The 258,346-nt window shown below is 40.1% G+C and overlaps 2 protein-coding genes, 1 long non-coding RNA gene, 1 other non-coding gene and 1 pseudogene across 10 annotated transcripts; 4 read left to right on the top strand and 1 right to left on the bottom strand.

Moving 5' to 3' along the window:
• The first annotated feature begins 17,989 nt into the window (after positions 1-17,989).
• LOC113597705 (uncharacterized) lies at positions 17,990-33,704 on the top strand. Its single transcript, XR_003418489.2, has 3 exons — positions 17,990-18,200; positions 19,467-19,526; positions 25,947-33,704. It is a non-coding gene; the product is annotated as an uncharacterized LOC113597705 (long non-coding RNA).
• Positions 33,705-37,087: 3,383 nt separating this feature from the next.
• SCML2 (Scm polycomb group protein like 2) lies at positions 37,088-136,426 on the top strand. Of its 7 annotated transcripts, none has more exons than XM_053202124.1 (16): positions 37,088-37,205; positions 57,442-57,487; positions 60,991-61,059; positions 67,838-67,908; positions 68,793-69,027; positions 72,888-72,976; positions 80,388-80,631; positions 110,253-110,333; positions 114,331-114,539; positions 119,597-119,717; positions 122,132-122,335; positions 123,074-123,214; positions 128,819-128,932; positions 129,786-130,037; positions 133,445-133,596; positions 134,679-136,426. In XM_053202124.1, the coding sequence occupies exons 2-16, from the start codon at positions 57,457-57,459 to the stop codon at positions 134,805-134,807; spliced, it is 2,142 nt and encodes a 713-aa protein (XP_053058099.1). In that variant the 5' UTR covers positions 37,088-37,205; positions 57,442-57,456; the 3' UTR covers positions 134,808-136,426. The 7 variants fall into 7 exon arrangements, with proteins under 7 accessions (XP_053058099.1, XP_026910310.1, XP_026910315.1 ...); XM_027054509.2 differs by having other exon boundaries at positions 123,074-123,256; XM_053202123.1 differs by lacking the exon at positions 37,088-37,205 and adding an exon at positions 37,206-37,320 and having other exon boundaries at positions 123,074-123,256.
• Positions 136,427-156,802: 20,376 nt separating this feature from the next.
• BEND2 (BEN domain containing 2) lies at positions 156,803-211,654 on the top strand. Its single transcript, XM_053201961.1, is given in 11 exon segments — positions 156,803-156,942; positions 169,646-169,797; positions 177,701-178,115; positions 182,310-182,459; positions 183,808-183,957; positions 187,776-187,991; positions 195,620-195,820; positions 197,302-197,315; positions 199,207-199,438; positions 203,989-204,192; positions 211,467-211,654. Coding segments are annotated over 11 exon segments (1,938 nt in total). The 5' UTR covers positions 156,803-156,926.
• On the top strand, positions 196,896-197,087 carry LOC113597755 (U2 spliceosomal RNA). Its single transcript, XR_003418540.1, has one exon. It is a non-coding gene; the product is annotated as a U2 spliceosomal RNA (small nuclear RNA).
• A 17,237-nt stretch (positions 211,655-228,891) lies between the features above and the next one.
• Positions 228,892-229,628, bottom strand: LOC106986756 (peptidyl-prolyl cis-trans isomerase FKBP3-like; annotated as a pseudogene).
• Positions 229,629-258,346: the final 28,718 nt, after the last annotated feature.

Below are 258,346 nucleotides of genomic sequence, written 5' to 3'. Positions count from 1 at the left end.
CTTTTAGTTATTTTTTTAAAGTTTATTTATTTATTTGTTTTTGGGGTGGGGAAGGAAGGGCAGAGGGAGCGGGAGAGAGAGAACCCCAAGCAGGCTCCACACTGTCATCACAGAGCTCAACAAGGGGCTCAATCCCACGAACCGGGAAATCATGACCTGAGCTGAAATCAAGAGGCAGGTGCTTAACTAACTGAGCCACCGAGGTGTCCCAACTTTTTTTTTTTTTTTTTGAGTGCCCAATGTGGAGCTCAAACTCACAACTCCAAGATCAAGAGTTACATCTCTACCGACATAGCCAGCCAGGTGCCCCTAAACTGAAAACAAAATTACATTTAAAGATAACTGCTCAGGGCACCTAAGTGGCTCAGTCAGTCAAGTGTCAGACTCTTGATTTTGGCTCAGGTCATGAGCTCACGGTTTGTGAATTTGAACCCCACATTGGTGTGGAACCTGCTTGGAATTCTCTCTTTCTCCCTCTCTATGTGTCCCTTCCTTGCTTGTGCTGTCTCTCAAAATAAATAAATAATTTTTTTAAAACGAGAGAAAATAAAGGTAACTGCTCAAGATCAGAAACTTGGTGGGTAGTCGGGGAAAGGGTGGTCCCTGAAGCCAACAAGATCCTTCCAGTATATCACACTGCCTGCCTACGAGGCAGGACACAGATTTATTTATGTAACCTATTACTCATTAGAATATTCACAGGCAATACAAGGAAGCAGGTTGTCGGTTACACTGATACAATATTTTTTTTCTCAAATGATCACTGTAGTTGTTACCGTGTCTAATAATTACAAATAAACTTCCTTAATGACTATACCAGTAACATTGACTTTGTGGTTGAGCTGAAACGTACCTTTGCATTTGCTATAGTGAAAAGTTTGTTAAACAAATTAATTGTGTAGACAAGCCTACTGAGTGGAAAGGCTGTATTCAATCCCTTTAGAGGCAACCTTTTACAAACAACATGCAAACACTTGATATGCCAAATATAAGCACTAAATCAGTATGCTGATAGCAAACATTTTTATCTGTTTGCTACAATTGGTTTCCTGGGTAAGACATTATAAGTCTAATTACAGATGCTATATGTTTTCGAAAGCATGAAAACCTGATTTAGATCACGAAATTCCTACTGTTTTCTAAACAAATTATGCTGTTCTTACTTCATTGTAATTATTAAATTTGACTATTTCTAAGATAATAGGAGTCTAGCCTAACCGTGTCATTTTATGAGTTAGGAAACTGAGGCTCAAAAGCTTCGGTGATGGAAATATACATCCCCTGGTGACATTCAGTTTATGTCACAGTCTTGAGCAGTTTGTTTCATGAGTACAAAGAAGGTTCAAAGTCACTGGCACTTTCCTGCTGCTGCTGCCACTGTAAGCTTCTAATTCTGCCATCTATTTGTCCTACACCAGTTTGTCTGGTATGATCAGTTGGCACCCAGCAGACGTTTCAACCTCCTTCTTGTGCGTATCCTGTACCGCAGAAGCTAAAAAGCTAAAAAGTACATTCCCCAGGTGGAAGTGAGGTGGAAACCACCTTCCTGTTGCTTCGGCGCTACCACTGGTAAGCACGATCCTGACGACGTGGGGTTCATGCACCCAAGACCTGGGGTCTGGTTGGCCTGGTGAGCGTAAAGAGGCCATTGTAGCCATGGAAACTAGATTTCAGCTGGGCATCCGATCACTATGGTAGCAGGCCCTTACTCCTCACTTTCTTCCTCACTGCACTGTTGTCTAGTCTCCCAGGCAAAAGTGGCCACCAGGACTTCCTTTCTCCCAATGTCAGCTACTCTGAGCTACCCTAGGACAGCTGGAGAAGCCAGGGCTCTGTGCCCTCCTTGCCCCCTGCACTCCCTGCAAATGAAAGCTGGTGGGAGCCCCGGGAGATCCAAATCTTTTCTTGCAAGAAAGCCCAAACACAAAACCATACATCATTTCTGGAGGAAAAAAAAATGTATCTTCCTCATAATACAAAAGCTTCCATGAAGTTAGATCGCGTAGGAAAAAACTATGGATTCCTTGAACACTTTTGTACTTGACCTGTAAGAAACAGGGAGAAATGAAATGTTTCTAGCGTGACCACAGTGCTGTCTTAGAAAGATAGATCTAGCAAGAATTAGAGGAGAAGAAGGTGGAATCAGGTAAGCTATGGGGGAGGCTGTTTTCATAACACATTGTACGTTCATTCACTTGATATACACTTATTAAGCTGTTATTACTCCCCACTTATCGCACCACATGCTGAGGATACAACCGAAGCCAGACTGCCCCTGCCTTCGAGAAGCTTACAGTAACCAAGCGGGAGATGGCAATCCAACAGAGTCAACACTAAATAGAGGACACAACCAGACAACCTCTGAAGACACAACCAGAACAACCAGAGAAAACAACATTTAAGTTGACAACCGAAGGATGAGTCAGGAATCGGCCTGGGGAAGGGGTGGGAAGAGCCCCTCGGGCAGCAGGAAGAGCAGTTCAACCGAGTTCAAAGTTCGGAGGCGAGGGAAAGACAGCTTCTTTGAGGAACTGAAAGTTCAGTGTATCTAGAGCCTCTGAGTTGAAGGTGGGGAAGAAGAGGATGAAATGGGGAGAGATGAAGTTGCAGAGAGAGAACGAAGCCTTGAAGGGCTTTCCAAGCCTGTTAAGTGTTCCGGATTTCTCTGGGGACCGACAGGAAGCCACTTAAACAGCACAGTGAATAATTACATTTGCTTTGCAGAAATTTATTCTGGCTGCTGTATGGGAAATGGACAACCTAGGAGGAAACTGGAGGTTGAGAGACCAGCTGGGAGGCTGCTGCCAAAGGCCAGGGGCAGGACAACGATGGCCTAGATTCAGGCAGCGGCAGATGGCGATGAAACAGATGAAAAACACCTTTCAAAGAGGAATCTTCAGGACATCCCTTTGTACCATTCTTCTAAGAAATTATTTTGCTTTTTCAAAATCAGGTAAGTGGATGGGGCGCCTGGGTGGCTCAGTCGGCTGAGCGTCCAACTCTTGACTTCGGCTCAGGTCATGATCTCACAGTTGGTGGGTTTGAGCCCCGTGTCGGGCTCTGTGCCGACAACGTGGAGCCTGCTTGGGATTCTCTCTCTCCCTCTCTCTCTGCCTCTCTCTCTCTCAAAATAAATTAATTAAAAAAAATTTTTAAAGATCATGTAAGTGGAAATGTGGATTTTGACACACCTCTCATTGTGCACATTGGAGTACCTAACCACTGGATACCTATTAAGACACCAAAATGAATGGCTTATGGCCACAGAGAATAAAACTGATTTTTATAGGGTAGTCTTGCAAAATTAAATCAATTATGTGATGCCGAATGTCTATCTCATTTCTCCAACCGAATTCTTAATTTCTGTTTTTTTAATATGAAATTTCTTGTCAAATTGGTTTCCATACAACACCCAGTGCTCATCCCAAAGGGTGCCCTCCTCAATGCCCATCACCCACTTTCCCCTCCCTCCCACCCCCATCAACCCTCAGTTTATTCTCAGTTTTTAAGAGCCTCTTATGGTTTGGCTCTCTCCCTCTCTAATTTTTTTTTTCCTTCCCCTCCCCCATGATCTTCTGTTAAGTTTCTCAGGATCCACATAAGAGTGAAAACATATGGTATCTGTCTTTCTCTGTATGACTTATTTCACTTAGCATCACACTCTCCAGTTCTATCCACATTGCTGCAAAAGGCCAGATTTCATTCTTTCTCATTGCCACGTAATATTCCATTGTGTATATAAACCACAATTTCTTTATCCATTCATCAGTTGATGGACATTTAGGCTCTTTCCATAATTTGGCTATTGCTGAAAGGGCTGCTCTAAACATTGGGGTACAAGTGCCCCTATGCATCAGCACTCCTGTATCCCTTGGGCAAATTCCTAGCAGTGCTATTGCTGGGTCATAGGGTAGGTCTATTTTTAATTTTTTGAGGAACCTCCACACTGTTTTCCAAAGTGAATTCTTAATTTCTAAAAGGCAAGGGTTGTGGTGTGAGTTGACATAAAGAGAAAGGAAGGGGAAGCTTACCAGAAAACCTTATAAACCATGGGAAGGACTTTTGTCTTTACCTGAAGCATAATGGGAAGTTATGGAGGGATTCTAGGTAGGGAATTCACAGAATCTGCATGCATTTTTTTTGTTCATATATTCAAAAATATTTTATTTTATTTTGAGAGACAGAGAGAGAGAGTGCATGAGCATGGGAGGGGCAGAGAGAGAGGGAGAGAGAGAATCCCAAGGGGTGCTGTTACCATCTCAGAGCCCAACTCGGGGCTCAAACTTGAGAACTGTGAGATCAAGACCTGATCTGAAATCAGGAGTCGGATGTTTAGCCAACTGAGCCACCCAGGCGCCCCTATGATGGATATTAATTCCTTAACTGTTATATATGTCACACACATTTTTTACTGCTCTACTGCCGGTCTTTTTTTCTTTTTTTCTTTTTTTTTTTTAATTCATTGTTGGGAGAGAGTGTGTGAGCGCCAGCAGGGGAGAAGCAGAGGGAGGGAGACAGGATCTGAAGCAGGCTCCGAGCTGACAGTACAGAGCCTAATGAGGGGCTCGAACTCACGAACTGGGAGATCATGACCTGAGCCGAAGTTGGATGCTTAACTGACTGAGCCACCCAGGCACCCCAATGTTTATTTTTGAGAGAGAGAGACACAGAGCATGAGCAGAGGAAGGGGCAGAAAGAGAGGGAGGCACAGAATCCAAAGCAGGCTCCAGGCTGTCACCTCAGAGCCCAATCTACTGCCTGTCTTTAAATTTGTAGTGTCTTTTTGGGGTGCCTGGGTGGCTCAGTTGGTTACATGTCCAACTCTTGGTGTCGGCTCAGGTCATGATCTAATAGTTCGTGGGTTCAAGGCTCTATGCTAATGGTGCAGAGAGCTTGCCTGGGATTCTCTCTCTCCCTCTCTTTCTACCCCTCCCCTGCTCTGTCTCTCTAAAATAAATAAACTTAAAACATTTTTTTTAATGAAAATAAAAAAATAAACTTATAGTGTCTTTTAAAATGGGACAGCAGGTTTTAATTTTTACTTAGTCAAAATTACAAATATTTCCCTTGATGGTTTGTGAACTTTTTTCTTGCTTAGGATGGGTGACTCTGTAGCAGGTTTGTAAACACAATCCCTTATGTATCTTCTGTTAATATTTTTAGAGATTTTTTTTTTTACAGTTACACCCTTAATCCATCTGGAATTCCTTTTTGTTTATCATAAAGTATGGGTCCTTTCCCCTACTGGATAACCAATTGTTCCAACCCTTCTAACTGACCAAGCTATCCTTTGCCCACTGATTTGAAATACTACCTTTATCATACATTAACTACTCATATAAATAAGTCTATATTCAAATTCCCCATTCAGTTTCATTGATCTGGTTTTTTCATCAGTACCATATTATTTTATTTATATAGTTTTATTATTTATTTATTTATTAAAAAAATTTTTTTAATGTTTATTTTTTTCTGAGACAGAGCACGAGTGGGGAAGGGGCAGAGACAGAGGGAGACACAGAATCTGAAGCAGGCTCCAGGCTCTGAGCTGTCAGCACAGAGCCCGACACGGGGCTCGAACTCACAGACCGAGAGATCATGACCTGAGCTGAAGTCGGATGCTCAACCGACTGAGCCACCCAGGTGCCCCTATTTATTTATTTTTTAAAGAACAGCCTTCACTGTTTTTTGTTTTGAGAAAGAGAGAGAGGAGAGAGAACGGACAACCAGGGGAGGGGCAGAGAGACAGGGAGGGCAGGGAGGGGGGGACAGAGGATTCAAAGACGGCTCCGTGCTGACAGCTGAGAGCCCGATGGGCTTGCATTCACGAGCGATGAGAACATGACCTGAGCCGAAGTTGGACGCTTAACAGACAGAGCCACCCAGGTGCCCCCACTCATATAGTTTTAAAGAATATTTCATATCTAGTGAGGTGTTATCTCTAACTGGTATTATTGCGATTTTTAAAATTCTGTATGAAAAGCTGCATCCCTTCATTACGTGACTAGTAACACCCGCTCCGTGTTACCATGAAGACCGAACTGGCTTCTTGCTTGAACACTCCTTGCTAGGGAAGAATACCAATTGAGTCCCCCACCACTGCAGCTGGTGCAGGCAAGTCCCAGGCATCTGGGGAAGTAGCAAGGACCCGTGTGTCTCCTGTGTTTCAAGTAAACCCCCAGCTGGGAAATGTGCCCTCGTATAAATCTCTAACTGGTGTTATTAAATTCTAGTTCTGAGATTCAACCCTCCTCTTCTGTTAAAGAATCCCTAAGGTCCACTGTCTGCTTGAATCTGTCATTACAAAATGTCAATGCACATGTTACAGTTCTACAGGTTTACTAGAATTTTTTCTATACATTTTAGGTTGAGAAGAGATTGTAATCTTTAAAATCAGTCGGTCTAGGGGTGCCTGGCTGGCCCAGTCGGTAGACTATGTGACTCTTGATCTCAGGATCGAGTTCAAATCCCACACAGGGCACAGAGATTACCAACAAACAAACAAACAAACAAATCAGTCCGTCTCAAATGACACCCTGCTGTTGGATCCTGGGACACATTCTGTCAGCCAACCTTTTCATGGGTTCTAGATCCTGGTGAATTTCTAATAATACTTCTTTCCTTTTTTTGGGTCTGGATTTGGGAGTCTTTACATGTTAATTTTGTTTTGTCTTATTTTTTTAAGTAATCTCTACACTCAACATGGGGCTCGAACCTACAACCCCCCAAGATCAAGAGTCTCATGCTGTACCTACTGAGCCAGCCAGGGGCCCCTTTCCATGTTAATTTTGATTAATCTCTAGCCACCTTCATCAGACTATGGAAGTGAGGTATCTCCACCTTGTTGTATTTAATTGAATGTAACCAAATGTTAGCTTTGCTTTTATTCTTTTTTTTTTTTTAATGTTATTTTATTTTTGAGGGGTGGGGGGAAGGGCAGATAGAGAGAGAGGGAGACACAGAATCCGAAGCAGGTTCCAGGCTCTGAGCTGTCAGCACAAAGCCTGACGCCCGGCTCGAATCCACGAGCCATGAGATCTGAGCCGAAGTCAGAGACGCTTAACCAACTGAGCTACCAAGGCGCCCCAGCTTTGCTTTTATTCTGACAGGTGGGCAAACTCTTCCCCACTGTTAGAATTTAAGGAGCAGAAGAGTCTGACTTTGAAGCAACTTTTGAGTTGCTTTTAGAAAAATGTTTTTCAGTGCCTTCAGACAATTAAGACGGTATCTGTATGAGTGAAAGCTTTAAGTGAAGTTAACTTTGTAGCTAGAAAAAGAGGGGTGGCTAGATTGCTAAGACTTGCCTAATGCATTTTTTTGTAAACTGGGAAAATGAAATATAACATCTTTTAACTTGAAAAAAATAGCACGATATTAATCTGATCAAGATGTGACTTTTAAGTTTTTACCATTCATCAAAATCCTTATCATTTTAACTATTCTAAGGATTTTTTTTAATGTGAAAAACCATAATAGAAATTAGTTATAAAAATAGCCCCTGTCAGTAATCCTTCATGCCTGGAGTCTGCCACATGTACAGAATTTTGAAACTAATTAGATTTCATTTTACAAAAGGAGCTTTTTTAAAGAAAGCACTCATTTACATACTAATGAGACAAGTCATTTGCATGTTCATTGAATGCCTCACAAGTTCCCAAACTCATCTTGCCCTGTCTTGCAGAGCTCCATGATATATTTGTACGTTTCCCCTCCTCGGTCCTTTACTGGGGCTATAGCAGCTTTGTCTCTTGCCTGAAATTTTTCGCCTGCAAACTCCAATTCATCTATCACGATCCAGTTCATTTTTTAAAAAATTTTTTTAAACATTTATTCATTTTTGAGACAGAGAGGGACAGAGCATGAGCAGGGGAGGGGCAGAGAGAGAGAGAGGGAGACACAGAATCTGAAACAGGCTCCAGGCTCTGAGCTGTCAGCACAAAGCCCAACGTGGGGCTTGAACTCACGGACCGCAAGATCATGACTGGAACCAAAGTCAGATGCTTAACCAACTGAGCCACCCAGGTGCCCTAATCAAGACCCAGTTCAAATGTCACCTCCTCTGAGAAGCCAACTTTTACTTTTCCGGGAAGAATTGGTCACTTTTCTCCTAGTAGACTGTCCTTCCCTCTCTTTGTATCAGTTGACTCGCTTACCTTCCTTTCAAAACTCCGAGTTCCTCACCCCCAACAATGTTCCACCACAGTTGTGCTCCATAAATGGAATGGATGAAGAAATATGAAAAGCTGAGATTTTCTTACCTTTCTCTTCTTGGTATTCCAGTCCTGATTCTTTTCTCTAATATGCTCGCAGAATGTTTTCCATAATAATAATGTGTTATTTTTCCCAGTGTTTTGCATTTTTTTAAGCAGTTTCATTCATCTGTTTCTTTTCAGCCTTTCAACTATCTTTTGATGGGCAGGTAGGTTCTCCATCCCCCCATTTTACAGAATCCTTAAAAAAATTTTACTTGTTTATTTATTTCTTTTCAATTTAAATCCAAATTAGTTAACGTATCATGTATTAATGATTTCAGGAGTAGAATGTAGTGATGCATCATTTACATATAACACCCAGTGCTCATCCCAACAAGTACCCTCCTTATTGCCCCTCACCCTTAACCCACCCCCCACCCAGCACCCCGCTAGAGACCCTCAGCTTGTTCTCCATATTTAAGAGTCTCTTATGGTTGGTCTCCCTCCCTGTTTTTATATTATTTTTGCCTCCCTTCCCCTATGTTCATCTGTTTTGTATCTTAAATTCCACATATGAGTGAAATCATATCATACTTGTTTTTCTCTGACTGACTTATTTTGCTTAGCATAATATACCAGTTCCATCCATGTGATGCAAATGGTAAGATTTCATTCTTTTTGATTGCCAAGTAATATCCCATTGTGTGTGTGTGTGTGTGTGTGTGTGTGTGTGTGTGTGTATATACCACATCTTCTTTATCCATTCATCCGTCGATGGACATTTGGGCTCTTTCCATACTTTGGCTATTGCTGATAGTGCTGCTATAAACATGGGGGTGCATGTGTCCCTTCGAAACAGCACCCCTGTATCCCGTGGATAAATGCCTAGTAGTGCCATTGCTGGGTCGTATGGTAGTTCTATTTTTAGTTTCTTGAGAAACCTCCATACTGTTTTCCAGAGTGGCTGCACCAGTTTGCATTCCCATAAGCCGTGCAAAAGGGTTTCCCTTTCTCCACATCTTCACCAACATCTGTTGTTGCTTGTGTTGTTAATTTCAGCCATTCAGACAGGTGTAAGGTGGTATCTCATTGTGGTTTTAATTTGTATTTCTCTGGTGATGAGTGATGTTGAACATTTTTTCATGTGTCTGTTAGCCATCTGTATGCCTTCTTTGGAAGTGTCTATTCATGTCTTTTGCCCATTTCTTCCCTGGATTAACTTGTTTTTGGGATGTTGAGTTTGGTAAGTTTTTTATAGATTTTGGATACTAACACTTTATCTGATACATCGTTTGCAAATATCTTCTCCCATTCTGTCATTTGCCTTTTAGTTTTGCTGATAGTTTCCCTTGCTGTTCAGAAGCTTTTTATCTTGATGAGGTTCCAGTAGTTCATTTTTGCTTTTGCTTCCCTTGCCTCTGGAGACATGTCAAGTAAGAAGTTGCTGTAGCCGAGGTCATAGAGATTGTTGCCTATTTTCTTCTCTAGGATTTTGATGGCTTCCTGTCTTATGTTTAAATCTTTCATCCATTTTGAATTTATTTTGGGGTATGGTATAAGAACGTGGTCCAGGTTAGTTCTTCTGCATGTCATTGTCCTGTTTTACCAATACCATTTGCTGAAGAGACTTTTTTCCGTTGAATATTCTTTCCTGCTTTGTCAAAGATTAGTTGGCCATATGTTTGCGGCTCTATTTCTGGGTTCTCTATTCTGTTCCATGATCTATATCTTAAACATTGCACGATTTATTTATTATTATTTTAAATGTTTATTTAATTATTTTTGAGAGAGAAAGAAAGGGACAGAGCATAAGCAGAAGAGGGGCAGAGAGAGAGGGAGACAGAGAATTCCAAGCAGGCTCTGCACCATTAGCACAGAGCCTGACATGGGGCTCAAACTCACGGCCCATGAGTTCATGACCTGAGATGAAATCAAGAGTCCGACACTTAGCCAACTGAGCCACACAGACACCCCATAAATATTGCACAATTTAAAATTTATTAAAGGAATCACTTAAAAAACAAAGTCTACTCTTAAATCTCCAACTTTGAATTTTTTTAAAATGTTTATTTATTTTTGAGAGAGACAGAGACAGAATGTGAGTGGGTTAGGGGCAGACAGAGAGGGAGACACAGAATCGGAAGCAGGCTCTAAGCTCCGAGCTGTCAGCACAGAGCCCGACTTGGGGCTCAAACTCACAAACTGTGAGATCATGACCTGAGCTGAAGTCGGTTGCTCAGCCGACTGAGCCACCCAGGCGCCCCTCCAACTTTGAATTTTTTTTAAACTCCTGCTCTGAACAATAGTATTTGTTCTAACTTGAAAAAAAACCCCATATATATATATATATATATATATATATATACATATATATATATATATACATATTTTTTTTTTTTTACTCATACTCTAAGAATATATACAAAAATTACACTGGCATGCTTCATACATTTTTGGATGAACCCTGTCCCTTTGTAATGTCTACATGAAAAAGTGTACTAAATTACAAAAAGGGAGAAAGCCATGCCAAAATATGTCCTTGATTATTAGCCATTTCTTGAACTGGTGCAGGCAAAGGCATGAATCTTCCAAAATGATTCATCTCTTGATTTGGAACTTGGCATATATTGTTCCACATAACTGGTATTCCCAGAATTTCTTCCCTTGTTCCTCTTTTCTTCTTCAACTCTGTGTTCTCCTTGGATAATCTCAGCCCCTCCTATGGCTTCACCTTCCAGGTGCCGATTTAGAACGGCCAACATTTTAACTCTAGCTGTGATCAAAGCTCTTCCCTAAAAATTCCCTGAGGTTACTTGGTATCGTCCAGATCTTCATCTCTGGCCTAGTTTGTCCCACAGCATCTTTTCTGATCTTTTGGTCACCTGTCTTTCCCTTTTTTTTTTTTTATTTTTTAATGTTTATTTATTTATTTATTTTGAGAGAGAGAGAGAGAGAGAGCGCGCACAAGTGGGGGCGGGACAGAGTGAGAGGGAGAGAGGGAGAATCCCAAGCAGGCTCCATGCTGCCAGCGCAGAGCCTGATCCCATGAACCATGAGATCAAAACCTGAGCCGAAATCAAGAGTCAGATGCTTAACCAACTGAGCCACCCAGGTGCCCCATGTCCTTCTGTAGCCCATTCTTCACACCGATGTCAGGTTCCCTCCCCAAACCAAATCTAGCAGTCCAATTTCCTTGATTAAAAACCTTCCCTAGAAAAAAGACAAATTTCCCACGCAGAAGAATTCCACATAATTTATGTAGACACTCCAGCCTTAGGGAGGTGAAGCTTAACACACACACACACACACACACACACACACACACGTACACATGCCTCTTGAGGGTGGGCTGCGCTGACTTCTTTCCAAAGAGAAGAGTATGGAAATTGTGGGGCCAGGAGTGAGGGGAGTAACTTTACAGTGGAGAAACCTGGCAAACACTATCTCAGCCAGGTGATCAAGTTTAACATTACCAGTGATAAGTCATGTTGATAGCATGTTCCCTTAATATGATGTGGTAGCGATGGTATTTTACCTCTGTGGTCTTCTTCACAGAAACGCATAACATCTATCTTCGTGAGAAAAACACAAGACGATGGGGCGCCCAGGCGACTCAGTCAGTTAAGCGTCTAACTTCGGCTCGGGTCAGGATCTCATGGTTCATGGGTTCGAGCCCCACATGGGGCTCTGTGCTGACAGCTTGGAGCCTGGAACCTGCTTTGGATTCTGCGTCTGCCTCTCTCTCTCTGCCCCTCCCCTGCTTGCGTTCTCTCTCTCAAAAATAAATAAACATTAAAAAATGTTTAATTAAAAAAGAAAAGAAAGAAAAACACAAGACAAATTCCAATTGAGGGACATTCTACAAAATACCTGACCAGTCCTCCTCAAGACTGTCAAAGTTATCAAAAACACGGAAAGTCTGGAAAACTGTCACAGACAGTTGGGCCTGAAGGAGACATGATGACTAAATGTAATCTGGTATTCGGGATGGGTTCTTGGGACAAGAAAAAGACATTGGGTAAAAACTAAGGTAATCCTAACAAACCAATATATCAATAGTGATTCTTTAGTTGTGATAAGTGTGCTAAACCAATGTGAGCTGTCAGCAATAGGGAAAGCTAGGTATGGGGTATGTGAGAACTCTACTATCTTCACAACTTTTTTTTAAGTAGGCTCCATGCCCAACGTGGGGCTCGAACCCACGACCCCAAGATCAAGAGCCGCATGCTCTGTCGACTGAGCCAGGTGCCCCTATCTTCACAACTTTTATGTAGACCTGAAATTATTCTAAAATAAAAATTTTATGTTAAATTTTTTAAGGAGAAAAAAACACAACCTCTGCTGGCTACCTCTTACCTTTAGGATAAATCCAAATCCGATATTATTGGCATTGGAAAACTGTCCACAACGTGGCCTCATCCACTATTTCGTACTAATTTTCTGCCACTTCCTACATGTCCAGCACTCCACTCTCGATTAGCTTTTCACCATTCTACAAATGCACCAGGTTTCAGCATATTTTGTTGGGTCAATGATTAGATGTGCCCACAAAGTCCTGTTTAACCCAAAGATATGGTATGTGTTAGTCATACTTATTCTAAAAGATATTGGGTTTGCTAAGCCTCTTGAAAGAGCAAAGTAAACTGTTTTGTCCAGTACCTTGCAATCACGCCGACAACCTCCCATACAATGTCTTCTGGCTCTACCTCTATGGGACTTTGGCCTTTCAAAGAATTCCAATAAGATCAGGGTTAAATGTTAATAAGGAGAAAAAAAAACAATTTTGGTCTCAATTTTATAAGTTTTATGGTATAATCTCAATTTTGTAAAAACACAGAAAACAGAAAGGGTGTTTATGTCCAGGAAAAGAGAAAAAGAACAGGAAGGAAATCTCTTAAAATGCAAAACTATGTATATTCCCAAGTGGTGGATTATACACAATATTTTCTCTCTTTTTTGTACTTGCCCATATTTACCTTAATAAAATAATGAAATATAATCTACATACAAAAATGTGGCTCATACATATGTGCTTTCTATTTCAAAGTCAAAAAAAGACCAACAAATACAGTGTGACTGCCATCTACATCAATAAAATAGAACCTCATGGAAGTTTTTCACAGGCAACTCCCCTTGACCACGACCCTCAATCTCCTCCCCAGATGTAACTCCTAATTCCTGATAATCAAGTCCTTGTTTGTCACGTTTCTTTGTTTCTGTTTTACCGCTCGGTTTGCATCCTGCGTTTGAGTATTGGCTGAATGGAATCATACTGTTTGGGTTCTCTCTCCCTCTCTCTCTCTCTCTCTCTCTCTCTCTCTCTCTCACACACACACACACATGCACACAGACACACACAAACACACTCTCTTGCTCTTTCTCTTCTCTTGTTTAACATTATGTTTTTGAGATTTCATCTATGTCACAGTGTGGAGCTATGTATTTTATTGCTATAGCATATTCATTCCATTGAATAAATATTCCACAGTATGTATTTCCATTTTACCATAGACGCACTCGGGGTTTTCATTTGGGCACTATGACAAATCATGTTGCCATGAACATTCTTAAACATTTATCTTGTTTACAATGTTCATGTGCCAGTTTTTCCGGAGTATATACATAAAGAAGTGCTGACCTCAGGCTGTGTTTGCCTTCAACTTTATTAGATAATGCCAAACTGTTTCCTAAAGCATTTCTACCAATTTATAGTCCCACCAGCAGTGTATGAGTCTTCCTGTGATCCACATTATTGTCAAAAGCTGATATTGTCATTTTTTTGGATTGGCGTTCTTTGAAAAGACTGCACATTAAATTTGCTGCCAATTTGGAGGGTTTGTAGTGGTATCCCACTGTGACTTTAATTTGCATTTCCCTTATTGCTAATGAGGTTAATGACTGTTTAGTATGTTTATATTTAAAAACAAAAACAGAAAGCGAAATTTAAGTAAATATACCATTTACAACACCCACAAAAATTTATCGTACTTTTCCCTTTTTCCTGGAAGTTCATGGCACTTAGAATACTTTAATTCTACTTACCTACTTCTCGATTTATATTCACGATGGTTAAATACTCTGGTTTGCCCAGCAACATCCCGGTTTACGCCTGTTGTCCCTGTGTAATTATTAATATCTCCGCCTTTCACTCTCAACCATTTCTGGGTTGTATACAAAATAATACAGTCATCCTACTTGCATGTCTTTGTTTGGTATATTTTTATTTTCTTGTTTCTGTCTCTGTCTTTTTAAAAAATTTCTTTCTTTATTTTTTTGACAGAGAGAGAGGGAGCAGAAAAGAGAGAGGATCCTAAGCAGGCTTCACACTGTCAGCTCACAGCCTGACATGGGGCTCGAACTCATGAATTGTGAGATCATGACCTGAGCCAAAATCAAGAGTCAGACCCTTAACCATCTGAGCCACCCGGGTGCCCCTGTCTCTCTCTCTATATATATATATATATTTGTGTGCGTGTGTGTGTATGTGTGTGTACATGCATACTGGATATTTGGTGTCCTCCTCAAATTCACATATGGAAGACTTAACTCCCCAGTATAATGGTATTAGGAGATGGCACCTTTAGGAAGTAATTAGGTTTAGATGAGGTCATAAGGATGGAGCCCCCATGATATGATTATTACCCTTTTAAGAAGAGGCCCCAGAGCTTCTCCCCTGCCATGTGAGCACATAGCAAGAAGGAGGCCATCCTCAAACCAGGAAGAGGGCCCAGACTCCACCAGAACCCAATCATGCTGGCATCCTGATCTCAGGCTTCCAGCCTCCAGAACTGTGAGAAATAAATTTTTGCAGTTTAAGCCCCCTCACCCCCAGTCTGTGGTATTTTATTATGGCAGCCCAAGCTAAGTAGCACAGATGTATGTGTCCCATACGACATTATAATACTGTTACATGCAGCCAATATTCATTTAGATTTACCCATGTATTTACCATTTCATTAGCCTGTAATCTTTTTTGTGTCTCTGATCTTCCTTCTGGAATCTTTTTTTTTTTTTTTAAACTATTCTCTGTGCCCAATGTAGGGCTTGAACTCATGACTCTGAGATCAAGAGTGGCAGGCTCTACCAACTGACCCAGCCAGGTGCCCCTGGGATCATTTTTCTTTTGTCTGGAGACCTCACTTTAGTATTCATTTTAGTGCAGGTCTTACAGAAACTCATTCTCTCAGTTTTTGTTTGTCTTCAATCTTGAAGAATATTTTTAACGGGCATAGAATTTTAGGTTGGCTGTTACTTTATTTCAGCATAGTGAAAAAACCTGCCTTCCGGGTTTTCGTTTGTTTGTTGAAAATTCACCTATGAATCTAGCCATTACTCCTTTGAAATGGTCTATTTCCTTTTCTTTGCTACTTTTCAGATTTCCTTTGTCTTTGGTTTTCTGAAGTTTTGCTATGATGTGACTGCTTTGAATTTCTTTTATCTCACTTAAGATTCACTGATATTTTAGAATCTGTGGGTTGTTATCTTTCAACAGGTCTGAAAGATTTTCAGCCAATTTTTTTTTTTTGAGAGAGAGAGGGTGTAAGTGTAGGAGGGGCAGAGAGAGGAGGAGAGAGAGAGAGAGGAGGAGAGAGAGAGAGAGAGAGAGAGAGAGAGAGAAAATCCTATGAGGGGCAGAAAGAGAGAGAGAGAGGGAGGGAAAGAGAGCAAGAAGTGGGGCTCACCGGAAGCAGGGCTTGTGTTTTGCTGAAGCAGGGCACGAGCTCACCTGATGAGGGACTTGAATTCATGAACTGTAAGAGCCGAAGTCAGATGCTTAACTGACTGAGCCACCCCAGGCGTCCCAGACAACATCTCTTTATGTATGTATGTATGTATTCATTCATTCATTCATTAACGTTTATTTGTTTTTGAGACAGATAGAGAGAGAAAGGGAGGGAGAACATGAGCGGGGGAGGGGCAGAGAGAGAGGGAGACACAGAATCCGAAGCAGGCTCCAGGCTCCGAGCTGTCAGCACATAGTCCGACGCGGGGCTCGAACTCACGGACTGTGAGATCGTGACCTGAGCCAAAGTCGGATGCTTAACCGACTGAGCCACCCAGGGGCCCCTTTTTTGTCCCTTCAAAAAAAAAGTTTATTTATTTATTTTGAGAGGGAGAGAGAGAGAGAGAGAGAGAGAAAGCATGAGCACGAAAGCAGGGGAGGGGCAAAGAGAGATGGAGAGAGAAAGAATCCCAAGCAGTCTCCAGACTGTCAGTGAGGAGCCCAACGCAGGGCTAGATGTCAGACCAGATGCAGGCTTCGAACTCACAAACCGTGAGATCACAACCTGAGCTGAAACCAAAAGTCAGAAGCTCAATGGACTGAGCCACCCAGGCGCCCCTCTCTTTTCCCTGCTATTCTTTCTGAGTCCAGGCAAGCATTCCTGCAGAGGTAAAAGCAGTGGCAGGTTGACTTCTGGTTCACTTTTGTCCCAGTTCAGTGTGGTCCAGGACTCCTATTGGACTCCTCTACTTTGGCTTTAAAAACCAAAGCCTGATTCTGCAACTTAGTGTTTTACAGAATGCTTTTTTTCTTAGGGCAAAAGCAGCAAAAAGTGCCCTGTTTACCTCCCTGTCTACTTGATTTCTCTTAAATTTTCACCTGATTCTTAAAATCCTGTCAGCTTTTCGATGTTTTTATGAAGTTTGTCTGTTTGTTTTCATGAAGTTTTAAAAACAATATTTTATTCAGGCTTTGTAGTTGTTTTCATAAGGAGAATTGGTCCAAATATCATGGCCTATCACTGCAGAAATTAGAAGTCCTCTTTTCTTTATTTTCCAAAGTTACTCAGGGAAGGTAAAAAATTATCTTCTAAATTTAGAAACAAATGTTATTTTTAAAAATCATTTTATTTCAATTCCAGTATAGTTAACATACAACATTATTAGTTTCAGTTTCAAGTGTGCTTTTAATTTTTTAAAATTTATGTTGTTTTAATTCCAGTATAGTTAACATACAGCATTGAAACAAATGTCATTAAAAGATTTTTAAAATTGAGATATAATATACATAAAGTGCACAAATCTTAAGTGTACAGCTTGATTAATTTTTACTTATGTCTACACCTGTGTTACCACGACCCAGATCAATACACAGGATGTTTCTAGCACCTCTAAAGTCCCTCTTGTGTTCCCAGTCAGTATCCCATCTCCCAAGGTTAACTGCTGGAACTATAGATTAGTTTTGCCTTAAAAAAAAATTAGAAAGAAAAAACCCCAGATATCTCTGATAACCTCCTAGTCACCTAAATACAGTGGAGTTTCTAGGACTTTGATTGGTGGACGCGTCATACTTGCAATTTCGAGTTTATCTTGTTTCTTGCCCAGCGTCTCTTTTTCCCATCCTCTAAGTTTAGATGAATACCAATGTCCCAGATATATATTTTTTAATGTTTATTAATTTTATTTTCAGAGAGAGCACGAACAAAGGAGAGGCATAGAGAGAAGGAGAGAAAGAGAATCCCAAGCCAGCTCCACGCTGTCAGCACAGAGCCCAACCATGGCTGGAACCCACCAACCATGAGATCATGACCTGAGCTGAAATCAAGAGTCAGACACTTAATCGCTTAACCAACTGAGCCACACAGGCGCCCCACCAATGTCCCGGTTATTAATTTATTGACTCCGGGCTTCAAACCCACCCTTCTTTTTCCCACTTTGTAAAATTGGAGCCCGTCTCTACAAACCACAGTTCCTCCTTTGGCAGCGGATTCGATGTTAGGCTCTGCCAATAGGGGGCGCTGGAGGACTTTTCTGCTTCCTGTTTGCGCATTCGTTTCATCTTCCCATTGCTGTGATTGGCTTGACTGGCTCGGTGAGCTACGGGTCCCTTAGGTGTTCTCTGTGGGGTGGGCTCCTCTTGACAGTTCTGCGGAGCTGCCTCCAGTGGGTTTCTTTCTCAGTCTTGCGGTGGATAATGAGTTCCTGCAGCAGTGGCCCCATCTATCCAGAGGTCTGAATCTCAGCTTTGCCGGGGCGGGAGTTGGGAGGCTCCTCGAATTTTCCAAGGTACTTCTTTGTTCACTTTTCCCTTCAGCCCTGCAAGTGGTAGCCCCTTTCCTCAGTAGTTATTTCTGTTACGACTTTGAGGTCTCTACATTTCAGTAGTTAACCACCCTTCGCTTGGTTAACAACCCTTTATATTCAGTTTTCACTGTTAGGATCACTGGTGTGGTTCCTGTTTCCTGCCTGCACCCGGATTCTGCTTTTGATCTAATCCTCGCTTTCTGTATACCTCTCCCTTATAAATCTCCCCCCAAATCCATGACTTTGAAATTTATATCTCCATTTGTACCTTTCTCTAAGATTCCAGCTTAGCATGATCAGTTGTAAGCTGGCTCTGATTTTCCTCCACTACCTCCTCCAGCTGTCATACTGCGATTTATAATAAGAGATATATATTTGGTCTTCCACCAGTTCCTGGCACAGAGCTCCTAAAGCCCTTGGAATTTCCTGTGATAAGAGCCACAAAGGTGTCTTTAGTTATGTTAATGAGCGGCTTTTGGAAAGCCCTTAGGTAACTGAAATGGGGGCTGGTTGCTAGGGGAACCAACCTATGATTAGAGAGTTGGAACTTGGGATACCCACCCACCCCCCACAAACCTCCGGGGAGGGGAGAAGGGTTGGAAGTTGCATCCACGGCCGGTGACTGAATCAATCATGCCTGTATAATGAATCCTCCATAAAAACCCGAAGGGACTGGGTTCAGAGAGCTTCCCGTTTGGTGAGGAAGTGCGGGAACAGTGGTGCCCTGGAGAGGGCAGGGAAGCCCTGTGTTTCCCCATGCCTGGCCTTGTGTATCTATTCCATCGGGCTGTTCCCGAGTTACATCCTTTTGTAATACACTGACAACCTAGTAAGTAAAATGTTTCCGGAGTTCGCCAGCCGCTCTAGCAAATTAACTGAACCCAGGAGGGGGTCCTGGGAACCTTTGATTTATAGCCAGTCGATCAGAAATGCAGGTGACAACCTGGACTTGCATTTGGCATCCCGAATAGGAGGTGGTCGTTGGGACCTCCGGTTTGTGGCCGGTCGGTCCGAAGCACAGGTGATAATCTGGATTTGTGAGTGGCATCTGAAGTGTGGGGAATGGGCAGTCTTGTAGGACTGAACCCTTAACCTGTGGAATCAATGCTGTCTCCAGGTAGGTCGTGTCAGAATCGAGTTAAACTGTAGGATACCCAGCTGGTTGGTGTGGGGGGAATCTACCCACACACATTGAAATTGGTGACCAGAACCCTAATTACCCGAATTCCTTATTTCTGTCAAACACAGTGCCATCGTCCTGGACTGCAAGTCTCAAAGTCATCTATGAATAGTGAAACCAAAAAAGAGGTAAGTATTGGTTATGACAGCCTATCTTTTAATTTTGTCTCTTCTACAACTCGTGTAATTGTCCCCCCCCCCCGCCCCATCCCTTCCCATTAGGACTGCTTTAAGTTGGCTACTCATTACGGGCCTCCAGTTTATAAACTGTACACCTGTTCCATAAACTGTCCGCCCGTTCCATAAATTGTACACATATTCCATAAACTGAAGAAGAGCAGCTCTGATCATGTCATTCTGAAAAGCCTGTAGTGACTCCCCATTTTCTAGTGAGCAATATCCAGGCTCCATTGATTGTCATTCAAGGTCCTCTAGGAAATGGAATCAGCCTGTTTAACCGACACACTCTGCTCTCTGTGCTTTGCTCCAGCCAAGTGGACTGATTTGCTCTTATGCACCTCACCAATTTCTTCACTTTTGTGCTCTTGCCTAAAAAAGCCCTTTGGAGCTTTCGCATGAAGTCTTCCCAAGTGCATCCTTTTGTTCCAGCTCACCCAAGGAGGGTGGACATATGAAGGGGTTTAAGGTCCAAGAACAATTATGGTGAGTCTAACAGAAACAGGGAATAGGGGACCCAGGACGATGTAGTCGGCATCCTCAACAAGTCACAGTAATTTGAAAGTGCGCATATGTAGCGTCAGCGAGCATATTCAAGAAGAACTTACAAGGCTCAATCTATTAGCTGCAGTTTGGGGACAGTTCCCTGGTTCAAGGACCCCAAGCCAAAGAAAAGACATTTTCTTTCACATACTGTGAAAGTTACTAGGACCAGAAACGAAGGGCAGTGGCCAAGGTAGAATTCATTGATAAGCCCTGGAGTGGGACTTGATCTCACAAAGCAAGAGTCAGACGCTTAACAGGCTGAGCCACCCAGGCGCCTCTGTTTTTAACTTTTAAAAAGGGTATCAAGGTGCACCTGGATGGCTCAGTCGATTAAGCGTCAGACTTCGGCTGAGGTCATGATCTCACGGTTTTTGTGTTCGAGTCCTACGTTGGGGTCTGTGCTGACAGCTCAGGGCCTGGAGCCTGCTTCGGATTCCTTGTCTCCCTCTCTCTCTGCCCCTCCCCCACTCACCCTCTGTCTCTCTCTCTCTCTCTCTCTCTCTCTCTCTTTCAAAAATAAACATTAAAAAAATTGTAAATAAGTAAATACATAAATAAAAAGGGTATCAAGTTATAGGGAATATTTGCAGCCTTGATCTACTTAGTATTATATTGCTAAGCTTTGTCCTTATTGGTATGTGTTGTTGTAGTTTATTTATTTTGATGGGGTATAATAATCCGTTGTATGAATATACTACAGTTGATCAAATCTACTCTTCTGTCAATGAATATTTAGGTTGTTTTCAGATTTTTGATATTGTGAACAATGCTACTATGGCCATACATGTACATGTCTCCTAAGATACTTGTATAAGAGTTTCTCTGTGATGGATTTAGGAGTAGAATTACTGGATCATAGAGCATGTGACTGTTCAACTTCATGATATAAGGTCAAACTATTTGCTAAGATGATTATATCAATACACTCTCCTAACAGCAATATATAAGAGATTCTCTTGATGTATATCCTTTCCCACACTTGGTAGCCAGACTTTAAAATTTTTGCCAACTAATAGGTGTGAAATAGCATCTCATTGTGGTCTTGTGATTTGAATTTCCTTAATCATTATTGGTGTTTAACATCTATTAACATGTCAGTTGATCATACGTGTTTTCTGTGAAGTGTCCATTTATGCCTGTCTTAGTGCCCCAAGGCTGCTATAATAGAATACCGTAGACTGGATGGCTTATAAACAACAGAAATTTATTTCTCATGGTTCTGGGGTCTGAGAAGTCCAAGATCAAGGTGATGGCAGATTTAGTGTCTGGTGAGAACTTGCTTCCTGTTTCCTTTTTTTCCTCCCCCAGTGTTTATTTATTTATTGTGTGTGTGTGTGTGTGTGTGTGAGAGAGAGAGAGAGAGAGAGAGAGAGGGCGCGCACGCGCACGCACACGCAAGTGTAAGTGAGCCAGGGAGGGGCAGAGAAAGAGAGGGAGGGAGAGAATCCCAAGTAGGCCCCATGCTGTCAGTGCAGAGCCTGAAGTGGGGGTCGGGGGTGGAGGTGAGGGTGGGAGTCGGGGGGGGGGGGGGGGTTGTGGTCTTGGTCTCAGGACCTTGAGATCCTGACCCAGCTGAAATCAAGAGTCAGATGCTCAACTGATTGAGCCACCCAGGCGCCCCTGGGGTCTTTTTTTATAAAGGCGCTAATCTCATTCATGAGGGCTCCACCCTCATTACCCAATCACCTCCCAGAGTCTCCATATCCTAATATCATCACACTGAGGGTTATTATTTCAACATATGAATTTTGGGAGGACCCAAACCTTTAGTCCATAACAATATCTTTTGTCCATTTTCCTGTTTGGTTGCTTGTGTTGTTTTTATTCATTTGTTTTTTTGTTTTTTTTTTTCTTTTTCAAATTTTTATTTAAATTCTGGTTAGTTAACATATGTTCTTATTCATTTGTAGGAGTTCTTTATATATTCTAGTTGTCTCGATTGCAAATACCTTCTCTTAGTTTGTAATTCGGGAGGACTATATCTGGGCTCGCTGGTCTATTCTAGTACCATATCATTGTCCTAATTACTATAACTTCATAATTAGTCCTGAGATCTGGGAGACCAATCTGTTCTACTTCAGAAGTATTCTGGCTATTTTTGGTTCCTTCCTTTTAAAGTTACAAAGCTGTTGTTCTCATCTGGGAATGATATTATCACCTTCTCCCCCGGGGACATTGGCAGTGTCTATAGTCATTTTTGATCGTCACAACTTGAGGTGGGGAAATAGGTTTCTACTGGTATATAGTAGGTGGAGGCCAGGGATGCTGTAAGACATCCTCCAATGCAATACAGCACAACTCCCCAGGACAAAAAATTATTTGGCCCCAAATGTCAGCATTAACATACAAGGGTAAGAAACCCTGATACAAAGTTTAGAGTCAGCTTATCAGGAAAGGAACGTTATTGGAATTTTGATTGGAATTGCCCTGAATCTACAGATTAATCTGAGGAAAATTGATTGAATATGAGAATCATTTCTAAGTATGTTTCCTTTTTTTTCAAGAACCAACTTTCAGCTTTGCTAGTCTATTCTTTTTTTATTTCATTGATATTCTCACTTGCTTTTATTTTTTCTTTCCTTCTGCTTTCCTTGGATTTATTCTTTATTTTTAAAACTTTTTAAAAAGTATTTACTTATTTTAAGAGAGAGAGAAAGCCTGAGTGGAGGAGGAGCAGAGAGAGAGGGGGAGAATCCTAACTAAGCAGGCTCTGTGCTGCCTGATGTGGGATTCAAACCCACAAACCATGAGATTGTGACCTGAGCTGAAATCAAGAGTTGGACATTTAACCTACTGAACCACCCAGGTGCCCCCCTTTTTTAAATGTTTTAGGTTGGATAATTAATTAATTTTAAATCTTTCCTGTTTTCTACCCTAGGCATCTATAAAAGTTAAGTTATAAAGCATGACAATAAAATTAGTATCTGGGAACCAACCACTTACCTTTTGTTTTCTGATTCTGGACACTTCCTTATTAATAGCATATTTTGCCACTTCTCTTTTTGTTATCCGTTCTTATCTTTATAGGACTAGTATTTCTTCATGGGTAGGTGGTCTTTTGTCTGGGGGTTTCTTATCTGCTGCTGTTGCTGTTAAAATACTGTGGTTGTGTTTTATCTGGGTCTTATTATTGGCTAGAGTCAACAAGTGTGTATTTAATGGTAGGAGTTATAGGGTTCAGAAAATGAGAAAACCTCATTTTTATCCTCAAGGATGTAAACATTTTATTCAGAAAGCCAACACTTAAAAAATAGATAAAACATAGCAAAAACAGAAAAATACTGTATAGAATTCTGTCTGATTGTATAAGCTACAAATTGGCAAAATACTCAGCCCAAACCTTATACCAATACTTGTTTTAGCTCATGGAATATAGAATAAGGAGATCTTTAGCTGAGTTTCTAAGGTGCATAAACTGTTAGATTTACTTATAGTATCATTTTTTAAAATTTTAATGTTTATTTAAACAGCCTAGTTAAACAGCCTAGAGAGAGAGAGACAGAGCACGAGCGGGGGACAGGCGGGAAGAGAGGGAGACACAGAACTGGAAGCAGGCTCCAGGCTCCGAGCTGTCAGCACAGAACCCAATGCAGGGCTCGAACCCACGAACTATGAGATCACAACCTGAGCTGAAGTCAAATGCTTAACCGACTGAGCCACCCAGGCGCCCCATACGTATAATGTCATTTCATTTTACCTCTGTTTAAAACTCTAATACTCAAAGTTTAAGACCAGAAGCAGTTTTGAGATCAAATCATTTATAGCAGTGGTTCTTAACCTCGGCTGCCCATCAGAATCCTGGAGAGTTTTAAAAACAGACCAGTGCCCAATTCCAGAGTACTAAGAATCACCTAGAGTGATTGTTTAACATACAGATTCCTATACACCTGCTCTTAGGAGTCAAATTTAGTAGGTCAAGGGCAAAGCCCTGGATTCTGAATGGTTAATGAGTATACTAGGTAATTCTTATGATCAAGCCAATCTGGAAAACACTGATTTAGACCAGTGCTCCTCAAACTTTAATATGCACGCAAGTTGCCCGGGCCTCTTGTAAAAATGAAGATTCTGATGAAGTGGGTTTGAGGGGCGGCATGAGATTCTGTGTTCTTTTTTTTTTTTTTCAACGTTTTTTTATTTATTTTTGGGACAGAGAGAGACAGAGCATGAACGGGGGAGGGGCAGAGAGAGAGGGAGACACAGAATCGGAAACAGGCTCCAGGCTCTGAGCCATCAGCCCAGAGCCCGACGCGGGGCTCGAACCCACGGACCACGAGATCGTGACCTGGCTGAAGTCGGACGCTTAACCGACTGTGCCACCCAGGCGCTCCGATTCTGTGTTCCTAACAAGCTCTTGGATGCTGCTAAGGTTGCTAGCTCATCCTTTGAGCAGTAAGAGTTTAGAACAGGGGCGCCTGGGTGGCTCAGTCTGTTGAGCGTCCGGCCTTGGCTCAGGTCATGATCTCACAGTTTGTGAGTTCGAGCCCCGTGTCGGGCTCTGTGCTGACAGCTCAGAGCGTGGAGCCTGCTTCGGATTCTGTGTCTCCCCCTCTCTCTGCCCCTTCCCCGCTCATGTGCTGTCTCTCTCTCTCTCTCTCTCTCTCTCTCTCTCTCAAAAATAAATAAACATTTAAAAAGAAGAATTTAGGGGCGCCTGGGTGGCTCAGTCAGTTAAGCGGCCGACTTCGGCTCAGGTCATGATTTTGTGGTCCGTGAGTTCGAGCCCCGCGTCGGGCTCTGTGCTGACGGCTCAGAGCCTGGAGCCCGTTTCAGATTCTGTGTCTCCCTCTCTCTGACCCTCCCCTGTTCATGCTCTGTCTATGTCTCAAAAATAAATAAACGTTGAAAAAAATTAAAAAAAAAGAATTTAGAACCATTTTGTTCTGTATGACTTTCTTCGAGATGGAAATGTTCTGCATTGTCCAAAGGACAGCCACTAGCCACAAGCAGTTGTGTAGCGTTTGAAATGAGGCTAGTATGACTAAGGGATTGAATTTTATGTTTTATTTCATTTTAATTAATTGAGACTGAAATTGAAATAGCTACATGTGGTGAGTGGCTACCATTTTGGGAGGCAGGTTTAGAGCAAACATCCTTCAGGATAACTAGGCTGAAAGAACTCTAGAATCATTTCAGGTTAGTAAGTTCTGCTGGTTACTCAAAACTTTGATTTAGAAATCAGTATTCTCATATAGTAAAAACTGTGGGTGTGTATTATTCCTGGAAGCCTCAATAGCCATGTTGTCTTTATAGTATGCTTTCTAGGAAATGTTTATTTGTCTCAACCTTTGCAATTTTGGCTGCTAAAGTTTGTTTCACATTTACAAAGTTTTCCAAAGTCATCAACATGTAAGAAAGGGAATTAGGATAACTCATTTATTGAGATATTTGTTGGAAAAACTCCCCCTAAAAGAATCCTGAATGTCCAATTCAGAAATAGTAAAACATATTTGGGACTGTTGGCAAGTCTATTTACCAAGGGTTTAAAATACTTAAGGCTGTTCACACCAAAAAACATTTGCAGTCATTTCCTTAGAGAGACCGCCAGAAAGCTGGCCCATCCTGTGCTGCCAAAATGTTTTCTGAAAATTTAGAGCTTGCCTGTTTTTGTGGAAACTGTGCTAGCAAATGGGTAGACGACAAGGACCTGATTGTTCATGACACTAAACCTTTAATGCGTTGTGTCGTGCTTTGGAAGCTGGCAGACTTAGGTTTGGTATATTTTTTTCCCCTTTCCTAGCCGGCACTATATAATAAAAAAGGTTTACACACTGGGGGTTTACACAAAGCATCCTAACAAAACCACAACTTTCCATCTTCTTTTCTCAGGCACCTGGGTTGAGGTCCCTGGCCCTAGATGGGAGAAGAGAGGCCATTGAGAGCACTATGCTATTCAAGACCTGCCGGACCCCAGGCTTTAGACCGTGTGGTTGACTGACTTCCTTCCTCTAGATGCCTAGAGGGAAGGTTTGGAAAGACAACTTGCTGAGAATGTATGAAGAGTTTGGTGGAAATTTCCAGAAGCCAGGAGCTAAAGAACTTCTCTAAGAAAAGGAGGAAAATGTTCTCTGAGTGAATTTCATGTTACCTTGTCTACTTTCACTGTGTTCTGTGTTCAAAGTTTGCAGGAGTTTGCTTGACGGGTTATTTTTGGTCATTTACATAAACATGTAAAGGTCCATTTGCTCAACAAATGAATACGTGTTGGTGCCTATAATCAATGTGTTAACTTCACTGATGGCCCTTACCCTTGAGATTGCTTGTTTATTTGTCTGCAGACTGGATGCATCTAGCACAGGACCTGGCACATAGGGGGCTCAGTAAATACTTCTTGCCTGGATGGGAAATGAATGTGCAAGGTGTTACAATGTGTCTGGCATTACAATGCCAGATGCTGGCTTTAGACAGGTTGTCTGGACCAGCCTGAGAGGGGGTCATGGCTGGCTGGTGGGGTTGTTTTCCACTCACTTTACAGTCCGGCGCTCTTTAAGTTAGTCACAGTCTCAGAAAGGGGCAGAGCCAAATTTAATCCAGATCCCCTGACTCCCCATGCTTTCTCTATTATTCTCTATTCCGAAACCATGTATGTTGGAAATAGAGGTACTGCTATCAAACCTGTACAGAATGATTTGAATTGTGATTGTATCTTTCTGAATTCAAGCATATGAATGCCAAAGTGCCCAAAGTATTGCCTTTTATTCTTTCCATCAACTTGTTCATTAACTCAACATTACAGTTGTTCTCCATTTTTAAAAATCTTGATGAGACTGTCAGATTCTCAAAGCATTCTTAATTTACCCTATTATTTCAAAGAAGTAATTTAAAATATTTTAAAAGAGTAGCCTTTGTTTTTGAGTTTCTTTAACGTGTGTTTGTTTTGTGTTGTTTTTTAATGGGTTTAGATCAGTGTTTCTCAACGTTTTGTTTCTTTTTTGTTATCGATTGAGGTACAATTGACATATAACATTAGTTTCGGGTGTACGACGTAGTGATTCAATATTTGTATATATTGCAAAATGTTCATCACAGTAAGTCTAGTTAGCATCCATCACCACACATAGCTACAAAGAATTTTTTTCCTGTGATGCGAACTTTTAAGATTTGCTCTCTTAGTGGCTTACAAATATACGATATAGTATTAGTAACCATAGTCAGTATGCTGTACATTACATCTCCAAGGACTTGTTTATCTTATAACTGGAAGTTTGTGCCTTTTGACCACCTTCCCCCATTTCAGCCTTCCCCTCCCCCACCCACAACCACCAGTTTGTCCTATTTGTGAGTTTGGTTTTTCTTTCCTCCTTTTTTTTTAATGTTTACTTATTTCTGAGAGAGAGAGAGACAGAGAGAGAGAGAGCGCCAGTGAGAGTGGGGGAGGGACAGAGAGAGAGGGAGAGAGAGAATCCCAAGCAGGCGCCGCACTGTCAGTGCAGAGCCCAACTCAGGGCTCACACTCATGAACTGTGAGATCATGACCTGAGCCAAAATCGGATTCTTAACCAACTGAGCCACCCAGGCGCCCCAAGTTTGGTTTTTCTTTTCTTTTTTTTAAAAACAATTTTTTTTTAACTTTTATTTATTATTGAGAGACAGAGACACACAGAGTGTGAGCAGGGGAGGAGTAGAGAGAGGGGGAGACACAGAATCTGAAGCAGGCTCCAGGCTCTGAGCTGTCAGCCCAGAGCCAGACGTGGGGCTCGAAGTCACAACCTGCAACATCATGACCTGAACTGAAGTCGGTCGCTTAACCAACTGAGCCACACAGGCGCCCCCCAAGTTTGGTTTTTCTCATGTGTGTTTTTCAATGAAGCAGTGTTGATTCTATATTTACACCTTTTGAATTAATCACTTAAAAATATGTTTGCTCTTCTAGCTGCCTCTTTTGAGCATGGTCTTTCTTTTGGAGGTTTTTCTTTATTTTGCCAAAACCCTTTTGAGTTAAGGTCAGTCTTTTTTTTTTTTTTTAAGTTTATGTATTTATTTTTGTTGGGGGGCAGAGAGGGAGAGAGAGAATCCCAAGCAGGCATTGCCTGATAGTGCAGAGCCCCATGCGGGGCTCCAAACCGTGAACAGTGAGATCATGACCTGAGCTAAAACCAAGAGTTGGACACTTAACTGACTGAGCCGCCCAGGCGCCCCTAGTTCATGTCAGTCTTAAATTTCAGCATTGGGCAACCCATGAACTATCAGCAAGACTTCCTAAACTTTAACCTGCATCAGAACCTCCTAAAGGACTTGTTCAAACTCAGATTGCTAGGCACCACCTCAGTATTTCTGGTTCAGTGAGTCTGGGGTGAGGCCAGAGGCTTTGCCTTTCTGACAAGTTTACAAGTAAAGCAGACACTCCTGGTCTGAGGACCACACTTGAGAACTGCTGATCTAACAGATCTGGGCACTGCCATCAATATCTGCTGACATCATAAAATGAGGGACAAACAGGCATTATGTGCCTCCTGATGGGAGAACACATTATATGTACTACCCAGGAATTAGTCTTGCAGGAAAAAAAAAAAAAAAAAAAAAAAAAGAACTTGGTTCTTACCAAGCTGTAAATTACCAATATATAGAAAATATGAGGGACAGAGGAACACGTTAAACTGTGGGGATGACATTAGCAAAGTCCAGACCATAGGAAACCAGAGTCCTCCAACTAATAAATTGCAAGGAAAAATGAAGAATGGAGGAGGAATCTATAGAGGAGAATGTATAGAGAGGAATCTCTATAAAAGAGACCTCAAAGGCATATCATCCAATTGCAGTGTGTGGACCTTATTTGCATCCTTTTTTACCTAAGTTGTAGAAAGATGTTTGATATTTTATGGGACAATTGGACATTTGAATAGTGAATGGATATTTGATATTAAGACATTTCTAATTATTTATTGAAATCAAATTATTTTTAATTATGTTATTGTGGTAGACACGATAATGCCTTTCCCCCAAAGGGATCTACACCCTGATCCCTGGAACCTGTGACTATGCGGCAAAAGGGACTTCACAGATGTGATTAAGTTAAGGATCTCATATGGGGAAATGATTTTGGATTACTGAAGTGTGCCAAGTGTCATCACAGGGTCCTGATAAAGGAAAGAGGGTTTAGGAGGGTCAGAGTCAGGGGAGATGTGATGATTGAAGCAAAGGTCAGAGTGAGAGAGAGGGAGATCGGAAGATGTTACACTGCTAGCTTTGCAGATGAAGGAAGCAGCCACAAGCCAAAGAATGCAGGTGGTGTCTGGAAGCTGGAAAAGCAAGGAAACCACTTCTCTAGAACCTCCAAAAAGAGCATATCCCTACCTACCCATTTTAGACTTCTGACCTCTGGAACTATAATATGATAAACTCTCGTTGTTTTAAACTGATAAGTTTGTGGGAATTTGTTACAGCAGCATAAGAACAGCAATACAGTTAGTTTCTTTTTAAAGCTTATTTAATTATTTTTGAGAGAGACAGAGACAGTGCAAATGGGGGAGGAACAGAGAGAGAGGGAGAGAGAGAATGCCAAGCAGGCTCTGTGCTCACAGCGTAGAGCCCGATGCCGGCCTTGAACCCACGAAGCCAAAGCCAGGAGATCATGACCTGAGTCGGCACCAAGAGTCAGATGCTTAACTGGCTGAGCCACCCAGGAGCCCCAATACAGTTGTGTTATATAGAGAGTCGTCTTTTAGAGATATCTGATTAAATATTTACAAAATAAATGATATGGTGTCTAGAATCTGTTTCAATATAATAGGAGTCTGGGCAGATTACAGAGGGGTTTGGATGAGGCAGGATTGGCCATAATTGTGGGTGCTGAGTGATGGGTGCATAGGGTCCATTATAGTATTCTACTTTTGTGCATTTTAATTTACTTTGTTTATTTTTAAAGATTTTATTTTTAAGTAATCTCTACACCTAATGTGGGGCTTGAACTCACAACCCCAAGATTAAGAGTTTCATGCTCCACTCACTGAGCCGGTCAGGTGCCCCTACTTTTGTGTATTTGAAAAATTAAACACATACACACACATAAGAAAAAAAAATAGTTAAGTTCAAGTATTAAGACTTAAAAGACTTTCGAAGACTTAGCTTGGTGAAATCCAAGCTGTACTAGGAGTGGTAACATAGCCAGAGTGAAAGTCTATGATCAGGACCAGAAGTGAGAGGGGCCATTCATCAAGGTGGCACTGTGGACTCCAGGAGACCTAAGGAGGCCAGCCCAGGAAAGACGGGGGCTGGGAGGGAAATGAATGTGTGAGGCCCCAGGGAAGTGGAAGAGGTAAACCAGCAAAGATACCAATATACACAAAAGAACAGAAAAAGAATTCAAAAGAATTGAACCCACCAAGGAGCAAAGGATATTGCATGCCTCACAGGGCAAGAAACGCTATGTGCTCTTAGGCTCCCAGTCACCTTTGCCCTCAAGGGTAGGCAGGTGACCACTTCTACCCACCATTTTCCGGGTTCCCTTGTACTCACATTCCCCTGATTATACTCTTCTTTTTGTCAGATACCATTTCCTGCTATTTCCATTATTACCTATATTAGTTTGTCTTTCTACCTTTCCAATCAACTTCTCTTGGTTGTTTGCTTTTATTTATTTTTGATTTTGAATAAAGCAAAGCTTTCATTATCAAGATTATAAGGTTTAATTTAATTGGAGGCCAAACTACTGCCTTAAAGAGAATTCATCATAAGAGAGGAAAGGAGAGGGACGCCTGGCTGGCTCAGTTGGAGGAGCGTGTGACTCTTGATATTGGGGTCGTGAGTTCAAGTCCCGAATTGGGTGTAGAGGTTACTTAAAAAAAAAATTCTAGGGGCGCCTGGGTGGCTCAGTCGGTTAAGCGGCTGACTTCGGCTCAGGTCATGATCTCGCGGTCTGTGAGTTCGAGCCCCGCGTCGGGCTCTGTGCTGACAGCTCGGAGCCTGGAGCCTGTTTCAGATTCTGTGTCTCCCTCTCTCTGACCCTCCCCTGTTCATGCTCTGTCTCTCCCCATCTCAAAAATAAATAAAACGTTAAAAAAAAAAGAAAAAACAAAAAAATTCTTTTTTTTTTAATATATGAAATTTATTGTCAAATTGGTTTCCATACAACACCCAGTGCTCATCCCAAAAGATGCCCTCTTTAATACCCATCACCCATCCTCCCCTCCCTCCCACCCCCCATCAACCCTCAGTTTGTTCTCAGTTTTTAAGAGTCTCTTATGCTTTGGCTCTCTCCCACTCTAACCTCTTTTTAAAAAAAAAAAAAATTCTTAAAAAAAAAAGAAAAGAAGAAAATAATTGGAAGACACATTACAGTAGCTTTAATAAAAAGAACAGCTCGTGGGAAAGAGGAGACAGTGAAATCGTCTGCAAGACTTGCTAAGCATGAGGATGATACTTCAACAACAGGGGTGAATCTTGGGGACATAATGTGAAGTGAAAGAAGCCAGATGGAAAACAGAACGTACCGAGTAAGTCTATCTATAGGATATCCAAGAACAGGCAAAGTAATCTATAATGATAGAAGCCAGAATAATGGTTGCTTGGTTGGGTGTGTGTGGGGTGGATGTTCTTGACTGGGAGTGGCCATGAGATTTTTCTGGGGTGCTGAAAATTATACCTTGATGTCGGTGTGACTACGTAGGTGCATACCTGTGTAGAACTTAATGGGGTTGTACATTATGATTTGTGCACTTTATTGCATGTAGGTTAAAGTTCAGCTGGGAAAAAAAAAAAAAGCCCAGGATGAGACCACGTTTGTTGAAGTGGCCTTGTGGGGCTGTCCATCCAGTCGGTTCAATGCCCGCTCTGGTCCTCACCCCCCTCCCCGTGACCATCAAAGCATAACTGCTCTTGACTGTTTCCAGTATCTGCCTGCTCCGGCCCTAATTCTCCAGGTCAGCTGCCAGAGGCCCAGCGGCCTGCCAGCGCTCGCCCCATCTCGGGCTGCAGAGGTCCAGCTTCCAGTGGGAGAGGAGAGCAGAACCCTGCAAGCTGTAGCAGCAGCCAGAAGGGTTGCAGATGCCTCTACAACTTCTCTTCTTAAAGGCTCCCTGTCATTCACTGAATAAGGTTCAGGCACCTTAGCCTGGCACTCAAAGTCCTCTCTAAATTGACCTTTCCTTAGTTTGTTTGGCACAACGAACCTTTCAGTGTTCAAGGACTTTTCACTACCTTGCATGCATGCTGTTCCCTATGAGCTTCCACGTCTACTTGGCAAACTTTTCATTCTCCCCTTTCAGTTCAAATGTCACCTTTTACTCTCTTAAGAAACAGGCACATGGGGAACTCATGGTGGAGTGTTCGTTGTCAACAAATAGACAGCATGTAGGTGCTTTTCACATGTTATCCTCTTTAACTTTCACTCTAAGACAATATATCGCCAGTTGATTTCATCCACTCATAGTTCACAGTATTATAATGACTTGTTTACACATGATCGGCTATGAACCCTGTAGGTGCTGTACACAGTGCCTCGAATATAAGTTCTTAAAGGGCTTACAGACCTGCTTGAAGACCCTACCCTATCTTCTCAATTAGTTGGCTCAAAACATGAAAAGAAAACCATCTCAATAATGGTCCCGGCAGGAACAGAAAGTACAATCACATGTGATTTTGAAGAGAATTGGATGAATTATTTACAGAGATGTGGGTAGATTTAAAGGAGCTAACAAGGGATATTGAGGTTGCCCAGGGATTAGGAAAAAATGGAAGATGGAAACTGTACCTGTTCCTCTCACTTCCTGAAGACCCGGCGAGGCTCAATCCCTGGAAGGAGAGCCTTTTCCTGGAGGTGTCATGGAGCCACCGCTACTGCCAGACTGAGATCCTAGGCAGGAAGGGAGTGGGGACAAAGTCTTCTCACACACTTGACTACAGTCACTCCTGACAGTACCTGCCGTTGGCCAAACCAGCTGTTGAGAGTGATAGGCTACTGAAGGTTAAGTCCCCCTGGGGCACAGAATAAGGCAAAGAGGGTGAAAATTCATGGGGGTGGAGGATGGCTCAAATGCGGAATAACCAGTACAAAAAGTGTAAAATCAAAATTGGGGCGCCTGGGTGGCTCAGTCGGTTAAGCATCCAACTTCAGCTCAGGTCATGATCTCACGGTTTGTGAGTTCGAGCCCCGCATTGGGCTCTATGCTGTCAGCACAGGGCCTGTTTCAGATCCTCTGTCTCCCTCTCTCTCTCTCTGCCCCTTACCTGCTCGAGCTCTCTCTGTCTCAAAAATAAATGAGTAAACGTTTTAAAAAGTGTAAAATCAAAATTAATAAATGTTTTAATTAAATGTGCAAAGGATATTACATCAGCTGGTCAGCTAGGTATACAATATTTTATGGGTACTTCTAAAAATGTTTGATTATGCTGAAGGGTGTGATAAACCCTACTTCTTTTGAAGATCTTAAAATCTCTGTGAGCGCGCTCTCTCTCTCCCTCTCTCTCCTCTTTGGACTGGGTGTAAGATTCTGGAGTGTTCAGTTTGTCTTATACATCTTGGTATCCCCACCTCTCGCAGAGCGGCATACAATAGCATTCAATGAATGTTTGGTGTTTGAATAAAGAACTGAGTGAATGTAATAAATGGCCAAGTATAGTTTATAATGTTGAGTTTATGCCAGTTTTCACAGCATATAGATTACTTGACTTGGCCAAAGTCAGCTTCAATTTCATACACTTTGTTGGTGAAAGACTAATTTATGTTTTTTTTTTTTTTTTTTTAACATTTTTTTAAACGTGGGCTCCATTAAGGAAAGACCAGGGTTTGGTTTTCTGATAGATTTGGGTAGCACAGTCTCATCTGTGAAGTGAGTGTGGCAGATTTTATTATCCTTATTTTGAAGATGAAAAAAGCTGAGGCATGGTAAGATTCTAAAGAAAGATTTAAGACAAAAGTTTAAACCTCCTGATTCAGCTGTGTCCTTTGACAAGACAGTCTTCTTGTTAGACTAGAGTCTCTCTTCATATCACAGCCTTCACCTCTTGATATTTTTCCAAAAAAGTTACTATTTTGAAGCTAGGAAAAGAGGTTTATTGTAATCATCAGCAATACTAAGAACAATTTATATCTTACTGAGATGTGTTCTTGGTTTAATGGGGAGAAACGGGCAATTTGTTAGAAACCAGGATCTGAAGATGTTTGTAAACTCAGTTACTATGTTAATTAGTTATTTAATACCTACTCTATGGATTTTTTCTACTAAGGTGGAAATACGACTGGTGAATTTATCAGGAATACCTTGGATCCCTAGCCTCTGCCAGGCTGAGTTAGGCTTCTGTGTTTTAGGGAGGAAGGAATGGGAAAACTAGAGCGAGACTTCCCTAAAATGGTAACTTTACCTATGCAAGTAATATCTCTTCAATATAAGCATGTGTGCTGATGGAAATCTAGGTTAAATTTTGCTTATCTAGGAAAGATCATCTTTTTATTCTGAGGGACTGATATTAAATTCTAAAGAAAGCTACAAAAGGAAGTAATCAAACATACTTGTGATATAGGAGTATTTTGCACTAGATTGGGGCAGAGTGAGGATGAAATATCTTTTTTAAGGTCATCATAGATCTTGGGCTGAGCCAGAACTATAGGAGCAAATGGATAGAAACAAATCAGATTTGAAAAACCATCATAAAAATTTGGATTTTACCAGCCTTAGTTCTTATTCTTTCAGTTCAGCTATTCTCCTTATTTTTGTTTTCTAGGCAAAATTAACTGAATTGGTCATAATAGGTATTCATCCATCCATTCAGTCATTCAACGAATATTTACCAAACTCCTATGTGCAAGGTGCTTCCATATAATGTAAAGAAAGTGATGTTCTGACCTATGCTAACAGCATTAAAAAGCAGTCTCAAGTTTACTTTGGCAAAGGGGGAAAAGGAAAAGCAGAGTATAAGTACATAAAAATATTGTTATTAGACGTTTATATACATAGTCTATGATGAAAGCATATGATTTATGACAGGTACAAGGGATAGGAAAGGTTCAGGTATATTTATGTTTAGAAGTTGATTCTGCCACTTAGTTGCTATTTAATATTCAATTCCCTCATCGATAAACTGGGAATAACGGAACTTACCTCCTAAGAACTTTTTGAAAGAATATTATGAAAATTGACACCTACGTATCTGAAAAGGCTAGAGGATTCTCAGCACATGGTAGCTGTCACCATTAACAATAATTCGTATTTAATGTAACAGTCACACTTCTATAAATGCTTTGATGAACATAGTAACTGATAAGATGTTCTAATATAGATCATGCAAATTACATTTTTAGAGGAAAGGCTTCAGTAATTTCATAGTAAAAACAGGAATATGGGAAGTAGATGAGGTGCCTGTGAGACAGGCAATTTAATAATCAGAGTACAGTAGTATTTCTACAATTTGATGAGGGGTCCATAGATGAAAAAGATGCATAAGTGACAACCCAAATCTTTCTGATACAGAATATAGAGATGAATTTCAAATATTTCCATTGCATCAGGATTAGAAAGACAATGGCCAATAATTAAAAATTTAAGCTCCCTCATCCCTCCAAGCCCTGCTGTAGTCCATACTAGGGGTCTGCTTAGATTAAACTTGTTTTTTTCTCTCAAAGATATCTTTTTAGCCTTTGAAAACATTTCGAACCTTGATCTTGGACCATTTCAACATTCCTTACTAAATGGTATGTATATATTATACAATTGGTATGACCAAATCTCTCTTTAGTATTTGAGTAACAGTGGCCTAGTTTTTCTATTTCGCCTTAAAGTTTTCTTGAATTTTGCGTGAACATTTATTTCGGCAGTTTGATTTTGTGCTATTGGCCAATGTTTACATACAATAAAAAAAAAACACTTAAATTTGGCCTTCGTTTAATATTGCAAAAGTTCTGTATGAAAATAATTGTATTCTGCATTGTAGAAAATGGGTATATTCCGCGGTTGTGTGTATGGTTTTGTTTTGTTTTGTTTTGTTTTTTAGTTTTAGGCTTCAACTTCCTAATTATGATTTTAAAAATACAATATGCCCCATATACCAAGTTAAGGCGATCACAGACGAAAAACCCACATCCAGCTTTTCAGAGTTGGAGAGAGATGGCCTGCCAGTGGGTTACTTTTCGCTAACACAGCACATTGTATTATTTTTCAAACAAAAGTTTTAAATCTGCTTATACCCAACCTCACAACGAGGGATGGAGGGATGGGATGTTTTTCTCGGATTTTCTGTTTGCCACATTTTGTGCTGAGAGAGTCTTGAGCCAGTTCAAGGTTATTTTTACGACCTCCCCCTTCCCTTCGGGCGCAACCTCCACCTGCACATCGGCCCGCCCCTGGTGAGGAATATCCACCAGAGGAGATCACAAAATGCACTCTCGAGGACGGTCCCAAGCAGTCTCAAACTAGTGAGCAAATGGCTTTCCCCTCCGGGTTAACCTAGCCCCGTTAGCTCCAGCTTGGGCTTAGAGGAACAACCAAATTCAGAACGTGGACCTGGAGGGGAATGCGTGGCAAAAACCCATGGGGGTGGGGGGAAGCTGTTTCAAGGAACATGCTGCAACCCGCGAAGGAGTGGCTTTGCTCAAGCTGCTATAAAGAGTTGCATTTTCTTTGCTCATGGAACTTGCTTCAGTTCCCAGGGAAGCGCCTGCGTTTTAGGTGCGTGGTCAGTGTGGGTGGTGACCGAGAGTCAAAGGCAATGGCCAAGAGGAGCAAGTTCCCGCGATGGAACTTGACGGGGACTCCGGGGTCTCAGTTAGGGTCCCGTCACAGTCTTGGGTGCAAAGGGCTGCGACTGGCTTTTTTTTTTTTTTTTTTTTTTTTTTTTTTTGGCGGGAGGGCAGATACTGGGGGGGAGGACCCCGGGCTTTCCTGGGCTCGCAGCGTCTCTTCGCCTGCCACCGCTCACGCGGCCTTCCGGCAGTGCCCCCAGCTCGGGCCCCGCACGCGGCGGCGGTCATAGGGCGTGCTTGCGGCAACCGCCGAGCACGCGGGCCAGCCGGGGCGGGGGCGGGGCGGCGGTGGCGGTTGCGGGGCATGCGCGGCTCCGCGCGCGGCTTCTCAAATATGGCGGCGGCGGTGTGAAGACCGGTACCGGCTCGCGGGACCAGTGTCACAATTTCGCTCCTTTCGCTGACGAGACTCGAAGGTGCGTGGCGACTGTGGGCCCCGTGAAGACCAGAGAGGCGGAGCCGTGGCATCTGGTCTCTGGTCGTTGTCCGCGGGCGGTCGGGTGGCCGGGAGACCTCCGCGGCGCGTCCCGCGTGAGTAACGCCCCCTTACCGCCCCGCGGGGTCCGGCCTTATCTTGGCTTTTACCCGCGTGGCCCACCTTCGGCAGCCTCACGCCAGAGGCCAGGGCTCCCCTGCCCCATTTAGCGCCCTCCGCGACGCCTCATAGCCGCTTTTGCGCAGCCCCTCACATTCCCCCGGGGCCCCGTCGCGGGTCACGGGCCCATCCCTCGGGCGGTGTTTGGTCGCCGTGTCGCTCTCTAGCTGCCCCCCTGGCCCGAAGCGCGGACAACACTCTTCGGAGCATCCTCTTGCTGTGGGTGGGGCTGGGCTGGGGGTGGGGGGCGAGCTGGGGCCCGGGGGCAGCGCCGGCGGGCGGTGGGGCTGAGGAGCCGGGATGACTTTTCGTGGTCTGGGCTGAAGCCCGCCCGGTTGCCTTCCGGGACTTGTGAGATAACTTTTGGAGTTTGGGAGGGAAACGTTAGCCCGGAAGGATGCGCCCGTGGCGGAGCGCGGGCTCGGGTCCCGGCGCCAGGTGCCCGTCGGACTCGAGCCCCGGGACTCCCGGCGGTTGGGGGTGGGGGTGGGGGCGCCGGTGGCTCTCTCTCAGGGGAGAAGTAGGGCGGGAGGGGTGCGGCCCTCCTTGCGTGTTTGGGGGGCGGCGCGGAGAGCGGGGCTCCCAGTCCCAAAGAGCTGCGAGGCGGCCGCTGTGCTTTCGCGGCATGAACTGGTCTAGGGACCATTAGTGCCTTCTTAAGGGATAGCGTTCTTGGCTTTTTCCACCTGGCTAGTGGTTGTGCTGCATCCTAGTGTAAAAATCGCCAAATCGCCAGAGGGAGAGCTAGCAGGCGAATTTAATAGATTTTGCACCTTGAGGTTCTGCATAGCTGAGGGCTGTAATTTGCCCCCTCCCCCGCCCCCAAATATTTGGCCAGCACCGGTATTTACAAATTCCCATTTAAGACTTGATTTTTTTTTAAGGTTGTAGAACACTTGTTCATTACAAAGTGTGATTATAATTTGAAATTAGCCTTGATCTTGAAGAACTAGATTAGCATTTATGATTTATCTGTTAAGGTGACATTAGGATATCTCTAGAAAGTGGATGGATCTGTTAATAGGGGGAAACTAAGGCAGGGAAAGTGGATACTTCCTTACACAAAATTGTCAGGGATAGTTTTCTTTACCAAAACAACTGCAGATGCTCCATTTTTAATGCTCGCACAGCTATTCATATTTCTGTTTTGGGCAAAGAGTATTATAAGACATATAACATTTATGGAGTACAACTTTCTGTGACAAGCAATTGTATTATAACAGTAGTTCATAGACTGATTTAATTCTTTTCAACAGCGGTGCTTGGGAATGTTCTTCAAAAATGACAATTTTGCCTTTCTTGCCATTCTTTTTCTTAATTACTCATGAAATAAAGTATTTCCAAGGATCTGTGTTTTTTCGGTCTGTGATTTTGTATATTTAATGGGAGGATTGTGAAAATAAGCTTTTGGAAACAAGTCCAGTTGGGATTTTGAGAAAGGAGTGAATTTATGAGCACTCACCTGATGCTTTGTATTCGTTTGGCTGTAGTTTTATCCATTGTCTTCAAAACAGTGTGATAGATTTTTTTTCAAAGCTTTAAACACTTTTAAAACTGCTTTGAAATTTTTGAATGAATGTCGTGTGTATCATGCAACCTTACAAGCTTAAGTGTGTATATCTGTTTCCTTTAGAGAACTTGATTTGTTTTGAAATTATTTGGAAGAAAAGATTAATGTAACTGAACTACATTATGTGTGAGGTTGCCTCAAAGCTAATGATGTCATGATATGTACAAAAATCATTGGAGTCAGTCTTAAAGAGGTGGTATCAGTTTTTCTCATGAGGCAATTGGTCAGTCTTTTTATGTTTCAATCAGTACATCTTTATTAAGTGCCTGTGCTGTCTGTAGTATGGAGTTTGGTTCAAGTTGCTTTTATTCAGAGGCTGTGCTTGTTGGCTTTTGGGTGTTTAAGGCTTCCTATCAATACTTTATTCCTGAACATTTCAAAGTTATAGCTAAGAAAATCAGTATGAATGTAAAACAAGTAGTTCTTTTATTTTAAGGCAAATTTAGGGAGTCAGTGTTTTGGTCATAATTCTCTAAACAAAATTCTGGGTGTAACTGAATTATTTCTGGTTTGTGTGATACTAACTTTGTGCCTCTTTATGATTAAATAAAGCTGTACATTTTTATGAAAGATTATTTTCTAGGTCATACAGATAAACATACTGGTTAGGCTTGAGAAGAAAAATGAATTATTGGTATAAATTGAAATCTATGTGCTTTGGAGATTGGGTCTTTTTTAATGCTAAATAACTTCATTTCTATGGCCAAGTAAGTAGTTTAGACTGTAACTGATAATTTAGAGCACTTTATTTCTTCAAAATGTTTCAGAAATCTCTGAGCTCAAAAATAACAAGGGTTATGATGGCCAGCTATAAGCCAGATGTGACTCATTTTCTTTTGGGTTTGTTCCTTTTTAGCTGCCTGCCTGTTCCTCCCAGATGCTTCCTATCTCCCCTCTTCCTGCCCCCCGTTCCCTTTGCTGTTGGTGTCTGTTTCCGCATCAGTGAAATGGTCAGGGTAATCCTGCGCTGCCTCATGGAGAAATAATTGATGATAGTAAAGTGCCTTGAAAAGGCTGAATAAATACCAAGTCTTTTGAATGAAAATGATGTAGCCCCTTGTTCCATTTAAGGAAAATCCAAATTCCAATTTTAGTTTGAGCTCTTGGGGCGGGGGATGGGGAGAGAGGAAGAAATTTCACCTGAATATTTTACTGCCCCTCTCTTTGGGTTAATAGAAATGATTCTTGTAACTTTAGTAACTGGAACATTGGAGGATGCAAAGGATCCTCTGTTCTTTAAGTTTTATTAGTGGCCTCTAGTGTTGTGTTTTTTTGTTTTTTTGTGTGTTGTTTTTTTTTTTTTTTTTTTGCCAGGTTACCCTGTCTGCCTCCCTTTTCTTTTCCCCTTTATGCCAGCTCTATTCTGATTCCAGCTGTGAATGGAAATCTGAGGTCAGTTTTTCTTTTAGTTCACTTCCCTGGGAGTCTCATTGTCTCCTCATAATCATATTCCTGGTTTTTACGATACACAAGATATGAACAAAGTCTGCCAGCCATCAGTGTTAGAACCATGAGACTATGGTGTGAATATAGGTCTGGCATTGCCAGGAGATGTTTTGTAGTTTGAAGTGAGCAAATCAAGCACCCCTAAGAATTTTAAGAACATTATTAATGTCTGAAAATTACTACATAATATCTCAGGATTTGGAGTGATAGTTAATTTCAGGAACCAAAACCCTGGAAATTTTGAAAATGGCTGATGTTGATGATTTTGAAAGAAAAAGTTCACCCTTTCCTGGCTTGGGGTCTTAATATTTATGATCCTTTTGTCTTAGGGAAATAGATGGAAGAAACCGCTGCTGTTTATCTTACATTAGAATAGGTTGGTATAATTTAGTGGTAAGTTTTCCAGGCTCTAACTTGTTTGGGCTTTGGTTACTCTAAGTATAGAAATGCCTTTACTATAGTGATAACATCTCATTTTTAAAAAGATAGCAGAGGTGATGGTTCTTAAAGCTGGATAACTTGAAAATAATTTTAGAAAAATCATCTAAGATTTGGAATGTGCATATGCTCTTTGGTTTTCATGGGTAAGGCATTTTTGCTTCTTTTGTCTTTATGTTGTCTAACATAAGTAAACCTTGGCCACCTTAGAAATAATAATATGAGTGATTTTTATGCTAAATGATTTCTACGAAATATATGTCCATCCCTAAACCTTTCCTCTACTTCCATTTTTTGGGCATGTGGTGGTAAGGTTTTGATGTAAAAAATGAGGGTATCTTATTGTGTGAAAAGCAAAAGATTTGAGGCTCCTTTAAGCAGTTTATATGATGGTGCTGTTCAATTTAATTTTACACTCATCTCACCTAGGCTAGATGAATTCCTTATTTAACCAAAGAGTAAAAAATAAATAAATAAGCGTTTTTATGAGTAAAGAGCTAGGAAACATTTAAAGATAGACAGCATTTGACTACTACTACTTGTGACCTGTGTTTATGGCTGTGGCTCTGCCCCTTCCTAAGTTTATAGGAGCAAATTGTTGTAAGAGCGGAAAGAGTGCCCACCTTTTGTGGTAATGTGCCATTGTAAACTTCAGAAGGGACAGATACACTGTAATTTAGGGCATACCTTTAGGATACTTTATTTTCTCACGGAAAAGTTGGTGGGGCTCTCTTTTCTTTAGAATACATATTTGATTTTTCTCAACCTCCGTTTCTTGTAAGGATTAACTAGTGCTGAATTCCAGACATAAACAGCTTCAATTGTACCTTGTAGCCTTGACAGAGTCTTTTAAATTAGGTATGTGTATTGACAGGGTTCTTCTTACTTTCTTTAACATTTGGTCACTTTTCTTACCTTTCATCATTTTAAGCTAGTTTAAGATTTTGATTGTACCTTTATTTTTAAATTAATGAGTCACATGTGTTTCTTCTGTTACCTTGCCTCTCTGTACAGTTGTAAACATATGCTTTTTGCTGTGAAACTGTCTTTTTTTCTTCCATTTGAAAGATTAAAGTATTATTTGGAGTATTAATACACTTTAATGTTATTTGAAAAAAATGATCAATATTATCTTTATTTTTTATTAACTTGGTATAGTTTCATAAATCTGTTCAAATGAAACACATCGTCTTTGATGATTATTAAAAGAATTTAAATGCAGTACTTGATACTGGTAAGTACCTTTAAATTTTGCTGTGTTTTACATTAGAAACTCTGAGATTTTTTGGGTTGACATTTTGAGAGGTTGTAGAAATAACTTAAATGAATAATTTACTGACACCTGCCTCATGTTTTAAGTATTGTGAGGGATGTTTAGTTTTCTGATCACTTCAGATTGTGGTTTATTGCATGCTTTTCTGTAGTCTGTTGTCTAGCAGGGATTGTTGTTGTCATCATTTCCATTATTTCTTGTAGGGCTGGTGTTAGAAACCATAAATCTAGACTGCTGTGATAATAGGAACAGGCTGTAACCTGACCCAGTTCTTTTGTCAAAATGTCGCACCGAGAGCTGCCTGTAGTAAATTGACATGCCCTGCTATTAACTTCAGTCCTCCGCAAATGTCGGTGGGCAGCAGGTCTTTGGGCAATTAGCCTGTGGCTGTGCTTTAAAACCTTAGGAATTTACAACTATAAACTGGGATTTTGGCAACCCTTGACTTGTCTTTCAGTTATCTGTTTTCTGAAATAACATACTTCTTAAGTAAATACATAGCTTTCACATAAATTATTTTAAATTTGCAAATAAATAATTATTTCAACTTGTAGACTATAATTTTTTAGATAAATTAAAAATTCCTAAAAAGTTATTTTCTTCTTGGGTTTGTTTTGCACAGAAAAAGATTAATTTCTAATTTGTTGGGGTAGACTTTACTAAAGCAAAACTAAAATTGTTTCTCTAGAAACCTTAATTTCCTCCAGGAGGCTAGATTTAATAAATCTTCACTACCAAAAATGTTCATTCTTAATATTGATTATTCACAATTCAGAGATGGAATTTTATAGTTACAACATTAGAATTCAGAGGTTTTTTTTCTGATTACTTTTATAGATAATGCAGAAAAGGGGAAATTTGATTATTTACTTGAGTGAATTGAGTAGGTATTTGTGAAATCTTTAAGTAATGAATCATGTCCAATTCCAACAAGTTATGTATGGATATATACACTTTTTCTATCCTGTGTTAGGATAATCACCATTACCACAAGCAAAAAAAGTTAAAGTTAAAAGAGCCAGCTGTTCTTTGTCAAAGGAAAATATGTAGCTTTAATGTATTTCACTTAAATCAATATGAGTTTTTGCATTTAGGTATAAATGTGAAATACTTGTTGAAACCAAAGTAATAAACTGTTTTGAAGTCAAAATGAAAAACTTAAAGGTGCTGTCTTAAACGCAGTTAACTCAGGCTTCCCCATCATCATCTTACATATTGACAGGACAGTAAAGAAGAGCTTTTTTGTTTGTTATTCAATTTTGAGATTAGTGTCGTTATAACAAGATAGACTAAAAAAGAAAAAAAAAAGTTGTGGTATTTCACTAATAGTCTCTGGTGAATTATGTGTGTGTATAACTTTATCACTTCTTCCAACATTTTCTTTAAAAATACCAGCAAGCATATTTGTGAACTTCTCCTAGCCTTGAAACTTCCCAAGGGGATGTAATAAAATATTTATGCAACCAAATTATTTGTGTGTAGTGACTGTCTTTTCCTTTTTGTGCATTTGAATATTGATTTAAAGCATGTGTTTTAGTTTCAACTGCAATGTAATTGGAATTTATCAACTGAGTTGTGGTATAGCATATATTGCTAGTTGTTCTCCCTTAGAATACCCACACCTATAATAGCGACCAATTTACACTTGGGGCCTGTCTTTTTGAGGCCTCATACAGCCTAGAAATCAAATTCAGAGTAAAAAGTAAAAGGTCTATTAGGTGTTGGGAAGGAGGATGGTGTGGGGAGTGAGGGACTCTGTCTCATCTCACAGAATTTTCTCCGTGGCCCATGACCTAGACTTGTGTAAATTTAGCCACAGCAGATTAGACATTGCAGAAAGGAACAGAGAAGAACAATAATGACAGCCAAAAGAAAAGCTCTCCCCCCTCCTTTTTTTTTTTTTTTTTAAACCACAGTGTCCTGGGACTGTATGGTTTAGGTATAAGTAACCTGTAGCACAGCATATTATATTTACTCATTTAGCAAACATTTAGAGGGCACTACCTATGATAGACCCTGTGGGTAGGCACAGGAGGATACAAAGATGATCCAGACATAATACTGCCCCTAAAAGCTTACATCTGCCCGGGGAGATAAAGCATGTACATAAACATAACAGAAGAACTTTAGCAAATGGTTAAGCATTCAAGGACCTAGATCCAAATCTAACTGGGTGATCTTGTGCAGATTTTTGAGCCTCAATATTCTTTTTTTTTAAATTATTTTTTAAAAATTTTTTGGGTGCCTGGGTGGCCCAGTCAGTTAAGCGTCTGACTTTGGCTCAGGTCATGATCTTGTGGTTCATGAGTTTGAGCCTTGCATCAGGCTCTGTGCTGACAGCTCAGGGCCTGGGAAGTGTTTCAGATTCTGAGTCTCCCTCTTTCTCTTTGCCCCTCTCCCGCTCTCTCTCTTTCTCAAAAATAAATAAGAGCATTAAAAACATTTTTTTTTAAAGTAGTCTCCACACCCAACATAGGACTTGAACTCCTGACCCTGAGATCAGGACTTGCGCGCTCTACTGACTGAGCCAGCCAGGCACCCTGAGCCTCAATATTCTTAACTTTTAAGTGGACATTAATAACAATAACAACCCTACAAGCTTATAATAGGCTTTAGGTAGGAAAAGTGTATATAAATGCCCTAGTAGGTTAACAGACATTTAGCAAGAGTTCAGTAAGTGACACCTCTTAGTATTTATTATTACCATTTTCATCACCACCACCGTTAGACCCTAAGGACCATAATCTTTATTTTCTCCTGCCTCATGGGTCCATTCTATCCAGGATGCATGGTGTGTCTCCTTACTTTTCCCTTTTAAAGTATGAGCAGTGTATTGAAACCCTGTCTTTTTGGTGTCTTACTTAGGTTTGAATCATTTTTCTTTCACACCAGCTTTCTGATCTTTAAGAATCAGCAGAACTTGGTAATTGGTAAGATACTGGACAAATGAGGAAGAGAATCAAAGATGACTTCTAATTCAGAAGATTGGGTATTAGTAATGCCTATTAAAAAAGGAAGCAGAGGAAGAGTCACTTATTTTGGAAGGCAGAAGAGTTTGATTTCTTAAAAATGTAATGTTTGAGGTCGTTGTGAGACATTTAGACTGATGTTCAATTGACTAGAAATTTTGGAGAGAGATTGGGGAGTAGAGATGCTGATATATGAGTCATCCACATAGGAGTGTTGCATCAACCATAGTATAGAATGAGATTCTAGACTCTAAAATTACTAGAATCTAGAGGAAGAGACTAAGTGATTTGAGACCAATGGCTAGGACAGAAGGAGGAAGTAGATGCAGAGAGATAATAGAGGTAGGACAACAAGAGAATCTGAGGCTCAGAGATGAGAGGTGTCTGTTATGAGGGGTGACCTATCGCTCCTGAAGTGTCAAGGAGAGTAAGGACTGAAACACTGAAATGGGGTCTGGTGTCTGAATCAGGGTCTTGGAAAGCAGTTGTAGGAAACAAAGGAATGTTGCAAAAAGTAAGGTATCCCAGAAACTCTTTGTGTTTTAGGTGTTGTTATATTTATTACCAAAATCTTAGTCATCAGGAAAAGGTTAGTCTGGTAAATGTATAGTATAGTAGAGAATTTTTTCTACACTGATAAAAATTGGATATTGTCTCAATTTAAGGCCACTTAGCTCTTTCAAAAAATGTGGATATTAATATCTGCCAGATGGGAGGTTCAGTGAACAAGTCTAATAATAAATGCTCAAGTTTGGACATTACATATTTCCACCTATGGGACTTTTGCAAACTTTGCTGTTGGTTCGGGAACGGATTTATCTTTTTCAGCTTAACATCTGTATTTTGTTTATTTTTATACTCTCTCAGGTTGAGATTCTATATAATTCCATTCATTTTATAACATCTGATCAATGGCCTAAAGTTGAAAAGAGCCCTGGGAGATTTCTTCCTTGTTAAATTCCTGTCCTTGTCAAAATGTTTACCCTCATGGACTCTTCAGATAGTGGTCTCTAATTAGAGACTCAAGGTGTATTACCTTATCTTTAAAACAAAACAAAACAAAGGAAAAGCAAACAACCCGAAGCAAACAAGTAATGGAAAGGCCCTGTAATCTTGGAATTATAGATTCATTAACTTGCTAAATAGTTCTTTAAAACTCTGGGGCGGGGGGAGTAGACTTTTCTTCAGAATCAGTTCAGAGCAATGGGAATTGTAGGTTTAATAATTCCACTATTAATCATTGTTTACATTGTTAAATCGTATTGAGAAAATGGCTGAAGACAGTGCAGGATTTTTCAAAGCATTTGTTGATCTCTTATCAGCTCCGAATTCTGCAAGAAGATACAGTCTTCAAAACAAATGGTTTTGTAAAAGATCCTGGTGCTTGTTCAAAGTCTGCTAGATACAGCAGCTAGGTTTAGTGTAACTGGTATTTAAGTAAAAGAAATGTCAAATGTCAGACACTTATTATAAAATAGTGCTGACCTAATACCTTTTTTTGGATGGTTTACATTCGAAAAAAGACTTAATGCAGTGAAGTTGTTCCTTATATGCATTCAGTGAAGCAACTTCTCTATAAGCTGGCAAAAACAAAGCTTTTAATTTTTTTCCTTGTCCAAATTTTCTCTCTCGTATAACATGGAGAACGACTTCAGGAGTCTTATTTGAGTCCTTCTTAAAAGTGCTGAAGCACTTCAAAGTATATTGAGAGCAAAATTAAGCTTTTCTGTTGTTTCCTCTATAGATGACGACTGTGTGAGATGCGTCTTTATTTCTAAAAGAATGTTAGGCTCTTAATTTTTTCCAGAAAGACAGCAGCTGTGCTTTCTGCATATCTGGTATGTAAGTCATATAGGTATGTTCTTAGCTGCACAACCTCTTTATTTGAGGCACTGGGGATTCATCTATGAGTTGATGTTGTCCAGTATTTACCAATAGATCATGGTCTATTCTTTAGACTTCTTTCTATAATCTCTGCTTTTGTATTGTGAAGAAAGACATGAGTGAATTACAGTGTAATGCTGGGGCATTTTAAGAGGGACAATAGAACTTTTATGTTTTCTTAAATTATAGTCAAAGATAGTTTCTATTAAATTAACCAGTATTCCTTTACATTAGGATCTGTACATATTCCTCCTGATTACTCAGTCCTAGGAAGATGTTTATCCTATTGAATTTGTATGTATTTTTATCTTGTAGTGAAACTTTATATAGACCAGAGAGAAATTAATCATTCAGGTTGGGTACTCATTTTTTTTCCAACTAGTACATTTTTATTTGCTCTTTTTAATAATGAATGCTCCACCCTTTTATAAGTATGTTTTTATCTTGCAGCTGCTAATCCTTTTTAAAAGCATGGTATAGGATATAACAATTATATAGAAATGGTGAAAAGTTTTGGTGATCAAACATTCTTAAAAAATGTTTGATAAATATAAATTTAAAAATTAACCCAATGTCCTAGTAAATATATTTTCATCTTCCATGGTGTTTTTTCACTTTTTAGATTACAAAATAAGCACTAATTTTTCTCCTGTTTTGAGTGTTAATCTTGAGAATAATGGAGTTTTTTCTTAAGGCACGAACTTTTAAAAGGCATTTATTATTGTCCAGTTTTTATTTTAACTAAAAGTGTTGGCTTTATGAATTATGGGCAGAATTTTATTTGAGGATTATTGATATATGGAATTTGGAAAGTGTATATTTAAAAGTGGTTCAAATGTGTATTATATATGGATTTACATATATGATTTTTCATTGAAAGGATATATACCTGTTAACAGATGGTTAATGGCACACATATTGTTTGATGAGGGGATTATAGATGATTTTTTTTCCTTCTACTTTTAATTTTGGGGGGGGGGGTGATGTGTGTGTGTAAAAAACAAACAAACCCCCAAAACGATTCCAGTTTCTAGAAGTCCACAAAGGCTGTTTTGGTTCACAAAGGGCCAAAAGCTATTTTCAGTACTCATCAACCCCTAAAGGAAATTCATGAATAATCAGGCCTCAAAGTCAACCAACACTGGGTGACATCCAGTATCTTTTGGCTTTAGCTAGAATGTATGTATTCTAATAATGCCGGTTAGTAGATGGCAACTGCTTTCTTTGGTAATTATATGCCTGGGCATTATAAAAAGCATATGTATATTTATTTACTTATTACTGCTTAATTTAAGAGTGATTTCAACTTAGTGTTTCTGTTTATAGAACACCTTTATGGTCTGTACTTTGGAAGAGAATAATTAAGTAATGCTCAGGAATCAAAGTAGGAACACAGTGTCATTTTATAACATAATTAATGTTGAGTGTTAATGCCGAAACTCACTGCTCTCAGGGAGTTTTAATTAGGACAGATGGGGTGGGGTAGAAATCAGCCTTTGAGCTTCCATTTGTTTCAGATACTATGCTCGGTGCTCCACCTACACTATCTCATTTTAATTTTCATGACTATACTAAGAAGTGTAAGTGGTATTCGCTTTAATTTACACATGGGAAAACCAGGAGTGAGGGAGGTGAAGTAACTTGTAATGGCTTTGACCACTTAAAATATTATTTCTGTGTAATTGATATGGCTACCACTAATCATGGCAGCATAAATTGTTTAAGAATATATAATTTGTTGGGGGCCTGGGTGGCTCAGTCGGTTAAGCATTTGACTTTGGCTCAGGTCATGGTCTCGTGGTTCGTGAGTTCAAGCCCCTCGTCGGGCTCTGTGCTGACAGGTTGGAACTTGGAGCCTGCTTCAGATTCTGTGTCTTCCTCTCTTTCTGTTCCTCCCCTGCTCGTTCTCTGTCTCTGTCTCTCAAAAAAATAATTAAAAAAAAGAATATATAATTTGTTAAGCATATGCCATAGGCCAGCATTGCATAAACAGAGCTTAATATAACAGCATTAAGGGATTATTAAAAAAAACTATCAGGATATATTCCCCCCTCCACAATGAAAATGACTTAATTATTATTTCATACATCCCATTGTAGAGCATACAAATAATGCATAAAAATATAACAAAATTAAGGTCACCTAAAATCTTACCACTCTAATGTAAGAAAGGAAGATCACCAAAATATTTTTGTGTTACTTTATGCAAACTTACATACAATTTTATACAAATAGGGTTATATCATGCAGGGTATATTTATAAAATACACTCCCTTTCCCCTCAGCACACACTAGCATCTTTGCCCTCCTGAGTAAGCCTTATTAATAACCTATTAAATGTCCTGTTTCTCTTCATGCTTAAATAATCTTTTACTCATGTAATCCTATACAAGTCTATTTATACATTTATAGTGTAATTTTAGTCACTATCATTGAATGTTTAAGAACTTTTTTAAGTGCAAGGTTTTGTGCTAGCCGTGGGGGAGGTATAAGGAAGAGTAACGTGTGGCCTGTATTCTCAACCACTTAATATGTGAGAAGAGATGAGCAGGTAAACAACTTGTATTATACAAAATTTGCTTTGATATCTGTTAAATGTTGGGTGAAAACACAGCCTGAGAGCCCTGCTGGGGAGCGTCCAGAGAGCAGAGGCCTTGCTTTATTTATTCGTATGGGCATAAACTCCTGACACATGGGATTATGCCCACTTGTCTGTAAAGTCATGTGTTCAAGTGATTAAAAGAAGGTTATTCTTTTGATTGGTTTAAGTGGATTGTAGTTTGAGAGCCATTAAAGAAGCAGTTTGTGTATTTGCTTTGTTTCTTTGTTATGGAAGTATCCATTCTCCCATTAGGGAATTTAATTTTTTTCTCTTTAAGGTTTGGGCATTTTTGTAACAAGGAGGAGGCTGTAATATTTCACTATATAGTGCATGGAAGTTGGGAGTTTAAGATAGTTTAAGTAGTTAGTAATTTTTTTCTAAGTTTATTTATTTTTGAGAGAGAGCATGCACCTGAGTGAGGGAGGGGCAGAGAGAGAATCCCAAGCAGGCTCTGCACTTTTAGTGCAGAACCCATGAACCATGAGCCAAAATCAAGAGTCAGACCCTTAACCAACTGAGCCATCCAGGTGCCCCAATAATTCTTTTTCTTTTTCTTTTTCTTTTTTCTTTTCTTTTCTTTTCTTTTCTTTTCTTTTCTTTTCTTTTCTTTTCTTTTCTTTTCTTTTCTTTTCTTTCTTAACTTTTTAAAGTATATTTTTATTTATTTTGTGAGAGAGAGTCCAGGTAAAGGGCAGAGAGGGCGGAAGAGAGAGAGAATCCCAAGCAGGCTCCTTGCTATTAGTGTCGAGCCCAACGCAGGGCTCAAACCTGTGAACCATGAGATCATGACCTGAGCTGAAACCAAGAGCCAGATGCTTTACTGACTGAGCCATCCAGGTGCCCCTCCAGTAATACTTTCTAACACAGAAGTTTTTATTTGCTCAAAAGTAAGCTCAAGCATTCACTTGATTTTGTATCTAGTGCCTAGATTAAATGAGAATTTATGCATTTGCATATGCCAAATATAAACCTTGTATTGTAGGCATATTGCGGAGAATGAGGAGGGAAAACAAGTCTCCAACAAAATGTATGAATTTCAGAATATTTGAAAATAAATATTTTATTAAAGATTGGTAAATATTCACTCAAGTATTCAGTTTGAATCTACCTTGTGCTTAGCACTGTTCTAGGTGCTCTGGAATATATATATATATAAAGGAAATAAAGACAGAAACAGGGGCATATTCTCTTAAAGGGAAAATTATTTCATTTAACAGTGAAATTATTGGTGTAGTGAACTATGGAAGCTATATGGCTTAAGAGGGAAAACAGTAAAGCCTGTCTATAGTGAAAGAACAATGTTTAGGGCAAATGATTTTGATTTTATTGTGACCCTGAAAGAATCCTTAAATTACTACAGTGTACCCAAGCTCACATTTTATTTTATTCTAATTCCAATATAGTTAACATGAAGTGTTATATTAGTTTTAGGTATACAGCATCGTGATTCAGCAATTCCATACATCACCCAGTGCTCATCAGGACAAGTGCATTCCTTAATCCCCATCGCGTGTTTTACTCATTACCCCCACCCACCTCCCCTCTGGTAACCATCAGTTTATTCTCTATAGTTAAGAGTCTGGATGGTGTCTTCAAACAACTCAGTGCATTTTAACACCATGATTACTGAAAGGGAAAGCTTAATGAGTCACTGACTCATTTCCTAAACTGTTTGAGTTCTTTTTGTGTACTGAAGGCTTTGGGCTTCACAAGAAGATATGTCTGCTCACTGGTGCTGAGTGAGTGACTATGTTAATTGAAAAGGAAAAGTTTCCAAACTCTGAAAGAGCTGATTTTATCTAATATGGCTAATCTCAAACCAGAGGGATCTGGAATTCTTCCTATCTTTATCTGGGGATAAGTTGAGTATTTTATTCCTTGGTCTGTGGTTCTACCTTTAAAATAAGTGGTTTGGATTCCAAAGCATTGATTTTGAAATTAGGAATATTTGCTTTGCATTTAATTCTGAGAAAGTTCTGTTTTTATAGAAATACTTATTTTATTTTCCTACCAGCAATGTATCAGAGTTCTAGTTGTTCCACATCCTTACCAACATTTGGTATTGTCAGCTATTTTAATTTTAGCCATTTGTGTCATGGTATTTCATTGTGGTTTTAATTTATGCTTCCTTGAATACTAATAATGTTGAGTATCTTTTCACATGCTTCTTGGCCATTTGTGTATCTTCTTTAGTGAAATGATTGTCCAAATCTTTTACCAATTATGTTTTTATTGGGCTGTTTGCCTTTTTAAAATTGAGTTGTGAAAGTTCTTTATGTATTCTGGAGGTAGATCTTTTATCGGATAGTATTTTGCAAGTATTTTCTCCCATTCTATGGCTTATCCTTTTCTTAGCAGTATCATTTGTAGAGCAGTTGTTAGTTTTGATAAAGTTCAGTTTTTCAATTTTTTGTGTTGTGCTTTTTTGTAAAAGAAATTATGGCAAAACTTAGAGTCATAAGGTCTCTGTTTTCTTCTAGAAATTTTATAGTTGTAGGCTTTATGTTTAGATTTATGATCTGTTTCAAGGTAGTTTTTGTGCGTTAACTTGTGAGATAAGTGTTTTTTTTCCATTTTTTGGTATATGGAAATGTTCTAGTACCATTTGTTAAAAAACAAAAACTACCCTTTCTCCATTAAATTACCTTGGTACTTGTGTTGAAAATCTGTTCACTATATATATGTGCATCTTTTAAGGCTTTATTATGTTCCATTGGTGTGTATGTCAATCCTTATGCCAGTACCACTCCATCTTTAAAAAGATTTTTTTAATGTTTATTTTATTTTTGAGAGAGAGAGAAACAGAGTGTGAATGGAGGAGGGACAGAGAGAGAGGGAGACACAGAATCCAAAGCAGGTTCCAGGCTCCGAGCTGTCAGCACAGAGCCCAATGTGGGGCTTGAGTTCACAGATTGTGAGATCATGACCTGAGCTGAAATCACTTAAATGACTGAGCCACCCAGGTGCCCCTAATGCCACTCCATCTTGATTAAATATTGCCTTTAGATAAATTATTAAATCTAGTTTATCAATATTTTCTTTTATGGTTAGTGTACTTTTATGCCTATTCAAGAAATCTTCCAACTTGTGTACATGGTACATGGATTTATTTATTTAGGTCTTCAAGGATTTACTTTTAATCATCTGTACACACATCTTCATCTTCTAGAATTACAAGATTACTTACTCAACTAATGGGAGCAATTGATACCAGTTGAGATTAAGAATTCAGTTATGGTTCTCCCAAAGCCAAGAGCACACTGTATACACTGTATGATAGCTAACTTGATAACAAATTATATAAAAAAAAATTAAAAAAAAGAATTCAGTTATGGTTTAGAGATTTGAGAGAACATTGGAACCTGGCTATACCTTCTATGTGTGACCCATCGCTCAGTTTTTCTTCTTTTTTTTAAAAACATTTTTTACTGTTTATTTTTGAGAGGGAGAGAGAGTGTGTGTGTGTGTGTGTGTGTGTGCGCGCGCGCGTGCAAGCCAGGGAGGCACAGAGAAAGGGAGATAGTGGGCTCCACGCTGACAGCAAGAGAGTCTGATGTGGAGCTTGAACTCATGAACCGTGAGATCATGACCTGAGCTGAAGTCGGACACTGAAGCGTTTTAGTGACTGAGCCACCCAGATGCCCCAGCAGAAGCCTCTTTAGTGTTCGCTCATTTTGTGTCTTCAGCCTGAAATTCCTCTCTGTCTTCTCTGCTCATTGAAATACTCATCTTCAAAGGGCCAGGTCAAGTGCCACTTCTTTGAAGGTGCTTCTTATATGTTCCCAGTTAATTGTGCTTTCTGTCTTCTCACAGAGCACCACTTTTGCCTCTCTCTTTTTTAAAAAAATTTTTAATGTTTATTTTGGAGAGAGAGAGCGCACATGCGTGTGTGAGTGGAGAGGGAGCAGGGAGAGAGGGGGACACAAAATCTCAAGCAGACTCCAGGCTCTGAGCTATCAGCACAGAGCCTGATGCGGGACTTGAACCCATGAACCGTGAGATCATGACCTGACCTGAAGTTGGATGCTTAACCCACTTAGCCACCCAGGCGCCCCTTACCTCTGTTAGTAGAGTTTGTATTTTATTCTTTGTTCAATAATTATTAATAGTCTCTCACTGGATTTCTAAGCTCTTTTGTAGTAGACTGTATATTCTGTCCACATAGTGCCAAACACATAGGAATTCTGTAAATAATTTTTAAATATGGGAATGCAAGCTGGTGCAGCCACTCTGGAAAACAGTATGGAGGTTCCTCAAAAAACTAAAAATAGAACTACCCTAAGACCCAGCAATTGCACTACTAGGCATTTATTTATCCACGGGATATAGGTGTGCTGTTTTGAAGGGACACTTTCACCCCCATGTTTATAGAAGCACTATCAACAATAGCCAAAGCATGGAAAGAGCCCAAATGGACATTTGGGAAAATGTGGTATATATACACAATGGAGTATTACTTGGAAATCAAAAAGAATGAAATCTTTCCATTTGCAACTATGTGGATGGAACTGGAGGGTATTATGCCAAGTGAAATTAGTCAAAGAAAGACAAAAATCATATGACTTACTTATATGAGGACTTTAAGAGACAAAACAGATGAACATAAGGGAAGGGAAACAAAAATAATATCAAAACAGGGAGGGGGACACAGCAGAAGAGACTCATAGATAGGGAGAACGAACAGAGGGTTACTGGAGGGGTTGTGGGGGGGGATGGGCTAAATGGGTAAGGGGCATTAAGGAATCTACTCCTGAAATCATTGTTGCACTATATGCTAACTAATTTGGATGTAAATTAAAAAAAAATTAAAAATAAAATTAAAAAAATAATTTTAAATAAATGACTATATCACACCTGGAAACAGATGGTGGTAATATAGAAAGGAATAAGAAAGAGGTGGGATTTATGTTTGGTCTTAAAGGATGGGTAGGATTTCAAGAAGCAGCAGCAGGAGCAGAAGAAGAAAAGGTATCCTATGCAGATAGAATAGCATGATGAGTTTTGAGCCAGGCCATAGGATAGCTGTAGGTGATAGATGTCAGGTGACTTTGAAATTGTGAGTTAGCTTAAATAGACCTGCAGAAGACTTTTTTGTTCAATTCAGTATGGTGAAATTATTGAAGCAGGAAGGTGATTTGGGCAGAAAGCAGCTTAGTTCATACCTGTCATGTATTGGGTAGATTGGGGTAGGGAAAGACCCTTGTGGCAAGAGGAGTTAGGTGGCTCTGGTATTAACTAGGCAGGGGCTAACGAGGGTGTAAATCAGTGTGAGGGGAAAGAGAAATGAGAGCACACATGTTGACTACTGACTGAATGTGTGAGTGAAAGAAGAGAACCTCACACATTCAGTCATACCTGGGGTTTTAAGTCCAAGTACCTGGAAGAGTAGTGTGTTGGTAAGAGAAAAATGTCAGAAGGAGCAAGTTTTGAAGAGATGATGCTTGAGTTTAAGTCTGTTGAGTGAGAGGTGCAAAAGGCGTTCTGGGTGGCTTAATGAATGTGTTCTCCATAGACTTCCTTAAATAACAAATTACCTTCCATTATACACATAATCATGTTCTGACCACAGGCACACAGAGTAATGGGAGATGGATATCCTTTTGCCATGTTCAGTATTTTTGTGTACATATTTTATAGCACTCATACTGTGTTTTGTTCATATGCCTGTTTCTGACTGGATGGAATTGTTGGAGGGCAAGGACAGTGTTTTATTTATCTTTGTTGTAGAGTGCCTGGCATATTGAGGACATGTAGGAAAAGTTTGAATTAGTGAATGAATTAGCGGCTCACAATACATATGTCTTTGAGCAAGTAATTGTCTTGTTAGAAGACTTGACTCTTGCAGTTCTTACAAGTTTTACCAACACAGGTGTGATACTTCCACCACTCCAAAATATGGGCTTAAGAGGGTTTTTGGATAGGCCTCAGGCTGAATCCCAACTCTACCAGTTTACCATCTGCTCTTTTTAATTAATTTAACCATAAAATTCACCCTTTTATTATTTTTTTAATGTTTATTTTTGAGAGAGAGCGAGAGAGTGGGTGAGCAGGGAGGGGCAGAGAAAGAGGGAGAGAGAGAATCCCAAGCAGGCTCTGTGCTTGTCAGCCCAGAACTGTGAGATCATGACCTGAGCCGAAATCAAGAGCCAGATGCTTAACCGACTGAGCAACCCAGGTGCTCCTAAAATTCACCCTTTTAAAGTTTACAATTCAGTGGTTTTTAGTGTATTCACAAGGTTGTGCAACTGTCACTACTATTTAATTCCAGAATATTATTATCACCCCACAAAAGAAACCCCTTACCCATACCCACTAGTAGTTGTTCCCTAGTCCCTATTTCCCCAGCCTCTGCAAGCTACTCATCTACTGAGCTTATTTTTTTAATTTATTTTTTAAATTTACATCCAAGTTAGTTAGCATATAGTGCAACAATGATCTCAGGAGTAGAGTCCTTAATGCCCCTTACCTGTTTAGCCCATCCCTCCTCCCACACCCCCTCCAGTAACCCTCTGTTTTCCATATTTAAGAGTCTCTTATGTTTTGTCCCCTTCCCTGTTTTTATGATTTTTGCTTCCCTTCCCTTATGTTCATCTGTTTTGTATCTTAAAGTCCTCATCTGTGTGAAGTCATATGATTTTTGTCTTTCTCTGACTCATTTCACTTCGCATGATGCCCTTTAGTTCCATCCATGTAGTTGCAAATGGCAGGATTTCATTCTTTTTGATTGCCGAGTAATACTCCGTTGAATATATATACCACATTTTCTTTATCCATTCATCCATCGATGGACATTTGGGCTCTTTCCATATTTTGGCTATTGTTGATAGTGCTGCTATGCACATGGGGGTGCATGTGCCCCTTCGAAACAGCATACCTGTATCCCTTGGATAAATAGCTAGTAGTGCAATTGCTGGGTCTTAGGGTAGTTCTATTTTTAATTTTTTGAGGAACCTCCATACTGTTTTCCAGAGTGGCCGCACCAGTTTACATTCCCATCAGCAGTGCAAAAGAGATTCTCTTTCTCTGCATTCTCGCCAACATCTGCTGTTGCCTGAGTTGTTCATGTTAGCCATTCTGACAGGTGTGAGGTGGTTCTCATTGTGGTTTTGATTTGTATTTCCCTGATGAGTGATGTTGAGCATTTTTTCATGTGTCAGTTGGCCATCTGGATGTATTCTTTGGAGAAGTGTCCATATTCTGTCTTTTTGCCCATTGCTTCACTGGATTATTTGTTTTTTTGGGTGTTGAGTTTGAGAAGTTCTTTATAGAATTTTGGATACTAACCCTTTATCTGATATGTCGTTTGCAAATATCTTCTCCCATTCCGTCGGTTGCCTTTTGGTTTTGCTGATTGTTTCCTTTGCTGTGCAGAAGCTTTTTATTTTGATGAGGTCCTAGTAGTTCATTTTTGCTTTTGTTTGCCTTGCTTCCAGAGACGTGTTGAGGTAGAAGTTGCTGCGGCCAAAGTCAAAGAGGTTTTTGCCTGCTTTCTCCTCGATTTTGATGGCTTCCTGTCTTACGTTTAGGTCTTTCATCCATTTTGAGTTTATTTTTGTGTATGGTGTAAAAAAGTGGTCCAGGTTCATTCTTCTGCATGTCGCTGTCCAGTTTTCCCGGCACCACTTGCTTAAGAGACTATCTTTATTCTACTGGATATTCTTTCCTGCTTTGTCAAAGATTTGTTGGGCATATGTTTTTAGGTCTATTTCTGGGTTCTCTATTCTGTTCCATTGATCTGAGTGTCTGTTTTTGTGTCAGAGCTTATTTTTATGCAAAGGAAAGATTAGAGTGATTTAACTCTATAACTGATTTCTTATAATCCTATTCTTCAGAAATGTGCTGAAAGGAGGCTTTAATTGGTCTTTCTCCTTGTAGGAAAGAATACCGGAAATGGATATCAGGGGGCAAACAGAGAATGAAGGTAAGATTTACTTTCCAAAGATGATAGTATTTTTAGTATTCATTTGGAATGAATATCTTCTAGTAGACTGAACTTTTGAAAAAAAAAAACCCTTTTAGAAATAAAGTCACAAGAGATGTTAGGTGCTTAGAATTGACGTTTTAGAACCAAATAGCTAGTAAAGGTAATTTTGTCTTTCCTTCCTAGTTTTATAAGTGAAAAAATGGACACTCAGGGAGTTTAAGTCAACAGGTTCTACAACAATCTGTGACAAAATCAGAATCAAAATCTCCTAACTCTAATTATAAATGGTTAAAAAATGCTTCATCCTGTCTTGCTTTAGTGAGAGGTCTGCTTACTGTCCCATGAATATGCCACACTCATTTTCACTCTCTTTTGAGTTGTACAGTTGACCCTTGAACAACACGGGTTTGAATTGCATGGGTTCACTAATGCATGGATTGTGGAGCCTCCCTGGGATTCTCTCTCTGACCCTCCCCTGCTCTCTCTCTCTCTCTCTCTCTCTCTTTCTTTCTCTCTCTCAAAAATAATAAATAAACATTAAAAAAAAAAAAGACCCAGTTCAAGTCCTGTGTCTCTTAGGAGTTTTTCTCTGGCTGAATGCTGAATGTTGTTTTCTGCTGTTCCCAATTTTGTCAAGTTTACTTTGGTCTCTGTGAGTAGATTCTCAGCTTCTCTAGAGCAGGAACCATATCTTTACAGTTTCACTTTCTTTCCTATTAGAAAATCTTACTGTAGGGGCACCTGGGTGGCTCAGTCCGTTGAGGGTCCGACTTTTGGTTTCAGCTCAGGCCAAGATCTCATGGTCATGGGATCGAACCTCATGTCAGTCTCAGGGCTGAGGATGGAGCATGCTTGGGATTTTCTCTCTTCCTCTCCCTCCCCCAACTCGTGTGTGCGCTCTCTCTCTCAAAATAAACATTAAAAAAAATAGCAACTTAGGTATCCATCTGAAATGTTCACATGTCTTAAATAAGAGTCACTGAGTCATAACCAGAAAGTAGATCTGTTACCTTAAATTGTATACCTGGTATCATTCATAGATCTTTCTTTGAGAAGTTTGTCATTTGACAATTTGGTCATCAATAAGGGTAAAACAGCCAGGAATTGGCAACAACACATTAAGTATGGTTAAATTCATGAGTTCATAATGATACAACAAAATAAAACTTAATGGTTATCTGTGGAGAATGTTAGGGATCCAACTCATTATTTTGAAAACTAGAAAATAAAGGAAAAGAATAAAGTATTGCTCGTTACTTTCTTATATGATCTGTACCTCAGGGTAATTGAATGATTGAAAAGGGTAGGTTTCTTTCTTTCCAAGTTTTCTGGCTAATTAAGACAGGATGATAGAGGCACCTGGGTGCCTCAGTCAGTTGAGCATCTGACTTTGGCTCGGGTCATGATCTCACAGTTTGTGAGTTCGAGCCCTGTGTCGGGCTCTAAGGTGACAGCTCAGAGCCTGGAACTTGCTTCAGATCCTGTGTCTCCCTATCTTTGCCCCTCCCCTTCTTACTGTCTGTCTCCCTCTCTCTCCCTCTCAAAAATAAATAAATATTAAAAAAAAATTCTTTAAGACAGGAGGGTAAAATTAGAATACCTCCAGGGCACCTGGGTGGCTCAGTCGGTTAAGCAGCAGACTTCAGCTCAGGTCATGATCTCATGGCTCATGGGTTCAAGCCCCGTGTCAGGCTCTGTGCTAACAGGTCAGAGCCTGGAGCCTGCTTCAGATTCTATGTCTACCTCTCTCTCTGCCCCTCCCCCTCTCTCAAAAATAAATAAACATTAAAAAAATTAGAATATTTCCATTTTGCAGCTGCTAATGAACTAATGGATCTAGGCAATAGCCATCCATGGCTGCTTATATCACAAAAAGAGAGAGAACTAGATATTAGGAGCCTCCTGTGAGAAGTTCACAATACCTCCTGTGAAGTCATCTTCTCACCTCAGAAAAGCCAAACCTAGGTGCCTGGGTGGCCCAGTTGGTTGAGTGTCTGACTTTGGCTCTGGTCATGATCTCACAGTTTGTGGGTTCGAGCCCCACATTGGGCTCTGTGCTGACAGCTCAGAGCCTGGAGCCTGCTTCAGATTCTGTGTCTCCATCTCTCTCTGCCCTTCCCCCATTCACACTCTGTCTCTCTTGCTCTCTCTCAAAAAATAAATATATATATAAAAAAAGAAAAACCAAACCTAAATCTGATTATGCTTTCTGGATCAAAACACTAATACGAATTTAGAGAAAATATAAGGATCAGAAGAACCCAGTACCATAGGAGCTAGTCAGCATAATCCAGACTGGAAAACTAAACTGGTATCATCAGCAAAAAAAAATTCCCAGAGGAAGGAAAAGAAAAAGGAGGAGGAGGGAGCCTGTAAGTATCAAGAGAGACTGAAAACACTTATCATCCCTTGCTATATACGGACCTTATTTGGGTCCTGATTCATAGAGACACACTTAGAATAAGACAGTTGGGGAAATATGAACACTGACTGCTTATTTGGTGTTATAATGGAATTCTGGTTAATCTTTTCAGCATAGTAACAGCATTATGGTTAATTTAGAAAAGAGATAAATATATGTGGACAGAATAATGTCTTGGTAAGTCACAAGGTTCAGTGCTATTGGAGCTCCTCAACTTGGCCCAGAGAAAAATCTCTGCCTAATTACATTGTATTCCAGCTTCCCTCTTATGTTAAAAAAAAATTTGAGAGAGTGTGAGAGCGAGTGTGAGCAGGGAGAGGGGCAGAGGGGGAGAGAGAGAAATATCTTAAGCAGACTCCACACTCAGCACAGAGCCTGATGGCAGGGCTTGATTCCAAGACCCTGGGATCATGATCTGGGCCAAAATCAAGATTTGGGTGCTCAACCGACTGAGCCACCCAGGTGCCCCTATCAGTTTTTAAAATTCTCAAAAGCATGCAGTTTATTTCTAGGGCATGTTAATTCTAACAAATGCTTAATGATGTTCTGCATGCCAGGTCCTAATCTAGGCACTGAGGATACAGCAGTGAACAAAAGAAACAAAATAAAATAAATAGATCCCTGCACTTTTGGAGCTTACATGAGTGGAGTGAGACATATAACAAATAAAATAAATGAGCAAATTTTAAGATACATGGTATGTTAGTGAAGTCCTATGCAGGAAATATGCAAAAATTTAAATGGGCTCCTATTAGAAAATAGTTTCAGTTTATAGGTTTTCTTTTTTTTTTTAAAGTTTATTTATCAGAGAGAGAGAGAGAGAGAGAGAGAGAGAGAGAATGAGCAGGGGGAGGGGCAGAGAGAGAGGGAGAGAGAGAATCCCAAGCAGGCTCCATACTGCCATCGCAGAGTGTGATGTGGGGCCCGAACCCACAAACTGAGATCATGACTTGAGCTGAATTCAGATGCTTAACCGAATGAGTCACCCAGGTGCCCCTCATTTACAGGTTTTCTAAGAACTCTTTCAGACTTTTCCTATGGCCTTCCATATTGCTCACTATTTTCTTTCTTTTTTTAGATCCAATGGATGACAAGAAGGAGAATCAAGAGAAAGTGCCTGACTCAGGCACACCTTCTGTGCAGAGTGGTAGGTTTTAAAGTATTTCAGTACAATGTATTTTTCTTCCTCATTCAGTGTTGATATGAACTCTTAATGCTTTTGGTATAGTATACATGTATGGTAAACTCCTGTAAATATAAAACCTAAGCAATGGGAAAAGTAAAACAATAGCATTTATTTTGAAAATTTTACTTTGGTTTTATTTTAGAGATATTGGTATGGGATTAAAGTAAAAAAAACATGTATTTCAATGCACATTTTGCCAAATTAATGGTGCGTAGTTAATAATTACCATTTATTACCAATTAGAAATAATCTGTTTATTAATAAAAATTCTTCTAATATTAGAGTCAATATGAAAATCCTGTTTTTTATGGTCAAAAGACAGTTCATTGGATAAAAGCTTAGGCATTGGGAGGTCTGACAGATCTGTTCTAGAATCCTGGCCTCATTCTTTACTGGCCTTGTGACCTTGGGCAAATTACTCAATGTTATTAGTCTCTCTTGTCTTCTCTGTAGCACAGGGATAATACTACTTAATTCATAGGACTATTGGAATTAAATAAAGGAAATGAATGTAAAGCACCTAATATAATGCCTAGGCATGCAGTAAAATGATCAGTAAATGTTTATTTATTAACCTGGAGTTATTAATTCATGTTTTAAGTTCTTTATTGTGAACAGCATGTGTATAGCACTGCATTAGAGACTCAGGAGATAGAATCTGACCCATTGTACCTGCTATTAAGGAAAATGAAAAAATTAGTCACATGCACATAAAAGGCTGAATTGAAAAAATACTCTAACAAACTGACTGTGTTTATCAGAGATTTCCAGGTAAACATTTTGCCCCTTGTTTTTCTTTTGTCCTGTCCTGCCAGCCCCACTCTTGGGGTAGTTCACCTGTGACTTTCTGTTCCTACAGGAAGATTGTCTATAAAGGTAATCCCCATGGAATAATTTTTTCTCACTGTAGCTGGGCTCCCAGTGCTTCCTTAGCTTCCTTTTCCATTGGCCTCATTTGTTTTTCAGCAATTCCCTCCAACCTCCAAAACCCTCCAAGGAAAGGGAGGCTATTAGGTTAGAATATTCTTCCTTAATCCCTACAAATTCCTCTCCATCTGTTTTATTTTTTTAATATAACATTTTTATTGAGATACAATTTACATACCATAGAATTCACCCATTTAAAGTATACAATTCATTAGCTCTTGATATATTCACAGACTTGTGCAATCATCACCACAATCAATTTTAGAACATTTTCATCATCCTAAATAGAAATCCCATACCCAGTTAGCAGTCACTCCCCATTTTTCCCCAGTGCTTCTCCCCTGCCTCATCTCTAGGCAACCACTTATGTATTTCCTGTCTCTATAGATTTGCTATTCTGGACATTTCATAGAAATAAATTTAAAAAATATATTCTTAAAGATTGAAAGTAGTAACTTCAAAATTCTCAAACTGTTGATTGAAAAAAAAATGAGATTAATGAATGTCAGTTAATGAAATGTCAGTTAATGAAACTGACAGACATCTGCAGGTATTGCTCAGGGCTCTGACCCTAACGTTTCATCTTAGAAATCTGTGATTGTTAGAAGGTAAACTCCAAGAGAGCCAGGACTTTTGTTTTTTTTTTTTATTAATTGCTGTGTCCACTGTACCTAGAACAGTGCCTTGCACATACTGGCAACTTTGTATGAGAAACCAGTGATGAATAAGACAAACATGATTCCTGCCTTCTTTGAGCTTAGGGGGCAAGATTGACATTAAACAAATGCCCAGTTACAGGTGTGATAATTGCCATGCATTAGTAGCTGCTGATCATTCAGCCAAGAAGCTTCCAGCTCTGGATATTTTTCTCATCTTCTTTATTTACATACCCTCTAAACTCAAGCCTAGTACTGATGAGAGACATCAGAATTCTGATTTACTCTGGAGAAGACCAAGGGGGCTCATATAGATTATTTTCAGTTTGCCAAAAGGTGTTTGGGCTAATGTATGGACTAGATTAGAGTACAAGTCAAACAAGGACCATGGACATGTGTTAATAACAATCAGACCATGAGGTTATGTGTATACACCTGTCTCACGAACAAACCTGTCAGTTGCCAGGCTTCTTTTCTGAGAGAGAATAACATCCCCCTGCCCCAGTCTGTCCATGAGGATAAGATGCAGAGGCCGACTGGGACCTCAGGTTTGGGTAAGACTTTCTATTTTGGCTCTTGGTCAGGAATTCTAGCTGTGGTATTATTGTGGATGTGTCAAATTTAAATTTAAGTAAATCCTGTTGGTCTGTGTGTGTTTCCCCCTGTGTTATTGGTAGGGTCTCAGCACATGGGTAGCCAAATTGAACAGTTTTGGGAACTGAAAATTTTGCCTTATGAATGAAGGAAAAAAGTTAAGGCTCCAATGGTTAAGTACTACATAGGGTCATTAGCTAGCACTATGCTAGAAGTGAGAGAAAATGATCATATTACAGTGTACTGGTATAAAGGATTTGCTAGCTTAAATTATAGCCCATTCAGACATTAATGGTGATAGAATAAAAACTTGTGTTAGATAAATTAAATATTTTCCACTGTCATTGAAAATTTTTACAAGTGTAGCTGGTTTATTTGAGATGTAATTGTGAAATGATTTTAGTTTCCCAGTCATTATTTTCAACCTCCTTTCCTTTCTTTCTGGGATGTTGGCTCTTTAATCCATAGTCAGATTTTTCTCTCCATTCGTGTTGTGTTTTGTTCTTTTTTTAAAATGCTCTCTAAGATCATATGGTGGTAGAACTTCATTTAGAACCTTGGGTCTCCTTATTGTCAGGTTAGTAGTTAGGAGGTCACTGAAATATCCTGGTCAGTTCTATTTTGGACCTATGGATCACTTTATGTATATATATCTATATCTATATCTATATCTATATCTATATCTATATCTATATCTATATCTATATCTATATATATACACACATATATATACATATATATACACACACATATATTTTGTATATATATGTTTTATATATATAAATTTATACAATATAAATACAAATTATAAAATATATATATATTTTAAAGTTTATTTATTTTGAGAGAGAGAGGGAGCATGAGCGGGACAGGACCAGAGAGAGAGGGAGAGAGAGAATCCCAAGCAAGCTCCACACTGGCAGTGCAGAACCCGACACGGGGCTCAAACTCATGAACCGCGAGATCATGACCTGAGCCGAAGTTGGATGCTTAACAGACTGAGCCTCCCAGGTGCCCCTAATATATTAAAGATTTTTTTATTTTAAGTAGGCTCCACATCCAACATGGGGCTTCAACTCATGACCCTGAGATCAAGAGTCCCACACTCTATGGCTGAGCTAGCCAGGCACCCCTCAGTTTTTACGTTTGACAAAGCTATCCAGTATTAATAAATTTGGCACAGCTATGACATTTAGTTTTAGAATAATCATACCTTTTATTGAGTGACTTACATGTATGCTGTGTCACTTAATTCTCAAAATACCTTGTACCATATGTATTACTTTTCCTCATTTGGTAGATGATAAGGAACTGAGGCTGAGAAAGTGAAATGACTTGATCAGGTCACAAAGGTTTTAAGAAGCAGAACCAAACTAGAAAAAGGCAGGTTCGACTGCTGAGCCCATATTCTTGACATTTTGCCACATGCCATTCAGCGCTGTGGTAGTGCTAGCTTCATATCATTTAGAAGTGGAGTTAATCCCAGTATTTTTTTCTTTTAATGGAGCAGTCTCTTAAATTTATGGTTAAAAAAAGCAGGGTGTACAATGTTATGTCTGACATGCTTAATGCCATATATAATATGTATACATATGCATATAAATGCATACACACACATAACAGTGGTATGCTGATGCTGGCTCATATCAGGTTGGGAGAGGGTCACTTGTGCACATGTCTTCCCAACTTCATAGTTGTTGACTTGACCTTGGCACCTTGCAATCAGCCATGGTAGTAGTATTTATACCATAGAAATCTGGAAATATTATCAGTTAGGCTTTTTATTTGTATATTTTGGAAAGCTGGTTGCTGATTTATCAGCATTCCATTTGTGTGTGTGTGTGTGTGTATGTGTGTGTGTGTGTGTGTGTGTGTGTGTAAACATTATACCCTTCAAAGGTCAAAGGATATATAAGAGGCTTGTCATGCAGATTTCCCCAAGAAGGGAAACTGTCAAACCCAGTATATATTTTTTAATGTTTGTTTATTTATTTTGAGGGGGGGGGGGGAAGCACACGCAAGAACAGTGGAGAGGCAGAGAGACAGTGGGAGAGAAAGAATCCCAAGCACAGAGCCTAACTCGGGGCTTGATCTCACGAATTGTGAGGTCATGACCTGAGCTGAAATCAAGAGTCAGATGCTTAACCAACTGTGCCACCCAGGTGCCCCAAACCCAATATTTTTATAGTGAGGAAGTTAAACAAGAGTATAGGTGGTTGATGAGAATTAAACTTGGTATGAATTAAAAGTACCTTTAATACTGCTGTTAAATCTTTTTCTTAGTGTCTTGGTAGTCTTAACTGGAACAGTGAATTGAAGTGTTCAAGTCAGGCAAAGTACATTGCTTTCTGACTTTCCTCAATACCATTGTAGTATATCATGAAGACTGAATGAGAGAAGGACAGCAAGGGTTTGTAGAAAATGTAGATCATTAAAATAATTCATATCAGTGACTGTACTGATGACTGGTTTATTGCTTTATTCTGCCACTGTATTCTTTTATTTCTAATGTTTATTTATTTTTGAGAGAGAATGTGAGTGGGGGAGAGGCAGAGAGAGGAGGATAGAGAATCCAAAGCAGGCTCTGTGCTGACAGCAGAGAACCCAGTGTGGGCTCGAACCCACAACCTGACCTGAGCCAAAGTTGGAGCTTAACTGACTGAGCTACCCAGGTGCCCCTCTGCCACCATATTCTTAACATCCTGTATGGAGATCTAATAGTCAATTGAGAAACAACTCTGATTCTCAGATTTTTTCTCTTTCCATAAAGCATTGCAGGGGTAAGATTCTGTTAGACCACATACCTAAACACCTTTAGTTCTCCATGAAAAAATAAAAAAGTGCCTTCACATTAATGGGATGAAATGGTCTTGAGTAAACACATGTCTTGAGTAAATTTATATTAGAGACAGATGAGAAGAATTTGCTGTTACTCTATAAAAAATCATTTTGTTCTTAGAGTCCACATTGTTAGAATCACTGTGCTAATTTCTCGTGACATTGAGAAGATCTTGAGTGTAATTTGTATCAGAACCAGTATTATCAGAAAGTTGTCTCTTTCATTTCTGTGCTAGTAATTAAATGTAGATCAGGAAATTTGAATATGCTCTGTAGGAAGTCTTTTAAATTTTTTTTTTATTTTGGGGGGGTGGGGAGAGAGAGAATGAATGAATGAATGAATCTTAAGCAGGCTCCATGCACAGTGTAGAGCCCAATGCAGGGCTTGATCCCATGACCCTGGGATCATGACTTCAGCCGAAATCTAGATTCAGACACTCAACCGATGGAGCCACCCAGGCGCCGCTAGGAAGTCTTTCCCACCTTTTTTTTTAAATTTAAATATTAGTTAACATACAGTGCAATATTGGTTTCAGGATAGAATTCAATGATTCATCACTTACATACTTACATAGAACACCCATGCTCGTCACAAACAAGTGCCCTCCTTAGTACCCATCTAACCCATTTCCTACCCACTTACCCACAAACCCATAGTTTGTTCTCTATCATTAAGAGTCTCTTGGGGCACCTGGGTGGCTCATTTGGTTAAGCGACTGGACTTCGGCTCAGGTCATAATCTCACAGTTTGTGGGTTCGAGCCTTGAGTCGGGCTCTGTGCTGACAGCTCAGAGCCTAGAGCCTGCTTTGGATTCTGTGTCTCCCTCTCTCTCTGTCCCTCCTTTGCTTGTGCTCTGTCTCTCAACAATAAATGTTATAAAAATGTGTTTAAAAAGTCTCTTGTGGTTTGTTTCCCTCTCCTGTTCCCCCATATGTTCATCTGTTTTGTTTCTTACGTTCCACATATGCGTGAAATCATATGGTATGTCTTTCTCTGATTGACTTATTTCTCTTAGTTCCATCCACATCATTGCAGATGGTAAGATTTCATTCTTTTTGATATATATACATACCACATCTTAATGATCCATTCATCAGTTGATGGACATTTGAGCTCTCACCCTAGTTTGGTTAATGTTAATAATGCTGCTATAAACGCTGGGGTGCATGTACCCTTCGAATCTGTATTTTTGTATAGGAAGTCTTTTTTTTTTTTAACGTGTATTCATTTTTGAGACAGAGACAGAGCATGAACGGGGGAAGGTCAGAGAGAGAGGGAGACACAGAATCTGAAACAGGCTCTAGGCTCTGAGCTGTCAGCACAGAGCCCGATGTGGGGCTCGAACTCACGGACCGCGAGATCATGACCTGAGCCGAAGTTGGACGCCCAACCGACTGAGCCACCCAGGCGCCCTAGGAAGTCTTTTTTAAAAGAGAGATGGAGGGGTGGGCTCAGTGGGTTAAGTCACCGATTCTTGGTTTCGGCTCAGGTCACGATCTTGTGTTTTGTGGAATCAAGCCTCGTGTCAGGCTCTGTGCTGAGTGCAGAGCCTGGTTGGGATTCTCTCTCTCCCTCTCTCTCTGCCCCTACCTTGCTCATACTTGTCAAATATATAAGCTTAAAAAAATAAAAGAGATATGGAACTAAAGTCCATTTTACTCCTGAAAGTTAGTATACATATTATATATACTAAGAAACCTATTTCATGTGTTTTTCCCCCCAGATGAGTTCCACTGGGAAAATTACTTGAAAGAGACTGGATCTTTGGGTGCTCCTTCAGAGTGCTTCAGACAGGTATGCCCAAATTCTGTAGAAGTTGTATATATTAACGTGAACTGTTAATTTGCTGAAGGATGTTTGTGCGATTGTTAGATTCTAGTAGTGCGAAGAGGTTAACGGGGATTGTGGTAGTGCCACTTAAGGGGCAGATGGTATCTTTGCATTTGTTCATTAAGAAGTTACTCTACGTCAGGTATACTAAGCCCTTATGACTGTCCATCCGGAGGGGGAGACAGACATGTAAAAAGTTAATTATGAAAATATGATAACTGTACTGCGAGTGCTCACAGAAGAGATGGTATCTGAGATGGTTGGAATGAGGGCAGAGATATTCCAGGTAGAGAGAACATCCAAAGCAAAGGCACATGGGTGTAAAAGAACCTGAGTGTTGAGGGATGGCATGGGTGGCTGGAGCACAAAGTGGGTAGAGGTGATAGTGTAGAAATAAGATTAAAGGTGTGGGGGCTTTTAAACTGTACTGAGGACTTGCACTTAAGCAGGGGTGAGCTGCCAGTTGGTTTATTTCAAGGGGAATGGCCTAATCAGATTCTTATTTTAGAAAGCCTCTCAGGGTGCCTTTTAGAGGGTGTATTTGAATTGCCTGGAAGTGGGCAGAGGAGTAAGACCAGCAATGAGCAGGGTTTTTATGCTTCATGTCAAGCCAAGGAGAGGATTTGGAGATCTTTTCCTTGACCCTTATAGTTCTTTTGCTTACCATCTGCTATGACTGGTACTTAAAACATTTATTGAGTATTGTGGTAACATAACTGACCATTTGTTTTTCTTACAGTTGATACATTTTAACAAAACTGTGTGTGTGTGTGTGTGTGTGTGTGCGCTTGTGCGTGCGTGCACGTGTGCATATGCACGGATGTAATATATCATATATATGTATGCAGTCTAAGGTTCCACCAGCTAATGAATTCAAAGTTGGCATGAAATTGGAAGCCCATGACCCTCGCAATATGACTTCAATATGTGTAGCCACGGTCGTCGGAATTACTGGTGCCAGGCTACGTTTAAGACTGGATGGTAGTGACAACAGAAATGATTTTTGGAGGCTTGTTGATTCTCCAGACATACAGCCTATTGGGACATGTGAAAAGGAAGGGGACTTACTTCAGCCTCCACTGGGTAAGAATAAACAGTTTTTAAAATAGCATATTCTTACTAATGTAACATTCAGTAGAAATAGTTTTAAGTGGCCTTATTTTTTAAAGATTTTATTTTATTTTTTAAAGTTTATTTATTTATTTTGAGAGAGAGTGTGTGGACACGAGCAGGGGAGGACAGAGAGAGGGAGAGTGAGAACGCCAAGCAGGCCCTACACTATCAGTGTGGACCCCAGTGTGGGGCTCAAGCCCAGGAACCATGAGACAATGACCTGAGCCAAAACCAAGAGTAGGATCGTCAACTGACTGAGCCACTCAAGAGCCCCAAGATTTTATTTTTAAGAAATCTCTACATTGATCATGGGGCTCGAACTCATAACCCCAGGATCAAGTGTTCCCTGCTCTACTGACTGAGTCAGCCAGGTGCCCCTGAAGTGGCCTTTTAGAAATCTCTTCTAGGGATTTTTGCAAATAGATTGTCAGGTGGTTCCTGTGGAGAATGTATGAGAGAGGAACTCTGTAGCCTATGTTACAGAGTTTCACTTAAATACACATGTGGCATATATATGTATGCTGAAGGTTCCCCACTCCAGGGCAATACATATGCTGTCTTCAAACTTGAAATGTGAGAAACAGCACTACTAGGTTACACATGCAGATTCAGAAACCCTTCTGGGGGAGAAGTTTGTAGCATTTGTTACAAGTTATTCTTTCCTTATTATTGTCCACTGAGCCATTTAGTATTTTCACCATGGGGATGAGCACAGGGGAAGAGTATGATTCCACATCCAGACTCCAGTTTCAACTTTGAAAATTTCATTATATCTACAATGGGAGGAAATCATAGTGAGAGGAGTAAGGGTCTTTAGGACTTTGAAAAGGAGGAGATTGTTGGAACTTCAGAAGCAAAGGTTTTAAAAAGCTGTCAAGTTTGAGTTTTTAAAAGGTAAAAAGTAGGTGACTCCAATTTGGGGCAAAATAGTTCACTCTTAATATTTAGATGTACTCTGATATTCTGTAGAAAATAAATGATTTCCTTTATTCTGCTATCTGTGAGTGAATGGTGGATATTGGTTTTTGTTTCTTCTTTACAATGCTGAAAATGAAAATTCTCTGTTGTAAAGGAAAATGAGGAGATGGATTTTTTTTTGGTCTCCTACTAGTTAAAAATTCCCTGAGAACCCAAAATTTAAGATATTAATAATAACCACTCTTGGGGTGCCTGGCTAGCTCAGTCGGAAGAGCATGAGACTCTTGACCTGGGGTTTGTGAGTTTGAGCCCCATGTTAGGTATAGAGATGATTTAAAATCTTTAGAAAAAAAATAACCACTTTTTTAGCAATATATTTTTATACTTTCCTTGCTCTAGTTGTTAATCATTCCTAATTTGGTTTAAAATGTTTAAAAAAAACTAATTAGAGATGTGTTCTTCCAAGAGGGTGGTTTAGGGTGTGTGTGTGTTTTCTGCTTTTTGCCTTCTTTCTTCATATCACTTATGTTTTTTGTTTACTCTTCTCTCTTAAATCATACAGAATTCTATAAGAGATAGAAGTGTAAATCTGAGGCTTAGTGCTTCCCTGCTGGGATTTGATTTCTGTTTACAAATGGTAATAGGTTTTTGTATTTAAAGGAAGCACAGCTATTGTGATTGTCAGCATTTCAAACACATAGCCAGATTTATGATCATTCCTTTTTCAAATTACTTTTAGAGTTTATTTTTATTAATTAAAAATATCAAGTACATAGTAGTACATGCTGATAAATAGATATTTTGGTAGTACATGTTAAAAACACACAAGTTTTGCCAGTCTGCTCATTAGGTGTTTTTGAATAGTTTAGTTTCCATTTTAATATAATGCAATTTACTTGGTTTTCTTCTTTTAAAGATTATTTAAACCTTAAAGGTTATTATTTAAAAGAATTTTTAAAGTTTTAGCATACAAACAGAAGAGTATACACATCATAAGCGTACAGCTTATAAATGAACACATCTATGTATAACCATCACTCAAATCAAGAAACAGAACATTATCAGCACCCCAGAAACCCCACTCCTCCTGATCTCCAGTTATAAACCTCCCATTCCCAAAGGTACCCCTGCCTAGACTTCCTAACATTATAGATTAGTTTTATCTGTGTTTGAATTTTTATTTTATGTATGTATGTATTTATTTTTAGGTTTATTTTGAGAGAGAGAGAGCACACACAAGCAGTGTAGTGACAGAGAGAAAGGGAGAGAGAGAGAATCCCAAGCAGGTTCCGCACGGCTAGCTCAGACCCTGATGAGGGCCTCTAACTCAAGAACCATGAAATCATGACCTGAGCCAAAACTAAGAGTTGGATGTTTAACTGACTGAGCAACTCAGGAGCCCCTGTGTTTGAATTTTTATATGCACTTTCATCTATTTTTGTCCTTTTAATCTATGTTTGACTTTAGGCAATTGAAGAATTAAGAAAAATGTCAAGTTAAGGTGATGGTGATGATAATGATTGCATGATAGAAGAGGATAAGATGGGGGTTAAGAAAAAGGCATAAGGACCAGAGAACAACTGTTATGCAATATTCTAACCATAATGTGGCAAATCCATGTTGTGGATGATTATTTATTAGTTATCACTAATAATACTGATTTATTATAAAGGAGTATATAATAAATCTCCCCTTTCCCCATTTTTTTTCCTAACAACAATTATTTTCTCAACAACAATTATTTTCCCTGGTCAATTAAGGAGATTTTGGTGCAGGATTATTATAGAGTAACTTTCTGTCTGAACTTTTTTGCATGTTTTATCCTATTGATGGACCCAGTGCCAGTGATTGCCAGTGATTCATATCCTCCCTATCTTAATACACGTATTCATCAGGAATGCATGCCAAGTTCTCTTTAATTCTGGCATCAGGGCAGGCAAGTGTTGCATGAAACAGATTGCCCCCAGAAAGCAATAAAACTAGCAGACCTCTCTACTCCCTGTTGCACATGGCAGATGCTGTGATATCCACCATTAATTGATGAGATCTCCAAAAAAGACACCTGTTGAGTCTCTTTTGATTGCATCTGATACAAATCCTAAGAGAAGATCATGTTTAATGTGTATCAAGATTGCTAAAGTGAGAGCTATCTTTTTTACCAACATACTGTATAAAAAATTTCAAATATAGGAAAGGTGAAAGAATTTTACAGTGAACACCCACATACCCATTACCTAGATTCTACCATTGTCATTGTCCATACTGGCTTTATCACTTACTTGTGAATCTGTCCTTCTATCGATTCATCAATCCATCTTATTTTTAAATGCATTTATTGATGTCAGTACATTTCCCCTAAATACTTCAGCATACATATCAGTAACTGGAGTTCAGTGTTTATTGGCAGTTTTTTTAAGATTTTTGAGGTGAAATTTATATACAGTGAAATGCACCATCCTAAGTGTACGTTTGCTGAGTTTCACAGAAAACTGTGTTTTTTTGAAAGGAAAATGAGGCAGGGACTCTGAGGAAAAAGAGGCTGGAAGTCTTTTGCAGCCTTTGCCGTGCTTTTGTGGCTATTAGTGGGGACTGGAAGCTCTTCTGGGTTTTGCCTTGGGTCACCCATAGTATTATGGCCCATTCCTAAAGTACTTATGTGTATGTTGGTGAACTCAAGCTAGTGGCTTTTCTAAAATGAGAGTTTCTACCCCTACTGTAGCATTGTTGCCAGATAGTACAGGGGTACAGTAGAACTTATTGGAGGGTGCATCTGCTCCTCTTGCCCATTTCCTGGGTTTCTTGGTAAGCAAATAATTCTCTGGAGAAGAATGTTAAACAAAACCTATTTTTTATACCATCTTGCTATAATATCACAGGAAGGCTTTTTCATGCTGATTTATTTTATAAAATAGGATACCAGATGAATGCGTCATCTTGGCCAATGTTCCTGTTAAGAACCCTGAATGGATCTGAAATGGCACCTGCAACATTGTTTAAGAAGGTAAGAAAGATGTTATAAAAAGCTTCCATCGGGGTGCCTGGGTGGCTCAGTCAGTTGAGCATTTGACTCTTGATTTTGGCTCAGGTCATGATCCCAGGGTTGTGGGATCGAGCCCCATGTCGGGCTCTGTGCTGAACATGAAGCCTGGTTAAGATTCCCCCTCTCTCTCTCTCTCTCTCTCTTTCTCTCTCTCACCCTCACCCCATCTCCCATCCTTCCATTCTCCTCTCTACCTCTTTCCCCTGCTCATGCCCGCATGCTCGCTCATGTGCTGTCTGTCTGTCTCTCTCTCTCTCTCTCTCTCTCTCTCTCTCTCTCGGTCTCTGTGGTTTTATTGTTTTGATAGGAGCACTTAAATGCCCACAGACTGGGTAGCTTAAACAATAGAAATTTAATTTTTCGCAATTCTGGGAGCTAGAAGTCCAAAATCAAAGGGCCATCAGGGTTGGTTTTTGGTGAGGCCTCTTTCCTCAGCTTATAGATGGCTACCTTTTTGCTGTGTCCTCACGTGGCCTCTCCTCTGTGCATGTGGGGAAGGGGAGGTATCTCTGGTTTCTCTTACGGACACCAGTCCTATTGGATTAAGGCCCCACCCTTAGGACCTCAGTTAACCTTTGTTACCTCCTTAAAGGCCCTGTCTTTAAATAAAGTGACTTTGGGTATTAGGGCAAATTTGTGAATTTGGGAGGATACCATTCAGTTCATTCCAGTGGCTTAAACAACAGAAATTTATTTTCTTACAGCTCTGGAGGTTCATAGTCTGAGATCAAGATGTCAGCAGACTTGGTTTCTTTTGAGGCCTCTCTCCTTGACTTTTAACAATCTGTGTGTCTGTGTCCTACTTTCCTCCTCTTGGATTAGGTCCCACCCTAATAACCTCGTTTTAACTTAATTACCTCTTTAAAGACCCTGTCTCGAAATGAAATCACATTCTGAGGTACTGGGGGTTAGGATTTAAAACATGAGTTTGGCTGGGGTGGGGGACACAATTCAATCCATAACAGCAAGTCATAAAAAAGTCTTAATTATAATCACTCACTAGTCAAAATGAATTTGTACTCTCTTTCAAGACTTTAGATATGAAACGAGTGCTCTACTAGAAGCAAATATTCATCGCTATTTTTTATTTGCCTTCAGAAGTGGAGCTTCCCCTCACTTTGCTGTATTAGTCATCCTTTGACATTGGAGAAAATGATGATAGGCCAAAAAACCACTTGAAAGAGAGATTTTGTTTCAGAAGTAAAAGAATGTTAAAAACAGTCATCAGAAAGAATTTGTTATAAGGAAATATTTGTTATATAACAAAAGAGGGAAAATTCCAAAAATAGTTTATGCTCTTGAGAAAATGTTGAAAAAGTACACTATGTTAAGAAACAGTGAATAAAAGCCAACTTTTAGTTAAATTATGGGTCAAAATATTTCTTTCTCACCCTGTGTCCTGATTGTTTTCTCAGTCAAATTTTATTGCAATTATTCATATCAGGGGATGCCTGGGTGGTTCAGTCGGTTGAGCACCCAATTCTTGATTTCAGCTGAAGTCTTGATCTCAGGGTCATGACTTCAAGCCCCACTTTGGGCCCCCTGCTGGAAATGGAGCCTACTTAAGAAAAATAAAACAAGGTAAACAATTATTCATATCAAGAATGGTAAATATTGTAGTTTTTTTTTTTTAACTATTCAATAGTTCTATACATTTCTCAGTGCTGATTATCAAGGTAAGTGTACTCTTGTGGTGCCTGGGTGTCTCAGTCCTTTAAATGTCCAACTCTTGATTTTGGTTCAGGTCACAGTCTCACAGTTTGTGACTTTGAGGCCCTTGTCTGGCTCTGCGCTGATAGCGCAGAGCCTGCATGGGATTCTCTTTCTCCCTCTCTCTGTGCCCCTCCCCCATTCTAATGCACATGTGCTCTCTCTCTGTGTCTTTCAAAAATAAATAAATAAACTTAAAAAAAAGATAGTTTGGAGCGCCTGGGTGGCTCAGTGGGTTAAGCGTCTGACTTCAGCTCAGGTCATGATCTCATGGTTTGTGAGTTCCAACCCCACATGGGGCTCTCTGCTGTCAGCACGGAGTGGGCTTTGGATCCTCTGCCCTCCTTCTCTCTGCCCCTCCCCCACTCACATGCCCTCTTGAGTGTGCATGCCCTCTCTGTCTCTCAAAAATAAATAAACTCTAAAAAAGAAAGTTTAAAGATAAGTGTACTCTTTTTTAGGTTTATTTATGGGGCCCCTGAGTGGCCTTAAGTATACTTAAGGGTTAAGTATCTGACTTTGGCTCAGGTCATGGTCTCACAGTTTGTGAGTTTAAACCCCACTCTGGGTGAGCTCAAACCCTGTTCCAGGCTCTGCACTCTCCCTCTCTCTTTGCACCTCGTGGGACTCTTTCTCTCTCCCTCTCTACCCCTCGCTCACTCCCACTGTCTCTCAAAAGTAAGTAAATAAAAAGTTTATTTTTTTGAAAGAGAGGGAGAGAATAGGCACAAGTAGGGGAAGGGCAGAGAAGGAGGGAGGGAGGGAGGAAGAGAGAAAGAGAATTCCAAGCAGACTTCTCACTGTCAGCACAGAGCCAAATGCAGGGCTTGAGCTCACAGTGAGATCATGACCTGAGCTGAAATCCAGAGTCAGATGCTTAATCAACTGAGCCACCCAGGTGCCCCCAAATAAATGTATTCTTAATCCCCTTTATCTGTTTAACCCCTCTCCCCACCCATCTCCCCTCTGGCAACTACCAGTTCTCTGTTTAAGAGTCTGTTTTTTTTTCTTTTTTTTTCTTTGTTCGTTTGTTTTGTTTCTTAAATTCCACATGAGCGAAATCTTATGGATTTCTTATGGACTCTCCTGCTTTAGGGCCTTGGCCCTGGCTGTTCTTTGTCTGGAGTACTCTTCCTGTAGGTAACTGTGGTTAATAATCACCTTTAGGGTTCTGCTCACTTGTCCCCTTCCATTTGAGGTTTGTTTTGATTACCCTATTTAAAGTTTTGCACAAAACCCTCCCTTACATTTTTCTCTGGATCTCACTCTGCTATATACTTCCTTTTATTGAATAGCACTTATCATTTCTTTTTTTAAAAAATTATTTATTTATTTATTTTGAGAGAGAGAGAGAGAGAGAGACAGAGACAGCGCAAGTGGAGGAGGGGCAGAGAGAAAGGGAGAGAGAGAATTCCAAGCAGGCTCTGTGCTCACACCACTCGGCACTTGGGGCTTGAACTCATGAAACCAGGAGATCATGACCTGAGCTGAAACCAAGAGTCAGATGCTTAACTGACTGAGCCACCCAGGCACCCTGCACTTAACATTTCTAACATAGAGTATATTTTGCTTGTATTGTTGTTTCTCGTCTTTCTCTTTACTAGCAGGTGAGCACCACAAGGATGGGATTTTTGTCTATTTTGCCACTTAATGTATATCTGGAGCCTTCATTAGTGTCTGACATTCAGTAGGCACTTAGTAAATATTTGTGAATCAATAAATGAAGTTTAAAGGACTAGAATTTTTGATGAGGTCAAAGAAGTAGTTGATTAAAAGTAAGGAAGTAGAAGTTAAGGATAGGAGTTTGTGGTCAGAGGTAGGCTCTGGGAATACAGCTATAAATAAGACAGTAAAAAAACTGTCCTTATGGGGCTTGCCTTCTAGCTGGGGAGATGGATAATAAACCATACAAAATAAAGTATATATTATGTTTGATAGTTGTACATGCTAAGGAAAAGGGAGGCCTTAGAGTCTGTGGGATATGAAAAGAAATAGCCTTTAAGGAGAAGTGTATTGTAGGTAGATAGGCAAGGAGAGATAGGAGAGAGATGAAAAGAGTATTCTTTACTAGTCACCTTCTAGGAAAGAATCATTTTTTTTTTCTCACAGTAAAAAAGAATGGGTCCTTGTTTATTTTAGCTATTGCTTTCGTAAATTATATCTTTTTTTTTTTTTTAATAAGCTCTATGCCCAAGGTGGGTCTTGAACTCACAACCCTGAGATTAAGAGTTACATGTTGTACCAACCAAGCCAGCCAGGTCCCCCTACAAATTATATCTTTGTGTTTAGGAAGTCATTCAAGAACTGATGATGACAAACCATATTCTTTAAAAACATTTAAGGGGCACCTGGGTAGCTCAGTCAAGCTTCTGATTCTTGATTTTGGCTCATGTCATCTCACAATTTGTGAATTTGAGCCCTGCATTAGGCTCATGCTGACAGTTCAGAGCCTGCTTGGGATTCTCTTTCTCCTTCTCTTTCTGTCTGCCCCCACCCCAAAATACATAAAGTTAAAAAAAAATTAAAACATATAAACATAAAGCAACTTTATATTATTACCTTTTGTGGACAGCAGAGGGTACTATTTTGCCAGTTATCTAAATCTGGAGGTAGCTTGTTTTGAGATAAAACCCTCTCATTTATTTATGAAAAAGAGTAGTCCCTTTGATTTTTTAAGAAAATAAATATTTATGGGGCGCCTGGGTGGCGCAGTCGGTTAAGCGTCCGACTTCAGCCAGGTCACGATCTCGCGGTCCGTGAGTTCGAGCCCCGCGTCGGGCTCTGGGCTGATGGCTCAGAGCCTGGAGCCTGCTTCCGATTCTGTGTCTCCCTCTCTCTCTGCCCCTCCCCGTTCATGCTCTGTCTCTCTCTGTCTCAAAAATAAATAAAAACGTTGAAAAAAAAAAAAAGAAAATAAATACTTGTTTTCTTCCAGAGCTCTGTTTATTTGTATGGCTATACATATGTAAGTAACTTTGATAGAATATTCGTGAAATTTAGAAGAATTAATAAACAGTGTACAAATCTTCGGAGAATAAATTGCATTTTGTCCATTATCAATTGTCTGGTTTTTGTTACTTGTCAGTTCATAGTGGCATTGATGACATACTGTCACATTTGGGATATCTTTTTAAATTATACATTTGAATCTTAAAATTCTGTTTCTCTGCTCATTCCTGTCTTCTGTTTTGTAGCAGAAAATGTATATTGTCATTTGAACTTAGTTTGCTTTGCTAAAGAAAGTCTTATTGTTATTTGGTTATTTGACAGTATAAGGGCCTAAGAAACTTCTGTGTGCTTTCAATGTTTTCTCCATTCTGTGAATATGTACGACAAATTTATAAACTGCCAAAGTTATCCTTTGTTAAATCCACCTCCCTCTTTTCCTTCCATATGTAATAACAGTTAGCTGACCTTTAGCCCCTTCATGAAGTGGCAGTATGTAACTTTGCTTCTTATTTACCAGCAACTTATTTATCAAATACCTTTGATCTTTGACCAAGCTAACTTTTGCCCTGCTGACTTTAGGGTGGTTTTTAAGAATCAAGTTAAGATTATGTAATTAAAAGGACTTTGAAGGCTAATAATTAAGGAACTTACAAGACTTCAGAGGTATAAAGGATATCACTGGAAAAACACAGGACGATGAGATGGGTTTAAAGGGGGCATTTAAAAAAGAAATCAACCTACCAGATATGTGTTTAAATTATATCTTGGTTGAAGAATTACTTGAATTACTTGAAAGCTTGTTTACTGTTCTTCAGGTGATTACTTGGTTAATTCATTTTTTTAAAATCTTGTTGAGTACTCTGCTGGAAATAGCAATATGAATAAGATGTATCTGCTTTTGAGAATCCCTTGGTCTCAGAGGAGTGAACACGTTTCAAGGGTAGTTTAGCAGTTGAAGGCAAGAGCATCTTCTTTGAGGGGGCCTAGGAGTGGGCAGGAGTTGGCCAGGGAAGCCTTAAGGAGACCAGAAGAGCTGGGCTTTGAAGTAGATCAGTTGGAGTTGTCCAGGCAGATGATGTGGTAGGATGTTCCAAGGAGTTGTCTGCCTATGTTTAAGATCCAGCTCCTGCTCTCATATTTATGGTGTATTCTTAGGCAATCATGCATCAATTTCATCATCTATTAAATGGGAATAATATTGCATTGACTTTATAGGGTTGTGAGAATTAAAACATTTAGAAGCATGCCTGGCATACACTGAACAATTGAGGGCTAACTTTTCATGTTGTTATGGGATTCTAGAGATCTAGGTGATAGAATTGGCAGGGTGTAGTCTTTGAATGTGAGTGTTAAGGGGAATATTATGCATCTGGCCTGGTGGTTCTCAGCCTTGGATGCACATTAGGATCACCTGGGGAATTAATATGTGCTAATGCCTGGGCCCCACCCCAGACAAATTAAATCAAAATCCTGGCTGTGGGGTCCCAAGTGATTTTGAAGTTCAGTTGGACTGATAACCCCTGGTCTAGGGCTTTTTCCAGGCTTCTGGCTTGAGCAACTGGGTTGATGATGGTGCTATTTATTTACTGTGATAAAAACCAAATTGAAAGAAAAGCTGTTGCTTTTAACATTGCACTTAGGCTTTCTAAGAATCCTGTTAGCATTTGCATGCTTTAAATTTTGGTAACTAAAGTATGCTTTTTTAAATATTGGTTTCTGGGGGTGCCTGGGTGGCTCAGTCAGTTAAGCGGCTGACTTCGGCTCGGGTCATGATCTCGCGGTCCGTGAGTTCGAGCCCCACGTCAGGCTCTGTGCTGACAGCTCAGAGCCTGGAGCCTGTTTCAGATTCTGTGTCTCCCTCTCTCTGACCCTCCCCTGTTCATGCTCTGTCTCTCTCTGTCTCAAAAATAAATAAACGTTAAAAAAATTTTTTTAAATATTGGTTTCTGGATTGGATATCATAAATGACCCCAAGCTATATGACTTTCATGTTCTTGTGTCTGCAATAAAACTTGGAGGTTTTTAAATTTTTCTATGTTGTCTGGTGCTAGTCCTTTTCGTTTTTTTTTAAGTTTATTTATTTTGAGAGAGAGAGCAGGGGAGGGGCAGAGAGAGAGGGAGAGAGAATCCCAAGCAGGCTCCGCACCATCCACATGGAGCCCAGTGTGGGGCTTGAACTCATGAACCATGAGATCATGACCTAAGCCAACACCAAGAGTTGGGCTTTTAACTGACTGAGCCATCCAGGCACCCGTTTTTCTTTGGACTTACCAACTTTCAACATACCCTATAATTTACACATTAATTGGGTTTGTTTGATTCCCTCATTTAAAATTTCTTGTTGGTTTCTTCTCTCTTTTTCCCTCACCTGCACCCTGATCACTACTACCACAACCACTAGAAGGTAAGTTCCACCAGAGTAGGGATCTTTGATATTTTTTGTTCACCAGCGAATCCTAAATTTCTGGTACCTAGTATATAACACCTATTTCTTAAATGAATAAATGAATTACTATCAGTTTGGGTTTGTTTCCTTCCATGTTCTTGGTTCTGCTCCAGAGTAAGTAAGATGTTGTAGGGCAGAGTTTCACAGAGATCTCTGACAATTGTTTTCATGGAGTTTAATTTTTGGTTGATAAGGGTTGTAAGAATACAATTGAGCAAATTCTTCTTATTGCATCTTAACAAAAACTTTTTTTTAATGTTTTGGTAGGAACCACCAAAGCCACCTCTAAATAATTTCAAAGTGGGAATGAAGCTTGAGGCCATAGATAAAAAGAACCCTTATATGATCTGCCCTGCAACGATTGGAGATGTCAAAGGAGATGAAATTTACATCACATTTGATGGCTGGAGTGGAGCTTTTGATTATTGGTGCAAGTACGATTGTCGAGATATTTTCCCAGTTGGGTGGTGTCGCCTGACAGGAGATGTATTACAACCACCAGGAACTCAAGGTAAGATAATAAGTAACTATGTATTTTTTAAATTTTATTGAAGTTAGATATAACTGCTATTGGCATTGAGGTTAGGACTTCATGCTCAACTGGAGCAGCAGACAGAATAGTGAGGGCCCTGTCTAGGCTCGAGAACTACAGGTAGAAGAAGGTAATAATTACATTTCTTGAGGGCCAACTCAGCATCATAATCTGAATTGACAATCCACATTGGAGAATATGGACAAGCTACAAGTCACACTTGGACCATTGAAGCCTAGTTACTGTAGCCATTTTGGGGTGCTTAGCTACCTTTGTAGTTGATATTTCAATTTAAAATTACACATAGCATTCCACTATTTATATCTCAGATCGTTTTCATTTTTTTATTATTAAAAATTTTTTTTAATGTTTATTTATTTTTGAGAGAGAAAGAGAGAACAGGGAAGGGGCAGAGAGAGAGGGAGACAAAGAATCTGAAGCAGGCACCAGGCTCTGAGCTGTCAGCATAGAGCCTGACCCAGGGCTCAAACCCACAGACCACGAGATCATGACCTGAGCTGAAGTCAGATGCTTAACCGCCTGAGCCACCCAGGCACCCTCAAAGATAGTTTTTAAAAGGTTAAGCTTAATTGTTATATATATGTTTTGTACACTTTAGGTCATTTTTTGCAAGTCAAGTTGATACTTTGATAGTCTTTTTTTAATTAAAAGTTTTTAATGTTTATTTATTTTTGAGAGAGAGAAACAGAGTGCAAACAGGGGAGAGGCAGAGAGTGAAGGCGACACAGAATCCGAAGCAGGCTCCAGGCTCTGAGCTGTCAGCATAGATCCCGACGCAGGGCTCAAACCCACAAGCTGTGAGATTATGACCTGAGCCGAAGTTGGAGGCTTTACTGACTGAGCCCCCCAGGCACCCCAGTACTTTGATAGTCTTAAGTAAAATCTCCCAATCAATGAAAATTTTATGCTATGGAAGCCATCATAAATTAATATGTTATTATAGTCAGGTGTTTATCAGTTGTAATGCTGTGCTTCCTAAGTTGAATACTATGATCATCTAGATGTTTTCTTTCAGAGAAAAATCATCAAAATATTGAGGCTCCTCAGTGCCTCTCCCAAGGGCTTAGAGATGCCTAAACTGGTCTTCTGTGATGGAATAACTGCTGAGATATAAGTGGGATCTAAGCAAAGCACCTAATCATCTATCTAAGTTAAATATAAAATTAATAGAATCAAATGTAAACATACTTAAAATTTATCCAACTAAAATTTATTTGTACCATAAAAAAAGAAAGATGAGTGTAGAAAATGAGTAAGGTGTGCCAGAAAAGAGCAATGGCTAGATAAAAGCATATAGCCATATTCTTGTAACTGCTGTTAGAATCTTCTATGATTTGGGACTCTTAACACATCCCATTATATTACAATAATACATACCATAGTGTCCGTTTTATTAGGTACTTATTTTACCAGTTCCATGCTGCCATAATTCTAGGAAGCAGATATTAATGGCTGACTTTTGTGAAATGTAGTATGCTATAGATCTGTATGTATATGATGCTGAGGCAGTCTCTGCCCTCAAGGAGTTTACCTTCTAGTGGAAGACAGATGAATGGAGGGATAGACTTTAAAAAAATATTAGAATTAACAATGCAAAAGTAGAATTGTATGCTAGATACAAAAGTGACCCAAAGACATCCCGTCTGTTTAGGCTGGAGGGAAGGGTGGTTGGGTAAAGGAAAGCTTCACAGAAAGATACATGATGTGAATATTAAGAGAAGGAGTTTGCCAGGAGATAAAGGCAAGGAGATAAAGGTAGGGTAGACAGATCACAAAGGTATAAAATTGCACAGTATATCCTGAAAACTAGGGAGTTCAGTTTGGGACATGGTAACTTTGGAATGTGTGGCCAAGAATGCTGTAGTCTTCCACCCTCTGGTTTCCCTTTTTTTCTTAGTAACGCAATTCAGCTACCTAACGTGAGGACTATAGTTACAGCCTCCCTAGCAGTTATATATGACCGTGAGACTAAGTCCTGGTCAATGAGATAAAAGTACAGGTCATATGTTCTACTTCCAAGAAGTGTATTAGAGATCAATGTACCTTTCTCTATTCTATCTTCCTGCTTCTCTCCTGCTGCTAGGAATATGCTTGTTTTGGGTGGAGTTCCATCTTGAACCATGAAATGGGACCATATTCTAGGCATAGTGGAGTGGAAAGCAGAAAGGAGCCAGAGTCCCTGAGAATTTTGTGGAGCAGAATTTTCATACTGGCCTCTTCCAGACTATTATTTTATTTATTTATTTATTTTTACAAATTTTTTAGTGTTTATTTATTTTTGAGAGAGTGAGAGCATGAGCAGGGAAGGGGCAGAGAGAGAGGGAGATACAGGATCTGAAGCAGGCTCCAGGCTCTGAGCTGTCAGCATGGAGCCCGATACTGGGCTTGAACCCACGAGCTGTGAGATCATGACCTGAGCTGTAGTCTGACGCTTAACCAACCAACTGAGCCACCTAGGTGCCCCTTCTTACTGTTATTTGAGAGAAATAAACTTCTGTGTTGTATAAACCAATATTCTTTTAAGTTTTTCTGTTATCGTTAGCTGAACTTAATCCTAACTAATTCAGAGTAACTTTAGGACATTGGATAGCAGCGAATGCAGGTATGGAGCCTGAAAGAGATAGGTCTTAATTGACAAAGCAGGTTTGAGAGTCATCATGCTCATTCAAATAAATACTCTGTATCAGGTGGGATTATAGGTACTGGCAGTGGCTGGGAGTGGAGGTAGGCAGCTACACATCCAATTAATAGCAGTAAGGGGGGAAGTTTTGGGTGTTGTTTTTTTTTTAAGTTTATTTATCTATTTTGAGAGAGCAAGAAAGTGTGAGTAGGGGAGGGACAAAGAGAGGGGGAGAGAGAATCCCAAGCAGGCTCCATACTGTCAGCATGGAGCCCAACTCAGGACTCGAACCCACAAACCGTGAGATCATGACCTGAGCCGAAGTTGGACACTTAACCAACAGTCACCCAGGCACCCTGGGTGTGGTTTTAATTGTGCATGTGTGACAGGTAGAAGAGGATCAAGGACAGAACCTTGTGAGTAAATATTTAAGACAATTCTCATACTTGAATCACCTGGTAGGGGGAGCTTATTCAAAGGCTGATGCTCTGGGGGCACCTGGGTGGCTCAGTCGGTTAAGCGCCCGACTTTGGCTCAGGCCATGATCTCACAGTTTGTGGGTTCAAGTCCCGCATCGGGCTCTGTGCTGACAGCTCAGAGCCTGGAGCCTGTTTCAGATTCTGTGTCTCCCTCTCTCTCTGCCCCTCCCCCACTTGCACTCTGTCTCTCTATGTCTCAAAAATAAATAAACATTAAAAAAAAAAACAAAAAAAACCAAAGGCTGATGTTCTGGAGCTCATACCCAGGGGTTCTGAATCAGTAGGTCCGGAGTGGGATTCAGGTGTTTCAATTGCACTTGGTTTGAGGCCCACCCTTTGAGAAACACAAAAATAAAGGGTGAGTAGAAGATAGAAATCAATTTAGGGCACTGAGAAGAGAAGAGCTCATTAGTGGTCTTAAAAACATGGTTACTAGGCTACTTTGCAAAGCCAGACTTAGAAAGCTGTGTAAATAGGAGATGCAAAGTGTTTTTTAAAAAATGTGGTTTCACAGATACTTTGTGAGATCTGCCTCCTCTGTCCACTAGACATTGAATTTTAGAAACCTTACCTCAGTTTATATTCCTTTACCCTCCCCTATTCATCATATAATCTTCTTAAGTATTTCCTCTACATTCATCGAGAATGGCATTGGACAGTGGTAAGATTTTTGTTAAACCATTGAACATAATTTAAAAACTCAGGAGAAGGAAAGTATTGTATTTACCCACAGTTTTGACATTTCAGTTCTTCCTGATCTTCAGATTCCTTTTTTTTTTTTTTTTTAATAATTTCCTTTCTGTTTAGAGAACTTCTTTTAGTCATTCTTTTAGGGTAGGTCAGCTAGCAACAAATTCTTAGCTTTCCATCATCCAAGAATGTCTTTATTTCCCCTTCATTCCTGAAGGATAGTTGCTGGATATAGAGTTCTAGGTTGACAGCTCTTTTCTTTCAGTACTTAAAGAATGTAGTACAACTTCCTTCTGGCTTCCAAGGTTTCTGATGAGAAGTTTGCTTTTATTCGAATGGTTTTTTCCCCTGGAGGGTCCGTTATGATTATGAGTCCATTTTTCTGTATAGTTCTTCTAGTGTTTACTTTATGCTTTATCTGTTTTGTGGCTACATTATCAGGTGTGTACAAATTTTGAACTGTTACAACTTCCTGGTCAGTTGAACCTTCGGTAGTAACCCTCTTTATGGTTATTCTTTTTTTTAATACTTCAAAGTCTGCTTTATCTTGTATTAATGTAGTTATACCAGCTTTTGTTTGGTTGGTGTTCTTGTTCTCTCTCCAATGTTCAACATTTATCTATTCTTATCTAAAAAGATACATTTATTTCAAATAGGTGGATTTTGATTTTTTGGCTTGTCAGCCAGTCTATCTTTTAACTGGAGCTTTTAATCTATTTATATTTATTGTGATTACAGATATATTTGGTTTTCATTATGGAACCTTATTTTGAGCTTTTTACTTTCCTGCCTTTTTTATGTTTTCTTTCCATTCTTGTCCTATTTTGGGCATTTTTTCTTATTCTATTTCCCCCCTTGTTTGGAAGTTCTACATTATATTTTCTGTTCTTTGAATACTCTAGAAATTTTAACATGTTTTCTTAACTTAATGGAAGTCTGAAATTGATCAGTATCTATTCTGTACTAAGACAGTAAAAGGAACTTAGAATACCCACTTACTCCCTTCAAATTCATGTGGTTACTGTTGTATATTTTAATTAGTTACATCTTTTACAGGAATCCTATTAGCTATTATTATTATTCATATAGTCAGTATTTGTTGAGACTCATCAGCATATTGAAAATGTTCTTTATTATTCATTCCTTTTTAGTATCTCAGATCTTTCGTTTGAGAGTAATTTTCTTCTGTCTGAGGTAGATTCTTCAGATTTTTCTTTAGTGAGGGGTCTGCTAGTGGCATGCCCTCTCAGTTTATGTTCATCTGAATATGTCATTTCAACTCCTGTCTTGAAAGATATTTTTTCAAGGTGTAGAATTCTAGAGTGACAGCCATTTTCTTACAGGACTTTGAAGATCGCATTCTTTTACCTTTTGGTTTCCGTTGCTTTTTAGAATTTAACTGTCAGTCTAATTATTTTTCCTCTGTAATCTTTAATTTTTTCTCTAATTACTTTAATATTTTCACATCATCTTTGGTGTTTTGCAGTTTTACTCTGATACTTCTAGGTGTGGGTTTTGTTGAATCTTGATATCTTGGCAAAACCACACATGCAGATGATGAGTTGTTTATTTTGATGTATGAGAAATTTTAAATTTTTGATATTCTATTTTAACTGTTTTATCATCATTGTGGATTTCAAATGGCACAAATAATTTGACATAATAAAGCACTTTTCATGACTGCATTTTGAATACAAATAACTCAAACCGTGTTAAAGTAGAACTTGGAAACATTAGAATAGAAACACAGATGTGCCCACTGATGCCACATTCTGTTTTGTAAAGATTCACAGGTGTCCCCAGAAGAACCTTAGGATTCTGGGCAAAGTATGGTTAAAGATTGTTAGTTGAGGGACGCCTAAGTGGCTCAGTTAAGCATCCACCTCTTGATTTCAGCTCAGGTCATGATCTCACATTTCTTGAGTTCTAGCCCTGAGTCAGGCTCCGGGCTGACAGCGTGGAGTCTATCTCCCTCTCTCTGCCCCTCCCTGACTCGTGTGCTCTTTCTCTCTCTCTAAAAATAAAATAAATAAACTTTAAAATAAAAGTATTGTTAGTTGAGGGGTGCCTGGGTGGCTCAGTTGGTTGGGTGTCCAACTCTTGATTTAGGCTTGGGTCATGATCTCATGGTTCAGGACCTTGGGACCTGGGTTGGGCTCCGTGTTGACATTGCAGAGCCTGCTTGGGATTCTCTCTGTCTCTCCCTCTCTTGCTTCCCCTCCCCCACTTGTGCTCTCTTTTCTCTCTCAAAATAAATAAATAAACATAAAAAAAGATGATACTCACCCAAAGACATTGCATAAATGATTCATTTTGATTTTTTCCCAAGCATTGGTTATTCATTACATAGGTTAATAGAGTTACTACTATACTTACACAAGGTGAAATACTTATATTTCTCTTTGAGTAGAGAGTTACTTGTATACTCTCTTTGAGTAGAGAAAACAGTTACTTTAGCCAGTACAACATTAAGTGACAGCTGTAATATAAAAATACCATTTCTTTTTTTTTTTAAGTTTATTTCTTTATCTTAAAAGAGAGCACAAGCTGGGGAGGAGCAGAGAGAGAGAGAGAGAGAGAGAGAGAGAGAGAGAAATAGAGAAAATCCCAAGCAGGACACATGCCATCAGCACAGAGCCCAACGTGGGGCTTGAACTCACGAACCGTGAGATCATGACCTGAGCTGAAATCAAGAGTTGGATGCTTTAACTGACTGAGCCACCCAGGCATCTCTAAAAACATCATTTTTTTTAGATGTAATGTGATACATTCTTAAAATCATAATACTTTAAAATTATTTTTATTATTTTTAATATAACAGGTTTTCTCTAATATAAAAAGTAATGCTCAAACCGAAAAATTCAGAAAAGCATGCAGAGATAACCATGGCAAATAGTTTGATCTGTATTTGGCCTCATACTGCTTTTTCTTCTTTTTGTCTTACACATAACAGCTTTAGAACATACACATGGTCAAATCAAAGAAATGTTGAAATAGGTTACGGTACAGTTATTCCTTAGAATAATATAGAATAATTTAGAAGAATGAGAGGATTCCTGTTTACTAAGAAAGATAGCTCTCCAGGATGTAGTAAGTGAAAAAAGCAACCCCCAAAATCCATACAGCATAATGCCAAATCAAAACAAAACAAAGATGTATTTCTATATTAGATGTATGTATATACATACATAGAAAAGATTTGAAAGGCTGTATTATCAAATTTGTAGGAGTGATTATATCTGGAAAGAGGTGTTATGTAGTAAAGGGAATTTCTGCTTTTATCTGTGGCTCTTTTTTTTTAAACAAGAATGTATTTGTAGGTTACATTTGTACTTTAAAATAATTAATAATTTTGAAAAAAGATTATTTTGCATTTTCTAGTTTCCTCCCTAACTTTTTCATAATATATTGTGATTGTGTTCCCATATAAAGTATATCCATACAAATTTGATTTTATTTCTATGTTGTATTACATCATATGGCTGTACCCTAATTTATTTAACCAAACTTTTATTTTGTTTGACATAGATAATGTGATGAATATATCTTTGCATATCTCTGATTATTTCCATAGAATGTTTGCTGGGTTAGGGGATATGTTTCTAAGGGTGAAAAAATTTTATTTATTTATTTATTTATTGGTTGAAATTATTTTTTTTAATATTCAAGTTAGTTAATATACAATGTGGTCTTGGCTTCAAGAGTAGAACCCAGTGATTGATCTCTTACATGTGACATCCAGTGCTCATTCCAAAAAGTGCCATCCTTAATGCCCGTCACCCTTTTAACCCATTCCCCATCCACCTCCCTTCCAGCAACCCTCAGTTTGTTCTCTGTATTTAAGAGTCTCTTAAGGTTTGCCTCCCTCTCTGTTTTTATCTTATTTTTCCTTCCCTTCCCCTGTGTTCATCTGTTGAGTTTCTCAAATTCCACCTATGAGTGAAATCATATATCTGTCTTTCTCTAACTTACTTTGCTTAGCATAATACCCTCTAGTTCCATCCATGTTGTTGCAAATGGCAAGATTTCATTCTTTTTCATTGCCGAGTAGTATTCCGTGTGTGTGTGTGTGTGTGTGTGTGTGTGTGTGTGTGTGTGTGTATTTCATTGTGTGTGTGTATATGTATACATAATATATATATTATATAAAACATATATATTCCAGTGTACGTATGTATACACACACACACACATTTATATATATATAACACATTTCCTTATCCATTCATCAGTTGTTGTTGGACATTTGGGCTCTTTCCACAATTTCGTGATTGTTGATAGCACTGCTGTAAACATTGGGTGCATGTGCCTCTTTGAATCAGCATTTTTGTATCCTTTGGATAAATTCCTAGTAGTGCAATTGCTGGGTTGTAGGGTAATTCTGGTTTTAATTTTTTGAGGAACCTCCATACTGTTTTCCAGAGTGGCTGCACCAGTTTGCATTCCCACCAATATTTCAAAAGCATTCCCCTTTTTTCCACATTCTCACCAACATCTGTTGTTTCCTGAGTTGTTAATGTTAGCCATTCTGACAGGTGTGAGGTGGTATCTCACTGTGGTTTTGATTTGTATTTGCCTGATGATGAGTGATGTTGAGCATCTTTTCATGTCTGTTTGCCATCGGGATGTCTTCTTTGGAGAAATGTCTATTCATGTCTTCTGCCCATTTCTTCACTGGATTATTTGTTTTTTGGGTGTTGAGTTTGGTAAGTTCTATATAGATTTTGGATACTAACCCTCTATCTGATATGTCATTCGCAAACATCTCCCATTCTGTCAGTTGCCTTTTACTTTTGTTGATTCTTTCCTTTGCTGTGCAAAAGCTTTTTATTTTGATGAGGTCCCAGTAGTTCATTTTTGCTTTTATTTCCCTTGCCTCTGGAAACATGTCCAGTAAGAAATTGCTGCAGCTGAGGTCAAAGAGGTTGCTGCCTGTTTTCTCCTATAGGATTTTGATGGTTTCATGTCTCACATTTAGGTCTTTCTCACATTTTGAATTTATTTTTGTGTATGGGGTAAGAACGTGATCCATATCATTCTTCTTCATGTCACTGTCCTGTTCTTCCAGCACTGTTTGCTAAAAAGACTTTTTTTTTTTCATTGGATACTCTTTCCTGCTTTGTCGAAGATTAGTTGGCCATATATTTGTGGGTCCATTTCTGGGTTCTCTATTCTATTCCATTGATCTATGTGTCTGTTTTTGTGCCAATACCATACTGTCTTGATGATTACAGTTTGGTAATACAGCTTACAGTCTGGAATTGTGATGCCTCCAGCTTTGATTTTCTTTTTCAGGATTGCTTTGGCTATTTGGGGTCTTCTGTTGTTCCATACAAATTTTAGGGTTGTTTGTTCTAATTTGGTGAAGAATGCTGGTGTTATTTTGACAGTTATTGCATTGAGTGTATAGACTGCTTTGGGTAGTATCAGCATTTTAATAATATTTGTTCTTCCAGTCCATGAGCATGGAACGATTTTCTTCCATTTCTTTGTTTCTTCTTTGATTTCTTCTATAAGCTTTCTATAGTTTTCAGTGTACAGATCTTTTACCTCTTGGGTTACGTTTATTCCTAGGTATTTTATGGTTTTTGGTACAATTGTAAGTGGGATCGATTCTTTGATTCCTCTTTCTGCTGCTTCATTATTGGTGTATAGGAATGCAACCAATTTATGTACATTGATTTTATATCCTGTGACTTTGCTGAGTTCATATATCACTTCTAGTAGTTTTTTGGTGAAGTCTTTCAAGTTTTCCATGTAGAGTATCATGTCATCTGAGAATAGTGAAAGTTTGACTTCTTCTTTGCCAATTTGGATGCCGTTTATTTCATTTTGTTGTCTGATTGCTGAGGCTAGGACTTCCAACACTATGTTAAACAGCAGTGGTGAAAGTGGACATCCCTGTCATGTTCCTGATCTCAGGGGAAAAGCTCTCAGTTTTTCCCCATTGAGGATGATAATAGCTGTGGGTGTTTCATATATAGCTTTTATGATGTTAAGATGTGTTCCTTCTATCCCGACTTTCTTGAGGATTTTTATCAAGAAAGGATGCTATATTTTGTCAAATGCTTTTTTTGCATCTATTGACAGGATCATATGGTTCTTATCCTTTTCTCTATTAATGTGGTGTATCACATTGATTGATTTGTGAACATTGAACCATCCCTGCATCCCAGGAGCGAATCCCACTTGATCATGGTGAATAATTCTTTTAATGTACTTTTGAATTTGATTTGCTAGTATCTTATTGAGAATTTTTGCGTCCAGGTTCATCAGGGATATTGGCCTGTAATTCTCCTTTTTAGTGGGGTCTTTGTCTGGTTTTGGAATCAAGGTAATGCTGGCTTCATAGAATGAATTCGGAAGCTTTCCTTCCATTTATATTTTTTGGAACAGTTTGACAAGAATAGGTATAACTCTGCTTTAAATGTCTGGTAGAATTTCCCCTGAGAAGCCATCTTGTCCAGGACTCTTATTTTTTGGGAGCTTTTTCTTTTTAGTTTTTTAAAAAAATGTTTATTTATTTTTGAGGGGGAGAGCACAAGCAAGGGAGGGGCAGAGAGAGAGAAAGAGAGAGAGAGAGAGAATGAATATCAAGCAGGGTCCACACCATCAGCATAGAGCCTGATGAGGGGCTCAAACCCAAAACTATGAGATTGTGACCTGAGCTGAAGCCGGACACTTAACTGACTGAGCCACCCAGGCGCCCCTGTTGGAAGATTTTTGATAACTGTTTCAATTTCTTTGCTGTTTTTAGGTCTGTCCAAATTTTCTGTTTCTTAGCATTTGAGTTTTGGTAGTGTGTGTCTAGGAATTTGTCCACTTCTTTCAGATTGTCCAGCTTGTTGGCATATAATTTTTCAGTGTTCTCTTCTAATTGTTTGGTTGTGATCGCTCTCCTCTTTAATTCATGATTTTATCCGTTTGGGTCCTCTTTTCTTTTTGAGAAGTCTGGCTAAGGATTTATCAATTTTGTTTATTCTTTCAAAAAACCAGCTGTTAGTTTCATTGATCTGGTTTTTTTAAATTTTATATCATTTATTTCTGCTCTAATATTTATTATTTCCCTTCTTCTCCTGGCTTTGGGCTTCATTTGCTGTTCCTTTTCTAGCTCCTTTAGGTTTAAGGTTAGGTTGTGTATTTGGGACCTTTCTTCTTTTTTAAAAATATTTTTTAACATTTAGTTTTTTAGAGAGTACATGCACACACAAGTGGGGGAGAGGCAGAGAGAAGGAGACAGAGGATCTGAAGCAGGCTCCACACTATGAGCACAGAGCCTGATGTGGAGCTTGAACTCATGTACTCTGTGAGATCATGACCTGTACTGAAATCAAGATTCGGCTGTTGAACCAGCTGAGCCACCCTGGCACCTCTTTTCGTTCTTGAGATAGGCTTGAATTGCAATGTATTTTCCTTTTAGGACTGCCTTTGCTGCATCTCAAAGAGTTTGGACTGTTGTGTTTTCATTTTCATTTGTCTCCATGTATATTTAAAATTTTCTTCTTTAATTTCCTGGTTAACCCATTCATTCTTTAGTAGGATGTTGTTTAACTTCCATGTATTTAGGTGCTTTCCAAATTTCTTGTGGTTAATTTCAAGTTTCATAGCATTGTGATCTGAAAATATGCATGGTATGAGCTCAATCTTTTTGTACATGTTAAGGACTGTTTTGTGACCCAATATGTGGTCTGTTTTGGAGAATATTCCATGTGCACTCGAGAAGAATGTGTATTCTCCTGCTTTAGGATGAAATGTTCTGAATATATGTTAGGTCCATCTGGTCCAATGTGTCATTCAGAGGTGTTTCCTTAATTGATTTTCTGCCTAGATGATCTGTCCATTACTATAAGTAGAGTATTAAAATCTCCTACAGTTACAGTATTACTATCAATAAGTTTGCTTGTTTGTGTTTCATTGATTTATATATTTAGGTTTTCCACATTGGGGGCACAAATATTTACAGTCGTTAGCTCTTCTTGATAAATAGACCCCTTAATTATCATATTATGCCCTTCTTCATCTCTTTTTACAGTTATTGTTTTAAAGTCTGGTTTGTCTGATATAAGTGTGGCTAACTCTGGCTTTCTTTTGATGTCCATTAACATGAGAGATGGTTCTTTATCCACTAACTTTGAATCTGCAGGTGTCCTCAGGTCTAAAATGAGTCTCTTGTAGGCAGCATGTAGATGGATCTTATTGTTTTATCCATTCTGATACCCTATGTCTTTCGATTAGTCCATTTACATTCAGAGTGAGAAAAATATGGATTTAGTGCCATTGTGTTATCTGTAGATTTTATGTTTGTGGTCATGTCCTCTGGTCCTATTTAGTCTTTGCTACTTTCCACTCAGAGTCCCCCTTAGGATCTCTTGCAGGGCTGGTTTAGTAGTCATGAACTCCTTTAGTTTTTGTTTGTCTGGGGAAAGTCTTTATTTCTCCTTCTATTCTGAATGACAGCCTTGCCAGAGAAAGGATTCTTGGCCGCATATTTTTTCTATTCAGTACATTGGTTATTTCCTGCCACTCCTTTCTGACCTGCCAAATTTCAGTGGACAGATCCACTACTACCCTTATGTGTCTACCCTTGTAGGTTAAGGCCCATTTGTCCCTAGCTCTTTTCAGAATTCTCTCTTTATCTTTGTATTTTGCCAGTTTCACTATTTTATACCATGGTGTTGACCTGTTTTTGTTGATTTTGAAGGGAGTTCTCTGTGCCTCTTGGATTTGGATGCCTGTTTCCTTCCCCAGATTAGGGAAGTTCTCAGCTATGATTTGTTCAAATAAAGCATCTGCCCCTTTCTCTCACTCTTTCTGACACTCCTATGATACAGATATTGTTTCATTTCATGGAATCACTTAACTCTCTAATTTTCCCCTTGTGATGTAGTAATTTCCTTTCCCTCTTTTTTTCAGCTTCATTATTTTCCATAATTTTGTCTTCTGTTTCACCTATTCTCTGCTTCTTGCATCCTCACTGTCACTATATCTAGTTTATTTTGCATCTAGCATTTTTTAATTCATCCTGACTAGTTCTTAGGTCTTTAATCTCTGCAGCAAGAGTTTGTCTGGTATCATATATGCTCTTTTCAAGCCCAGCTGTTAGTCATATGATGGTTATTCTAAGTTTTTGTTAAGATATATTGTTTATATCTGTTTTGAGCAAGTTTCTGTGATTTCTTCTTGAACTTTGTTTTGGGGAGAATTCTTCTGTTTTGTCATTTTGGCTACGTTTCTGTCTTTTGCGTTTTAAAAGCTTGTTATGTGTCCTGCACCTGAGAGTACTACTATATTAAAAAGGGGTAATACGCTGTCCAGAGTTTGGTACTCCAGGAAGTGTTTCTGGTGTATGTTGCATGCACTCTGTTGTTGAATTTTGGCTGCTCTACCCCACTGGTCAGTGCTCTGCAGAGCTCCTCCTTGCTTGTAGTGGTGGAGTGTTTGGACCTTCAGCTAGGTGTGCTTTGATTTATTTGTTGAAGTAACTCTGGGGGGAGAAAAAGGAAAGGGGGGGGGGAAGCCTGCTTACATAAAAAGAGAAAAATGAAAGGGGAGAAAAGAAATACAAACAGAGAATCAAAAAACTATAAGGCTAAATCCAGAGAAAGAGAGGAAAATGAAGAAGAAGAAAGAGGGTGGAAAAAGAAGAGAATAAAAATGCCTGATCAAAAAAAATATATGATAAGAATTGACCAAAAACAAGTCAGAAACTATGAGCCTGATCCAAAAAAAAAAAAAAAAGAAAAGGGAGGAAACAAATACAAAATGAAATGAAATAAAATAGTAAAGGAAAAAAAAAAAAAACAGTTGTCTGTTGGTGCCTGGGACTTGTGACTATGCTGGTGTGGAGAGGCCAGCTGCATTGGGTCAGTCAGTCTTGCCCCAATAAATCATCAGTTGCCAGGCACGGGGTCTTGGGGTTTGGCTTAAGCAGGTCCCATCTCCACTGGGGGCCCCTGTGCTGCTCTCTGAAGTCCCACCCTGTTGATGTCAGGGAGAAAAAGGGCAACGCCCCAATCTCTCCTCCCCTTACTGGATATCTCAACCCATGCTGATAGAATAGTGAGGGCCATCAGCTTGCCCTGCTCCACAATTCTCTGCCTTCTAGGTGCTCAGCTGGGATTCAGAACTCCAGGTCTTAACGGACCCAGCCCAGTGTGGCTCCTCTCCCCTGTTCTGGAGTAGAGCCACTCTGTGTGATAAACCCTCTTCCCAAAGTACTCTGGGAAGGGGACTGTTCTCTCCCAGTGTTCCTCTGAGATCGCTACACCATGCTATGCACTCCTGGCCGGCTCCCTTCTCCCCTGTAGTGTGCACCACGGCTTCCAGCTCCATTCCGGAGAAAGTCGCCCTTTTCTGAAACCTCTGAGTTTCAGCTCCTAAGGCTGTTGGCAAAAAAGACACTGGCACTCTCTGTATTTCTCGTTCCCCAGTCCGTGTTCCAGAGAGGTTTTCCATTTGTGCTAACTCGATGCCACACTTTCACAGCTCCTCTCTCTTTCTCTCCCTTTTGTCTCTCCACAGAAGGGGTTCCCTCCCCTCCGTGCCTATGCCGTTTTATCTCCCACAGTTCACATACATGCACTTCGATCCTGCCAAGCGGTCTCCCTCCAACCGTGGAGATCCTTCTGCCCCTCTGCAGATCGATTTCCTGGCTGTTCCGAGTGATCTGACCTCAATACAGCTGTGTTTGAGGGACGAGGAAAATCCTGGTCCCCCTACTTCTCTGCCATCTTAACTCCCTTCCTGACAAATGGTCTTGTAGAAAGTCATACCCATTTCCACTCCCCTCAGAGGTGAGTGACAGTGTTTTTTTCCTTCTCTTGTCAACTTTAGGCATTATCTTATTATTTTTGCTAATTTAAAAAATGTTTTTAAATTTTTCATTTCTTAGCTAGTGAGGGTGAATCTTTTTCTTTGCATATATCTTTGCCATTAATATTCTTTTATAATTTTCCTGCTAACTAACCTTTTCCTACTTTTTTCTTATTTCCTTTCTTGTTCATTTGGGTGCTTCATTTATTGCACATAGCAATAAATGTCACGAAAGTAAAAACTTTTTGTCAGTCATTTGCTTTTTTAAAGATTCCAGTATAGTTAACATACAGTGTTATATTAATTTTAGGCATATAATATAGTGATTCAATAATTCTATGCATTACTCATTATTCATCATGATAAGTGTACTCTTTCATCCCCTTAACCTATTTCATGTATCCCCCCAGCCCCCCTCCCTTCTAGTAACTATCACTTTGTTCTCTACAGTTAAGAGTCTGTTTCTTGCTTTGTCTATTTTTCCTTTGCTCATTTGTTTTATTTCTTAAATTCTGCATATGAGTACAGTATTTGTCTTTCTCTGACTTATTTCACTTAGCATTATGGTCTCTAGCTCCATCCATGTTGTTGCAAATGGCAAGATGTCATTCTTTTTATGGCTGAATGATATTCCATTGTGTGTGTATGTGACACATATACATATCCACATCTTTATCCATTCATTTATGAGTGGATACTTGGGCTGCTTCCATAATCTGGCCATTGTAAATAATGCTGCAGTAAACATAGGGGTTCGTGTATCCCTTTTTTTTTTTTTAATTTTTTTTAACGTTTATTTATTTTTGAGACTGAGAGAGACAGAGCACGAATGGGGGAGGGGCAGAGAGAGAGGGAGACACAGAATCGGAAGCAGGCTCCAGGCTCTGAGCCATCAGCCCAGAGCCCGACGCGGGTCTCGAACTCACGGACCGTGAGATCATTACCTGAGCTGAAGTTGGACGCTTAACCGACTGAGCCACCCAGGAGCCCCATCGTGTATCCCTTTAAGTTAGTGTTTTTGTATTTTTTGGGCAAATACCCCGTAGTGTGATTACTGGATCATAGGGTGGTTTTATTTTTAACTTTTTGAGGAACCTCCATACTGTCTTCCACAGTTGCATTCCCACCAACAGTGCACAATAGTTCCTTTTTCTCCACATTCTTGCCAACACTTGTCTCTTGTGTTTTTGATTTTAGTCATTCTGACAGGTGTGAGGTGATATCTCACTGTGGTTTTGATTTGTATTTCCCTGATGGGTGAAAAATACTGAGCATCTTTTCATGTGTTTGTTGGCCATCTGTGTGTCTTCTTTGGAGAAATGCCTATTCATGTCTTCTGCCCATTTTTTAATTACATTATTTCTTTTTGGGGGATGTTGAGTTATATCACTTCTTTATATATTTTGGATACTAACCCTTAATAGGTTATGTCATTTGCAAATAACTTCTTCCATTCCATATGTTGTCTTTTAGTTTTGTTGATTGTTTCCTTTGCTCTGCAAAACCTTTTTATTTTAATGTGTCCCAATAGCTTATTTTTGCTTTTATTTCCCTTGCCTCATGATACATATCTAGAAAGATGTTGCTATGGCAGATGTTAGAGAAATTACTACCTGTGCTCTCTTCTAGGATTTTTATGGTTTCAGGTCTCATATTTAGGTCCTTAATCTTAATCCATTTTGAGTTTATTTTTGTGTATGGTGGCATAAAAGTAAAAACTTTTTTCTCATTTGCTTTTTAATGTTATTTATGGTCTTTAAAAATGTACAGAAATGTTAATTTTATTGACTTGAACATTAAATAATATAAGGGTCTAAATTAAGGATCTTAGCTAAGTAATTTCAAAAGGCACACAAATAATGTTAAACTGATTGAATTTCATAAATTTTAAAAAGTCTGTATTTTTTGGTTCATTTTGAATATTTCTTTTTTTTAATTTTTTTAACATTTTTATTCATTTTTTGAAAGACAGAGACTGTGAGTGGGGGAGGGGCAGAGAGAGAGGGACACACAGAATCCGAAGCAGCCTCCAGGCTCTGAGCTGTCAGCACAGAGCCCGACGCTGGGCTCAAACCCATGAACCGTGAGATCATGACCCGAGCCAAAGTCTACTGTTTAACCCACTGAGCCACCCTGGCGCCCCCAATTTGAATATTTCTTAAACACATGTAAATGCTTGGTTTTCAACCTTTGAATAATTGCTTTTCCAACATTTTTTAAGCATATAACACTTAAAACTTTTTCAAATACTTAATGACTAAAGACAGTTCACTTGGATAATTTCTTAAAGAAATGTAATGAGGCATCCATGAATGCCACTTGGTTTGACTTTACATAAAAAAAATACTTATTTAAGCTTTACTTTTTTTTTCTTCAAAAATAGTAATACAGTTTAATATATTTTAAAGCTTACTCTAACAAAATTTTTTCTCCCTGTGTTAACACTTCTATAATCAGAAACAGCCAAGTTCTTTTTAGGCTTATCATTGGTCGAAAAATCCACTGGGAAACTTACCTTGGATAGAAAAAATTGAGCAAGCTGTGTGGTTTTTTTTCCCTCTTGTTTATTTAGGTTTTTGTTTCTTGGCTCTCATTATGACCCTCCAGTCTTTCAAAGTCCTTCACTGCTGGTTGGTGCTGTCACAGCTCATCAGATTTATTCTGGACCTGTACAGGGTATCTGGGGAGAAAGAGGAAAGAAGTATGTGTACTGCTGTGTCCTTGACAATTTAAAGAAGGCTGGATCAAGTAAACTAAAACAAGGCCCAGTGTAGACTTTTTCTTCTTGAAGAATTTATTTGGTCTTGCTGTTTTCTGTTTCATTTTGTTCCCCACCTCCTTTGTATCCTACAACTTCATTCTCTCTGAAAAAAAATGATAGAAATTTAGGAATGTTCTATAAGCTATTGATTTATTCCCATATTACCTTTCTTTTGTCTCTGGTACATAGGATACATAGCCAGTCATCTCATTGAAGTTCACACATTTAATATGTGAAAGAGCAAGACCCGGAATCTAATAACTTAGGATCACAACTGGAACTAATGTTATTTTAAAGGCTATGTGTGCTTTTTGTATTTAATATTTTAATGTTTCCTGTCTTTATTTGGGAAAGTTTCTAAACAAATAGGTTGCTATTTTTTATGATTTTATTTATGAACACAATAAATGTAGGTTTCTAGTCTTTGAGAAAATGGATATATTAAGAGGCAGAGGATTCTTAGAAATATTTACCCTAATACTAATTTTTTTCTCATATTGTGGTATATTGAAAGTTTTTTTTTTTTTTTAAATAAATTGCTATATTGTAAACCATTCTACCTGGCTTTAGAGGTACTTAAAGTTAAATACTTTTAAGTTAACTATGTAAATTAAACTTTCAACTTTTGTAATTTCTAAAACACTAATGAATTAGTTTTATTTAACTTAGCTTCAGATTTATGCATCACTGGTTATAAATTAACAACCTACGCTGGTGTGAAGTGTCATATTGTAGCCTAATTCTTTATGCAGTTGTGACCACATAGACCAACCAGGAAGGAGGGCAGCAAACTTCCAGATGCTTTGAGTATAAAGTTGCAGGGTCCCGAGGGTTTAGAGGAATTCCTCTGGTCCATAGGGAACTGTGGAGGAGGGGAAAACCTAGAATCAGGAAACATTCCTGTCTAGTGGTATAGCCTATCAGTGACCATCTTAGCTCCTTTCTTGGTAAAATCCTTCAGTTTTATTGGGTTCCCCAGCCCCCACCTCTCACAGAAAAAGCTTTAATTTCTAGGTAGAACTCGGTGGTAACATGGCATTTCTTCCATAGCTTTGTAAAATATTTTGATGATGTTTGATAGAACTGGCATATTAGAGTTTCTCTGTTGGTAGTTCAGATACAAACTGTATGAATAGGAACTTGTTTCTTAAGAGTAAAGTAAAATGCTTTGAATAGGTTTTAAATGAGATTGTCTTGGGCACTGTTAGCTGCTTCGAATGCTGGCTTATTTTGTGGTTGTGTGTGTGGTGTGTATATGGTTTAGGTTTTTTTTTTTTTAATTTAAAATTTTAAGGGAGTGGGTTTTAAAATCTGAACTTTTGATCTTTTTAAAAAGTGTAACTAGTCATTTTATATAGTAGTCTTATTTTGTAAAGCCCTTCCTATGTAGAATTTTCCTTTTGAACCCTTTCAAAGTTAGTCTTTTGAGAAACATTTCAGACCTTCCATTGAGCAAACAAATACTCTATCCCCCACCCCTACCCCCACCTCAGTCTCATTTTTTTTTTTTTTAAGAAACAAAACCAGAAATTATGGCTGCTTTTGTTTTTTGTTCAGGGGTGCATAGAGGAGTATGTGGTTTCTGTAACTTGGTCTTCACCTTTCTCTAATTTTTAAAATTAAGATTTTATAGTTTTTAGGACATATCTTTACCACCCATTCCCTTCTTTTTATACAACTGTGTATGTTTAGTAAAAACCACATAAAGCAGCATTTTTTCCTTTATGTTATAATGGGTCAAAAGTAACAGACATACATGTAATTAAAGCTGTAAAAAGTTCAAGGTGTGTCAGTGCCATGAGAGAGCTTCTGAATGAACACTTAATTTTAAGTATTTGTTTAGATTTTTGCACTTAATGTAGCTTATGATAAAATACAGGCTATACTTAATTTATTTAGTACTCTTTTTGTTTGGCATAAATGAAATAGAAATGCTATCACCCCAAATTATTTACTCAAAAGCCATGAAATTTAAAACAGCTGATATTTTCTTTTTCATACTAACAGCTTGGAACAAATGTTTTGCTTGTGCAAATGAGATGGCTATTGTGATGCAAAGAAGTATCTTGAAAAAAACCAAATGTCCTTTCTCTGTTTTGAGTATTTCAGTTAAATACTGCAATAATTGTAAGCAGAGCCTGGAGTTTCTTTGTTGTTTCTGTTCTGTGTGATATATTTTAACAAGTTCTCTTGTGACTTTTAAAATGTCTTGGTTTTAGGACACGTGGTTCGGCGGGGATAACTTTGTCTACAGACGCAATGGGTTAGCAGTTAGATTTTGCAAGTCTTCTCATTTCTTTCCAGATTCTCTGACCCAGGGTAACCTTTGGTTCTTCTCTGAAGGCAGGAGTGAGGGAAGCTTGAGCAGGTGACTGATGATCACTGTCCATACAGCCCACAGACAATATGAGAATTACTTTAGCAGTCCTCTTAGTCCCTCCTCCCACTCTTCCTCCCCTTAAACCAACAAATGCAAATAGCCTCATCCCCATTTGCTAGAAATCTAGGCTTGCTCTGGCAACATGGGCTTTGTTGTTGACTCGCTTTCTCCAGAAAGGCAGTTTTATTTCTGGTAAAAGAGAAAGGCTATCAAGTGGAACCTAAGTCACCTTAATGGTAAATATAGCAACAGCTTGTTTCTCTGGAATATTTCTAAAGGTAGGAATCACCCCAAAGTTTCTTTATATTGTAGTTGAAGTACGGTTAAAGAAATTCATTGTCTGCTTTGTTAGCTTTTGTGTACTAAATATCCAATCATTTCTATTATCTCAAAAAATTCTCTTTTTTGCTCTAAATATTACTTACTGAAATTGGTGGTACTATTATTTGATTAGTCTTTTATAAAAATTGTTTTATGGTAGAAGGGAAAAGTCAGTCTGGTTATTTTTACCATAAAGATGGCTTTAAATAAAGAAAGAACAACCCTATTGTGACTCAAACTTGATAATTTAAATCTCCAGTTTGTGATGGAAAGTGTTATCATATATTTTTCTATAGCCTTGAGGAATATGACATGATTTTTCATTAGAATTACCTGAGACTTAGTAAAAGTATTTGTACAGTAATAGAGATGTGGATAACATTTTACTAATTAAGTATCGTGTCAGTACATTTGGTTTGTGGAAATCCTAGCAGTGACTGCTATGTTGTTGTTGTTGTTGTTTTTTAACAGCATAATGCAAGTCATTCTGTAAGAAAAAAGGTGCTGTGATTTAAAAATTGAGTGGCTTTTAAAAGCTCAGAATTGTTAAATGAATTATGAATTGACCTGAAACAACTGAAGTTGCTTCTTTTCATGTGAACTTCCTTAAAATATTAAAGGTGTTGGAAATTGTCATCTTCTTTAATGTCATTGTGACCAAAATCTTGGTTTCTTTTGAAGTGAGCAGATATGAGTAGTGATTGTGAAATATAATGGTCTTCATGGGAAGCACCCCCATGAAGCTGAAGTGAGTAGTTTACAGAGCGTCTGTGATGGGGCAAGTATTGTTAAAGGAACGCTCTTAAGGCCCTTCTAAAATTTAATTGTGATTTCTAGCTGCTTCTTGCATTTTTTTGGTTTCCTTTCTAGGCTGAATGCTTATATCATTATATAACAAGTTAGGAAAACCATATAAATTCCACTAAATTAGATTTTATTTTAATTTAGCATGTATGCCAAGAAAAAAGGCAGTGTCATTTACGTACAAGGTAAATAACTTTAACTGGACTTTTGTATTTTGTTTAATTTAGAGAGCTATCCTTTAACCTTTTAATTGTGTTTGGGATATTTTTCCCTGTAGCATTTTTGTAAGTTTTCAGTAACCTTATAGAATATTCTATACAGATTAAGGTATGTTTTATAAGGTGTGTAAAGGGTGTCTTTTCTCTTCTTGAATCTGTTTGTCTTAGATCTCCAAGTCTTATTTTGAAATGGGGGAGACGGAAATTAAAGCTACAAAGACTTTCAGTATATTGGTTTTGGTTTAGTTGTCCAGACATAATTTTTAAAAGCTCCTAGAAAAGACATAGCAGCATTTCCCAAATGGGGATGCTCTGTCATACCGCCCCAAAACAAGCTCTTTTAAATCAGATCTTTACTTTTGTGAGTGAATGGCTTGTTTTTCTTTTTATGTGGGAGTTATCTTTTATTGTATGTTTATTTTATATTATTTTTTAACAAGCTTTTTAAAAATGTTTACTTTTGAGAACAAGTGAGAGAGAGAGAGAGTTGGGGAGAGGCAGAGAGAGAGGGAGACAGAGCATCCCAAAGTGGACTCTGCACTGACAGTGGAGAGCCCGATGTGGGGCTCAAACTCACGAACCACGAGATCATGACGTGAGCTGAAGTCGGACGCTTAACCAACTGAGCCACCCGGGCACCCCTATTTTATTATTATTTTTTTTTTATGTTTAGTTTTGGGAGAGAGAGAGAGCAAGCTTGTGCAGGCAGGGAAAGGGCAGAGAGAGAGGGAGACAGAGGATCCAAAGCAGGCTCCACACTGACAGCACAGAGCCCAACGTGGGGCTCAAACTCACGAACTGTGAGATCATGACCTGAGCTGAAGGACATTTACCCGACTGAGACACCCGGGCGCCCCTTATTGTATGTTTAAAGTATTTTTAATACTGTAAAACTGTGGTTCTTGGTTTTGGGGAGGGAAACCTACCTAGGTCATGAGGAGACTCAGGAAAGACAGTGGAGGAGCGAAGGCAATAGGGCTGGGCCTGTTCACACTATTGGATGCCAACAATGCCAACTAAACCATTTCTTCTTGGTAAATGAGCAGGGAACTGGGCAGAACATTCAAGTTAGAATAGGTCCAATAAGGGTTAAAATATGAAAAGACAGTACCATTTCCACAAAAACTGGGGACAGCTACCACTAAGAATTAGAGACCTTCTTTTCCTTTTTAACTTTTTCAGTGTTTGCCATTCTTTTTCCTTGTAGTGATTAGTTGTAAAACAAATAAACCTTTTAAAATGATAGGGCAGGGGGCAGGTCTCAAAAAGAACTTTTATACTTGTTTTGGGCACAGTGAGAAAGTGAGAAAAGTGAAAAAGTATCTTAGAGGTCTTTAAGTAATGGTAAAAGGAAGAGTGATAAGCAGAGGCCTTTGGGAGGTGTCTGACCAAGACCAAGAGTGCCCCTGCTACTGTGAATGGAAATAGAGACCATGTGTCTCTGCTGGTCAGCTGTTTGGCCAATAATGATGCTTTTACAGTTCTATTCTGCTGAGTCAGCCTGGGCTACTGAGGGGATCTACTCTTTAATTCTGAAATTGCTGGAGACAGCTGCAGATTCTAGAGGTCACTGCCAGTATGCAGTGAGTCTGCATGGGTATCTCTACTGTTATTTTTTAGTGGATTCTTGTATGTCTTTACAAGTTGTATGGCTTTTTATCAAAATAAAATATTAGTAATGCTTATGTCAAATAATTGTTTTCTTTAGAGACCTGACTTGTTCTGTTATTTAAAAAAGTGGCTAGGTTTGGGGCACCTGGGTGGCTCAGTCGGTTAAGCGTCCAGCACTTGATTTCAGCTCATGTCATGATCTCATGGTCATAAGATTGAGTCTCGCATTGGGCTGTGTGCTGTGCTTGGAGCCTGCTTAAGATACTCTCTTTCTCTCTCTTTCTCTTTCTCTCTCTCTCTCTCTCTCTCTCTTTCTCTCCACCCCGCCCCCCGAAATGGCTAGGTTTATCTTTGTGAGGGCATTTTATAATCTTTATGACAAAATTGGAATTGTACAACATTTAGAAAACAAAGCGATAGGGTAAAATCTAAAAATCGCTTGTATTCTTGCCTGTATTCTTGCCAGTATTCTTGCCATCCTCTAATATTTTGATATATAAACCTTAGGATATTTTAATTAAAAAATCAGAAATATTAATTAATTGCCAGTAGTCATTGAGACCAGCTGCGGATGTCTTTAGAAGCATGTGTTGTATTCTGTTCCATGTATACAGAACTGTATTGGTTTGGTCCCATCTACTTAAGTATTCTTGCTTTGTTATTATAATAATTAATAGACATAAAATGTGTTTGGATTATAAATGTTTCATTTTGAGAAAATACATAAGAAAATTTAGAGTACAGAAGGTTCTCCTCTAATATTTGATGCATTTTTCCCTTAAGGGTTTATTTAGCCAAGAGAATTTAAAAAAAGGAAAGCCCCTAAATACTGGATTATTAAGGGCATGTTGATAATTTGTTTTTAGCACCACTTTAGATATTTTTATCTGTGGTTTACACAGAAGCTCCCTCAAATTTGAACCTTCAGAAATGTTTAACCCAACTATTTAATTCTGCATTTGAGTTTGTTAAGATTATAGAAGAAAATATTTTAATTGTCTTTTCATTGCTTACCTCACTAGTTTCAAACAGTACCCACTTTAAGCAAGGAGCATGGGCTTTTGGGTGAGACAGTCCTGAATGTGAATCCCGTTCCTACCACTATGAGACTAGCTGTGTGATACTGGATTAGATGTTACTTAATGCACTAAGCCTCTGTTTTCTCCTCCTCCTCCTCCTCCTCCTCCTCCTCCTCCTTCTTCCTCTTCTTCCTCTTCTTCCTCTTCTTCTGTTTTTGATGCAGGGCTCAAACTCATGGTTCTAGAGATCATGACCTGAGCCAAAGTCAGATGCTTAACCAACTGAGCCACCCAGGTGCCCCAAGCCTCTATTTCTTTATATGTAAAATGGGGATAATAATACTTGCTTTACAAAATTATAGAAACAAATTTTAATAATGTATGCAAAATATTTGACCCATTCGAAGTATACAGATTTCTTTCTTTTTTCCCCCAGTGTTGTGTTTTATTATTTATTTATTTATTTATTTTTCAACGTTTATTTATTTTTGGGACAGAGAGAGACAGAGCATGAACGGGGGAGGGGCAGAGAGAGAGGGAGACACAGAATCGGAAACAGGCTCCAGGCTCTGAGCCATCAGCCCAGAGCCTGACGCGGGGCTTGAACTCATGGACCGCGAGATCGTGACCTGGCTGAAGTCGGACGCTTAACCGACTATGCCACCCAGGCGCCCCAAGTGTTGTGTTTTAAAATGAGGTGCGATTCACATAATATAAAATTAACTATTTCAAAATGCACAATTTAGAGTCACTTAGTACGTTCATAATGTTGTACAACTACCACCTTTATCTAGTTTGGAAATATTTTCATCACCTTAAAAGAAAACCCTGTACCCACTAAGCATTTGCTTCCTATTCTCTCCTCCCTCTTGCCCCTGTGACCACTAATCTGTATTCTGTTGCTATAGATTTACTTATTCTAGATATTTCATATAAATTGAATCATATAGTATGTGATTTTGTGTCTGGCTTCTTTCACTTAGTGTAATGTTTTCAAGGTTCATTCATGCCATTTCAGCTACCAATACTTCATTCCTTTTTATGGATGAATAATATTCCATTGTATGCATGTGTAACACATTGGTTATCCATTTATCCATTGATGTACATTTGAGCTGTTTCTACCTTTTGGCTACTGTGAATAGTGCTGCTATGAATATCCCTGTACATGTTCTTATTAGAGTCCCTGTTTTCATTTATTTTGGGTATATACCTAGGAATGGAATTGTTGGTTCAAATGTTACTTCTGTGTTAACTTTATCTGCTACTGCCAAACTGTTTGCCGCAGGAGCTGCACCACTTTACATTCCCATCAGCAATGTATGGGGGTTACTGTTTTTCTTTTTAATAGCCATCTTAGTAGGTGTAAAGTGGTACCAAATTGTGATTTTGATTTGCAGTCCTTCCTTCATTTTTGAATGGAGTGTATTCTTAGAAGTTAATTTTTTTTTTAACACATTGTCAAAGGTTATCTTTTATTTGGTTTGAGACAAGGTGTTTTCCTTTAAACAGACAAACAAAAAATTAAACATTCACTCCATATATCTTGGATTACAATGCCATGGGTTTGGGCATTTTGGGGTTACCATAACAGCAGCACCTTAGAAACTGGGTGAGAGGAAACACTACAGATAAGAGATTTTATTTCCTCCTTTCTTAGAAGTTGATTTTTAAGTTGGTTGATTGGTATTTGAAGTTTTTTTTTTTTCATACAGTGTTATATTAGTTTCAGGTGTACAAAATAGTGATTCAACAATTCTATACATTACTCAGTGCTCACCACGATAAGTGAACTCTTAATTCCCTTCATATATTTCACCCATCCAGCCATCCATCTCCCCTCTGGTAACCACCAGTTTGTTCTCTGTAGTTAAGAGTCTGTTTTTTGGTTTGTCTCTTTTTTTTTCTTTTTTTAAATGATTTTTTTTAAGTTTATTTATTTATTTTGAGACAGAGAGAGAGAGATGCAGGAGGGGCAGAGAGAAAGATGGAGATAGAATTCCAAGCAGGCTCTGCAGTGTCAGCTCAGAAACCTGTGCAGGGCTCAAACTCACTTCCTGTGAGATCATGACCTGAGCTGAAATCAAGAGTCAGATGCTTTAACTGACTGAGCCACCTAGGCGCCCTGTCTCTTTTTTTTTCTTTGTTTTGTTTCTTAAATTCCACATGAGTTAAATCCTATGGTCTTTATCTTTCTCTGACTGACTTATTTCTGTTAGCATTGTATTCTCTAGATCCATCCATGTTGTTGCAGATGGCAAGCTTTCTTTTTTTATGGCTTAGTAACATTCCAATGTATGTATGTGTATATACATACACACACACACACACACACCCACACACCACATCATCTTTATCCATTCATCTGTCATTGGGCACTTGAGTTGCTTCCATAATTTGGCTATTACAAATAATGCTGCAGTAAACATAGAGGTGCATATATCTTTTTAAATTAGTGTTTTTATATTTTTTGGGTAAATACCCAGTAGTGGAATTATTGGATCCTATTGTAATTCTCTTTTTAATTGTTTGAGGAACCTTCATACTGTCTTCCACAGTGGCTGCACCAGTTTGTATTCCCACCAACAGTGCAAAAACGGTTCCTTTTTCTCCATATCCTCCCCTGCACTTGTCTCTTGCGCTTTTGATTTTAGTCATTCTGACAGGTGTGAGGTGATATCTCACTGTGGTTTTGATTTGCATTTCCTTGATGGATGAGTGGTATTGAGCATCTTTTTATGTGTTTGTTGGTCATCTGTGTGTCTTCTTTTGAGAAATGCCTGTTCATATCTTCTGCCCATTTTAAATTATTTGTTTTTGGGGTTATTGATTTGTATAAGATCTTTATATATTTTGGATACTAAACCCTTATCAGATCTGTCATTTACATGTATCTTCCCCCATTCAGTAGGTTGCCTTTTTGTTTTGTTGGTGGTTTCCTTTGCTGTGTAGAAGCTTTTTATTTTGGTATAGTTGCAGTAGTTTATTTTTGCTTTTGTTTCCCTTGCCTCAGGAGACAAATGTAGAAAAGTGTTGCTATGGCCAATGTCAGACAAAATTACTGCCTGTTCTCCTCTAGGATTTTTATGGTTTCAGATCTCACATTTAGATCTTTAACCCGTTTTGAGTTTATTTTTGTGTGTGGTGGAAGAAAGTGGTATAATTTCATTCTTTTGCATGTAGCTGTCCAGTTTTCTCAGTGCCATTTGTAGAAGAGACCGTCTTTTTCCCATTGCATACCCTTGCCTCCTTTGTTGAAGATCAATTGACCACATAATTGTGGATATATTTCTGGGCTCTCTCTTTTGTCCCATTGATGTATGTGTTGTTTTTTTGTGCCAGTACCATACTGTTTTGATTGCAACAGCTTTGTAGTATATCTTGAAATCTGGGATTGAAATACCTTAAATTCTGTTCTTTTTCAAAATTACTTTGGCTGTTTGGGGTCTTTTGGGGTTCCATACAAATTTTAGGGTAATTCAGTTTTGTGAAAAATGCTGTTGGTATTTTGATAGGGATTGCTTTGAATCTATGTATTGTTTTGAGTAATATGGACATTTTAACAATATTGGTTCTCCCAATCCATGAACATGGAATATCTTTCCATTTGTGACATCTTCCATTTCTTTCATCGGTATTTTATAGCTTCTAGAGTACAGGTCTTTCACCTCCTTGGTTAACTTTATTCCTAAGTATTTTATTATTTTTGGTGCAATTGTAAGTGGGATTGTTCTCTTAATTTTTCTTTTTGCTACTTCATTATTAGTGTATAGAAATACAGTGGATTTCTGTCTATTGATTTTGTATCCTGTGACTTTACTGAATTCATTTATTAGTTCTAGTAGTTTCTTGGAGTTTTTAGGGTTTCTATATATAATATCATGTCATCTGGAGATAGTGAAAGCTTTATTTCTTCCTTACCAGTTTGGATGCCTTTTATTTCTTTTTGTTGTGTGATTGCTGTGGCTAGGACTTCCAGTACTATGTTGAATAAAAGTGGTGAGAGTAGACATCCTTGTCTTACTCCTGACCTTAGGGGAAAAACTCAGTTTTTCATCATTGCATATAATGTTAGTGGTGGGTTTTTCATATATGGCCCTTATTATTGAGTTGAAGTATGTACCCTCTGTAACCTTCTTTGTTGAGGTGAAGCATTTTTTTCCCAGCAAACTGTGAAATGTTGTTATTAAACCATGGTGGCCTATTTGATGCATAAGCTACCCAACTTGTTTCTATGGGAATATAAGACCAGAGACAAAACTTGGATGTTAAACATTTATTCATTTAACAAACATTTCTTGGATGCCTGTTATGTGGCAAGCCCTCAACCACATGTTGGAGGTATAATAATGGTTTGAACTTACATAGTTCCTTCTTCTAAAGGAATTCACAGTGTAGTGGGACAGGTAGATATCTAAGAAAAGATAAGATGCTGTAATAGCTGTGCTGCTAGAGATAAATGCAGTCTGTGAAGTTTATTAGCATGAAGTCCTATGGTTTGCCTCGGAGCTTAGTGCTGGAATTTTGCAGTGCTCGTGATTGAGCTCGTCATTGACATGAGAGGGAAGGCCTTTCCTGGATCAGCTTCTGCAAGGCAGTAAGGGTCAGAATATTTGGGGACCTGAAACATGATTATGACTGAATCTATAAGGATAGTTGGAGAATAGAGGATATGAGATTGTGAAGATATGTAGAGGGCCTTGGACACCAGGCCAAAGACTTTAGATTTTAGCATATGGGTAATGTGGCATCACTGAAGATTTTCTTTTCAATGTTTGTTTATTTTTGAGAGAGAGAGAGACAGACAGACAGAGCATGAGCGGGGGAGGGCCAGAGAGAGAGGGAGACACAGAATCTGAAGCAGGCTCCAGGCTCTGAGCTGTCATCACAGAGCCCTATGGAGGGCTCGAACCCATGGAACTATGAGATTATGACTGGAACTGAAGTCAGAGGCTTAACTGACTGAGCCACCCAGGTGCCCCAGCATCACTGAAGATTTTTAAGAGGAAAAGTGACATATAGTTTGTATTTTAGAAAGATCATGATTATGTGCTATCAAATATGGATTGTAAAGGTTAGCCAGGAATGCTAGTAAAGAGGCTAGTGCTATAGCTTATGTGAGAAGTCATTTCATGGGCATAAAGAAGAACACAACTAGGAAGTACTTCAGGTAGGCTTGGTTTCACACGTCGATGGTGGAAGAGTACAAAGATGTCTTCAAGATTTCTGATTACTGATAATTGAGTGTAAAAGGTAATGTCATTCAAGATAAGCGTAATGAATTTGGTTTTGGACATGTTGAGTGAGAGATGCCTATATATAAGATTATTGAGTTGGCTATTGAAAACACAGCTTTGGAACTTGAGAGAGGCCTATGATGGGTAGGGGGTGGCTTACGAATGCTTAAGCGGGCAGAAGAACATGAGAGCAAGCAATTTGGTGATCATTATATGTAGGCAGTAGCTGAAATCAAGGGAGTGAACTACAAGCACTCAAAACTGAGGTGGGGATAGGGGGAAGGTGACTAATCCTGGGAACACCACAGGAAACATGACAGAGGTATAAGAAGGACCAGGAGGGAGTGGCTGTGTGAAATCCAATAACGAATTTAAAAAAGAAGACATCATCAAAAGTGTTTAGTGCTATTAGGAGGTTGTGGGTTACCTTAGCATTCAAAGCTTCCCTAAAAAGAGGTGTCTAAAAGTGTAATTGCAGAGGGTTGAAAAATAAGAAAATGGCAGTGGTAGTGAACATGGGCTAGTCTTTTAAGAAGTTTGGTCATGAAAGGAAGGAGGAAAGGGATCAGAATGTCGGTAAATAGGAGATCCTTATTTGGATGAAACTTTTTTTCTTGCATTTGTTAGGCATTGACAACAAGGTTTCCCTGATATCCCATCCATTGATAGAAGAGGGCCAGGAGCACCCTCAGGCCCTGGAAAGAGAAGGTGAGAATCAAGGCAGGGCTGCTGCTGATGGTAATGCTGCTGCTGCTGCTGCTGCTGCTGCTGCTGCTGCTGCTGCTGCTGCTGCAGCTGCTATTAACAGTTAACATTTATTGAAATATGTACCATGTGCCACATGCTGAATTTAAATAATTGTCCCAAGACCTCATAATTATTATGTGGTAAATCTGGATTTGAACCTAATTAATCTAGAACCAGTGTCTCTCCCTAGATAATGAGAAGCAGGGAAGGGAATAGGTTATTATGACCAGTTGGTACAGGAGTCCCATGCCCAGCTGATCTCTACTCTGCTTCTTCTGAGAAAATTCATAGTCCTCACCTGGCTTCTGGGTTCCAAATATCTGCTGTGGTATTAGGAACATGCTTCCTTGTTTTCCTTTCCACTAGTAACTACCCCCTGTGGTTTTCTTTAAGAGTTTTTCTTAGCTTGGGGTGCCTGTGTGGTTTATTCGGTTAGGCTTCTGACTCTTGGGTTCAACTCAGGTCATGATCTCATGGTTCATGAGTTCAAGCCCTGCATCAGGCTTTGCGATGGCAGTGCTGAGCCTGCTTTGGATTCTCTCTTTCCCTCTTTTTCAGCCTCTCCTCCACTTGTGCTCTTTCTCAAAATATAAATACATAAATTTAATATTTTTTTAAGTTTATTTTTGAGAGAGAGAGAGCAAGTGCAGGAGTACGAGCAGGGGAGAGGGAGAGAGAATCCCAAGCAGGCTCCGTGCTGTCAGCACACAGCCCCATGGGGGCTCGGTCCCACAAACCATGAGATCATGACCTGAGCCGTGGCCAAGAGTCAGAGGCCCAACCCACTGAGCCACGCAGGTGCCCCTAAATAAATAAATTTTAAAGAAATTTAAAAAAGAGTTTTTCTTAGCTAATTTGAAGGTTTCTTTCTTTTTTTTTTTTTAAGTTTATTTATTTATTTTGAGAGAGAGAGAGAGAGTACACACAGGAGGGGCAGAGAGAGGACGAGAGAGAATCCCAAGCAGGCCACTATCAGTGCAGAGCCTGATGTGGGGTTTGAACTCAGGAACTGCGAGATCATAACCCGAGCCAAAACCAAGAGTCGATCGCTTAACTGACTGAGCCACCCAGGCACCCCTTATTTGAGGCTTTCTAAAATGAGTTTTTTATTGCTGAAGATAAGGAAATATACATTTAAAAGACTCTCGGGGCACCAGGTGGCTCAGTCAGTTAAGCGTCCATCTTTGGCTCGGGTTATGATCTCACAGTTGGTGAGTTCAAACCCCTGCACTGGGCTCTCTGCTGTCAGTGCAGAGCCTGCTTCAGATCCTCTATCCCCTTCTCTCTGCCCCTCCCCATGTTGTGCACATGTTCTCCCTCAAAAAAATAAAACATTAAAAAAATAAGTAAAAATAATAAAAGACACTTAGCATGCTAATGGGAAGGGAAAGTTACTCTTATATGACAAGAACAGTCCTTGGGTATTCAAAAGGCTAATTTCAGAGGAAAAACAGACTCTGGCTGTTATCAAATGTTTAGTTTCTCAAGCAGGGTTTCGCTTCTGGAATGGCATGGGTGGCTTTCTCTGGTACAGGTTGGGAGAAGAGAGAGGAGAAATGGGGCAGAATCTGAAACACCAGTCAAGGGAGCTGGTGCTTTGGTATGGGATGGCAGCAGGAGTGAATGAAGGAAGATCAGGGGGTTTCCCCTTTGCTCTTACTGCTGCCCATGACCAGTTTGTGGCAATGTGAGATCGTTCTATGAGTCAGGGAGCAAAATTCCAGATAGAGGCATTGGGTGCCTCAAGTGAGCTTTTGTGACTATCAGGCCTGAAGGTTGGATAGTGATAGTGTAAGTGTAGCCATCTCTATTGCTATGTCTATGTTTTACAAAGTTGAGGCTTATATTGTTTCTTTGGGTTTATAGTTAGCAGTATGAAGGATTTTTTTTAATGTTTATTTTTGAGAGAGAGAGAGAGAGAGAGAGAGGGGGGGGAGGGGCAGAGAGAGAGGGAGACACAGAATCCAAAGCAGGCTCCAGGATCTGAGCTGTCAGCACAGAGCCTGATGTGGGGCCCGAACCCACAGGCTGTGAGACCATGACCTGAGCCGGAGTCGGACACTTAACTGACTGAGCCACCCAGGTACCCCATAAGTTTTTCTTTTTAATGTTTTATTTATTTTTGAGAGAGCACGTGAGTGGAGGAGGGACAGAGAGGGTAGGGGGGGACAGATCTGAAGCGGACTCTGCTGACAGCAGCGAGCTCGATGAAGGGCTCGAACTCATGGAAGATCATGACGTGAGCCGAAGTTGGACGCTCAACTAACTCAGCCCCCTGGGCACCCCTTGAAAGATTTTAGTATAAATGATAGTTTAGTTGTACATGCAGTTTTAAGAATAAGGAAGATGACTTGGAAAGAATTGCTAAATCTGAAAAAGGTTCCAAAGTCAAATGTTTCCAATGACAGATGTTTTCTTTTTGACTTAGTTTTGGTTTTTCCAGACCATATCTTGCTTTTCTGTTTTTGGCTGTTCAGAATTTGACTTTGTTTATTACTTGCCTCAAATTCAAGGTATCTGTTTTTACAGTAATTTCTGCTCTTCTTGTCATATGGCTGTGTAATACACTATTCAGTTTATTTGAGGAGAAGGAAATCATGTATCATTGATCTACTTAAGGAGATACGAATTTTATGGATACACAACTACACTCACAGGATACACAAACTGTATGACTGGGGCCATATCTATTTCTTCTGAATCTCCTAAATTGCCTAGACTGGTAAAAAGTATACATTTAGTATTGAGTAAATAAATGGTGGATGGAAAATCTGGAGAACACTAAGCAACCATACCTCTTAAGTCTTTTTAGATCAAAAGCAAGATACATATTAATTCAAATCTCTAATCCATTTTAGTTTCTGTTCCAGTCAGCCATGTGTAAGCTAAACCAGCACATGTGGAACAGTAGCTGGAAATAGGGGGTTGCTGTTCATTTCTAAGTGTATTTCTTCTTCTGTGGTAATTATGTGTGCAGCTGTCTTCACAATTCAGAGAAGGCAAGCACTATCTTTCAATAATAAAGTGTCTTCATGGGTCAGCAGAAATGTATATTTAATGAGTACTGTTTGGAAATAAATATTAAACAAGGTTAAATTCCCAGGCATGAAAAGTTTTACCAGTGTGTTTTTGTCTGTACTTACTTGTTAATGTTTTCTCTTTGTAAGTATGCCTCCACACCTGTTTTTTTTTTTTAAAAACCTAAGACTCCTTCTTAGAGAGCACCTCCTGACTCTCTAGTAAAATAGCACGTAGGAATTCACAAAGTTGTCTTTTGCCCCCCACCATTCCCTTTTTTTAAAACTTGTGCACTTTGACTCAGGGGAGTGAATTTAATAGCCTTTTTTTGTTTGAGGGCAGAAAGCAAGGTAGCATATTAGAAAAAGCATGCACTTAGGAGACCAAACTCTCTTAGCCAAATGGGTGATCTTGGCTGAGTTACCTCACCTCGCAGAGCCGAAGTTTCCTCATGTATAAAGTGGGGAAATGGTACCAACCTCAGGAATTTTGGGTGGATTAAATGGGATAATGCATATTGAAGTGCCTAGCCTGTAATGGGTAGCCAGTAAATATTGGCATCTCTCTCCTTTCTTCTGTTCCCCTTGTTGCAGGCTTTCAGGCCTCCTCTTGACTTTATTTACTTCCTCTGATGGTTTCCCAAAATTTACTAATTTTTTCTGCATTTCCACAATTCACTAACTTCTCATCTCCTGGACATTTTTCTTACCTGAAGTTCTCTGTTATATCTGAAGATAAGCTGAAGAACCAGTACATTTGGTTAGGTATTCATATAAAAATTTTATTAAAGATGGTTAGTATACCTTTCTATATTGTACATACTTTTTTCAAAAAGGTTTTTGTTCACTTTGTGGCTAGTATGAACACACGGTTTTAGGACTATATATAGTTTGTGTGTGTGTGTTAATTTTATTTTTGTGCTGTGCTTTTCCCCCCTCAGTGCCCATTACAAAGAGTATAGCAAAAACACAGTCTTCTCTTCCCAAAGCGGCCCCACATTCAATGCCGTCTCCACAGAAAACTGCTATAATATTACCAACGCAGCAGATCAGGAAATCAAGTCGGATTAAAACACCTCTCCATACTTCAGCCCCCAAAAAGGGAAATTCTGCCAAAAATACCACACCAAGGAAAAAAGCCCCCAAAAAGGTTAGTTGTATCTCTTCCTGATTTGTTGTACTCTGGTTATTTATTATAACATACAGTTTAGGATCATACTAACAGTATGATGAGGCCTTTTAGGAATATACTGTGCAAAGAGCATACATAAGGCTTTTTAAAGCCCACATAGCCATCAAGATTGGTATTTGTTTCTGAGTGTTTATTTATTTTGAGAGAGATACTAGTGTGTGTGCACATGTGGGAAGGGCAGAGAGGAAGGGAGGGAGAATCCCAAGCAGGCTCCACAGTGTCAGCACAGAGCCCACTTGTGGGGCCCGGATCCCATGAACCATGAGACCATGAACTGAACCAAAGTCAAGAGTCGGCTGCTCAACCAGCTGAGCCACCCAGGTGCCCCTGGTATTTCTTTTCTTGGGTAAACTTAAAACTTTGAATAATGTTTGACTTTTTCAGAACCACATTGAAAATACTGTGTGGGTATATTTACGTTCAGGCCAGTTTATTTAAAACTCAGTATACTTTAAATTTTTTTTTTTAACATTTATTCATTTTTGAGAGACAGAGACAGAATGCGAGCAGGGGGAGGAGCAGAGAGAGAAGGAGACACACAATCTGAAATAGGCTCCAGGCTCTGAGCTGTCAGCACAGAGCCTGTTGCCGGGCTTGAGCTTTGTGACTGCGAGATCATGACCTGAGCTGAGGTCGGATGCTTAACCAACTGAGCCATCCAGGTGCCCCAAAACTCAGCATACTTTAAAAGTGAGGTGAATTTTACTATACATAAATTATACCTCAATAAAGCAGATGGAAGGTGGAATCAGAATGATGAATTCAATGATGCTAGAGTCACATACCACCTAAGTGATTCCTGCAAAGAAAACAACTTTAAAACCTGGAAATAATAGGAAAAAAAACTAGCTACTTGAAGATACTGGACAGTGAATGGAAGCAGACACACTGTGGTTCAGGAGAGTACACACAGGAGATAGGAGTGTTACACAAAATTCTATATCCAGCAAAAATATTCTTCAGGAGTGAAGGTGAACTAAAGATATTTTTAGATAAAAACATCCTTAGAGAATTCATCACTGGCAGACAAGCACTACAAGAAATGCTGAAGGAAATTTATCTCTGAGTGAATGCAAATGACTTTGTGTTTTGCTTTTTTCCTCTTAATTTCTCTCTGTCTCTTTCTTTTAATGTTTTATGTTACTTTTGAGAGAAAGAGAGAGAGAGAGATACAGAGTGTGAGCAGGAGAGGGGCAGAAGGAGAGGGAGACACAGAATCTGAAGCAGTCTAGTCTCTAGGCGCTGAGCTGTCAGCACAGAGCCCAATGCGGGGCTCAAACTCATGAATGGTGAGATCATGACCTGAGCCAAAGTCGGATGCTTAACCAAGTGAGCCACCCAGGTGCCCCCCTCTTAATTTCTTTATAATAATGTGACTAAAGCAATAATCATAATATGGTCTTACGGGGTAATGTAATACATATAGCATGATAGAATACATCATTATATAACATCAATACATAACATGAGGTAATACATGTAATACTTAGTATAAAGGCTTTGAGTGGAGGATACAGATTTATATCATTGCAAGGTTTCAACATTTTATGTTAAGTAGTACAATGTTAAATATGTAGATTATACATTATAATCCCCAGGGCATATTGTAAAAATACAAATGCAGAGAAGTATAGCTAAAAAGCCAATAGGAGAACTAAAATGAAATTCTAAGGAATATTCAAGTAACTAAAAAAAAAAAAAAAAGAGGGATAGAGGAATAAAACACAAAGGAGACAAATAGAAAAGAAATAATAAAGGGTATACTAAGACCCAAACATATTAATAATTATTTTAAAAGTTAGTGGACTCGGGGCACCTGGGTGGCTCACTTGGCTAAGCATCCTATTCATGATCTCTGTTTCCTGAGTTTGCTACACTGTCAGTGCAGAGTCTGCTGGAGGCTCTCTTTCTGTGCCCCTGCCCCAACACATGTGCACTTGCTCTTTCTCTCTCTCTCACAAATAAACTTAAAAAAAAAAGTGGAGTAAACTTTCCATTTAAAAGACAGATTATAAAAATGGATTTTAAAAAGACCCAAATGTATCTGGTCTACAAGTGATACACTTTTAATATAAAAACATAGAATCTTCCTAGATGGATTAGAACTAAAATAGCAGTATTACTTAAACATTTCTGAGTTTAGCCATCTGAATATGAATATATATATATATATATGTATGTGTATATATATATGTATGTATGTATACATATGTATATAACATTTGTTTTGTTTTATCTAATGTTTGTTTGCAGTATGGAGCAAAATGACAATACCATTTTGATTTTAAAATTCTTAAATTGGGGTGTCTGGGTAGCTCAAGTCAGTTGAGTGTCTGACTCTTAATTTCCACTCAGGTCATGATCTCATGGTTTGTGAGTTCGAGACTTGCATCAAGCTCTTGCTTACAGTGTGGAGCCTGCTTGGGATTCTCTCTCCCTCTCTCTCTGCCTGCCTCTCTCTCTCTCTCTTTCAAAATAAATAAAAACTTTAAAATAAAATGCTTAAAAGAATACTGGTATTTTTATTTCAAAAAGCATTCAGAATTTTTAAATAAAAATTAAAAGTCAATAAATGTGAATATATTTCAAATATAAAATCATCAACATTGAAAAAACCAAATAAGCAGGTTATTCTAATGTAAATCATTAGCAGATTAAATTTTTAAAATTCAAAATAAATTGCATAGGGGCGCCTGGGTGGCTCAGTCGGTTAAGCGTCTGACTTCAGCTCAGGTCATTGATCTCATAGTTTGTGAGTTCGAGCCCCGTGTCTGGCTCTGTGCTGGCAGCTTGGAGCCTGGAGCCTGCTTTGGATTCTGTGTCTCCCTCTCTCTCTGCCCCTCCCCCACTCACACTCTGTCTCTCTCTCTCTCTCTCTCAAAAATAAATAAACATTAAAAAGAATTTTTTTAAATTGCATAAAATTAAGGAAAGTTACGATATTTAAAGGGAAATAATTTTTTTTAATTAAGTAGGTTCCACACTCAACATAGGGCACAAACTCAGGACCCCAAGATCAAGAGTCACACGACTGTCAGCCAGGCACCCCCAGAAATAATATTTTATTTTAAATGCTTTTTAAAAATTAAAATTATCAAGGGTGTCATTGATGCATATTTTTAATGTGTATTTTCCAGCTGTTGAAAAAAGTCTTTGTGATTAGTTGGTATAATGATGAAGATAAAACTACATGAAGTTTCTCTTTATGCCTTTATTTTCAAATAATTTTAGTTCTAATTTGACAATTTTGAAAAGGTGTTTTTGAAAATACTGTTTATAAGATGGTGGGGTCGGGTGAGGGATAGATTGATAGATTTTATATATTTTTTTGATAATCTATTTTTTGTTTCAAAGGAAGAATTTTATTAAAAAATTTTTTAAGCTTATTTATTTATTTTGAGATAGAGAGAGGGAGGGAGTGCTATCACTTGGGCAGGGGAGAGGGGGAGAGACAATCCCAAGCAGCCTCTGCACTGTCAGCACAGAGCCTGACACAGGACTTAATCTAACGAACCATGAGATCATTACCTGAGCCAAAGTCAAGAGTGTCCACACTTAACTGATTGAGCCACCCAGATGGCCCTCAGAGTAAGAATTTTAATTCACTATCTTCTCTGTCTTTATTATTTCATCATGAAAAGATGAAGATTCTCATGTGGTTACCTATATCTCTGTTTCAGTACTGTCATGCCATAGTTTAACTATTTAGGAAACCTTTGAACTAGAGTATGAATTATTCTTTACTTTGTCCACTCTCCACACATACCCCCTCTTTAAGGATTCTAGTGGTATAGAAGCACATTTTTCAAATAAATGTACCTTTATTTAATATAAATAGCTAATGCAAGCATACTATATCTTGGTATGTCTTAAGACATAGGATTTAGATTTCAGATTTTTAAAATACTGTAAGAACAATAATATATCAACACAGTAATTATAGTTCAGTACTTAAAAATAATATGATTTACTGGAATACAGAGAACCCCAATGACAGTCATTAATTTAAACAAATAAGGAAAATCCAACAATATTGAATGTTATCCTATTTTATCCTCCTTTATCCCTGCTTTTAAAATATCCTCTATTAGGGGCACCTGGGTGGCTCGGTTAGTTAAGCATCTGACTTCAGCTCCGGTCAGATCTCTTGGTTCCTGAGTCAGAGCCCCATGCTGGGCTCTGTGCTGACAGCTTGGAGCCTGGAGCCTGCTTCAGATTCTGTGTCTCCTTCTCTCTCTGCCCCTCCCCCACCTGTGCTCTGTCTCTCTCTGTCTCTCAAAAATAAACATTAAAAAATAAAAATATCCTCTATTATTACCTTTTCTAGGTATAAGAGCTCCTTCTCTGACATTGGAGAGCCATGTTTGAAGGTAGCTCCAAGAAAACTCCAAGAGTTGATACATAATAAACAAAATGCGAGTGATATTTAACAATGTCCAGAAGGCGTTTGGTTTTTACCAAATATAATAGACATAATTTTATATGGACTTTAGCAAGCCACTTATAATTTTTTAAAAATTATCACATATAATATGGAGAAATGCAGGCTAGATACAGTAAAAACCAGATAAGTGACTGCTTTGTAAAGACAAACTCTGTCCTCTGCTTTGTTGAGGTCCCCTACCCCATTTGATGTATTGCTGGATTAGATTTACAGGCTTTTCTTTAGCGGTGTGAAAAAAAAATAGTTGTACAGGGAACCTCAGAAAATAAAACAAGTTTTATAGAGTGAACTATTTTGGCTAAGGCGTGACCAGTTGGAGGAGGGATAACCCTGGGAATTCCAGCCTGTTGGTCTCTTCCTCTCCTACCTGACCAGCTCATGGGCCCTTCTGAGAGCACAGTTTGGAAAGTACTGTAGCTTGTGACACACACAGGGGTTTCCAACCCCAAGGGCTTCAGACAGCTGATCATTTGTGAACCAGTGAGGCTGATAATTTTTGACCTCTGTCTTTAGGAATTTTTAAAAATGTGTAATGTATACTTGTGCTCTTTTTTTTTTTTTTTTTTTACAGGAAAAATATTTTCCTGTTTTGTGTTCTACATCTTCAGCTTCTATAAATTCCCTGATCAGAGATCGTCGTGCTTATAATAGGGATGCCACTCCTGGAACATCTAAAATAGTGATGTCTACAGGTAAATTAGTATTTTTTAGAGAGTATAAAATTACTAATCTTTTACTCTGTGTTATTTTAGTGTCTTTGAAGTCTGAGGACTAAAATAAGAGGAGAACAAGATGCTGATAATCACATTTTTGAAGCATTTTTCATATTAAAGTATTTTTAAATTCTGGTTATTCATTTTGATGTTAAGGAAAAACTGTTTACACAAATCAGTTGAAAATTAAGTACTCTTAAAGTATTTTATCCATCTTAGTAAGATTTACAAAATTTACATTGTTGTCAGATCTGTTTTTGTCTTCCCTTATTTCATGATGTCTTTTTGTCTTGTGTGTAATTTTAAAGCTACCTCAAATCTTTTTAAAATGCCTTTTAAGGGGCGCCTGGGTGGCTCAGTCGGTTAAGCGGCCGACTTCGTCTCAGGTCATGATCTCGCGGTCCATGAGTTCGAGCCCCGCGTCGGGCTCTGTGCTGACAGCTCAGAGCCTGGAGCCTGTTTCAGATTCTGTGTCTCCCTCTCTCTGACCCTCCCCTGTTCATGCTCTGCCTCTCTCTGTCTCAAAAATAAATAAACATTAAAAAAAATAAAATGCCTTTTAAAATCTTGACAGATCCTTGCCTGTCAAGGGGCATGATGACTTTAAATTATTCTCTGTTATGTGAAGAGTATGAAATGACACAGACCTAGATTGAACAATCCCCCTTTTATTTGTCATCTCTTGTACATTTTCTTGTTCCCTTCCTTTTTTTAAAAGCATGTACTATTGCTTTTTCTCCTTGATCTTTATCTCCCTTATACTTTTCTCTTCTGTTGATTTTTCTCCCAATTTTACTTTCCTCACTAAAAAGAGATTACTTTTTGAAGTAGAAAAGATCACCTAAAGATTATTGTAACATACTCAGTTTATTATTTCCGATTTTTAGGCCATTAGCAGGAAAGACTAAATGAGTATAATGCAAAGGAGATAAAACATTGAAATCTTTGTTTAGCTTCACTTGTGTTCAGTAGGGTTTTGTCCATGGCTTAAGATTTTTTAATGTTTATTTATTTTTGAGAGAGAGTGTGCGTGTGCGCACGGGTGGGGGAGGGGCAGAGGGAGAGAGAGGGAGGGAGGGAGACACAGAATCCGAAGTAGGCTCCAGGCTCTGAGTGACAGCAGAGAGCCCAACATGGGGCTCGAACTCCCCAACCGTGAGATCATGACCTGAGCTGAGGTCAGGACACTTAACCAACTGAGCCACTGAGGTGCCCCACCATGGGTTAAGTTTTTAATAGCTGTTTCATTTCTGTGATAAGAGTCCATCCTTCCTCTGGCTGTTGCCACAAAGTTGAATTATCATATATTTCAAAATAGTGAAAGTGAGATTAATGGGTTTTTATTGTACTGAATATAGACTATATATAAAATTGGGCAGTATAAATTAAATGATGAATGAAAATAATGTGCTTCTTGATTTAGGGGGACAGTATATTTTGTGTTTGGTAATAATACAACCTCATATTGTTACATTGTATGTTGATTTAGATTTGATTCCCAGGGAAGAACTGTTATGGAAACGTGACATTTGCATGATTATAGATGATTTGTTTCTCATTCATATGCTTGGAGCGCCTGGGTGGCTCAGTAGGTTAAGCCTCCGACTTTTGATTTTGGCTCAGGTCATGATCTCACAGTCTGTGAGATCAAGCCCTGTGTTGGGCTTTGTGCAGACAGAACGGAGTCTGCTTGGGATTCTGTCTCTCCCCCTCTGCCCCACCTCCACTCGTACTCTGTTTCTCTCTCAAAATAAATAAATAAACATTTAAAAAATATAAATCATAAGCTTTTATTATACTAAGGAAAGGATTTAATTTTGGATTTTCTTCAGTGAACCTTGGCATATATATAAAGACCATTTTTATTTTCCTTAAGTTAATGAAAAAAATTGCTCTAGGTCATTAGAACTTACTGTGTGGCATGTATCTTAAATTATTTGGGTTACTTTAGAAAATATAATGAAGGTGCGGTGTTGGTGATTTAAAATAACCAGTCTAAGAAGGAGTTGTGACCAATTTTGAAAGAAAATTCTTACACTGTGTGTACAGTTGGAAGGTGAAAATATTTATCTTCATACCATTTTATGTGATGTGGAAATGTGTAAAGAATTGTTTTATGATGCTACTAAACTTGGATAGTTTTTATTATAAGTTTAGGCAGAATTCTAGAAAATTGAATAAGCATTTGGATTATTTCTTTCTAGATTGAATATCTTTATACAAATGTGAAAAGACGTTTACATATGTATTTTTAGGTAGCAGAAATGGTCATTGATACTAACTATATTTGGGTTCTCTTTGAAGTGTGGTTAGTGGGATATAGTAACTACGTAGTGTTTATGTTGCTTTTAACCAGTCTGTTTGTTATTTTTGTATACACCTGTTTCCTCAAGTCTGTGTCTATGTAAACAAACATGGAAACTCTGGTCCTCACCTGGATCAGAAGAAAATCCAGCAACTGCCTGACCACTTTGGTCCAGGCCCAGTGAATGTGGTGCTCCGGAGGACTGTGCAGGCCTGTGTGGATTGTGCCTTTCAAAGCAAGACTGTTTTTGGATTTCTTAAGCCAGATCATCGTGGAGGAGAAGTGATAACTGGTATGCTCATCTAATCCTTTATTCAGCTTTTCTTCCAGATTTGATTTTAGGTTTTGAGAAGGCAAAGATTTTATAATATACAGATTATTTTATAATACTTATAGTCTATGAGCTATTTATAATATTGGCATGCTTATATTGAGATAATAGAATATTTATATATTTATATAATTATATGTCTATAGACTTTTAACTCTGGTTTGAAAAGTTTAACTTTATGTTCAAAATAGACAAGTAATGTCAGAGTCATACTGTAAATTGAGGTAAAAGTTTTTTTTATATGCTGTATTAAGTTCACTGTAGACAAAATAACTTGGTTGATAATATATTTTAATGTTTTTAGAAAACAGATTGATCTATAAGAGGCTCTAAATGAAAATGTGATTCAAGAAAGCTTAGGAGATAAGATACAGCTGGCTTTCATGATTGTCTGATCAGATACTATATTTATACCCACAGAATGCTTGGAATAGCAGGAAGTGTTATTATACATCATTGGGTTGCTGCTGCTGATGCTGTTCTTGTTTGCCTTATGAATATTTTTAAATGAGAATGCTTTTACCAATACAGGCTCTTATGTTTTAATGAGAGGAACTTTATAATTTAAGATTATTCTTTTGTAAATTACAAAAACCACAAATTACATTTATAATACATTCCCTAAATTGATGGCTTTTTTTCGTTGTTGTAGTTTTCATCTTTCTATGATGTAACTGACATCTCTTTTCCCCCCGATAGCCTCCTTTGATGGGGAGACTCATTCTGTCCAGCTCCCTCCAGTGAATAGTGCATCATTTGCCCTTCGCTTTCTTGAGACCTTGTGCCACAGCCTGCAGTGTGATAACCTTTTGAGTAGCCAGCCCTTTAGCTCTTACAGAGGTAATACTCAGAGTCCTACAGAGCTTGATAAAAGTGTACCAGGTGAGAGAAAATGTAAAATTTTATACTGTGCTTCTATATTTCTATGACATTTTATAATTAACTTGAGAATCTTGTATCATTCAGGTTTTCCTTGTGTCCTCCTCAAAGTAGCCACAATGAACTAGACATATATAATATATAGTTGTTTTTGTTCATTCGAAACAAGAAAATAAATTCTTATATTCATAATGAACTTGAGAATCAAAACCTGAAAAGTATCCCATGGTTTGATTTGCGTTTCCCTAATGGCTGACGTTGTTTGCATCTTTTCATGTGCTTACTGGCGATTTGTGATCTTTGGAGAAATGTCTATTTAAATCCTTTGTCTATTTTTAATTGGGTTCCTTGTTTTTTTATTGCACAGAAATAAAATATATTTGTTCCTGGTATATATCATATTGTAGTTGTTATATATAAAGAGTCTTTATATATTCTGGATATAAGTTCCTATCAGAAATATGCTTTGCACATATTTTCTTCCATTCTGTAGATTGTCCTTTGACTTTCTTGATGGTGTCCTTTGAAGCACAAAACTTTGTAATTTCAACGAAGTCCATTTTATCTATTTTTTCTTTTGTTTCTTGTACTTTTGGTGTCATACCTAAGAAAATACTCCTTAGTAAAAGTTCACAAAGATTTACCTCTGTATTTTCTCCTAAGAATTTTATAGATTTAGCTGTGTATTTAGATTATTGATCTATTTTGAATTAATTTTTCTATATATAGTGAGGTAGGGGGTCCAATTTCATGCTTTCACATTTGGATATCTAGTTGTCCCAGCACCATTTGTTAAAAGACTACTCTTTCCCTATTGACTTGTCTTTGCACCCTTGTCAAAATGTATGGATTTATTTCTGGACTTTGTATTTTATTGATCTGTATGTCAATCCTCATGGCAGTACCACACTATCTTGGTTACCATAGCTTTTTGTAGTAAGTTTTGAGATTGGGAAGTATGAGTTTTCCAACTTTGTTCTCCTTTTTCAAAATCGTTTGGGCAAGTCTGGGTTTCCTTATGAATTTTAAGATCAGCTTGTCAATTTCTGCAAAGAAGCCAGCTGGAATTTTAATAGAGAGTGTGTTGAATCTGTAGATCATTTTAGGGATTATTGCCCTGTAATAATACTGAGTCTCCTAGTTCATGAACATGGGATGTCTATTTATTTAGGTCTCACTTAATTTATTTCAACAGTATTTTGTAGTTTTCAGAAAGGACATCTGGCACTTCTTTTGATAAATTCATCCTGAAACATTTTATTCTTCTTAACATTATTGTAAGTGGAATTATTTCCTTAATTTTGGGATTGTTCATTGCAAGTGTATAGAGATACAATTGATTTTTTTATTATTAATCTTGTATTCTGTGGTCTTGCTGAATTTATTTGTTCTCATTGGAGTTTTTGTATGTGTGAATTTCTTAGGATTTTCTTAAAGTGTATTTTGTCTGATATTAGTATAGCCACTCCAGTTTTAAGTACTGTTTGTATGGTATATTTTTTCTCAGTCTTTTTCTATGAACTTATTTGTGTATTTGAATTTAAAGTCTGTCTTTTGTATTTAAGTATGTAATTAGAACATTTCTTTTAATCCATTCTGCTAATCTGATTTTTTTTTTTTTACTGGAGTATTTTCTTACGCACAGTTAATAAAATTACTAGTAAGGTAGGATTTATTTATTTTTTATTCATTCATTCATAAGGTAGGATTTACATCTACAATTTTGTTACTTGTTTTCTGTATATCTTAGGTTTCTTTTGGTCTTTTCTTCCATTACTTTCTTTTTATTGTTTGTTTGAAATAGATGGTTTCTTGTATACCATCTTAATTCCCTTGTTCCTTTTACTAAATTTATTGAGTTCTTTTTTTTTTTTTTTTTCTTTTCTGTCCAGGAGTTATCTTCTTAGTAGTTGCCTTGGGGATCACAATTAACATCTTAATTTAAAACAGTCTAGTTTGGATTAATACCAACTTAATTTTAATATTATGCAAAAACTTTGTTCCACTACAGCTCTATTTCCTGCCCCCTTCTTTGTTCTTTTATTGCCAAATTATATTTTATACATTATAAGCCCCCAAATACAATTTTTTAATTGTTTTTTCATTTTTTTTATTACCATGTTTTTTATTTTTTAAAGTAAGCTCTCTGCCCAATGTGGGGCTTGCACTCATGACCCTGCGATCAAGAGTTGCATGCTCTACTTTCTGAGCTAGCCAGGTGCCCCTAGTTGTTTTTTTAAAGGAAGAAGGAGAAGAAAAGAGTTACAAACACAAATAAATTTACTGGTACTCTTTGTTTTTTTATGTGGATTTGAGTTGCTGTCGAATGTCATTTCATAAGCTGTTTAAGTGAGGAATCTTCTCACTTGTGAGCTGTTTAAAAACGTGAGGAATTTCTTATTTCTCCTTCATTTTTTAAAGGTTAGTTTTGCTGGATGTCAAATTCTTAGTTGACTGTCTTTTTGTCAATTTGAATGTCATCCCACTTCCTGGTAGCCTCTGTAGTTCCTGATGAAAAGGCAGTTGTTAATCTTATCAAGGAGCTCTTTTACATGAAGACTTGCTTTTCTCTTGCTGATTTCAAGATTCTCTTTGTTTTTTGCTTTTGATTAGTTTGTCTGTTTTTTTTTTACGTGTGGATATCTTTGAATTTTTCCTGGTTGGAGGTTGTTGAGGTTTTTGGATATTCGGGTCAATGTTTTTCATCAAATTTGGGAAACAGCCATTATTTTTTCAAATGTTCTTTCTGTCCTCTTCTCTCTGTCACCTCTCCTTCTGAAACTCTCTCATTATGTGTGTTTTGGTGTCCTTGATGGTATCCCATAGGTCTCTGGGGTCTGTTCATTTTTCCTCATTCTTTTTTCTTTCTGTTCCTTAGACTGTATAATTTCATTTGACATTTCTTTAAATCTGCTGGTTCTTTCTTGTGTTAGTTCAAAGCTGCTGTTGAGCCCATCTAGTGAATTTTTCATTTCATCTATACTACTTTTCAAGTCCTAAATTTCAATATCCTTCTTTTTTGTAATTTTTATATTGATTGTCCCTATTTGGTGAGATATTGTTCTCATATTGTCCTTTAGTTCTTTAGATATTATTATTATTATTATTATTACTATTATTATTATTATTAGTTCTTTGAACATAAATAGAATCGCTGATTTAAAGTCCTTGTCTACTAAGTCCAGTATCTGGGCTTCCTCAGAGACAGTTTCTACTGACATATTTTCCCCTCTTTGTATGGGCCATACTTTTCTGTTTCTCTGCATGTCTCCTAATTTTTTAGTTGAAAACTGGGCATTTAAAAATAGGGTAAAGCAATAACTCTGAAAATCAGCTTTTCTCCCCTTCCCTAGGGTTTGTTGTTGCTGGTGCTGTTTGTATAGTGACTTTCCTGGACTAACTTAATGACTTCCTGCGCTCATTTGTTATATGTGGTCACTGAAGTCTGCTCATTTAGCTTAGTTTTCAGCAAATGATTGGACAGGGATTTCCATAAATGCCTGCAACTGGTCTTTTCCCCGTCCTTTGCCACGTAGTTCTGTGTATGTGCTAGAATTTACCTTGAACACTCCAGGAAGCAGTTTATAAGTCTGCTTTGTGCAGAGCCACAAGGTTAGCAAGAAATGAAAGATTAAGACCTTCTTAGGTCTTTCCTGGACATGGATACAGCCTTGCACATGCATATGGCCTTCTAGATTCCCAGGAATATCTCCATGTTTTTCAAAGTCTCCTAATGGACATTTTATTCTCCAGGGTTTTTTGTTTGGTTTGGTTTGGTTTGATTTGGTTTTTTAAGCTTTTTGGTCAACTTCTTGTGAGCCCCAGCTGGTAATGCTGGCTCGGGCAGCTGCATTGTTAAATAATTGCTACTTTGGGGTGTTTTGTTTTGTTTTGTTTTTTTGAGCGATGTCTTGGAGATAGGGCTGTTCACACAGAGTAGGCTCTGATTTAGGTCAAATAAAACAAGCCCTGAGATCAGAGCTTTTCATTGAGCTTCAAGATTGGTCAAATAGTGACAGTTCTCTGGGGATAGGGCCTGTGGGAGCTCCAAACCCATTGTGCTGCCTCCAGTGACTACTAGGCTGCTGGCTTTCATAGCTCCGGTAGTTGTGAACCTGTTGGTTTACAAAGCTGCTGCAAAACTGAGTGAAGGGGATGATGTTAGGGAAGCTAAAATGGCACAGAATTTACTGTTCTGACATTTAGCCATTTTTTTCTTGAACAGATGCTTTTACGATTGTTGTAAGCTTTTACTTAATGTCCAGAGTTTTTGGAAAAGGTAATTTTGCCAATGTCTTCATTATTTTTATGAAGAAATGGATTTTTGGAGATCCTTAATCAGTCATCCTGGAAGTGCCTCGAGATGATGCCTTTTAAATTACTTCGTGAATTACCTGCTTTTTTCTGGTTATCTCTGCAGGAACAATTTCATGCCTGAGGTTATTTCTACGATATCCAGAAGCAGAAATTAAGACTCATTTTTATATTTTATCAGCCTCAGATAGTAATCCATATACCAACTTCATAAATTTTTCATAAAGCATTAGAATATTACAAGTAAAAGATGAGTAAAGTTTTTCTGATCTTGCTAAGAATCTGAGGTAAACAAACATCTATAAAAAACTAAATGTTAGTATTTGACTTTTCTGTGTCCATTTAATAATGGATATGAAAAGAGTCAAAAGAGAGTCAATTAAATTCTTTATAAGAATTTAAATGTCCTATTTGTAGAAATATTCGTCATTCACTGAAATATGTTTTGTGTAATTTTGTAGTTCATGATTAAAAATAAAATCAAGTGGTGAGAGCTCTCTTAGACTCTTCAGTAATCAGTCAGTAACCAGATGGCTAAACGTTGCTTATCAGGTGATCTTAAGAAGCATGCCCTGGCCCCCAGCCCTCTTGAACCAGATAAAGTTTGACTTTGGTATTTTCTTATTGTAATATTTCTTCTCACTCAAGTTCTATTATCAGACTTTTTAGATTTCTATTATACTTAATTTTTCCTTTTAGTTGAGGGTTAAATCAAGATATTGATTGATTTTTAGAGTGTAATTGATAATTTGATATGTCATTACTTTCAGGATCATGCCTTAAAGAGTAGTCCTTTAGGTAGAAATGCATTTGGCTTAATAATCTGTAGAGTATATAGTAAGGGTAGCTCTAGGCCACGATTGTTGCGTGTAAAATGGGATGTCCATTGTACCCTGTCTTCTCCTTTTCTGAATTCTTAACTTTTCTTGTTGATGAGAATAATTTTCCCAGGCCTTTTGACACGGTATAATTGATTTTCTTACTGCTTCCTGAGGTATTTAGAGAGATGTGATGACCCTAGAATAAATGATGCCTAGACATAATGCTTTTAGCTCTTGAATATGATGTCAATGAAATATATAACAGGATGAAATGAACACACATTATTCATAAACAATCAAGTAATTGATAAATTATTGATGAAGTTATAGTAGGCAGATGATTTGGAAACAAAAGTGTTATATGCTGATGATCTGACAATGCTTGAGGAATGTTAATTAGTTATAACAGACACCTTTTTTTTAAAAACAGTAAAAGAAGACATAACAGAAAAGAAAAGCCCCAAACGGCCTTCTCAGGAACCTTTACCTTATGTTGTTCCTGTGTCACCTAAGTTCCCCAAAACAAAGGTGCATGCTTCTACAGGTAAATAGTATTTATACATCCCAGGAGTGGGAAGAAAAGTCACTCTACTACCACTTACTGTATGCTCTTGGGTGGGGGTATATATTTGCTCAAATCAGTTGAGCAATCAGGCTACTGCTTTGGCAGCTTTGTGGAGCGTTTCCCTTCAGAAGCGCACGGTTGTCGTTTTCCTTAGATTAAAAAAAAAAATTATAGTAACATTTTCCATTCAGCTTTGTTGCTGAAAGCTCATAAAAGAAGATTAGAAAAACCTAGTACCTTTCTCCAGTGAAATTTGCTTTTTAATATTAATTTTTTTTATTTTTGAGAGACAGTAGGTGTGAGCCAGGGAGGGGCAGGGAGAGATAATCCCAAGCAGGCTTCACGCTGTCAGCGCAGAACCTGATGTGGGGCTCAAACTCTCGAACCGGGAGATCATGACCTGAGCTGAAATCAGGAGTCGGATGCTTAACGGAGCCACCCAGGTGCCCTCCAGTGAAAGTTTTAAGTGCCCAAGTAGTAAGCAAATGTTAGAAGCCAACTGTGTGGTCATATTATAACAAATAGTTGTGGAGAACTGCATTCTTAAAAATGAATGCTTTAGTGAGGTGTTGACAGCCTTGGTGGCAAGACTGGCAAGGGACAATTGCCATGAGAAACAGGTGATGTCGTGGAATCAATTTGGATGTTAAGACGGTGTCCATTACTGAGAATGCCAAGAAGGGGATGGCCATGTACTTTGTGTTTAGAGGTTTGTGGTTCAGTATAGCATGGCTTAAGTGGCCTGTTGAAGATGACAAGATCTTTTGACCTTTGAAAGTATTTAAGCTGTAAGTCTACTGAAGATAATTGCCTTTGTCTTTTTTTCTTTTAGAAGAATCATTGTCTTCTGAAGGAAATGGCATGCCCAAGGAGGAGAAGCTTCCTGAAGATTCCAAAAGCCCACCACTAAGTCCAGCAAGTTCTGTAACTCCTGACAGCAGAAATCCTGTAAGCGCTCATACTGCAGTCTCCAGGGATTTTTCTCCAAGTGCGCCAGGCCCCTCAAGTTCAGCACTGGTGGGAACTAAATCTACCAAGAGCAGTCAACATGAAGTTAAATTCCAAACGCAGAAGAAAAGTGAAGGTATATTTAAAAACAGTGATTCTCAACCAGTGTGTTCCTTTACTCCTCAAGTTTTCCATGCCCAAAAATATCCCCTGAGAGTGTACGACATTGGAGAAAGTGCCAAAATTAAGGAGTTTGAGTCCTCCCTATTTATGTCACTGTCAGGATCAGGCCAGTACAGATGGCTCTGATCCTCATGGCAGCATAGAACTGTCTTTGGGGATCTGGATCACCAACCATGTCTCTCATAGAGACTTCTTAATTCATGGTTCTTATTAATGGTTCCCTTGTAATTTATAATTTCATTGGCTACTGTCTGGACTCACAAACAAACCTCCTGTGACACTGAGGCTTGGAACGATGTACTCCCGCTCCTTTTTGATGTACTCTCTTCCTTGTCAGAAGAGATCTTTCCTGGCCCTAGCCTGTGTGTGACTCCCAGATCTGGGTTCTGGTATTCTGTTGCTGCAGCCATTTCTCCATTCTCCACACCCTCGGTTACTCCCTCAGACCCACCAGGAGTATTTAATATGTGTAAACACGGCAGCAGCATCTTGCCATTTGGAAAGAGCCAGCATAGTTTTCCATGTGCAAAGATAGCTGCCCTTTACCATTTTAAGCACTAAGAGTGGGGGGGTAGGGGTAGAGGTGGGGTGAGGTGGGTTAAGGGTGAGAATAAGTGTTCTATCCTTTTTGCCCTGGTAGGCATCTAGGTAAGGTGAGCAGTGAAGGCAGTAGAAACTGTCTGACTCAGTTGCTTTTTATCATGGATATTATCTACGGGCAACTGCACTGCATACATCCTATGACATATTTCATGTCGTCCCCTTCCATCTCCCACCCCATGTAGATCGCCTCTGCTTTCAGAGTGACGTTTGCAAGAAGTCTGACAATAGATGTTTATTCCATAAAGGGATAACATAGCTGGAATTTTAGATATTTTCACAAAACACGAGCTTTTGAAGACGGGCCGCCTCAGTAAAAGGCTATAAAAGGTTACTTCCGATGCTGAATATCTCACTTTCAAATGTATGCCTAAGCATACCAAAGTAGCCTGTATTTGGGCTGGAGAAGGCTAGTTTCTGGTCTTTCCAGGAGTGAAAAGACTAATAGTAATAACATTACTTACTAGTAATTTTCTATTATTAATAATAGAAATCAGCATCATCTTCATCACTGTCTGCCATGTGCCAGGTGCATAATATTTTACATAGCCTTATACAGTACATCTTTACAATAATTCCTTGAGATGTATGTGCCTGTAAACATTTTTCTGTGAGAAATCTGAGAAGTCACTTGTCTAAGGTCCCCAGCTAGAAAGTGGCTGGGTCAGTCCTTGAATCCAGGCGCTCTGGCCCCAGGCCGTACACTTAACTTCTGGGCTGCTTCCATCTCCAGAGAATAGGTAAGCATTTCACTTGAAAAGTGTCTAGACATGTCATTACTATTACTTTCTTTAAGGTTTTGGAACTGTTACTTAAGGCTGAGTCCCCCCCCGGTTGCCGGTGATGCTTTCACAGCCCTCTGCCCTGCCCCATTATTTGAATGAAATAAATTGTTTATTTTTATTTTAGGAAAGAAATCCAGTAACATTGTCGTGGATAAAATCAAATCACTTTCATTTTATTTGTTTCAGAAACATTTAGTGTATGTAAGACAAAGCCATTCATGAAAAAAAGCATGACTGAACTTTATTTTTCACATAGTTTATTTCATGTAATTATTGAGAATAACACTAATGGTTGCAATTATGATTGTTTTGAAGATGCAGGCCCACTTAAATTATTTTTCCATAATGGATTAAAAATAGATGATCTTACATTTGTTTTAACATAAAATTATAGCTTTATACCGTAAATTATATCTTTGCCTATAAGTTTTCTGTTGTAATCTTTGAAACTAGTTACATGTTATTTGAGACCTAACTATACCAGATTCTGATGACGTAAACCAGAAATCCCACAAAAAAGTTAATTTAGAGGTATTGATTAGCTTTGCCAGTAACTTCTTAATCTCAAATTGAGTCTTTCTTGAGCTAAAGGAGAAGACTTTTCTGTCTAAATTGTTAAAATGCCTTAGGCATGGCATGGTCTATACATCGTCGTCATTTTCATTTGGGTTGACACAGCCCAGCGGCATTTCTTGGTAGATATGACCAACAATTTTATCTCTGACAAGTGGAAGGGAGGATGTATTTTAGTAAAGAGTTGTTGTTTCACATTGAAGTTGCAATAGTGAAAGAGAAAACAAATATACTTTTGAGCTACACATAAAAAAAAACTTACCATTGTGAGTTCTTTTATCTTCTGTTTTTCTTTGCCCTTTACCTGGGCAAATATCAAAATGCCCCTAAAATGGCTGGAGCCCAGATAGGAGAGAAAAAGTATATCTTTGGTTAATTCATACCAAAAACAAAAAAAACCAAATCTGTGTTGACGGTCCTTGTTTAAAGAAACAGATCTTCCTAGCAAATTACAAAACTCTCTTCTGTCACACATTAAACTTTAGAGAATCAAGCCACTCTGGTTGAGTAAATGAATACTTGTCTGGACACAAAGAAATTACAGCACAGCTTGGTGAACAGCACACCTAAAACTTTTTGAAGTATGAGTGCTTAATTTATTCTCTGTCTCAATTATTTCTTTTTTTTGACCTGAAACATTCAACCAGAATATCTATGCAATAAACTTGAGATAACTATGCAATTAAACTTGAGAGAGGTATTCAATATAATGTTAAAGTTACTTCTGACCTAGCCAAGCAGAAAATAATCCTCCTTTCTTCAAAATTCAGAGAAGCATTTAAGCCATAAGAGACAGGAATGTAAAAAGCAAAGTGATGCTAAAAATGTCCATATTGAATACATGGGAGAGATTCAGTAAAAACTAATTTGGTTCTCAAAGATAATGGGGTTATTGAAATTCATTGATTAAAGTGAATAAATGTAAGCAATTAGAAAACCAAATCTGGAGACTTGCCATTGTATTTAGCTGGTAAGAGAAACCTAGTCTAGACATACTAAGAGGAGGGAGATTGAGAGAAATTCATCGAAATACTTAAAGAGAGTAATAGGTTAACTTAGATTAACCTAATTTAACCCAAGCAACAGATCTTTTGCTGTCTTTGCCTGTGGCCAACAAAGCCTCAGATTGCTCAGTCTGTTTTATGATTTTTGAAACTTTAGGGTAAATTCTGAAGCTGCTTTTGTTTTTGGGGGAGGTCAGATGGGGTACTCTTCGGTAGCCATCCTCAGGTCACCTCTAGCTAGACTTGTGCTGGATTCTACACTTAGAGTCCCGGGTCCTTGCTGGGGTGCTTACTAGAAGGTTCCAGGAATGAGAGACCATCTCTCCCTACCTAACATCTCTTCTTTCAGGATAATGATCAGGTCAAGTATGATTTGTCTTTTTTCCCCCCCATTGAAGCTCCAAGTTATATAGCTGTACCTGATCCCAGTGTCCTGAAACAAGGCTTCTCTAAGGACCCTTCAACCTGGTCTGTGGATGAAGTGATACAGTTTATGAAACATAAAGATCCTCAAATATCAGGCCCCCTCGCCGACCTCTTCAGGCAACATGTAATGTATCTTTTGATCCGGTTTTCCTGCCGTAATGCCTTTCAATGACCTCTGTGCAGGCCCTTCAGTTGGATGGATGCTGATTAGTGTGGATGGTGGGGGAACCCTATCAACTGATTTTTTTCCATATGTGAGAAAGCTTACTTGGCCCAAAGTTAGCTTCTTCTTAAAAGGTAGAGGCTGGATCTGTGCTTTAAACGGGTACTCGAGTACCTAAAGTACTACAAGTCTTCAAGTTCTCCAGGGAAGATGATTCAACATGGCCACTCTCAGATGTCTTCTCCCACAAGGATCCTCCTCCCCTCTCCTCCCTGTTTTGCCCCAGGACCGTGAGTAGGAGGGGGTAACCACAAGCTGTGACAGGGTATCTTCCTTGTTAATGATGCCCAATGAGTCCAGCAACTGTAAGATTAAATGCAGTTTTATTTTAAATAGGAGCTCGTTAATCCCAAATAATATGCTTCTGTGACATAAACTGGTTAACTAAGGAAATAAAGAAATTTTAGGAGGATGCCTTGTGTCTATTAAGTAATGTTTATAGTCTTTTCTGAGAAATCAGTGACCAAATATCTTACGTCCTTTTCAGTATTCTAAGAAAATCAGTAGTTTTAGCATTTAATTAGCTTCAGACAACTAACTAATTCTCTTTCAACATAAAGACAACACTGTGTATATAGCACATTTATAGTTTGCATTGATGCTGACATACTCATATTCCCAGCCTTTTTAAGAAAGTTAATGACCGTCTGAAATTTGTTTCTACAATTCATAGTTTTCTACTCTTTGTCATAGGTAGGTAGTATTGTATTCAACACACAGTACTTAAAATCAGACAGCTTGATGCTTAGGCCATTTTTGAAAGATACTGGATTAAATTTCCTTTTTCTTAAAATTTGAAGTAAAGTTAAAAATTGTCAAATGATGTCTTGCTGTAGAAATTATATTTTTAATAGTTCTCAGGAAATATATTCAGAGAATATATATCGAGAATGTACAACTGCCCTCTATTTTACATGTTCTTATATAGAAATAACTTGACAAGGTAGGAATGCATCATTAATCGTAGTTTCCTTTCTCTATAGGAAATTGATGGGAAGGCTCTGCTACTCCTCAAGAGTGAGGTGATGATGAAGTACATGGGGCTGAAGCTGGGCCCGGCATTAAAGTTGTGTTACTACATTGAAAAACTTAAAGAAGGAAAATACAACTAAAACAAAATTGTATGTTGAGATTGGACACAATTCTCAGTTGTCCTCGTAACTTTTAATTTAAAAATGTTTTTATTCTCCTAGCAGCTTTTGTTTGGTAGACAGTTCCTCTAAAAGTATGTATATCCAGAATCGCAAAACAACGTTATAGTTCACTCTACTTTAAAAACCATTTAACGTTAGTAGTAGTATATTCAAATTGGGAGTTCTTTATGTCTTTTTCTTATTTTACAGTTGAAAATTTATCATTTTATTGCACAGTTTACAAATTTATTTCATGCTGGAAACAGAGAAACACCTTTGATTTCAGTTAATGTTTATATATAGAACCAAAACAGCTGAATCCCAAAGGGGAAAGTATCAGGGACTGACAAGTTCTCTCATAAAATCCATGAGTTTTCCTTAGAAGAGAATTTAAAGATGCAACTGCAGACATTATCTTTCTCCCAATATTTTATGTCTGTTACTGCCATTTTGTTTGTGTTCTGCCAGTTTCCAGAAAGGGAAAGCCATATAAATTATTTTCCTTTTGTTATTATTTCTCTGTATGTTGTATTTGTTCATATTTAAAGAAAAAAAGCAACCTTATAAGCTTTCATAAAGTGTTCTTAATCAGTTTTTGATAAATTTTGAACAATTATAGGATACATAGAATGGTTGTTTTATGCAGGAGATATTATACTACAAGGGTGGTTTGGATGGAGTCAGGTTAATTTTTTTTTCAATAATATACCTATTATTTTAAAACGTTACATATTTTCGCTAAGCGTAGACATTTAACTGGGCATTCATTCCTCACATCTCTATATGAAGACACCTGTGCCCAAATTTTTATAAGATATATATTTTATTGTCTGTGTTTATTCCTCATATGGATACTATACCATATTTATATATTATTCTATACCTGTAGGTATACGAACAAGTAAATCTCTTCTTTTTGAATTTAATATGGCACTTTGTACTGCCACAGAGGTGATGGTGAACTATTTATATAGTTAGAGGTTTTTATTCTATAAAAAATATGTGCATCATTTGCTATCACTATTACCTCTCAGCTTTGTCTTCAGGGGATAAGAAACAATCCGTAGGTTGGTTTTCACACAGGGAAGTTCTCTGTCCTATGCAATGTTTCTAGTGAATTTGCTTAGCTCTGAGCCATTTATTCTGCTACATTTTGGAAGATATTTGATTCTGACTTCTCATTTTGGCCTTTATTTTTAAAGTTAGAACTTTAAAGGGGAAATGGTGCTATATGTTTATTGTAATTACTTTGTACAACTTTGGTGTAATGTTTATAAGCTATGAGAATCTGTGCTAAAAGTCTTAGCCATTTGTTGTAAATGCCAATAAAATATACACCAGGGGCATGAATGTACATTTTCTTTCTCAGAAAACCAAATGTACTTTATATAAGAATGCAACTATTTAAAGGGTGATTTTATCTATGTTATTCCTTTTGTGTTATAAGACAGAATTCTAATTTAAACCTGGTTTTTCTTCAAATTGTTTGTGTGAAGATGCCGGTGCCCGGTTGAACAGTCCTCAGGTGTGTTTGTATGAATACTATGTTTTACAGTTTTCAGATTTAAAAATTTAATAAAGTTTAAAAAACACAATAATTAATGTCAGAGCCTCAGACTTGAGTTTATTCTCTTTCACCACGTGACATTAATGCACGCACTTATTAGAGTTGATGAAGAGGCACTCTAGTAAGTTCGTGGGTTTCTGTGTCCAAATACTTGAGTTTTAACACTGGCCCTCGTTCTACATTTAAGCGGATCCCTCGCAGGGGGCCTGATCTCTCGTAGGGCCTTAAACCGGACCCCGGGGGAGCAGTGCGACGTGACCTCGGGGAGCTTCACACATCTGTCCTCAAAACCTGTTGCCCGCCGTGGTATTGCTTGATGATGGGAACGAATGTGCCAGAAAACGCCAGTGCCCCCGCGCATCTCGTCTGCCCTGAGTTCCACGTCTGGCTGGCAATTCTGGCTGCTCCTCTGCCACCGGGAGCCCGAAGCCGTTCTGCCTTTGTGCGTCCAGTTCTCCCAGCTTACGGGTGGCCAAACCTGAGAGGCTGGGGCCTGGGCTCGAGTCGCCTTCGGCGTCTGACCCCTTGTCCCCCGCCCCTGCACCAGGAGCTACTGCTCCATGCCTTTGAACCCAGAAGCTCCTACCGCTGCAACAGCGGGTCTTGTAGTTCATTGGGGACGACGGGGCCCTCCCTCGCGGAGGCTCCGGGGCTGAGGCGCGAGTGCCCGGAATGGGGGGCGGGGGGCGGGGGTACCTCTTCGCTGAGAACCTCTCGTTCTGCACTGTGTGCTTTGTAACCTCTTAGTCTAGAGAATATCACGCCACGTGAGGCTCTTGTGAAGCGTCGGGGCTTGCAAAACCGATCTTTCCCCCGGTTTTGCCTCTCGGCGCATCCTTCCGGCAAATTCCGCAAGCTGAGCTCGGCGGCCCTCTGGGCGCGTGGAGCATTTGCTTTCATCCTTGCACGATTGCTAATCGTTGCAACGTCTTAAGATGTGCATTCCAGAGGAGGACTTGCCACCCTTAAACCCAGGCCCCCTCTGTAGGCATGAAAAAGCCATGCCCTTCTGTAATGTTAGAGATTGGGAACTCAACGTTATAACTAGCTAGGCACGATGTAGTCGGGAGGCAAGATACCGCGTTTTCAAGCTACGTCCGGGATCGTATTCCCAGTCGGCCGAGTAACTGAAATAGGTGTGAAATTCTGGGGCTGTTCGCACAGTGAGGTGCTGGGACTGGCTTCTATTTAAGAAGTCCTCTGAGGCGGACCCAGGGAGGGCTCCAGGGTATGGAGGACGTGCCGCCCAGGGCTCACGTTCAGAACGCGCGGCAGACGGTGTTCCTCCCTTGACCTCCCGACATGTCTCCTCTTTTGTCCTGAAGGTTGTTGAAGTTGAACCTGGAAAGCAACTCTCCACGGTGAGCATGCACTTGGAGCATGCGCTCTGATCGAGCTCGCCCGCTGTCCTTGCTATACTAGAGGCACCTGGAGAGACGGGACTATCTTCTCTGGCTTTGGCGGCGCTAGCAGCCCAAGGGGCCACGTTTGAGGACCAAGCGACCTGCCTCCTCCCCTCAAGCTGCCTAGAACATAATCGAGGTGACCGAGCGTTCATGGAAATGAGAGCCTCAGGATGCGTGTGATACAGCACGTGAGCCGGTTCCTAGCGACCGCGAGTGATAAGCGTCCTAATACTCCAGTAATTCTGTGTCCTGCTCTTCAGCTGAAGAACCAAAGCACTGAATCAAGCTCCTTCGTTTGGGGAAATAATCCCTCAGGGGCAAGGGGACGGGCAGGGCAGCCTATGGCCTCAGGAAGCCCCCCTCTGCCTTTGGCGTCACTGTTGCACCTGCCTTTGGCTGGCCCTCGCCGTTCAAGTGCATTGACGTCGGGTGGGCTGTACATACTCCGCGAGGCACAGAAGCCAATCCATTGGGAGGAGGACGAATGTATTACATGTTCCTTTCATTATTTTTTTATTTATATTTTTTAAGATTAAAAATTTTTTTTAAGTATTTATTTTTGACACAGAGAGAGACAGAGCATGTGCAGGGGAGGGGCAGAGAGAGGGGGGACACACAGAATCTGAAACAGGCTCCAGGCTCTGAGCTGTCGGCACAGAGCCCGACGCGGGGCTCGAACTCACGGACCGCGAGATCGTGACCCGAGCGGGAGTCGGACGCTTAACCGACCGAGCCCTCAGGCGCCCCCCACCCACCTTCCTAAGTTCTCCCCTGTGCAGCCCGGAAGTGGCATTTCCCAGGCCCCTTTTCCAGTAGGGGGCTTAGATTCTCCCACGAGTGAGGAGGAAGAAGGGATGGAGAAGCAGTTTTTCTGTGGTGGCTGCCTGGGACAGCCTTTGGTGTCAGCAGCAGGCAGACGTGCATTTGACCAGTGGCCTCTGGATGTCGTCCTGACACTTACCCACTTCATCGTGCGGGAGGCCGAAACCACTGAGCAGGCTTCCCTGCAACCCCTGTGCTCCCCCATCTCTAGAAACTGCCTCCCTCATCTTGGCCCCCTGCCTCCCAGCAGCTATAGAAGCTTCTGGTTCTGTATTAAACCACTTCCATTCTGCAGACTGAGAACGTCGTGTGTCCCCTCTCAGTCTACCTCCCTCCCTATAGAAGCTACCCACTGTTGGGAGGGAAGAGTAGAAGTTCCACAGGGAGGCCCTTTCTGTTCTCTAGTTTAAATAAGCGAGTACCTTTCATCAGACCTAGGACTCCTGTGGTCTCAAGATGCGCCACTGTCTTATGGACCAAATAGGAGAGAAGAACGTGGCCTATGGAATTGCACACCACGATCGTATATGCAGGCAATCTCATCGATGTTAGGATGTGGAAAAAATGGGTGGGTTAAGACATAAAATGTCGGGGCGCCTGGGTGGCTCGGTCGGTTAAGCGTCCGACTTCGGCTCAGGTCATGATCTCACAGCGCGTGAGTTCGAGCCCCCCGTCGGGCTCTGTGCTGACAGCTCAGAGCCTGGAGCCTGCTTCAGATTCTGGGTCTCCCTTTCTCTCTGCCCCTCCCCCACTCACACTGTGTCTCTCTCTCAAAAATAAATAAACTTTAACAATTTTTTAAAAAGACATAACATGTTAACTCTCAAAAGCTGAACAGGTAGTTTTAAAAGGTTAATGCAAAGAAATGAAGAACTAAAGGCCGATAACGCAAGCCCAGTGAACGAACGGCAAGAAAAGAGCAACGCTAGTCTGAGCTTTGGAACAACCACAGCCCGGAGGAAAACAAAAGCAATCTGATCAGATCTGCCGAAAATTCACAATTATCAAGATTGAAACGTGAACGGACGGCCAACAGCATAAGCAGAGGGTCTTGCCATGAGTGTATATTTTACCTTTAGGCACCAGCTGACGCTAGACAGAAGCCATCACGCTTAGCAGGTCATTTAACAATTTCCTTACATCCAGCAAAGAAACAAAAGAGGGAGCTGGAATGATTCTAGATTAACACTGTCTTAAAGACATGTCGTCCAGACGCCACGGGTAGACTTTGTTCAGATCCGGATTAAAAGACGCCAAAGGTAGGGGTGCCTGGGTGGCTCCGTTGGTTAAGCATCTGACTCTTGATTTTGGCTCCGGTCCTGCTCTCACGGTTCGTGAGTTCAAGCCCTACGTCAGGCTCTGCACTGACAGCGCAGAGCCTGCTTGGGACTCTCTCTCTCCCTCTCTCTGCCCCTCCCCCACTTGCTCTCTCTCCCTCCCTCTGTGTCTCAAAATAAATTAACAAAATTTATTTTAAAAAGCCAACAGTAAAAGGCGTTTATGAGACAATCCAGGAAAGGCGAACGCCCGGTGGATATTAGATGCCAGTAAAGAGTTACTCATTTATGACCATGTGGCCGCGCCAGACTGTAATGGTGACCAGAAAAGTCTGTGCCCCACAACACCAGGAAATGGATCTTGGTAAACAGCCGGCAGTCTCAACCATACGTCGTGATCCCACTGGCAAAATAGAACACACTCATACCTTTCTGAAATTTGCCAATTTCCTGGGTGCCCCCCTTCTCCCCGCCTCCCCCCCTGCCATTATGCTCACATGCCTGGGTCCTCGAACCCTCCTTCCCTGCCGTATTTTCTCCATAGCACTTAAACTTGGGACTGATTATATTAGTTCTAGCCCTCGCCTCTTCCTTTCCCTGTAAGAGGATCTTGCATCCGTCCATTGGCATGGGGCTCGCGGTTCCTTCTTGAAGACAAAGTCTATCGCCCACGCCGTTGTTGACCCTGAACTCTGCTTTGGCCAACGAGACATAAGTGGCCCTGAAGCACATCAAGTGCCAGCAGAAGCGTTACGATGGCTTCTTGGTCATCTCTCTCCCATTCCCCTCTGCCACGAGCACAGCTTGTGCCACGCAGGGGCTGCTCCTTCAGACTGGTTTCGGGAGCAAGAAGGCATGTTGGGGCAGGACCAGGCCAACCCACCGCCTCCTACACAGCGTGTGAGTAATAAGCCGACATGTGTGACTTACTGGGTTTGGGAGCCTCGGTAGCACAGCTCAAAATAAGGTGAAATGTAGCCGATGCACTTGCTGCCATCGTGTTTATTTGTACACCGGATGTCCTCCCCGCTAGAACGAACTCTTCATAAGGGCATCGAGTCTCACTCGTTTGTTTCCTGTGTCCTCAGCGTCGAGAAGGGCGCCTAACGCGAAGCAGGGCCCAAGTATTTGTGCTCTGGCTCATACTCCCAGGAATCAAATGTAGCTTGATTTTTTTTCCTTTTTTTGGGACTGAATTCATCCTAGCCTTTCCGCAAGTAGGAGAGTTAATGAGTTAATGTCCTAAATTGCCATTTGGCCTTTAGATCATTTTCTGCTTGGTCTTACATACGTAGTGCCAAGCTTTGAAACTAGAGGGAGAAAGAGTGAGTTACCAGAGAACAGTGTGGCTCTGAAGAGAACTAACAACTAAGTTCCCAACCCGTCATCTGGCTTAACGTGACATCTCGGTACCAGCCATGGACTCACTCCTGCCACCTCACTAAAAGTCTGTAAGAAACTGAAAATGATGGAGATGCACGGTCCCCCTGAAAACCAAGATGGGCAGGCTTGCTTTGGCTACGGTTCTGGAAATATTTCCACTAAGTCTAAGGTCCCGGGGGCTGGAGTGAGAAAAGTCCTGTGTCATCCATTTGAAGATGTACTCCCCCCACCAGCGCGAAAGCACGTCTGGTTTCCGGGCGCGTGTGACAACCCGCGGCATCTTCAGGTCTCACAAAGTACGGTCATTCGTGGCCCTGCCATGCTCTGCCCCTTGCCCTTTCATTTCGTTAGGTCAATTCCCAAACACCCGGCAAACCTTAGAAAAGGAGGCAGAGGGAGTGAGCCTCTTTGGGGAGGTGAGCGAGAGACCCCACGGGCCTAGCGTTGCAGGTAGAAGCCACAACAAGAGCGTCCCTGGTAGCGGAGGGCGCGCACTGGCAACGGGATTTTAAAGTGTATTGAAAAAAGTGTTTAACGTGCATTTTAAAAGATGGGAGGAAGCACCCCCGGAAAGGTGCTAAATGCTTGGCAGGCTGCCCGGCAGGGAAGAGTGAAGGAAAGAGTTTGCTCCTTCACACCTTAGGCACCTTCCTGTCTAAGTGAGAAGAGAGCATCGCCCTCCGGGGGAGGGTGGGTGGCTCAGTCGGCTGAGCGTCCGACTCTTGATTTGGGCTCAGGTCTGGATGCAGGGTCGTGGGATTGAGCCCCCCGGTGGGCTCCACGCTGAGCCTGCTTAAGACTCTCTCTCTCCCACTGCCCCTCTCCCCCGCTCGCTCGCACGTGCACTCTCTGTCTCTCGAAAGAAACAAAAACCCTCCAAATACTTGGGTAACTTACAAATGTCCAAAATGTGGCAAAGGCGAGGTAGGCATGAGATACGCCAGGTGACCTTTGCCCGGTTGCGGGTGGAGGATGAGCCACCCGCCGAGGAAGTGTCGCTTGAGCCCAGACCGGAAGGACGACGAGCGGGGGGCGGAGGGATGTGTGCTTTCAAGGCCAGGGCCACTGAGCAGGGGTGAGCTGCTATAAACACGCCCATGTCTCTTCCAGTAGATTTGCGTTTCTTTCTTGTTTTTTAACGTTTAATCATCTGAGAGAGAGACAGAGACAGAGACAGAGAGAGAGGGAGCATGAGCTGGGGAGGGGCAGAAGGAAAGGGAGACAGAGGATCTGATCTGAAGCATTGTCAAGTGCAGAGCCGAGGAGGGGCTCGAACCCACGAGGCATGAGATCACGACCCGAGCCGAAACTGAGAGTTGGGCGCTTAACCGACTGAGCCACCCAGGCGCCCCTGTGGTTCTTCTGAAGACATCATAAATACATCCGGTGAGCATCTTATCAAAAAGCCTTTACCTTTTTTCCTCATGGGAAAACAGTGGTGCCCACATCATTTGCTGAACAATCCATCCTTTCCCGACTAGTTGCAAAACATCACCTTCATCATACATTAAATCCTGAAAGAAAACTGATAAGGAAGCATGCAAATGTTCAGCTTGACTAGGTATGACACTCGTACGAATGAAAACAGGATGCGCGTTATTCTTCCCCTTTTATCACATTAGCAAACATCAAAAGCAGTATTAATTATTCATGCTGAGGAGAAGTGAATTCGGTACAAACACATCCGAAGGGCAGTTTGCAAATATCTATGTGAAGCCTGACTGGGGCCACAATAAGGGGATTTTCAAAATTAAGTAGAGGGGACTTATTCATAAGGAAAGGCATTCGTGCTCCATCCATCCAAGTAGGTCACGGGAGTGGATGTGTAGGATGACTCCCTGGCGGATTCTATTGTGTGTTTATATACAGATGTGTTTACATTTCTAGAAGACATTTGGGAAGATATACACAAACATGTTTACAGTGGGCGTCTCTGGGTAGGTGGGATTCTGGGTCTGTTTCATTTCGTTGTGCTTATCTTTACTTTCTGATTTGTCTGCAGTGTATTGCTTTTACAATGATTGTTTCATTACAAAAACACAGGCCATATCATGTTCAAATCACTGTGGAAGATAAAAGAAAATAACACATTGCCATTTAGTGGGAGGCAGAAACCGCAAAACCGTAACAGGAAAGCATAACCTATGTCAGAGGGTCACTTTAGTTGAATGGGACGTACAAATAGATTAAACACCCATATTAAAAAGATTCAAGGATGGGTTCTACAAACAACTGTATGCATTTACCTACCTTGTCATTTGCTTTAAACATTACAAATAAAGGGCTGGGCAGGCGGTGATCCGCAAATAAACAAAAAGTGGGCCGCGGTGACGATCCTGATCCCTGCCAGGTAGAATTACAGGCAAAGAGCATCTGGAGTCCTTACATTGGTAAGAGGTTCGAGTACAGGGAAGGCAGACCATAAACCAGTATATGTGATCAATTACATCGAATCCAGAAGGAGGAATCAACACCAGATAGACCATATGGGTACTCGAATAGAAATGCAATAGAAAAAAAAGACCTGATTGTATCTTTCAGCCTTGAACATAAGTAAGCCAAATTAAAGGGCAGATATCGGTAGATAAAGGGTAAAAAGGTATTGTTGATACACATTAGACTCACAAAGCGAATTCACTGTTTTCAGGGACGCACGGAACGTTCACCAAATTGAGGACGGACCGAGGTCGCAAGTGCACTGTGCATTACAGAAAGCAGAGTTACTACGGGCTACAGGCCGCGACGTAAAGTGAGAAGTTGAGGGGATAGTTCTGAGACACCACCGACAAAAACGATCATCACGCCTACCTTTCTAGCTACAGCTTCTTTCCCGAACATTCTCCTTGAGTGCCAGGCCTGTACCGTCGTCTCCCCTTACCCACGGACTTCGGTTACCCGAGGTCAACCAGGGTCCGGAAGCAGATGATCCTCCGGGAGCACCATCAGGTCAACAGTAGCCTGACGCCAAGTCACAAGGCCTGCGTCTCCCGCCTCACTTTATCTCATCATTGACACAGGCATTTTGTCAGCTCACAGCATCACAGGAGGAAGAAGAAGGGTGAGTGCAGCACGAGACATTTTGAGAGACAGAGAGACCACGTTCACGTAACTTTCATTATATTGTTACAATGGTTGTATTTTGTTATTGTTTTAAACTGGAAAAAATTGACTTATTTATTTATTTTGAGAGAGAGAGAAAGAGAGAGAGAGAGAGAGAGAGAGAGAGAGAGAGAGAGAGTGTGTGTGTGTGTGTGAGGGGCAGAGAGAGAGAGAGAGAATATCCCAAGCAGGCTCAGCACTGAGTGGATAGCCCGGTGTGGGGCCCCATCTAATGAACGGGGAGATCACGCCCAGAGCCAAAATCAGGAGTCGGAGGCGCTCCCTACTTTATCATTACTTACTGTTGTTCATCTCTTCCTCTGCCTCCGTGAGAAAATGAACTCCATTTGAGGTATGTATGTACAGGGAAATCGTGGTATATATAGTGTCGGGTACTAAGCGCGGTCTCGGGCTCCCGTTGGGTGTCTTGGAACGTGTCCCCTCGCGGTTAAGGGGACTGCCGTACAGCCGGTTGTCTAGTGACGTCTCCACCCGCGAGCCCAGACACATGTCATCCTCATCACACCCAACTCTTCTCCTGCCTTCTCTTTGGCAATCCACCCCTCTCCAGTCCCGTGTTGTCAACAGCACGCCGTCCACTCTCGCGTCCGGGCCCCTGACACACCGACTGCCGCTGTCGTCCTCGCCGGCCGCGGCCCTCAGGTCACCAGGTCCTGCACATCCTACCTCCCGCGACTCTCTCTGGTCCCCTGGGCCCCCCAGTGTGTCGTTCCCTGAGCTTGCTGCCAGATGGCATCCCGGAAATGCTCAATTTCCTCCCTGTGAGCACTTCCAGGGCTGGTACTTTTATTTATTTTTGTATTCCCAGGGTTTAGCCCAGCATCTCCCACGTAGAGATACTCAAATGTCGGTTGAAAAAACAAAAGCACGCGAAAGCCAAATTTCTTCTTAAAACATGGCCCCATTTCCAGTATGTCTCCCAGTTAAAGAAAAACTAATCGTTACTGATGTTTGTACTTCATGAATCCAAGTGTGGCTCCCCACTACCACCATGGGACACGTCACATATGTTTGAACGGTCACGAAAGATGAGTGATCCAGAGGATTCTTGTGACCAAGGCAGACGCGCCTTGTGGGAGAACTGAGGAAATCCTGACCGTTAAGTATGAATATACTGAAAAATTTGTCCAACTCATGAACCAAGTGCTTTGAATAAGTGGCTTGGTGTTCCGGGTGTGTGTGTGTGTGTGTGTGTGTGTGTGTGTGTGTGCTTAACTAGGATTTGAAGATCTAACTGTGACCTGTAAGCACTGAAGTTTTAATAAAGCTGTCCTACGTCCTATAGACAATTTATATCTTATGTCTCCAAACCAGTTGGTGGCTGATGCCATTTTGTTTGAGCCAGGCTACTCTTTTTCTCTACAATGGAGAGGCCACTTTTTTCATGCTTTGGACTTGGAAGTTAAAAATAAAAGTACAAAGGGTCAGAGATGTGCTTATTGTTGGTATCTCCAATAAAACACCTGTTTCCATCGGCTCTGTCAACTATTCCCTTCTTTTTAAAAAGCTTTGTGATAGTACATTTCAAGAACCTGTAAAAACAGAAGAGTAAAAGGAACCCCAGACCGATCACCCAGCTTCAGTAATGATCAACTCATGACCAGTCTTGTTTCATCCGTACACCCACCCACACCCCTCCTTTCCGAGTTGTTTTCAAGCAACTATGACTTACCACGTAATCTAAACAGGTCAGTGTGTATATCGAAAAGATAAAGAGACTTTTAAAAAAGTAACCCTAGGGGCGCCTGGGCGGCTCAGTCGGCTAAGCGGCCGACTTCGGCTCAGGTCATGATCTCGCGGTCCCAGAGTTCGAGCCCCGCGTCGGGCTCTGTGCTGACGGCTCAGAGCCCGGAGCCTGCTTCCGATTCTGTGTCTCCCTCTCTCTGACCCTCCCCCGTTCGTGCTCTGCCTCTCTCTGTCTCAAAAATAAAGAAACGTTAAAAAAATTTTTTAAAAAGTAACCCTACTATTGTCACACTTTGATAATTCATTTCTCACGCTGTTCTGTAAGGAAAGGAACCAGGGCTCCTCGGAGAAATGTCTGACCCTAGGACTGGGGCAGGGAACATTCCAGGTGAGTCTGGAGCATCCTGTAGTGTCAGAGGGATGTGCTCCACAAAGCACCCACGGTGGGGCATTTCAAAGCGACACGGGGGCCAAGGGAAAGAGCTCCCAGCGGTTCGGTCTGGAACAACTTGAGCAACAAGTGAAGTAGTGTAGGATTAGAACCTAGCGTGTGAACGAAACCCCCATGAGTGCACGCTGCTGTAAATGAGGGAGCGAGGAAACAAACAAATGGGGGAGAAGAGACAGGAGAAGCCCAAATTCTGTAGATTCTCACTCTCAAGGCGGAGCACTGCTCCCCACTCCTTAAGTGTGGGTGTGCGAGACTTCCTTCCAAAGAGGACAGTGTGGACAGGGGCAGAGTGTAGGTTTCCGGTGGAGAGACCCGATACACACGACCTCAGCCAGGTGACCAGGGTCAACGGCACCAGCCATCGGTCATGCTGATAGCACATCCCTCCGAGACGATGTAATGAGAAGGGCATTTCACCCCTGCCGTCTTCCCCCCCAGAACCCATCACCCCAGTCCCATCATGAGGAAAAATCACCAGACAAATCCCAGCTGGGGAACATTCTTCCAAATACCTGACCAGTCCTCCTCAAAACTGCCAAGGTCATCAAAAAAAGGAAAGTCAGAGAAACTGTCGCAGCACAAGGAGGCGTGCACGGTGAGCGAACACGATGTGCTTTCCTGCATGGGATCCTGAAACAGAAACAGGTGAAAACCAAGGAAATCTGAATTCAGGGTGGGCTTTTGTTCGTAATAACGTGTCGATATCGATTCATTCTTTGTGGTGAATGTACTACAAGACACTAGCAAGCGGGGGAAATGGGTGTGGGTACTCTCTCTAGTATCTCAGCACCTTTTACCTAAATCTAAAACTATTCTAAAACTTAACAATTAGTTTAAAACTTAACCACTCCTTAAGATCACTAAACATCCATGCAGGATTTAAATTTGTGATTATCCCAATGTCATCTTTTTTAAAAAAAACTTTAAATGTTTATTTTTGAGAGAGACGGGGGGGGGGGGGGGAGGGGCAGAGAGAGAGGGAATTACAGAACCCAAAGCAGGATCCAGTCTCTGAGCTGTCAGCACAGAGCCTGATGCGGGGCTCGAACCCACATACTGCGAGATCACGACCTGAGCCGAAGTCGGACGCTCAACCGACTGAGCCACCCAGGCGCCCTTGTCATCCTTCTTTTTCACAGGTTGATATCCTACCTCTTTTAATTGTCTGTTATAGTGCTGTCCAATAGAGATATAATTCGAGCCACACACGTAACTTAAGTTTCCCAATAACCACGTTAAGGAGTAAAAATAGGGGCAACTGGGTAGTTAAGAGTCTGTTAAACATCAGCTCTTGATTTAGGCTCAGGTCATGATCTCACAATTCATGAGATTGAGCCCTATGTCGGGTCTGTGCTGACAGCACGGAGCCTGCTTGCGATTCTTCCTCCCTCTCTCTCGATGCCACATCCCCTGCTCTCTCTCTCTCTTTCTAGCTCGCTCATAATATTTAAACTTAAAAAAAAAATAAGTAAAACTAAACAGGAGTTCCTGGCTGCTTCAGTCAGTGGAGTGTGATCTTGATCTCTTGATCTCGGGGCTGTGAGTTTGAGCCCCACATGTGGTATCAGGTTTGCTTAAAAAAAATTTAAAGAAGTAAAAATAAACAGGTAATATCAATTTTAACATTATGATTTAATCTAACATATCTAAAATATTATCATTTCAACATATAAGTAAATGAAATTATTAAAGAGATAGTATACACTGTTTTTGTGTCTTGTCTTTAAAGCTCGATGTGTGTTTCGCACTTGGAACACATCTCATTTCAGCCTGGCCCCGTTCACGTGCTCACCAGCCACGTGTGGCTGCCGCATTGAAAGGCCCCATCGAACAGGTCAGATGTGGGTCTCTAAGTCCCAGACCAGCAGTATCAGCTTCACCTGGGAGCTTGTGAGAAATGCATATTCTCGGGCCCACCCCAGACCTGCAGAATCAGAAACCAAGAGTAGGGCTGCCCATCTTTATTCTTTGATTTCTCAACTTTTCAGAACCTGGGAGCAGGGGGCGGGGGGAGGGGTGATATTTCCTGGAGTTTGGAAATCTCAACATGCAGCATAAAGTTGGTATCTAATACCTCTCTCTCTCTCTCTCTCTCTCTCTCTCTCTCTCTCACACACACACACACACACACACACACACACACACACACACAGAGTCAATTATCAGGTTCTGTTGCTTCCTTCTGTAGCACACAGCTAAGTCTCTTCATCCCTTTTGGCATCATCTCTGCTGTAGTATTTTATACACACAAGTTACCTGTGTTCATGGTCAATCCTTCCTATCCTCTTCAGGATGTTATTCACCATGAACCTGAAATAAATTTTTACGTCAGCTGGATACATTTGTAAACTTGTGGCCCTCCGAACTCTAATAGGATTCTCCCCTACCTGGCTAGTCTCGTTTCTGGCTGTGTCCTGGCCCACACACTTCATACCAGCCAAGGCATCTTCATCCTCTTTCCATTTTCCGTACTCTCTTATCATTAAACTCATAAACCCCATTAGAAATATTGAAAGCAGCTCTTTTCTCCTCACTGTGGAAGATGTGCCCATGATCCCATTTTCCTGGTCCCCACACCTTTGTGTATTCCTCTCCCATTGAATGTGGTTGGACTTGCTCTCTGCTTTCTCATGACTAGATACAGGAGAAGTGATGAGATGTCAGTTTTGAGACCAGATTGAAAAGACTGTAGCTTCTGTCTTAGGCACCCTCTCAAACTGCTTGCTCTGGGGGGAGCCAGCAACCATACCGTGAGGCAGCCCTTGAAAGATCTCAGGTGTGAGGTCCGAGGACTACCAACAACTTTGTGAGTGAGCTGGGAGGCAGATCCCAACTCGACCACCCGTGGAGCCTTCAGATGAGATCACAGCCCCGCTGACAGCTTGACTGCCACCTAGCGAGATGCCTTGAGATACAGGCAACCGGCTAAGTCACTGCCAAATTCCTGCCCCACGGAAAATGTGAGAGAACAAATGTTTGTTGTTACACAACCATCTCTAACTGAAACAGCCATTCTACTTTTTCTGCCCTGTTTTTAAAGGCAAAAGTTTTGACGATTATTATCCTATCCTCCCCCAAACCTCACCACGGAACCCTTCTCCCCCTGATTCCCTCCCTCCACTGATAACAACCACAAAATCTGCTGGAAAGCTGTCTGTCGCCTATGGGCACATGGGAAATTCTTGGCGGCTGGTTTCTGTTTCAAGTTCTCATCTCTCAAATCTGAGCTGGGAAAATCTTTGCCCAACATCCCAGCGAGGTTTTGGAGTGAATGCTCTTTCCTGTAAAGGAAAATGTGCAAAGTTTCTTCTTGTTGCATGAAATAGTTGATTTGTGCAACCTGCTCCGGTAGTTATTTATATGTCTTCTCTCTGATGGAGTGCCTGGCTCTTGTCTTCACTTGTCTTTCAGTGCGTGCGTGTGACACAATGAGGTCAACTCTCAAGAAGAAGAAGGAGTTACTGCATATACTTTGTGGGCAAGTTATGTGTGGTCATGTAGATTTATTTCTTCTTTTTCGGTTTCCCCTTTTATCCTTTTACAGTATTTTCTTGTTGTCTGCTTTTCCTATAATGAGTATATATCTAATTTCTGTATGGGACGTTGATCTACGATGTACCATCAGCATATGAGGGTCACCGTTTGGAAACGACGTTTGGAAACGTCGACAGTGTGAGGATTGCTGGTTTCTAATGTGGCATCTTGCTTTATTCATTTACGTACTCATCTATTTCAGAAGTTAGCGTGGATGCTGCTGAGATCCACAGCAATGTTTGTGTTAGAAAACCTGCAGGTACACAAGAAATGACTCTGGTTAGGAAAGTGTGCCCCGAAACGATCCCTTCCTGAGACGCCTGGTTTAATCAGTGACGTGCGAGCTTCCCTCCGTCAGCCGACTGTGGAGAGGCACTGGCCAGAGTGGAGAAGGTTGACCGTGAGCACCGAGCTCCACTCCAGACGTTGCCAAACGTTTGCACGGCCTGCTAGTGGATATACTTACGACAAGAGTGCGAAGGATCGTGAGCTTTGTGATTATGTGATAAGTAAAGCGAATGCTTAAGATGTGGTTGTGGTCACTCTGCTCACAGAACACGTGGCCTCCAAAGATGTTTTCATCGCCTCGGTCCACAGGTGACACGTGGTACTCGTACTCGGAGCTGACTGGTAGAGCTCACGTGGCCCTGCTTACGTGCACCAGGGCTGGGTACATTGGCTTTCCCAAGGAGAGGAAAATGGAAGATGTGGAGAATGCGAAGCGTTGCTTCTAGCACGAGGCTGTCAACGGTTTTTTCAGGCTCAAGTGACTGCAGACATACTTTCGGGCCGGGCCAGGTCAGTGGCCGGGCTGTGAGAAGCTGGCTGGGTGTCGTGCCCGGGTGCCTGGAGGGGGCTGCGTCCGCTTGGGGCCCCCCCTCCGTTGCCCCTAAGGACAGCAGTAATCCCTGTGGTTGTTGACATGCAACAGTTTGAGTCTTAGGCTCCAGATCTTCCAGTGTTTCGAAAGCAAGTAGAAAGGCCGATTGGAGCGTGAAATGTCCCAGTTTTAAGATGTGGGCGCAGGTGTATGCGAACACAGGCCAAACAAAATGTGCACGCAGGCCTAATCTGACCTATGTGTTGCCAATGTCAGATCTTAGCCCTTTCGCCTGGGAACCTGGGATTCTGAGTGGCCCTTTATTTATCTGTGAGGTAAAGCTAACCCCAAGTTTCTAAGAAGAATCTTGGCTCTGCCCGTGAGCACTCATCCCCCCGGTCCACCTGGGTTCAGGTTCAGATTCTTCATGTTCACAACAGCCCGTGCTCGGCCCGCCACTGGAGCAGTTGGGGGCCACACTGAAAGGACGACACATTCCCTGCATTCCAGGTCCCTGCCAGGCTGTGTGATCTTGAGGCACGTGGTGAACCACAAGTGTCGAGAGAGATTGAAATGTGGGCCGGGTATTGGGGAGTCATTATGAACCTGGAGGGCTGAACGAGGCCTGGAACAGGAAGGCTCCTGGGTCACCTTTGGATGGGATCTCAGGGCCCGTGGGAAGCACCGAAGGGATCGTAAATGGGGGGTGGGTGTCTCACAGCCAGACCAGCATTCCGGACATTCTGGACAGATCATTCTGGCAGCTATTGGGGGTGGGGGTGGGGCGAGCCGTCAGCAGACAGAACCCATCATTCGCTATGCGCAGTGCCCTTGATGGGATCCCATCCAGGTATTCTCTTTGGAGGCGACTCCAGCATCTCCGTTTCACCTTTTCCCGGGCTGTTCTCAGAGGCGGAGGTGTCCGTCTCAGGATGGCCTGAGTTGTTGGGTGAAACATAGCCAGCAAATAATCAGGCACAACCACCTTTCTCTTGAAAATGGGGGAAGGAGTTCCGTTCAAGATTGCCCGAGGTCGGGGACCACTGCCAGGAAAACATGGGACTGGTGTCACAGCCAGGACAAAGGCAAGTGAGGAGAGGTCCCGACTTCTGAGCCTGGTGGACGGCGCGTGGCCACCACGGGCAGGACAAGGTGTCGCTCAGCCCGGAGCAGGGTGGGGGCTCGTTGCCACATGGCTCCCCAGAGCCGGGTCACCACCGGTCACCAGCGCTCCCCGGTGGTTGCCTCCCAGGGGTCTGAGGCCCAGACTCAGCCCGGAAGGCAGGCTGGCTTCGGTCAGACTGGCACAGCGATGGGGAGGTGTCGGCTTTCACCTACCGACTCCTGGCCCGTCTCCTTCCTGTTCTCTGCCCCTCGGAAGCCCCACTCCTCCCTCCACGTCTGTGTCTCTCGCTCTGTCTCCCTGGCTCTCTCTCTCCCTCTCTCCCACGCATTCTTTCCCTTCCTTTCTCTCTCTCTCCCTCCCTCCCTCCCCCCCATACTCTCTCCCCCGCACACTCTCCCTCCCTCGCACAAGGACACACACACATCTCGGATGGCAATCGTTAGGCGGGCCTTGGGGCCCATCCCCCGCGTTGCAGAGGTTGTCACGGGGTCGACTAGAAGCCCGCCGAGAACCCCGCGCCCCACACGGTCAGCGCTGCTCTGTGAGCATGCTGTACCCTGTGTCTCGTGGGCAGAGTGGGCCGCGGTCCTCTGGGTCGCATGGACAGTACTTCCCAGCTCTCCTTGCCGCACCCTGGGCCTGGCTCGCCGCTTCCTGCCGCACGGAAACCGGGTCGGTAACGTGAACCGGCCGGGGCGACGCGAGAGTCAAATGCACTGATCCGGTGACCGGCTCCACGCGGCCTACAGAGCGGTGCCCCTCAGCCCGATGCCCGAGAATCCCCCGGAATGGGGCAAGTTCAGCGCCCTGCCTCCCCTGCCCCGCGCCCCGGGAACCTCTGGGCCCCAGGCCTGGGCGCTGGGACTCCTTACAGCTCCCCTGGCGAATCCAGGGGCAGCCCAGGGTAAGGACAGGCACCTCGAGGGGCGACGGGTGGCGGCCCTGGCGCTGCGGGCAAGGGGCCCGCCTCCCCTGAGGCCAGTGGCCCGAGTCAGGGGCTCGCGCTCCCTCGGAGACCTGGCCGTCTGTCCTTCCCTGTGGCCTTCCGACAGCCCCACCGCCCTTTGCCGCCTGCATTTCTCTCGTCCCCGCGAGGGTCGGGGCAGCCGCTTGGGCTCCGTGCGCTCTGAGCACGTGGCGTCCTCCGGCGTGTCGTTCGGCCTCTCTCCCTGGCTTGGCTGAAACGAGGTCTTCCATCCACCACTAAAGGGTGAGGGGGCTCCTTCCTGAAAGCTTGGGCCCCCGAGGATTTTCGGTCTGGATCCTTCCCACGAATGTCCTCGAAGTTGCTCACAGACTAGCTTCTTCCAGAGGACCAAAGTCATTAGCAACGTGCCTGTGTCCCCACCGCTGTGTGTGCGGGAGTGCCCTGCGGTTGTCGCCGTGGCTGCCGGCAGGAGGCGCTGTCACTGAGCATAGATGTTTTTGTTTCTTTGGCTGTCTTCTCTCCTAAACTAGGTTATTTCACTTAATGCTGTCTATTGTATTTACTTATTTTTAAAAGTTTTTTTTTTTGTTTAGAGAGAGACAGAGACAGGGTGAGTGAGGGAGGGCAGAGAGAGAGAATCGCAAGCCGGTGCTGAGCTGCTAGCACAAAGCCCCTATGGGGCTGAAACTCACCAAACTGTGGACTCCTGATGTGATCTGAAACCAAGAGTCAGTTACTTAACCGACTGAGCCACCCAGGCGCCCCATGGACATTCTATTTAAATATTGTTTATAGAAATAACTTTAAGTTATATTCACAGGAATGAATTTTTGTTTGCTTATGAGAGGCACCTGGGAGTGTTAAACCCCTGGATGATAAGAGACTGAATTACCATCTATGAGGTTAACTGTTGGTTAATTCGGGTCACTTTTACTCTGAAGGGGTGACTCCTTATGGCCCCTGTCCAAGGCAGGGGTGGTTTACCAGCCCCCTACCAATCGTGGGTCCCAGATTCTGACTCTTGTCTCTCAGTCCTACAAAGCCACCATAAGTATAGCCTGGCCTCTTTTAGCCTTTTCTGGATCAGTAAGTGCCTTAGAGCAAAAGCAGCCCTCTCAGCTTTTTAAATTTTTCTAGGTTTCTGGTCTTTCCCAGCTCTTAGCTCAGTCATTGCTTACTGTTTTGTAAACTTTTTGATGTTCTTCAGACTATTTTAAGATCATTTCATCCAGCTTTTCTAGTTGGTTCTCAGGGGACTGGCAGCTCTGCATTATAAGAACTGGAACTCCAGGGGAGCCTGGTGGCTTAGTTGGTTGAGCATCTGACTTTGACTCAGGTCATGATGTCTCAGTTTGTCGGTTCGAGCCCTAATCGGGCTCTGTGCTGTCAGCACGGAGCCCGTTTTCGGATTCTCTGTCCCTCTGTCTCTGCCCCTTCTCCACTCTCTCCTTCAAAAATAAAGGAACATTAAAAAAATCTTTAAAAAAAATATTAGAGGGGCGCCTGGGTGGCTCAGTCAGTTAAGCGTGAAACTTCGTCCCAGATCATGATCTCACGGTTCGTGAGTTGGAGCCCAGCACTGGGGTCTGTGCCGACAGGTCAGAGCCTGAAGCCTGCTTTGCATTCTGTGTCTCCGTGTCTCTCTGCCCCTCCCCTTCTCATGCTCTATCTGTCTGTCTCTCTCAAAAATACACATTAAAAAACAAAAAGAATGAAAAGTGCAGGTTCCCAGGCTGTGCAGATAGAAATACTGCTCTGTCCACAGCTTCTGTGATTCTGCTCTGACCTGAGAACAGGCGGCTTGTGCTGTCAGCATCTCTTTGCACTTCTATTGCCGTCAGGTCTCCCTTGCTTGTCGGGCACGATATTCGGCCGTATTCTACTTGATGCAGCTTAAGTAGACCAGAAGAAAAGCTAGCGGTTGGAGTGAGAGTAAGGAAGTGTACCTTCCTTGTATTCTGTGTCCCTCTGCTGCAGAAGAGGGATCAAGCAAATGGACTCACTAGAAATGAAACGAAGTGTTTGATAAACATCTGTTGGATGCTTCATCACATCCCAGCAGCAGACATTGCGTTCCTATGGAGTTCTAGGTGACGGAAGGGAACCCAAAAGGGTGAGGGGATCAGTCTGGGTCTAAGACGAAGATAAAAACCACCCAGTAAATTGAACAGAGAAAGTGTAATGTAAAGAAATATCAAGTATAACAGGATTGGAGGAACAAGGGACTGGCTACTAAGAAACACAGAAAACTCAAGAGTATCAGAATAAGAGCTATAAACAACAGCTACTAGCTCTAGGACTGAGACATTATGCCCAAGAAGGCCCAACTATGACTCACAGAGTGAGACAAGTCACTTGGTGGCGCATTGGTGGAACTTGTTGGAGAGCTACCTTCTAGAACTTGCTGGAAATCTGCCCTGTCAGGTGTGTGTTTGGGGTAGGGTGCTGCACTCTGCAGCAACCTGCCTAGAGAGCAAATGGGGACTAGGAAGCCAAACTAGCTTCTTCTGCAATCTCTTTCCAGTGTTTTGTAGTGAAAAAAGCTTAAACTGTGCTACTGGCAAAGGAAAAAAACTTTAAAGGGCCCATATCCATTTTCTCAGAGTAGGCAGTGGGGTGAATTTGAAGTCAAGAGGTAAAACACCAATAATCTGTATAGTACATCGATTCCTCTCTTCAGCTTCATAATGCACCCTCCTGCACACATTTATGCTCCCACACAACAGTGAAATAACTATATTTCTACCTAACAAAACGTGCCTTTCCTTTTCACAAGTGAAAAAACTCACCCTTCCCCTAAAACGAGGCGATGCACAGTGCCAAGTCATTATGTAACTGACAGAGGGAAATGGAACTAGAATTCTAGTTGCTGTGCTGGGTGATTTATATTTTATGACATTTAATTCTTAGAACTGTGATAGCAGTGCTGTTTAACATAAGTAAGGTGTGGTGCTGCTCTCCAGGAACTTAGAAGGAGAGAGGCATGGTGAAAAGGCATCCACAGTGATTTAAGTGCTAAAGGAGATTAAGGTTGAGGAATCCTAGAGAAGGAGTGCTCATTCTTTCCAGGGGACTGTAGGAAACTGTCTTGGTGCAGATATTATTAGAACTGATGCCAGGCTGGAACAGGCTTTGAAGGGTGTGGAAAATTTCCAGAAGCAATTAAGGAGAGGAGGGAAACTGACATAGAGGATAGGAGCATGTGACATGGCGGGGGAAGGGGGTGGTATGCATGTTGAAATCTTAACTGCCACTAGCCTTGTGGCTTTGAGCAAGTGAAACTCTCTAAGCCTCTGTTTCCTTATCTTTAAAATGGGACAGTAATACTGACTTCTTACAGTGGTTGAGGACCACATAAGGCCAGACATAGTAAGTGGCTGGTTTGTGGTGAGCGCACGGTAAAATTATAGCTATTATTATGTTAAGGAGGAATGAAGCACGTGGCTGTCTGGAAACCGGCAAGTAGGGACTAGGACAGCTGAAGGGCAGGGTGGCATGGATTTCGGGGGGATTAGGGGCACATTTGAAAAGTTGGATGATTTTAGGATTTCCTCCCAAATATGGCATTGGACGTGAGTACACAATCTGGAAAACATAAGTCTGAATTCTTAGATTCTACACTTTTTCTGTGACGTATTGTGTGAAGAGCATTTTGGGAAGAGCAGAATTACACCGGCGACCTGTTTACATGGGGGAGGGGCACACTTAAAAATGTATCCACGTAGGTGGAAAGGGAGGGAGGCACCACACCTAAAGGCACCATTACCCCCCGCCCCGTCCCGCCCCGCCCCCCCGCAATAGTCGCTCTTCCCGAGCGTGCGCTGCCGCGCAGTCGCAGAAGCGGGGCTTGGGCCGGGACTTGTGTGCGCCTTCCGTGTGGTGCCTCCGTGCCCTGCAGTCGCCGAGTGGGCAGTCGCTGTTTGACCGCACCGTCGACGCCGAGGCCAAGGAGCTCAGAGAGGGATTCCCTGCCTCACGATGTCTGAGGAAGAGGGTAAGGGGCCCTTCCCCAAGCCGTCCCACCAGCTTCTACCTCTTTCCTCACCCCGACAGCGTTCGCGCTGTGCCTGGCTAGAGGGCCTCACAGGCCACCAAACCGTCATCTTGGCACCGACCAGGGCGTGTCCGGTGGTGGCCTCTGGGCCGCTGTGGCTGTTTGCTCAGGGGGCATTTAGGAACCCAGGTGTTGCATGCCGGATCTGGACCACGGTGTCCTTGGGGTTCATGGTGTTTCAGGGGCTCGAGGGGCCCCTGGGGCTAGTGGCGTCACCGGGGCTCATGGCGTCTGAGGTGTCACTGCGGCTGGCGGTCAGCATGGCGAGAGGCGGGGTCTGGCTTCCAGCACGAGGGCGGTGGTTCTTTGCAGGACTTCTCGTGGCCAGATAACCTCGGCTGTCGCCACTTGGGAGGCTGAGGTGCCGTGATCTGTTTCCCTGTGTGTCCGGAGCGTGGCGTGGCGGGCCCTGGCACCAGAACAGGTCTGTCAAGGCCATCTGGTATGTGTCCACGCCACAGAGCCGTGGAGCGATCCCTAGGGCATGAAAGCAACTTGGCTTAGTGGCTGGGGGCCCTCCTGGGAGGCGAGCATTTGCTTTGCTCCGAGGTTAATTCTGCACTTCACAGACTCCTGTTCACCAGTGCGGCAGAAGGAGGCTTTGGGGTGGTTCCCACTACCGCTCATGGGATGCCAGCACCTACAAGCTTTTGAGACTTGGCCACTTATTAAGTACCTGGTGCTGATTTCCTGGGACGAGTTGAACCTTTATCCTTTCTCTTTCTGTGTCGGAGGAGGGAGGGGTCCAGAAGGACCATCTTAGACCATCAGAATTTTGAGTTTATTTTTTTTTCTTCAACATATGAAATTTATTGTCAAATTGGTTTCCATACAACACCCAGTGCTCATCCCAAAAGGTGCCCTCCTCAATGCCCATCACCCACCCTCCACTCCCTCCCACTCCCCATCAACCCTCAGTTTGTTCTCAGTTTTTAACAGTCTCTTATGCTTTGGCTCTCTCCCACGCTAACCTCTTTTTTTTTTTTTCCTTCCCCTCCCCCATGGGTTCCTGTTAAGTTTCTCAGGATCCACATAAGAGTGAAACCATATGGTATCTGTCTTTCTCTGTATGGCTTATTTCACTTAGCATCACACTCTCCATTTCCATCCATGTTGCTACAAAGGGCCATATTTCATTCTTTCTCATTGCCACGTAGTACTCCATTGTGTATATAAACCACAATTTCTTTATCCATTCATCAGTTGATGGACATTTAGCTCTTTCCATAATTTGGCTATTGTTGAAAGTGCTGCTATAAACATTGGGGTACAAGTGCCCCTATGCATCAGCACTCCTGTATCCCTTGCGTAAATTCCTAGCAGTGCTATTGCTGGGTCACAGGGTAGATCTATTTTTAATTTTTTGAGGAACCTCCACACTGTTTTCCAGAGTGGCTGCACCAATTTGCTTTCACACAAAGTGGAAGAGGGTTCCCGTTTCTCTACATCCTCTCCAGCATCTATAGTCTCCTGATTTGTTCATTTTGGCCACTCTGACTGGCATGAGGTGATACCTGAGTGTGGTTTTGATTTGTATTTCCCTGATGAGGAGCGACGTTGAGCATCTTTTCATGTGCCTGTTGGCCATCTGGATGTCTTCTTTAGTGAAGTGTCTATTCATGTTTTCTGCCCATTTCTTCACTGGGTTATTTGTTTTCTGGGTGTGGAGTTTGGTGAGCTCTTTATAGATTTTGGATACTAGCCCTTTGTCCGATATGTCATTTGCAAATATCTTTTCCCATTCCATTGGTTGCCTTTTAGTTGTATTGATTGTTTCCTTTGCAGTGCAGAGGCTTTTATCTTTATGAGGTCCCAATAGTTCATTTTTGCTTTTAATTCCCTTGCCTTTGGGGATGTGTCAAGTAAGAGATTGCTGCGGCTGAGGTCAGAGAGGTTTTTTCCTGCTTTCTCCTCTAGGGTTTTGATGGTTTCCTGTCTCACATTCAGGTCCTTTATCCGTTTTGAGTTTGTTTTTGTGAATGGTGTAAGCAAGTGGTCTAGTTTCATCCTTGTGCATGTTGCTGTCCAGTTCTCCCAGCACCATTTGTTAAAGAGACTGTCTTTTTTCCATTGGATATTCTTTCCTGCTTTGTCAAAGATGAGTTGGCCATACTTTTTTGGGTTTAATTCCAGGGCTTCTGTTCTATTCCATTGATCTATGTGTCTGTTTTCGTGCCAATACCATGCTGTCTTGATGATTACAGCTTTGTAGTAGAGGCTAAAGCCTGGGATTGTGATGCCTCCCGCTTTGGTCTTCTTCTTCAAAATTACTTTGGCTATTCGGGGCCTTTTGTGCTTCCATATGAATTTTAGGATTGCTTGTTCTAGCTTCGAGAAGAATGCTGGTGCAATTTTGATTCGGACTGCATTGAATGTGTAGATAGCTTTGGGTACTATTGACATTTTGACAATATTTATTCTTCCAATCCATGAGCATGGAATGTTTTTCCATTTCTTTATATCTTCTTCAATTTCCTTCATAAGCTTTCTGTAATTTTCAGCATACAGATCTTTTACATCTTTGGTTAGGTTTATTCCTAGGTATGTTATACTTCTTGGTGCAACTGTGAATGGGATCAGTTTCTTTATTTGTCTTTCTGTTGCTTCATTATTAGTGTATAAGAATGCAACTGATTTCTGTACATTGATTTTGTATTCTACGACTTAGCTGAATTCATGTATCAGTTCTAGCAGACTTTTGGTGGAGTCTGTTGGGTTTTCCATGTATAGTATCATGTCATCTGCAAAAAGTGAAAGCTTGACTTCATCTTTGCCAGTGTTGATGCCTTTGATTTCCTTTTGTTGTCTGATTGCTGATGCTAGCACTTCCAACACTATGTTAAACAACAGCAGTGAGAGTAGACATCCCTGTCGTGTTCCTGATCTCAGGGAAAAAGCTCTCAGTTTTTCCCCATTGAGGATGATGTTAGCTGTGGGCTTTTCATAAATGGCTTTTATGATCTTTAAGTATGTTCCTTCTATCCCGACTTTTTGAAGGTTTTTTATTAAGAAAGGGTGCTGAATTTTGTCAAAGGCCTTTTCTGCATCGGTTGACAGGATCATATAGTTCTTATCTTTTCTTTTATTAATGTGATGTATCACGTTGATTGATTTGCGAATGTTGAACCAGCCCTGCAGCCCAGGAATGAATCCCACTTGATCATGGTGAATAATTCTTTTTATATGCCGTTGAATTCGATTTGCTAGTATCTTATTGAGAATTTTTGCATCCATATTCATCAGGGATATTGGCCTGTAGTTCTCTTTTTTTGCTGGGTCTCTGTCTGGTTTAGGAATCAAAGTAATGCTGGTTTCATAGAATGAGTCTGGAAGTTTTCCTTGTCTTTCTATTTTTTGGAAGAGCTTGAGAAGGATAGGTATTATCTCTGCTTTAAACGTCTGGTAGAACTCCCCTGGGAAGCCATCTGGTCCTGGACTCTTATTTGTTGGGAGATTTTTGATAACTGATTCAATTTCTTCGCTGGTTATGGGTCTGTTCAAGCTTTCTATTTCCTCCTGATTGAGTTTTGGAAGCGTGTGGATGTTTAGGAATTTGTCCATTTCTTCCAGGTTGTCCAGTTTGTTGGCATATAATTTTTCATAGTATTCCCTGATAATTGCTTGTATCTCTGAGGGATTGGTTGTAATAATTCCATTTTCATTCATGATTTTATCTATTTGGGTCCTCTCCCTTTTCTTCTTGAGAAGCCTGGCTAGAGGTTTATCAATTTTGTTTATTTTTTCAAAAAACCAACTCTTGGTTTCGTTGATCTGCTCTACAGTTTTTTAGATTCTATATTGCTTATTTCTGCTCTGATCTTTATTATTTCTGTTCTTCTGCTGGGTTTGGGGTGTCTTTGCTGTTCTGCTTCTATTTCCTTTAGGTGGGCTGTTAGATTTTGTATTTGGGATTTTTCTTGTTTCTTGAGATAGGTCTGGATTACAAGGTGTTTTCCTCTCAGGACTGCCTTCGCTGCGTCCCAAAGCGTTTGGATTGTCGTATTTTCATTTTCATTTGTTTCCATATATTCTTTAATTTATTCTCTAATTGCCCGGTTGACCCATTCAATTCTTTAATAGGGTGTTCTTTGACCTCCATGCTTTTGGAGGTTTTCCAGACTTTTTCCTGTGGTTGATTTTAAGTTTCATAGTACTGTGGTCTGAAAGTATGCATGGTATGATCTCAATTCTTTTATACTTATGAAGGGGTGTTTTGTGACCCAGTATGTGATCTATCTTGGAGAAGGTTCCATGTGCACTCAAGAAGAAAGTATATTTTGTTGCTTTGGGATGCAGAGTTCTAAATATATCTGTCAAGTCCATCTGATCCAATGTATCATTCAGGGCCCTTGTTTCTTTATTGATTTTGTGTCTAGATGATCCATCCATTGTTGTATGTGGAGTATTAAAGTCCCCTGCAATTACCATATTCTTATCTATAAGGTTGCTTATGTTTGTGATTGTTTTATATATTTGGGGGCTCCTGCATTCAGTGCATAGACATTTATAATTGTTAGCTCTTCCTGATGGATAGACCCTGTAATTATTATATAATGCCCTTTTTCATCTCTTGTTACTGCCTTTATTTAATTTAAAGTCTAGTTTGTCTGATATAAGTATGGCTACTCCAGCTTTCTTTTGACTTCCAATAGCATGACAGATAGTTCTCCATCCCCTCACTTTGAATCTGAAGGTGTCCTCAGGTCTAAAATGAGTCTCTTGTAGATAATAAATAGATGCGTCTTGTTTTTTTATCCATTCTGAAACCCTATGTCTTTTGGTTGGAGCATTTAGTCCATTTATATTCAGTGTTATTATAGAAAGATATCGGTTTAGAGTCATTGTGATATCTGTAGGTTTCATGCTTGTAGTGATGTCTCTGGTACTTTGTGGTCCTTGCAACATTTCACTCATAGAATCCCCCTTAGGATCTCTTGTAGGGCTGCTTTAGTGGTGATGATTCCTTCAGTTTTTGTTTGTTTGGGAAGACCTTTATCTCTCCTTCTATTCTAAATGACAGACTTGCTGGATAAAGGATTTTCAGCTGCATATTTTTTCTGTTCATCACATTGAAGATTTCCTGCCATTCCTTTCTGGCCTGCCAAGTTTCAGTAGATAGATCCGTCGCTAGTCATATCAGTCTCCATTTATATGTTAGAGCATGTTTATCCCTAGCTGCTTTCAGAATTTTCTCTTTATCCTTGTATTTTGCCAGTTTCACTATGATATGTCATGCAGAAGATCGATTCAAGTTACATCTGGAGGGAGTTCTCTGTGCTTCTTGGATTTCAATGCCTTTTTCCTTCCCCAGATCAGGGAAGTTCTCAGCTATGATTTGTTCAAGTACACCTTTAGCACCTTTCCCTCTCTCTTCCTCTTCTGGAATTCCTATGATACGGATATTGTTCTGTTTAATTGTGTCACTTAGTTCTCTAATTCTCCCTTCATAGTCCTGGATTTTTCTATCTCTCTTTTTCTCAGCTTCCTCTTTTTCCATAATTTCATCTTCTAAATCACCTATTCTCTCCTCTGCCTCTTCAATCCGAGGTGTGGTCGCCTCCATTTTATTTTGCACCTCATTTATAGCATTTTTTAGCTTCTCCTGACTGTTCGATTAATTTTATGACTATTATTCTAAATTCTTGTTCCGTTATATTGCTTAAATCGTTTTTGATGAGTTCATTAGCTGTCGCTACTTCCTGGAGTTTCTTTTGAGGAGACTTCTTCCGTTTCCTCATTTTGGATAGTCCCTGGGGTGGCGTGGAACTGCAGGGCTCTTCCCCCGTGCTGTCTGGAGTAACTTGCGTTGGTGGGCGGGGCCGCAGTCAGACCTGTTGTCTGCCCCCAGCCCACTGCTGGGGCCACAGTCAGACTGGTGTGTACCTTATCTTCCCCTCTCCCAGGGGCAGGACTCACTGTGGAGTGATGTGGCCCCTGTCTGGGCTACTTGCACACTGCCAGGCTTGTGGTGCTGCTTTGATGGGATCTGGTGTATTAGCCGGGGTGGATCCGCAAGGTGCACAGGGGTGGGAGGGGCAGGCTCAACTTGCTTTGCTGTCAGTGGTCCCCTGCCGGAGGGGCCCTGCAGCTACCGGGAGGGAGGCAGACCCGTCAGAAGGATGGATCCACAGAAACACAGTGCTGGGCGTTTGCACAGTGCAAGCAAGTTCAGTGACAGGAACTGGTTCCCTTTGGGATTTTGGCTGGGGGATTGGAGAGGGAGATGGTGCTTCCCAATGCCTTTGTTCCCCACCGAGCTGAGCTCTGTCTTCCAGTACTCAACACCTCTCCCTCCCAGGGTCCTCTCGCCCTCCCACTATCTGAGCAGAGCTGTTGACTTATAACATTCCAGATGTTAAGCCCTGTCAGCTGTCAGAACTCACACAGTCCAGCCCCTCTGCTTTCGCAAGCCAGAGTTGGGGGCTCTGCCTTACCGGGCGGGCCGCCCCTCCACCGTCCTGGCTCCCTCCTGCCAGTCCGTGTAGCGCACACCGCCGCTCCGCCCTTCCTACCCTCTTCTGTGGGCGTCTCATGTATGCTTGGCTCCGAAGAGTCTGTTCTGCTAGTCTTCTGGTGGTTTTCTGGGTTATTTAGGCAGATGTGGGTGGAATCTAAGTGATCAGCAGGACGAGGTGAGCCCAGCGTCCTCCTATGCCGCCATCTTCCCTAGTCTCTCCCCCCGTTTTTTAATCATTTAAAAATATAAAAAACAAACAAAAACCAAAACCATTCTTAGCTTGTGGGCTATATAAAAATAGGTGGCAAGGTGGGTTTGGTCTGTAGGCTATAGTTTGCCAACCCCTGATCTAACTGATGCCACAAAGTTTTGGTACCACTTGTTCCGTGTTCTGGTTTTAATACTACATGCAGAACCAGCAGAATACTTTCTTAGTGTGTTACAGATTCCAACAGCCCTCTTTAGTGGGAGAGAGCTAGAGTGGATACCCTTTGACCTGTCATTTCTACTGCTAGGAATTTATCCCGTAGAACTACTTTCAGAAGTGCAGGGCTGTTCAGCAGTGTGCTTTGCATGGGCAAAACTTTAATAGTAACTTGAATATCCATGAACAGGGACTAGTTGAATGAATCATGACCTATCCACATGAAAGAAAACTAAGAGCTGTTGAAGTGGTTGCAGTAGATCTAAAAGTAGTAGTTTGGAAGACCAACACATGTTTAGTGAAGCAAAGGAGGTTGCAGTCTGGTCCTTATAGTCTGATCCCTTTGATCTTTCTAACTGAAGCAAAAATTTAGAATAAGGAATTTCAGAAAAGGTGACCAGGTAGTTTTTTTGTGTGTGTGTGTGGTAAAATATATGTAACATCATGTTTTTTCCCTTTGTTCTATTAATGTGGGATGTTACACTGATTGATTGGTTTTCTTTTGTTGAACTACCCTTGCATTCCTGGGATCAGTCCCTCTTGGTCATGGTGAATAATCCTTTTAATTTCCTGGTGGATTAGATTCGCTATTATTTTGTTGAGGATTTTTGCATCTATATTCAATAAGGGATATTGGTCTGTGATTTTCTTTTCTTGTAATGTCTATCTGGCTTTGGTAACCGGGTAATTCTTGCCTCACAGAATGAGTTAGGAAGTGTTCCCTCTTCTTTAGTTTTTTGGAGGAAGTTGAAAAAGACTGGTGTTAATTCTTTAACTATTTGGTAGATCCAGCAGTGAAGCCCTCTGGTCCAGGCCTTTCCCTTGCTGGGAGGTTTGTGAGGACTGATTCAATTTCTCAACAGACCTGTTATAGGTCTGTTGAGATTTTCTATTTTTTCTAGAGTCAGTTTAGACAATACATTTTTTTAATTATAAAAGCAAATTGTTTTCTCATATACTAACATCAAGCATTTATAACATATATAGGGTGGGGTGGCTGGCTGGTTCAGTTGGCAGAGCAGGTGACTCTTAGTCTCGGGGTTGTGAAGTTAAGCCCCACATTGCACGTAGAGTTTACATTAAAAAAATTATATATGTATGGGAAAAACCCAGCTGATAACAGCTACAAATAAATATTAAAAATTCTAAGGAATAAATGGATAAAAATAGCAGAATCTGTATGAAAAGAAAGCAAAAACTACTTTACTGAAGGTCTTAAAATAAGGCTTGAGTATGTGGAGAGACACAAATTGTTCCTAGAGGAGAAAAAACATTCTTGTATAACTAAAAAAAAAAAGAAAGAAAATCTTAAGAAAATCTGTTTAAGGGACAGGTGGTAATTTACCATATCAAACGCTAGAACATTTTGAAAGTACAATTATTAAAATATGATGGTACTAGTTTTGAAATAAAGAGCCAGATTTAATGCAGCAGGAAGCTCACAAAAAGAGCAAAGAATTTAGAATTAATATACTGTAGTATTAATAAGAGAAGCATAGATAGTAAATCATGCTGGTACAGATGCTTAACTATTTGGGGAGAAAAGCCCTTTGGATTTCACCTCATATCACACACTTAAATAATTTCAAGATGGATTAAAGAGCTGAATATCTAATGAATGGAAGTATGGAAAACTAGGAGAAAATATAGTTGAATGTTTTTCTATTCCTAGTGAAAGATGGAGCATACAGCAGTTCAAGAAATCACAAAAATATTAATGAATTTGATGAAGTAAAAATAGAACCTCTCCCTATCTCAAAAACTGATTAGTTCAAAATTACATCACCACTTGAGAAAAATATTTGCTGAAAATATACATTGTCAAGGGTTGTTACTCTTTTTTTTTTTTTAAATGTTTTAATGTTTGTTTATTTTTGAGAGAGAGACAGTTGTGAGAGCAGGGGAGGGGCAGAAAGAGACAGGGAGACACAGATCTCAAGCAGGCTCTAGGCTCTGAGCTGTCAGCACAGAGCCCGATGTGGGGCTCGAACCCAGGAATGGTGAGATCATGACCTGAGCCTAAGTCAGACACTTAATCGACTGAGCCACGCAGGTGCCCCTCTAGGGTTGTTATTCTTAAGATAGCAAGACCTCATACAAATCAAACAGGAAACACTGAAATTCCAACAGGGCACTGAGCAGAGGACATGAAAAATAATAGATCACAGCACAAGAAATCTTAATGGATAGAAAACATTTGGAAAATATTCCACTGCATTAGTAACAAAAAATGCAAGTTAAAATGGGATACAGACTTTGAACTTTAATTTACCAAATTAGCAATTTTTACATGGTAATTCACTTTACTGGTAATGGAGAAGAACTATTGCATGGTAGTTCTCATTATAAATGTAAGTTACTGTGACCTTTTTGGACACTTTGGAAGCACCTATCAGGAACCCTTTAACCTGGTGATTCTTCTAAATATCCGTTATAAGGAACCTTTCAGAGATGTGCATAAATATTTACATTTGAATGTGTACCCATCATTATAGCAAAATAGTGAAAAATTAGAAGCAATATAAATGTTCCACAACAGAAAACAGATAACGTATGGACATCCACACTGTGGAATATTATGCAGGCATTTCTAAAATATTTTTTAAATTATTGTATGTCAAGTATATTTCAATTAAAAATAAATAAAAAATAAAGGAGAAAAATATTTTTTTTTAATTTTTTTTTAATGTTTATTTATTTTTGAGACAGAGAGAGACAGAGCATGAATGGGGGAGGGTCAGAGAGAGAGGGAGACACAGAATCCGAAGCAGGCTCCAGGCTCTGAGCTGTCAGCACAGAGCCCGAAGCGGGGCTTGAACTCACGGACAGCGAGATCATGACCTGAGCCGAAGTCGGATGCTCAACCGACTGAGCCACCCAGGCGCCCCGAGAAAAATATTTTAAAAATTATATATGACATACAGAATTGTTCAGGATATATGTAGAGTGTGATTTAAACTATATAAAATATACATAGGGTAAGAAAAAAGGAAATATATTTAAAGGTTATGATATTTATTGGTTAGGGACTACTTTAGATTCTGAATTTTTTTTTTTCAACGTTTATTTATTTTTGGGACAGAGAGAGACAGAACATGAACGGGGGAGGGGCAGAGAGAGAGGGAGACACAGAATCGGAAACAGGCTCCAGGCTCTGAGCCATCAGCCCAGAGCCTGACGCGGGGCTCAAACTCACAGACCCCGAGATCGTGACCTGGCTGAAGTCGGATGCTTAACCGACTGCGCCACCCAGGCGCCCCATTCTGAATTTTTTAAAAGCTTATTTTTTTAGGTAGATTTTTTAATAGAAATCTATCACATACAAAAATATGTATAAATCATATGTGTATGTATATGTATAAATGTGTATATGTATAAATGTGTATATGTATAAATATACAGCTTAAAGAATTTTCAAGTTAACACACACATGTAACCAGCACTCACACCAAGAAATAGAAGGGTATGAGCTCCCCAGAATCAGCCTTCACCTTCCTTCCAGGCATTACCGTACCTCTTGCAAGGTAGCACTATCCTGACATCTCCCACCATTGATTACTTTTGCCGATTTTTGAGCTTTAGAACAATTGAATCATATACAACTTTTTTAGGTTCCTGGATCAAGTTGCACAGTGTGTGTTAGTAGTGGTGGTGGGAGATTCTCACTTAACACCAAGCAAATCTTGGACATAAGCAGGGTGTCTGAGAATTCAACTCAATTCTGACACTATCTACCCAGAGATAGCGTCAGATTCCACAGGTTAAGGGGCTCAGTCCCAGAAGACTGCCCCCGCCCCGGCCCGTGCAGCCTTCAGACACCAGTCACAAGCCTGGGCTATTACCTGTGCTTCTGATTGCATGGCTATAAAAGGTTCCTGTGACCCCCTCCTCAGGTTTGATTGATTTGCTAGAGTAGCTCACAGAACTCAGAGGAACACTTTACTTCCTAGATTACTGGTTTATTATAAAAGGATGTAACTGTGGAACAGCCAGATGGAAGAGATGCATAGGACAAGGTATGGGGAGAGGACAAGGTATGGGGAGAGGACACGGAGCCTCCATACCCTTTCAGAGCAGACCATCCTTCCCACATCTGCATGTGTTCACCAACCCAGAAGCTCTCCCAACCCTGTGCTTTGGGTTTTTATGGAGGCTTCATTACATAGTCATAATTGATTAACTCACTGGCCACTGGCAACTAATTCAACCCCCGGCCCCTCTCCCTTCCGCAAGGTCAGTGGGTGGGACTTAAAGTTCCAGTCCTCTAATCACAGCTTGCTTCCCCTGGTGACCAGGCCCCCTATCCTTAGGTGATCCTGGGGCTTTCCAAAAGTCACTTCATTAATATAACAAAAGACACCTTTATCACTCTCCTCACTTAAGAAATTCCAAGGGTTGTAGGGGCTGGGCCAGAAACGGATGAAGACCAAATACATGTTTCTTATTATAAATCACATCACAACTATATTCTTTGGTGTCTGGCTTTTACTCCGTGTTATGGTTGTGAGATTCGTCCTCGTGTGTAACAGTAGTTGGTTCATTCTCATTGCTGTGTAGTCTTCCTTTGTATGAAAATACCCCGGTTTAATTATTCATTATTAGTCTTATAATAAAACAACCAGTTTAAAAAATAAAAAAGGAAGTTGCAGCTCAAATTGGAGGTATTTTCTAATTGAATTTTTCCCACCATATTAGCCTGCATTTATCTCACCTGGGAGTTCATTCTCCCTTCATTCTGCCTCCCACCCCTTCCCTGGCTCAGGATGGCTAAAGGGAAGGAGGTCTGTTATTAAGGCGCCCCTCCCAGTACCGTAATGCCAGCACCCAAGTCTCTACTACGGGGTGTAATAGGATGATCTTGCGCTCCATGTCTTTTTCTAGTTGCAGACTTAAATGACTCAGAACCATAAGTGAGCCTACATAATTCTAGAATATTCAGGGGTTTATACTTCACATACATTTATCTAGGTTTAATATAAAATGTAACTATGGAACAGTTCCATATAAAATGGAACAGTCATAATCTTAGAGTTCAAGTGACCTTAGAGATGATCTCAAGCCATTCTGACCTGGCAGATGGCGGGGCAGTGTCTTTGTGGTCTGCCCAGTCCTTACCGTGGTGGGGGCCTGAGCCAGAACAGTCTCCTGACTCACATTTGGAGGCCAGCTGCCTCCCTAAGTACAAAGCCTTTTGGGCTCCTTTTTTTTTTTTTATTTTAATTTTTTTTAACGTTTATTTACTTTTGAGACAGAGAGAGAAACAGCATGAATGGGGGAGGGTCAGAGAGAGAGAGGGAGACACAGAATCTGAAACAGGCTCCAGGCTCTGAGCTGTCAGCACAGAGCCCGACGCGGGGCTCGAACTCACAAACCGTGAGATCATGACCTGAGCTGAAGTCGGACGCTTAACCGACTGAGCCACCCAGGCACCCCTGGGCCCCTTTTAAAAAGAAGCTGGGAATTGTGTTTTCTTGTTCATTTGTTTCCAGCTTTTACTCTGTAGCCTTTAAGTTGTGAAGCATTCACTTCACAGTTTTGAATTTGTGTTTGATCTTGATTCTTATTCCTGGGTGTGGCAATATTAGCCCTTCAATTTTAAAGGTTTATTCGAAATCACTAATGGAAAAGTTATTGTTTTGTCACTCTCTAAAATTCAACCAGGACTCCAATTCAGTTGAAGTTGGAATTCGGAGGACAGATCCATATTCAGTTTGTTATGGTGGTAAGTCTGTGAAGTAACTTTTTTATGTGTTGCTTTTCAGGAGTAGATGGTTTACCAGTCCCAGGTGACCAGGCAGTTTCACAAATGAGCCATCTAGCAACTTTAAAAAGACACAGCTCCAACTCATTGGAAGTGGAATTTCCCCTATCACACAAAAGAAGACGATCATCTTATCCACGGGGAGATTATAGGGTTTGTATATTAAAGTGAAAATCTTTGGGTTTTTTTTCATTCTGCTTTATTTCTTTTTCTTTAAATTGAGTTTAATTTCATACAGTGAACAGTTCAACAAGTTTTGGCAAATATGTATACCTCCCCCGACCACCCGCCATCAAAAAGAAGAACATTTCCATCATCCCAGAAAGTTCCCTCATGCTTCTACCCAGTAAGACCTGCCCCCGCCCCCAACCTTGGAGAAACACCATTCTAATATTTTCCCTATCATAGATGAGTTTTGCCTGTTCTAGAACTTGATATTAGTAGAATCATACAGTATGTAATCTTTTGTGTCACTGTCTCTTTTTCCCAGAACAGTATTTTGGAGATTCATCTGGTTGTAGTGACATTTCATTCCCATTCATTGCTGAGTAATATTCTGTTGTATGAGTGTCCATAATTTGTTTATCCATTCTCCTTTTGATGCACATTTGGTTTTTTTCCAGTTCAGGCTATTATGAGTAAAGTGGTTCTGAACAATAATGTTCAGAATGTGAACACTTTGTGAATGTATGTTTACATTTAATTTGAGTAAAGACTCAGGAGTGCAAATACTAGTTCAAAGTATTTGGATAGATGAAGTTTAGAGGAAACTGCCAGTTTCCTGACATAGTTGTACTGTTTGACATTTCCCTCGTATTCTGCTGTTCTTCTTGATCTCTAAAGTAGAATGAAATAGATTAGACTGTATATAACTTAGCTTAACAAAAAATGCATTTATTTACTTATATAAGGATGGGGACAGTAGTACCTATACCTAAGTAGTACAGACAGTTCTCTTAACTTCTATCAACCCCAGTATGTTCATCTTTGGGGATGATGTTAACTGCCTACCACGAGTCATGGTTTCTGACATAATTATGTGAAAGCACTTTGAAAAGTATAAAACACTACACAAGAGTAATATAGCAATATTGTTTTTATAATTACTAATCTATATTATAATTCCATATAATTTTTGCTGTTTAGTAAGTTGGTAATGCAGGGCTGATTCATAAACTTTTAACACAAAGACATTGATAACTACTTGGAATGTTTATGTTAAAATTATTATTATGGTCCATTGTAATTAAGTATAGTGGCTATTTGCTGTCCGTTTACTTATTTATACCCTGTTTTATTCCAAAAAACAATTTAAGGTGTCTTAGTGATTAGTTTATTAAGAAAAATAGGTGCTTTAGTGTTTCTTATTTTGTCCACAGAGTGTCACTGTTGGATTATTTGAAAGTCACAAGCCATACAACATTTGGTTCTTTGTTGATGGTTAGAAATATTTGCTTTCAAAGCGGTTCTAGTGCCAGATTACTAGAAGACTAGTCTTTCTACCCGAAAGTACATAAGGGGTTAAGCTTGATAGAAAATGGTGTCTTGAGTGTAGTTGGGTTAATAAGAAAACAGTTAAGTAAGTACAGTTGACCCTTGAACAATGTGGGGGTTAGGGATGCTGATCCCCACACAGTCAAAAAGCCACGTATAACTTCTGACTCCCCCAAAACTTAACTGCTAATAGCCTACTGTTAACCAGAAGCCTTTCTGGTAAACAGTCAATTAACACATGTGTTGTGTGTTATATGTAATATGTAATATATACTGTATTCTTACAATAAAGCAAGCTAGAGAAAAGGATGCTATTAAGAAAATCATAAAGGGGTGCCTGGGTGGCTCAGTCATTTAAGCATCTGACTCTTGATCTCAGCTCAGGTCTTGATCTCAGGTTGGTGAGTTCAGGCCCCGTGTTGGGCTCCACGCTGAGCATGAAGCCTACTTTAAAAAAATCGTAAGGAAGAAAAAACATACGTATAGTATTGTACTGTATTTCTCGGAAAAAAAAAATCCATGTATAAGTGGACTCGCACAATTTATACCCATGTTGTTCAAGGGTCAGTGGTACATCTTTTTGTGTTGTTGTACTATTTGCAGAGGGCAGAGGTCCTTTATGTCTTTGGTGCTTGTTGAAAGCGGAATTGAAGTCCTCAATGTGTCTCTCAGTTCTTTCTTTTCTATTTCCTTTTGGTTTATTAATAAATCTTCCCTGGACAAGAACATGAATGCCTGATTGTGAAGAAGGTGGAAGCATAATTAATGAATGCATATCTGACTGAATATTTACATAGTATTAATTGCTAATTGCCAAATATATTCACACTTACTATCATACAGAAAATGATTTAAATTCTTTTTCAGCCTTCACATACTGTGGAGTTACTCTGAACTTGAGAGCTGAAGGAAATATTTCTCTCATGAATTTGTATGCTTCCTTAGCAATGAACAAGACAATGAACACTTAACCATTTTGTTTCCTTCTCCTTATCTGATAGGAAATTCACAGTGGTTTCGTACCCTGTTTGAGTAGCTTTTCTAATTTCGGGAATAATTTGAGATTTACAGAAGAGGTGCAAATATATTACAGAGAATTCTCATACATACAGCTTCCCTCAATGTTAACTTACCTGTATAACTTAAAATTAGGGTAATTTTGAAGCATAGACTGTTTTTGCAAGTACGATGTTAACACTGTTACAGTCCTGTCAGCTGACCTGCAACCCTTGTTTGAATTTCAGCATTCCTCTCCCCCTTGTCCTTTTTCTCCTCCAGGATCCAATCTAGTATCCCACAGTGAATTCAGTGGTGTCTCCTTAGTTTCTTGCAGTCTGTGACAGTTCCTCATTTTTCCCTTGTCTTTCATGGCCTTGACATTTTTGATGAGTGTGCAGATCAGTTATTTTGTAAAATGTCTCTCAATTTTTGTATGTCTGATTATTTTCTCTTGAATAGCTTGAGATTATGCATTTTTGGCAAACATGCCATCCAAATGATGTTGTCTCCTTATTAAATCGTTATCAGGGACACATGGTGTCCATATATATCTTTTTACTGGTGATGTTAACATTCAGTCTCTTGGTTAATGTGGTATCTTCTGGATTTTTCCACTGTAAAGTTACTGTTTTTCCCTTTGTGACTAATAAATATCCTGGTGGGAGGTACTTTGAGACTATGCTAATATCCCGTTTCTCCTCAATTCTTTTGCCCTCTGAGTTGATTCATGTATTTTACCTGCAACATTCACTACTGTGGTGTTTGCCAAATGTTAACTATTTCCCTCATTCCTATGTGTATATTAATAGGAATTCATTTGTAAGGAAGAGCTGTCCTTTCTCCCCCATTTACTTATTTATTCAATTATATATTTTATATCTGTATGGACTCATGGGCATTTATTGTATCATATGAGTTTTTAAATTTTTTTTAAGTTTATTTTAGAGAGAAAGAGTGAGAGTGTGCAAGGAGGGGAGGGGCAGGCAGGGCAAATCCCAAGCAGGCTCAGTGCTGTCGGTGCGGAGCCTGACACGGGGTTCCATCCCATGACTGTGGTGAGACCATGATCTGAGCCGAAATCAGGAGTTGGACGCTTAATAGACTGAGCTGCCTACGTGCTCCTATATGAGTTTTTAAATAATCCAATATTATCATTGTTTTATTGATCTAATTTTACAACTTTGGTTATTGGGAGTTCCTTCTAGTTGGATCCTGTGGCCTTTTCACATGCCCCTACTTCTTTTTGAGCACTTCCTTATTTTCTGATATCACAAGATATTCTATGCTCATTTATACTTTCCCTGACCCAGCTCTGAAGTCACCTCTCCCCAAGGGGCCCTGGTTCCTTTACTGGAGAGTGATATTTAGAAACCAAGATCTGGACACTAGATATGTTCATTGCTACTCTTGTATCATTGCTCTTAGGTCCTCCCAGTGGACAGAGCTAGGAAATATATGTATACTATCCCAAGCCTACACATACATTTGTATTTCTATATCTGTCTTTATATGTATTGTAAACTATGTGTTCATACTGATATTCAGTAGCTTTTCTTAAATCTAGGTTTTTATCTAATAACTTCTTTCCTCACCCTCCTTTTTAATCAGCTTTTATCTTTTTCATTCTCATGTGAATACGGGTTTTGGTTTTACTTTATGTTTGCTTTATATTATAAGACTTATGAAGTGCTTTTGGAATGTAGATGAAAAAGGAAATAATTAAAATAGATAAATTATATAATATAAAGTATTGGGTTTTCTAGTGCTTAGTTTGGGTCCTAGTGATATTAAGCACTGACTACTTCTTTTTATAATATTAACAGCAGAGCAATGCATCTGAAAGTTTCTCTGATGAAAATCATCAAAATCAACTTATGGAACTTCAACACCATTGTGAGGTATCAAATTTCTGTCTTTTAAATGTAGTTTTCCAAAATTTTGCGTAAAAGTTTTTTAACCTCATTTAATGTCATTGTTTTGTCGTGTCAAATTCTGTATGATTATCACTCCATTGTAATATATTTTTAAAAAAAGTTCTAGTTAGAACAGTACCTCTAGGTGGAACACTTGAAATAAGAATATGGCTTCTGTAGCTTTAAAAAACCCAACAGCCCATAACTGGTCCAATGTAGTTCAATGTCTTTCATCTAGATTGTTCAATATTTGATTTCTCCAATATACTCTTAAGGAAATTGGCTGATTTCGATAGAATTTAGTATGTGCCTAAATGCATATCAAGATATCTCAATTGAAAGAAAGTGTCAGCTCACCATTGTTTTTTAAAAAGTGTATCTTACATAGTTTCGAGGGGATGTTGTAAAAGTGAGCCTGTTGGTAGAGATTGATAGAAGTATGTAAATCAAGGATTTTGTGAGCTGCATCCTCTAGAGGTAATGAAAGGTTATTTTTTAAAAAGTAGTTCTTGACAAACCAAGTGTCTTGGATTAAAACCAGGTAGGGTGCCGAAGAGAGTTTATTACGTGAGTCTTTATCACTGTCACTGAGCAGAAGCTGACTGCCTGCAGGGGGACTGCCTGGAGGGGACGCGGCAGGGCTGGGGGGGGGGGCGGGGAGGACGTGCGGGGTGCAGGAGGGAGGCTCCGCCCCGGAGCAGGAGCAGGGCTGTCCCCCCACTTCCGGAAGCATCCCCGTTCCCCCCTCCCCCCGCCCCGCCTCTGCCGCGCCTTCTCCCTGAGCCACTGGGAAGACGTGGGCTCGCGCGCCTACGAGGAGAAATGCCCGGGGCCTCGAGTTACGGCCCTGACGCGGGCCCTCGGCGGTCCCCGCGGCTCCCAGCGGGCTCGCTCGCTCCTTTGTTGGACCCCTTCCCTGCCCAGCCCAGGCCGGTCGCCGCAGCACCGCCATCTTTTCCTTTTCCGTCCTTGCCCGGCGTCCCCTTCTGGAAGACCCCAGCCCTCCGCAGCCCGGGAGGCGGAGGCGGAGGCGGCGCCCGCCCGCTGCGCCCTGGCCCTTCCGCAGCTCTCTGGCCAGCTCCCTGCCGGTCCCCACGAGCTCCCAACAGCTCAGCCCCCCCCCCCCCCCCCCCCCCCCGCTTCTTCCTCTTCCTTCACGGAGGCGAGGCAGGGTGTGAGGCAGAAATCCCTCCCGGTCCCAACTGCTCTCCCCAGGGCCCACCGAGTAGCCTGGCATCTGTCCTCGGGGCGGCGTCTCCCCTGTAGGGCGAACAGCCGCACCTGCACGGGGCTCTGCCCCCAGGCCTCTTGCCCTGTGCCGGGACCCCTCCCTTCGTCGGTCACCACCTCCTGTCCCTTCAGCCTCGGTCTGCATCACTCTGCGCACGTCCTCCCGCAGCTCAACAAAACCTCCTCTTTGGGCCCCCCATCCGTCTTTCTGTCCCCCTGTCTCTCTCCTTCCCTCGAAACGCTGCTCTTTGCACGTCGTTTACGCTCACTGTCTAACGTGTGCCTTCCCGTGTTCTGTTTGGGTAGTTTTGAATCTGCCGTTCCTTCTGCCCTCTATGCCCTGCCATGCATCTTTAGCTAGCGAACACCGGCTCGTCTTGGAATTCTCGGCGTAGACCTCTCTGGAAGGCCTGCCACGACTGCCGGCCTGGGTTCGGGCTTGCTCTTGTGTGCGCTTAGCCTCCCGTTCTTACCTGTGCCGTAGCCGTCCGAGTGTAATAATAAATAATACGAATATCGGCGGGTGATTGAGCGCTAGCGGAGCGGTCGGCAGGTGGTAGCGTGATTACGTTCGTAGTAACATCATACTCCAGCGCCTCACTTTGTCCTCAGGGGAACTCTGAGGGATGCGCTCATCTCGATTCTGTAGGTGAGGAAACGGAAGCACAGAGAAGTTAAGCAACTTGCCCAAGGTCACACAGCTGATAAGCATCAGAACCCAAGCATGTGCCCCTAGCGCCTGCACCATTTACCTCAGCGTTACAGACCGGTGGGTCTCGCTGGATCGCGCAGCAGAACCACCTGGAGGGCTTGTGGAAACAGATCGCCGCCCCCATCCTCAGGGTTCCCCACTCAGTACGTCTGGGGTGGGAGCCGGTGCCTTTCCAACAAGCCAGTAGGCGATGTGGATGCTACTGGCCCGAGGCCGCACTTGGAGAGCCACTGCTGCGGCTGCCGGTCACTTGATTGAAATCATCCCTCTCCAGCTACAATGGGAGTTTCTTCGGGCAGGATCCGGTGATCTTGTTGTGTTGTGTTGTGTTGTGTTGTGTTGTGTTGTGTTGTGTTTTCTGTCCATATTGCCGGCACCTAGCAAAGCAGTTCCGACAGGTCGTAGGCCCCCAAGAACTGTTTATTTGAGTGAACGGAGGAATGAAGGGAAATGGTTCCAGCCTCCGGTTGAAGTGTATTGTTTCCCCGAATGAAGTTTCTGTGTATTTGAAGAATTCTCAGGTTTTATTAGTCCCGAACCTGGTTGGCCTGTACGGGACATGCACTCAAAGGTTTTGTAAGGGTAACTGTCGATGGCCTGAGTTAAAAATACTTTGAAGCCAGAAGTCACATCTGTTATATCTGGCTCACTGTTCTTTCCGGAGTGGAATGCTCACTGCCTAGGAGTTCGCACCGTCATTCTATGCAGAGAGGCTCTTTGGCCTTTTAGCAGATTTGAGACTTTCTTTCCTAAAATAGCATTCTCCTTGACGTAAACCGACTCCGTCCTAAACGTGGTGGCTTATAAGAATGGTAGTACATTTACTTGCGGGTAGTAAAGCTTCTGAAAACGCCTGTATGGCATGAGTAGTTGAGTAGGAGGCTGGGGCCCCTTATCTCAGCCAGCTCGGCTCTGTGTCACCAAAACCGGGCGTCAAGTGGGAAACGATCTTTCTGATGGCTTCAGAGCTTTCCTTGTTTCTAGCGATAAAGATTTGGCTTACTGGTATTTTCTTGTCTGTTACTTTTCTTTTGAAATAGGATCTGCTAAAATACTTTTTGTGTTATAATAGGGTTTGCAAAAACTTATTGAAAACACAAATAGGCAGGTAAACCAGCTTTGCAGAATCGTCTCAAAAATGCAACCTTCTTGGGAGAAGCCCCTGTTGCCAAACTGTGTGTCATAAAAACATTCTCACTACTTTGATAAACCTCTAGTTCCTAAAGATACCAATCGATTAGAAGTGAGAGAGAACTAATGACTCTGAGATTAGCAAGGCTGACATATACTTACTGTAGCAGCAGATGGGAGATTAAACCTCTCTTGGAGGAATGCTGTAGTTGAGGATTGAGAAATTTTGATACTGAGTGTTTTTATGTTTGTAACTGTAATCTATAAAATGCACTCAAAATGTAGGGTTGAAGAGGAATAAAAATCATGTAATAAAAATTCAGCATTTATCCTTAACTATGGAAAATGATTTCACCAGGAAAGCAGGTGTTCATGCTTTTATCAGCTTTTTACTTATTATTGTCACAATTGGTTTATCATGGGTTTGTGTGATTTTACAGGTCCTCTGGATTTACACAAAACAGTTTTAATTTTATACCTCGTGGAGAAATTCAAGTCCAGGAACCAAAGCAAAGAGCATAACCCATTGTATTCTCTTCCCCTGGCATAACCCATTGTATTCTCTTCCCCTGGCCAGGGAGCCGCGGGCCCCTCTGTACCAGAGGACCAGCAGGAAACCCAGCCCCTGACCAACTCTGTGGGAGCTCCTCTTCAGTCGGCAGCATCCCCTGAGCTACAGCAGCCGGACCTCAGGCAGAAGCCACCAATTCCCAAGGTTGTCCCCACGTTTTCATTACAGTCCAATCGCACACCAGGCGGCCCAGCTCCTGGTCTTGCCGCCCTTTCCTACTTTGTCAGCGAAGGTGCGGAAGGTGCCAGCTGTGTTACCCTGTCTGCCCAGTGTCCTCCAGCAGTACCTCCAGCCCTTCTGCCACAAGGAAAGCCCAGTCTGGCCCAGTTTCCTGAGGCGGCAAACTGCTCAACTTTACCGGGAAATAGCAGCATGGACCCACATGCTGACTCATCAGCTTTCTGCATCCCTCCCAGTTTTGGTGAGTTTGAAATGGCACATGTTAGAAATAGCATCCTTTCAACTGGATTAAAGAGCATTCCTTATGATTATGATTATGATTATGATTATTATGATTATTATTATTATTATTATTTTAGGAAGGCTCATGCCCAGCATGGGGCTTGAACTCACAACCCTAAGATCAAGACCGGAGGTGAGATCAAGAGATACTTAACCGACTGAGCCACCCAGGTGCCCCTAAAAATCATTCATAATGCAAACTAGCAATAGCTATTTTTTAAGCTGAAGTATAGTTGGCTATAGCTATTTTTTTAATTAAAAGTTTTAGGAGATAATTGTAGATTCACATGTAGTTCTAAGAAAGAATCGAGTGGTACCCCTTACCCAATCTCCCTCAAAGGTAACATCTTGTGAAACTACAGTAAAATATCAAGGCCAGGAGACTGATGCTGATATAACCCACGGATCTTATTCAGCCATCCCCAGTTTGGTTTCACTGTGTGTCTGTGCATTTAGTTCCAGGCAGTTTTATCACGTGGGGTTTGCACATCCACCACTGTGGTCAAGGTACAGAACATTTTTCTCACCCTCTGGTGGCCCTGCCCTCCCTGTTCCCCTTTCCCCAGCTCTTGGCAACCACTGATCTATTCTCTATCTCTAAAAGTGTGTCACTTCAAAATTGTTATATAGTTGGATGCATGTAGTATGTAACATTTTCATACTGGCTTTTTTTCACCCCAGGTAAGTTGCTGGAGATTAAACCAAGTTGTTGCATGTATCACTGCATGCTGACTAGTGTTCCATGGTATAGGTATGCTGTAGTTTAACGGCTCACCTGTCGAAGAAAATTTTCATTCCCTCCCCACCCAGTGTTTGACTATTGGGGTGAAGCTGCTATGAATATTCATGTACAGGTTTTTGTGTAAATAGAAGTGTTCATTTCTTGGACATGAGTACCCAGGAGTGCAGTTTTTGGTTATCTTTTATTTGCATATTCAGTTTTATGGGAAACTACCTGTTTTCCAGTATAGTTGTGCCATTTTATGTTGCTGCCAGCTGTGTATGAGTGGCCCAGTTTCTTCACATCCGTATTTCTGCTCTTTCCATTGTTCTTTCTTCTGATGCTTCGTGATTCCTTCTTTCCTCATATCCTTTCTGATAGAAGATTTTCCTTTAACCTTTCTGTAGGAATCAGTCTTCTGGGGACAAAACCTTTTAGTTCTCATTTGTGTGAGATGTCTTTATTTCCCCTTCTTTCCTGATGGATAGTTTCATCCAGTATAGAACTCATGAATGCAGGTTCTTGTATTATAGCCCTTGGAAACCTTTTATTTATAGAAATGCCAGGAAAAACCGAAGCCAGCCTTGGAGACAGCGCTAAGTCAGTGTATTACCCAACTTTGTTGAGACATGACAGTGGCCAAGATACTGCCTCTTCATCTGTTTTCATCCTTCCCAATTTTGGTGAGTTTGAAATGACACATATGATAAGTCGTGCCATTCAGATTCACCAGCATCCTTAATGCAAGTCAGTGCCAGCTCTTCTTTTTAATGAAGCTTTTTATTTTGAGATCATTGCAGATTCATGTGTGGTTGTAACAAATTATGTCTAGGGGTGCCTGGGTGGCTCAGTTGGTTGAGTGTTGGACTTCGGCTCAGATCATGATCTCACAGTTCATGACTTCATGAGTTTGAGCCCCACGTCTGTCTCTATGCTGACAGCACAGAGCCTGGAGCCCACTTTGAGTTCTGTGTCTCCCCCTCTCTCTACCCCTCTCCCGCTCACACTCTGTCTCTGTCTCTCTGTGTCTCAAAAATAAACGCTAAAAAAGTTAAAAAAAAGAAATTATGTAGAGATCCCATTTATGTTTTACCCATTTTCCCCAACGATAACCTCTTGTAAAACTATAGTAAAATAGCACAACTAGGGGGTACTGACATTGATTATATCCACATTTGTGTGTGTGTGTGTGTGTGTGTGTGTGCATGTATTCAGTTCTGTGCGATTTTATTCCACGAGTGTTATTTATCATCACAGTTGTGATCCAGAAATCTTCCATTGTTGCCACATACTGCCCTTTACAACCACAGCCACCTCCCTCTGGTCACCTTTTCCTCCTAGCCAAGAGTGAACGGATCTCACTTTCTATAATTCTGTCACTTGAATATTGCTTTTTTTCTTTTTTTAATTTTTTAATGTTTATTTATTTTTGAGAGAGAGAGAGAGAGTGTGAGTGGGTGGAGGGGCAGAAGGAGAGGCATGAGATCATGACCTGAGCCAAAGTCAGACGCTTACCTGACTGAGCCACCCAGGTGCCCCTTGAATATTGTTATTTAGATGGAATAAAATCCATATAACCTTTTGAGCATAGCTTTTTTTTTTCCCAAACCTAATTTCCTGGAGATTCATGCCAACTGTTGCATGTATCAACAGTTTCTTCCACTCTCCCATGTTTGATTCTGCAAATAGTCATATACTGGTTTTTGTGTAAACTTAAGTTTATATTTTTTTTGAGGTGGCTGCCCGAGAGGGCAATTGTGGGTCATAGGACAGTTTCATGTTTAGTTTTATAAGAGACTGCTAAAATTTTTTTCAGAGGAGCTGTGCCATTTGACTTTACACCTGTAATACATAAGTGATACAGTTTCTCTTTATGCCTATTTTTCCTCTTTCCATTGTTCTTTCTTCTTGATGCTCAGGGAGCCATTCCTTTTTCATGTCTTTTCTGTTTGAATATTTTGGGAATAGTTTGAATATTTTTGGCCTTTCTTTAAGGGTCAGTCTGTGAGGGACAAGTTCTTTTAGGTTTTCTTCATGTGAGAATGTCTTTATTTCCTGTACATTAATGAAGGATAGTCTTGCTACATATAGAATTAACGGCTGAGAGTTCTTTTCTGAAGCACTTGAAAAATGTCCTTTCTGTAGAAATACCAGTAACAGCAGAAACCAGCCTGGAAAACAACCCCAAGACAATGAATCACCCACATTCATCAGGAAATGACAGGGACCAGTGCTCTTCACCTGTCTTTCTCCCACCCAATTTTGGTGAGTTTAAAATAAGTAGCACTGTTTGCTTTAGATGCATCAACATCCTTAATGGAAGCTAGAGGTAGCTCATACTTTAAATTAAGCTTTTTATTTTGAAACAATTTTGGATTCACATATGTTTTCAAGAAATAATGTAAAGACATCCATTTTACTCTTTACCGGTTTCTCCCAACATTAGCATGTTACAAAACTATGGGATGATAAACGCAACCAGGGTATTGACATCGGTACAATACACAGATGTTACTGAAATGCTCCCAGTTGTACTTGTAGTGATTTGTGTGCGTTTGTACATATGCCTACGTAATTTTATCACATGAGTAAGTTTGATGTCCACCAGTACAGTCAGGATACAGAACATATCCATCGCTATCAGGATGCCTCGTCGTGCCCTTTTATAACCACACCTGCCTCTCTCAGGCTGCCCTTTCCTTCCCGTTGCCCATTTCCTTAACCCTTAGCAAGTGCTGCTCTCTATAATTTTGTCTCTCCAAGAGTGTTGTATAAAGAGAATCTTACGGGATGTAACCTCTGAAGATTATTTGGAATTTTCAGTCGGCACAATTCCCTGAAGACTCATTCAGGTCGTTGCATGTATCAGTACTTTCTCCCTTTTTAGCGCTGAATAGTCTTCTGTGGTTGCAACGTGCAGTAGTTGTTCACCCGTTCACCCGTTGAAGGACAGTCATTGTTGTTGGGTTTTTCTTTTTTCCAGTTTTTGGTATTAGGAGTAAAGCTGCTACGAACATCTGTGTCCTGGCTTTTGTATAAACATAAGCTTTATTTCTGTCACGAATGCCAAGAGTGCAGTTGTTGAGTCTTATGGTATTGCATGTGCAGTTTTATAAGAAACTGTCCAACAGTTTTCCAGAGAGACTGTACCAGTTTGCATTCTCACCAGCAAAGTGGGAGTGATCTGCTTTCTCCGCATCCACATTTCTGTTCTTCCCATTGTTCTTTCCTCCTTCCTGATGCTCCAGACTTCCTTTTTTCATCATGTCCTTTCTGTTTGAAGATTTTACTTTAGCCTTTCTATACAGGTAAGTCTGCTGGGGACAGATTCTTTTAGTTTTCCTGTGTTTCAAGATGTCTTTCTTTCACGTTTTTCCTTAAGGATAGTTTTGCCTCATGTAGAATTCATGGTTGAGGGTTCTTATCTTTCAGCAATTGAAAAGTTCATACTCCTAGAAATGTCAGGAAATGCAGACACCAGCCCCGAAAACAGCTCCGAGACCATCTATTACCCAGATTTATTGGGAAGTATCAGGGGCTCAGATACTGACTCTTCATCTCTCCCACTCCTGCCCAATTTTGGTGAGTTTGAAATGATACATATCACGTGTATAACTGTTTAATCTAGATCCATCAACATCCTTAATACAAGCCAGTTACAGCTCTTTATGAAAATTTTATTTTGATGTAACTTAAGATTCAGTGCAGTAGTAAGAAATAATATGGAGTGATTCGTTTATGCTTTATGGATTTTCCCCAATGATAACGCCTTGCAGAACCATGGTACAGTGTTACTACAACCCAGACATTGACATTGATATAATTCACAGGTGTTATTGAGATGCCTCCGGTTTTATTTGCATCTGTGTGTGTATATGTGTATATGTGTATATGTGTTCATGTGTGCATTTAGCACTACACAGTTTTATTGTACGTGTAAGTTCACACGTCTGCCACCACAGTCAAGGTAGAGATCATTTCCATCACTCAAGGATCCCTTGTTATTGCAATTTTTAGAACCACACCTACCTTCCCTGCCCCCAAGACCCCTCCCCGATGCCTGGCTGTCTCTAATCTTTTCTCTGTTTCTATAATTTTGTCTCTTCAGATTGTTATATAAGTGGAGTCATATATGATGTAGCTCCCCCCTCCCACTCAGATTGCTTGGAGACTCATCCAGTTTGTTGCATGTATCAATAGGTTGTTACTATTATTGCTGAAAATTGTATTCTATGCTACAGATATACTACATTTTGTTTAATTGTTCACCTGTTGAAGGACATCTGATTTTTTTTTGGTGTTTGGCCATTAAGAATAAAGCAGTTATAAATACCCATGTACACATTTTTGGGTAAATATAAGTTTTTATTTCTCATTTATTGGTAAAAAGTTTCCTGTGGTATAGATACACAACAATTTTTTTTTTAAAAACGCATTCACACATTGAAGGACATCTGTTTTTTTTTTCTTTCCAAGTCTGTGGATACTAGAAGTAAAGCTGCTGTGAACAGTCACATACTGATTTTTGTGTAAATACAAGTTTTCATTTTTTCTGTCATGAATGCCAAGAGTACAACTGCTTGGTCTTATGGTGATAGCATGTTTGGTTTTATAAAAACTGCCAAACAGTTTTCCAGAGAGCCTGTGCTATTCTCCATTCCCAGTAGCAATGTATAGGTGATCTAGTTTCTCCCCATCTAGATTTCTCACCTTTCTATTATTTCTTCCTTACTAATGCCCCAAGATTCCTTCTCCATAATATCCTTTCTGTTTGAAGATTTTCCTTTAGTTATCTTTTCTGAGTAAATCTGCTAGGAACATTTTTCTTTTTAAATTTTCTTTATGTGAGAATGTCTTTATTTCCCCCTTCTTTCCTGAAAGATAATCTAACTCAGTATAGAATTTACAGATGAGAGTTCTTGACTTTCAGCACTTGACAAAGTTATGCTTGTTGAAATGCCAGAAAAAGCAGAAACCAGCCTGGAAAACAGCTGTCAGACGGTGTATTACCAAACTTCATTGGGAAATGACACTGGCCCAGATCCTGCCTCTTCATCTCAATCCATCCCACCCAGTTTCGGTTAGTTTGAAATGATACTTACTTCAAGTAGCACTGTTTAAGTTAGAACTATCAATATCCTTCGTGTGAACTCATGATAGCTTTATCTTTGTAAGAAATCATACTTTTAATATTGTGGTAATTTGGATACCCATTATAGTTGTAACAAATAATACAGAGAGATTTCATTTATGCTTTACCCATTTCGGCCAACAATAGCATCTTGCAAGACCGTGGTAGAACATCACAACCAGGAGACTGACACTGATATCATCCACAGATCTTTTTTTTTTTTTAATTTTTAAAAATATTTATTTATTATTGAGAGACAGAGAGACACAGAGTGTGAGCAGGGGAAGGGTAGAGAGAAGGGGAGACACAGAATCCAAAGCAGGTTCCAGGCCCTGAGCTGTCAGCACAGAGCCCGACGCGGGGCTCAAGCTCACAAACCATGAGATCATGGCCTGAGCCAAAGTCGGTTGCATAACTGACTGAGCCACCCAGGCACCCCACATCCACAGCTCTTACTGAGACTTACCCAGTTTAATTAAATTGATTTTTGTGTATGTGTTTAGTTCTATTTGATTGTATCACATGAGTAGGTTGGATGTCCACCGCCACGGTCAAGATACAGAACATTTCCACCACCATAAGGATGCCTCATCTTGCCTGTTTGTAACCACACCCATCTCAATATAAGTCCCCAGGAGATTCATCTGACTTATTGCATGTATCAGCATTTCCTTCTTTTTTATTGCTCTGTACCTTTCCATGGCGTGGATGTACCAAGGTTTGTGTATTGGTTCACTGTTGAAGAACGTCTGGACTTTTTTCTACTTTTCAGGATTACAAGTAAAATTGCTGTGACTGTTTATGTACAGGTTTTCATGTAAACATAAGTTTTGATTTCTTTTAGATGCCCCAGAGTGCAAATGCTTGGTTGTATGATCATTGCATGTTTAGTTTTATAAGAAACTGCCACAGTTTTCCAGAGAGGCGGTACCATTTTACTTCTGCACGAGCAGTGTGTGAGCGATCTGGTTTCTCTGCATCTACATGTCTGCTGCCTTCATTCTTCTTTCTTCCTTTTTGTTTATTTATTTATTTGTTTATTTATTTTGAGAGAGAGCTCGTGCATATGAGCAGGGGACGGGCAGAGAGAGAGAAAGAGGGAGAGAAAGAATCCCAAGCAGGCTCTGTGCTGTCAGTGCAGAGCCCGATGCAGGGCTTGAACTCATGAACCATGAGATCATGACCTGAGCTGAAACCAAGAGTTGGATGCTTAACCTGAGCCACCCAGGTACCCCTCTTTCTTCTTTTTCAATGCTCCAGAATTTTTTTCATCATTCTTTTGTGATAGAAGATTTTCATTTAGCCATTCTCAAACATAAGTCAGCTAGTGGCAAATACTTTTGGCTTTCCTTTGTGTGAGAATGTCATGATTTCCCCTTCATTCTTTTTTTTTTTTAAACCAGTTTGGATGTTCATATCTTGTCTTCAGTGTTATTGAGGTATAATTGACAAAGTTGTAATATATTTATAAAGTGTACGGTGTGATTTGATATACGTATACATGGGGAAATGATTCCCATCATTGAGTTAATTAACATGTCTACCATCTCACATACCTTTTTATTTATTTATTTATTTATTTATTTATTTATTTATTTATTTTTGTGGTGAGAATGCTTAAGTTCTACACTTTAAGCAAATTTCAGTTATACAGTCCAGTATTATCAGCTGTACATTAGATCCTCAGACTTTATTTATCTTAAAACTGAAAGTTGGTACCTTTTCACCAGCCTCTCCCCATTCCCCTCCACCCCCACCCAGCCCCTGGCTGCCATTGAACTGCCATTCATTTATGCTACTCTCTGTTTTTATGAGTTTGAATTTTTTTCTTTTTAGATTCCACATATAAATGATACTATGCAGTGTTTGTCTTGTTTACTATTTGGCTTATTAATGCCCTCCAGGTTCACTCATTACCATTCTCATAAATCTGTTTCATTACTGAAGGACAGTTTTGCCTGATACAGACTTCAGGGTTGAGATTTCTTAACTTTCGGTATTTGAAAATATTTTATTCATAGAAATATCGATAAAGGCTCAGACCAACCTGGAAGAGAGCCCTGAGACAACAAGTTATCCACTTTTATTGGAAAACAACAGTGGCCAAGACTTTTTCCCCTTATGTTGCTGCATTCCTCCCAGGTTTGGTGATTTTGAAATGATACATTTGATACAGTAGTATATTTAATCTAGATTCTTCAACATCCTTAGTGTGAGATAGTGGTAGCTTTTTCTTTTTTTTAATATTAAAAAAGTTTTTTTGTTTATTTTTTGTTTTTGAGAGAGAGAGAAACGTGCATGCATGTGCAGGGGAGGGGCCGAGGCATGGGGCATGGTGGGGGGCAGAGGATCCAAAGCAGGCTCTGTGCTGACAGCAGAGAGCCCATTGTGGGACTTGAACTCATGAACAAACCATGAGATCACAACCTGAGCCAAAGTCGGACGCTCAAACGACTGAGCCACCTAGGCACCTCAGTGGTAGCTTTTTCTTTTTCTTTTTCTTGTTTTTATTTACTCTTGAGAGAGAGACACACACAGCATGAGTGAGGGAGGGGCAGAGTGAGAGAGGGACACAGAATCCGAAGCAGACTCCAGACTCTAGACTCTGAGCGGTCAGCACAGAACCTGATGCGGGACTCGAACTCACAGAGCCATGAAATCATGACCTGAGCTGAAGTCGGGCACTCAACTGACTGAGCCACCCAGGAACCCCAGTGGTAGCTTTTTCTAATGAAGTTTTTATTTTCAGAAAAGTTTAGCTGCACATGCAGTTATAAAAAATTATACAGAGAGGTCCTGTGTTCCCATTCTCCAGTTTTACCCAATCTTAACATCTTGCAAAACAGTGACAAATTATCACAACCAAGATACTGTTACTCTACCATCCGCAGACACAAGCAGATACGATTGAGATGTCCCTGGTTTCAGTTTCGCTCGTGTGTATTTAGTTCTATATGATGTTACCGATGTTACCGTCTGCAGAGATTCATGTAGCCTCTACCACAGGGAAGCCCCGAAACAGTTCCATCAGCACCATTTTCCCTCATGTTGCTCTTTTTTTGCCACACCCACCTCCCTCCAGAGGACTTCTCTCCCCAATTCCAGGCCATGCCCTGTCTCTCTCTGCTGGCAATCAGGAATCTGCTCTCCAGATCTATAACATGTCCATTCAGCATTGTTCTATAAATGGAATCACATGGTGTTTGAGACTGGCTTCTTTCTTCCCTCAGTGTAATTCCCTGGAGAGTTGCTCCTGTTGCTGCATGTGTCAGTCATTCCTTCTTTTTTGCTGCTGAGTACTATTCCACTGTTTGGATACCCCATGATTTATTTAGCTGTTAAAACCTCTGGGTTTCCTGTTTTTAGCTGTTAGGGGTAAACCTGCTATGAATACTTGTTTATTGTTTTTAGCTTTGCTTCATTTCATTCATTTCACTCTCTCACACAAGTTTTTATTTCTCTGGGATGAATGCCCAAGAGTGCAACTTCCGGGCCCTTTGGTAATTGCATCCTTAGTTTTATAAGAAATGGACAAACTGCTTTCCAGCATAGCTGTACCATTTTCCATTCCTGCCAGCAATGTATGAGTGAACCAGTCACTTTGCATCCAGATTTCTGCTCTTTCCATTGTTCTTTCTCCTTCTTGATGCTCCAGAACTCTTTCTTTCATATTCTTTCTGTAAGAAGAGTTTCCTTTAGCCATTTTTGAGCCTAAGTCAGTTAGTGACAAATACTTCTGGTTTTCCTCTGTATGTAAATATCTTTATTTTTGCCTTATTACAGAAGGATAGTTTCATTGGGTATAGAACATGAGTTTGGTAGTCTTTTCTTCCAGTACTTAAAAAATGTTGTCTTTATAGAAATGATGGGCAAAGAAGAAACCAGCCTGGAAAATAACACTAAGATGACAAATTGCCCACCTGTATTGGAAAATGACAGTGGTCAAGATACTTCAGCATATTTCTTCATCCCTTCCAGTTTTGGTGAGTTGAAATGATACGTATTACAAGTAGCGCTGTTTAATATAGATTCCTTAACACACTTAACGTCACCTACTGGTAGCTTCTCCTAATTAAAAATTACTTAGGGGCACCTGGGTGGCTCAGTCGGTTAAGCATCTGACTTCAGCTCAGGTCATGATCTCTCAGTCTGTGGGTTCAAGCCCCGCATCAGGCTCTGTGCTGACAGCTCAGAGTCTGGAGCCTGCTTCAGATCCTATGTCTCCCTCTCTTTCTGCCCCACCCCTGCTCATGCTCTGTCTCTCTTCATCTTTCAAAATTGAATAAATGTTAAAAAAATTTTTTTAAGATACTTAAAATTAATTAGTTAAAAATTAGAAATTTTATATTGAGAAAATTGTAGCTGCTCATGCAATTGTAAGAGAGATCTTGTGTACATTTTACCCACTTTCTCCCAATGACACCATCTGGCAAAACTATAGTATAGTATCACACAACCAGTATGTAGACATTGATAGAATCCACAGATTTTTATTGAGATGTTCTCAATTTTATTGGTATTTGTGTGTAGATTTATGTTTGTGTGTGTATGTGTATTCAGCTTTATATTATTTAATTTCATGACGTGAGTAGTTTTCATCTATTGCCTTTTAAACCTGTACCTGCTTTTCTCCTCCTACTCTCTTACTCCTACCCTGCCTTGTCCCTGCCGTTGGCAGCCACTAATCTGCTCTTCTCCTTTATACTTTTTTCATTTCAGGAGTTTTATATAAATAGACTCATATGGTATGTAATCTTTGGGGATGGCCTTTTTTTTTCATTCAGCATAATTCCTTGGAGCTTCAACTAAGTTGCTGCGTGTATCAGTAATTCTTTCTTTTTTGTTGCTGAGGACTAGTCCACAGTATGGGTGTACTGGGGTTTATCTATTCACTGGTTAAAGGATGTCTGGGTTTCCAGTTTTTGGTTATTAGGTGTAAAGTTGCTATGAACACTCATGTACAGGTTTCAATGTGAGCATCAGTTTTCATTTCTCTGAGATAAAGCCCAAGAGCACAGTTGCTGGGTCCTGCAATAACGGTAAGTTGAGTTTTGTAAAAAACTGTTGAACTGCTTCCCAGTGTAGCTGTACCGTCTTCTATTCCCACCAGCGATACACGAGTGATCTAGTTTTTCTGCGTGCATAATTTTGCTCTTTCTTTTGTTCTTTCTTCCTTCTTTGTACTTCGAGGCTCCTTCCTTCATTATATCCTTTTGGTCAGATTTCCTTTAACCATGTTTTAAGGCTAAGTCAGCCAGCAACATTTTTTTTTAATTTTCCTTTGTCTGAGGATGTCTTTATTTCTCCCTCATTCTTGGAGGGTAGTTTTGCCTGACACAAAAATCACTCTTGAGATTCCTTGTCTTTCAGCACTTGAAAGATGTTTTACTGATCAAAATGTTGTGCAAACAGAATCCAGGACAGAAATGAGTTCTGAGACAATGGATTCCTCAACTTCAATGAAAAACAACAGGGACCATGACACTGATTCAGAGTCTTTCTTCCTCACTCCTGGTTTGAGTTTAAAATGATACATATTATAAGTAGTACTCTCTAATTTAGGTTCATCAACATTCTTAATATGAATTCTTAGTGATAGCTTTTTCAAAATGAAAGTTTTCATTTGGAGATATTTCAGAACCACATGTGGGTGCATGAAATAATACAGAGAGATCCTTTTTTCTACTTTAGATTTTATTTTATCATTTGTTTTTATTTATTTATTTCACTTTTTAAAAAATTTATAATTTTTTAAAATGTTTATTTATTTTTGAGAGAGAGAGACAGAGTGTGAGCGAGAGAGGGGCAGAGAGAGAGGGAGATACAGAATCTGAAGCAGCCTCCAGGCTCTGAGCTGTCAGCACAGCCCAATGCGGGGATCGAACTCTTGAACTATGAGATCATGACCTGAGCCGAAGTCAGACGTTTAACCAACTGAGCCATCCAGGCACCCTTTCAGAAGGCTTTTAATTGCAAATTTAATGTCTTTGATGGTTATAGGGCTATCTAGATTATCTATGTCATCTGGGTTGAGTTTTGGCATTTGTAATTTTGGAGGAATTGATTCAACTCTTCTAAGTTACTAAATTTATGAATGTAAAGTGGTTTGTAGCATTCCCTATTATCCTTTTGATGACTGCTGGATCTCTAGTGATAACTTGCTTCATTCTTGATACTGATGATTTGTGTCATCTCTTTTTCTTTTTAGAGGTTTAGTAGCTTTATTAATCTTTTGCAGCACTAGCTATTTGCTTTGTTGATTTCCTGTTGTTTTCATATTTTCAGTTTCATTGATTTCTGTTTTTTTTTAAAGTTTATTTATTTATTTTGAGAGAGAGAGAGAAAGAGAGAAAGAGAGAGAGAGAGCATGCCCGGGAAGGGGAAGGGCAGAGAGAGAGAGAGGGAGAGAGAGAATCCCAAGCAGGTTCCATGCTGTCAGCACAGAGCCTGATGTGGGGCTTGAACTCACAAACCATGAGATCATGACCTGACCGAAATCAAGAGCTGGACACTTAACTGACTGAGCCACCCAGGTGCCTGATTACTGCTCTTTGTTATTTCATTCTTTTTGCTTATTTTGGGTTTATTTTACTCTTCATTTCTTAGTTTTTGGTGTAGGAACTTACATTATAAATTTAGAACTGTCTTCTTTTCTAATATAAGCATTTAGGGCTATAAATTTCACTTTTAGTACTGACTTGGTTACATCTCATATATTTTGATGTGTTGTATTTTCATTAAGTCCTATGTATTTTATTATTTCTTTGAAAACTTTCTCTTTGATACATCTATTATTTATAAATATGCTGTTCAATTTCCAGGTGTTTAAAGATTTTTCTTCTTGTGTTTCTATTATTGATTTCTAGTTTGATTCTATTATGGTCAGAAAATATACCACATATGATTTATTTTCTTTTCTTCTTTTTTTCTTTGTTTTTTTAAAAAATATATGAAATTTATCGTCAAATTGGTTTCCATACAACACCCAGTGCTCATCCCAAAAGATGCCCTCTTCAATACCCATCACCCACCCCCCCCACCCCCCATCAGTCCTCAGTTTGTTCTCAGTTTTTAAGAGTCTCTTATGCTTTTGATTTATTTTCTTTTAAATTTGTTGAGATTTTTTCCTCTGGCCTAGGATGTGGTTTGTGTTGGTGAATGATCCACAGGCATTTGAAAAAACATATACATTCTGGTTTTGTTGGGTGGAATGTTCTATAACGAGAATCCTGTTCATTGATTGTGTTGTTCAGATCTTATGTATCCTTGCTGATTTTTGGTCTGGTTGTTCCATCAGTTGCTGAGAGAGGGGAGTGTGTGAGGTCCAGAACTATAATTATGGATTTGATTCTTTCTCCTTTTAGCTCTTTCCATTTTTGCTTCATGTATTTTGAGACTTTGTCATTTGGTATGTTGAGAATCATTGTCTTCGTTGGGGTTGGTCTTTTCATCTTTATTTGTTTTTAGTAACTTTCTTTGCTCTCAAGTCTATCTGATGGCAGTACAGCTATTCTGGTTTTTTTTTTTTGATTAATGTTTGCATGGTATATGTATGCTTTTCCATCAATTTACTTTCAATCTACCTATGTATTGAATTTGTAGAGTTTCTTGTAAACAGCACATAGTTGACTTTTTTTAATCTACTTTACCAGTTGCTGCCATTTAATTGATATGGTTAGGTTATTTTCATTTAAGATAATTATTGATATAATAGACCTAAGTCTAGCATTTTATTATTTTTCTTTTTGTTTTCTGTTTTTCTCATTAGTTTCTTTAAAGTTTATTTTATTTATTTTTGTAAGTAGTCTCTACACCCATTGTGGGGCTTGAACTCACCACCCTGAGATCAAGGGTTGCATGCTCTACTGACTGAGCTAGTGAGACACCCCTCTCATTCTTTTTTTGTTTATCTTTTTTTGCCTTCCTGTGGGTTACCTGAACACTTTCTAGGATTCTATTTTGATTTATTTATGTTTTTAAATATGCTGTTTTATATAGTTTTCTGAGTGGTTCCTCTGGATGTTACTATATATGTATGTGACTTATCACAGTCTACCGGTATCAGCATTTTACCACTTGGAATAAAGTGTTGAAACTTTAATTCCACTTAGTTCCCTTTGCCCTCCTCATTTTTAACTGTCATTGTCTTGGATGTCAGATGGTATTTTCATTTTTGTCTCAGTCATCACATATGGTTTACAAAACTCACGATCATATTGTATTTATCCGTATCTCTGCCTCTTCTGTTCTTTATTTCTTTTAATTATTGAATGGTATTCTATGGTATTAGATTTACCACGGTTTGTTTAACCATTCACCTGTTGAAGGACATCTGGGTTGTTCACAGTTTTGGCTATTATGAATGAAGCTAAGAACATTCATGTGCAGGTTTTCATGTCATATCATGAGCTTTTACTTCTCTGGGATACTTGCCCAAGAGTGAAATTACTATGTCATGTGGTAATTGAAGATTTTGGTTTTATAAGAAACTGCCAAACTGTTTTCCAGTGTAGCTGTTCCATTTCATATTGAATGAATGGTCAAGTTTCTCTGCATGCATATTTCTGCTCTTTCTGTTGTTATCTTTTCCTTTCTGATGCTCCAAGATTCCTTCTGTCATCATAACTTTTCTGTTTGATGATCTTCCTTTAGCCATTCTTTAAGAGTCGGTCTGCTAGTGATAAATACTTTTAGTTTTCTTTGAGAATGTGTTTATTTCCCCTTCATACCTGAAGGATAGTTTGCTGTATAGCAAATTTGCTATCGAGAGTTTTTTTCTTTCAGCACTTTTAACTATAGAAATATTGGTAAAAGCAGAAAATGTCATGGAAAACAGATCTTACTCAACTATATTGGAAAATGACAATAGCCAAGATTCTAGCTCATCATCTTTCTGCATCCGGTCCAATTTTGGTGACTGACTGTGTGATGACACATCACAAGTAGCACCACTTAACATATATTCTTCAACATTCTTTTTTTAAATGTTTTATTTATTTTTGAGAGAGAGAGTGAGCGTGCATGAATAGGGGAGGGGCAGAGAAAGAAGGGGACAGAGAATCTGAAGTGGTCTCTGCACTGAGCCTGATATGGGGCTCGAACTCATGAACCACGAGATCATGACCTGAGCCAAAGTCAGACACGCAACTGACTGAGCCACCCAGGCGTCCCCTTAAACGTTCTTGATACAGGCAAATGGAAGGTTTTTGTTTCCTATTTTAAGGGTTGGTTTTAGGTTATGTTAATAATAATGGCTAACATTTATTGAGTGTGTACAAGGCACTGTACTAATGAACTGACATGTCTCTTCTCTGTTAACATTCAAATGACCCCATATGTAGGTACTTTTATTACTCCCTTTCTCAAAGCCTTAAGACCTGGTGAGTGGCAATTCTGGAACTCTAACTCAGTTCTCTCTGGCTTTAAATCTCATATTTCTTTTTTTTTAAATTTTTTTTAACGTTTATTCATTTTTGAGAGACAGAGATAGAGTGCGAGCGGGGGAGGGGCAGAGAGAGAGGGAGACACAGAATCCGAAGTAGGCTCCAGGCTCTGAGCTGTCAGCACAGAGCCCGACGCGGGGCTCCAACCAATGAACCGTGATATCATGACCTGAGCTGTGTATTGCCTGCCAAGCCACAGTGGCAGAGATGAGGTGACCCTAAGTTCTGTGGTTTCTAAGGGCAAACCTTCCTAATATTTTATAGTTCCTTTGTGTCTCTACTTCTAAGTAGATAATCTCTTATTAATATTCTAGCACAGGGCTCAGCAAACTTTTTCTGTAAAGGGCTAGATAGTAACTATTTTAGGCTTTGTGGGCCATCTGGTGTCTGTCACAACTACTCAACTTTGCTGCTGTAGCATGAAAGCAGCCACAGATGTAGGTAGATGAATGAGCGTGGCTATGTGCCAATACAACTTCATTTACAAAAAATGGTAGTGAGATTGCCCTGTGGACTGTAGTTTGCTGACTCCTGTCCTAGAGGAGATGCTTTTCTTTTAAATCATTTTGTTGGCCAAAGTACAAAAAAGTTCCAAAATTGTTCTGTTACTAAATGGGCACCATGGTATGCTGTTGTTAGAAGTATACACTGGCAAAAACTTTCTGAAGGGCGATTTCTATAAAAATCCATAAAAGTATTTATGCCAATTGACTCAGTAATCCCACTTCTATCTGAAGATGTAATTAATAAAAAAGATTTATATTTAAATTTTGGTACAAGAACTTTCTTTAGAGAATCATGGACAATTGGAGACAGCCAAATAAGCAGCCATAGGGAATTAGTGAAGTAATTCCTGGTATATCCATGGACATACATGAAGCAGTAAAGCATCGTGGTTAAGAGCATGGGCTCTTGAGTCAGATTGCCTGGGTTCAAATCCCAGCTCTAGGTCTTACTAACCATGTGACCTTCAGTCACTTATATAACCTAAGTATTGGTTTCTTCATTTGTGAAGTGACAAAAATTCTGGTATCTATTTCATAGAATTGTGAGGATCAAATGGAATTATTCATTTAAAGCTCTTAACGCAATGCTCAGAACCCAAGTCCAACCTGAGTGTCACCTGTCAGGAAAATCATGAAGATAGGAATGCAGATGCAGACTTGGAAAAAAAACAAAACAAAACAAGAACTAAAGAAAATGGAGACATGTTCGAGATAATTGAAAAAGCAGGATTCAGACTATATATGAAGTATGATTTTAATTTTGTGTTTCAAAACAAGAAATAGAAAAAAGAATGGAAGACATCAGCAGATTAATGGTTCAGAGAACTTGGTTTATAAACAGATTTAAAAACTGGCTCTGTGATCTTGTTCACAAGTAACTTCTGTGGGCCTCAGTTTCCTCATCTTCTAAATGGGCATAATGTCATTAGGGTGATGAAACTGAGATTATAGATGTAAAATATTTAACATAGTGACTGATATATAGGAGTTACTCAATAAATGCTAGCTATTTTAAAATTTTCTTTTTTTATGTTTATTTTTATTTTTGAGAGAGAGAGAGAGAGAGAGAGAGAGAGAGAGAGAGGTGGGGACAAGGGACAGAGAGAGAGGGAGACACAGAATCCAAAACAGGCTCCAGGCTCTGAGCTGTCACCATAATGCCCAACACAGGGCTCGAACCCACGAACCGTGAGATCATGACCTGAGCTGAAGTCGGATGCTTAACTGATTGAGCCACCCAGGCGCCCCTTAAAATTTTCTTAATTATGCCTAACCCATTTTTTCCAAATCATTTTCAGGGAACATATACTCACTCAGGAATATAGCTCTGAGTGTACTTTTAGTCTGTAAAAGGGAGCAATGGGATCTCAGAGCAACATGTTTACATATGCATCTTTAGCCTAAGAATTGAATTTATTCAAGACAATGAAACAATTAGTTCAAGTATGGAGAATTCAAGACTAGAAAAGGTGAAAAATGCTGTTATGCAGATGGCATCAAAGAGACTCATTTAAGGAAAAGAAGAGAGAAGTACAGAAAAAAATTCACCCAAGTAGAAATTAGTGAATTAGAAATCAATTAGTTTCCTTTTCTTGGGCACTTTCATGGTAGCCTTGCATGAAAAAAACACAAAGATTTTACTTTTTCCCTCTGTTTTAAAAGGGTATCTCGGTGATCCAAAAAGGAATGTCAGGGTGCTTGATGCTCATTTGCTGACTGCACAAAGGAAGGCTAATCCTAGGCATGCAGTCCGCTACCTGATTCATATTTTGTTCTCCAAGGAAATTCTGACGGACGGCTGGGTAGGTGTCAATTCCCAAGGCCTCCGACCTCTAGATGCAAACAAAATGGCTGCATTAAGAGGTATGTAAAGTCATTATGGAATCTTGTTTTATCATCATTTGGTCATCTGATGAATGTTATTGGCAGTTGAAGAGAAAGTGATGAGGTCGATGCAAATCTTAGAACTGTTTATTTTTTCACCTGTCTGACCCAGATTTTACCATTTAATATTATGTAATGGGTAACAGCTTGTAAAGAGTAAAACTTGTCCATAGGCTAATGGAACAAGACCAGCTTTCTTGATTATTGTTGCTTATGGCTAGAATGAAGTCATTTCTTCAGTGCTGAAACCTGGTACTAAAAAAATAAAGAACCCCCCCCCCCCCGCCCCACCCCACAAAATGCAGGAGAATAAAACACACTTCTGTGCTAGTAACTGGCAACACAGAAATAGAATGTCATGATTAATCCATTTTAGCCTCCTGTATTCCCGCCTTCCAGCAATTTGTATGAAGGTCCTAGAACTCATAGGCACTGAGGCCACAACAATGAATAAGTATTTCTGCCCACAAGGAGTTCACAGTCTAGAAAGGAACTGTTGAGGGAAACAGATCAATTCTCATCCAGGCAGTAATGTAGAAGCTCAGAGAGCAAAGCAAATACTGTGAGGGCATTAGGAAAGGCTTACTAAGGACAAAACATTTGAGCTAGATTTGGGAGGATTCCTTAGCTAGATAAATAGGAAGGGTATTCTAGGCAGAGGGAATAGCTTACGGGGAAGATAGACACAGTAGGCACAAATAGACTATGGTGTAATAATATTTGCAATAACACGATTTTCTGTTTATTTTCAGGTTTCCTTTTTAGTTTTAACTTATCCATAGGGTTATTCAAGGGCATTAACACCCAGAAATATTTGACTTTCTGTTACATACTTTTTTAACTTTTAATTTTATTTTGGAGACAAAGAGAGAGAACGTGTGAGTTGGGGAGGGGCAGAGGGAGAAGGAGAGAATCTTAAGCAGGCTCCACACCCAGCATAGAGCCTGAAGCCAGGCTTGATCTCACGACCATGAGATCATGACCTGAGCCAAAAGCAGGAGTTGGATGCTCAACCAACTGAGCCCACACTTTTTTTAAAAAGCACCAAAACGTCATCACTTCTCAGCCTTTTCGCTAAGATCAAGTGTAGTATATGTTCTTATTAATTTAATAAAAGCACCAGTGGCTTGTTAGCGGCTCCCTAGGTCAATGTTTTATAGGGAATTGTGCATTAGAAGAAGTGAGATACTCAGCAAAGCATCCTCTTTGCACGGAATTTCTAAACTCTCAGAAAGAGAGAAGAGAATGACAATTCAAAATAGAAAATTTCAGCTTTTTAAATAAAAAATGTCTTGTCAGTTCTTTGGGTTTTTTTTCTTTTTTAAAATTTTCATAAACGCTTTCTGCTCTTTGCAGAACATCTGCAATCAGTTTTTCCCGACTATGATTTGCGTGAATATGGAAATTACTAACCTGTATTGCCGATATCAATTCTCTGATCAGCTGTTTGCGTTCTGAAGCCAACACAATACGAGTAAGTTCTTTTTTATTTAAATATGGTTGCTGCTGTACAATTGCATACTGTGTACAATTCCGGAATGGATAGCATGAGACACTGGATCTTTAGGCTGTGTGCTCAATTCTTGTTTATTTAATTAAGGGGCAGTGTATGTTCTGTGCCTGTTTGTTTCACTCTTTGACATTTATCCTCCATACAAATACCCTAAAGATAAAAGCAATCAAATGGAGTGTTAGAGTTCGTATATTTGAAGCCACGGTGTATACTGGAAAAAAGTTTAAGCTGTGAAGGTATTTGGTAAATCTTTTTCAGTATCCCATTGAGTAACACAGAAAAGAGCAGACTGTGGTGCTGCTTAGCTGTTCTAATGGTACTTATGGATGGCACAGGTGCTTGTTCGTTTTTAGTGATGGCAGGACCTGGTGAAAAGCATGCATGTCATGAGGTTAAGCAATCGTAGATATGTTGTACTTTCCACAGTTACATGGTAAACAGGAATCTAGCTTTTCTCTCATCCATTCTATCTTCAAAGTGCATTAGAGATTTTTTTTTATGTTTTATTTTATATTTGAGAGAGAGAGCGCGCGAGCAGGGGAGGGGCAAGGAGACGGACACAGAATCCGAAGCAGGCTCTAGGCTCTGAGCTGTCAGTGCAGACCCCAAAGTGGGGCTCCAACCCACAAGCTGTGAGATCATGACCTGAGCCGAAGTCGGACTCCTAACTGACTGAGCCACCCAGGCGCCTCTCATTAGAGATTTTTTAACATGAACAGGCCAGTAGGAGAGAGGGAGAGTGTCCTATCTATTGCCTTCTCCTGAAGAAGCATTTAACTCAACAATTTCTCATTTCTACCCACCCCTCTAAAAATCCCATGTTATTCTCACCACATACAGTCACTCCTGCGTCTCTGGAGTGAGTTTATGGAAACTCTCTGCCAAGAATATTTGTAGCTGAGCTTATGTTTTCCTGGTGAACGGCTTGATTTCAGTGATGGCTCACGCACCATCTGTCTGAAACCAAATCTGCTTATTTTTCACATTCCCTTTTATATCCTACAAAAACTGCACCCTAAACATTTGAATGTAAAATTATGATACTGCCTGGAAAATGGTAATTTGCATATTTGCTTAGGCGTCAGAAGAGAAGCAGCATCTGCCAAATGCCTGCTGTGTACTTGACTAGGAGAGGGATAGGTCTTTGCCACTCAAAGCGGGTCCGCGGACCAGCAGCAGCAGCACCACAGGAAAGCTTGTGAGAAATGCAGAGTCTTGAGTTCCACACCAGACTCACTGAGGCAGAATTTGCATTTTCACAAGACCCTCAGGTGATTTGTGTGCACATTGAAGTTTGAGAAGCCCGGACCTAGAGCAGTGGTTGTCAGCCCCCGGTATGTATTAGAATAGTGCGAGACACTTTTAAAGAATGTAATTAATGCCTGAGCTTTCCCACTCCTTCCATCAAAGATTCTGGTTGAATATGCCAGGAAAATGGGACTCAAGCACAGCTTTAAAATTAAAAAGATCCTGAGGGTCTTTAGACATCCCTAGAGTCTCTAGCCACCAAGGAAAGAGAAAGAAAACAAAAATATTTCAAAAAAAAAAGCCCCACAAGTTGTCATCTCCAAGAAGCTGATTTATTCGTTTATTCATGAGATGTTTCCTAAGCACTTATTTTGTGCCAGCAATTATCATTCAGGTAATTAGATAAAGCTGCCAGGTTCTCCAAAAAGCAGGCAGTTAAGGTGGTTTGAGGAGGAAGCCACACCTCTCCTTCTATCACGGCTTTCGCTCACCTTATTGGAGACGGTTGCTTCCTTACCAACCTGGGGGGCTCTGGTACCTGATAGAACATGTCCATATTTTCTCCCAATGGGACTTTGTTTATAAATACAATTTGGTGTTTCAGCAGAAAGCTGGTGACAACAGTAAAGGCCCTACCAATCCTGATACACCAGTGGCTGCAGATTTGAACGGTACGAGGTATGGTAAAGGCAGTGAAAGCAGTTCCCAGTTATCTCAGCAAGCAGCTGCCTCAGAAACAAGAGGAAATGGGAATTCTCAGCAGAACAGCAGCGCTTGCCCCAAAGGAATTAAAGAACATTCCACTGATAATTCATTGGTATCTTACGAAGCATTGGGTGAGTTAAAATAAGTTCTCTTGATGATACATGTTGAATCTGGGTGATGCATTTATGGATCTCCTTGTACTACTTTTATGTATGTTTGAAAGTTTTCATAAGAAATCTAAACAACCTAATCTCTTATATTAAGGAGTTAATGAAAACGGACAACCTAGTTCTGAGACTGGTAGTTTTTAACATTAAGCTAAACCTGTTACTTTTCCTTTGAAAAGCAGTTCTCAGCTAATTCTTTCAGCCAGTGTGAACCCTCAGGTTAGGCATCTTTTTTTTTTATGTTTATTTGTTTTTGAGAGAGAGACAGAGTGTGAGCCGGGGAGGGGCAGAGAGAGAGAGGGAGACACAGAATCCAAAGCAGACTCCGGGCTCTGAGCTGTCAGCACAGAGCCCGACATGGGGCTTGAACCCATGAACCGTGAGATCATGGCCTGAGCCGAAACTGGACACCCAACCAACTGAGCCACCCAGTTGCCCCTTAGTTTAGGCATCTTGCTCCGCAGGTGAAGGAGAAGGTGCTACAGCTGGATGATCCAGAAGCAATTCAGGTGTTTTGCTCTCTCTGTGCCCAGCACCTGGCTGGCGCTCCTTAAAGAGCTTTTGTGTGAATTGATGAATCCCATCTGTCAGAACACTTTGCCCCTACTGCTAGCTGTCTGCTGGAGGCACATCCCACTTGATTAGTGTCAAGCGGCAGTCGGTTCTGTAGGTGACCACGCCACCTGCCACTCATGCTTCCCAATACCCCTCCCTCAGTATGCTGGGGTGTAGTGGCACTGGAGGTAGCAAAACTATTTTCTGTTTCTCCCCAGCCCCCATGTCACCTCTAAGGAAGAATATTACCTGTGAACCTGTTTAGACGAAATTATTCAAATGATGCATCTTTATATTTTTTCCATTATATTTTTTCCATTATAAAAGTAATGGAACTACTCTATTTGTTCAGGTTGTATGCCATAGAAACAAACTTTGGCCCAATTAAACCATAACAAAAATCAGAGGGTGAATAGCTCTGAGATTTAAAGAAGGAAAGAACAAACCGAGCCACATGCAGGAGCCAAACTGCTAGGCCCCAGAGTGCAGCCTCTGGGGTCTATTGAGGTCTGTGGGTCTCTGTGTCTTCCATGATATCTAGGTTCTGGTTTTCTCTGGTCACCGTTCAGATTCCTAGGAGAAAGAATCTGATTTGGGGTGCTTAGGTGAGAGGTCTAGAACCAGGGGATAGAGCCAATTAAGCAAATTGTGAGCCAGGCAGCTGAGCTGCCCAGTTTGTGTATAGTCTGTTACACCATTTGATTCTTACAAATTGGAAAATATCTGGGAGGGAAGAAAAGCTCCCACAAGATACTGTATCCCATCCAGATACTGTAAAACACCATTATGGGCATTTTAATTTTCTTCTACTTTTTTTCTTACCTTTTAAAACATTATGGTTTCTATGCTCTTCTTTTTAAATATGATAGGTGTATGTTTTTCCTCTAGAATCTCCAGTGTTTATGATCATTGCTTTTAACAGGTATATAATATTCCATTAAGTGCTCTAATTTCTTTACCTCCCTCTTTTTTTTTGTAGATTTTTTTTGGAGAGGATTATTAGTCATACAATTCATGCTGCCAGAAAATTCCTTTGTATAGCTCTGTACATATTTTGGATTCTTTTCTTTTTTTTATTAAATTTTTTAATGTTTATTTTTGACAGATTGAGAGGGAGAGAGAGAGAGAGGGAGAGAGAGAGAGAGAGGGACAAAGCTTGAGTGGGGGAGGGGCAAAAAGAGAGGGAGACACAGAATCCGAAGCAGGCCCCAGGCTCTGAGCTGTCAGCACAGAGCCCAACATGGGGCTCGAACTCACAAACAGTGAAATCATGACCTGAGCTGAAGTCAGATGCTTAAGTGACTGAGCCACTCAGGCACCCTGGGTTCTCTTCTCAAGTTAGGTTCTCAGAATTTGAAATACCAGGTTAAAGGGTATTAATCTTTTTTTCAGGCCTTGATAAATATTGCTAGGTTAATCTTCCAGAGTGAAGTCTTTGGATCCACTAAGTGAACTTTTGAATAATTTTATGTCTCTTGCTAAATGTTGGATCTGGGGGATTCAGTAATTAATACTGTTACTCATTAAATGATGAATGTTTCAAGATGAAAAATACGTTTATGGACCTGTAAGAATCCTATTGTATTTCTCTAACATATTTTCCCCAACAAATAATTCTTTATTATGTGTAAAATATGATATTTTTAAGTGTGGTTAATTTGAATGACTAGGACTGATGAGAGTTGGTGATAATTAGGCTGTAGAGTTGAGGAATGAGAATAGGCTTAAAATTTATTTTTGGGTTCAAGTAAGTTATCTAAAATAAGATAACTAAGTTGCGTTTGCTGATTTTTTTAAACATTTTTTTAATTTTATTTTTTATTTTTAAAAATTTACATCCAAATTAGCATATAGTGCAACAGTGATTTCAGGAGTAGATTCCTTAATTCCCCTTACCCATTTAGCCCATCCCCCCTCCCACACCCCCTCCAGTAATCCTCTGTTCTCCATATTGAAAAGTCTCTTATGTTTTGTCCCCCTCCCTGTTTTTGTGATTTTTGCTTCCCTTCCCTTCCCTTATGTTCATCTGTTTTGTCTCTTGAAGTCCTCAAATGAGTGAAGTCATATGATTTTTGTCTTTCTCTGACTAATTTCACTTATCATAATACCCTCCAGTTCCATCCATGTAGTTGCAAATGGAAAGATTTCATTCTTTGTGATTGCCAAGTAATACTCCATTGTATATATATATATATATATATATATATATATATATATATATACACACCACATTTTCTTTATCCATTCATCCATCGATGGACATTTGGACTCTTTCCATATTTTGGCTATTGTGGATAGTGCTGCTATAAACATGGGGGTGCATGTGTCCCTTCGAAACAGCACACCCGTATCCCGTGGGTAAATGCCTAGTAGTGCAATTGCTGGGTCTTAGGGTAGTTCTATTTTTAGTTTTTTGAGGAACCTCCATGCTGTTTTCCAGAGTGGCTGCACCAGTTTGCATTCCCACCAATATTTCAAAAGCATTCCCCTTTTTTCCACATCCTCACCAACATCTGTTGTTTCCTGAGTTGTTAATGTTAGCCATTCTGACAGGTGTAAGGTGGTATCTCATTGTGGTTTTGATTTGTATTTCCCTGATGATGAGTGATGTGGAGCATTGTTTCATGTGTCGGTTGGCCATCTGGATGTCTTCTTTGGAGAAGTGTCTATTCATGTCTTTTGCCTATTTCTTCACTGGATTATTTGTTTCTAGGGTGTTGAGTTTGATAAGTTCTTTATAGATTTTGGATACTAACCCTTTATCTGATATGTCATTTGCAAATATCATCTCCCATTCTGTCGGTTGCCTTTTAGTTTTGTTGATTGTTTCCTTTGGAGTTTGCTGATTTTTAAATGATGAGTTTAATAACCAATAAAAAAACCCTACATTTACATTTTTTTGAACATTTATTTATTTTTGAGAGAGACAGAGTATGAGCAGGAGAGGGGCAGAGAGAGAGGGAGATACAAATCCAAAGCAGGCTTCAGGCTCTGAGCTGTCAGCACAGAGCCTAACACAGGGCTCCAACTCATGAACTGTGAGATCATGACCTGAGTTGAAGTCGGGCGCTTAACCAACTGAGACACCCAGGTGCCCCAGAAAACATACATTTTAAAAATTATAAAAATTTCAGTAATAACCTTGTTCCTTTTTTAAAAATGATTTTTAAAGTTTATATATTTATTTTAGAGAGGGAGAGAGTGACAGAGTGCGAGCTGGGGAGGGGCAGAGAGAGAGGAAGAGAGAGAATCCTAAACAAGCTCCACACTCAGCAAGGAGCCTGACTGGGGGCTTGATCTCACTACTGTGAGATCATGACCTCAGCCGATAACGAGTTAGACGCTCAACTGACTGAGTCATCCAGGTGCTCCTGTTGCTTCTTTTTGAAAAAGCGTTTTTTTTTTTTTTATAGAGGACAACGATGCATGAAAATTACTTAGAATTTATTACTAAATGGAATGTTAAAACTGATTATATCCTGAAAGGCAAAAGAACACTAAATCACTTTCCTGAATGATCAGAACATGTGTAATCATATCAGCAGTGATTCCTGTTTCATTTGTCATGCTATCTCATGATACACTAAAAACTTAAGGCCTTAATATTTTTTTTAATGTTTATTTATTTTTGAGAGAGAGACACACACACAGAGTGTGAGCAGGGGAGGGGCAGAAAGAGAGGGGGACACAGAATCTGAAGCAGGCTCCAGACTCTGAGCTGTCAACGCAGAGCCCCATGTGGGGCTCGAGCCCACGGACTGCGAGATCATGACCTGAGCCCAAGTCAGACACTCAACTGACTGAGCCACCCTGGTGCCCTAAGGCTTTAATTTTTTTAACGTCTCAAATTCTGGAGCCTAAAAATTCAGAAAAATCAACCATTCTGTTAAAGCCTTTTTAAAAACTTGAACCCTACATTTGCCATGGAAGTTGACATCTTCTTTCTCTTTTGCTTCTAGAATATCTTGGAAATCCAGATAGAAATATCCAGTTGCCGCATTCAGTGCTAAGTATGGCAAAAGTGAAGTCTCGCCCAGAGCTGTCAGCCATATACTTAATTCACAACCTGTTCACAGAGGAAGTCCTGATAAGAAGTAACATCTATGGCAGTTTGGGGCATGGCTTGTATGCCCTTAATCCGAATAGGATTAACGCTCTTCGAGGTGGGTTACAAGTTGAGTATGTGAGAATAAATAAAAAGCAAATTATGTTACAGAAGGACAGAAACGACAATCCATTCAGTTTGTGTGTATTTTAAGGAAAGATGGAGCTGTAACTAATTCCCTCTTTAGAGCATAACAAGGAGCGTTTTCATAAATTGTGTTCCTTTTGCATTTGGATTTCCCAGGCTAATTGCTCTGTCTTGCCAGGCATATGGAAACTCAAACACCTCTGTTTACTGAGGATCAGGGTCGAAGCTGCTGGGCTTTATCAATTTGCCAAAGTGTCAACAGTAGCACAGCGGGTTAATTTGCTAGATTTTTCTTGTGCATATGAGTACAGTGTAGTCTTTATCTATGATGTATATGGATGAAGCTTCCAAAAGCAATTCTATGAAATTGTTAATTTGGAAAACGCAGGATGCAGAATATTTCTTATTTGTATCGCTGGTCCCCAGCAAAGAGAGAGTTCTGAGCACCATCTCAGTTAGTTAGTTCTTTGGTTCCTGCCTTCATATCACACATACCCAGCAAATTTGAACAGCGCTTTGTGTTTCAGACTGAACTAAAGAAGGCTGGCTTACAGCACCTTTTGTAAGCATTTGCTGTCATCTAATCCAATTGTTTTCAAATGTGTTTTTTACTGCAACTCATAGTCAAAAATACAGTTTATGTTGTGACTCAGTACATGTGTGTATGAGTTTTTAAAAACACAAGCAAAAGTTTCACAAGCAATGCTTATTATTTCTATGAGAATTACATTCCAGTGGTTTCTATTCTAATACATTTTTAAAAATGTGCTGCCATCACTGATCTCATGACCTAGTAATTGGTCACAGTTTGCAATTTGGACATCACTGAGCTAACCCACCAGGCAAAAAACCAAAACCTAATTCCTCTTACATTACAGTAAAAAAAAAAAGGACACAGACTTTGTAACCAATCTGGAAATGAAGGTGTTTATAGGAGAAATATTATCTTTCTAATTAAAAAAATTTTTAAGTGAGGGGGAAAAGGTGACTTTTATAGTTCTTTTAATATCTGGAATATATTAGTTCCTTAAAAGTAGACTAAAGATATTACACTATGCATTTCATTTTGTTTTATCCCTTATTATATTACAAATCAAGAAGATGTCTTTTGTAGTAAAAAATATTCAGTATGAGTTTGACATACTATCCACATGGGGCATATTTTAACAAATTTCCCATAAGACTCAAAGTTCTGTTCCATGTAGAAGGGCAGCCATTGAGTTATCTCAGCAGGGAGAATACGATAGAATCATCATTGTCCTAGAGGCTTGGGCAGAGCCAGGCCCAAGGAGGAGAATATGACCAGAAAACATATTTTACTTTAATATAAGGACAAAATGAACTTAAAGAATGAATAGAGTCAGAGCAAAATCTCAGTGAGCAGAGATGAGAGGCGATTCCTGTACTCATAGAAGGACTGGACTTTATGGCCTCCAACATAATTTGTGTAAAAGTATCAGTTCAGTATAAAACACACAGAAATGTACAGAAATGATATAGTAATATAATCACTTGTCAATCCAGTACAGATATAGGTATTTTGCTTTTTGTGCTCCAGGTGTTTTTTTTTTATAATAAATTATTACTGATATAATTAAAATTCTCTCCCATCATCCCTTTCCCTGTATTTCTCCCCAGAAGTAACCACAGTCTTGGAGTTAGATTTATTATTTGCATGCATATTTTACACTTCTGCTACTTGTATTGATAGATCCATAAATACTATATAATATTCTATAGTTTTAATGTACATAAATGGGGATATATAGTGTGTATCCTTTTGCTAATTTTTATCACTCAACATTATGTTTTTGAAGTTCATGCATTTTAACTGCTGATTGGAATCCCATTGAATGAATAAACCAGTTTATTCTATTCTAATATAATTTCTTATTCTCAGATTTTATTATTTGGAGGGAACTCTTACAGAAATTAGTAGTCAAATATGTCTAGTAGCCAAAGGTGTGATTTCATAGAAGAAATTATTGTTCACACTCTATGATGAGAGTTCAGTATCACTTAGGGGCTCTTTAGAGAATGGTTTACATGGAGAAAGTTAGTAGGCTGCAGATTTGCAATCAGCGAACAATCCTTATACCTTCCCATCTATGTCTGTATATGACATAACTATAAAAGCTTAGCAATAGGAAGTACATCACACATCCTCTAATACAGCTTTTGCCCCAGAGCAGGAGTTTGATCTCAGCTTTGACATATAGTCACCTCTCCTCACCTTGAACACTTCCATTGATGGCAATCCACTACATTTTTTAAAGTTTTTTAAAATTCTAGTTAGTTAACATACAGTGTAATATTAGTTTCAGTTGTACAATTTGGTGATTCAACACTTACATATAATACCCAGTGCTCATCACAAGTGCCCTCCTTAATCCCCATCAACTATTTCACCCATCTGCCTACCCTCCTTCCCTCTGGTAGCCATCAGTTTGCTTTCTGTGGTTAAGAGTCTGTTTCTTGGTTTGCCTCCTTCTCTTTTTTCCCCTCTGCTCATTTGTTTTGTTTGTTACATTCCACAAATGAGTGAAATCATATGGTATTTGTCTCTCTTGGACTAACTTATTTCGCTTACCATAATACTCTCTATCTCCATCCATGTCATTGCAAATGGCAAGATTACATTCTTTTTTTTATGGCTGAGTAATACTTGGTGTGTGTGTGTGTGTGTGTGTGTGTGTGTGTGTGTGTGTGTTTATACACATACATACCAGTATTCTTTATCCATTCATCAGTCTATGGACATTTGGACCATTTCCATAGTTTGGCTATTGTAGATAATGCTGCTGTAAACATTGGGGGGGGGTGTCCCTTGGAATTAGTATTTTTGTATTCTTTGGGTAAATACACAGTAGTGCAATTGCTGGATTGTAAGGTAGTTCTAGTTTTAACTTTGTGAGGAACCTCCATACTGTTTTCCAGAGTGGCTGCACCAGTTTGGATTCCTACCAACAGTACAGGAGGGTTCCCCTTTTTCCACATCCTCACCAACACCTGTTGTTTCTTGTGTTGTTGATTTTAGCCATACTGACAGGTGTGAGGTGATATCTCATTGTAGTTTTGACTTGTATTTCCCCAATGCTGAGTGATGTTGAGCATGTTTCCATGTGTCTTGGCAATCTGTATGTCTTCTTTGGAGAAATGTCTGACCATATCTTCTGTCCAGTTTTTAATTGGATTATTTGTTTTCTGAATGTTGAGTTTTATAAGTTCTTTATATTTTTTTGATAGAAACCCTTTATCAGATATGTCATTTGCAAATATATTCCCTCATTCCAGCAGTTGCCCTTTAGTTTTGTTGATTGTTTCCTTTGCTGTGCAGAATCTTTTTATTTCGATGAAGTCCCAATAGTTTATTTTTGCTTTTGTTTCCCTTGTCTCTGGAGACCTATCTAGAAAAATGTTGCTAGGGTTGATGTCAGAGAGGTTACTGCCTGTGTTCTCCTTTAGGATTTTCATGATTTCATGTCTCACTCACATTTAGGTCTTTAATCCATTTTGAATTTATTTTTGTATATGGTGTAGAAAAGTGGTCCAGTTGCTGTCCAGCTTTTCCAACACTATTTGTTGAAGAGATTGTCTTTTTCCCACTGGATATTCTTTCCTGCTTTGTCAAAGATTAATTGACCATATAGTTGTGGGTTCATTTCTGGATTTTCTATTCTGTTCTATTGATCTATGTGTCTGTTTTCATGCCAGTACCATACTGTTTTGATCACTAGAGCTTTGTAATATAACTTGAAGTACAGAATTGTGTTGCCTCCAGCTCTGCTTTTCTTTCTCAGAGTTGCTCTGGCTATTTGTGGTCTTTTGTGGTTCCATACTAATTTTAGGATTGTTTGTTCTAGCTCTGTAAAAAAAATTCTTGTGGTATTTTGATAGGGATTGCATTAAATGTTAGATATTTTAGCAATATTTGTTCTTTAAATACACGAGCATGGAATGTCTTTCCATTTCTTTGTGTCATCTTCAATGTCTTTCATCAGTGCTTTATAGTTTTCAGAGTATAGGTCTTTCAACCAAGAGTATACCTCTTTGGTTAGGTTTATTCCTAGGTATCTTATGGTTTTTGGTGCGGTTGTAAATGGGATGAATTCCTTAATTTCTCTTTCTGATGCTTCATTATTGGTGTATAGAAATGCAACAGATGTCTGTACATTGATTTTATATCCTGACTTTACTGAATTCATGTTTCAGTTCTAGCAATTTTTTGATGGAGTCTTGCAGGTTTTCTACGTAGAGTATCAGGTCATCTGCAAATAGTGTAAATTTTACTTCTTCTGTGCTGATTTGGATGCCTTTTGTTGCTTTTTGTTGTCTGATTGCCATGGCTGGGACTTCTAGTACTATGTTAAATAACAGTGGTGAGGGTGGCCTAGAGGGCTCAGTTGGAAGAGCAACTCTTAATCTTGGGATCATGAGTTCAAGCCCCATGTTGGGTGTAGAGATGACTAAAAAAAAAAAAAAATAAACTTAAAAAAATAACAGTGGTGAGAGTGGACATTCCTGTCTTGTTGCTGACCATAGAGGAAAAGCTCTCAGTTGTTCTCCACTGAGGATGATATTGTGGGTTTTTCATACATGGCCTTTATTATGTTGAGGTATATTCCCTCTAAACCTACTTTGTTGAGTGTTTTTATCATGGATGGATGTTGCACTTTGTTAAATGATTTTTTTGCATCTATTGAAATGATCATATGGTTCTTATCTTTTCTTTTATTAATGTGGCGTATCATGTTGATTGATTTGTGAATATTAAACCACCCTTGCAGCCCAGGAATAAATCCCACTTGATTGTGGTGAATGATTCCTTTAATGTACTGGTGGATTCGGTTTGCTAGTATTTTATTGAGCATTTTTGCATCCATGTTCATCAGGAATGTTGGCCTGTAGTTCTCTTTTCTTAGTGGAGTCTTTATCTGGTTTTGGTATTAGGGTAATTCTGGCTTCATAGAATGAATTTGGAAGTTTTCCTTCATTTTCTGTTTTTTTGGAAAAGTTTGAGACTAAGAGGTATTAACTCTTCTTTTAAATGTTTGGTAGAATTCACCTGTGAAGCCATCTGGACTTTTGGTCCTGGACTTTTGTTTGTTGGGAGAGTTTTTTGATTACTGATTCCATTTTTTGCTGGTTATTGGTCTATTCAAGTTTTCTATTACTTCCTGTTTTAGTTTTGGTAATTTATGTGTTTCTAGGAATTTATTCATTTTTTCCAGGTTGTCCAATTTGTTGGCATATAGTTTTTCATAATATTCTCTTATAATTGTCTGTATTTCTGTGGTGTGGTTATTTATCCTCTTTATTTAATTTATTTGGGTCATTTCTCTTTTCTTTTTGAGAAGTCTGGCTAGAGGTTTATCAGTTTTATTAACTTTTTCAAAGAACCAGCCCCTGGTTTCATCGATCCATTTTTTTAGTTTCTATGTCATTTATTTCTGCTCTGATCTTTATTATTTCCTTCCTTTTGTTCGTTTTAGGCTTCATTTATTGTTCTTTTTCTAGCTCCCAGATTTCCACAGTCCTGACCTTCTGTTGTTGCATGCCTTGCTACTTTCCTCGTTTATAAGCCCTATGAACGCATCTGCTTCTGACACCTTTGAATCAGCAGGTCTCTTCACTGTGGGATTTTTCAGTGGGAACTAACTCTGGAGTGTAGCATTTCTCATTTGCACAACTGTAAACTTTTTCCCCAGGAAACTTCTTTCATGACTAGTGTCTCAGAGAACATTTTTTTGGGAAACACCAACCACTTTAGGCTCCTTGTTACAGCCGGTTGAAAGCTTTGCAGATGCTGTATTTGTCTTCCAGTCTATTAGTTATCCATCCCAGCTTTGCTGTCATGGGCAGATGGACCAAGCCTGCTTTCCATAACTTCTTTTTTTGTGAATAAAAATGTCTGGCAGCATAAAAAACACTAGTGACATACCAGTGAAAGCCTCCTCCCAGGCTACCACTGATGTATTAAGTAGTCCTTTGAATATGAAAACTTTTTAACTTTGTCACATACCTTGCTAAAAATTTTGGACTTATGCTGTTTTTATGTCATTATCCTGATTTCCCAGCTTCTTAATCTTATTGAAAAATAAATGAGATTAATGTACCCAACTAATGCTGGCCTGGATTATTCATCAGGTCCTTTTGTAAGACCTCAGATTTACTTCAGAAATTACCGAGGGGCGCCTGGGGGGCTCAGTTGGTAAAGTGTCCAACTCTTGATTTTGGCTGAGGTCATGATCTCACGGTTCATAAATTTGAGCTCTGTGTTTCAGCGCAGAGCCTGCTTGGGATTCTCTCTCTCCCTCCCCCCTCTCTACCCCTCCCTCATTTCTCTCTTTCTCTCTCAAAATACATAAATAAGTTTTAAAAAAGAAGTTACCTAAAAAAGTATCTGAGGACAGTTCTGCTCTTCCAGTTAAATAACATCTCTCTTCTCTACCTTTCCCTTTGTGTGTGCTCCTCCTTTCTCTAATATCCTAAATTTTTCTAATTTGAGCGTTGTTGCTTTGTTACCTTCCCTTATAGACGGTTTCCTGTAACTGCAAGATCTAGAGACTCTCATTCTTTCTTGTCTGAGATAAACCAAGCATCACCAAAAAATTTAGCAGTTACAGCTTCTTGCCTCTAAAAGTATAAAAGTGGGGCACCTGGGTGGCTTAGTTGGTTAAGCATCGGACTTTGGCTCAGGTCATGATCTCACAGCTTATGAGTTTGAACCCCCGTGTCAGGCTCTGTGCTGACAGCTCAGAGCCTGAAGCCTTCTGCAGATTCTGTGTCTCCCTCTCTCTCTGCCCCTCCCCTGGTCACACTCTGTCTCTCTCTCAAAAATAAATAAACATTGAAGAAAAAAATTAAAGTAAAAAAGATACTTCAGCATCTTGTGTGTTACAAAGACTTAGCATGTCATGTTATAATGAATAACATGCATGTTTGATAAATTTAAGAATGAGAAAAGTTTACATTGGGTATTGAAGGCAGGAGAGGATTTCCATTCTGGTTATGTAGTAAGTTCATGGGATATTGTTATTTTACTATGATTTAAGAATGGAGCTATTTCATAATATCCTTTTAGATGAAAAGATTTGTTCAGCTAATTTAATAATATAGTCCATGTGTTTTAAAGTTTTAATGACCCTTTCTTTCATAGACACAGCAATAGAACTGAGGCTGAATAAATTCATTTCTCTGAGAAGTGATTTCTGAGTAACTAATGTTTTTGGATTTTACCACCAGAATTTCTTGGAGACGCCTACCCAACCTGCGATCTATCAGAAAGCGGATATGACTGGAAGTTGTGTGTGACAGCTATCAATAGTTGTATCCGTAGTCTTAGATGTGACTTCAAGAAGTCCACATCCAAAGCATAGCCGCTTCCAGCAACAAACCCTTTAACAGAGTCAGAGCCAAGAGATATTGACTGACTGAAGTACTTGAATGTCAGCCATTCTAATTCTACATTTTTTTTACTGCTGTATCATCCTGTAAGTTTCTCAAGTTATAATTCCAAAATTAGCTTGTTGTAGTGGCAGTGTAGTTCTGCATTCACAACCAAAGAAATATCCAGTGTTCTTTTTCTGCCCACATAGAATTGCATTAGGAAGAATTGCGTTAGGAAGATGTGTAATGTTTCATCTCATGAACAAAGTGATGGGCGGCATTCCGATAAGAACCTCTAATTAAGGGAATGGTAGTAAACTCCTGAAGGTTGTTTTCACTGCTGTTTTAATATAGAATGAGAATAGCACATTTAGCTCTTAGTGACAGAGGAAATCTGAGCACCAGTGACACAGTGGTAAGGTAGAGAGCCATAGTTGGATAGGCAAACCATAATGCCAAGTGTAGGAATTTGTAGGTAGTGGATATTCAATATTTGTCAAGTGAATCGTCACTGTAGATCTTACGCCTGAGCTCCACTGACTCAGCAGGGAGGTATGGTTTGCACATAACCAAATCTCCCATGTTGGCTTTCTTATACATCCATCCATAGGGGATTCATAGGATTAACATCTCATTGTTTGACCCAAGCTTTCCAGACATGAGACCTATGTTTTTTTGACTTACTCCTGATTAAAAAACAGCATTCTTCTAATTACCTCCAGTTAATATTTTATCACAGCAGTTTTCTAAGAGTCAACATAGAAAATCCTATCAGGTGGCTTTTTGGTTCCATTGAAGTAATTTAAATTTAAGAATATATCACTATGAATAAAAAGAATCTGACCAGATTAAGACACTAACATTTTTGTTGTTGTTTCTGAAATGTCTGGGTGAAGGTTTATAAACAGACCGTGTTTTTCTGATTGATTTTACTGTTGAAATGCATACAAATTTAAATCTTACAGTGTTTAAATGAAAAAAAAATTGATCAGAGATTCAATTAGAAAAAAGTGATCTTAAAGGATATTGGCAAGAATATTGGAGAATGAAAAAAAATTCCATTTTGCTCATGAGTAGGATTTTATTTTTAGCTTAAGCACTTTAAAGTTCTTGAATGTGTGAGCCATAGAAATACTGTATAATTTCATTGTTTGATCATTTATGTTTAAGAAACATTTTGTCAAAAAAGAGAAATATTCCGTTAGTTATAATGCCATCTTTTAGCTTTCAACCTATCAAATGGTCTTCAGTTACATTCATTTTATAGCATCTTTAGTTATTGTTAAGAAGCAAATTTTTTTCCTTGTGGGAGTTCACTCTTTATCTGCAGTCATTTGCTTATGACCCATGGATTTTCCTAGATAAGTTTTCTGATCCTAGATCAGTTTTTTGATAAGGCAAAGAAGAAATTCAATAGAAAGTAATAAATAGGTCAGTCAATGTAATTTGTGTGAAAGTTGACAAGTCTTGTTATTTTGGTGACTTGTGAAATAGTTTAGGATTGTTTTATATGGTTAATTTGTAGAATAGATACATTTTTCAAATGACATTATCTTTTGAAAACTCAACTTAGAATATTTTAGTGAAATATAGTATAATTAATTTTAGAAAAATAAGATGTAAGATATAATTTTTATGACTCTGTTACCCAAATATATAATTTGCTGTTAGTTGCCTTTAAGTTAATAAAATTATAGTATTTCTATGCATATCTTTATATGTTTAGGCTATGTTACAATGGTCTTAAAAAGTAAATAATTCAAGTAAAAAAAACTCTTCCATAGAGGGCCAAAGAGTTTGGACAGAGTTATTCAGATTAATTCATCTAAAATAATCTTTGGCCTCACCATTCAGTTTCACAAATAATTTTACAAACTACTGGTAATATAGCTAATATGGAAAAGTAATAAAATTATATCTTAGACAAGGTTAAATTTCAAATTTTATATGCAGATTTCAAATTTGATTTTTATTTTGTGTTATCTGAAATATCCCCTGGATTAGAAGGAAAATTACAAGAACAAAAACTTTATATTCACCAAAAGTTTCCAAGATTTACATGGTTAACTTTATTAGGGTGGCTGCTGATATAAGTTACTAGACCAGTCCTGTCTAATACTATTACCAACATAATGGTAATGTCACTAGCCACGTGTAGCTCTTAAACACTTGAGATGTGGCTAATTAGACAGGAACTAAATTTTAAAACTTTACCACATTTTAGCTGATTAAAAATTAAATTAAAATAGCCACATGTGGATAGTGGGTGCTGTATTGGCTACAACAGTTTATAATACCCATTATTTGTTTTTTTTTAAATTTTTTTTTTAACATTTATTTATTTTTGAGACAGAGAGAGACAGAGCATGAACGGGGGAGGGTCAGAGAGAGGGAGACACAGAATCTGAAACAGGCTCCAGGCTCTGAGCTGTCAGCCCAGAGCCCGACGTGGGGCTCCAACTCACGGACCGTGAGATTGTGCCCTGAGCTGAAGTCGGACGCTTAACCGACTGAGCCACCCAGGTGCCCCCCCTTTTTTTTCCCATTATTTCTTTTAAGAAAGTGTTTAAAATGATTTCTTAGTTTGAATCATAATATACGCACAACTTATTTTTATTTTTTTGTGCACAACTTTACAGTCACACTGGTTGAGCAAAATAAATTTCATAAAGGTGCTGCATATTTTATTTTAAACTAAATGAAACCTTTTCTGTCTTCAAAGTGTCACAGGATCACTCCATTATTGTATTAGTTCAATGTTAAAGATTTTAAATGGCTGTTCATAAGACTTGTGTTTGAGAAATAAGTTTCTTTCATATGTCGTCTTATTTTACAAATAAATACAATAAATATTTAAAATATTCTTAATACTGATGCTTTGGTTGTTCTTTTACTAATGCAATCCACAATGTTTTTTTTTTTAAAATTAATAACATATTTTTCATCCCGTTCCATAAAAGTGGTACAGTTAGAATGTTTACTTTCTTGCTTAATAAGCAAAATGGAATAGTTGATCCCAGCAACAGTGACTTACTATTGTGGGTATAGTCATAAGGATATTGAAAACTTTGGAAGTGTTTTACCCTTCTTGGGTAAAAAAGAAGTGTTACTAAAGCGTAATATCATTTTATACTTTAATATTTATTTAAATATATGACACATTTTTATTTGTAATAAAATAATAACATTGGGACGGGATGGGAAATTAAAAAATAATAACTTAGGGTAAAGGAGGTAGTGAGCGTGAACGTGGTTTAGATTGCCACTGTTCCGGAGTGCTGCAGAGATGGTCCTCTACTAGATGCAGAAATGATCTCTAAAGACAAGTGAAAAACAGCTGAAAATCCAAGCCTTACTGGCCAAAGGCCACGTAAACTGTTACCATATATTTAAGTAACAATGTTATTGCCACCTGCGGTACCTGCTCCGCCCCGCGGGCAAGCAGCCCCGCCCACTTACGGCTGCGCTCAGGTACGCAGGCGCAGGCTTCAAGCTGTTCCCGCCAGTGCTCGAGGCGGGTGCGGCCGTGACTCACTACCCGGCCGGGGCCTGGGCGGTCGCGGCTCCAAGGTGGCACAACTCCTTGTTTGAGGACCAGGGTCCGGCAGACGTGCACCCTGCCGAGTCGAGTTCCTCAGGTGAGCAGCACCCCCGCTTGGGGCTACAGCCTCGGCCGGCCGGTCCGCGTGCTTGTTGAGACCGCCCCCCCCCCCACCCCGCCCTTTCTCAGCCCGCCTCAGATTCTCCTGCAATCCCTGCGGGCCGAGACCAGAACGGGGGCTCCCGCGAAGCTACCCACGGTGCTGGGGCACCGCTTGTCGCCCGGGCTCTCTTCCCAGGGAAGGAAGGAACCTGAGGCTCAGGGAGGCCTGTCCGTGTGGTGCTCGCAGGTCTGGGCGCTGCGGTCCGTGTGTAGTTCTCTTACCCATCTCGGGCGGTCTGCCTTGGTCTCTGGTGCAGGGGGGTGCCTCAGCCTCAGCCGGTGCTTCAAGATTCTCCCAGTGGTCTTGTTCAGGAATGGTTGTTCCAGTGAGGTACGGTGAAATCACAGACCTGTGTGTTGCCGTCTTGGTGACATCACTCTTAATTTCTGTTTTGAACCTCTACGTGCTGCGGGTAGAAACTTAGCCTTAGTCATTCAAGGCTTTTGAGTTTGCCGAGAATGCAAGTGAAGAGCCCAGGAGGTGAACAGAGGTAGGTCTGGGAGAATACCAGTGGGTGGGTATTTTCATCCTTTTCTCCAGAATTGATTCTAAGTTTAAGTGGTTTTATTCAATGCTAAGAGTGAGGAGGGGGTTCAGAATCAGGCTATTGTCATTTTTCTTAGCCATCGTCAGCTGAGATAACTACTTGACTCACCTGGTCTTTAGCCATTGACCCAGAACCATTCTTATTCTTGTCCGCAAGACCCATTTGGGTGGAGAAGCTCCTGTCTCTGCTCCTTCCAAGTTCCCTTCAAGCTGGTGGGAATCATTTTGCTGCTGCTTCATTATTTTGTGTCACAGGCCGGGTTTTGTTTTGTTTTTATTTTAAGTTTATTTGGGGGCGGGAGGGGCAGAGAGATGGAGAGAGAGAATCTCAAACAAGTCTCTGTGCTGTCGTGGAGAGCCCCACACGGGGCTCCATCTCGCCAACCTTGAGATCATGACCTGAGCTGAAATCAAGAGTTGGTCACTTAACTGATTGAGCCACCCAGGCACCCTAGGAAAGGAGTTTCATCCAGTTCTCCATAGACTTCCATGTAGGACTGGGTACATAATTTGCAAGGCCCAATGCAAAATGATGAATTCAATTTTGATACTGTTTAAGTAACACAGTTTTATATTTTAACATTTTATTTTGGGATAATTTTGGACTTAGAGAAGAATTGTAAAAATAGTACAGAGTTCCTATACACCCTTCACCCAGCTTCTCATAATGTTAACAGCTTTAATAACTATGGCACAATTATGAAAACTCAAATTAACATTGGTTCAATATTATTAACTCCAGACTTTTTGTATTTTGCCAGGCTTTCCACTAAAGCTCTTTTTCACTTACAGGATTTAATCCAAGATCCTCTATTGCATTTAATTCTCATGTCTCCTTACTCTCCAATCTGTGGCAGTTCTCAGTCTTCCCTTGTTCTTCCTGACCTTAACATTTTGAAGAGTATTGGTCAGTCTTTTTGTAGCATGTCCCTCAATTTGGGTTTGTTTAGCGTTCTCTTGATGAGACTGAGGTTATGCATTCTTGGGAATGATGTGCTCTTCTCAAAGTATCACAGCCTCTTGAACATTTCAATAAAAAAGTTACCGGAAGGTTTGGTAGTTTGTCCAAAGTCCTAGAGTTGCTAGCACCAAAGCCAGGACTGGACCCGAAGTCTCACTTTCATGCTAGGGTTGTTAACACAAACCTAGAAATCCTTTAGTATATTTTCCCAAACTACTGACTTATTTGGCATTTGCCTTTTAAAAATGTTTATTTATTTATTTTGAGAAAGAGAGCAAGCACGAGTTGGGGAGGGGCAGAGAGAGGGAGACAGAGAATCCCAAGCAGGCTCCACACTCAGCACAAAGCCTAACCCAGAGCTCAGTCCCATGAACCGTGAGATCATGACCTGAACCAAAATCAGGAGTCAGACACTTAACTGACTGGCACCCCAGCATTTGCCTTTTAGGATTGTGATTCCCGAGTCCTTGTTTGGTACCTTCACAGTGAAGTAGGAGAAGGGGGATACTGAACAACGGACAGATAACCTAGGAGAAAAATAGTACATACTCCAACTGCTGTGAAGTTAAGTGCTTGTGTCCCTGCTGCTTCGTGGATGGTGGTGATGATGGTCACCACTTAATGAGCTCCAGCTGTGTGCCAGGTTTCACCTAAGCATCACCACCTTCCACTTTTAGAATTTCTGCTTTGCAGAAGAGAAGCTGAGAGCCACATTTCCCATAACTCCTGTGTCAGTATGGTTCCAGTTCAGAGTTTGTTGATGAGAGGAACTTTCATGAAATTTGTGGGCTGAAGAAAAGGAGAAGCTGTTTTGCACCACAATGAGGGCAGATGTGAGATTTACAGAAGCTCCCCCTCTAGCCTGACCTTCCTATCTTTGCCTAACTCAACGGTCTGGGAGTAGCAGGTGTGCAGCAAGCAGGGGCGTTCCTCATTCACTCTGCCTTACCACACCTGAAATTCCACCATTAGTTTGATCTCTTTGGCTTGAGCCTAATTTGACCTTTTCCCCTGTAAAAATAGAGGTTCTGTCTGCATTCATCCTGTATGCTTTCATGGAGCTGAACTTGTTAAATCCATTCCTCACAGTTGGTTCAGTTTGGAGTGTGAGAGAGCATGAGGACATGTTCGTTTTGAGAGAGACTTCTACGCAAAGAAATTAGTGCGATAAGTGTTGCAGCATTCTCTGCAATAGGATAAAAAATTAGAAATGTGTTAAAGAATATTTTTTAAAAGTAAAATTATGGCTCTCAGATATAAAATGAACATATGTTAGAGATTTTATTTAACTTGTTAGGGAACCAATAAGATGTCACAACCATTTCAAAGGATAACCAAACAACATATTTTTATTAGATTAGTAATATTGAAATGAAAGTGCAAATGGAGGCAAAACTGGCTCCTCCCACAGTTGGAGAAGGAATTAATTGAATCTCCACCAATTTATTTGCATGTCTATAGATAAAAATTATTTTCCATTGCTATCAGTTATATACAACTTACAGAATGGAAAATCAGAACCAGATAACCAAGAATGATGTGCTTCAAACAATGAACATTTTTCCACTGAAGCACAAATTTTTACCCAGGAGTGTAAATATCCCTTAATAGGGAACTGGTAATATTAATAAACTGCTACTACACTGGGAAAAGAAACATCCATTGAAAATGTGGCAGATAGGGGCGCCTGGGTGGCGCAGTCGGTTAAGCGTCCGACTTCAGCCAGGTCACTATCTCGCGGTCCGTGAGTTCGAGCCCCGCGTCGGGCTCTGGGCTGATGGCTCAGAGCCTGGAGCCTGTTTCCGATTCTGTGTCTCCCTCTCTCTCTGCCCCTCCCCCATTCATGCTCTGTCTCTCTCTGTCCCAAAAATAAATAAACGTTGAAAAAAAAATTTTTTTTAATAAAAAAAAAAAAAGAAAATGTGGCAGATACTAAGGTGAAAGGGAAACCAGAGATTGAAAATACATTAAAACATTTTTTTTAATGTTTTTTATCTATTTTAGAGAGAGAGAGAGCATGAATTGGGAAGGGGCAGAGAGAAAGAGAGAAAGAATCTGAAGCAGGCCTCAGGCTTCGAGCTGTCAGCACAGAGCCCAACGTGGGGCCTGAACCCACAAACTGTGAAATCATGACCTGAGCCAAAGTTGGATGTTTAACCAACTGAGCCATCCAGGTGCCCCCCAGAGATTGAAAATATTCACAATACTTATGTCTGATAGAGGACTTGTCTCCATTATATATTAAGGAATTCTATAAACCAATAACAAAACAATGAACAACCCAATTAAAAAAATGGGCAAAATTCTTGAATGGGTATTTCATAAAAGAACATATTGGAATGGCCAGTAAGCACATGAAAAAGTGCTCAACGTCATTGGTCACCAGGAAAATGCTAATTAAAATTGTAGCAAGATACCAGCATACATCCACCAGAATGGCTAATGTAAAGACAATACAAAGTGCTGATGAGGATTGGACAACTGGAAGGTTATACACTGCTGGTGGGAATGTAAAATGACATAGTCACTGGGGCAAAATGTTTGTAGTCTCTAGTAGAGTTATACACCACCTATCACCCAGCAATATAAGTATATTCTCAAGAGAAATGAGTGCACATGTCCACAGAAAGATTTCTAAAAGAATGTTCATAGCTTCATTCACAAGAGCACCCCCCCCCCAAAAACTGAAAACAACCCACACTGTGATGGGAATACCACTTAGCAATAAAAACAAAAACAAAATACCCTGCAAAACTACCAATACATGGAAAAACAGAAATGAATCTCAAAAATATTAGGTTGCATGAGGGGCACCTGTCTAGCTCCGTAGGTTAAGCATCAGACTTCGGCTCAGGTCATGACTTTGCGGTTCATGGGTTCAAGCCCCATGTCGGGCTCTCTGCTGTTAGCACGGAAACCACTTAGAATCCTCTGTCCACCTCTTTCTCCCCCTCCTCCCCCTCAAAAATAAACATTAAAAAAAAAAAAGAAAAAAAATACTAGGTTGCATGAAAGAATCCAGACACAGAGGAATAGCTACTCTGTGACTCCATGAATGTGAGATTTAACAGGGAAAACTAATGTATAGTGTTGGAAGTCAGAGTAGTGAATACTTCTCTAGGGGTGGCATTGACTGGAAGGGCCATGAGGGAGACTTTCTGGGATAATGGAAATGTTCTATGTATTGATCTGGATGTAGATCACACGGGGATATACATATGTAAAAAGTCCTCAAGCTGTACTTAAGTTATGTGCGTTTACTGTATATAAATTATACCTCAACAAATTACTATTAAAAAAAAAGGATGTAGCCAGTCTAGATAGACTGATGTGACAATCATGTCCTGACTCAAAAAAGGCTTGTGTCTTCAGTTTGAATAGTGAGTCACAGAACAGTAAATGTAATACAATTCCATTTACGTTATTAAAAACCATGGGTGTGGTTATGTGTAATATGTGAACGTATCACAAGAGATGGAAGATACTTGTCTGGTTTTATTGTGGCTATCCTGGGCAGTGAATAGGAATAGGTGTGGACAGGCATTCTTGTTTGAATCATTGACAATGGGAATGTATGCATAATTAAAAATAGGCCAAGTTGGGGGCACCTGGATGGCTTAGTCAGTTAAGCATCCAACTCTTGATTTCAGCTCTGGTCATAATCTTGTGGTTTGTGAGTTTGAGCCCCATATCAGGCTTTGCACTGACAGCACGGTGCCTGCTTGGGATTCTCTCTCTCCATCTCTGCCCCTCCCCACTTGTTCTCTCTCTCTCTCTCTCCCTCCCTCTCTCTCTCTCTCTCTCTCTCTCTCAAAATTAATAAACTTAAAAAAATAGGCCAATTTTAATTAATATTAGCAGAAACTGGAATACGTGCTCTAGAAGAAGCGTTGCTGAAATGGATAGTTACACAGTTGGGCCGTGCTGGTCCTGAGACCTCACCTGGATGTCTTATGAGAAAAGTTTCCTTTGGTTAAACAGTGGGATTTTTAGCAGCTCTCTATAAAGCCATAGCCAAAGATCTATGAATCCAGTCTAGGACAAAAATACAGTGTTGGTGTTTCAATGCCTTCTAGCATTATGTATTTCACACTGCAGGCCATTTCCTGTCAGTGGGTGATAAAATCAGTTTAATGAGTTGAGACTAGCATTTCTTTAAGAAAAAAATTTTTAAATGTTTTTACTTATTTTAGAGAGAGAGAGAGGGAGTCGGAGAGGGGCAGAGAGAGAGGGAGACACAGAATCTGAAGCAGGCTCCAAGCCGTCAGCACAGAGCTGGATGTGGGGCTCAAACTCACAAACCGTGAGATCATGACCTGAGCCGAAGTCGGATGCTTATTCGACTGAGCCACCCAGGGACCCCTGGGACTAGTATTTCTAAGAAGTGAAATAGAAAATATCACAGGACAATATTATTTTGGAAAACATTCATCTTAGTTTTGCATTTCTACTGTATATAGGAACTGGTCTGCCATGTAAAATGCTTATTTGGATCACAATTCAAAAATATTTGAAAGCCACAGGCTCTAGTAAGTTCAGCTCTCTGCTCTGCTTAGCTCACTGCATTGACAAGTGTAGGTTTACTGGTTCTCCCTTGCTCTGTAATTTAGAGAGATTTGGGGGACAGCAGGAATGGGAATGACTTTACCTTAGGCTACAAGGGGGACACCACCTTCCCTTTAAGCAGAGCCCCAAGTGACTCCTTCAGGGATGGCCTTTGGCATCCACATCAGGCTTAGGAGGGACTAGGGGAGGGACTGGATCATAGTGGGATTGTATTTAGTGGAATGAACATTTTACATTCCACCCATCATCTGACCCTTGAAATACTTGCTTTTTAATCCTTGAAATCCTTGTTGTTTTAAACAGAAGCTATTTCAGATGTCTGTTTAAAGGAAATGGCAGCTGCCAGCCTTCAAGATGTAGGTGATGGTAGGTTTCTTTTATTTTCCCTTTTCAAACACAGGAAGAGTGGTGTGGAGGTGTGGGAAGGGAAGAGAAAGAGAGGGGGGAGAGAATAAGAGAAGCATATATATGCATACTTATGGATACTTATGCATACTTATGGTCCAATATATTTTCCTTATCCCTAAATGGCCAGATAAGGGCGCTGCTTAACTGAAACACCTGACTTGAACAAGACTATTAAAGCCCAGTCTGAGGAGGTGCTTGTATAGTTGCACTGTTAATATATTCCATTTCCCAAGACTGTTGACACTTCAAGTTTTTAATGGCACCACTTAAGTGAGTTTCCAAGTAAGGCACTTTCTCAAGAGATGTTCCTGAAATAAAATGTACATTTTAGTGGATGGCACTTTTCTGTATTAGCACTTGTGTTTTCAACCTAATTGTTGGTTTACTTAAGTGATGGATGATGTTTATTTAAGGAAGACATAACACATTGATATGTTTTTGTGATGCCTGGCCATGCAGTATCTGTACGTAAACTTACTGAGTTCCAAGAGTAATTATTGTTTAAACACCCTTTTGATCTGCCTAAGAATACCAGCCTAATAAGAAAAGCCATTACCAAATTTACCGACTGGGTTTGAGAACAGAAGTGTTCACATAAACACACTTACCAGTTTGTCACTTTAATTAAAGGATATTAACCAATTCTTAGACCTTAGCGTGTATCTGTGTATGCGGGTCGGTATTCTAATGTGTGATGGGTCTGATACACAAGGGTGTAGAATACTATTTGGGTCTGTTGAGGATGGAGGGGATCAAGCTTTGTTAGTTACCCTTTGTATACTAACCAGGTCATGGATGAAATTGAAGGCTGATTTTTTTTTCCCCCCTCAGATGGGCCTGTTCTTTCTAGGTATTACTCTAGAAAAGTATTTTTCAAACTTCATTCTAAGAAACCCCATGGAATTCACAAATGTTTGATTAGAGTATCATTGATAACAACATTTAAAATATTTTAAGCCTGTAATTAATGGAATTGTTAGTTTTCTTATGTGTGATGATAATGTGGTGGTGGTATATATTGTGCTTATTCTTGGGAGATGCATGCAGAAGTGTTTAGAAGACAAGTGGTATGAGGTTTTTAATCATCCTTTCAAGTGGTACAGCAAAAGAAAGTGTAGATTTGGAAGGACAAGGTATGCTAAAATGCTAAGAATTCTTCAATCTCAGTGGGAGTATATGAGCATTTATGATATTCTTTATGTTGGCTTGACAATTTTCAAAATAAAAATTAGGGGAAATATGTATATACATGTTTTAAATACTGTATATAAATATAACTATGTGGAGCGACCAAGTTAAATATGGACAAATGAGAGTGCTTATTGGATCCACATGTAGGCTCCATGGGTATTGCTTGTACTTTCACGTGTCTGAGACCCGAAGGCAGATGTTTACATGCACAAGTTAATGGTGGGTGCTCTGTCGGGGAAGGCAGCGGGATTCAGCAGGAGGAGGAGCTGAGCTGTGATGCAGTACTAACCAAGACCTCAGCCCAAATCACCGGAGCTCCGCAGCTGGGATGACGCTTCCTGGTTGTCCTTGAGGCAAGGGGGCCAGGGCTTCATGCCTCTTCACCCACCAGTCATTGGATGTGAGCTACCCTGGGAATGGGGAGGTAGGAGCATGTAGAGGGGCCCAGGGTGATGTAGCAGGGAGGCAGCACTCATAGCATCTGGGAGATGGATGTGTTGTTCTTGAAGGGGGTTCTGGGTGGCTCGACACAGTATCCAGTACATAGCTTTTCTTTAATTTGTTTATTGCAGTCACATTCTTGTAGATGTATCATTACTTTGTGAAGTTACAACTTTGTCAGATGTTTGTTTTGTTTTGTTTCAGTAATTCAGGCCTTTGGATTAGTGCTCATGTAAAACACCTTCTCAAACTTATGTGTACTACGCTCAATTAAATGTCCTTGTCCCCCCAAAAAGGGAACTTGTAGTAGCTTTCATTGTGTCAGTATCATATTACATACAGTTGTAGGATTTTAGGTTTCTTCTTTCCTTCTTTTCATATACTTAAAAAAAATTTTTGCTAAGCCTTGGGTGCTTCTTATCTGACTTAGAACTTACAAAATAAATTTAGACAGCATGCCACTTTTAAATCTGCTTTTTATGTTGAAGATTCAAATAAGATTACTTTGCTTAACAAGGAATTTGCCCTTTGAAAACCATTGGCCTATGATCCCTCTCCTATCTCTAGCCAAGTTCTGACTTCCAAATATGAATATGAAGTTTGAAAACAATAAAAGATAAAAAGGGAAGTTTTGTGATGCTAAGCATAACTGGCATCTGACTGCTGAGCTTCTCCGTCCTGATCATAAGTGAGCAAGAACACTGTGCCCTTTCTGCCTGCACTAGTTGCTCCCTGGAACAAGGACAAGAATGAACAAGGGAAGTTCTCTTCTGGTTGTCATTTTAAGCATTTGTTTCCTTCTCATTTTCTTTTTTCCCCTCTTTGCCACAGTTTGTGATACGTGCTTCATTTATTCAGCCAGGGGGATAACATTCTCCCACTGGAGAAGAAAAGCAGTAGCTCCAGAAGCAGAAGCCACGCGTTGCAAAGAACTCAAAGTCACTTTTCCTGGGGAAAAAGCTTTATCTTAGAATGGATTTGGCCTTCTGAAACATGGATACAAAGCAGGAGGGGGAGTGTAAATATAACCCCCCAAATCTCTATAAAGCTATTTAAACTGCAGAGTGGTGAAGCAAGATCTTAAATTCTTTCAGAAAATGAAAGATCTTTTTGAACTATTTTCTACTGTCCTACATGTCACTTCAAAGGAAGATTTGGCATGATCTTTAGAGACTTTGTTCTGTCCAAGGAAGGGTGTAAGGATGTTGGAAAGTATTTGAACCAAGTAACTCATCCACAGTCTCCCAGCTCTCCCCTGCATTTCCTCAGGACCGTTGTAAGGAATGAGCAATGAATGGTTGCAAATCTTCTTGTAAAGCATAAAGGGCAGAAGAAATGTTCCTTAATAATTTACTCCAGAAGTGGTATGAGAGTTGAGCTGTCTGGAGCCAGGCTTCTCTCTGATCTTACAGAGAGTGAGCAGGTTTGCCCAGAAAAGGTCTCTACTTTCAGGGAAGGTCCCTAGGGAAAGTCCACTGAAAGTGGCAGTGATGTTGAGTGTAACAATTACCACTTGGAATCGGCGCCATGTGAACCCCCATTGCAATCTCAAGGAGCCCTTGGAGCATTGACCTGTGCAGCTTTTTAGAGCACACACGCGAATCATTTGTGATACCCATAGCATGAAGAATTGTTAAACTCTCCCTAGACCCAAGTCCTTACTAAATTCCTTAATATTCTACTCTTCTTTCTCCCTCTGCAGTCGCCCAGTATGGCACTTACTTTGTGGTGCTCTGTTGTAAATAAGGCCATTAGTTCCCTGCTATGCACACTGGGATGCTCACTACATTTTATTGTGGAATCTCTGTGTTTTAGGAGATCAGAAACAAATGTTAATGACTCCATTATCTCTGACATTAAGCAACAAGCAGAAATTGTGTAAAGCATGCATTTTTTTTTCCACAGTGAGATTTTCTTAGTTTGGTTTCCTGTAGAAGTCGACCTGAGACAAAGATTCAAGTGCAAATGATTGAATTGGAAGGGGAAGGAAACACTGGAGAGAAATGAGAAGGGCAAGGGAAGGAGCCATTATAGTGTGCTATTTGACCTTAAGCCTGCTGGGGATCACTGGGAAGGGTGTAGAAAATGTGCCTCAAGGTTCTGCCACCTGAGGGTGAGAAAGCTGAAGCATTTATATAGCAAATCCACTGAGTTCTGGGTTGAAGACTGTTAGGTTAATTTCCCAGCACTTTCAACTTGCTACCCTGGTGGCAAAATAGGCTTTAAAATGCTGGTGGGTTAGGGGTATGAGTGGGTGCTACAAAGATGCTATTGGATATCCAGAATACCATTCAGATAATTTTCAACAAGCTCTGGTACCTCTACCACCAAAGAATTGTTTTTTTCTGGTAATGAGTGGAAGGCGGGTTTCATTTACTTGAGTTTAATAAATAAGAACAATATTTTTTTCACCTTGCAAGCTTATGAGAAACAAGTCAATTAATATCTGAACATATAACAGAAATAGAAGATGGCAGTTGAAATGATTTGACAGTTTGCAACTGGATAGGAAAATGAATCAAAGAAAAGCAGTAAACTGTAAAATAAAACTATTGCAGTCATTTCCCATTTTATTGAGTTTTAAAGTGGTTTTGCTTCTGAACCCCAAAATGTGACTTAGTTTATGTTGTATTTTCCAGTTTCCAGTGACTTAGTTTATGTCATATTTTCTGATTAATCAGAAAGCCTTCTTGGAATCTGACATGATTAAGTTTTTGCAATTGTTTTTTTTTTGTTTTTGTTTTTTTGTTCTAAGAGAGAGACAATGCCTGCACATGCATGTGTGAGCAGGGGAGGGGCAGAGGGATAGAGAGAGAATCTTAGGCAAGCTCCACGCTTAGTGCAGAGCCCGACTTAGGGGTCGATCCCACAACTCTGGGATCATGACCTGAGCTGAAATCAAGAGTCAGATGCTCAACTGACTGAGCCACCCAGGCACACCTTGCTTTAAAAAAAATAATAATGTTTATTTATTTTTGAGAGAGAGAGAGAGAGACAGAGTGCAAGCATGGGAGGGGCAGAGAGAGAGGGAGACACAGAATCCAAAACAGGCTCCAGGCTCTGAGCTGTCAGCACAGAGCCTGACGTGGGGCTTGAACCCATGAACCATGGGATCGTGACCTGAGCCCAAGTCTGACGCTTAACCAACTGAGCCACCCAGGCACCCCCCCCATTGCTATTTTTAATATGTATATTTTTGGCCCACCTGATTGGTAACTTTTTGAAAGAAGTTAATCTTCAATAATGGTGAATATCTTATAAAAATGTTGCTTTATATATTTTGAAACTATGTTATTAATGCATAGAGGTTCAAAATTGTTAAAGCTACTTGGTAGATTGTTCTTTTTATCATCAAGTAAGGTCCTGCTTTATTACTACTAAGTCTTTCCCCTTTAAATTTTGCTTTGCTTATATTAATCTTGCTAGATAGATTTTTTGTTATTTGGTATATTTTTTCCTGTTCCTTTTATTTTAGCTTTAGTATGTCCACTGTGTTTTAGGTGTGCCTTTTGTAAAAAGCCTATCTCTAGCTTTTGTTTTCACCCACTCAATATAAACAGACTTACTTATCTATTAAAGATAATGGTTAAAGACATAGATTACTGATACATTTGGGTTTAATTTTTGCTTTCTTGTTCCTGTTTATTTAAGTTTTTTTTTCTTCTTCTGGTTTGGAAGTTATCCATCTTATTTCTTTATCACTTATTTTATGCTCTTAGTTTCCATTGCCTTAAAAGGCGTGGAACATAGCTTTTATGTTGTTGATGAGAGATATTTACTGCAGGGTTAATTATCTTTCTTTTGCTTGGAATACAGTAAAAGCATGATACTTATTTTGTGGAATAACATTCACTGCATATTGAAGGATGCTGCTGTGCACCTAATGACCTATAGTGTATATGTTGCTTTACTTTCTGCTCAAAGAGAATGTAGAGACAAGCTAGTGAAATCTTCCCAAACTTTCTCTAATGTTTTTATCCACAGAACTCAGCTGACCTGCCCCTCTTCTTCCCCTTTGCCTTTTCTTGTGATTTTCCTCCAGTTGCCTTTGAAAAGGAGCCTTACATAGTATGACAGAAGGTTGCAAGAGGTAGCATGAAGGAAAGTTCAGTATATCAAGTTATGAAACTTCAGCTACCCAATTCTATGAAGTTAATAGTTTTTAAAGAGAACCTTTTTTTCTCTTTATCCATTTGTGTGGCTGCTTTGTCCTGTGCCACATACACCTTCAGCTGACTTTTGAAATTCTGCTATTTTGGGGGTCATAATTTTGACTGATAGGCCTATAATTAGTCCTCATTAAGTACTCTGTCCTGAGTATTTCTGTGGGGTGGAATAGAATGTTCTTAGCAGCTGCCAGGGTGATAACAGTCTTGCAAATTGGCATGACTCCAAAAGTAACCGAAGAACTTTATAAAGATGAAAATTAAAGCAGTAGCTATAGCAAGGGAGAAAATAGTATGAAGGTCTGTGGTCACCAAAACTAAGGAGTCCTTTTCCTTGTTTTATCCATAATGTTGAAAAGTTGATACTCTTAGTTTTTGTCCCACCCATTTGAAGTCGTGCCTCTCTCTCCTGGTCCTTTGTCCTCCTGCCTCTTAGCTACAGGTGTTTCTCAAGTGTTAATCTGGAGTCCTCTTCTCTCTTCCCTGATCCTCCCCCACACAGAGCATTCCATCCCAGTGGCTTCACATGTAAGCTTTTTGTTGATGACTCCCAAATCCACACCTCTGGCTTCTACCCAAGCTCCAGCGCCACATTTTTAATTGCCTGTTGAACATATACCCCCAGAAGTCTTCCTTAAGCCTTGACTCAATACCCCTAAAGCCATACTCTTTCCTTAAAATCAATGTCCATACTTTATGACTCAGTATTTCTGCTCCTATATATGTAGCTAAAAGAAATGTGTGCACAATGCACCAAAAGACCTGTATAAGAATGTTCAAAGAGCATGACACATCATGATCAAGTAGGCCTTCACCCAGGAATGCAAAGTTGGGTTAAAATTTAAAAATCAAGCAGTTTAATTCGTCACATTAACAGAATAAGGGGGGGATCATGCGATTATTGAACAGATGAAGAAAGATCATTTGACAGTATTAAACATTCTTTCATGATAAAAACTCTTAGCAAGATAGAAGAAAAGAACATTACTTTTTTCTTTTAAACTTTAAATCCAATATAATTAACATACAGTGTTCTATTAGTTTCAGGTATACAATATAGTGATTTAACAATTCTTTTTTTTGACACTTGATACATTTTTATTGAACCTTTTAGTTTACAACCTGAGGTAAAAGGAAAATCAGTTCCCCATAACCAATATTTTATGCAGCTGTAGTAAAATATTTCACACTTTAGGGAATTATGATGGATTGCATATCTTAAAAGTTGGGGATAGAGTAAATAATATTTGACTTCTTGAATTTTCCAGTTTACTCTTCCCTTACAATAGTAACCAGCTCAAATTAGTTATGTAAGTTTCTTCAGGGCCATGTTTTATTGTTGCTAATGTCTTTATACCTGAAACATTGCTATTTCAATGAATATCCAGTAATTCCACTTTAAGAATGAGTTTTGCATTTGGTGGAATTTTGGCATCAGGCTGTCCTTTCTTTCCATAAGCCCATTCTGGCTCAATCTTTAGTCGAGCCTTTTCTCCTTTACTCATGGTCAAGAGAACTTCATCCCATCCTCTGATAACTTTGCCTGTTCCAACCTTAAAACTTAAAGGCTTGGCATTTTTCTTCTTCTTTGAACTTGTTTGAATATTAATATCATAAACAGTCCTATCCTATAGTGTTCCTGTATACTAACAGTGAACAACCTGTCTCTTTTGGGGAAAGTTGGTTTTATCTCCATTTTTAAGAACAGAATTTATTTTGGTGGACCCTCATTTAGAGTCTCTTCAGGCTTGGTTTCTTTGGGTTTGTCTTCATTAAACTGCACATTTTTCACCGGCTCAGATACTTATACTTTCAGTACCCTTGAAACTCATTCAAAAAGATGATTATAGGCTGAAACCAAATGGTCCCTGTTAGCTGTTTTGGCCACATTTTTAATGTTTACTAATAACTTATGTTCTGAAAGAAAGAAATCTGAGCTGTGGTCCTGTAGAAACTTGATAATGTCCTTCTTGGGTAGCTGCCCATTGCACAGCTACTCTATGGTCCAGTGCTGCTGTGGAACAGTCACTGCCATCTTCCCCTGCTTGTGATTAGAAAATTCTATACATTACCCAGTGCTCATCATGATACATGTACTCTTAATCCCTTCACCTGTTTCATCCATTCCCGCACCCATTTTCCCTCTGATTACTGCCAGGTTGTTCTCTGTATTTCAGAGTGATTTTTATTCGTCTCTTTTTTCTTCATTCGTTTCTTAAATTCCATATATAAGTGAATTTATATGATATTTGTCTTTCTCTGATTGACTTATTTCACTTAGCATTATACTCTAGATCCATCCATGTTGTTGTAAATGGCAATATTTCATCTTTATGGTTTAGTACTATTCCATTGTGCACATATATATATATATATATATATATATATAAATAATGTGTGTATATATATATGTGTGTGTATATATATGTATATATATGTGTGTGTGTATATATATATATCATATTCCATTGCATGCATGCATACCCACACACACACACATGCCCCATGTCTTCTTATCCTTTCATCTGATGGACACTTGGGTTGCTTCCATAATTTGGCTATTGTAAATAATGCTGTAATAAACATATGTGCGTATTCTTTTCTAATTAGTCTTTTTGTATTTTTTTGGCAAATAGTGAAATTACTGGATCATATGGTAATTCTATTTTTAATTTTTCTAATTGACATTTATTGTCAAATTGGTTTCCATACAACACCCAGTGCTCATCCCAAAAGGTGCCCTCCTCAATACCCATAACCAATTTCCCCTCCCTCCCACCCCCCATCAATGCTCAGTTCTCAGTTCTTAAGAGTCTCTTATGCTATGGCTCCCTCCCTCTCTAACCTCTTTTTTTTTTTTTCTTCCCCTCCCCTGATTTCTGTTAAGTTTCTCAGGATCCACATAGGAGTGAAAACATGGTATCTGTCTTTCTCTGTATGACTTACTTCACTTAGCGTAACACTCTCCAGTTCCATCCACATTGCTACAAAAGGCCATATTTCATTCTTTCTCATTGCAACGTAGTATTCCATTGTGTATATAAACCACAACTTCTTTATCTGTTCATCAGTGGATGGACATTTAGGCTCTTTCCTTAATTTGGCTATTGTTGAAACTGCTGCTGTAAACATTGGGGTACAAGTGCCCCTATGCATCAGCACTCCTGTATCCCTTGGGTAAATTGCTAGCAGTGTTATTGCTGGGTCATAGGGTAGATCTATTTTTAATTTCTTGAGGAACCTCCACACTGTTTTCCAGAGCAGCTGCACCAGTTTGCATTCCCACCAACAGTGCAAGAGGGTCCCTGTTTCTCCACATCCTCTCCAGCATCTATAGTCTCCTGATTTGTTCATTTGAGCCACTCTGACTGGCATGAGGTGATATCTGAGTGTGGTTTTGATTTGTATTTCCCTGATGAGGAGCGACATTGAGCATCTTTTCATGTGCCTGTTGGCCATCCGGATGTCTTCTTTAGTGAAGTGTCTATTCATGTTTTCTGCCCATTTCTTCATTGGGTTATTTGTTTGTCGGGGGTGGAGTTTGGTGAGTTCTTTATACATTTTGGATACTAGCCCTTTGTCTGATATGTCATTTGCAAATATCTTTTCCCATTCCGTTGGTTGCCTTTTAGTTGTGTTGATTGTTTCCTTTGCTGTGCAGAAGCTTTTTATCTTCATGAGGTCCCAATAGTTCATTTTTGCTTTTAATTCCCTTGCCTTTGGGGACGTGTCAAGTAAGAAATTGCTGCGGCTGAGGTCAGAGAGGTTTTTTCCTGCTTTCTCCTCTAGGGTTTTGATGGTTTCCTGTCTCACATTCAGGTCCTTTATCCATTTTGAGTTTATTTTTGTGAATGGTGTGAGAAAGCGGTCTAGTTTCATCCTTGTGCATGTTGCTGTCCAGTTCTCCCAGCACCATTTGTTAAAGAGACTGTCTTTTTTCCATTGGATATTCTTTCCTGCTTTGTCAAAGATGAGTTGGCCATACTTTTTTGGGTTTAATTCCAAGGCTTCTGTTCTATTCCATTGATCTGTGTGTCTGTTTTCGTGCCAATACCATGCTGTCTTGATGATTACAGCTTTGTAGTAGAGGCTAAAGCCTGGGATTGTGATGCCTCCCATTTTGGTCTTCTTCTTCAAAATTACTTTGGCTATTCGGGGCCTTTTGTGGTTCCATACCAATTTTAGGATTGCTTGTTCTAGCTTCGAGAAGAATGCTGGTGCAATTTTGATTCGGACTGCATTGAATGTGTAGATAGCTTTGGGTACTATTGACATTTTGACAATATTTATTCTTCTAATCCATGAGCATGGAATGTTTTTCCATTTCTTTATATCTTCTTCAATTTCCTTCATAAGCTTTCTGTAGTTTTCAGCATATAGATCTTTTACATCTTTGGTTAGGTTTATTCCTAGGTATTTTATACTTCTTGGTGCAATTGTGAATGGGATCAGTTTCTGTATTTGTTGCTTCATTATTAGTGTATAAGAATGCAACTGATTTCTGTACATTGATTTTGTATCCTGCGAGTTTGCTGAATTCATGTATCAGTTCTAGCAGACTTCTGGTGGAGTCTATTGGATTTTCCATGTATAATATGTCATCTGTAAAAAGCGAAAGCTTGACCTCATCTTTGCCAGTGTTGATGCCTTTGCTTTCCTTTTGTTGTCTGATTGCTGATGCTAGCACTTCCAACACTATGTTAAACAACAGCAGTGAGAGTGGACATCCCTGTCATGTTCCTGATCTCAGGGAAAAAGCTCTCAGTTTTTCCCCATTGAGGATGATGTTAGCTGTGGGCTTTTCATAAATGGCTTTTATGATCTTTAAGTATGTTCCTTCTATCCCGACTTTCTCGAGGGTTTTTATTAAGAAAGGATGCTGAACTTTGTCAAAGGCCTTTTCTGCATCGATTGACAGGATCATATGGTTCTTATCTTTTCTTTTATTAATGTGATGTATCACGTTGATTGATTTGCGAATGTTGAACCAGCCCTGCATCCCAGGAATGAATCCCACTTGATCATGGTGAATAATTCTTTTCATATGCTGTTGAATTCGATTTGCTAGTATCTTACTGAGAATTGTTGCATCCATATTCATCAGGGATATTGGCCAGTAGTTCTCTTTTTTTTACTGGGTTTCTGTCTGGTTTAGGAATCAAAGTAATACTGGCTTCATAGAATGAGTCTGGAAGTTTTCCTTCCCTTTCTATTTTTTGGAAGAGCTTGAGAAGGATAGGTATTATCTCTGCTTTAAGCGTCGGGTAGAACTTCCCTGGGAAGCCATCTGGTCCTGGACTCTTATTTGTTGGGAGATTTTTGGTAACTGATTCAATTTCTTTGCTGGTTATGGGTCTGTTCAAGTTTTCTATTTCTTCCCGTTTGAGTTTTGGAAGTGTGTTGGTGCTTAGGAATTTGTCCATTTCTTCCAGGTTGTCCAGTTTGTTGGCATATAATTTTTCATAGTATTCCCTGATAATTGCTTATATTTCTGAGGGATTGGTTGTAATAATTCCATTTTCATTCATGATTTTATCTATTTGGGTCATCTCCCTTTTCTTTTTGAGAAGCCTGGCTAGAGGTTTATCAGTTTTATTTTTTCAAAAAACCAACTCTTGGTTTCGTTGATCTGCTCTACAGTTTTTTAGATTCTATATTGTTTATTTCTGCTCTGACCTTTATTATATTTCTTTTTCTGCTGGTTTTGGGGTGTCTTTGCTGTTCTGCTTCTATTTCCTTTAGGTGTGCTGTTAGATTTTGTATTTGGGATTTTTCTTGTTTCTTGAGATAGGCCTGGATTGCAAGGTATTTTCCTCTCAGGACTGCCTTAGCTGCATCCCAAAGCATTTGGATTGTTGTATTTTCATTTTCATTTGTTTCTTTATATTTTTTAATTTCTTCTCTAATTGCCTGGTTGACCCGTTCATTCTTTAGTAGGGTGTTCTTTGACCTCCGTGCTTTTGGAGGTTTTCCAGACTTCTTCCTGTGGTTGATTTCAAGCCTCATTGCATTGTGGTCTGAAAGTATGCATGGTATGATCTCAATTCTTTTATACTTAGGAAGGGGTGTTTTGTGACCCAGTATGTGATCTATCTTGGAGAATGTTCCATGTGCACTCGAGAAGAAAGTATATTCTGTTGCTTTAGGTTGCACAGTTCTAAATATATCTGTCAAGTCCATCTGATCCAATGTATCATTCAGGGCCCTTGTTTCTTTATTGACCGTGTGTCTAGATGATCTATCCATTGCTGTAAGTGGAGTGTTAAAGTCCCCTGCAATTACCATATTCTTATCAATAAGGTTGTTTATGTCTGTGATGAATTGTTTTATATATTTGGGGGCTCCTGTATTTGGCGCATAGACATTTATAATTGTTAGCTCTTCCTGATGGATAGACCCTGTAATTATTATATAATGCCCTTCTTCATCTCTTGTTACAGCCTTTAATTTAAAGTCTAGTTTGTCTGATATAAGTATGGCTACTCCATCTTTCTTTTGACTTCCAGGAGCATGACAGATAGTTCTCCATCCCCTCACTTTCAATCTGAAGGTGTTCTCAGGTCTAAAATGATTCTCTTGTAGATAGCAAATAGATGGGTCTTGTTTTTTTATCCATTCTGATACCCTCTATCTTTTGGTTGGCACATTTAGTCCATTTACATTCAGTGTTATTGAAAGATATGGGTTTAGAGTCATTGTGATGTCTGTAGGTTTCATGCTTGTAGTGATGTCTCTGGTACTTTGTCTCACAGAATCCCCCTTAGGATCTCTTTAGGGCTGGTTTAGTGGTGCTGAATTCCTTCAGTTTTTGTTTGCTTGGGAAGACCTTTTCTCTCCTTTTTTTCTGAACGACACACTTGCTGGATAAAGGACTCTTGGCTGCATATTTTTTCTGTTCATCACATTGAAGATTTCCTGCCATTCCTTTCTGGCCTGCCAAGTTTCAGTAGATAGATCTGTCACTAGTCTTATTGGTCTCCCTTTGTATGTTAGAGCATGTTTATTCCTAGCTGCTTTCAGAATTTTCTCTTTATCCTTGTATTTTGCCAGTTTGACTATAATGTGTCGTGCAGAAGATCGATTCAAGTTACGTCTGAAGGGAGTTCTCTGTGCCTCTTGGATTTCAATGCCTTTTTCCTACTCCAGATCAGGGAAGTTCTCAGCTATGATTTGTTCAAGTATACCTTCAGCCCCTTTCTCTCTTCTTCCTCTGGAATCCCTATTATACGGATATTATTACGTTTTATCGCATCACTTAGTTCTCTAATTCTCCCCTCATACTCCTGGATTTTTTTCTCTCTCTTAGCTTCCCCTTTTTCCATATTTTTATCTTCTAATTCACCTATTCTCTCCTCTGCCTCTTCAATCCGAGCTGTGGTCGCCTCCATTTTATGTTGCACCTCATTTATAGCATTTTTTAGCTCCTCCTTCCTGACTGTTTCTTAGTCCCTTGATCTCTGTAGTAATAGATTCTCTGCTGTCCTGTATACTTTTTTCAAGCCCAGCGATTAATTTTATGACTATTTTTTTAAATTCATGTTCTGTTATATTGCTTAAATCGTTTTTGATGAATTCGTTAGCTGTCGCTACTTCCTAGAGTTTTTTTTGAGGAGAATTCTTCCATTTCGTCATTTTGGATAATCCCTGGAGTGGCGCAGAACTGCATGGCTCTTCCCCTGTGCTGTCTGGAGTAACTTTTGTTGGTGGGTGGGGCCGCTTTAAGACCCACTGTCTGCCCCCAGCCCACAGCTGAGGCCACAGTCAGACTGGTGTGTACTTTATCTTCCCCTCTCCCAGGGGCAGGGCTCATTGTGGAGTGGTGTGGCCCCTGTCTGGGTTACTTGCACACTACCATGCTTGTGGTGCTGCCCTCATGGGGTCTGGCGTATTAGTCGGGGTGGATCCTCAAGGTGCACAGGAGTGGGAGGGGCAGGCTGAGCTCCCTTTGCCTTTGGTGGTCCGCTTCGGGAGGGGCCCTGCGGTACCGGGAGGGAGGCGGACCTGTCGCACGGATGGATCTACAGAAGCACAGTGTTGGGCATTTGCACAGTGCAAGCAAGTTCCGTGAGGGAACTGGTTCCCTTTGGAATTTTGGCTGGGGGATGGTTGAGGGAGATGGCGCTGGCCAGCGCCTTTGTTCACCACCAAGCTGAGCTCTGTCTTCTGGGGCTCAACAACTCTCCCTCCCATTGTCCTCTAGCCTTCCCGCTCTCTGAGCAGAGCTGTTGACTTATAACATTCCAGATGTTAAGTCCCGCTGGCTGTCAGAACTCATGCAGTCCAGCCCCTCTGCTTTTGCAAGCCAGACTCGGGGGCTCTGCCTTGCCGAGCGGGCTGCCCCTCCTCCACCCTGGCTCCCTCCGGGGAGGTGTAGTGCACACTGCCTCTCAACCCTTCATACCCTATTCTGTGGGCCTCTCATATGCGCTTGGCTCTGGAGAGTCCGTTCTGCCAGTCTTCTGGCGGTTTTCTGGGTTATTTAGGCAGATGTGGGTGGAATCTAAGTGATCATCAGGACACGGTGAGCCCAGCGTCCTCCTATGCCGCCATCTTCAAATTCCCCAAATTTAATTTTAAATTCAGTGTAGTTCCAATAAATGTGTTTTGGTGGAACTTGACAAAGTGATTTTAAAATTCATATGGAAATAAAAAGACTAAGGATAGCCATTACCCTTTTGTAGAAGAAGATTAAAGGGAAGATTTTATCCACTGGATAAGAGGATAAAGCTGTAGTAATCAAGACAGTATATTATTTTTTCATGGATAGAAAAATAGGCCAGTGGAATAGAATGAAGAACTCAAAAACCTATCCATGCATAAGGTCAGTGTTTCACTTACATTGCAATGTAGAACAGAGGAGAAATGTCATCTTTGGAATAAACAGTACTGAGATTAGTGGCTATAATTAAACTCCTATCTCACAGTATATCTCCAGATATATTCCAGGTGTATTAAAACCCTAACTATGAAAGGAAAAATAAAAAGCTCCTAGAAGATAATATAGGAAAAGATCTTCATGAAATTGTGGGTAGGGAAGAATTACACAAACAATATACACAAGATACCTTAATTATAAGGAAAGCGGACTTCTGTCTATCAAAAATGAGTGAAAAGAACAACCATAGAATGAGGGAAGGTATTTTCAATTCACAAAACCGAGGAAACTAGTATTTTGATGTATTAAGAACTCTTATATAGGCATGGCCTGGGGGAAATTATGGGATAGTGCTGACCAACAAATTTGGGGAAAACTGAGACCAGGGAACCTTTGTCTCATTCATGGTCTGAAAGTCTCAAAAGAGTCCTCTGGACAGAGACCCATTTGTCAAAATGGGATGACTCAGCCTAGTAAAGAGAGGCATTATTAGACATAGTGAGTGTCTTAGGTCATGTTTACTAGAGCTTGAAACAAAGATTCTGATGCATGCTGTTTATTTAAGGAATGCTCTCAGCAGAAAGAGAATGAGGGAAGTGGGATAGGGCAGGGGAAGGTACTAAGCAAGGGGATGTTGTTAGCTCCAGCCTGATCCCATAGGGAGTTCTGTAGCATGAGTTGTACCATAGAGTTGTTTCCCCTCGAGACAAGGGGGCCAGAATCCCATACCCCTCTGTAGCATTTAGTCATTTGCTGTGGGCTGTACCCCAGTGGTGGGGGTGAGCATAACTTCCTGGGCAAAAGTGGTCCCCATTCAGTGGGTCATGTTCTTTAAAGAAAGGGACATTTGTAAGCTGTTAGCAACCAACACACAACATCTGGAAGGATTGCTGAATTGGTTGGTAAAGGGGATCACTGTGGAGCACCACTAGTGTCCTCAGCAGTGAGGACTTGGTTAACACATCCGAGTCAACCTTAGTTTCCATGTGGTATGGATCCTATGTTGGAGCCCAAAAGCCTGCCATGCGGCTGGCCACCACAGGGCACAGTGACCTGGAGCAGAGTATAAAGGGTAAACTCTGTTTCTAGGGAGTGAGAAGGAGGTTGTGACAGGGATTCAGAGGGATTTCTAGAGATGAGATTGAAGCAGCTGGGGGAGAGGGCCAGTACTCTTCTAGAATAGTGACTGAGCCAAAAAACCAAAAATGGAAACAGACCTATAGTTGATCAACTGCAGGTGCTGACCTCAAGGCTAGCAGGGGAGACAGCACCAGAGAATACAATGACACCTTTTCTCCTAGACCAATTCCATTTCTACCATCCAGGCTCTAGCCTTGAGAAGTCCCCAGGGGTCAGAAATAAGTGCCATAAGGATTTGTGAAGAATAATATATCAGGTTTTTAAGAAACAAAGAAACTGGGGTGCCTGGGTGGCTCAGTTGGTCAAGCGTCCGACTTCAGCTCAGGTCATGATCTCATGGTTCGTGGGTTCAAGCCCTGCATCGGGGTCTCTGCTGACAGCTCAGGGTCCAGAGCCTATTTTGGATTCTGTGTCTCCCTCTCTCTCTGCCCACCCCCCCCCCCCCGCTCATGTTCTCTCTCTCTCTCCCAAAAATAAACATTCAACAAAAAGAAAGAAAGAAACTACATTTACATTGAACATCTGAATTGTGGTGTAAGTGAAATTTCAACACCCACTTTGGAACACTTCACGGCCACTAGATTGTTATATTCAAACACATAAATGAATTAAAAGTCTGACCTTTGACAACAAGATTGTAAACCTTTTCAGAGCAGGATTGTGAACCCACATAGCAAAATATTAGATAACTCTCTTTTATCTCATATTACATTCTCTCATGAGATTTGAAACTGATCCTCTTGTTTCAACCCACACATCTTACCAAGAGCCACTGGTAAAAGTCATAAGACACTGTGGAAAAAGATGATTCAACTATAAACTATATTGGTATGTCTGTTACTAATTTAGAGAAAAATCAGTTTAGACCTGTACCTCACCCCACAATGCCAGATGAATAAAATATATATAAAAAATTAATTCATAGAAAACATTGAATTTTATGAGATTTCTGGGGTTCTCTAAGTTTATAAGCTTTAAAGTAATAAACCTCACAATTATGACTGACAAATCTGACTACATAAAAACTTAAAACTTTGAATATAATAACTTTGAAAAGCAGAGGAAATGTTGTTTAACAAATGTGGAAAACAGAGGCTTAAAATCTTAGACAAGATAAAAAGAAAGTCTTAATATCACAATAATAAAGATGAAAAAGACAACATAATTCCAAATGAGGAACTATGCTAAGTAAACAGATATGTGGGAAAGTGTTAACCTTTCACTTCGGTCTTAAATATTTATTGAGCATCTGCTATGGGCCAGACACACAAAGTTCTAGGCACTCTAATAAAGTAGTTCTAGGTACACACATCAAAGAATACAAATCAAATTACCAATCAGATACTAGTGAAACTGATACTTTAATACACTGCTGACAAAAGTAAAATTACACAATTACACATTTGAATGTGGCCATACCTGTCAATTGGTAGCATTGTTAAAATCATTTAACTTAGGAATTCTACTTTGGGGAACATATCTCCAAAGGAAAAAATAGTCTCAAGAGAGGAAAAGAACTTATATGCCTGAAGATGTTCATCACATTGTATTTTATAAAGAGAGAAAAAATATATGAAAGTACCTTAAGTACTTAGTATTTTAATTCAAGTCTTCTTAAATTAATTTTTCTGTAGAATCCTTTTTCATAGAATATTAAGATGCTTGAGAACACACCTTCAGGAAGAAAAGGTCCATATTTTTGATGATCATCCTGTTCAGATTATAGGGATGTAGTTCATATAGTAATATGGTTTTGGTTGGATGAAATGTTTAGAGCCCAGGACCACTTAAGCACCAGCCTCTAACCCAGAAGACAGTTTCCAAAACATGAACAGAGGATGAAGGCCCTTGAGAATGCACTTTTGATTTTCCATGGTGTGAGCATCTGTGGTTTTCAGTAAGGCTAGATGAGGCCGCTCCAACTTACCTACTGGACACAGGCCTTTTACTGAGAAAGAATAAGAATGAATCTCTTATTCCTGAGAGATGAAGACTTTCACAGAAAGGACAAGACCCCTATTATAAGCTAGAGAGTTCAGAAGGGCAAAGTACATGATTGAGTCTCAGAATAAGCATTCTCAGAGCCATGGTGCTCACTAGGAGCTCTCCAAGGTCCTGAAAAACTGCCTGTGCCTCTCTCCAAACTGAAGGAATCTTCATCTCCCTAATGTCTCTCACCTAAAGGATTCACTACGTCTCCTTGCCTTGACACTTGCCCTCTGGCCTCTAACTCATTGATAGAATCTGTCTATGACCCATACCTAGTGGGACTTCAGTCATTGCCTTTTATCTGCATGTACTGGCAGATTCATTTATCAGTTTACTTTTAAAGGAAATCTATTAGGTTATTTCAGTAGAAGAGAATATATGTCTTACTAACTTTTGGTTGTACTATCAGGAAGAAAGGGAACTCAAGAGAGATCATTTTCAGATATGGGTCTTCTTAGATTAGTAAAACCTGGTATCTGTCATTGTATTTGGTTGTTACTGAGGTAAGTGAGAAAGTAACTACTGGAAGAATACTGGGAAGAAACAGAAGATATTATCAGAGAGTTAAGAGGTATAAAGAGCCTACATGTGACTTATTTGTCATACTTTTCAATCCTTCAATTACTGGATTAGCACCAGGGGACAGCAAGGTGCCTTACATATGATTGATGCTGGTAAATGAATCAGTATTAAACTAGGCATGAGAAGAACAAAGTTCTAGTCCTGTTTAAAAATTTTTTTTAAATATTTGTTTATTTTTGAGAGGGGTGGGGCAGAAAGAGGGAGACAGAAGATCTGAAGCAGGCTCCATGCAGTGAATGCAGAGCCCAATGTGGGGCTCAAACTCATGAACACTGTGAAATCATGACCTGAGCCGAAATCAAGAGTTGGCTACCTAACCAGCTGAGCCACCCAGGTGCCCCTTGGCTTTATTTTTTAAACTAACTAATTGTATAACATTGGGCAAATCATTTAACTTCTCTGTGTTAATTAAGGTAACTGCTGCAACAAACAACTGCCAAATTGCAATCACTTAAAACAATGTAAGCTTATTTCTCACCCACATAACAATCTAAAACATATTCCTGGTTTTTCTGGACAACTTTCCTCCAAGTGGTGACTCAGACTTCTTCCCTATTATAGCCTTGGTATTCTCTAAGTTTTTTGAGTAATCTTCATTCACTTGGCCAATAACAAGAAAGAATGAGAGGCATGCTCTCTCCCTGACTGTGCCAACCCACCATTTTCACTGGGACAGCTGCCTAATTACTTAGGGGACAGTCAAGACCATTCAATGTTCTAGCCCTTTGGTTCTTCTTCAATGGGCTCCTGCTATGGTCTGTTTTGAGTGTTCCATTCTCTTGCACCCTTGTCTCTCCCAGCTCTTTATAGGAGCTGTTCTGCCATCACTTTGGAATGCCCTTTTCTCTCCACATACTCCCTGACATCTTGTGCTCCTGTTTCTGATGCCTGGTATTGCTAATGCGCAATAAATATTTGCTAAACTGCTGGTGTTCAAAACAAAAAAAAAAAAGAGGGGCTTATATTTTAGAGAGTTTTATGGGTTAGCCCTTGAAGTGGTACAAATCACTTCTATCTACCTTCTATTGGACAGGACCCATCACATGTTTACAACTAACTGCAAGGGATCTTGGGAAATGTAGTCTTGATGTATGCCAAAAAGGAAAAGGGATACAGTTTGGTAACTAACTGGCCAGTCTCTACCTTACTCTCTGGGTTTTGGCTTCCTCTGGTGGTAGAATGATGCAAATAATATCTGCTCTTCCTTTTCTTTTATATATATATATACACACACACACACACACACACACACACACACACACATATATACATACATACACACATATATATGTATATGTATATTTTTAATATTTATTTATCTTTGAGACAGAGGCCGAGCAGGAGCAGGGTAGGGACAGAGAGAGAGGGAGACACAGAATCTGAAGCAGGCTCCAGGCTCTAAGCTGTCAGCACAGGGCCTGACGTGGGGCTCGAACTCATGGACTGCGAGATCATGACCTGAGCCGACCCAGGCACCCCTCTGCTCTTCCACTTCTTACTAGACATGTCACTGGAGGCAAGGGAAACAAAAGCAAAAATGAACTATTGGGATTTCATCAAGATAAAAAGCTTCTGCACAGAGAAGGAAACAATCAACGAAACTAAAAGGCAGCCTATGGAAAGGGAGAAGATATTTGCAAGTGACATATTGGGTAAAGGGTTAGTATCCAAAATCTATAAAGAACTTATCAAATTCAACACCCCAAACACAAATAATCCAGTTAAGAAATGAGTAAAAGACGTGAGTACACATTTTTCTAAAGCAGACATCCAAATGGCTAACAGACATGCAAAGATTCTCAACATCTCTCACCATCAGGGAAATACAAATCAAAACCATGATGAGATAGCATCTCACACCTGTCAGAATGGCTAAAATTAACAACACAAGAAACAATAGGTGCTGGTGAGCATGTGGAGAAAGGGGAATCCTCTTGCACTGTTGGAGGGAATGCAAACTGGTGCAGCCACTCCAGAAAACAGTATGGAGTTTCCTCAAAAACTTAAAAATAGAACTGCTTTATGATTTAGGGGCCCCTGGGTGGCTCAATCAGTTGAATGTCCAACTTTAGCTCAGGTCATGATCTCATGGTTTGTGTGTTCGAGCCCTACGTCAGGCTCTGTGCTGACAGCTTGGAGCCTGGAGCCTGCTTAGGATTCTGTGTCTCCTCCTCTCTCTGCCCCTCCCCACCCCATTCTCTCCCCGCCCTCTCAAAAAATTAAAAAACTACCGTATGATCTAGCAATTGCACTACTAGATACTTACCTAAAGGATACAAAAATATAGATTTGAAGGGGTGCATGCACCCTGATGTTTATAGCAGCCTTATCAACAGTAGCCAAACTATGGAAAAAGCCCAAATGTCCATCACCTGATGAGCGGATAAAGAAGATGTGGTGTATATATATACAATGGAATATTACTCAGCCATCAAAAGAATGAAATCTTGCCATTTGCCATGACATGGATGGAGCTATAGTGTCCTTTGCTATACGAAATAAGTCATTCAGAGAAAGACAAATATTGTATGATTTCACTCATGTGGAATGTAAGAAACAAAATCGATGAATATATGGGAAGGGGGAAAAAAGAGGGAAGAAAACCATAAGAGACTCTTTACAATAGAGAACACACTGAGGGTTGATGGAGGGAGGTGGGTGGGGGATAGGCTAAATGGGTGATGGGTATTAAGGAGGGCACTTGTTATGATGAACACTGGGTGTTATATGTAAGTGATGAATCACTAAATTGTACTCCTGAAACCAATATTACACTATATGTTAACTGACTAGAATTTAAATACAAACTTAAAAAAATAATGATTGAAAAAACCAAAAATATCTACTCTTCCTTCTCCAAAGAGTTATTGTAAAGATCAAAGGAGAATATCTGTGTGAAAATGTCTTGAAAACTGTAAATCAACATATACAGGAAGGGAATCATTGCTTGGCTTACTTACCTTTGAGTGTTAATTTTAAGAGTGAAAAAAAGTGTTCTTTGGAAGGACTCCTTATAGTCGGTCCCAGTATATACCAAGTATAAGTATATTTAATGGGATAATGTATTTTTTTCATATGGGGCAAATGTAGAGATTGCAAATGAACTTTTGACATTTCAAAATTTGAATGCCTTGATGGAAGTATATTATGAAATTAAAGTACCATTTTATGTTCAAGCCTGATTTTTTGTGAGGCTCCTGAAGATGCTTTTAACCTCCCAGACAGTAAAACCTACCATAGGTTTGATAATAGGTGGTACATTCTATCCTCTTTGACAGTCTTCCCTGGACTGGGTATTGTAAATAGGATGTCTGTTATGATTGTTGTGTATGACATCTAATTATGGACATACACACACACATACACGCACATAGCTCCTTTGTCATTTCTCTGAGGCCCTTCATCCTCAGCAGTCCGAAACTCCTCTTAACACTAACTCTCCTAGTAAGCAAACCAAAAAAATTGCCTCCTCTAACTTCTTCTCAGGTTTGTTATGAATCAGAGAATCTGATAGAATTGCATTATGTTTACACTAGCTACACACCAGTGATTTCTGAACACTGATCACTCTTTAGGTTCATGATGTTTTGTCCTAAAGCTAACATCAGCCATCTGGGAAGGGCTATTATTTAAGCAAACACACTCAGCCAATTGTGACTGAGGCATTGGATCATACTGAACTGCAAGATTTCTTCTAAGGATGAAAGAAAATAATAAAAAATCACAATAGCAAGGGACACTTTGAGACCCAGCTTAGTTTTCTGAAAGGAGAAAAAGAAAGGTATTTGTTTGAAACTCTGGGCCCTTAGGGTAGTTCACCAGAGCACACTAAGCCTTAGGAATTATGTCTAATTTATCTTAGAGAAGACAGAACTCACAGCTTAAAAATTCAAAGCAAAGGTAGCTCTATTCTCAATATGTATAAAATAACTGAATGTGAGCATGACCTAAAGGAAATTAGACTGCACATAATCCTGCATTCTGGTGCACTGCAGTATTAACTTGAAAATATAGAGCTTTGGGTTTTGTGGAAGGAAATAGAAGTTGGGATGTACAATGAAGCAAAGAAGGAGATGCCCTTGGAAATATGAATTGCTATAAAATGAAAGCAGTGTCTAATCAAATAAGAGCCTCCTATAGATAGACTATCCCTCACATCTGGGTATCTTGGCTATCTGTCTCTTATTAGGAAAAAAAAAAAAAAGTGGGTCATGGAATAATACCAGAGCAGATCTCTTTCAGCTGGACAAGCTTTAAAAGAAAAAAACAGTCTCCTGCTCTTTTCTAGTGCCTCTCAGTCAGTATCTTTTTTTTTTTTTTTTAATCTGCATCTACCAGCCATTTCCCAGCCATCTACCTACTTGAATTTCATTCTGGTCTGTGTTCTACGCATGCTATGTGTCGCATGCATCCATGCGAGTTGGTGCCCAAACCAGGCATGCTAAAAGTGCTGGCATCCTGAAACAGATTGGCCCTACCATTTATTCACTGATGGCTTGCACTAGCAGATATCATCTTCTCAGTTTGATGATAAAGCAGGGTTGAAAGTGAGGAGGAGACTGTTTTACTTCCAAAAGGATTTGAGTATTGAAATGTGCTTGGAACAAAAGTTTCCTTCTTTCTAGGACAATACACATGGATCTTCCCAGATATTGTGTGTGGATGGGGAGTCAGGGGAGATGTATAGGCAATGTGAGAGAGTAGAGGACTGGGATTCAGGGGTTCAGGAAAACCCGGAATCTTAGACTGTGTTTCACCAAATCTAGGACTCTGGCAAGTGGCTGATCCTTCTGAGTCTCAATTTTCCCATTTGCAAAATAATAGTAATGATAGTAACAAACAGTTGAGAGACGAGGTGTACACGTGCCAGAGAAAGACTGCCAGGGTTTGAGTTCTGGCTCTGCTGTATTACTTATAACAGTCTATATCTCGGTTTCCTTTTATTTATTTTTTTATCTAGCTGAAGCTTGAACTATATTGCTGGTTGAAGAATGTAGCAATTTAGTTTTTAAAAAATTAATAAACTTTATTTTTTAGGGAAGTTTTAGGTTCCCAGAAAAATTGAGCAAAAGTACAGAGTTCCCATTTATCCCCTGGTCCCATACATGCACATGCTCAGCCTCCCCCACTAACAACATTTCCTACCAGACTGGGACATTTGTTACAATCAGTGAACCTATATTGACATACCGTAATCACCCAAAGACCACTGTTTACATTAGGGTTTACTTTTGATATTGTACAGTCTGTGGGTTTAGACAAATGTATAATGACATGTATCCACCATTGTAGTGTCATATAGGATAGTTTCACTGCCCTGAAAATCCACTGTGCTCTATGTATCCCTGTCTCTCTGCCAACCCCTGGAAACCACTGATATTTTCACTGTCTCCATAGTTTGGCCTTTTCCAGAATGTCATATAGTTGGACTCATGCAGTATGTAGCCTTTTCAGATTGGCTTCTTTCAATTAGTAACATGCATGAAGTTTCCTCCATGTGTTTTCATGGCTTGGTAGTTCATTTTTTCTTTAGCACTGAATAATATTCTATTGTCTGGACACTACAGTTTATTCATTTGCCTTTTGAAGGACATTTTGATTGCTTCCAAGTTTTGGAAATTATTAATAAAGCTGCCACAAGCATTTATGTGAAGGTTTTTGTGTGGATATAAGTTTCTAAATACCAAGGATAAATCATAGGTCAAGAGTATTTTTAGTTATTTTTAAAAAGTTTTATCAAGGGGATTGGTTTGTTTCATCTAGGTTATCAGATTTGGGCATAGAATGTCCGTAATATTCCTTTACCTTCTTTTTAATGTCCATGAGATCTTTAGTGATGTCTCCTTTTTCATTTCTGATATTAGTAATTTGTGTCTGCTCTCTTTTTTTCTTAGCCTGGCTAGAAGCTTACTGATTTTATTATCTTTTCAAACAAACAGCTTTTGATTTTGTTGATTTTCTCTATTGATTTCAGTTTCATTTATTTCTGCTTGAATTTTTGTTCTTACTTTGGATTGAATTTGATCTTCTTTTTCTGGTTTCCTAAGGTGGAAGCTTAGATTATTGATCTTAGATCTTTATTCTTTTGCAGTATATTCATTGAATGCTGTAAATTTCCCTCTAAGCACTGTTTTCACGGTGTCAGACTTTGATAAGTTGTGTTTTCACATTTATTTAGTTAAAAATATTTTTAAATTCCTCTTGATATTTCTTTTTTGATTCATGTGTTAATTAGAAGTGTATTGTTAATCTCCAAGTATTTTGGTATTTTCTGGCTATCTTTCTGTTATTGATTTCTACTTAAATTCCACTGTGGTCTGAGAGCACACATTATATGATTTTTTTTCTTTTAAACTTTTTAAGGTATATTTTAAATCTGTTAAGGTACATCTTAAATTTATTGAGGTGTATTATATGGCCCAGAATGTGGTCTATCTTGGTGAATGTTCCATATGAGCTAGAGAAGAATTTTACTCTGCTATTGTTGAATAAAGTCATCTATAGATGTCAATGAAATCCAGTTGATGGATGGTGCTGTTGAGTTCAACTATTTTTATTGATTTTCTGACTACTGTATCTGTCTGTTTCTGATAGAGGGGTGCTGAACTCTCCACCTACAAGTGGATTTATCTGTTTCTCCTTGCAGTTTTATCTGTTTTTGCCTCACGTGTTTTGATGCTCTGTTGTTAGGTGCAAACACATTGTCTTTTTAGAGTACTGATCTTTTTTTTTTTTAATTTTTTTTTCCAACGTTTATTTATTTATTTTTGGGACAGAGAGAGACAGAGCATGAACGGGGGAGGGGCAGAGAGAGAGGGAGACACAGAATCGGAAACAGGCTCCAGGCTCCGAGCCATCAGCCCAGAGCCCAATGCGGGGCTCGAACTCACGGACCGCGAGATCGTGACCTGGCTGAAGTCGTACGCTTAACCGACTGCGCCACCCAGGCGCCCCTAGAGTACTGATCTTTTAATCATTATGTAATGCCTCTCTTTATCCCTGATAACTTTGCTTGCTCAAAAGCCTGCTCTGTCTGAAATTAATATAGCTACTCATGCTTTCTTTTGAGTACTGTTAGCATGGTATATCTTTCTTCATGCATTTATGTTTCATCTAATTGTGTTATTTAAAGTGAATTTCTTGTAGATATATAGTTGAATCTTATTTTTTTTTACATAGTCTGACAATCTCTTTTAATTGGTATATTTAGATCATTGATGTTTAAAGTGATTATTGATATAGTTGGATTGTTACCTATAACATTTGTTGCTCTATTTGTTGCCTTTAATTTTTGTTCCAAATTTTGCCTTCCATATGTTTTCTGCCTTTTGTGTTTTTAACTGAGCATTTTATATGATTTCCTTTTGTCTGATATTTTAGTATATCAATTATACTTCTTATTTTACTCTTTTAGTGGCTGCTCTAGAGTTTGCAATATATAAGTACAGTGAATCCAAGTCTACTTTATTTTTTATTTTATTTTATTTTTAATCTCTACACCCAGTGAGGGGCTCGAACTCACAACCCTGAGATCAAGAGTTGCAAGCTCCACCAACTGAGCCAGCCAGGTGCTCCCAAGCCCACTTTAAAATAACACTACATGGGGCACCTGGGTGGCTCAGTCAGTTAAGCATCCATCCTCGGCTCAGGTCATGATCCCACGGTTTGTGAATTCGAGCCCCGCATCACCACTGTGCTGACAGCTCAGAGCCTGGAGCCTGCTTCAGATTCTGTGTCTCCCTCTCTCTCTTCCCTTCCGCCATTCATTCATTCATTCTCTCTCTCTCTCTCTCTCTCTCTCTCTCTCAAAAATAAAACATTAAATTAAAAAAATAACACTATACCAGTCCATGGATAGTGCAGGTACTGCAGGTACCTTATAATTACAAAATAATCCTAATTCCTCCCTCTTATGTCTTGTATCATTACTGTCATTCATTTCACTTATACATAAGCATACATGGTTGCCATTGTTGTTTTGAACAAATAATTTAGCTATTAGAGCAATTAAGAAAAATAAAAGTTTTTATTTTACCTTTTCGTATTTATTCTTTGATGTTCTTCCTTTCTTTAGGTCCTAGTTTCTCACCTATATTATTTTCCTTCTCTCTGAAGAACTTTGTTTTGAGTATAGTTGACACACAATGTTACAGTAGTTTCAAATGTACAGCATAGTGATTTGACAAATTTCATATGCTGTGTTCACCACAAGCATAGCTACCATCTATCTCAATATATCAGTGTTACAATATCATTGACTATATTCCTTATGCTGTGACTTTTATTCTTGTGACATATTCATGCTATAACTAGAAGCACTTTTAACATTTCTTGCAAGGCGGGTCTACTCGCAACAAATTCCCTTCATTTTTGTCTTAGAAAGTCTTTGTTTCTTCTTCGCTTTTGAAGGATAATTTCAAACGGTACAGAGTTTTAGGTCAGTGGGTTTTTTTCACTTCATACTTTATATATTTCATTTCCCTCTCTTCTTGCATGGTTTATGAGAAGTCAGATATAATTCTTATCCTTGCTTCTCTATTGGTAAGATTTTTTTTTTCCTTTGGCTTTTTTCAAAATTTTTTCTTCTTTTTTTTTTTTTTTGCAGTTTGAATATGATATGCTTAGGTGTAGTTTTTTTTTTTCTTTTTTCTTTCTTTTTTTGTTTTTTGGCATTTATCCTGCTTGGTCTTCTCTGAGCTTCTTGGGTCTGTGGTTTGGTGTCGAACATGTGCCTCAGTTAATCCATCTGTAAGGTAGGGATTATAATAGCTACTTCAGGAGGTCATCGTGGGAATTAAGATTAATTCAATATATGACAAACAGTTACAAGAGTACCTGGAATGTAGTCAGTACTATGTAAGTGTTAACTATATTTAATAGACACTTGCTAAATAACAGGCTAAGTGCTTTTCATACAGTATCTCATTTCTTCCTCACAGCAATCCTATCCTCAGGAGGTACCTATTATTATCCCCGTTTTACAGATGGGGCTATTGAGGCTTGTCTATGATCCCACAGCTTGTTAAGTGGCAAGTCTGGAACTCTTACTGAGGTGTGTCTGGCTGCCAAGACCATGCCTTAAATTACTAAGGAACGCACCTTAAGAAAGCGGTTGGATTCTAGTTAATCTCTATGGTCCCTTCCAGAACTAAAACTCTATTGTATGAAGTTGGCGATAATGCCAGAATAATACTGTGGTAAGGTGTACAGACATGGGATTCGGAAAGCCTGTGTTGAAGCAAGTCAGGCACACCCTCTGTTTCCTCTGCAGTGACATGAGGTTAATCCACCTACCTTTCCTACTGAGTTGTTTTAAGGATTGAATGAGCTGCTGTATGTAAAACACTTTACACACTGCTTTGTAACTGGTATTGGCATATAGTAGGTGCTCACAAAAGTTAGATAATAAAGGAGTTGTGATTTTTAAATCTTGTCCAGTAGTTATAGTATGGGGAAAAAGTCATGAAATGTTTTGATTTAGAGGTCCCCAAGCTGTCCAAGCAGGAGGGCATATGGTAGGAAACTGTTGATGTGGGGCTTGGTTAGAAGAGGTCAGACTAAGTTACAGAATAGAACCCAGCCCTTGGGCTACGCAGAAGTCCTCCTGGGCAAGAAGCTGAGATGACTCTGGTATGTGGAGGTTGTATTTCCAGTGCTGGCGATCATAAGAGAGTTGGGACACTCTTGGGCATTGTGGCAGTGCTCTTATTTATGGTCAGTCTCATTCACAGGAAGGATTAAGTTGGAGGGAGTATTCCCAACATGGTTGGACCTGATTAGAGAGGAGGCAGATGGCCGTTAATCTGGACATCAGCTATGCCAGATAATTTTAGGACTGCCTGCTTTCTCAGCTTCTCAGAGTAAAAGGGCTTGCCCCAGTGATAGACTTGGGCATGACATTTCTTAGAGCAGGGTAAAGGGATCTTTGCTTGTTGGAATCAGATGTGACAGCTGCCCTGGGGACCAGACCTATGGGACATGGTGAAGGGGGCCAAATTCCAGTGTCTCACATTTCATTTGTGTGTGTGTGTGTGTGTGTGTGTGTGTGTGTGTGTGTGTGTGTATAAATGTGTGTGTCCACAATTCTATTACTGCTATTTCATTCTCCTCTGAAGAAACAGAGGGATTAAAAGTAGAATTCTACTCCCTTGTTTTAGCTGCCTGAGTAGCCCTACCTCCAAAAATGTGAATTGTAATCTCAAAGCCCCTTGCCAGCCTCCTTCAGTAATCTCTGCTCATCACACAGCACATTCAACAATGTCACTGTTCTGGTTTTCAGGTCTCTCCCCTCAGTCAGTAAGTATGGATGGAGGGCATAGTATGTGTCCAACACTGTGTTATAATCTGAGAACACAAGAGTGATATAAGGTCCTGGCCCTCAGGGAGTTGAGAGCACTTAGGGTGATGGGGACCTTTAAGCAAGTAAGTACAACACTATGTAGTGGGCTCTCAGAAAAGTGTCTTAGTTTGCCTTTCTTCTGAAACAGGCTGTGGAAAAAGGATTTGAGTATAAGTAGTTTATTTGGGAAGTGATTCCAAGAACCACTGGTAGAAAAGATCAAGGAATTGAGGAAGGGAACTGAAGAAAGCCTATCCAGGTAGTTACTACTCTAGGCAACTGGAGCTCAGCCTCCTCAGGGAGCTCTGGGAGACAGCATAAAACATGCCTTGTTCACCGCCCCCAAGGGGCCACCAGGTAGGCCAGTTAGCCATCACATCTCTTTTTATTGGTATTTGAAGGTTGCCTCGGGAACTTTAACTCCCTAGCACTTCTCCTGACCACCTGGCCAAATGCACTCTGGTGGGCGGATATACAGCCCTGAGCGGGTTCACCGGTGTTCATACTAAGCAGCCTTCTGTGTAGAGGCGAAAGCCAAGGAGATGTGGGAAGGGCCCCAGCAGCATCTGCTAAAAGAAGTATGTTGGGCTTACAGTGAGGACACACAGGATTAGCCATTCCTAGCTCAGGTGATGAACAAAGAGTTCATAGAGAAGAGCTTTCCGGGCTGGAACAAAGGCACGGAGTGTTTGAAAGAATGCAGTGAATTTAATATGGCCGGCATGAGTGTCAGGTGTGGGAAAGAGTGCTGGGTGTGGGAAAGTAGCTGGCGCAGGTGAGGGCCAGCTTCAGCACCCCCATGCCAAACTACATTGCAGATTCTGCTGGAGATGCAGAGAGAGCCACAGAAGGTCTTTAAGAAGGCTTACGGCCCGGCCATGCTTGGTTTTTAGAAAGATCAGTCTGGCTATGGTAGCCATTTGCTTCCTGTGAGTTTTGTGTCTGTTTCCTATTTCTGTGAGCCTCACCCCAGTAGTGGCAGTTTGAATCATCCAGTTTGTGGTTTTCCCAGCGCTCATAATCAATCAGCCTTATTGTGTCCCTTCAGAGATGGGTGATGCCCCTCTCTGGGGATCTGGGTCACAGCCCCCTGGGATCCCTCATCCAGGCTTCTAGGTTTTGATAATCCCAGTCTCTCCCCTTCCATTCTCCCACATCCCTGGGGTGGCCTCTGATTCCTGCAGCTCCCATCTCTGTGTTATCTCAGCATTCCCTGCCTACCTTTTGCGTCCTCCAATACTCATCTCAGCAATTTCACCTCCAATCCCGGCTTTACCTCTGCTGAACTAACTGTGGTGCTTGTCTTTCTGCCTGGACCATGACTGATTGCAGAGAGGCACCGACGATGGAGTATCTGGGGTGTGGGCTTAGCTTGGAGACCATGAGTTTGCAGTTCACACACTTGTTTGATTTTCCCCCCAAACTCTTGATAGCCAAGGCATGTGGTTGGAATGATCTGACTTTGAGGGTTTGAAGAGGAAGATGTTCAAGAGGAGCCATAAGCAGCATCAGAGCCAGGTGGACCAGATAATAACAACAATAGCAGCAACAGCAGTAGCAACAATAATATAATTTTGTGTTTACTGTGTGCCAGGCACTGTTTTAAGTGCTTTGCGTACACTATTAACCTAATCCCCATGACAACCCTATGAGATAGGTATGTACTTTTATTCTCCATTTTACAAATGAAGACACCAAGGCACCAAGAAGCTAAGTAATGTGCCCAAGGTCAAATAGCTAGTAAGGGACAAAGTTCATATGTGAACCTGGGGAGTTTACCCCCATACTTGAGGCCCATGATCATTACAAAGGGCGATTTTCCTGCCCTACTGTTCTGTGATTCCACGGAAATATGACTTAATGTCTCCATGACAATCTACAGCTTAACTGTAAGGTTTTAGTATTGATGTCACATTTCCAAGAAGCCCTTGCAGAAAGTCACAAAGTTGGGCTTAATCTCCGCAGCTGAAGCTGAAGAGAAAGCCAGAAGAGAAGGCATGGACTCCTAGGGGTGCAGAGTTCCCCTTCTGCAAAGGCACAGATGGAAACAAGACAGAGGAGCGGGGAGTTTATCATTCTCTGAAAGCTTAATTAGGTCATTGGTGAGGACAGAATATTAAAAAAAAATCCCATCAGCTAAAGACCTATGGGATTTAATTCCCTCATTCCTGCTCCTTAGTCTTAGAATAAATGAAGCCTTTTTCTAGGTACAAAAATGATGTTGAAAAATGATTGATTGTCCTAATGAGGAAAGAGAACAGCTGCCTGAGCAGCAGATGTAACTTTTATAATCATTTCCTCTTCATTGGTTTTCTCCCTAATGACCCTGGCACTGATGATAGTATTTAAGAAGGAGGGTGTGTGATGGGCAGAGGCCTGGAATGATCAGGAAGCTTGGGTAAAGAGAGAAATGGTTGGTCTGACTCTCCTGATCGGCTGCATTTCTAACAAGCCCAAAGTTATGGCTGTTCTTCAGGCTGGTTAAAGGTGACAACCAGAGTTTGTGGCAACACAAGGTCCCAGGACTGAGGGTCAGACCTGACAGAAAAACCACCCACAGCTATCACATGTACTTAAATCTGTTCTAGCTTCATGAAGGCCCTAGCATGAATTGTCATGCAGAGAGGAACATCCCTACCAGGGGATATTTAGCAGCAAGCTGGCAAAGACACTGAAACGTGATAGCATATGCAGCAGAGCATGGGCCCTGGCTGGAAATCCTGCATTCAAATCCTGGCTTTACCACTTACCTGCTGTGTGACCAGCTGTATCTCACTGTGTAACCTTGAGCAAGATTCTCAATCTCTCTTTACCCTGGTTTCTAGCATTGTGAACTAGAGCAAATTTCTTAGTCTCTCTGCACCTCAGTTTGCTAATCTGTAAAGTAAGGATGATAATACCTATTTCATGAGGTTGTTGAGGGGAATAAATAAGTAAATGTTTGTAAAGCACTCAGAACAGTTCCTGGTATATAGCAAGTCTATTTATATGTCATATAACATAAGTGGACTGCCATTGGCAAAATGTTGAGTCAGCCAGGTTTTTCTGCCATCTGCAAAAGTGTGATTCAGCAGGTTGTCTTCAATGCCTTCCACATTCTGGAATCTCTTCCTCTCTCCCTTCACCTTAGTGGCATGGGAATTCCCATCCCTCTGTTCTATTAAAATTTTTTAATGTTTGGGGCACTTGGGTGGCTCAGTTGGTTAAGCGGCCGACTTCCGCTCAGGTCATGATCTCACGGTCAGTGAGTTCAAGCCCTGCCATTGGGCTCTGTGCTGATAGCTCAGAGCCTGGAGCCTGTTTCCAATTCTGTGTCTCCCTCTCTCTGACCCTCCCCCGTTCATGCTCTGTCTCTCTCTGTCTCAAAAATAAATAAACGTTAAAAAAAAATTTTTTTTTTTAACGTTTATTTTTGAGAGAGAGAGAGAGAGAATGTGAGGGGGGAGGGGCAGAGAGAGAAGGAGACACAGAATCCGAAGCAGGCTCCAGGGTCTGAGCTATCAGCACAGAGCCTGACGCGGGGCTCGAACCCGTAAACCACAAGATCATGACCTGAGCCGAAGTCGGAGGTTTAACCGACTGAGCCACCCAGGTGCCCCTTCCCATTGTTCTCTTATTCTGTACAAATATTCTACATCTCAGTAGGGGCTGAAAACCCCAATTTGTGGGGAGTTGCTAGTGACTCAAACTTCATTGGGTTCCTCCTCTTAACCTTAAATCAAGGGGCTCATGGCATTTCAGTGCCACTCCATTCCCATTCTGACAACCAGTTTTGTGTGGACTTTCCTGCTGCTCCCCCACCACAGCTCAGAAATCCAGAACTTGTGGTTCTCCTGTCTGGGACCCCAGACCCACACTACCACATCCTGTTCAGGTGCTCCCGAAATTGAATCCCCAAAGCAGTTGTCTGTTTGGCCTATGGGCATAGCCGTTGTTCTGGACGTATTGGACCAGACCTGCTTCGTAATTCTCTTGTCCATGTATCAGAAGAGCTGTCCTAAATTTTAGTTTGGTTCGGGTAGATACAGTTATCCCTAATGTTAAAGAGCAAAATTTCTTTTAGTTTTCAAAGTGTTTGTTTTCATTTCTTTTGGCATGATACCTCTGTTTTTTAACTGGGTAAAATCAGTTTTGGTTTCCTATACTAGGAAACCTATGTTAAATTGGCATCAAAAATATGAGAAGTTAATAGCCCCACATAAAGGAAGGGCCCAGTGGCACGGCAGTGATCAGCCCTGGTTCAGTCAAAGCTCTGACTTATTTTCTCTTGAGAATTTCTTAGCTCTCCTCCACAGAGTGGCTTGATTGTCAGGCTGGTAGAGGGTACTTCAGCACCCCTGGGGGCTTAGATCCACACCCCAAAATACCTAAGGAAGACAGGAACTGGCTCTCTTTTAAGTGCCCCAGAAGTATCCTTTTGTGCCTCATTGGCCCAAATGCAGTCATATACCAACCTCCAGATAATTCAGGAGTCTGGGAGAAGGCCATGTGCTAACAGACTTTGGCCTGGGAGTCTGAGCCAATCACTGTCCAAGGGGCTGTAATTACATTTAGCCCAATTAGCCCCACCAATAGTATTGGGGATGAGTCAGCTTCCTTTCACAGGTGGAGGTGGGTGGGGAGGAAAGACCCCTAAACAGAAGTCTGTGATATTAGCAGGAAGTGAGCATTGTCAGGATGCTAGGTAGGTGACTGGGAAATTAACCTTCATGATGGCCTCTACTGATTTTTGTTTCTGTGTATTCGTATTTCCCTACACTGAACAGGGCTGAGGTATTTCACCAATAGGATATTGCAAAAGTGGGACTTTGGAGGTGAGGTGCTAAAAACATTGGGGCCTCTAGTGCACCTGGGCGACTCAGTCGGTTGAGTGTCCGACTTGGGCCCAAGTCTTGATCTTGTGGTTTCTGAGGTCGAGCCCCACGTTGGGCTCTCTGCTGTTAGCACAGAGTCTGCTTCAGATCCTCTGTCCCCCTCTCTCTGCCCCTCCCCCACTCAGGCTCCCTCAAAAATAAACATTAAAAAAAAAAAGCACTGGGGCCTCTGCCTTGGGTTATTCCCTCTGGGGGCAGCCAGTCACTAGGCACTCTGTAGCTCTGTGCAGAAGACCCCAGGGAGAGGAACTGAGGCCTATGGACAGAAGCCTGCACCAGTTTGCCAGCCATGGGTGTGAGTCATCTTGGAAGTGAATCCTCATCCAACTCTAGTCAAGCCGACATCTTAATGCAGCCTCATGAGAGACCCTGAGCCAAAACCACTCAGCTAAACTGCTCATGAACTGAACTTCAGAAAAACATGAGAAATGATAAATGATTCTTTATTTAAGCCCCTAAACTTGGGAATGATTTGTTACACACTATGATACAACTAGAAAACTGACCTTCAATGGAAATTACACCAATCTTTTTTTTAGATCCAAGGGGCTTCCTTCCTCCCTTTCCTTTTCTTCCTAAATATTTTGAAATGAAATGAGTGCTTTATATAAAAAAAAATCCCTACCTTTACTCCCCATTTCTTCCACTACTTCATGTGGCTGCTAACCAAATATGTTTTCTCAGGAGTTTGACCTGAGTTCTTCAAAAATTCAGAATTTCCAAGTTGTGCCACAGACAAGAATGGTCTGGAAAACACTAAACTGGGAAGCTGCCCGAGTAACAAAGTGGAAGGTTTACCAGCCCTATCCAAACAGTGTAGAGGGAGTTCTTAATGCATATGGCCTATACTAAGTTGGAAAAACACGTTTGACTTCACAAATAATCAAGATAGAATTCCCCTCTGGAAATACGATAAAGCTAAAAAGGAGACTACTATTAACATTTCTTCATTGTTTTCCCCCATGCATTTCACTATAAAATCATGATACGAAAAATACAGTTTTATGTCTTGCTTTTTCCATTTTGTTCTGAGTGTTTTTAAATATTCCTTGAAAACCTGTTCTTTAATGGATACTTAAGATTTTATAAAATAAATGTGCCATCATTTACTTAGCCATTCTTCTAAATTATTCCCCATTTTTTTCTATTACAGAGAAAGCTGGGGGGACAATTCTTAGACATTCATCATTGCCTACTTGTCTGCTTATCTCCTTAGTGTAATTTCTAGAAGTAGAATTATTGGGTCAAGTTTATGGTGACTTTCTAAAGCCATTGATCCATATTGCCAAGTTGCCCTTGAGGAAGCCTTACCAATTTATAGTGCTTGAAGAAGGCTATGAGACTGTTTATGTCACCACACATTTGTCAAAAGAGAGTAGTTACAAATTATAATTTGTAAATTATTATCAATTTGAAAGGTGAAAATAGTATCTTGTTTTAATTAGCATCCTTTTATTAGTTGGAAGCTGACCATTCTCTCACACATTTATTAACCATCTATATTTCTTTTTTTGTGAAGCATCTATCATAAACTTCACTTGTTTTTTCCATTAGGATTTCATCTTTTAAAAGAAACTGATTTTAAAATACCTAATAAGATTCAATATAGTACTGATATTTTCCCTGCTTGCTCATTAGCCTTTTAATTTTATTTATGGAGTTTTTATTTTTAAATGCTTATTTATTTATTTTTGAGTGGGGTGAGGGGCAGAGAGAGAGAGACAGACAGAAAGGATCTGCAGCAGGCTCCAGGCTTTGAGCTGTTAGCACAGAGCCCAATGTGGGGCTTGAACCCACAAACTGTGAGATTATAACCCGAGCTGAAGTCAGATACTTAACTGACTGAGCCACCCAGCACCCCTTTTATGGAGTTTTTAGATGATCATATTGATCTTTTTCTCTACTTTTTTTCCTTTTAATTCCAGTGTAATTAACATACAGTGTTACATTAGTTTCAGATGTATAATACAGTGATTCAATAATTCCATATATTATTCAGTGCTCATCAAAAGAAGTGTACTCTTAATCTTTTTGACCTGTTTTACCAATCTCCCACCCACTTCCTCTCTGGTAACTACCAGCTTGTTCTGTGTACTTCAGAGTCTGTTCTTTGACTCTCTCTCTCTTTTTTTCCCCTTTGCTCATTTGTTATGGCTGAATAATATTCCATTGCATATTCTTTATCTTTTCACCTATTGATGGACATTTAGATTGCTTCTATAAATTGGCTGTTGTAAATAATGCTACTATAAACATAGCAGTGCATGTATCCCTTTGAATTAGTGTTTTCATATTCTTTGGGTAAATACCCAGTAGTGGATTACTGGATCCTATGGTAGTTCTGTTTTTATTTTTATTTTTTTTTGAGGAACCTCCATACCGTCTGCCACAGTGGCTGCACCAGTTTACATTCCCACCAACAGTGCATGGGTGTTCCTTTTTCTCCACATCTTCAACCCTTGTTATTTCTTGTGTTGTTAATTTTAGCCATTCTGACAGGTGTTAAGGTAATATCTTATTGTGGTTTAGGTTTGCATTTCCCTGATGATGAATGATGTTGAGTATCTTTTCATGTATCTGTTGGCCATCTGTGGTTCTTTGGAGAAATGTCTGTTCCTGTCTTCTGCCCATTTTTTATTTTATTTTATTTTATTTTATTTTATTTTATTTTATTTTATTTTATTTGGAAACTGATGAATGCTCTTTATTGGATAGACTTAAGTTGTCACGATGTATACATCAAAATTTCTTCTAAGATAATCTTGAAAATTCATGATATAACGTACTTGATAGCTGGGTTGTGAAGTTTCCTTTTTTTTAAATATGAAATTTATTGTCAAATTGATTTCCATACAACACCCACTCATCCCAACAGGTGCCCTCCTCAATGCCCATCACCCATTTTCCACTCCCTCCCACCCCCCATCAACGCTCAGTTTATTCTCAGTTTTTAA

The sequence above is a fragment of the Acinonyx jubatus genome, chromosome X, assembly GCF_027475565.1.
Source record: "Acinonyx jubatus isolate Ajub_Pintada_27869175 chromosome X, VMU_Ajub_asm_v1.0, whole genome shotgun sequence".
NCBI classification, from domain to species: Eukaryota; Metazoa; Chordata; class Mammalia; order Carnivora; family Felidae; genus Acinonyx; species Acinonyx jubatus.
Note: the sequence above shows the minus strand (reverse complement) of the source record. Positions and strands in the feature narration are given on the sequence as shown.

What these genes read in the sequence shown, in the direction of transcription:
- SCML2 (XM_027054509.2), top strand. Translation starts at nt 57,457, where the DNA reads ATGGATATCAGGGGGCAAACAGAGAATGAAG. An exon ending in TGGAGGAGAAGTGATAACTG is followed by an intron (nt 122,336 to 123,073) that starts GTATGCTCATCT and finishes TCCCCCCGATAG; the next exon opens with CCTCCTTTGATGGGGAGACT. An exon ending in AACGCAGAAGAAAAGTGAAG is followed by an intron (nt 130,038 to 133,444) that starts GTATATTTAAAA and finishes CCCCCATTGAAG; the next exon opens with CTCCAAGTTATATAGCTGTA.